This window comes from Agelaius phoeniceus, chromosome Z, assembly GCF_051311805.1.
Source record: "Agelaius phoeniceus isolate bAgePho1 chromosome Z, bAgePho1.hap1, whole genome shotgun sequence".
NCBI lineage: Eukaryota > Metazoa > Chordata > Aves > Passeriformes > Icteridae > Agelaius > Agelaius phoeniceus.
The window spans coordinates 71,797,433-72,008,452 of NC_135303.1; the positions used below are offsets into that span (position 1 = coordinate 71,797,433).

The 211,020-nt window shown below is 41.8% G+C and overlaps 1 protein-coding gene and 1 long non-coding RNA gene across 2 annotated transcripts; one reads left to right on the top strand and one right to left on the bottom strand.

The window, feature by feature from the left end:
- Window positions 1-5,992: 5,992 nt before the first annotated feature.
- SLC30A5 (solute carrier family 30 member 5) lies at window positions 5,993-24,361 on the bottom strand. Its single transcript, XM_054651669.2, has 16 exons — window positions 24,089-24,361; window positions 23,768-23,890; window positions 21,294-21,360; window positions 19,924-20,009; window positions 18,449-18,536; window positions 17,641-17,728; window positions 15,964-16,040; window positions 14,642-14,812; window positions 13,719-14,007; window positions 13,149-13,357; window positions 11,986-12,143; window positions 11,232-11,361; window positions 10,616-10,841; window positions 9,012-9,238; window positions 7,019-7,147; window positions 5,993-6,430 (listed from the first exon to the last, which is right to left on the bottom strand). The coding sequence occupies exons 1-16, from the start codon at window positions 24,160-24,162 to the stop codon at window positions 6,260-6,262; spliced, it is 2,313 nt and encodes a 770-aa protein (XP_054507644.1). The 5' UTR covers window positions 24,163-24,361; the 3' UTR covers window positions 5,993-6,259.
- Window positions 24,362-24,498: 137 nt separating this feature from the next.
- LOC143692180 (uncharacterized) lies at window positions 24,499-127,124 on the top strand. Its single transcript, XR_013180034.1, has 11 exons — window positions 24,499-25,119; window positions 29,632-29,679; window positions 89,622-89,746; window positions 91,334-91,416; window positions 100,400-100,678; window positions 106,392-106,481; window positions 118,919-119,066; window positions 121,271-121,521; window positions 122,109-122,198; window positions 123,968-124,041; window positions 124,789-127,124. It is a non-coding gene; the product is annotated as an uncharacterized LOC143692180 (long non-coding RNA).
- Window positions 127,125-211,020: the final 83,896 nt, after the last annotated feature.

The window sequence follows — 211,020 nt, forward strand, 5'->3', positions numbered from 1 at the left end:
GGGCAAGAAACAGACCTCCGCAGGCTGGAGCCAAAGGACAAATACAAGATTCAAAAAGCCCCTCTGATTACCAAGCCTCAAATACAAAACCAGAGTCTCAAAAAAGCCCCAAGCCCAAAACCCATACTTAAAGAGCAAGTTTTAAAAACCCCGGAGCAATTGTGACAGTTACTTTTTATGCCCCTGGCTTCTCCCAAAGCCTGTCTGCTTGGCAGGAGACCATTGGCCCAGTCCAACCTTTCACCATCTGGTTGGAGAAGTCCCTCTGGGGAGTTCAGTGTCTCCTACTACCTATCCCATGGGAGGTGTTGCCAGGTGAAGTCCTTCAGAGACAAGGCTTCTTCTAGTTGCCTCCTACCCGTTGCCTATGTGCACCCCTCCTCCACATGCCTCTGACAGCCATTGTTGAGGGAAATCAAAACTAAATTGGCTCCTCACAATCAGGTATGCATTTTAGCACAGAATTTTGGTAAGTTAGGCTCATGTCACAGGAACAGATAAATAAAACTCATTTCTATATGGAAGACAGGTCTCAGCCAGGCTCAATTGCAGTACTCAAAAATGTTGAGCCATTTTAACTAAGTTGCCACAGTTAAGTATTGCCTTTTCCAGATTCAATTTACAGTAACACCTCTTCTCAACACTTCTGCAATCTTTGAAGCTCTTCTTGGGCAGTGCTGAGAGGGCAACCCAGAGAGAAGTCCAGGGCTTTCAGGATCTTCATCTCCATGTGGTGGACATGGACCTTTGAGCAAGTGTGTGGTCAGCTGCATAGCTAAAGTCTCCAATATATGGGTGAAGAATCTCTTCATATTTGGTGGCAATGTACATAGCTATGACACGAACCAGCAGCAACTTCATCTTGGAAACAGCATTGTTCTGTAGAAAGAAGCAGTAAAGATTTATATAAATTACTTTGTTCAGAACACAGGTTTTCAAGTTAGTCAGTGTAAGGTTTGTTATATGGCAGGATATTCATACCCATGTTATATTTGCCCAATTATCCCATCATCAAAAAAACCAAACAATATTAAAGGTAGCAGTAATTTTAATTGAATAGCTAAGAATATATAAAATCGGATACACTTAAAATATTCACAATGTAATTTGGTTAAAATAAGGGATAATTTGGTTCCAATAATAGCGCATAAGCAAAAAATAACCGCGCGGGGTACGGAGTGCAGGGTCCTTGGACCCCTGCCACCTCATGTACAAGCTTGTCAAGTGAAAATTCCCCCTTTTATGTCAATGCCATCTCCTCCCATTTTTGATTCATCACACTTCCACCTCTGCCCTCATCACCACCTTTACTGCGCATGCTCCACCACTCTTTTATGTGGTTGCACCACTCTTTGGGGGTCGTCACTGATGAAGGTCTCTCCTCTTCCTCGATGTCCTTTAATTCACCTTTGGGTTATGCATGCGCACCAAGCTAGTATAATGTAAGCCAAAACTAACATAATATTATATTTAAGCATCAAAGCCATAAATTTCATATAATTAGCATTTTCCTGGGACCCAACCAGATTTTCCTTTCTTTCTGTTAATTTTTAGTAACTGTTATCTCTTGCTTTTTTCTGCCTTGAACATCTGCAGGAAAAGGGGGATGGAACCCCTCCTCTCCCTTTCTTTCTTGGCATTACACCTTTTAACAGTTTTATTATTTCCAAATATTAATTACTGTATCTATATTGATTACTGTTTCAATTTTGTCAGCGGGAATCATACCTATTTACCACACCCACTTGCACAGAATAACTACACATCTTCTGTTACCTCTATTGGCACCTGCATGGGTGTTAAAAGGCTTTGAGTTCAAATCAGGGAGAGGAATAAGCAGTTTTGATACATCAACTCACTGTTCATAGCCAAGAGCTTTTTGTGGTACATACAATTGAGAATTGAATGTCCTTTGTTGGTCATCTGTATTGTTAAGGGTATTGACACCCAACCATGTAGGTGTCACTGACCAGCATTCATGCTTTAGCCTAGGGTGAAAGCCCTTTGTCAACTGACACATCCAGTCACTTGAACACTTCTGGAGAGTGACTTTCCCACTTCCCTGAGCAGCCCATTCTAGTATCTGACCACCCTTTCAGTAAAGAAATTCTTCATGTCCAACCTGAACCTCCCCTGGCACAACTTGTGGCCATTTCCTCTTCTCCTGTCCTTATTCAGAAGTTTGGTACAGACATAACCCATGGGTGTAGACCACAGGCTGCAAGGTTTCCTTGCTCACAAGACATGGACTAGAAAGAGCACAGTACTAGTATTAGTAGTTGATTGGTCTAACAACCAGCATCCCTTCATATTGTCAGCTGAGTTCAATCCTGTATTTCAAAGTTGAAGGAGGCTTACTAATGCCTCTGGAGAAATCATCAGTGAAAGTGAATCCCAACTCTAAGGCAAGCCACACCTACAAGGACAGTTTACTGCAAATGTCTTTAGGTGCCTACCAATCTCCAGGTGTCTCAGATAGTTGTAGATGTCCTTCACATAGTTGCTACACAGGTTTGGGTCATTACTATCGTCCATGTCTGGGTCTTCAGACTCAAGCAAGACATTAGAAAAAGCCTGACATGGTATGTGTCTTCTGCTGGATGACATTCATGTATTTCCATGGGGTTTGGAGACTGATGCTCTGACTATAAGGACATTCAGAAAATCACTGCTGACAGCACTTCCCTCAACAGCCCAGTGCAATCCTGCAGCATGGAGCACTGCAGGGGTTCGTGACCCCTCTTTCAGGGCACCAGAGGGAATGCACGGCTCTGCGGCAGCGGTAGCCAAGCACCAGGCTGGGGAAGGGGCACACATTACAGAGAGGTCGGGACTGGTATTGGCGGTGGGACTGGGACTTAGGCTGGGACTGCGGGGTTGGCATGGCACGTTTTCCGTGGCGAAAGCCTCCTGGTAACCATCCGCCCCGGGGCGGCGACCTACTTGACACTCGGCTGCCCGTGGTTCCCTTCAACTTGGCGGCTGGGCGCACTTTCGGCTTAGCCATGCAGTGCTGATTGCCCCCCCATCGTAGGGGCGGTCGCCGTTCCATTCTTGGGCACCGGCGGCGCGCTCTTCTCTTTCGAGGGATCGGCTGCAGAGCGGGACTGCAGAGAGAAGGGCGGTCAGCGGGACGGCGCGGGAAGGGGTGTGCGCTGCACCGCCGCAAACCCGGGCCGCGGGAACGGGGCAGTCGGGGCAGCGCTGCGGGCTGGAGGAACGGAGCCGGGGCAAGAGCTCTGCACGGCTTCGGAGCCGAAGGACCGTAGATGCAAAGCTGCGGGGCTTCGCGGCTGCTTCCCTTCGCACTAGAGGGCTGAAGGAGAGCAGAGTGAGGGAACGAACGGGCTGTCCCAGAGAAAGAAAGAGAAACACCCACCGCCCTCCCGGCCAAGCACAGATCAGGCTGCCCCCGGGCTGTACCCCCGCACTGCCTGCCAGGCTGAAGGGAGGGGAAGGGAAGGAACGAGCAGGACACGAACGGAGGCGCAGGTGCCTCCCCAAGAGCCACGGCAACAGCCCACTCTCGCTCCGCTCCCCCGCCCGCGCCGAGCCGAGCCGGCCCCTCCACGCACGTACCGAGGTGAGTACGTGCCGGGCAGGAGAGCGCAGCGGCACGGGCCGCGCTGCCGGCACCGCTCATTTCAGGGGCCCAGGCGCCCGCCCATTGTCTGCCGCCCATCGCCCGCCCATTGTCTGCCGCGCCTCCGCAACTCGCGCCCTGCTGACGGCCGCCTGGCTTCTGCACCAGGGAATAAAGCCTTACTGGAAAACACGAACATTTTCCTCTTTATACACACACGTACTGCTCGCTCGGAGTTCCTTTTAAACCTGTTTAATCTTTCAAAGTGTTTTGTTGCAACTCTCTGCATACAGATCAGCTGACTCGATTGAACCTCCCCATGCCTTCCCAGTACTAAGATATGAACCAACTGGCCTCCACCTGTGGTTTCAAAACCTGCCCACACAGCGCAATTCCAATAGATCTTATGGGGAATCCTGAACCCTTCCTTTGTGGATTATTGCCAGACTAAACAAATTTAAGATGGACAGTGTAAGATAGACAATGCTTGTTGCCATCATCTTCCTGCCAGGAGAGCCAGGAAGAACACTGTGCTTGCATGCTGGGTAACTTACTAAACCCTGCCAAATGCAAGCCAACATGCAGGTCTGCACTTGCCTGTGAAGTATACAGGTACGGGCTCATCTTCACTGCCACGATCACAGGGGCAGCCACCTTGATTTGTTTTGGGTTCTGCCGCTACTGAAGTAGGAAATGGCCATGTGCTCAGAGGAAGCTGTGACAAGCACAAAAGCTTTACAATTATGCTAAGATAATTATTTAAAAGACATATTCACACTCCTTTTCATCATCTTCATTTCATGTCACAATAGGGTTTACTAAAATATTATCAAATCTCGTACAACCATCTCAAAACAGGAGTGGCATATGTAAACATTAAGTGAAACTTTGAGATTAAAGCAAAACATCACCCTAGTTCTAGACTGAGCATAACTGTAGCTCATCAAGTGATAAGCCTTCTGGAGGAGACAAGGTAAGAAAAACACTGCTAAATGGGCAGAAAACAGGATCCAGCTTTGAGGAGGTGGCTGACTCTCCAGTGCTGTCCCAAGATATGAGGGACTGCAATTTATGCACTTCATCACTCTACACAAATGCGATGCAACTTCTAGAAGTTTTCTGACCACAGTTTTCCAAGTCAGTCTTGTACTGCAGACTGTTTTAGGTTGGGAGGAACTCCTTCAAGAGTAACAAAACAAACCACAGAAGTTGTATAACAATCTGATAACAAGCAGAATGGCTCAAGGATATCCCCAACTGCAGTCCTGGTAAATCTCTCCCAGTTATATCATTCCTTTATCACTCTGTTCTGTCCTTCAATTTCACTAACATCAAGTTTATTCTTATTATTATAGTATTCAAGAACCACTGAATACTAGAAACAAGAAAACAGTACAACAAAACAATACTGCCATGATACATGGGATGGTGAAAGATGTATTTGTTCTTGTTAACCACGGAATTAATTTCTTAAATTTCAAGGAAAATATTAATGTGCTACAGACAAGAAGAGGGGGGCACAAGAAGCCTGTGAACAGATGTAAGCACAACTACCTCTGAAGATGTATTTCATGATCCCATTGACAGGTTTTCATTAAACACATGGATTTGTTTTCTTTGCAGTATTTAAGTCCTCAACATCCATAATTCTTTCTTAAAGGCACTCTCTTTCACTTTCCAGTCAAGAAATCTCAATTTACTGTTCATTTCAGCAACTTGTCAAGTCCAAGACTACTTTCATAGTTTAGCATTCTAAACCTGAACTTCTTCCCTAGGTAATACATGGAGGTACAGTTGGCTACAGTACACCTGCAGCTGTAATGGTATTATTAAAAAAATTGAGTAAAGTACAGGATAACGTATCTTGAAAAGATGAAGTTTAGCAGAGTGCTAGGATGCTCACTGATTTATTACTTCTAGACTTCAAATATTGCATTTGCAGTTATTCATATAAAAAGTACAAAAAGTTTTATTTTAAGTGGTTTGAGTTGTGATTCTGAGTCTTCTCAGGAGGTGTTTTCATTTTTCTTCCCTATTTCTCGTTGTTAAATCTGTGGATTTCTTCCAAAAAAAATAGTTCCATACAAATGTAAAATGGTAACATATATTTGCTCTGGTGCATTAAGTATAGAAATCATATTTGTATGCTGAGACATAATATAAAAACTGTATATTTCTATTATCTAACAAAATATGCAAAACACAGAACTTGATGTTTTTAATCCCCATAATAAAGTGTTTTTTTCATTCCAAGAGTCTTCAAGCTATCTTTGAAAGAAAGAAAAGTAGTGCCCTGTTGATTGTTTGCATTCCAATATAAACTACTTCTATTTCCCACTGCTAACAAGAAATTAAAATACCGATGTTCCACACTTTGGAGAAAGTATGGAATATATCTGTGCTCATCTGCAAGTTTCAAGACTTCTGTTTAATAAACACCAAGTATAGTATATAAGATTTCAACTATTTTCACATTTACAGCAAGTACTCAAGTCCTTCTTATTTCCTTTATAAAAGCATCTCAATCCAATTAACAAAGATAGTACACTTATAAAAATTCAAATATATAGTACATTTGTTTCTGTACATGTATGTGCAAGATCTCCTTGCAAAAATACAAATATGGACTCAATTAGCTTGACCATTTACATCTCCTTTGGCAAATACAAATTTCTATCACATGATGTAAGTACCATCTTTGTAGTATTTCATGGATTCTAGCTGCTGAGTCATTGCAAGGACATCCTGAAATCCTGTACTGAGTCCAGACATGTGTTGAAAATAAGCTTCTTTCTCCACTTGGACAGTTAAGTTGTTTACGCCAGCATCTTTCAGAATTGCTGTGACCTGAACAGAATGGTACAGTTAACATTAGTATCGCACTTCACGTGTATCTCACAGTAACTCGCAGTATACTAGCTCTGCAATGCAGAAAATAAACCCCCATATATCATTGTGAAGAATTCAATTCTCTGGAAAGCAAAGACTAGCTTTAGAAGGTATGGCTTTGCAAGTTCTGCACACTGGGAGACTCTCAGTGTTGTGCATAGGAAATATATATCTTTTTAAGGAAAAGAAAAACCCAGGCAGATACGTAGTGGTATCCAGTTTTAGACATGTGATTAGCATCCAGGTATCTCTACTGTTTATTCCCTGTTTGGCAGGCCTGTTTTAACACTTCCCCTTCTTTTCTCAGAGCAGATGCAGTGCCACTGTCAGTCAGTGTTTTGGCAGATGTTCTAGCAAATAACTCTTTACATGACTAATTTCAAGCTAGCAGGAAAGGGGCAATACAGCATTAGAGACCAACTCTGAGACAATAACGTAGAGCTACAAGAAAATCTGCATGTCAGATTGAAACTTCAGTCTGTGACCAAAAGGGAGATGCCAAGTAGGAAGTTAAGGAATTAAGAGTCTAAAAACCTTGCACTGTACCTGCTGTACAATTCTCTGTTCCATCACATCTGATACCACTTGCACATGTATTGTGCCTGCCACAACAGTTGCAGAGTGACACCAAAAATGAGGATCTCTGTAGGATATAACTCCCTCTATTTTTTGAATCTGCGAAGAAATTTCATTAGCAAAAATTAAGTAATTTTAAACTTGTACATGGCTATTGGTGGATAATATTTCACAAGGAAACAAAACTGTAGCACAGCAGCTTTCCAACTAAGCTATATTCAGAAATATCTTGTATTGAAAGGTTACTTTGCTACTACTGTAAAATTCTAGAAGGTAAAAGTCAAATCAAAACTCCAGAAGAGCAATGCTAAATAGGATGAGGAAAAAAATCCCTTGATTTATGAACAGATCACAGGAACACAAATGGATAGACTAATCAGAATACTGGTCAGCATCTACTAGGGCACTGGTTACCTCACTGTTTAGCAGCTATATTTAGTTATCACAGCTGAACTTTATTCAGAGACATAACTTCTTTTCCATAATACATTAATTTTTTCAAATTGATCTTTGTTCTGGGTTGGCTGTGATGGTTTTTCAGAGCAGCTGATAGGGCACTGTATTTTGGATTCCTGCTTAAAACCATTTTGGTAACACACCAGTGATTTGGCTATTGCTGAACTGTTCAGGGTATTTCTTTTCCATCAGGCAGTTTCAAGGCTTTCTATTTTTCCCACTTTGCCCTTGCCCTGGCGGATAGGCTGGGGATGGGCAAGAAGCAGGGAGGTGACACAGCCAGGGCAGCTGACCCAAGCTGTCCACGGTGGGTTACTGCACACCATGTAACACCTTGCTCAGCAGTAAAAACTGGGTTAGAGGATGAAGGAAGGATTATGGCTTCCAAGGTGGCTGTTGTTTGGGGACTGCTTTTTTTTTCTTTTTTCCACTGCTCTTCCTTCACCTGTTATATTGCTCCCAGGGTTTTTTGCTTATGCTCCCATCCCACTGGTGGTGGTGTTGGTAAAGGATGGGAGTGAGCAAGTGGCTGTATGGATGCCTGGCTGCTGGACAGGGTCAACCTACAGCAAACACACTGTTTTACTGTGATGTAATTTTTAAAATGCTTTTCCTATTATCTTTTAATCAACTGGTCTTTGATTGATCAAGAAGTACTTTATTTTTCCCCAGTCTCTCAGAATTACTGTCCTCCCTCATCAAAAGTGAAACCACACTTTGCATGTCACTGTCCTTTCACTACATGAATCTCTCCCAGACAATTCCCATTTGTTCTTTTCTTTTTTCTTTTTCTCATGCAGACAAGAACACATTTTCCTATCTAGTAACTGATGGGACACCATAAGGATAGTCCTCCTTGAAGCCTCTAGTTGATGGTATCTTCGAAGAACTTTTGACTCATTCTTTTAAAGAGAGGAATTCTCCACACTGAGGTTCACATTACTATTCTGGGCAGGAACTTAAAATGAGGCAACAGCAAAGACTAGGTACAGCCTCAAAGCAGATGCCATACTACACCAGACAGGAAGAGAACAGTCTAGAATGAGAAAATAATTAGAAAAAACAGCTTAAGTTTTGCAATCCCACCTACTGTGAACCAGTATATCCTTCATGATATGGATAAGTCAGAAAACTTGAAATTACAAGCTTGTGATATAATCCTGTACCCTGAATGTTTGTAACAAGTTTTAAAAGGATGCAGGTTTAGGAACTGTATATTAGTTTCTCAGTACTACAGTGTGGTACATTTACCAAACTGTTACCACGCTTGTCTGAAATTATGGGCTATCCATAAAACCAAAAAACAGTGGAAGTCTTTTTAGCTGCAAACCAACTTTTATAGTTAGAACTAGTCATCCTGTCACTTCTCTGAAAAATAGATTTTAAACAACTTGAGACATGAAGTTGTCTAAGACAATAGAGAAGCTGACTGATCTGCTTATTTTAATAATCATTAAAAACAGTTACAGCTTTGTATGTTTGTATACAAAACCATTCATAATTGTACCTTTTCTAAAGCAGCATGCAGATCTTTCTCCTGTTCTGGAGGTATCCTCAACAAAAGCACTTGACAGGCATCTTTCAATAGTGGGATAACACTAAGAAAAATCAATGTAGCAATAAAGAGAGAGCAGAGCGGATCAGCTATGAGCCATCCAAATTGCTGAATAAATATTGTGGATACGATAACACCAACACTGCCAAGAGTGTCTGCTAACACATGCAGAAACACACCTAAAACCAAAACAAACAGAGTGATTAACAGATCTGTCTAAAATGTATGTATATATTCAATAGCAGAAACTTAGTAAGGCTTACTGAGTATCCTCAAGTTAAACAGAGACGACTCTTTGCCTAACCTGGGACAAAATACACAAAATATTTAGGTCTTCTAATGTTTAATTGCAAATTATTGTAAAAAATTATTTTTAATCTATGGGCCAATGATGTAGGCAGGCATCCACAGACTAAAGTATATGTGAATATGTGGGATTTGTACAATATAGCATAATCATTTACCTCTGTATATAAGGACTCATTGATCCCTAACAGAGAGTTAGAAGATCAGTGTACATTGCTTGCTAATGTATTATATGCTATACATGAATATACTGGCTGTTTTTTGTATGCCAATGTTACTCCAATTTTACAAGAGAATTGTTTCTGTGCTACTGCTATGAATCTTATACTTTCTACTGCTTTAACTGTGAGCTCATTCTCAATGTACACTCAATGGGCATAGAAAAATACTCTTCAACCATTGGTAAGATTAGTACTAGTTAGTTGTCAGGATTTTAAAGAATATTGAAACATGACTATATGCAGACTTAAAAAAATTACAGACATAATGAATATGAATAACCAGGATAATTGAGTTAAGACATAAAATAACATATGAAACACGAGACTGCTCACCATATTCTGACAAGCTTACACAGAAAACAGCATTTTTAAAGTTTTTTTTTAATAAGCTAGACAGCTGGTAAGTTTTTTTTTTTAATAAGCTATTTAGCTGGTAAATAACTATTTTCTAACCACTAGGGAAAAAATTCTATGCTGAACTTTCATATACAGTGCCCGTCTCAGTTAGCTTCATGATTTCATATTTCAAAGTTTTTCTTTACCACTTTATTTTCTGAATCACAAATAAAAACATATGCTATGCTGGTCTGTATTTGTCCTCCTGCTTCTTATCCCCTTCCCAGTATTTTTACAAACAGCTGTCACATGATTCCTAGAAGCATGGTAGTATCTTTATAGATAGAGACATTGTACCTTCATTTCCAGTTTGAACTTAGAAACAAGGACTTAAAACTCTTTGAGTATGGTTTACATACTCAAAGAGTATGTAAATGTTAGTGAGTACTATGGATTACTGCTTTTTATTGTTCCTTATGTATTACATACATATGCACAGAAATATCTCACATTTCTTCAAGTTAAATTCATAAATGGTTTGAGCATATCCTATATATGCATTTAATGACTGCCAGATCACTCCTCAAACGCGTTTTTAGATTGAGGGATAATACTGCATAGGTCTGATCCTGAAAATCTTCAGTCTCCTAGAAATCACGTACATGCCCTTAGGATTCAACAATCTGTACTTGCCTCTCATGTTGGTGTTCATGCCTCCTCCAGAAGACCCATGGGCATGTCCATGGCTGTGGCCATGGTCACTGTGGGAATGGCCGTGCCCGTGGCTGTGGCTGTGGCCATGGTGAGAATGGCTGTGATCATGTGTGGGACAGCCTCCCCGAGAAGCGCCGTGCGAGTGCGCGTGGCTGAAGGCGCAGATACCAACAAGGTTTACAATCAGCCCTCCAACAGACACCGGCTGTGAGAGGGAGAAAAGTCTTTAGCCCCACTGCATCCTCACAGGTATTCAAACTAATTTTCTAGAACATGGTAGCCAAAACCACCATGCATTTAATTAAGGAAAACTGTGGAAGCCACAACTTCTCTGGGCAACCTGTTCCGGTGCGTTACCACCTTCACAGTAAAGAATTCCCTCCTATTGTTGAATTAATTCCTAATATCTAATCTATACCTGCCCTGCTTCAGTTTGAGGCCATTTCCCCTTGTCCACTAAATGCCCTGGCAAAAAATTCCTCTCCAGCTCTCCTGAAGGCTCCCTTCAGGTACTGGAAGGACTATCACCCTGGAGATAAAAAATAAATGAACCATTAACTGCAAAACTACACTGAAACAGAAGGACAAAACTTACAGTTAGCATATTTGTATCTATATCTGGAGGATCTACTAGTCTTGCCACTGATTCCATGAAGACAAAGAAAGCAATCACCATCAGAAAGAGGCCATTAATAAATCCAGAGAGAATTTCTACACGTCCATACCTGAAAGTAAACACATATACATTTGAGAGTGAAGAATGGGTACTCTGAACAAATGTCAAAGTTGTAATAGATAAAGTTATAATTCTTTCAATACAGCATTAAGATTGCTGTGGTTTTTTTCCTCAATGTCACATAATCATGTCTCAATTCCTGAGTTATTTTTTTCTGGTCAAGAGGTGGCCAGTTTCCAACTGTCCAAACTCCATTATAATAAAACAATGTAGAAGTATTCTCTTATATATACTGCCCATTCAGGACTTCAAACTGCTAAACTGCTATGCAAACATATAAAGTTACATTATTTCAGCTGAATCTAAATCTTCATATGAACACTGGTTTTTGACATAGATTTCTGTTTGATATAAATGCCTAGCATGAGGCAATTTCTAAAGAATATTCAGTGATAAAAGTTTTACTTGTAGAGATAAATGAAAGTTACATTTCAGACACATTTTTTTAACAGGTAAGAAGAGAATAGCATGAGTACAAATGGAAGAGAAGAGACACAGCAAAAAACACACAGAAGCATGCATTACTAAAATATCCCATACATACCAAGACATTTTGAAAATGAGCAAGGAGAGTTAAGTTTCAAATAGTCCTTAAAGAACCCAAGATACATACCCATATGAAAATATGCGAGTTGCTTTCCACCTTGTCATCAGAGCTGCAAAAAGCCCCATCACTAACGCAGAACAATCAAAAAGCATGTGAAATCCATCAGAAATAAGACCAAGGCTATTGGTCCATACTCCATAAAAAAGCTCCACAAAAGTGAAAGCCTAAAACAAAACAGAGTTTAAGTTTTTCCTTAAATATTAACTTGTGTATTAACGTTTTGGTAGATAGCAGGATATTCTTTTCATAGAACACTCAATATTTTTCAAGGTACTGTTCTAAGTATTTCTAGACCATTATTCCTCTCCTCCAATGAAATACATGATGCACTCCAAGTCTATAAAGACATATTTTTTAACTCACTCTCCTTACAGACTCACACATAAAAACCAACTCTTTACGGGAGTAAATTTTTTTTTCCAATTTTGAACTGACATTCTGCAGACAAATTCTAAGCATTTTATCATTAAAAATGCAAGGGCTCTGATCTGATACATTATTAGTGTAAAAGTAATGTGGTCTATAAATCTGTTAATGCCAACATTTTCTTCACTATTGACTGTTTAAATCTTAGGAATTGGCTCTTAGAAAGGTACACAAGGAAACATTTTTAATACATACATTTACCCTGTACATTTTACTATTATTAATCCATCTGCTCAAAAACTTTTTTCCGATCTTTCATATTCCATAATGGAATTCCTTACAGTTAACACAGATACTTCAAGTTTCTCCCCTTATTTTCCAGATCTTTGCAAATGAGGTTCTACCAGTTTTGCTTACCGCATCATCTTTTCCTATTCAAAAAGAGAGAAGCTAAAAATAAAACTAGCCTGCTCCAATATGACACTAATCAATCCCCTAACTTCTACTTTGTTGTCCTCATCCTTATCACTTTCACTGAGGTATTATCAGTTTCACCTGCTGGCAACATTGATGTATCTCAACCTTCAACATACCATCATACAAGTACTCAGTTACTGGTATAACCCTTACACACAGAACCAGTGCTGCACTGTGACAACAAATTAGTACCACTACTTAAATTGCCCTGTCAAAGGCCACTTTCAAACAAATAAATTATGGGAATCTTCTAAAGAATAACTCTTCTTTTTTCATTATATATGCACTATTGTGATTGGGTTCAAAGAAAAAAACCATGCACTCACCAGATTTAGGCACAAGAAATAGAAGATCTGCCGAGAATCATACTCCTCAAGGATTTGTTTCAGTGACTCCTTAATGAACCGAGGCAATGACTGGGAGCTTTGCTGTAATGCATCACCCATGAAGTTATAGAGAGGAGTGCCTTCAGGGGAATAGCCAATAAGGGTACCCTTCTGCCCTTTCCTGGAGGGGGAGGACAGGATATTGGCAGCTGCAAGGAAAGTATTGAAGTTTTTGTTGCTGTTTCTAAGCTTCACAGCTATTTTATAATGTGTTTAATCAGCAATCAAAGTTTACATGAAATTTTCTGGCAGCAAATTGATTGCCAACTTCATCTTGGGGTTTATTATTGGATTTCAGTGCTATGTAAAATTAGATCATTGCTTCCACAACAGATCACATTAATTTTTTTTTTTGTAGACAAACAATAGAAGAGCGAAAAGCTACAGGCTGCCTTATGCCAAAGAATCCATAAAAGCTTGTCCAAAAGAATTCCGCACACCTCAATTTTCTGATTGGCTTCCCAGTCACACAGACCATAGATTTACTATAGTTTAGACAAGAATACGTACATAAAACAAAGAAGACAGCACTCACTACCACCCCTCCAGAAAGAACATGCTCTGTGCTTTCATGGTGTGGTGGCTTGTTCATAGCTCGAAGCTGGTCTGTTATTGGATGTGTCCAAAAGTTTCCAAAAAGCAGAGCACTAATGAAAATAAGAAAGGATCCATATCGAGCACATGTGGAAGCTTCCATCTTCACAGAGCATATGGACTCCACGTAGAAATCCAGGATCACAACAAAGAAGATGACTGTTATGAAAGGCATGATGAGAGATGACCAAGACTCTACTTTACTCTGCAACAAAAAAAAAAATTTCAAACAGGACTGCCCACCAGAAGAGTGACTGTATTTATAGCATTAAATGTAGTTCACTTGAATTACAAGTGTTTTCACTAATCCATAAAACATAAATACTTTTATATTTTCAATTTATCACATAAACATATAATTCCAGATATAAAAAGAGACATATATCTAAAATGCACTGAAGCACTTTATTTTAAATACCTTTCTGTTCGTAAAAGGAATTCCATATACAATGCCATGGTTGCAATGGCCTACTCTCCCTATGCACGCAAGCATAAAGAGCATTTTTTAAAATGATAATAAATTATCTACTTCTTAGGGATAAAAGAGCACTGTATTTATAAAGTCATTAACGCTTGTGCAATGTTAGTAGATGAACCCAAGATATAGTATCTGAGCTAGAAGGATAAAACACATTTATCATACAAACAAGGAAATTAAAGTATCACACAGATAAAAAACAAATATAGAAGAAAAGCATAATGGAAAATTTTCAAACAAAGCTTACTACAAAAATAAAGACAGCAACATCGGTAATTTCAAAGATATTTTAAAGGAAAGATTTAAATTACAATTCACAATCATTACAAAAAATTATTTACTTTTGTACTTATTATCTTACCTCTGTTGTCAGAGAGAGAACAATAACCCATGGGCACAACAGAAGGACGGAAACAAGGTGGGACAAAGCTTGAAGACGCTTGGCTCCACCTACATCTACAGATAGTTTTCGGGATGCCATATGAAAACCAACCTTGCAGCACAATGCCAGTACCAGAAGCAATACTCCACCCTGGAAACATAACAAGATTCCATTAGCATTTCTTAAGTACTAAAAAACTTACTCCAAATACAGTGACACTTACAAGGAGGAAATATTAATGTGTTTTCCTTAACTGGAAACAAAAGCCAAAACTAGGATATTTCCTGTAATTTTATTCTAGCTACAAACAGCAATATAGCATACAGAGTTGTGCCTTAGCACTCTTCACAACAGCCTGAGTTGAATTTTAAAACTCTCAATAGTGTGAATTGGCATATGCCAGCAGCAAGATGGTAGCAAACAGCATCTGAGGAAGAAGAAAAATCACCCAAGATTTTCCCATCTTCCATTATAAAAAGCGTGTTGAAAGCATATATAAACCCCCAAAGATTCATATCATCTTGTCATCTAGAACCTTCATAGCCTTTTCATCCACTTACCTTTGAACACACCTTATTTGTTCACAATATACTCTTTCAAAATTTTTCTTTAGATGTATTACAAGACACACAGCATCTCATCTCCCTTAGATCACACTTGCTTTTCTGCACCATTAACCAGTCTTTCTAATATTTGATTTATTTTTACATTAATACATTTTCAGCTGCTCCATTTTTTTTCCTGTTTTAGTCCTCAATTAAGCCACTTTAGCAAGACTAAGGTAACACAACTCAATCAGGCAATTCAACTCTGTACAGTCAGATAATGATATTCAGCTATTCATACCACCAAATACAATGGGATTATCTTACTGAGAAGTATCAGAATCTGTGTCTTCAAATACAAGTATAATGTAAAGGAAAGACTGGGGAAAGCTAAAGATGCAGAAACAAAACACAGGTACCAAAAGTGAGTAAGAAGTGGTTTGTAGGCAAAGCATTATAAACACCAAGAACACTGATGACAGAATATTTCATGATAATTTTAATGAGGCTTGTTAGGCTATGCATTACAGCAAAGTCCTTATCAACTATAAAGGTTGAATATTGTATGGTTTGGCTTGCTGTATTGAAGCTCCTTATACTCCAATCAGTGTGCAAAAATTACAGTGCTTGTTCAGTTCCAATATGGGGTAGGGATGTCCAACCTTTTGGTTTTGATTCAGGCTTGGATTAGCTCAGAGCTGATGAAATTCTTATCTTCAAAACTTAAATAAAGATTCTAAAATACATGTTATTTACCTTGTGATCTGCAACACCCAGGAAAGCAATGATTGTATACAGAACATGAGTAAGAGCACTGTCATGATGCCCCTCAGCTAAATAAAAAATTAAGGAAGAATTTCTTTAGATTTTCTTTTTTTTTTTTTTTTTAAGCAAGAACAGGCAAAGGTAGCAGAACACAGAAAGCAGAGGTAAGCAAACTGAGCTTTATGCTGTGTTAGCATGTGCAGGACAACCAGAGATCGGGCCCAGCAGTCAGCATGGGTTTGTGAAAGGCAGGTTCTGACTGACCAGCCTGATCTGCTATGATGAAGTGACCTGCCTAGTAAATGAAGGAAAAGCTGTGGACGCATGGATGCCTTGGACACCATTTCCCACATGATCATTCCAGAGAAACCAGTTGCTCCTGGCTTAGGCAGTTACACTGTTCACTGAATGAATAACTGCCTGGATGGCCAGGCCCAGAGAGTGGTGGTGAGTGGAGTTACATCCAGCTGGTGTTCAGTCACCAGTGCTGTTCCCCAGGGCTCAGTACTGGGGCCAGTCCTGTTTAATACCTTCACCAATGATCTCATGGAGGGCACCCTCAATCAGTTTGCAGGTGACACCAAGCTGGGTGGGAGTGCTGATCTGCTGGAGGGCAGGAAGGCTCTGCAGAGGGATCTGGGCAGGCTGATCATGGCTGAGGCCAGTGGTGTGAGGTTCAACAAGGCCCAGTGCTGGGTCTTGCCCTTGGGTCACAACAACCCCAAGCAGCTCCACAGGCTGGGGCAGAGTGGCTAGAAAGCTGCCCAGTGGAAAAGGACCTGGGAGTGGCTGAACATGAGCCAGGGCATGCCCAGTGTGGCCAGCAGGAGCAGGGCAGTTATTGTCTCCCTGTACTGGACACGGGTGAGGCCACACCTCAAATCGTGTGTTTAGTTTTGGGCCCCTAAGTACAAGACGACACTGTGATGCTGAGGTGTGTTCAGAGAAGGGCAGCAGAGCTGGGGAGCACTTACAAGGAGCAGCTGATGGAGGTGGGCTTGTTTAGTCTGGAGAAAAGAAGGCAGCTCAGGGCAGATCTTACCACACTCTACAACTACCTGACAGCATGTTGAACCCAGGTGAGGGTCAGTTTTTTCTGACAGGACAAGAAGAAATAGCCTTAAGTTGCATCAGGTATTAATATTAGTATTGAGTAGATTGAGTGTTAGGAAGAATTTCTTCAGGCAGAATTATCAAGCATTGAAACAGGCTGCCCAAGGAAGTGGCTGAATGAACATCTTGCTGGCTTTTAAAATACATGGATGTAGCCCTTAGGGATATGATTTAGTGACAGGCTTGATAGTGCTGGGTGAACAGCTGGACTTGACCATCTTAAGGTGCCTTCCAACTCAGGCCATTCCATGACTCACTCTATTTTGTGATTCTACTCACAGAAAACTTAAGTAAATTCATCAGTAAGGTTCCAGAATACACCATTTGCGTAATTCCATGTTTTTATTCTTCCTTTGGAAAGTTTACTTTCACCTTGTTTGTTTTCACTGCCCATCTGTAGACGTACTACTTTTTGTCAGTACACTATGAGGAGATGATCAATTGAAAACTAACTTCAAAATCACTTCTAATTATAATTTAATTCAGTACACTCAATTTCACGTTTTTCTGCTCCAGTACTAAGAGTCACTTGCACTTTCACATAAAAAAGGATACGATGTTCTGCTATTTTAGCCATGAGGTCATCATTATCAAAAAGTAGTAAGCAGATGATAGCTATGATGAAAAATGCAGCACCTCTTGTCTGTAAAATAAACCCAAACAAACAAATAATAAACAACCAAACAACAAAAAACCCCAAGTATTTCTAAACTGGTACAACAGATTACTGTAAAAAAATCTAAGAAATCGGTCCTCTCCTTCCCTGCTTCCTGATCAATGTAAGCATACTCCAGTAAGAAAACCATTAAAGAAACTCCTATTGTTTTTAAGTGACCTTGACAATATAATTTCACATTTTTTCTGTTTTTAAGACTTACCAGACAACTCAGGACACATCACCACTGCAGCAAGCTAGATGCCAGTGTCTTATGAACTTTAAGTGTGATTACTTTCTTCATGGTGTCTTTCTGCCTGCCAGAATGCACTGCTACTTCAGCCTGATGATTTAATATTTCATAGCATCAATGAGCTACAAACAAGATCTGTACAAACTGTTGGATTTTGTCTTACAGGACCTAAAGGCTAAAGAAATATGCAAAGACTATGAGAAAGAATAGCTCTGAAGTTCTTTTGTTGGGAAAGGATAGAGGTAGCTATGAAATCCCAGCTTCCAGAGCTTTCACCACCCAGACTTAAACCACTGCGAGTAGTACATCTTACTATTTCACCATAATTTAAAAAAAAAAAAAAATTGCATTTTCTATGAACATGGATCCAAAACACAGTTTGTTCCAGGTAAAGAAGTACTTGAATTTATAGGACTTAGTATGTTTTTCATTTGGTAAAAGAGATTTTTAAATACCTTTGCTGGTCCTCCACCTGAGCTTGTGAACAAGACACTAAGGAGTGACAGCACAACCACATCACTGTGTTCAAACAGTAATAATGTTCTATAAAAAAAGAGAAATAAATACTCTATTTACAATTAATTTACTTCAAAACCTTGATATAAACTATTTCAGCTAAAATAAGTGACACAACAAAGATCTATCCTATGATTACAACAGCAGGTTTAAAAATGCAAAAGAAAAAACACAAATCAATTTGCCTTCACCAGCAATAGATCTAGCTGCAGACAACTATACATGTTACAAAACAGGAACTTCCTAATTCAAGTAATAGATTTAAATTATTCATTTATGGATAACTTTAAATAGTATTTTCTTCTAGCAACACAACAAGATACCAACTTGTTCAAGATGGAGTTCTTATTCCCACTATAATACCTCCTCTAAACCAGTTTCTGCTCCCAGAGAAAAAAAGATGTCCTGTTCTGCACTACTGTGTCCTGTTCATTGAGGTGCTGATGACCTAGTAGCTTATGCCACCTCAAAACCTCTTAATTGCCGAAAATAAAACATTCTAGCTTCCATGCTACCTCCTTCAGACAGCAAAGGCTAACTACCAAGCTGTATTGACAGCTTTCCTGAGCAGAACATGAAAGTAATTCTTGCCCTCAAGTTTATCAAATGCTTTTGCAATCCTCTCTAGAGCAATACAACATGACTGGACCCATGTAACTGGTTTGGTTTGGGAAGACTGCCAGCACCCAGAAGGACATAAGAGTATTAACTACGTTAATATAATTAATCACAGTATTATTACTCTTAGGTATGCCTTCTCCTATGTAGATGATAAAAATTCACCTTCATAAAACATATCATTTAAGGCTTTACTTTCCTCTCTAGATTGAAAGATGCTTTCCAATATATTAACCTTAATTTTGAAAGTCTAACTACTCTTTCATAGTTACTCAGTCAGTAGTACTAACACACAGCACAAATGGTTACCCAATTTCAGCACAGAGCACACAGCCAACCAGATAAAGAAGTACTCTGCAACAAGTACAGAAATTGATTCTAGTCACCTGTCAAAGAATACCAGCTGCTACCATTAGCCATCAAGCCATGGACTCCAAACAGGTAAATAAACAGTTGGCATTACATTAATGAAAGCAGGGAAGTGACAAAAACTGCACGAAGTCACCTTGATGTATCACTCACATCAAGTGTTTAAGCACTATCAAGAATTTCACTGGCATCTCATAAAAGAAGTAGTTCTTCTGGTAGAAGAAATTTACCAGTTCTACAGAAATTATATGTACTTTTTCCCAACCACTAAAGATTTCACATGAAAATTCATAAGGATTCAGTAAGTTTTTGTATATACATCAAATGGCTAGCAGCATTGTCTGACAGACAGAAAAAAAACCCCAAAGGAGCAAGACAGGGAAGGATCATAAAAGAGAACCAGTATTTACAGTAGATTTGTATTTACCTCAGTGGTCCACATAGAGTAAGGCCAAAAAACCATAAGAGTGAAATGATACATCCAACAACGGCATGCTTAAAAATTTTGATCCACTGCAAAAGAAAGGTATTTCATTATAATTTTCTCCAGAGTTTCAAAATGAACACTCTATTACTAGGACTGTTTTAGCACAATAGCTGTAGAAATTGAGGGGAAAACATGTGCTTTGTAAGTTCCATACTTATAATTAAAGTATGATTATTTTCTTGGATACTTTGCCAGGCAACTAAGAATTATGTGGACATCTATGAACCAGAATTTTTTATACCACAGTCTTAAATTCTGTAACATTGTCTGAGTTCTCTTCAACAAAAAAGTCTGGAAATTAGTTAAAAAAAATCAAGTCCATTTACCTATTTTGTAATCTATTGTATATATCAGAAAAAGATAAACAGAATAAGAACTAGATAAAATGTACAAATTGAGGCTAAGACCTTATGCCTACAAATATTTATGCATGTGTTATATTCTTTCTTCAGGAATTAGGCTGTAATTCAGATATTCAATACTTTATTAACTTCAGATGCAAGTTTTAGAAGAAATTAATTCTGGAAATATGCTAAACAAGGTGAAGCACCTACAACAAATATACCATCTTCAAAATCCAAAATTTGAAAATTTTTAGCAAAAGTAAAACCATATATGGACAGATTTTTCTGAACCCAAATCAAAGATGCCATTTATTCCTGTTTACATTTTTAAAATTCTGCTACATGCATCTAGTCATGAAAGCAGTTGACACAAGGAACACTTTGAGGCTATCCTTCAGATTCTGTCTACTTGCTGCACACACTAGATCAAGGTTTTGTGCACACCATTACATAAATCCAAGATGCATATGAAGCAGGTGAAGAAAATTTATTTCTTACAAATCAGCACGTTCCAACCTGGCTCTACTCTAAACTCCTTGGGATACAGCAAACTCACCAAGGTCTGATGAGCAGCTAGATTAGGCCGTTGTCACATGCAGATGGGACTCTTCTGTTCTGAGTGACAAGACTGGAGCGTTTTGACATCCCGGCAGTCCAGAAATTGCCTGCCTAACTGTCCAGGTCGGCTAAGCAGACTGAGCTCTCTGTTTGAAAATCCACTCCCTACAGCTGATGCTGGCTTGGCGATAAGGACCAGCCTTTTCACTATACTCTCAAAAAGCAGCTGACAAAAGCTAAGAAGAATTAATGTTTCAGCCCACAAGACAGAGTTAGTAGTATACCTCTAGAACCCGTAACCACATCTTCTAAGTGGAGTAATCTTTGTTCACCTTTCAGTTTTGGCAAGAGCCATACTGCCAAGAATATCTACAAAGATGCAAGTCACTCCTACATATGTCAACTCACCTGACGCTTCGTTACCACTTTTCCAGATGAAAATGGCTTTTGAAACAAAACCATAAAAAAAGCAGACCTGTCAAAAGGAGAAAGTTTCGTCTATTAGTTTATTAGCAGTCAGCTTTCCATCTAAACAACTAGGTCTAAACAACTAGGTTTCTCATATCTGGCTCAGTTTACAAAATGGCTTCCTCTACATTTTATCCATCAACAGGCCACATTGACAACAGTCACTGGTTTTATTTTCCCTGCTGCATTACCATCATCAGTTACCAGTACTACAGTGATGACAAATGAACTTCAGTTCTGGTCAACTTCAAGTGCCAGTTCTTGAGAGAATGGCTAATGATACGTTGACTTGTGATTTACAAAAATCAAAATAACTGATCTCAAAAGTTTTGAAGAGAAATAATACTCTGATTTTTATTAGCAAGATAGGTATACAAAAAGGCTTACTCATATACAGAATGCTGAATACACAGTCCTGTAGGAATAAAAGATACAGCACACAACTTCTTCAAGTGGGATCAAAAGTGATGGGCAAAAAAAAACTATGTTGCTTGGAAACATGCAAGAAAGAAGTCCATAAATATACTTCAATATGACATAAAAAGAAAAAATGAAATTCCAAATGTTCCAACTCTGTCAAGTTTATTACATAAATGATCCTCCATATCTCATCAGGTAAACATGAAACAGGATTTTGTCTGCAAAGATTGTTTTGGTGTATTTGCTATCAGTTTTCACACCTCACCCCTCAATCTAGGAAAAACAGGAGCTGAATCCCACAACTACTTCAGGAATACAAACTATAAGGAAGAAAGCTGACCTTCCACACTCTTGTTAACAAAATTTGGACATGCCTGAGTGTCCTGGTTTCAGCTTGGACTGAGATAAACTTTTCTCAGTAGCTGCTCCTCCAGTGCTACTGCTAGTGCAGTGCTGTTTTAGATTCAGTGTGAGAACAATGTTGATAACACAGTTTTGGCTGCTCCTTAGTGATGTTTATCCAAAGGTAAGGACTTTTCGGTTTCCCATGCTCTGGCAGCAAGCAGGTGCAGCAAGCTGGGAGGCACCATGACCAGGAGACCTGGCCCGAACAGGCCAAAGGGATGTTCCATACCATAAATACCATTTACTCAGTACAAAAACTGGGGGAACTACCCACATGGGGTCTGATTGTGGTTTGGGGTTGGGCCAGGTATCATCATTGTGTGTTGAGCAGATGCACTGTGCATAATTTCCTTTTATTACTATATTTTGCTTATTAACTTATTAATAATTTATTAGCTTATTAATTTCAATTATTAAACTCTCCTTATTGCAACTTGCAAGTTTTACTTTTTGTTTTCTTCCTCATTCTCCTCCCCAGCCCCCTGGGATGGGGGAAGGTGAGAGCACATTTGTGTGATGGTGGATTGCCAGATGGAGCAACAGTCACACCATCACCAACAGCACTGTCAGAACAGGCCCAACTTTGAAGCTGGAAAAACACCGAAGTTTCTTGAGGGCAGAGAGGCCTTACAGAGACATGTGGAAAGACTAGAAAGCTGGACAACTGTCAATGATATGGAAAGAACGAGTGCTCATTCTCCATCTGTGGCAGGGTAACCCTGCTTGTATGCACAAAGCAGGGAACAAAAGGATGGATGGCAGCCCCACAAAAAGAAATCTGGAGGTCTGGGTTGATGGAAAATTGAATATGGGACAACAAAAAGGGTCAGCTGTATGCTGGGGTGCATTTGCATTCGAGCACAGCATCATCAGCTGCTCAAGGAAGGTGATTGTCCTGCTCTGCAATGCACTGATGGGGCCCCAGCCAGGTCCTGTGTGCAGTTTTGGGTGCCTCTGTATCAGAAGGACATCAAAGTGTTAGAGTGCATCTAAGGGAGGCAGCCAAGATGGTGTAAGGTCTCAAGAGCAAGAGGAGTATCTGAGGTTGCTTGGTTTGCTCAGCTTAGAGAAGGCTGAAGGGTGACCTCATGAGACCTTCTTCAGTGTAGGGACAGGGATGTTGATCTCCAGTGACCAGTGACAGGGCATGAGAGAGAATGACACTGCATCAGGGTAAATTCATACTGTACATTATGGAAAGGTTCTTCACTAAGAGGGTGGCTAGCCACTGTAACTGGCTCCCCAGCAGTGTCACAGCTCCAAACCTGTCAGAGCTCAAGGAGTATCAGGAGAACACTCTTGATCATATGTTTCAGTTTCAGGTGGTTGTGTGAGGAGCAGAGAGTTGGACTCAATGGACCTTATGGGTAATTTCCAACTTGAGACATTGCAAGACACTGAAATTACAGTGAACAGAAATGTGAAGCAAAAACACTGCTATGAACAGAGAACTTCCTGGACTCATTATTATGCCTTCTCCTCTTCGAGTAAATGATAACAACATAATGCAGGGTTATAACCTTGACTCTGTCAAAGAACACCCAAAGTATTACGCGTGGGGCACAAGGCTCCACCCTCTGCACACTCACCCCAGCTGCACTACGAAGATAAACTGCACGAGGTGGACCACTTTCAGAAGATCATAGGATTCAAACAGCCCCACGGCTTTCAAAACCTTGGCGAAGCACAGCAGCACGATGTACCGAGTCAGCCTGTGGAAGGAGAGAGGCCGGTTCGCACCTGCCACGCCGCCGCCCGGGCCCGGGCCGGCCCCGACGCCTCAGCGAAGGCCGCCGGCTCCCCGCCCCCGACAGGGCGGGGGGCGATGCCCGCTGCCCCCCTGAAGAAGGGACGGCGACGGGCCGCCCGCTGGAGTCAGCAGAGCGGCCGCTCCCCCCCGCCGCCGTTACCGGGCGCTGGGCACATCCACAGGCCCCAGCGCGCCGCCGCCGGCCAGGGCCTGCCCGCCGTACGGCTGCTCCATGGCGGGACGGAGGGAGGCAGCTCCTGCAGGCAACGGCTGCGAGCGCTCAGGAGTAGCTGAGGCGCGGCCCGCCTGCCCTGCGCCGGGAGCGCCGCATCGCCCGCGGGCAGTGCGGCGAGGCGGGAACCGGGGGAACGGGACGGGAGCCGGGGACGGGGAACGGGAAATACGGGAGGTAGAGCTCCCGCTAGCGCGCGTGCGCGTGCGCGGTGCGCAGGCGCCGCGGGGCGGGGCCGGGGCCGTGAGGGGAGCGGCTCCCTCCCCTCGGGGCGGGGCGCGGGGCGGTGATAGAGGATTTTTTTTTTTTTTTTCCTTTTTTAACGTAAATCGGTTTGTGTTATTATGGCGCCGAGCTCTGCGCTAGTATCAAGCGTCAGGAGACATTTTCCCTGTCAAACGCTTCAAATGTCCAGTTGAAACAGATGGGAAAATTGAGGCGGAAGATGGGAAATGTCTATGTTTGAGCTAACTGCTCTGTTCCAGCCGTGTAGCAAGTCCTCTCGGTTTTGGTTCCCAACACATGATTTTGGTACACAGTTCAGCACTGAGGCAGAAAAAAAAAAATCAAGAATGTACTGATGGATTGAATTAGCTCAGCAATGGTCAGCTGCATATTAGATTTCTTTGAAAAAGACTTGGATAGATTTTAAGTAGGAAAGGATGGAGATACAGGAGAACAGGGGGGTATGACTGCTGGCAAATGAAATTTTCAGAATTCACTGGTCAAAAATCAAAGGTTTTAAAAATTTATTTACAGATTTTCAAATTATTCCCAGTACAGGTGAAGACCTCAGCATGGCAAGCATAAAACTATTAAAATGCCGTCTCTCTTTTCCAGCTGTCATGTGCGGACCCCTTCAAAGTTTAATCCACAGGTCTTGTCTCCTGTCAAAAAACCCCTCATTTAACAACTTGGAAACCTTGAAGCCCATGGATCCCCCACACCATGTCGACAAGGTTTGTAAGCAGGGGAGGGGTGAAAAGGCGTGTAGCTCGGTGCAGAGTGCGCCGTGTCCGGGAGATGGAGGTGTTGGCAAGCCCCGCGCCGGAGAGGCCGCGGACGAGAGGCGGCGGTGCTGGACAGCCCGGGAGCCGCGCACGGAGAGCAGGGGCCGTGGAACCGGGCACAGGGTGAGAATCACCCTCTAGGTCAGAAACATGGGGAGAAGGGGAGAAAAACAGGCTAGTAAGGCATAGGGGAGCGCTTTCTGGGACCAAAACGGGGAAACACAAAAAGAAAGGTACGAGTTAAATGACAGCATTGCAAAGCCCGGAGGATGCAGACACGCATCCACAATGCTTTTTCAGGGTGGGTGTATGTGGCATACTGAGGCAGGCTGCTGCCCATCAGTGGCTCTCCTACTCAGACAGGTGGTGTTACAGTTGCCAGCCTGCCAGTTCACTTAGCTGGTCCCCACTGAGTGCCTCCCGAACATAGGTCTCAAGCACCTGTGCCAAGTGGCATCCTCTTGGGGGCTGGGGGGTTGCATGGCATCCCTGCCGAGGGTCTGCACTCCAGCAGGACCCCTGGCTCAAAGGAAACTCCTGGAAGGACATGTGTCCTGCCACCTGTATCTACATAAAACATACATAGGACATGAACTTAGACCAGGGTGTAATCTTGACATACTAGAAATCCACTCCTGGCTTGGTGCAATTGTACTTGATTTGGCCAAGAGGTGTCTTGGCGTCAGCATGTGAACTCTATTATATGTGAAAACACATAATAACTTCACTAGTTTTGAAAATACATGTTACTAGGTCCTGCCAGGGCTTATCAGATGCGCAAATTCATACGTTCTAGTGGAGCCCCACTGCACACACAGATGGTTACTATCCTGCTGCAAAGATGGGGTCAGGTACCTAAAAAAGAAAATTGCAGTATGAAAAACCACATAGTGAAACTGGTTCAGGTTGTTCAGGGGAATGGTGAAAATAATGACTACTAGTGAGAGCAAAGTTGGTGTCTACAGGAACAGCTGAAGGAGAGGGAAGCTGAAGTCCCAGAACGAATAGACCTAAACCCACAAACTTCATGACTGAAAAGGAAGATGTGCAGAGTATGGGGTTCTTGGATAGAATTTGAAAGGACTTTATTTAAACCATGCAAAACATGCAGAAAAGGTTAGAAAATCAGGACATAATGTATCTGTATGTCTCACAAAAGATCTGTTGTTTCATTTAGTTCTAAATGTGTATTAAGCTATGGTTTCTGTTTGCTTGAATGTTGTGTACTCCTGAAGACTTAAATTGTGAAATCAGAGTATCAAAAAGGTTAGAAATCTGTGGGAAAGAGTAGTTGAAGTGGTCCTAAGGGGTCTGTGTTTCTCCTCAGTGAGAATGTGATGTGGTAAGAAGGAGAATACTGGTGTAACAAATGTCCCTGTGAAATGATAAACCTGATTGTTACTGCAACCTAGTGAGACTAGGGGAAATTTGGAAGGAAAAGGCTCAGAGAAATTTGGGAGGATAAATTTTTGCATTTTGTCCACTAAATGAGATCTTGGAGCAAAAATCCAAGGAAGCAAAAAAGGTCCTCTTTTTAAGCTATGTACTTCTTTTTGTTATTTCAGGATTACAATTAACTATTGTAGATTAGGGGAAAAAAAATTTTCCTCCCTGTGAAAGCAAAACTTGTGCTCAGTGAAGAACTGCAGTCATTTAAAGTTTACACTTTTGTTCTGTAAAGAAACATCAAGCATTTTCGCTCTGCCCTGAAAGAAATGATGTCTTCATTTGCCACCAAATGCAGGAACAGTTATCTAGAGATTGCTCTGGACTTAAGTCTATGGAGAGGCACACTCAGGATAGTGGCAAATGTCCTGGTGAGGGAGCTCTGGTAGAGCAGTGCATCCAATGGGCATTTATTTCAAGTTGTGCTTTTATGAAGAGATTTGTTTAGGAAATATCTTAATAACCTTGTGTTTATTGAGTAATGGTGACACAGATATCTGTTCCAGGAAAAACTCACTGGGATTAACTGAGTAATTGGAATGGCAGAAAATATCTTTTTGACTCGGCTTAGGAGGACAGTGACTTTGCTAAGACTTGACTTCTGCTCTTCCTCCTTTTGATTCTAATGCAAGCTGTGGTCCTTCATTTTTCAGCTAGCAGAGAACATCTAAGTAGAGAGCGGCATTATTGGGAAATGCACAGATATCCATTGTTCCTGTCATCATGCTAAAGCGACACACATAATTTTGCAAGAAATTTCAGATAGTTGGTGTCTGAGGAAGTGAGGAAAGGAGAGCAACTATCTCTGAAATAACATTGTGACTTGGATTGCTGTGAATCTCCATCTCTTCTTGTGCTGCTGCTATTGTATATATGTATCACTATGCAAACTAGTGAAATTACAGTGATAGAAGAGAAATAGAAGAGAAAGTAAAAAAAAATCCTTTGGTGTAGCAATGCAGAGAAAATGATGTAGCAAGAAAACCTAATTGTGATTTTAAAATGTCATTTTTCTGTAATAAAGCTCCAACATTAACTATGTAGCTGGCATGAAAAGGGAAAAAGTGGCTGATAGAAAATCAGAAGTGCCTGAAAATCAGCATCACTTTAGAGACTTTTGTGATTTCTTGTAATGTGACTTAAACCACCTATTTTATTTTTGCTGGGAAATTTGTAGCTGAGGTCAATATAGCAGAAAATAAAACTTGAGGGTTTCTGTGCTAGATTGAGGGTTGTGTCTTTATCAAACCATTCACAGAGGATGGTCCCTGTTCAAATTTACATAAAGCATGCTAAAATGTATGTTAGGCTGTATTCTATCTTGTTTGCTGCTCCCTGTCAGTAGGAAGAAGCAAAATGTTTAATTTTGCATCATCAGAATGCTTGAATTTAGATACAAGCAGACTTTTTTACTTGGACTTGTTAACACAACTTACTACTGGGGCAGTAGTTTTCCTTCTTCTCCCTGTGCTTGCTGCAGCCTGACACCATCTTCCTGGTGTGGCTCAGGCTCTGCTTGGCACAGACAAAGCCTCTGGTGGGGATCTGGCTGGTTCCAGCACTGCTGTGTTAAAACGCAGTCAGCCTCTTCCTTCTAGCTCTGTGCTCTGGTCTGTAGCCCTGCTGAGACCTAGTCTTCAGTCTGGCCTGGATTGTCCCCACAAAAATCAAGAGCCCCCAGAGATCAGTTCTGCCTTCTGTGTTCTCCCCTTCAGGGTTTGTCCCTTTGATAGTGGTGGTGCATGTGGAGAGCTGAGCATCTACCAAGGTCATGTGTGTGGTTTGATAAATGTTTAGTAAAAGGAACCCATACAGCAAGGGCCAGGAAAGTGATGTGGTTTCATAGGGATGTCACTTGTTGACTGGACCGCAGTCATAGGCCAGTGATTTTACAAGATCAATTCCTCATTCATATGAGTTTATTTAATAATAAATCTGAAATAAATATTTGAAATTGTCTTAGATATTTTTTTGCAACTTTCCAATCAGAATTAATTAGATACTATGAGTTGACCAACTGAATCATTAGAAATGATTCACTGCTTTCCTTTCTAAGGATGTGAATTAGCAGATGTTCTGTTTGCTGATGGAGTGCATTCTGCTTTAGGAAACCCATGGAGTGTGGCTAGTGTGAGTACAGACAACTACATGGTGCTAACTTTCTGTCTAAATTTAGAAGCTTCAGTTAGCTCTGATCTTATATTGTCTTCCCAGTGCCGGACCTGAGTGATAAGAAAAGGTGAACAACATAAATGTGTTGCTGAAAAGGTGAACAACATAAATGTCCTTTAATAGCATTTTGCCTCAAATTTTCCCTTTTCCCAGCATGACTGAAAGCATCAATTATGGGTTCACAATCATGTGAACATTAGCAATACAGTGTTGTCTTCCTGAGTTTCCATGATGATGCAATGATATTAATGGTTATTTTATGCCAGCTCACTTATGTTTTCTAAAAATTGTATAAAATTGAAGAGAGCTAGCAATGCGGGCAGGAGAGTAGATGGAGATGTGGTGAGTTCATGGCAGTAGATAATCTGAAACCTGTGACATGCTTCACCACCCTCTTGCCTTCCCTCAGAAACTACCAGGGGCTTAAAAAAAGAAGGCCTTGGTCATGTGTTACAAAAAAATATAATAAAATATGCTTTAATGCCCCTTCATTTGGACAAATACTGGTTGACTGTGCCTCACTGTATGTGGCTTTGTTCTGGTGTTAGCCACATGTGGCCCACAAGTAACTGCTTGGACCTCCAGTTCCTGGCCATGGAGGACTACAGATGTATGGGCTGGACATGATGTGGATAGTGTGCAAGCCCTGCCTCGTGAACAAGCCTGGTCAGAAAGCTATCCATTCTGACATAGATAAATGGAAGCTGTAGAAAAGTGATAGAAAGCAGAGTTCAGACTATTCTCTGTGGGTGATATTCCTCTTCATGTTTTATTTCCAGTTATTTTAAAATGAAGCCATAAATCGAAAGCAGAATTCACATTGCGCATTTATCTATTCTGCAGGCCTCCGGGAGGACAGCTGGACTACTTTATCAGAATGGAGAGTGGAAGGTATCTGACCATTGCTGAGCTCTTGTGTGAATATATGTGTACTGCTTGAACAGGCAGGTGTTCTACATTGTCCTGGGATATATCGTGGGTTTTTTTCCATACTGTTAACATCCATACTGGTATTCATCAGGTCTTGTTTTGACAAGGTTTATAATAGGACTTCATCTCTGGAGAACCAGGACTTAGGCTGAGGATGCATCTTTGCTTATATTGGAACATAGTGTTTTTTATTTTATTTTAAATTTAAAACCTCATTATGATAGCAGGTAATGTGAGAAGAGGAAGAAGGAGGAATTAAAGAAGGCACTGTGAACAAAGAAACATTTTTATCACCAAAACCATAGCAAGTAATAACAAGCAGGTTATCTGGAATGACATTCTAACCACTGAATCAATTAACCCTGAATGAAACTTTAGCTATTACTGAGGCATTTAGGATGGTCTTACTATGTGTGGATTCTCTTTTGTCTGGTAGTTGGGTCAAACTCATAGTGAAGACTTTCCCAGAGGGACACCAGTCTAGATCTCTGTCCTCCACCTGGGTGCATATTTTCACGAAACTCTGGGAACTGAATGTCTCTAGGACCTCTGTTGCTCCACCAGTAGCAAAGGCTGGCCACTAAGTGAAAATATCTTAGCAGGAGATGAAAGCAAAGCCACTGAAATGACCTGTAGATAATACTTGGGAGAGCAGTCTGGTAGGAAAACACACGGATGATCATAGATTGGTTTGGATTGGAAGAGACTTTAAAGGTCATCTTGTTCCAACTCATGGGCTGGGACACCTTTCACTAGACCAGGTCACCCCATCCAACCTGGCTGTGAACACTTTCAGGGATCCAGCAACAGTGAACTTTAGGAAATTAAGCTGTGAAATGGTTTGGTTGGCTTCTGGCACGTATGGCCAGGCTGTCTTGAGGTATGGGTTTGGCTCTAGCCCCAAGGGAACTCATCAACATGCCTGCTCACAGCTAATTCACTCTGTGAGATCTCACGGGTTGGTATGATGGAGGGTGGCTGGCTGGCTTGCTTAAGGGAGGGGGTTTGTGGAGTTGCTGGGTACCAAATGAGGTGTCTTCTCATAGTGTTGAGGAAGGAAGGGAGCCTGAGGGGTTGGAGAGTTGGAGTTCTTGTTGGAGAAACAATGGAAATGGAAATACACAAAATGAACTGTAGAAATGCTGCAGGGGAGATCTTGACGAAATCAGCAATTGAATTAAAATGGAGGTGCTCTGATGAACTACTTCTTGCTTCCTTTTCTTTCATAATCTGATCCTGCCTACAGCTCTGAAATAATGTTTTTGTACATCTCAGCTTGCTTCATCTGCTCCCACTTGCTGTTTGGCAAGGCTGAGTGTTTTCATGACTGGGCTGCAGAGTACTAGGCTCTTTGGCACAGCTGATAGCTGGGATCAAGGATTGCTTTGCATTCTGGCTTGGCAGGCCATGCTTCCTCTCACTGCAAATCCTTTTGGCTTTTGCCACCCAGACTTGTTCTTACCTGGCTGAGTATATCTCCCTCCACCCAGCTAATGGTGCAGCATTACCTTTCCGGCAGTGAAAATTAGCCCTTGCAAGAAGCATTGTTCAGCACTGCTTCTCTCCCAAGTGGACCAAGTGGAACCTGTGGGTCAGGTGGCTACAAACACATCCTTTCTTACTTGACAAGTGACAATCCTTCTCTAACAGAGCTTCCTTGACTTTTGGAGAGTCTAGAGCACTCTAGCTATATTTCACACAACCCTCTCTGTTACTCTATTTGTTCCAGGCAGTAAAAACTATTAAGAAAGGGGTATGGTCAGCCAGATGATTCCCCAGATAATTGTGGAAACATGTTTAATCTTACGTTGCTGTGAGTTCCCTGTCTGTTTCTTCATGCCAGTAGTCAGAACATTTATCATAACTCCTCTGAATTATCTCAGCATGCCATCATGTCAGGCAGAGCAAGAGTCTCCCTTTGAAGTGACCTTTCTTTCAGTAAGTGGATTTAGAAAAGAAAAGGAGAAAGGATTTTAGTAAAGATTATTGAAACAACCTGCAATCAGTGAGCTCACTCACAGTGGATGCTTCTGCTTGAACTGTTGCTTTGTGTTGTGTTGCTGAGTGCTTGTGTGCACTGTTGCTGAGTGCTTGTGTGCACTCAGACAGCAGCAGATGATGGGTGGCCTGCTAGGATCATAGATGATGAGGAGCGGGATCTGACACTGCTATCCACAAGTGTGGATCCTCTGAAACTAACAGAGTGGCCTGTTTTGTTAAATCTGGATCTGGTAGTGAATACAAAGACATATGGGATGTGGAAGAGGAAGATCACCAGAAGTCAGGAAATAGCACTGGAGTGAGTAGTTAGTCCACACTGGAGACGATCAAGCTGCTCTCTATCTCCTGATAAACAGTAACTGGGGTGAGCTAAGGGAGATGACATGTCTCAGTCCTTCTAGAGCAGCATATTAAGAAGGCTCATTTTTCTCATGGCTGAACCAGCTGGATGCACTTAAAATGTGCCATGGCCTGGAGAGCTTGAGTATCAAGCTATAAAAAACACAGCGACAGGCAGGCTGGAAGGATGGTGCTAGGTTTGGCTGTGCTCAGAGCTGTTTGGGTATCCTGCAGCTCAGCCTGAGCGTGCTGTGGTCAAAGGCTCAGCCAGAACAAGTGCATCCTGCATGGATGTAGAAGGATCCTTGCTCAGCTCAGCATCAGGCTGCTGAGAGCACACCCTTCCCAATGTGGCATAGCGGAAGAAGGTAAAGCAGGCCTGTTCCTCCCTTTGATCTACCCTGTAGACATATCTGGGACAGTGCTGGTATGAAACTGGCTTCAGCCTTGCCAGCTGTTTCAGATTCTGCCAGTGAAGGTGGGGACATCAGAGGAGTGATGGAATCTCACCTGGGGGATGTGTTAGCCCTATAGACTCTGGAGATGCACTGCTGGAGAAACATGAAGCTGCAGAGGGGATACAGTGATGAGGGTGGCACAGGAACACAGATATCTGAGCTGCTGAGAGAGAGATTTCAGCTCTGATGGTAGCCACATTGCACAAGAGGATCTAAGGAAAAGTCAGGAATGTAACTGGGACAACTTATATGTGTTGTAGCTTTGTATCATCTGCAGCACTGAGACAGCAACATTCCTCCCACTGTAGGTATTCCTGTCTGAAACTTTGGCAGTGTTACCAATAATAGCCATGACCAATCCTTTTTGCTCATTTCCCCCACAAAAATTGGCCTGTTACAGCCATACAGAGTGCATCAATGTCTCTGTGTTTGTACCTCTCATCAGGACCTATGGACCAATTTCAGGTGGAGATGTAGAAGCACTTATTTAAGGAAAAAAGTTATTAGAAATGATAGCCAGCATAGAGAGAAGAGATGCCACGGAGGGAACCTTTGAGAGGCCTGTGCCTCTCTGCATTCACCCTTTATTGAACTTCAGAGAAAACCTACATATGAAAGGTATATTTTTGATATTTCTTATAAAAGACATCTTCACCTGGAGCTTGTGCTCGATTGGAAAACCCCAGCCTAGGAGGCAGAGCGTCAGGAAACCTGATTCCAGTAGCTCAGTGACTTCCAGTGCTACTTCTCCCTTTCTCCCTTGCTCTCTTTAGTAGACATGCCGAACTGAGAGTGAGTTTGGCACAGTTCTTGGGCATCCTGACACCACAGGAACTGAACTAGGCAGAGAAGCTCACCTCACCTGCAGTGCTGCCACACCAGAGATATGCTGTGAGCAGGACTTGGAGGCAGCCAGGAGGCAGAGAAGGACTAGGAGTGAACCTGAGAGATGGAGCAGGTTTTGTTACTGAAGGCATGGAAGACCCAACCCCGTTCTACATTCTTTGGGAGTGCACCTATTAAGTGTAGCTCACTGAAGGGCATTGTTTCATTTGCCTGCATGTTTTGACAATGTGAGTTGTTACCAGGTTTTATTTGTGCTCTTTGGGGTTTCATTGGTTCACAGAGACCAAGCCCTCAAGGCACATGACAAGGGATATGAACTAGAAAGACAAGCAGCCTCATACTGCAAGAAGTCACGTTTCTTTATTGTAAACATGTGGAAATTCTTTGCTAAAAACACCGTATTGGAAAAACAAACTTTGATGGAAACTAGATCAAGGAATGACTGAGCCAATACAGTTCATATGAAAATAAAAAGTACTAAACCAAAGAAAGACATGTGCTTTCTTTGTTGTCATGCACTGATTTGAAACATTGTAATTGTGAATACAATTACAGTTTGTGTTTTTCCTGAAGTTTACAAGATTCTAGCTAGTCTTTTTTTTTCTCCTTTTTTTGTGTCTCCTTATGCTTCTTGGTTTTGGACATTACTGCAGAAGAGGCCATGAATTATGAGGAATATTTGTGTTACTATATTTCTGGCCAGGCTGAAATAAAGTATTTTCAAAATCTTTCCTGGAAGAAGAGGCATGGGGTGATGTCATTTTTCTAAACCAGGTAGTTTTGGATACTTGAAAACTATGCTTCCGGTCCTGGTTTCTCTGCAAATAAAATTACAGGACTCTCTATGTTGGAATTTTGTACTATCTGCTTTGCTGAGCTATACATTGCACATGCAACTATTTAATGTGGACTAAATTTCCATTTACATGACAGCCTCTTTGCCATTTGGGCAGTGCAGTGCAATACTTAACACTGATGTATGTACAGACACAGAGCTGCACACAAAGGCGTGCATTTACCTCTAAAATATATGCATGATACATCTATATCTAGATATAGGTTTTACAAAGAAATTCAGACAGCAAGTACAAAAGTTTTTTGTTACACATGATCATCGTGGTGTTCTCCTCTTGACACCAGTGAGAGAATGGTCAAGTGAAGAATAGAGGGTCAGCCCCTTTTTGTGGTGTATGTACTGTTAAAACAAACATCCTACTCTAAATGCTGATCATATGGAAATCAGTGCCAGTTTTGTCACTGATTCCAGAGCAATGAGGATTTGGCCCAAAATCTCAATTTACACCACCTTCTTAATGATTTTGTCTATTAAATTTAAATTGCTGGAGACTATAACATAAACATGGGGGGTAAAAAAAAGTAATAAAATGGTTTAATTTATTTCTAGGTCCATCAAACATTTGTGTTGATAGCAATTTGATGTTCTTAGTTTTCATTTTAAAATAAACAAAAACACTGTGATGGGTGATTTCCTAATTTCCTGTTAATAGAGTTTAAATTGAAAAGCATTTTTCAGTGGGAGAGCTGCTCATTAAATTTGTAGATAGCAATTTTGTTCCATTTTTAAGCTCTTCTCTTCTGGCTGGAGATCCTTGAGTCATAAGGCATTTATAGTTTCTTTAACAATACATCAAAACAACAGAATTCACATTTCCACATACCTCTGTAAAGATGTTAAAAGTGTATTTTGTTGTAACAAAGAAGAGCAAAATCACCAGGTTACAAGAGATAATCTAGACCCCTCAGGTTACAAGAGATAACCTGCAGCCCCTCCCCAGCCTTGAAACCCATGTCTATTTCTTCCCTCTGGTAGTGATTCACCTGTGTTAGTCCACAAGCAGACAAGCAAAAGACTACTCAAAATGAGGGCCCCAGCTGAGCCATGACCCTTGGTGAAGGTAGGACAGGATCATACCCATGACCCTGGGCACATATCAGATCTGCATGTTCTGTGGTCCAAGTTCCACCTAATTTAGAGCAGGTGGAAGAGAAAACTTGGGGACCAGGAGATGACACCTCTCCAGTGTACTGGTGCTCCAATGTTACCTAGGCTGTGCAGCTGGATTGCTGGGCAGGATAACTGTGTGAGCTCATAGGGCAGTGGGACCTATACATATTTGAAATCTTTAGTTTATCTATATACACTTCATCTTTCCCTCCTTGGAATCATAGCTATACATACACAGATCTTTTTGTATATGTATCTGTATCCATATCCATTCACATATATGTAAGTACATGTGCTCAGTAAGAGGTAGGAATTTCTTGCTGCTGATGAAGCTGTGGAGATATCTGGTGGGATATCTCAGATATCTGGTGGGATATCCCAACAGAAGGTTGTGATGGGCAGGTAGTGGGCCTAGGTGCAGGACTGCTGCAGGGTTATGCCAAACCACAGGCCCAATAAAATCCTTGTGTGAGGTGGTCCTCCTGAAGTGAATGGAGGCTCTAAAGCCAATACTTCACATGGTATGAGCAAGATATTAAAAGTGAATTGATTAGAAAGTAGAAACCCTGGTTAACAGCGACCATGGAAAGAGAAACAGGAAGAGTAGATGGCATTTTAATGGGGCTTTAGTTTAGCAACACATTTTGTTCTCTTAGGGAGTGATGCAGTGTAAAAGTGATTCCTTGATTCCAAATTTATCTGCTTTATTGGTTTTGTGTCACTGCCATAATTTTATTGATTTTTTCTTTTAACAGTGGGTCCATAAGAGGCCTCTTAAGCTAAAACATATAGTGAGTAAAATCTTCTACATTCATTTCACTTTGCAAGTCAGCCTCCTGTGTTTAAATTTGGTGTTCTGACATGCACTTTAAGGCTTATTGTAGCTGTATAAATGGCCATTATGTGGGAATAGGGGAGGGAGAATTCTGTCCTTGAGGCTCATTTTTGATGTCTCTGATTTGAGATTATTACCACTGTGGGTTTCATCAGTCATGTTGGATATGCAGTAAATGACCTCAGCTGTTTGGAAGCCATTAATCAACAAATCATCAACAAGATAAAAGTGTCTCTTTTTGTGTCTTTGAGTGTGAGGGACAGTGCCTGATTGTTCCTGAGACAATATAATCAGAAGAAAATTGCCGCTGATTTCTTTAGGAGTCAGTGCGGTTTTATTTTCCTGGTACCAAGCTTTCCTAGTGAGCATGTGAAATCTTGTGGGCTGATATCAAGGGATATTTTCTTGGCTGTTCACTCACTGCAAAGAAGTTCAGACACTGTAATGTCTTGATTTTATGAATGTGAGCAAGTTGTTTAGGAGATTTTGCCTATGACCTTGAAGTGAAGCAAGTGCACAAAGGATGTTGCTTGGACCTCTGATTTTTAAGTATGAAGAAACACAAAATCCCCAACAATTCTGCGAAAGCATATGAACGTTATCATATCTCCCATTCTGAAGAGGTGCAGGGAGCTAAGGAATTGTGTTTTATTATGGGGGATATGACCTGAGGGGATGGCATGAAGCTGTGTCCTGACACACATAGGTTTAGGTTCAATATTTTAGGAAAAGCTTTTTCGTCCAGAAGGTGGTTGGACACTGGAGCAGACTTCCCAAGGAAATGGTAATGACAGGAGGCTGGCTAGAGTTCAAGAAGCATTTGGAATACACTGTCAGGAATGTGGTTTGAGTCTTGGAGGTGTCCTGGGCAAAGCCTGGAGTTCCCTTCCTAGTCAGGATTCTGTGATTGTAAACTATGATTTACAGTCCACTGGTTTTTGGTGTTGATGGTCCAAAGCATGGACTACTTAAGAGATTCCTTTTAGTAGGCCTTCCAAGCTCAGTTCAATTTTCCTGGTGTATGTATTTATATTTTACCTTTAGCAGAGTTTGATGTTAATATCTTTTCGATCTTAAAATAGTAATTTGCAATGGGCTTTTGTAATGTGTCGGCTGCTTATGAAAATGTTTTACTTTACACAGCAATTCTGTCTGATAGAAGAGGGATATAGTATCAGGAAAACTTGATTTGAACCATCTTGAAATGTGTTGTGCAAGCCTGTAACATGACTCAGTGACATGCACTCACTCTGATGCATTTTTAAAACTCTTGCAAGTCAAACTCTCAGCCACTGCAACATTGTGCAGCTCTTTCTTGCATTTCCAGTATTTGTTCCATAAATACCTACTAATCTGTGCCAAACTTCAAAGAAGTCTCATCTGTTCCTCCTAAAATCTCTAGATTTCATTTAGTAGTACAATTGTACAGTGTAGAAGTGGGCCTCAAACCCTGGCATGCCTGTGTTCACAGCACAATTTTTGGAAGAGTCAGATTCACAGGGTAACCAATAACCTCTACAACAGAGGGAATGCAGACAATTTGTCCTTGTTTCCAACAGGAATGTACCAAGAAACACAAGAAAGTCAAAATGATGAAAGTTGTAAACAATTTTGCTTTCTAATTACCTTTATCTCACTTTCTTTACAGAGTTAAATGATCTGCATTGAATGATATGTATAAACCACTTTATCTGCTATTGGGTGATGCATTGCAAATGAGTTAGCAATTTTTTAGGGAAGGGGCTGTTGAACATCTATGTGTGTGCATGCACTGTCTAACAGAATGAGCATGGTTTCTAAGGATTACCACAGCAGTTATGCATTCTCCATGCCTGCTAAAGTTGCTAAAGCTCAAATAATAATATAGAGATACAACACCACATCCATACTTTTGTGTTGGAGACTTCTGAAACAAAGACACAGCACTGGTAGAGCAAGTGTACTAATAAATCAAGTGGGTTTGCATTATACATGTTAAAACCATGACCTACAGTACACCTACTCACCCATGAAGATTGGTGATAAAAAGGGAGAGGGACAACTAAGATTTCTGGTGGTAATTTTAGAAATCATATGGTAATTCAGCTAAGTTGCAGTTTTGCTAATGCATTCTGTGGCTGATGAAATTCTGCTGTAAATTACTGAATTACATATACTTATGAGTGCATGCATGAAAATCATAGTAAGTATAATTGCGTTGTCCTACAGACCGGTAAATGTGCTTCCTTCTCTGACTGGCATGGGAACTCAAGATCACTAGAAGGTAATAAAGTTAAATCTTGGTCTTCCAAACACTTCTGCATGTGCTCAGCTTTAAGGCTGTGCCTATGTCTGTTGCTGTTAATGGCACTCCTCAAGTGCTTAGAGGTGAATTTTTTGTAAAAGCTTGCAGGTGTGTAGGCTAATAGCATCCCAGTACTGGACCAAAAGAGAAGAAGAAAAAACAGTACCATATTAATTCAATATATGTATTTAAATTTTAATACATGTATTTAATTCAATTCAAAACATGTACCATATTAATTCAATACATGTATTTAAATTTTAATTATTTCTAATATTTCAGAGTATATTAGTAACTGTTCTGTAACATATTGACAATAGTAATGAAGTCTGAGTAATTCAAGGTCTGATTACATCATCTTGCTATTAGGTTGTGCTTAGAAGTAGAAGAGAAAGCACCAATATAAGTTCAAACAACAAAATATGATTCAGCAAAAAATGCCACTTGCACTAGATTTCTAAAACTTTTAGGAATATTGAGTAGCAAGTGTCTCTGCTTGTCTTACTAAATGAGGGTATTTAAATTAAATGGATAGCTTGGAGTCTTGATTTACTTGCAGTGTTTGTGGTAAGAGAAGCAGACTGTCTTTCAATTCGTATTTCTTGTATTCAGAACCCATAGAAACCTCCCAGATTTGGTCCCCATCACTTTCTTTGTGGAAGAGGCTTTGCTACTCTGTGTTGACCAGGTTGGAGCAGCATAAACTAGACCTGCCATACACACGGTGTTGTGGCATTGATTGTCACAGCTGTGAAGGCTAATGGTAGTTCCAGCTGGGGTTTGGTAAGGTACACTGATGGTGAGTCCAAGGATTTGTCTTGACTGGCCTGGGTGATGAGCACCATGAAGAAAAGATTTCTGTCTCAGCAAGCAAAGGCCAGATCCCCAGGAAGGCATCTGTCTTTCTACCAAAGTACCAGGGTGGTGAAAAAGGCTCTCATGGCTGATGGGCAGCTGTGGTTGAGATGGCTTCTCTTGCTTGTCTTGTCTACTTTGTAGTGCTTCCTTTACCTCCTCCCTGATGCTGTCATGAAGAGGTCACTGATATGAATCCTTTACATAGACCAAAAAGAAGGAAGATATGACCTCTCAAGCACACTGCCAGTTGTTTTAAGATGTTTCTGATTAATTATTCTATTTTAGCCATTTCAATGCTCAGCAGTCTTCATTTGTTAGTGTTGATAGTGGAAGTCCATGCCTTGCCTGAATCTGAGTTATTTTGACCAACAAACATGGGTCAATTCAAATCAATAGAAATGCCATTAACATCCAGTACTGTGAAAGATAATATGAACATTTCATATGCATTCAGTTTATTAAAATTTGCTAAAGTGTGAAATATGTATGACAAGTAATGATGTTTTAATCTTTCACCAAGGTAACAATTGAAAGCTGATTGATTCCATTCAGTAATTATAAAATCAAAATGATGGAAGATTGTAATCAAGAAGGATTCTGTCTCATACTTTGTCATGCTTCCATGCAAGATAAAATTCTTATTTGTAACATCTCTTTTATCTGAAAAGAAATCAAACTCCTATTTGCCAAGTTTAATGCTTGTGGCTAGTTGGACAGCAAACGTTTTTTTAAAACTCTGATGAGAAGAAAAAAGCAGCCTGCATCCACTAAAGCTGCCAGTTTTCCAGGAGAATGCCATGGAAGACAGTATTAAAGGCTTTACTAAAGTGCAGATAGACAACATCTACAGTCTTTCCCTCATCCACCTGGCAGGTTACCTGGTCATAAATGGAGATCAGGTTGGTCAGGCAGGGCCTGCTTTCACAGCCCCCTGCAGGCTAGGCCTGACCCCTTGGTTGTCCTGTATGTGCTGTATCCTTACAAGAGGATCTTTATTCCATAACCTACTCTAGTATTGGGGTCAGGCTGACAGGTTGTAGTTCCCCAGATCCTCCTTCTGGACCTTCTTGTGGATAGGCATCATGCTGTCCGGCTTTCAGTCATCTGGGACCTCTGTGGCTATCCAGGACTGATAATGATGGAGAGCAGCTTGGCAAGATCTTCTGCTACCTCCCTCCTTAGATTAATTTTATCTGGTGCCATACCCTTATGAATGTCTGAATTGCTCAGCAGGTCACTAACTACTTGTTCCTGGATTTCAGGGGGTCTTTTCTTCTCTCTATCCCTGTCTACCAGCTTACAGGAATGGTTGACCTGAGGACATTTAGTCTTTCTTTAAAAGACTGAGGAAAAGAAGGCACTTGTGAAACTTTAGTCAGCCGCTCATGGAATACATCTGCCTCTTCATTCAGGTTGTGTAGTCTGTAACAGACTCCCACCAGTGTATCTGCCTTGTTAGCCTTCCCCCTGATTTTTACTCATAGCCACTCAACCTTGTCATCACTGTCCTTGGACTCTGTGCAGTGAAACACCCCCTAACGTACAAAGCCAGTACACGGCCTCTGCTTCCCCACCCGACCCTTCTGAAGAGCCATTATAACCATCCTGGCAGCACTCCAGCCATGTGAGTCATCCCACCAACGTTCAGTGATGGTGACTGTCACAGCTTTCTTGCTGCCAATGGCTTCCTCCTGTTTGTTGTTCCTCCCTTGTTACCCATACTGTGTGCCCAGTGTGGGTGCTCTTCAGCTGGGCTACTGACTTCACCCCCAGTGCTGGCATGCCCACTATAGGCTTATCTCTGCTGAGCCTGGTTTTATCATATTCCCCCTTCAAACCTGGTTTAAAACTCTCTCAAACAGTCATGCCAACTCACTGGCTAGAATCCTTTTCCCTCTTTTAGACAAACTCAATCTCTTTCCAGCAGGCCTGGCACCATATACAACACTCTGTGAGCAAAAAAGCCAAAATTCCACTGGTGGCACCAGACTTTAAGTCACATATTGATCAGGTGGCTGTTCCTTTTGGCATTCTTGCCTGCTACTGAAGGAATTGAGGAAAACAACATCTATGCTCCTGTCCTTACAACCAGTTATCCCAGTGCCATGAAGTCCCCTTTGATTGCACTCAGACTTTTTGCCAACGTGGGCAACAACAGTGAATAATAATCAGTGTGCTGACTCAGTTCATGTAATTCAGCCTCACCCAGGCTCCAGGGGGGCAGCAGATTTCCCTGTGGAATGGGTCCTTTTGGCACATGGGAGCCTCAGTTCTCCTCAGAAGGAAGTCACGTAGAAAACACCAGGGATTTGCCTTTTATATGACCAAGGGGGAGACACCATTTAAAATGTCAATAAATAAATTTAAAAAAAATTAAAAATCAAGATTTCTTTGGTTTTCTAGTGACTCAGCAAAAGCAAAATGTGGCCCTGTATTTTTAGAAATAAAGAAATTTTAAATTCTTTTCAAGTGCAGCTTCTCACTGCAACATTTTGCTTGATGCAGGTTAATGGCTGACTGCTAAAAAAGAGGAATTCTCTCTCATTAGACAATAGAAACAATAGAGGTTTCTATTGTCTAATGGAATTTTTTGGCAAGTTGCTTGTTAGAAGGATTATTTTCTTTAACAATATTGCTGTAGGAATGCATCTTCTAAATAGCCTGCTACATTATTTTGACATGACCTTCATGTCTTTTGAACTTACAATTTCTGGAGTTCTTTTTCTCCCGTTAGGAAGCAGTGTTGTTGGGTGTGCTTTTTCTAATATATCTTGATGGATGATCAGGAAAAAAAAGCTGGTGTGTCCAACAGCTTGATAATTTCAGGGTCAAAACAGATTTTATGTGTTGATCTTCTTTCACTTGCTGATGCATCTGTTTAGCCAAGCAGCTGGTGCATAAGATCTAGCCGGCAGCACACAGAACACATTAGGAGAACAAAGGGAATGTGAGATTAACCCAAAAAGAGGCAAGAGCAGCATTTCCTCACTGTTCTGCATGAAGGCAGGAGCTGCTCCAAGAGGATGCAAACTCAATTTTCTTATTGGACTTATGGCCTCTTCCCCCGTCAGATTATTCAAAGGTAAATTTGCTTTTCACTCTCTCAGAAAGACCATTTTCCCCTCAGTGGTATATTCATTTATTAGTAACATTATTTGTAAAATGCTAACTTCATTGGCTGCACTGGTATGATGTTATCTCTATGTGCTTCTGTGAGAATGTAACAATGTCATGAAGAAAAATGATGTAAAAATGATGTGGGTACATAAAATGGGATTGACAAAATGCAATAAATCACTGCTGGGCTGAGAAACAGACCTGCATGTGTAATGAAATACTTCAGCATTACATCATCATTTATGTAACATCTGGCAGAGCCTTGTATTTCAGTGCTGCTTTGAATCAGGATAATTTTTTTCTCTCCCATAAAAGAGAAAAACAAGCCTCTAGGTTTTGCACATAGAAAACTGTAAAGAAAAAAAAAAGAAAAAACAACCCTTAAAATATCCGTGTTAGTTTCACCCTGAGTAGTTTTGCCATCTCCAACTGGATGCAAATAATGTAATGACTGAGATGCATACAAAACAGTTAGTATCCTAGAGGATGTTTTCAGTTTTATAAGAGAAAGGTATTTTTAATATGAAGGGGATTTTTGAGATTATTTCATCCAAGAAGAGTTTTTCTAATTTACATTATTATACATATATTGAAAAAGTCTGCAACCACACTTTTAGCAAAAAACAGGTGTGAATTTGTGAATTTTATGTACTTTAGTGTCATCTACTTCGTGGGGTTTTTAAAATTTTTTTTTCCAAAGGAGAATTGAATTATCTTTATTGTGGACTTCTGATCTTGTCTCATGCAGACATGTGGGTGCTACATCAGTGTGGATTCCTCCACCCCAGGCTGCCAGCAGAGTCTTTCTCTTCTCTAGGGTGGATCATTCTGCCCTGTTCACCTGTGGTGCTAGGCAGGACAACATGATGTGCTTGTGTGTGGTGACGATTAGTTGAAATGTATTTAATTGGCTGTTGAAATAGATTAAATCAGAAATGTGTCTACTGCAGAGGTGACACACTCACCTGTCTGAAATCAGTAGAAATCTTGCCATTAGTTTCTAGGGCTCTTGGCTGTTGCCTTGTGCCTCTTGCCTCTGAAGCCTTTGGGAGGTCCTGGTGTGGTGGTGGTGGTGGTGGTGCTGTGAGGGTGCTGCTGCAGGGTCCAAGCTGCCAGCCCTCTCAGCAGCTGACTCTCCTTCCCCAAACTTTTGGTGAGTGACAGCTGCCCACAAAGCAGTGCTGGGGCATTGACAAGAACTCGATGTACCTAAAAATAGGCTTGCTTTCTTTTTTTCAGTACTAGGAGGAGATAGAACAGATTGTCAAAAATAAATCACTGTTTATTTACTTCCTTTTCATTTATCAAATACCATACAGATAAGCCATGGTTACTGCATTACTGCATCTCCCAGGGATTTTCGTATGGTATATTTATCCTGCAGTGTAGGACTGGCTGCCAAACACATAGAGCTGGTTGTTACCTCTATTTTACTTCCCCTCCATATTTTCCCAAGAATGGCAGATCTTGATATACATCAAGTAAAATGTTATATCTGAGTTTGATTTCTGATGGCAGAAAAGGCAAAAGGAACAGTTCCAAAACAAAACAGCAGTTACTAAAAGCTTGATGAGGTGCAGGTGTCTGGAGTGCTTTTTTCTCTTTCTGAGCAATTGTTGGGGTAACTGAAAATATTGTTTCTTTCATTTTTTAAACTAGCAGTGACTTCTATTGATTACATTTGGAGGAGAGAGGTCCTGAAGAGCATGAATATCATTGAAAGTAGTACTGTATAAAACTGGCAAAGGCAGAAGAGGGAAGCAATGGCCATATGATTGAAGGTTAAGATTCAGAGTCAGGATGTCTAATTCCTACTTCTGATTTTTCAGCAGGTGACTTAGGGGAAAAAATCACTATCAGGAGTGAAAACTGGCCATGTACAGGGCCACAATGACTCTTTTTGGCAGCTGAAGCAAAAGTGGGATGGTCTAGGATGGAAACCACTCTTTCCAGCACCTGAGGATTTTGGATAAATATGTTTTTCCCTTACAGAAGTGCTGTGGCAATATACCAATGACTTATGGGTTTCCAAGGGCAAGAAGAAACATTTTTACATCTCAGAGGCATGACCATGACATCTTTGATCCTGGACATTGCAGGAGTGGAAGCAGATGGTCAGGTTACTAAGCAGGGATAGTGTAAGGTTAGAGAACAAGTGCAGGTGGAAGCTAAGACCATCTTGAGATGAAAATTCAGTTGTGCTAATGCCATCTCAACCAACTTCCTCTCCTGTAATGAAAAATAAATGACAGACCTTTGCAGTGAGGTGATATCTTCCCACAGGATTTTTTATGGGACACCAAGTGAGACCTCCAGTGAGTTTAGCAGCTCCTTCACATTTGCAATTTGTACCCTCATGCTGTGTAATGGCCACAGTTTGAACAGGTTAATAGAAGGTGAAATTATCTAATGCTAGTAAGGTTGTCTTAGTCCCCTGGGAAGGATAAGCTGACAATGCAAGAATATCTCTAAGCATCATTGACAACTGGCTTCCAAGGAGAAAGTCCTTTGCTATATATTGTCTGAGTGGAAGGTGATTTTTTGAATCTCTGGTTGCTTCAAATTTGGCAGAATTGGTGTCGAAATTGAGGCTAGTGGGCACTAGCCTATATGGTCAAAGACAATCTCTAATTCAGTGTATGGCAAGGATTTTGGGCAGTCCTTTACTGTGATGGGCAGGACAGAGGATTTTGCTCTTTCATGGACCAATTACGTGTTCAGGATTTAGTCGAGCACTACATCAGTACTAATACACACCACTGGGACAAGAAAATGAGAACGCCCAGTCTGTCAAGAAGATGAAAGCAATTCTGGAGAAGTGAAGGCAGTCACTCAGTGGGGAAAAGGGCTGAAGTGGTGCCTAGGTGGTCAGAGGCACCAGAGTTGGTTCATTACTGCTGCTGGCTGAGACACCCCATTCCTCACAATCGCTGACGTCCTGTAATTTCACAGCAAGGGCAAGATGCCCTTGTGATTTCACTCTGTATATGAGGAGATGAAGAATGGGTTTTTCCATTTCTATCAGCTTCTGTCTGTAATAACTTTGCAGCCATGCCACCTGTTGGGATGTATGACTACCTACCATTTGCTTGTGTGATGTCTGGTTGAAATTAAGCATGAGTTGATGTTAGGGTCCAGGAACTTCCAGGCTGGCATCTCTTAAAATGGATCCCACTCTCTGAAGTCCAGGGAAGTTCCCCTCAGCTCCACCTGCTCCTTTACTGAGCACGGGCAGCTGTCCACCATCACTGCCACTGCCATCTCCCTGGACAAAGGACTGTAAGTAAGCACTGTGGCCACACGAGCCTGTGGAATCAGGGAGAGTAACCAACCAGCCTTTGACCACTGCTCAGCAATCAAAGCTTTGAATAATCTTACTGAGTTAATCCACCACCTAGCAAATCTTTTCCTGCTGATGTAACAGATAAAGGAGCAGTAATGGTTACAGGGAATGAATTATGTGTGAGGATGTATACTAGTGGCATTTCAGATTTGGTATTTTTCACTTCTTGACAGCTGTTTAGCATTTCACAGATGCACATATTGATAATTTTTCCTGCCATTTTTTACATCATAAAACCTCACTTATTTCACAGATCTTCTATTTAATTCAGCCAAGCTGAAGCTCAGTTACCTATTTAAAAAGCAGATTGTGGACAAACAAGGCTTGGAAGGTTTCTTCTTGAAAGAAAAATTGATTGGTTAAATCACAGCTGATATCCGGCTGTGCTCCCTGCTTTCCTTCCCCATGATTTTGTGGAGCTGTAGGGACAGGAGAAAGGAGAAAGGAGGCAAATCCTCCATCTCCTACCCTGGCCTGTGCCCATGCTCCCTATTCTCACTCGGTTGACTGGATTCTTCTGGCAGGAGAAGTATTAAAGTGAATGGCTATCTTGATCTTAGTTAGACTAAAGATTACCACCAGCACACCATATCAGGTCCGTGCAAAATATTCAGAGAATTTCTGCTGCCTAAGTTTGTTTCTGCCTTGTTTCTTCCCTGTGCTGACTGCTCAGGGCAACCTTTATTAAAACTGCTGGGCTGTTCCTGATTGATCTTATATTGTGTTTTGTTTCCTTTGAGCTGGTGGTGTCCACATGCCAAATTATTCCAAATTTATTGCAGATGAGGTCAGAATCATAGAATTATTTGAAAGCAATAAGTTTGGGTTATATAGTTTGGTTATTTTTTCACTTTGTTCTCTGCTATTTGATGGTTTGCTTCCAATGTTCCTTCCTGCTGACTTCCAATAGAGGTTTCTTGCTTTATAAACAACTGAATTGATTTCCAATATAGACTTTTACTTCCTTGAAAACAGATCTTCTCTGGGGAAATTGGCAGTTCTCTCTGTATGTATTTTCTTATTTGTATTTACTTGGAGGGGTTTGAAGCCCAAAGACAAGATTTATGTCAACAAATCCCTTTTCCTCTTATCCAATTTAGTTGTTTTAACATAATGCAATCATTTTCTAAATCAAACTGATGGAGCGCTTCCTAAAGGCATTACACCAACTGTATATCTGGAATCATATTTGCCTTCTTTTATTGCATTAGCACTAGGCTTGAACTTTTCAAATTTGCATTGTGCTTTGCAGAAGTTCTCAGGATATTTGAAGCAGTTTATAGCTAGAATCTGGAATTTTTTAAAAAAAGACTGGAGAGTGAATTGTAGAGCAAAGGACATGTAGAAATGAGATTTTGGTTTCATGGAACAAATAGAAATTGGAATGAGTAAGCAAGAGGAATATTGCATTTTCTGGGTGCATCTGGAGGTACTGCAAAGGGGGGGTTGCTGTGTTACAACACTGATCCTGGGTGTCTCACAAGGCTTTCTAAAATGTTTCATTTCTGCTCTTTGAAGAAGGTGCTGAGTAAGGATCTGACACACAGCAAAAGCATATGGGCAGAGAGTGCCCAGGACAATGCACTTAACACCTGGGATGTAATGTGATGGTGTCTCTGCACTGGCTTTTGGCAAATCCATCTCTTGTTATTTGAATGTTGTCTTTCTTTTCACTGTATGGTCTGACACTATCAGGCCTCCTTCTCAAGATAGGCTTGTAATACTATTGAGGGGAATTTTCAAAAACACAACCAAGATTCTTATGTTTATCTGTGCTTTTTAATATCTCCTCCCTTGTTCTTGTGTGGTTATTTCAGTGGTAATTCTTGGTCATATAGAGCAGTGGGTAGTTTGGAACAAGCTAGCTAAAATAAGATCAAGAACATACAGTGAAAGGGAAGAAGAAAGCTCAGCTGAAATTGGTTCAGGTGCAGAATTGAGTTCCCCAGGCTGTGGGAGGGAGAGATATATCGGTGCAACAGCCCAGTGTTTGAACAGGACCAAAGTATGTCTAGTTCTCTGGAGCTTGTGTGAAACCCTTCCAGTTTCTCAGTGCTTGGAGCACAGTTAAACCACAACTAACTCCTTGCCTGTTACTGTGATGTCACTGAGATGGTGAAATTCCCATCAGAGCTGGATGCTTTAGGGTACTGCTGAAAGGTTGTGGAATTAATCTGTTGGAGTCTTTTTGTAACTCTTCTCATCTTACAGAGCAGATGCCAAGTAATCCTTTCATAAGTTCTGTCCCTTTCACAAGCACTGGTAGACAAATGGGTGCAAGGGAGGTTCTCGGGGTAAGACTGGGCCCAATTAATCACTATTAAAGAAGAGGAGTAAGCCAGCAGGGGAGCAGAGGGTCCTTGCAATTGCATTTCCTGTGCTGTGAGCCTAAGCCTGTCTCAAAAGCATTTTTTTTCCATTCCCCACCCTCCCAAAATATCACAACCAGTTGTTGGACAATAGCTTAACATCTAAAAAATTAATATCAGATTATGACTTATAAATTGGCAGAAGACAGGTGACAGCTTGAGAGCATTCTGTATTTTAAGTGCAAACTTTAAATTGTAATAAGCAAATAAAATTACAGTGATAAAACCCATTTTGAGGTCTTCACTGCAATTTAGGAATAAGACTACTTAAAAAAAGGTAGTCCGCTACCTGCAGATGGCACTTAGATGAACAACTGGGCTCCCAGTGTAGACAATTAAAAGGATGCTTATGGTATTTTCCTGAAACACAGATCCTATCAGGTAGGCAAGTATTCCTGGAAGACATGAGCACAGCCTTGTGCCCAATCAAAGGATCAAAGAAACTTGTGTGCAGGTGTGTGGCTGGAATTTTTGGTGGTCAAGGGGTAATTTCTGATGGTTTGGTGATCCTTCACAAATCCACTGAAGGGGAAGGTGCAGTTAATGGAGGATGCTCAGGAAAGGTACCTAGTCTGAGTCCAGTTGGTAGTAAATATTCATAACATGAGTGGTGTGATGTCCACTGATACTTTTGCTCCTTTTGCCCTATCCTCTCTATGGCTTGTGTGGCTTTTTCCACACAGAGAGCTCCTCTCTCTGGAATAAGCACAGTGCAGAGGGAAGCTAACTGCTGCTGAATTCGTACCTGGTGCACACATTTTCTGAAAAACCAAGAAGTTTGTGGTGTTGCAGAAGTGTCTGGCCTAACTGACATGGTTCTTGCTGACACTGCTGACACCACTCCCATGGATGGCTGCCACACCCTCTCTGAGATGATGTTTCTTAGTTGTTACTAGGATATTTAAAACATCCTCTCAGTCTATTGACTACCCACATGAGCAATTTACTTACAGTCCGTTACTATTGATTATATTGGGAAAGATGAAAAATAGGAAACCAGCATTGCAGAGAATAGGTCAATTTATAAAGGCTCCCTCTCCAAATTAGCTGTTTTAAAATTCAATATATATATGAACATAAAAATCTGGTCTTAGTGAGAAAAAAAGACTTCACTCAATTTGTCCTCCTCACTTTTTATTGTTAAGGTTTGCAAGGGAACCATGAAGAAGTAGAGTGCTTGACCTCTTGCCAAATGATTAATAACATATTTTTACCTCAGATAATCACATTTTGTCACAGTTTCAAACTGCCAGAAATTATCAGTATGTCCCACATGTATTTCCTCTTGCCATATATCAACAATGTAGTGTTTCTCTGTTGTTTTTTTTTTTTAAATCCGAATAGTCTTGTTAGAGAAATAGAATAGAAATACCTGAAGTGCAGTATCCTGCACTTTTTTTCATGCTTTTCCCTTTCTGTGTCATATGCAATGGATATCTGAATGATCATATTGATGGCAAAATCCCAGAGAGGGTTAAAAATGCCACAGCAAAGCTGTGTTGGGAAAGCAGGATTGCCTTCCTGCCCTAGAGTATGATCCTCCTTCCTCACAGAGGAACTCCACACTGATTACCTTCCAGCCACTCACCACTGCCAAACTACATCTAATTGTCTGTCTGTTGTCCCCTGGGTTTATTTCAATCCTGAATTTTGCAAGGTGGTATTATGTTCTTAATGGAATGTGCACATTGCTATGTGTACTGAAATAGGACTGAAATGCAGAGACTGGGTAAAGCAGGGCTCATGCCCAACACTTAGGTGACCATTTATGTGGCACAAATGGCAGCTCAGATTCGTGTCTTGTACATGAATTTGCTATTCATCACACACAAAATGCACCTGGAGAATCAGTGTGTGAGCAGGGAATGGGAAACTTGTCCTCTCCTCTGCTCCCCAGATTCTTTCAGCACCTTCATTACTTACACTGTAATATCACCTCTGATATCAGTGGATTTTAACTCAACAGTTAAATCTGCCACAGGAAATCAGTAGCAAACTGTCCTAACTTGATTTTCCTAACCTGGGGACCTCCCTCACCACTGTCTTCCCAGCATATAGATTTTCAGACATCATTTTTCCCCTAATACAAAAGGTTATGAAAGGGTGCTGTTTTGTATGACCTTACAGATCTGCTGACAGGGTAAAGAAACCTGAGTCAAATTGTGTTTTCTTTTTCTTCACCCAGAAATTTATTTACAAGCAGGGGGCTCCCTCATGATTATGGTTGGGTGTTTTCCTCTACCAATGTTGTTATGAGGTTTAAAATAAAGGGTAGAAAATGTATCAAGATGTGCATGACCCCAGAGTTTAGGGCAGATGTGGGCTTGATGTGGATTTTGGCTAAGTGTATGTGGATCTTGTTTCTCTGTATTGGGAAGCTCAGGGGGGCAGGGGGCTGTGCTTGGTCATGGGACCTGTGCTCTCTTCATGCTTTGCCTGCCTGGGATGAAAACTTTTGAGATTGCTGTTGAGATGGAGAGCAGGATTTTGGGAAACCCGCTGTGGGGGAATATCTTTCCAAAACTGACTTGGACTCCAGCCAGCATACTGGGGAGAAAGCCCAAGTGCCTTGAGAATTGAAGGAAGTGTGAGAGAGGGGTGTCTGCTGCCAGCGGCTCATCCAGCAGAGCCTCATGACTCAGTGAGCAGCAAGGAGTGCTGTGGGGGTCCTGGCAGCAGGGCTGTCCCCTGAAGCCCCTGAACCTTGGCCCCAGTGCTCCTCAGCCTCCCCCTTCACAACTTGAAGGGCACTGAAGTTGGCATGGGTCTTCTCTCTCTTTCCCACCCTGGAAACCCAACAGGTGGTGCCTCCAGCCCTTCAATGGACACAGCTTGGATACACACTTGCACTGTCACAGTAACTACTAATGCTAACACACAGCAAACGCTGCATGCTGTCACAGAGGAATGTTATGTTACATTTTCTTACTGGAAAAATTATAATTTTGCCCCTTGCTGGTGTGGTGGGAACACTGTTTTCTTGCACTTACCCGCTTCTGACTACCTTTCATGTTATCTTCTGCTGTTGAGATACACTGTTTATGGTATATAAGGTATTTCAAGTTATTTTGGTCTAATAGTACACTCTAAAAATCTTATAATTTAAATGCCTCTGAAATCCTGTTGTAATCCAGTTGTTGTCCTTTCTCAACTTAATAATTTCTATTTGCTGATAATGTATATAGTGAAAGAAATTTTCGGTAACAGGCACATGTACATGAATAGTTTTCTTCAGCTAACTGATAGCAAACCCTGCATTATGCCCCCTTTTCCCCACGTCCCTGTCCCTCAAGGACAGTGTGGCAGGCTATGTACTGCCCTGACAGCCCCAGCAGTGCTATCTGCACTGTCAGCTCCTGCTCCCACCCCTGGACATGCACCTTGAACATCCATCTTTACAAGCACAAGCTGGGGGTGCGGATGATTAGAGGGTGATACCTGGGGGCAGAACCAGTGTGGGCTGTGGGAGCAATGGCTGTGGGAGCAGGATAATCTGAGAACAATGTGATTACTCTGGCTACTTACCTGCTAAATATTGTGATGATTATTAAATAACGCTTAATGAAATTGGGTCCTGGGATTTGGCTGCAGAATCCCCAGCCTGCCTGGTGTAGCTGTACATAAGATGGGAGGTAACTAATTTTATCCTAGTCCTGGTGGTGTTGTGTGGACATTTGGTGTTAAGAATGAATGAGTTGTCAGTGTGGGAACCAGCCCAGGTCCTGGAGGTGGCAATGCCAAAACCCAGTCTCTTAAAACAAATTTGGGATTAGTACATGTGAGCAGATAGTGTTGACATCTTTGAATGGACTGAACATAGACATCACCTTAATCTCTCCCAGGCACATCTACTCTGTGTTCTGTAGTGGTTTTGTAAGTGACTGTCTGCCCTTGTGTGTGCTGATTGATGGGAAAAGATAAGGACCTTTCAAGTGACACCTGCCTTAAACAAGCAGTGACAAATGAAGACCAAATCACACTGTTTTTAGGGATGTCACTGGATGAAAGTTTATCCTGGTCAGTGTCTCCATGGATCTGCGGCGACATTTCACAGGCCTATTGGGGGGAATGGAATGTGGGCTTTGGATGTTTCATCCAGCTAATATTGGCCTTTGTTGTGGCATTTACAGTGTCTTAAAGGAAAATTCTAGTCATTTTTCAAAATTCTAGCAGTTATTGAAAGCAGTTGAATTGCTTTTGAAAAAAAACCCCCTAGAATGTTGTATTTATGAGACCAATCATCAATCAGGAAAAGAAAGAAAGAAAACCCAACAACCCAGGAAGGCAAATGGTGATAAAGATCCCACATAAAGTCACTTTTCTCAGCAGGCAGAAAGTCTGATGAACTGAAATGGAAAGTCCTTCTCATTGATTTCACTGGGAAAAGTAATTGACTTTGAACTCTTTGAATAAGTTGCAATCTGTATTTAATTTCTTGTCCAAGAAAGAGAATGTAATTTTGTTTTTCTTGTGGCTGCTATTAGCCTTAATGTCAGTTGCACAGCTGAATCTCTTGCATCAAGCTCCAAATGTACCCCTGATGTCAGCATGCTTAGGAATAAAGCAAAAATCAGCCTTTCATCTCTCAGTTGCTTAAAGGATAATGCCATAATACCACATTTATTAATTCCAAATCTCTCTTGTCTGTACATGCACAAATGGAGCTAAGTATTCTGAGGAAAGGCAGAGAAAGCGTAAAGACTGTAATTTAACTTTTAGACATTAATGCAACATACTAACTGAAAATGCTCTGAGACTTTTAGCAAACATACACATTTTTGCCCCTGCACTGCCTGAATGGAGAGATTCAGCACTTCAGGCTGTCAAGGTGAAAGATATGAACTGCTGGTTTTCTCCCAGGGCCACATTACCTTTTGAATGACATGGACGCAGTGCTAAGTTTGTCATCAGTTCTGCATGGACAGGGAGATCTGCACTGACCCCATCTGACCAGTGGAGCCACAGAACAGTTTCCTCATGTATTCCAGATGTATTTGGGTAAGATCGGGTCAGTTCTGTATTGGGACAGCCATCTGAGGGCAGAGGAGCTGTGCTTGAGCTTGTGCACCTTGTCTTCCCTGTTCCAGTATGAAGCATCTGGTCCTGCAGGCCTTCCTGACATAAGCATCTTACATGTGCCCTTGCTGTCCACATTCCCTGGGTATGTACAATCTGTCTGTAAAAACTCCTGTCTTCTTCCCCTGTCACATAGACTTGTTTAGCCAAAGACTATGAGGAGGAGAAGTCAGTTTTGATAATTAAACTTTAATGATTTACACTGGCAGTCTGGGGACATTGCACTTTCAATCACCAACACGAACAAGATCAGCTCATCTAGAAAGACATCTTTATGGAAGAAATAATGAATCTTTTTAAGGCTCCAGATAGCAATGTGAGCTGGAAAGGCAGCAAATGTTAAATATCAACCCACTTGAAAGATCCTTTAAAATTACAGAAAAATGTAAACGGACCATTCTGTGAATAAGGATTGGTGGTTATTTGTGTGCATTAATCAGCCCTTGTTGTAAAAATTAAGGGAAAAAGGCAGTCCAGATTGTTTTTGAAATGTTCTGACAGGGAGAAACAGTGATCTTGAGGCATGGACTGGTGAGGTGGCCATACCTGGGTCCCTGAAGAGGCACCTTTTTTAACCAGGACAGAATGTCTCTCCCATGCAAATAATTTCACAAATAAAAGAGTCTAAGGGAAACTGGAAATATAGATGACAAATATATTTTAAAATGGTGCTAAACTATTTTAAATGCCTCTTTTCTCAGAGAAAGGAAAAAAAATGTGATCTAAATACATTTGCTTCCCAAGAGAAATGTGTTCTTGTGTGCAGAGTAGAAAATCAGAAGAACTTTGGTTTTACCCAGAAGTGTTGTTGTTTGTCTAATACTTTCTTGCATTTTTCTGATAAAAACAGAAGATTAGCTAAAGTATTTCTGCACACAATCTATAACGTGGCGTTAGTGTATACCAGGGAACCTCAGATTGCAGGAACAATCTGGATGTAGATATTCATGTCTGACTATGTGAAGTCCAATTTTCTGTGCTGTTTTTCATTGTGTTTGTTTTCCTTTTGTTTTTCATGACAATTGATATACAGATTTGCTCCAGAAATTCTGACAGCTTAATGTTGTTCCTGCAAGACATTTTTGTACCAGTGGAGTACTCGTTATGGTCTTTCTTTTCACCTCTTTCTTCCTCAGTCATATGCTTTTCTTTTAAAACTTCATATTAAGTTCTTTGAACATTGTCATCATGTTTATCTCAAAATTCTTTTTGTCTTTTTTCATGGGCATATACTAAGAAGTTCTAAGAACTTATTTTCTGTAGCCCCACTGAAAATTTTACAAGCTACTTTGCATCAAGTTCTGCTACAGAATTTTTCTTTTCCTTATTAACAAAATTGTCATTTATCTTTCTTTAGTATGTGCTGTCACAGGCTGTTTTTTTTTGACAACATGACTCTTATCCCTGACAACGACAACAATTTTGCTATCAGTATTAAAATCCTGTGAATGTCAGAGCAAATAGGACAATCTGGGAAGTTGTGGAGTAGCTCCATTGTAAAAGTCAAACTTATAGTTACTGCACTGGCTGAACAATGTGCAGCACTGCAAGGACTCCGAATAACCCAAGTCAATGAGTAACAAACTAAACCCAGAAGTAATTTTTGAACACAAAGGCCCAAGGTGATGCTCCTGAGGTTGTTTTTACCAGCATTACCAGTTTTACTTGTGTATCATAAAGACTGCCATGAAATCCATGGCTTTCCAGCATCTCTTATCTTTAAAACAAGCCCTAAACCTTTCTGTGTAGCTAAAGCAAACATGGACCCAGCCATTATGGTAAGCAGATACGACTTGCCAGAAAGACTTAGTGCTGTGCCTCGGTAATCCTCTCCTCTACAACAAAGGCCCCTTCCTGACTGAGGTTTTGTCAGAGGTCGTGATATACAGCTGGCTCTGTGATGAATAATTCCCTGTGCACCATTGCTTCTGTGTAACAGGCTGCACCACCAAGCAGGTTTTATTACTGATTTTTAGTTAAGATATTCTCTGTAGCTCTTGATGCTATTGACTGGGCACTGTTGCTTTGATGGCAAGCAGGTAATATGAGTGGGCCATAGTTTAAGTCCATTCATGGCAGAAACAGAATAAACTGAAGAAATATTGCTAGACTGACACATGTTTCTTGAAGTTTTACCTGTTTTCTGTCTTCTTCAGTGTGTTCATCAGATATTTCCTTTTCATGGCCCATATGTGATTGTGGAATCTCAGCACTTCAGCCTCTGAGCTGTGTTTATTCTTACAACATACCATGACTAGAGCACTGTTTTAATCCTTAAATTTTTTAAAGAATGAAAAATTAGTTAATAATTACAGTTACTAAGTGGCTTAATGAAGATCACAGAGATATTGTGGGCCAGGAAATCCTAAATCCAAAACTCATGGTAAATTATTCTATTCTTCTTCCATGACTGTGTGAAGAGACATTTTCTAGTCATAAGGGACAGCCTTTCCAACAGGCTGATAATATATTAATATTTTTGTCATGTGGGCCTAGTGCAAGCTGGCAGAGCCCTTGGACAGTGCTTCCACCTGGAAGGGTGTGAGGACTTTTGTTTTTGGAAACTTTGCTCTTGAAGAGAGCCATTTGATGGAAGGGAGCTTATATTTTCTCCTGGTTGCTGTTTCTGAGGAAATGTGGATTGAAGCAACATACAGCAAGAAGAGCATTGGTGTATTTTCACCAGATTATTTGTAGATATAGGAATGGGATGTAGGCATTTTCTGTGCATTGCATCCTAATTTCTGGGTGGACTGTGATTATCTTCTGATTAACCTGAAGCAGCAAAGAAAAACACACTTGTTCACTCCTCTCTTGTTGGGAAGCAGAGGAAGTGGTTATTCAAATAGTCACAGACATTTAATTTCCAGAGATGGCTTCAGATTAACATATCTCTAATCAAGATTTTCTGAGATTCTCTTTGGATTAAAGGAGATGTATTTCTGCATGGCCTGGTGCTGAATCTGTAGCATATGTAGGTGATTGACTTCACACTTCATCAAAATCTTCGAATCCACCTCTCTTCTTTGGGGGAAAAAAAAATTGGAAAGTTCATGGATGGGTTAGTACTGAGTGGTCTGGAAGAATGATTGGTCATGGGGAAGCATTACAGAGCTGGAGTGGCTGTAATGCTTAGATCTGTCCTATACCTCAGCACTATTATTCAGCACTGTTATCAGAATTCTTTTTGAAAATATAGAAGAGTTTCCTTTTATAATTTTATGCCACCCCAAGGGTTACTGAGGGCCACCACCCTGATTAGTAATTTTTGCTGGGTCATCACGGTTAGAAGGACTTTCACCTAAACTAAGTAAGATTTAGTGTATGAAAAGTAAGTCATAGCCCAAAGACAGCCAATTGCTATCCTTCCTCTACTAAATGGGACACATTGGACACCAGATCTGACCTGAAAAAACTTAAGGTAGTGACTCCCATCCAAGGGGCTTCATCCTCTCAAGGAATGTTATGGAAAAGCTGCTCTTGCTAAGCTCACCTCAATTCAGTGTGTGTAGAATATGGGATCAAAGAATTTGCCCTCTTGTTATCTATCAGAGAGGTGATTTATTTGTGATGTGCAACTCTTCTATGGGGACAGAGTAATAGCTATTAAAAGAGAATTAAGGTAGTGAGAAAAGCATAACTGGCTGGAGCTGTAATGCAGGGAGGGTAATTATTTCTGGGGTAAAACATGGGGGCAGAAGACAGTTTCCATTTCCTGATGTTTTCATAACAAGACTGAATGTCCAGACAGACAAAAACATCTCAGGCCAAATCCAGCTGTTCTCAGGTCAGATGCAAGTGCAGGCTCTCTCTACCCTGGGCATCTCAGGCACACATTAGGTAATGGTATAATCCTACCTGGCATCCTCTACAGAAAGATCGTCCAAGTTATGTTGGTGCAATGTTTTTTATAAATGGAATTGTCCGTGATGCTACTCAGACACCCTCTGAAGGACCATGGCTCCACTGCACCTCAATAACTGCTCAAACACCCCCTCCTGATGCCCTGTAGAGACCTGCTTTCCAGTCCCTGTGCTTAGTAAAGGAACCATTGTGCTGCGCTGCTGGGGCTGTTGTACTACTTCCAATTTTGCAGGGAGCCTTCTTTATGGGTTTTATTTAGAAAGAAATTTGTATCTTTACCAATTACACTTATGTTTGTGAGCTAATGAGACCTATTTTGAGACTGAAATGCACGAGGTTATTTTCTTTGCTTGTTATTATTTTTAAGAAACATATCCATAAGTAACACCGAATAGGAGATTTCTTTAACAACTGCCCTTATACATGGATGGGTAGAAAACAATACCATTTAGAAATAAACATCCCTATATAGACAATGCAAACAAAATTTACAGTCATAAAAGGAATTGTTTTAAATGTTCCATGTCCTAGCAATTAAAGGAGATTTCTAAGCATGTAGCAGGGGCAGTCCACCAGTTGGTGATCAGTGAGCCCTTCTAGAAACTTCTTCCTAAAGGTAACAACTGGATATGTGAATGGCATCTCTGGTGAGGGAAGATGGCTGTGTGCAGATGTGAGGTGGCTTGGTGTGCAGGTCTGATAGGCTCACTGTCCCCTGTGAGGAGGAAGGTTGCCAGCATATGGCAACACTGGCTGTTGAGGTATTTGACAGGAGCTATAGACAAGACAGGCACATAATTCAACACAATTTTAGCCTGGTATTTACATAGGTAATTTACTTTTTGCACGTATGCCTTATACTGTTGGTCTCCTGGTGCCATGTGTGAGGCTGATGATGTCATATTCTTCAGGGAGACCATCATCAGACATCAGAACTTTGGTGTTTTGATTGCAGGCCAGAAGTGCTGGCAGGTAAAAACAGAGCTGTCCAAGTAGGCAGGCAGGAGGTGCCATGGGCTCTCAGGGTGCAGGGCTCACAGCTGCGATGGCTGTGGGGAGAACTGATGGGGATGGGCAAAGCACCCTGCCCTGCTGCCCTGTCAGCACACTGGGAGTCTCGCCAGCTGAGTGCCAGGAGTAGGTTCCTGTACTCCTCCTGAAGCATCTGCCTCCAGGAACTAATTTTTTCTCCGGTGAGAAGTTTATTTAGCTGTCCCTTCCCGCAAAGCTTTAATGACATCCAGTGCAGGCAGTTGTTCTGGATCACAAGATGGTATTTAAATTTGTGTTGGTGTGACAACTTCACTCCCCTGCTCACCTTTCTGTACAAATCTTGTCCTGCCCTCTTTCTGAGGTGAATTTGGCTTTGGCAGTGACTGATGGCTCTCTGCTGAATGTTCCTCTCACTCCTCCCAGCAGGTATTGCAAATGGATACTGAAGAGGTTTCCAGGCATTTGAAATTGCTGTAGACAATTTCTTTGTTCCTCTACACCCTCTGGAGAGTTTTTCTTTCGTAGAGAAGCTGTCCAATAAATGATAGACACAGACAGGGCAGTTATTAGCATATCCTTTCTGATGCAATGGATAGCCTGGAGCATTCCTGTTTCCTTCTCTGAAATGAAACAGTCCAGCTGTGATGAGAGGTACAGTGTACCTCTGTGGTGCAGGACCACCCATGGGGCTCATGCAAGGGCTGCTGCCCAGGCCCCTGGCCAAAGCACGACAGCAGATTTGCCCCCTCTGCAGACCACCCAAGAAGTGCCTGCTCCTGCCCAGGGCACTGAGAGGCTGGCAGGGAATGTCCCATCAGCTCTACAGCAGTGGCCCATTGATATGGCACGGCATCTCTTTGTGGGGCTGCACAGAGCAGGACCCTGAGGGCTCTCTGCCTTGTGACTAAGGCTTATCAATCATTTCATGATGGATATTCCCATCTGCATAAAGCAAGGAGTGATATTTATTCTCTTTTTACTAATGCCTTTAACTTTTAAATAGAAGAGAAATTGGTTTTATATGGATTCTTTCACTCTTCCATATTTCAAAGCACTTTTACAGATCAGTTAAGTTAGGATATTGTGTTGGTAATGCAGTGACTCTGGGCAAACAGGGCAGTCTGAACTGCACCATATATCATGGCACCCATCTCTGCTGGATGTGATGTGTGCATGCTGTTTGATTTTTTAAAGAGCTATTCTATACCTGCCCTTGATTTTGACTGACTAAATCCAAGCTATTAAATCTCTTGCTCAGTATGTCTTTAAAACAGATTTTACAAAGTATATTTAAGCACTTGCAAATGTTGCCAGATTAAGGCAGGTTAGTGGAATACACAGTTTTATCCCCTAATCACAATGCCAGAGCATTTGAATATTCAAGGGGATTGTATGAGACATCAGATCAGCAGCTGAACTCTGCTGAGCTTTGTCTATCTGTAGGGAAGACTGCTGATTTGGTGTCCTTTTATTGTAAAAAGTTCTATTCCCAATGATAAAGAAAAGGGCTTTTTCCTTGCAGGAGGTAACTTTTGAAAATGAAGGACAATTCTCTTTCCTTGTAAATATCTTTATTTACCTGTAAAATACTGGGCCTCCTGTGTGTGTGTCATGCAGGTGCTGCTGGTTCCTCTGCACTGGTGGCCAGCGGGGATGTTGACACCAGCAGCAGGGAGCACAGGAGAGCTGCCCAGTTATGGGAGCTGCCCCAGCCAGGCAGCTCAGGAAAAACAAATACTGTTTTACCAGCGTTTTAACCCGATCAGTGCTGCAGGGCAGCAGGTGGTGCTTTCTCAGTGAATCTGAGACAAGGCTGTGGCAGCTGCTGGAAGCTTTGAGATATTATTATTCATACAGAAATACTGGTATAAGAATTTATTAATAGCCATATACTCCCAAACTCACTGTGCCAGACCAGCTTGTAACCCTTGTGATCATTCATTTTTTTGTTCTCCCATTCATGCCTCTAATGTGAAATAGTGAATAATTATTTCTGTACCCCAGAATCTTCCCATTACTCTTCATTAATGATTATTTCTGGCATTTTCAAGATGCTTCTGTAAAAAAATTGTGCTTGTATAATTGACCAAATCCCTCTCTCATTTCCTCTTAGGCTATATTATTGATGTAAAGTGAAAACAGAATACTCCTGAAGTGTAAGACCTGAATTTGGCTTAAAGACTATGCTATACTAAAAGGTTTTCTGTCCTATTATAGGTTGTATCCAATATATTTAGTGGAAGAAATCATGAACTACACAGAATCCTTTATCTGAAAAGTTATCAGAAGAACACATAACAGATACTGTTGAAAGAAAAATTAAAATTAATTAAGGTTTAAAAAGAAAACAAAAGAAAACTGAAACATTTAGGGCTGGTATAAAATGGCAAGCACATTGTGTTCCAGTGCAAATCACTAATGGTTAAATTCTTTTTTCAGACCCACATAAATCAGAGGAGCCTCACAGACTTTAATAGAGTCATGCCAAAATTATGCTGGTGTAGTCAGCTCATTTTGGCCTTATATACTTGGCATTTGTCATTGTAGCTCTGATCCAAACTCTGGGGAACCTCTGGGGAATCTTTACATTCAGATAATGGGATTTGGATTGGACAGTATAAGTTTAACATGAATCATAATTAGCTCAATTTGGTATTTTTATGGCTCATAATATGCAAGAGAGGCACATGAGCCAGCTGGAGCATTGAACTTGTTGCCTAGGAATGGAAGTGAAACCATGAAGTGTTTCCCTTAGTCCACCTAATTTAAATCAGATGCTACCTAAGTAAATACCAAATCAGAACAATCTTGAGCCCTGAACTCATATCACGGGTTCTGTCTTCTGGTGCCAGCTCTCCAGTGAAGTGATTCTCCTCTTTTACTTCTCACAAGCCTTGGCCATTCATAACCTCCTCTCATAATGTTGATGTCATTAATTGCATTAGTATTTGATATGCTACAGGGATAGCATTATCTTGTCTACTATGTTTGCTTAGTTCATTATGTTCTGTGCATGTAGTGGACAAGAGGACCCAGAGGTCACAAAGCCTGTTTCTGATCACGTTTACACTGGAGATGCATCAATAGAGTTTGATGAACTTCAATGAAATTATTCTTGGTGTACGGTAGTGCAGCATTAGTATGAGTCTGAGGTCTACTGTTATTCTGTTAATCTGCTAGAATGGCAGCGATCATGCTGAGGGTAGGAGGGAGCTGTAGTTCACATGTATATATATAATGATTTATATATATTTAATGATTCTTTAAAATGGCTGTTCATGTTCAAAAAGAAAAAAACCAAAAAACATTCTCTGTTCATTGGGGATTTTCTGAGATATTAGTCTGGTGTTAACAGCAGCAAAATTTAGCCCAGTGTATTGCATGCTTGGAATCAAAATGACACACAACCATTACCTGCATCCCTTGTCCAAAACCCTTGGGTAGTAGAAAATGTTTGTCACCTTCTGTACTGATGAAAGGAAAACATCTTACTGCAATTTGTTTGAGAAGAAGCCTTTCTTCTAATCCTCATTTAAGAAACAAGCAGATGAATGGAAAGGATGCTTTTGTATCAATATCACATAAAGAGTAATGAAATTGGAAATAGATGAATGATGTATTGTTCTTCCAGCAGCACTCTTAAGTATATGGGAAAATTGGCTTTCAGTATATACAGTAGCTGCTTATATAGCATGACTAAAGAAAGGCCCTGTGAATATGAAAGGTCCCAGATGAATGAGGCCTGAAATGGGAAACCTCTATTTCTACAGCAGGCAGGATTGCTGTAGGCAAGGCTTTCACATGCCTTGCCAGTAATTTGCCAATGTTTACATTTGATCTTTGGCTTTCAGAAGCATTGATTTAGTAGGCTGTAAAGGCCCCTTTCCCCACCTGCCATTTGCACCAATAAAAAATATGTTATAACCATCCCTTTTTCTATGTGTCAAGCAGGAAAGCCATCCCCCGGGAAAAGGGGAAAAGTGGTGGTGTAAGGCCCGTGCCAGGTTCCACATCACTTGCCACACTGAAGAAAACATGAGGTGTGTCTCTTGCATGCAGGACAACCATTCCACCATGGAGAGGAGGAAGGTGTCCTAAGAAGCTGGGAGTGGGAAAGTGTTTGCTAGCAGAGAAGATCTTGGCCAGGAGAGCATAGGGAGACAACAGCCCCTTCTTTGAGTGTTGCCTGGTGTCATCCCCAGTGGAGGTGCCGTGCCTCTGCAGGAACTAGTACCCCCTTCTAAGTGAATGACCCAGCTACTGGGGCTGGGGTCTCTTTCTTAGGGTGGGTGGCAACCAGTTATCCTAAGACCTTGGTGCTTGTGACTTGGAACAGGAAAGCAGATGAAATCTTGAAAAGCTGTGTGGGGCTGGAAACCTGGTTTCTAAACCTGATTTGAAGCAGCCCCAACCTGCTTGGGTGTTGCCTCTGTGCCAACATGTGATGGAGGAGCAGGCTTGGGTGCAAAAAGCAGACGTGCTCTTTGTGAGGCCCCAGCTAGTAAGGAGGTATGCAGTGCAATTTCTTTTCTGAATTAATATTCCTTGAGCAGGCTCTGAGACTATATCTGTTTCCTAGATCTCTCCAGTTAATGGAATGGCCAAATACAATTGTCTGGCAATGGAACTGCACTTCAGTAATACAAACAAAAAGACACTAATTTACATTTGTGCCAATACCATTAATGTAAATTGGTTATTAGCTATTTATGCTAAAAGGCTGTGATAAAAATCATAAAGGTAGTTTTATTAACTACATTTTGCTCCATGAAATCCATGCTAGAAGGCATGCTTTGCAATCAGTTGCAATCAGGCAATATGGCATTTGCTCCACCTAACTAACATATTTATAAACAAATTACTCCCCTTTTTTCTTTACTTTACATTTTATAACACATCAATGCTGTAAAGTTAATAGGACAACGCTTTTGCTATGCTTTTGTAATTCAATTGCAATGTTGTATTATTCTTTATCCTATCATTCTCATGCATATATTGGAAGGGGTAATTAAAGAAAAAATGGCATTTACAAACAATTATAATGCAGAAATAGCAAGGATGGAAATGTGTTTCAATCATTGCTTTTAAATAGGGATGTGGGGAAGACTGACTATAGCAGAAAAATGGAGCAGCACCTGATGCCCTTTTGGTTTCAGTCTCTTCATGCATCCGTGGGAATATTTTCTAGGTTGCGTGAGTCAAATTTTCCCTTTTGTGGTGCTGTTATAGCCATGCTGATGGAAGGAAGAGCCTGTAACCTCCTTGATTTCTAGCACAGCCATTCCAGTGTCATGCTGTGTCACGTGAGATTTTCTGCAGTACTTTCATACTGGGTCTCAAAGTCAGACATGCAGGCAGTAATGGCAAGAGAAAGGGAAGAGGCAAGTCTGCTGGAATGAGGAGAAAATACGTTGGGAATGGCATGCTCTTTGTAGAGAAGTACAGAGGTACACCATGGGACAGCATGCCTGCCTCCCCCTGACATGTTGCATAAGCATCTGTGTAAGTGACAAAGAAGATGAAAATATTGCATGGGACTGCTGGTTTTAGACGTGTCAGTTCATGATGTCACTGAGGCTAGACTTAGACAAGGCTTTCTTCTGTCAAGAGAATCATAGACAACAGCACTGACCTCCTGCTCTGGCTCCTGTGGTCAGCAAGGTGTCACAGAACCAGTTTCACAATACCCAACCCAGGAGGATGATTCAGCTTGATGCAGGTTGGTCCCAACCAGTCTGGTTGTACCCATCCCAACCAGGTGGCCTGGTGCTGCTGATGGATTTGTGTGAAAATCTTCCCTGTGGCAGGACAACATGCTTGTGTGTGATTCCTGCCCTGCCCATCACTGCATCAGGCACTTGAGCCTAAGGTTCTGCTCTGTTTCTCTCTCAGGAGGAGCTGCATTTGAATATTTGATGTCAGTTCCTTGGCATGAGAGAAGATCCAGGATGTTTTGGAACTGAGGAGCTATTCTGAGCAAACAAAAGGTGCTGCAGTGTGGTTTGAGGTTATCAGATGAACCTGTCTCAGCCACCTGCCCTTTCATAGCTAGTGCTTCAGGCATCCTGACCACACCTCCTGATTTGGCTTCACCACCATGCAGATGCAGTTTCAGCCAGGTTTTTGGTTCCTTTGACTGATGCTCCTTTGGGGAAGGTAGGATGAGAGAGGTGATGGTTCATGCTTCTCCTTTTCCAGAAATTCAGGGTTTTATTTCAGACAAAACCACAATATTGCTAATAGCACCTGTAAATTTGGAGGTTGGTTTCTTATTTCTGTAAAGAATGTATTCTGATGGATGAAAATATCTTCTGTTTAATGAATTCACATATCCAGTGGAATTTCAATCTTTCACATTGGAATTAGAAGTTCACATTAAATTATATTCTTAAATTATAGTGTAATCTAACCCAGCTATGTCTGATCCCTAATAGGCTGATGTTGGTTATTTTAAGGGGAGCTAGCAAGTTTGGAAAAGAAGATGGTAAACCCGTTTTTTGTGCAAAGAGATTTATAAAGTCGTGATAACTGATAGACAGCAACAGCTCTGTGTGTACCCCACATACATTCATTCTCCCTGTGAGAATGTATAGGAGACTGAGCATATATGTTCCATGACACAAAATAGTCTGGTGCTCCTTTCATTCTGGTAAGGAAGATCAGTAGACTGTTTTTGTGGTGAGTTGATATCAGAGGCTCTTCAGCTGTCTGCATTCAGTGACCCTGCCATAGATTGCTCTTAGAGGTTTTGTGTTGATAGTAGGGAAGGGAGTGCCATGCTCCCCTCCGACCACTTGCTTGGGAGTCAGCACTGGTGGCTCTGGCTGCAGGGTAGAGCATGAAAAACAAGTTAATAATTGACCTATTGTCCTTGTTTTTCATTCTCAAGACTACAGACATAGAAATGATAACATCTGTTTTTTCAAAAACTTATAACTAATAGAATGTTTTTACATCTTGTGTTAAAAACAACAGACATGGTAGGTCAAGGAATGAATGATTTTCTGTCTCTTTTTAATGAGTGTTCTTTAAAGAAAGAGAGATCAGATACTGCTAGGGAGGATCATGCAGCATTCAGAAAACTTTGTGTATCAACCGCAATAGGCTGAGGCTGCCATTTTTTTGTGTGTCTTTTCAAGTTCACATAAAGGTTACATGGCTACCAAGATGAAAAGTGCTCATCTGTTTTTTTTTCCACCACAGCCTTTTCCCATTACTAAAAATGAGGATTGTGATGAATCATGTCTTCAGATGAACATCAAACACAAGTCCATAGTCTTCAGTGAGCATTAAATATAGATGTGAATATAAATAGAGAAGAGGAGGTTATTATGTAGGAAGAACGAGGATAATAGCTAGGCACAAGTCAGATATTTAACATGTGCTTTCTATTCTCTTGCTATTCTACACTCTTTTATTTGGGGAGAAGAGGGCAATGGGTTAGCATGACCTTGTTGTAGACTCCAAGCTTTCAGCAGAAAATTAGGATGAATAGTTACTATTATCTATGAAGCAATTGTGATTCTGCTCTATCTCTGTAAATATCAGAATGGATATTTCATCCTGCTTTGTACTTACATGTCTTCATCCAGCAGTATTTTGTGTCATGGTGCAGAGGAATCCCAGGGTTTAAATCTTCCTCATTCATCAAGAGGCCTGGTTGCAGAGAGCCTGCAATTGAACCTGGTCTTACCACCCTCATCTCTGCTCAAGACCTCCAGTCTCTCTCTTCCTTCCAATCCCAGCTCAAGCAGCTACAAGCAGTGCTCTGCTTTTCCTCATTTGTTACAGGATGTGAGCAGGTCATGTCTCTGATGCAGATTTGTTTAATCATGTCTGCTTAGCATGTTGCCACTACACTGCAGCTTTTGGTTTGCAGCGGGATCCCTGGCTGTGTCTTATTTGAAGACTCTGTCTCCAAAGGCCTCAGTGCTCAGCTCATGTATTAGACTTCAAGACTAGCACCACAACCAAATTCAGTGATTTTTCTCTCTCTGTTACATCTAAAAAATTCTGGATATAAATGCTGCAATCACTGCCTTGGCCGCACCCTGCAACTATCTGGCTTGTTGCGGACTACAGACTGAAAATGGGATGGTCTACTGATCCTCTATATCAGATTTAGGGTAGAACCTATGAAATGTGTTACAGAAGGTAAATGAAGAGTTGCATTGTGCAGGCAACAATTTCACCCAGGCTAAGGTCAAGCTTCCTCTCTTGGTAAGATGGGAGGTAAGGAAGCAAAGAGTCTTGTCACCCAATCACTCTTTGCACTGAAATAGCAACACATTTGTACCTTTTGAGGATGGAGTTGGGACACATTTCCTGGTGACTTTGTGGAATTCCTAGAATACAAAGTTTTAAAGACCTGGTTCATCTAGTTAGTCAAAGTTAGAAACTTAACGCTGAGATATAATGGAGCAGTCTTTGATGATTAAAAGTACTTGGTAGCTCTAGGTGGACAGGAAACATTTTCTAAAATCATTTAACACTTTGGAAAGAGAATCAAGTGTCATAATTCAAATACAACCCCTTTAATTAAGTCTTCCAAAGATAAAAACGGTTCTCTAGAAACTCTATGAAGATCTTTCTAGCAGAAAAAAGTCATACTGACTTTTCATATACATGTCTTCAGTGGACGACTTTTCTGATCAGAAGAGCCCTTAATGATTGGGCTTAATTGTTACTCATCAACACCACTGCACCATCTGTCCTGAAGTGGTAATTTTCTGTGATAGTTGTATAATACCACAGCCACAGTTCTCTTCAAATATCAGGATGATATTGAATTAATCATGAAGGGGTTTTCATTAGCACTGGGAAATACTGCCTCAATTTAAAAGACTTAGCAAAAAATTCTGGTCAAGGATCATTTCAACTTTTCAAGGAAACTTAAATGCATGCGATAAATTCAGCAAGGCTGCTGTGCCATATGCTGGTCCTGACCCCCCTGGGAATTCCTATTAGCAATATTTCTAGTCTTTTCTTGTAAGTGCTTGCTTTAAACTTCTCATTTTCTCTTGCATATGGTAGAGCACAGCATTTCCTTCAGAGTTTTTACTTGTCTTTAGTTACTTATAAAATCAAAAAGATTGCCATGTACTTTCCAAAGACTTTCAGCTTGATCTACTTTCATAATGACTCTTCATCAAAAGATGAAAATCTCTCACCAAAAAGAGATGCTAGTATGGTTTTGAGGTGTCTCTGCTAACTGTAGAGGAGTGCAGAGTCTGGGTAAAACATTTGCCAGTTATTTTTAATACCTGCCAAAAGTTTTGAAGTTACTCGCCCTGGGAGTGCAAGCTAGATAAAGCTTTTGTGGACAAAGAAGAGCAGGTAAGAGAGACCTGCTAACTCTATGGAGAAAAGGATTATTTCAGCACATTGTGAGCACAAATAGAGCACAACCCTTGTAAGTATGCAGCCATTCAAGGTATGTGGAAGTCAAGCATGCACATTCTGGGAAACTTCTCTGAAACAAAATTTTTGTTTCTGATTTGACTTAAAGAAGATGTGTGTAACTATCAACATAATATGATGCTAGCATCTGTAGGGCTTCACTGACCGTGAAATATGTGAAAACTTGAAAGTCTGTAAAGACCCTCAGGAGCACTCCATGCCCATCTTCTTCCATTGTGACTAAATGGGTAACTTCTGTTACCATCCCCACACACAAAGTTTTGCAGGCAGGCTTGCAGGTGAGTAGTTCCAGGGCTTCACTATGCTTGCTCCTGGGGAGCTTCTCATGATGTTCAGCTTGTTTCTAGCTACCCTGCTGCAGTAGCCCCACTCAGTCTGGTCTGTTTCACCATGGGCACTGGGACAGCTGGTTCATTTTCTCTTTGCTGGAACCGTTTATGTATTTGAAGATGAATTCCCTGCAGACACATTCTTGATCTGTGCTTTGGAGATAACATTCTCTACAAGTGTGGGTTCTCAAGGCTTTCAGAAAGATATTGGAAAGCAACAGCTGTCTAAACTCTTACAGCTGCTGCTAATAAACTTCCCACTCTTGGCCCTGAGCTGTCTGATGGCACATGCTGTGAAATGTTAGGAAAGGAAAGCCCCTTTGGCACAGAGCCTGTCTTTTCCTTGCTTGATGAGGACTATGAACCTGTCTGGGTTGCTGTAATCATGCTCAGTGTGGCTCTTTGTACTGCTACCCACCCAGCAGTCTGTGCTAGCCTGCAATTGTCCTCTTACTTATTATCTGAATACACGGTTGCTAATCCTTTCCAAAATGCCTATTTATGGTCCAACTCCTTGTTGGACCTTACTGACCGTGTTGAGGGTCAGCTATTGGCATTTTGAGTTCCAGTTTGCCCAGAAATTAAAATACATCCTTTTTTCATTCTTGCCTTATCTTTTCTTTCATATGGTGGGAGATGTGACAGTTTTTTCTGCCCATAGCCAGAAGAAATCAGCACTGTTACAGAGTGTGCTGAAAACCGTCAGGGCACCTTGTGAACACTTACAAACACCAGGATGAAATCTCAGCATCATCAATACACAAATGACCTTATTACAATGATTCCTTATTTAAATACTTCATTTTTAAATGTTTCTTTGTACAGCTGAAATTGCTTACATTAACAGTATGAGCCAATTGCTTACACCCTACTGATGAGACCAGGAGATGAACGTGGGAATAACTCCATGGGCAGTGGGATCACAGATCTGCTGACAGATTTAATAACAATATTTGTGTTATATGTGGGGAAGATCCTGGCATAAAAAGTATGTCTGGATATATCCCTACTACCTTATTCTTAAAGGCACTAAGAATGAAGAGTGACTTCACACTTGTGCCTTAGCTTTTCTGCTTGGCTAACTGTTGTCTTGAAGAAAAGGGATCTTGAGCTCTTACAGGCTCCAAAAAATATCCTGAGGTTTGAGAGATCCAGGCACCATGAGAGATAAACAAATTGCTGTGATTTCAACTGGGTGAGGACTTTCCCTAGAAGGATTTTCCAAGGCTTACCTGCACCTGCTTCAGAATAACAGAGCCTGGTATTTGGAGTGCTCTCATCATTCCCAATAGCAGTTGGGGAGTCAGTTTGCCATCCCTAACACAATCCTTGCTCTTTCTCATGTTTTCTCACTTGGTTTTATTTATTGATATTTTCCTTTCATCATGAATCTCTCTTTTTTTTTTTTTTTTTTTTCCTTTAAACTCTCCCAAATGTCACCAAGAGTGATTTTCTGCAGGGGCAAAAATTGGGGAAAGTGTATAAAAGGACCTAGGTCCTTTTATTTACCTTTTCTGATGTTAATGAGCCAATTGATGTGTAACTAATAACACAGTAGCTTTCTGCACCCTTAAATTAGGCCTAATAATTATTAACCAAGTTCCCATGAAAATCTGAAATATCTTTTACAGCGAAGTGTCTCAAAAGCAAAAGACAAAAATGATCTGTTGCATATAAATTTATCTCTTCCCTCTCCTTTCCATCCCTACTTTTGCATTATTACACTGTTAAGAACAAGATTTAAAACCATGCAAAGTCAGGACCTATGGAATTATAATGTCAAAGATATTTGAAAAAAGTAGGATTTCATGTGCGGCCTCATTTATTTCAACATGTAAGGCTAAATAGAAGAACTTAGCCCATAGAGCCTTCCCTGACAGATGATTAGTTTCCAGTTGCTGAGGAAGCTGAAATAGAAGAAATAGAGACCAGTGTAGAGTGGGAAATGCTCGGGGTATGAGCACATGATGCTCTCCTGGCCTGCAAGAGGGCTGTTCCCAAAGCTGGACTGAAAATACATTTAAACATGTGCAGTAACAGAAAGATGCATTCCACACCTAAGTCCTGTTCCTGCAATGCTACCAGTGAAGGAGAATCACTTTGATCTTCCTGTATTAGAAGCACCAAGGGGCTCCTTACCCCACACCTTGTTCTGCTTTTGGGGGCAGCACTGTGAGGGTGCAGGTTTCCTGTGTCGCCTCCCCTGGGTACATCTTCTTCTGCCCCTGCGAAGCTGTGTGGGAAATACTGGAAAAAGTCTGTTTATCTCTTGTTTTTTACTGGTCTGAGAAGCTCCATGTAGACCTATAGTGCAGCATCGAGAAAAAATAGTAAGGAATTCACATAGTTTTTGGTGTGACTTTTTGGCTTCTGCTTCATATTAGTGAGAAATGTCTCTGGGATTGGGTCTTGGGGAAAACAAAAAACTTGCTCTAAGAAGTTAAGACAGGCAAGGAAGAGGAGAAAATGTGATTCTTCCCAGAGTGCCTACCTGTGTGTTTGGTGTGAGTCACTAAGAGCTCCTGCTGATTCATTACCAGTGGAGGTCATGGAAAGGGAAGGGAATGAGAAGAGAAAACCAGGAATGGAAGTAAAAAGTCAATTTTTTTTTTCTCCCCATGCATTAATACACATTCACTGATATTGGAACTGTTGTACTCTGGAACAGACATAGATCAGTTCAACCTCTTCCCTAGCATTTCTCCTCTTACAGGATAACATACAATAGTCTGTGGGGCAAGGAAACTTGGGAGCAGGTCTGCTGGCTGCTGGCCTTTTTAATACAAAGTAAAGCAGTGGGAAGGCAAAAAACCAAAGCCAGTGTGGAAGGAGAAGGCATGAGTCAGAGACAAGCCCAAGCCTAAAATATGACTACAACTAGTGCAAACCACTTGAAGGAGTCTGAATCTGAACTCAGGCATGGTTACCAATGACCATATACCTGCAGCCACTACTGCCCCTGTTGTTTTGAGATATTTTTTCAGCTGCAGTAATTTTTTATTTCTTTGTGGACCCAAGGAAATACACAATTTTGCCTGGCTAATATCACTGCTGGGATATATTCTGAACATTTAAAGAATCACCCTGTGCAACAGGGATCAGAATGTTCTTCATCTTGACTGCTGCTGTGTTCTTGATCTCTTAATATTCATTCTTTATGAGTGTCAATGAAGAATGGGCCTGGTGCCCAGACAGTTATAATCTGAATCTACATGGCCAATCTGGCACACAATATAATGCACTGAAGTGACATTTCCATCTTTCAAAGTACTTAATTTTTGCTAGAGACATAATAGCAAAAACATCCCCAGATGATATAATTTCTAAAACTTGTCCTGAAAGTTCCACTTTAGTGAGGTTCTTACAATATTTTTTCTGCATTGCAGCTCATATTGTCAGTCTTTAAGTCTGAGTTTTAGGAAGTAGAATGTTAAGAAACATTTTAATGCTTTGATCTATTGTTCAACTAATGTGAAATGGAGCTTCCAGTGGGGACTCTTCTGTCTGACCTCAGGCTCACTCACTGCCCAATTCAACTTGAAAGGGTGGTATAGTTCTGTTAATTTGTCAGGTAACTGGGACAACATTTGTGGTTGTAATCACACTTGAGGAGTCATGGTAATGTATCCTGCAAATGCTCAGGAGCTTAAATTTAGTTGTTTTTTTCAGTGAAGCTGCTTGGCTACTTGAAGTCCAGCAGGAGCTGATGAGTTTTTCAGAACTAGATCCTAATTAGCTTCTGAATTTGGTACAGGTCAAATAATTCTAGAAATAGTAAGCAAAAAGCATCTGTGTATCATGTTCTAAATGAGAATACACCTTTAAGTTTTCTCTGTCTAGCAGGATCCTGTGATACAAAACAGTCACATCTGTCTTTACTAGCATTTTCCAGGACATCTTAATGAAAATTAAGAGATGCATGTTTCCTGTGCCAGCACTACCCTGGCATTTATTAACTGGCTGAGCTAAAAACTAGTCTTAGATAGAAATAATGAAAACATGAATCCAATGTGACTTGATGATGTCTATAGTTAATAGTCTCATTAGTGATGTAACTGGTTTAAATGATGGCAGAAAAACTCAATATGCACATTAATGTAACACATTGATAGATTATTAATTATCCAAATGCTGAACAAAATTAGTCCCTTATATAATTCCAGGGAAGTCATATCATGCCAGAAATAAAATCGATCTATATTATTCTTGGTATGATTGTTATGACTAAATTAATGCTGGTTTATTATTTAAATATCTGATGAAAGTCCAGATACTTTCCATACAATCAGAAAACCATATAATGAGTATCAGTTTCTTTTTAGGGTTGTAGAGCGGGATGGCCTCAAGAGGCTGTGCAACCCATCTGAACACAGAAGCAACAATGCCCAGGTTATTCCTGGGAGATGTTTTTCTAATCTACTCTGAGGAAATCTTGAATGATGGAGATTCCACAGCCTTTCACAGCAATCTATTCCCCTGCTTGACATCTGTAATGTACATAAATCAGAGGACATTCAGAAATGCTGAAAGGCAGCAGGATGCTTGCCTCTTCTAATAATCAAAATATATTACTTGCCTAATTGTGATGATTTGGGTATTTGTGACCTTGATTTTTATTTTTTACATGTTCACAGGTTTATTTGCTAATCAGATACACATTGACATAAAACTGAGATCAGATTGTCTAGAATGACACTCTGGATAACAGTGTTATGATATTAACATACAAGTCCAACCAGAGGGTTGTTCTGTATTCTGTCTTCTTATTAGGCAGGTATGTGCTGGGTCTTGTGTGAGTGCCTCTTACATGACACTGCTGACATTGCTGAAGAGCCCTCACCCAGAAAAAAACCCCCTTTATCCAGCTAAAAATGAAGATTCAAAGGACTGAAGTTATCATAATTCCATAGTTGGAATAAGTTAATTTTCTCAGTTCCCATTAGGGAACTAGTATTGTGGTGCTTTAATGCTATCAATGTTTTATACAAATTGCCTTGACTGTCACAAATATTGAAAGAGTGCCTAACTAATTGTCAGACTCCTCAAATAGCATTGATTTTACTACTGCAATATTCAGATGATGAGGTAATTGTACCTTTTCAGCTTATTGAAAAAGTCTTGTAAAGCAGTCAATATTCATGGACTTACCTAGCTTCCTCAATTCTCTTTGTTTCTGTTCTGGATTTTTTTTTTTAATTTTTTTTTTTTTTTTTTTTGTTCCATTACATCTGAGTTCTGGAAGGTGGGATAGAGGTCATGACATTGCTCTGTGTCCACAAATATCACAAGATAACCACTGCTACTTCCTGTTCCTGGGAAAGATGTCAGTCTGGAGTAAGGTGCTGACAAATGTGGGTTATCCATGGTGCTCACCATGTCAGGCAGAGAAATACAATAGGAGTTTATCTCCGGAGAGAACTTTCACACACAGGAACTTGCTATGAAGGGATATGCTACCTGCCTGAGGTATTTATGCCAATGGGCTTTGCAATGAAGATGGGAGTTCTGGTAGTCACTACTGGTGTGAAAACAGAGGTTTCTCCATGCTGTGAAACTGCACTGTCTTCTGGTGCTTGCCTGGCAGAAATGTTACTGAAGGACAAATTGCCCACGCTGATTCACAGTGCTCACAGCCATCCGACAGCACCCACAACACTGCACTGCATGCTATTTCTAAGACCCTCACCCCAGTCTGAGCTCTATCTTCACAAGAACCTCCTCTATTTCTGGCAATCACCTATCTATCACCAACTGCCAGAAACTTTAATCTGATTACAACAATAAAACTGTGTTCTATCTCTGGCGCCTGACTCAGGTTTCAGAGCAAAGTAAAAAGTATGACATCATCCCTGCTTGCATCTGTGCTGGGTAGCTAATGAAATTACGTGAAGGGTTTGAAGACCATTAAAGTCAATGTTGATCCTTGTTATTATTAAGAGCACTTTCCAATTTACTGCACCACAGGGCAAGCTTGAAAGCATCATTTTTCAAAGGTGTGTGCATTGCACTGGATTACAGCAAAGAGCCCTGCTGGTGGTAGAGGATGCCGGCAAACGAGAGAATCAATTGTAAAATTAATTGGCTAAGTCTGCACAGCTCCTTCCCTGCACAGATCCACACCTCCCATTATTTGGTGACAATAGGCACTACAGTGACCTTTGCAGAAGAAAGCCCCTCTTGTGTCTGAGGAGTTGGTGGTTTGCAGAGGTTTCCTCTTGCAGCCTGCTGTGGGTCTGGGCTGCATGTGGCTTGGCTGAGCTCTGTGCAAGTGCACAAATGCCTGGCATTACTGCCAGCATAAGCCTGTGAGTCCTCCCTTTACCTGTTCTAGCAGGTAGGTTGGGATTTTTTTATTCCAAAAATTGATATTGACATTTTGAGACTCAGACCAATAATACTTTGATGCTTGATGTTCACTTGCATGGAATGCCTCTGATCCTAAGTGCTTTCACTTCTGTAGCTGCCTGGGCTTCTCTGCTTTATGTGAAGGCGAATTTGAGCTGAATATTATAAATACTGATACTACCAAAACCCTGAGATATTTTGTGTCAAAATCTTTGTTCTCTCAAATGATTTAAAGCATATTGCAAAAAAAAAAAAAAAAAAAACCACCAAAAAAAATGACACCAACAAAAAACTCCCAAAAAACCTAAGGCATATTTTGCTACCTGAATATTTATTGCATTTTATGCATTTTATGACATTGTTTCTTCAGTCCACCAGATAAAGGGTTTTACTTCAGGTGGTGTAGATTTTTCATAAGCTTTATGAACAGGTAAAACTGTTCTCTGTATTTTAAAACTTTGAAAAGTGGAAGGAAGAACTCTGCATTGGTTATTGAATGAGCAGGATGAGCCTCTAGGGATCCCTGGATTTTGTTTAGAAGATGGTGTCCCTAGTCAGACAAGTTATGCAAAAGGGTTTTACAGGCTAGGACAAATACAGAAACTGCTCAAGTCACATGTGAGCTTTCAAAAACAGCCCAGGAAAGTGGCTTAAAAATTTGAGCAAGCACACAAAGGTTTGTTTAGCTCAAGAGCTGTCAGGCAGATAGAGGCAGGGAAGGATGCAGATGTCTTCTCTGCAGGAGTTTCTAGGGTGGGTCTGCCCAGCAGTGTGACAGTGTTCCAGGGCCCAAATTGCCTGCTGTGTTAGGCAGTGCTGGCAGCAGAACTACAGTCATCTTTGCTCCTCCAGAAAGTTTACCAAACAGTAAATGGTGCCCCAGCAGAGAGGATCAACCAGGAGTAGACTAGATAGACCTCTACCATGTCCTGGACTTGCTGCTTCATTTCCTCAGGTATTCACTGGCACCACAAGGCAGAGAAAAGCTGCATTATGTCTTTTCAAAGGATAATTTTATTTGTTTGAAGGCAGTTCCCAAGTTCAGCAAGAGGAAAACTGAGGGAGAAATCTCAAAGATGCTATCCTTCTAGCCTGGTCATCACACTAATGTTGTGAGCTTCTCTAAGAATCCGGCAGTAGCTCTGTAAACTGCTAATACACAGCAACAGGTCTGAGGTAAGCACACGGGATCACTGGAATTGGAGAAGACGCTTTTATTTCACACTATCAGCTGTTTACTGGTGGGCCTGAAATGCCCATCCATGCATTTCCTTCCTGCCTCCTGATGCATTCAAGAGGAGAGGAAGGACACATCCACAGAAATCCTCATGAAGACTTATTTCTGCTTTTCAGTTTTGCACTGCCTTGTCCCATCAGGCTCACAAAACTTTTATAATGGTCCATACTGTCTAAGGAGTGGCTGGGGAAATGGTGTCCTCCCTAGAGTGAATAATGATGCCTAATCTTCCAGAGAGGCCATTTACAAGGGTAGAAATTGTATAATCAGAATAATTGTGTCATTTGAATCTCTTCTAAGTGTTCCCCTATCAAATTTTTATTTTATTTGAAAGATGTATAGCGCCAGCCTTGGTGCAAAAAAAGAGCAGCATCAATTAATACTGGCCAGATAAGGAACTGCGTAAAGAGACTGCACAGGGAGAGATGGCCCTAAGTAAACAGGATGGAACTACCAAGAGGTCTGCCTTGCATGGAAAAAAAAAAAAAAAAGATAGTCTTCTTTCTGCAGACATCACAACCTCACAATTGCTAAATACAAAAAGAGGAAAGGATGGAGGCAAAAATTTAAAATAATATGTGCTGCCCCTGAAGAGCATTTTTGCTATCTGTAACATCCTTCCTAAGTGTGAAATTGTAAGGACACTTGCTTATGATTGGTTTTCTTACCAGGTACTTGCCATCCAGGTACTGGAGCCTGGAGGCTCTGTCCTGGGGACAGGTGGGTGTAACTCCTGAAACCGAGTCAGCATGGTCAAAAGCAGTGGGGTATATTTTCCTAGCTAGAAGATGTAGATTTCATTTCTTTTTAATGTTGGAATTCCACTATGGAGATACTAAATATTATGACTGCATTAATATTAGAACTAATGTTCTGAAAATCAGGAAGTTCAGTGAGATGATGTTCTACACAAGGTATTTCCCAGCCCTTTGCACCACCATTGAAGACTTCCATATATTTTGTTCCCTCATTTTCATACATATTATATTGCCTATAATTGTGCTGCCAAGTGTTGCAAACCAGTGAAAGTTCATGGGGGTCTGCTTGGAGGCAAAATCAGACTACAAGCATTTGTTGTGCTTGAACCTTATCTCTTTGCAATTGGGAAGTTCTCTTTGAAAACTGCAAACACTAATATTCCCATTTTAGGAAAATGTCTGCTGAAGTACTGGTCCATTTTCCTGCGTACAAGGATTTCAGTGGTGCCTGCAATTCTGAAGGAAAACCAGTCACTCAACTAAGAAATTAGAGAAAATCTATTCAGAAGAAGCCCCCATTCCTTCCCTTAAGAAAATAAAAATCCGTAATCTGCAAGGTCCTTAGGTTAGAGAAAGCACATATCACTGCAATGAAATCTTGAACATGTCTCCAGAGCCATAGCATGTAACATTTGTCTGGACATTTGGGCAAATTTCTGACAAGCCTTACTCAAGTGCCTAGAGGCAAGCACTACCAGAAGGTAATTACAAGAACAATAGGTGATAGCTTAAAGCCCAGCTGAGCATAGCCTGACAACTAAGTCTTTCTAGGCTTTGAGTGTAGGGGAACCCTTGGATGCCACAATAGTTTTAGGGCAAGCTCATGGCTATACTTTCCTGTGGACAAGATCTTTCTGGGAGATGCAGGAAGGTAAGGGGGTGAGCAACTAATTTTGTTGATTTCTCTTCTCACCTTCCCAAATTAGGGAAGAATAGAAGAATTTAGCCATTATTTGGCAGCCTCCTCAAGTGAGCAACTCCAGCACCTTGCCTTGCCCTTGCCAAGACATGACCGGTGTCAAGGGCAAAAGAACTGATTAAAGATCTAGCTGAGGTTGGGTGAAGTAGCTGAAAGGTCTTAGGTTAGGGCTGTCTTTCTCTGTCAGTTTTACTTCTTGTGTTCAGTGAAGACCAGTGGATCATATGTTCCAACACAGCCTTTAGGGAGAGCAGCTACTTTGACAGCAGCCTTCATTGTGCATATAATGAAAAATTAAAACTGTTGATTTCAACTTTTGAGTTTACTCCAGAGAAAGGCTTCTCAGACAGGGATACATGGATTACACAACCTGGTGCAGAGTTAGCCTGTGTTGGTAAGTGGCTGCCCCAGCTGCTGCTCTCTATAGCTGCCACTGTTGGTTGTGGCATCCAGCAGAAATACCTAGGAAATTGCTTTAAAATTACACCTTTAGCAGGGAACAGCCATCCAAAAGTCAGTCTGGAGTCACCAAGGGAGGTCATGAATATTACCTATAGCAGACCCAGGTTAACAGACCTGTGTTTTGTAGTCTAGAGACTTTGCTTCCAGAAGACCTTGAGATCTTAAGGTGGATTTTTGTAGGAGCCCCTATGAAGGTATCTTCTTGTTTAAGGCTTGAACAGAAAGGTACAACCTGTGATTCAATCACTTCTGATAGTCAGCAATTTGATATTAACCAAGCCAAGAAACAAGTTGCTATTTTATCTTCTTCCCTCACTCTTTCCTCACATTTGTGTTTAGCTACCTGTTCACCTATCTATCATTAATCATAAATTCAATACCAGGCCCCCTTCTAGGTGGCAAGATTTCACTGATGCAGGTTTGTTTTAAAGAGCTTGTTCAATAAACCTCTATCAGGATCTGTTTTTTTAATTACCAGCTGCCCCCTTTTCAAAATGCAAGAAATTTTCCTTCCCACATCATTGTTGCATCTTAGTTGAGTGGGAAAAGACAAAAAATAAAAAGGCCTAACTAGCACAAGGTAGAAAGATATTTTATAGAAATGCATGGATATAGAGAAAAACCACTATATTCCCTGGACATCCTTCCTCTGGACTGATGCCGTTTGCATTTCAGGATTTTGGAGTATGGTTCCTTCTTCACGTCCATCAGCCTGTGAGCTGAAGAACCATGTTTCAATCACAGTCTAACAAAGTACAAATTTTTTCACAAGTTAAATAAAAGAGCTTCAACTAATTTACAAGCAAAATTGTGATGTATTTCACTGGCTTACCATATTTTAACATTTCCTTCAGAATAATTTACTGCCTATATATTGGGTGTTCTATCTATACAAAACCATATTGCTGGCTGTTAACTTATAAAAAATAGGAGAGTGAGATAACATTCTAATTTCTCATCAGTGTGAGAAAAGATGAGGGGGAAAAAAAGTAAAACATTGGATAATAGCTTTCTGTATAGAATTGGATGAGTTTGCAAGAAAGGAGTCCTGGGCACTGATCTTAGGCTCTCTTAGAGGCTAGAGATTCCCACTTTTGTGGATAAAGCACTTTTAAAGAAGCATTAATATAGGCCAGATTCTGCATTAGTCTCCATAGCTTGAATCTGGTATAAGTGTTGGTGGTGTTGTGTGAGTGTCACTGGTTCACAGTCACTGGGCAAGCACCATCTACAGCCTGGCTCCACATTTCATAGTCACAGTACAGTGATAGCTGAGGAAATGAGTGAAAAGCAACATATGGCCTGTACAGAAAGCTGTGCTTGCACTGGGAAGTGAACAGTGGCTTGTTCAGAAACTGGTTCAGCAAATCTCCTGGGAAACATTCCTTAATAACAAAGGGCTTTATGAAAGCTAGACATACTTTAAGGAGGAAATCTTAAAGGTGTAGGAGCATCCCTATGTACTGAAAGATGAGCCCAATGGAGAAGACTGGCCTGGCTGTACAGAGAGCTTTTGAGTGAATACAGGGAAATAAAGAGAAATTTTGACCTTTGGAAGCAGGGGTAGAAAACTCTGGAAGAGTACAAGGATGTTGTTAGGTCATGTAGATAGAAATTTAGAATGGTGAAAGCTCAGCTAGAGCTCAATCTGGTCACTGCTTTGAAACATAATAAAAAGTGGTTTTACAAGTACTTAGGCAGCTAAAGCAGGCCCAAGGAAAATCTCCATCCTTTATTGAACATGGGAGGAACATTGTCACCAAGGATGAGGAAAAGACTGAGATACTAAATGCCTTATTTGCCTCAGTATTTTGCAGAAAAACCTATCCTCAAGACATCCAGCCTCCTGATCTGCTAGGCAGGGACAGGGAGCAGAAAAGACCATTTGAAATCCAGGAGGAAGCGGTTAGTGACCTTCTATTTCACTTAGATGCTCACAGTCTCTGGGATCAGGTGGGATGCAAGAGTACTGAGGAAACTGGCAAAAGAAGTTACCAAGCTGCTCTCCATCATTTATCATCAGTCCTAGCTAAGCAGGGACATTCCAGGTGACTGGAGATTGGTCAATGTAATTCCCAGTTACAAGAAGGATCAAAGGAGGATCTGGTGAGCTACAGGTTGTCAAGCTGACCTTGGTGCTGGGAAAGGTTATGAAAAACATCATATTGAGTGTCATCACACACAAGGCATATACAGGAGAACCAGCACATGTGTGTGCAAGGCAGGTCCTGCCTGACCAATCTGATCTCCATTTATGACCAGGTGACGTGCCTAGTGGATGAAGGAAAAGCTGTAGATATTGTCTACTTGGATGTTAGTAAAGGTTTTGATACTGTCTCCCATGGGATTTATCTGGAAAGCTGTCAGCTGATGGCTGGAACAGTTCACTGGGAAAAACCTGCCAGGATGGCCAGGTCCACAGAGTGATGGTGAGTGGAATTACATCCAGCTGGTATCAGTCACCAGTGCTGTTCCCTGGGCTCAGCAGTGAGGCCAAATTTTTAATATCTTTATGAGTGATCTGAATGAAGGAATTGAGCACCCTTTCAGTCAGGAGAGCTCTGCAGAGGGATCTGGACATTGATAGGCCGAGGACACAGATAAAAGGTTCAACAAGGCCCAGTGCTGGGTCCTGCCCTTGGGTCACAACAACCCCAGGCAACTCCACAGGCTGGGGCAGAGTGGCTGGAAAGGACCTGGGGGTGCTGGTGACAGCAGCTGAACATGAGCCAGGCTGTGCCCAGGTGGCCAAGAAGGCCAATGGCATCCTGGCCTGGATCAGCAATGCTGTGGCCAGCAGGGCCAGGGCAGGGATTGGCCCCCTGTGCTGGGCACTGGGGAGGCCACACCTTGAATCCTGTGTCCAGTTGTTAAGGAAACGTCCCTGCCCAGCCATCCAGGAGCCACTCTGTCAGTCACTCTTGCACCACCTGAGCTGAGACTGAAGCCCAATCTCAGCTGCACACCCCACACCCGCACAGCCAGATGAGATTTCCTTACCGGCCCAACCCCAGGTTTCTCTTGGCAGAGTCTCAGACGTCCAAATCCTTAAAATAATTTAATCATGGCATAGTAACAGAATAACAGCTTGAGCTGGGTGCCTTTGAGGAAGGACCCAGAACAAAGGAATTTGATACCCTTCTGCCATGTCTCAATGTTCCCTCCCCTGGCAGGGCCACAGGCCCCCAGGCCCCTGTTGTACAGAGCTGGCAGTTCACGGCCTCTTGCCTGGGGCTCTTGCCAGAGCTCAGCCCAGAGCTCAACCTGCAGCTCTGCTGCAGCTGCACCCTGAGCCACCTGCACTGAATGTGTTCCTCAACACTGTTTATGTCCCTTATGAGAAGCAGGACATTGAGGTGCTGGAGTGTGTCCAGAGGACAATGGAGCTGATGAAGGACCTGGAACACAAGTCCTATGAGGAGCAGCTGAGGGAGCTGGGGTAGTTTATGCTGGAGAATAGGAGTCTCAGAGGACACCTTGTTGCTCTCTACAACTGCCTGAAAGCAGTTCTTCACTGAAAGGGTGGTTAAACATTGGAACAGGCTGCCCAGGAAGGTAGAAGTGTTCAAGAAATGACTGGACATGGCACTTAATGGATATGGTGGCGATCAGTCAAAGGCTGGATTCAAGGATCTTGGAGGTCCTGTTCAGCTTCAATGGTTGTGTGATTCTTTGATTCTATGCTGTTTCATTGCCATAATCCTTCTGTGGTAGAGAAACTCTTATCAAAATTTCACAGAGATGCTGAAGAGTAGACTTATCAAGACTAGAATTTTCAAACACTGGCAAGCATATTTTTGTTTTAAATCTGCATTGGGTTGTTTCAGTTTTGAACTTTTTATTTCAGAGGTAGCAGAGGAACTCAGCTGAAATTATTCAGAGTTGCATCTTTAGTTTAATCAACTCAAATAATCAATTTTGGGTTAAATTTAATTTAATATTTTAATTAATCAAATCTTTTATTTTATCTTTTTAATGAGAAGGATGTTTGTCCTTTATATTTCTTGATCAATGAAAAGGTGAGAAAAGCCCCTGCAGGAGAACTGGTAGGCATCTGTCTAGCTTTGGGGAAATCTGGAAGTTCTTGCAGCCTAAACCAGAATTGCTTCAATACACTAGAGCCAAGGCAGGCACCACTGCAGCAGAAATGTGAAAACAGTCAATTTACATCTTGCACAGTGCCTTTTGCACCACTGGTCTTTTGTAATTCTTGTCTGGTGGCTGTTGGCAAGGCCTGGTTCAATCCCCAGCTGACAGAACAGTGTACGACGATGATGATGATGATGAAGGAAGTCTAGGTGGAATAGTGTCCTTCTCCCCTAATTTCTGCCTTTTTCTAAAAAAAAAAAACCAAAACAAACCAACAAAAACCCCAAAAAACCAAACCAAGACAAAAAAAACCAAAGAGAGAAAGTTGGTTGGTTTGATATTTTCTGCTATAGGCATTTCAAACATTTTGAAATCTGTCGCTTTTCATCTTTGAATTCAGACAACTTTTGTCTGAGGTGGTAAAATCACTGGCTAGCTAAGCCTGTTATCTAGTGGAAGAGGATTAGTTTTCTTTTCATTATGATAATGACCTTATACAGACTGTTTGACAGAGGCATGTTTTTCCTGCCATCAGCCATGTTTTCCACCATTAATCTGCTTAACCACAAGATGAGATTTTATTTACTTGTTTTCTCATAAGATAAATGAAAAGGATTTTTGAACTTGGTTCTCCTTGGGTTTGTATTAAAGCCTTACATAGGCTTTAGACAAATTTAGAATATTGGACAGAAACATCTTTTTGGCTTAGTCTGAGCAAGCAGGAAGGTAGCAACTTTACCAAAAAGGAAGGGAAAATGCCAGTTTCTTACTATAGCAAAATGTGCCCTCTGAGCTGGTTTCTGACCTCTCCCACTCCATATTAATCACTTCAAACTTCAGAAGAATCTATTTGAATTTTTATGTGTGTGATGGAGTTTCTTCCTCCTATCTTGAAAAAAATGTGAATTATCTTTCTAACTCGGTTTGTCCTAAATTAAGTCAAGAGAGTTGGCAACTTCTTATCTGTCTGTGGTTTCCAAACTTGGACAGCCCAGTGCAGATGCCCCTGTCTGTATGGCTCGCTCGCAGCTCATGCATGACCAAAGCAGGCGAGTGGGACTCCCAGGAATGTGATTCCTGTGTCTTGAATGTGTCTTGAAGCACAAGCATAGATTAGCTCAGATGAATCACAGCCTGAGTCTCTGCTTGAACCACACTGGTAGTTTCAATTGCTCTGTCTGAACGTTGGTGTCACACCACAAAAGTCCTTGGAGGGTGTTCACGGTCCTTATGTCCCTGGGGACCCAGGGTGTCCCCACACCCCACTGCCCAGGACAACATTTCAGCCACTGAGGGTGAGGAAGGGGTTCCAGCCATCCTCTCTGGTGAGAGCAGGCACTAGGGACCCATGGACTGGCAAGTGTGCTTGTTAGGAGCTGGAAGAGGATGAGTGTCATGGCTCATCCTGTGGTCAGGTGCTGCTGTCCTGACTGTTCAGCCAGTGGCTGAGCTGCAGCAGTGACAACTGCTCTTTCTCCTGCAGCCAGTGCTGCCAGCCTTCCTCAGGGGGGTTGCAGGAAGACAACCAGAGAAGAGATGCCTGAGGTTGCTGCACCTCAGAAGGATTGTGTTACTGGTATGAGAAGACAATACAGAAAACCTGTAAACACCTAATTTAAAGAAGGAACCTGAATCTCCTCCTGTAGCCCTGTCTATTTGAACTGCTTCCCCATTACCCCTAATTCTTGTTGAGATGTGGTATAACTTATTACAGCATCTCCAGTTTCACTCTGTGCAGAGCATTCTCATACCTTGAGCATAAAAGATGACTTAAAAATAAGTAAGTTTATTAAAAAGTACTAAGTTACTTTAAAAAAAGTAAGTTCATTCTATATCTGCTGTAAATATCATATTCTTTCAGCTAATGGAGGATTTTGCAGAGCCCATTTCATCTCCCAAATGTTAACCTTCTAGACAAATTTAGCTATGGTACAAAGGTTTTATGTTGAGAAGGATTTTTCTTTTTAATTTCTTCCTGTTCCCCCTTTGCAGAAGGTCTATTCTGTAGCGCACATTGTTCTCTGGAATATTCTTACTCCAGGCTCTTGGTAGCTGCAGACAAAGAAATGACCATTTTCTCAAGAATTCATTGTGATGGAGACTTGTTTGCAGTGCATTCCTTAAAATGTATCTAGCCAGTTGTTAAATTTAAGTTTAAAAATTAGCAAGCATTTACCTACTCTGCCTTGACCGTCTGAGGGCAGTGTCCCCTTATACTTGCTGGAAGTGATTTGCCTGGTCACTGCAAACTGTCTGCACTGCCCCCACCTCTGAGCCTGTTATTCAAAACTTATAGACATCAAGAAAAGCCTTTCCATGCATCTTAACTATGTCTTGGACTTGGATATATTTCCCTTACTCTCTGGGCCAGAGTGTCTGTTGCTATATGTCCTTATTGGCACTGAATTCATTTTGGGGCATCCTACCTGATTCTCTCATCTTGATCTCGATCTAGATGGAACCATGACTGACCTTCAGGTCAGAGCACTCATAGGCATCTGACATGGATTACTGGAAAGTGCTTTTTGCATGACGCAGTTTATGCTTGGGTAGAGCATTACCCTGAGAAGAATATCAGGTTTTAAAGACCTCAAGTGATAAAGAATCTACAGCAGTCTTTGATTGTTCCATAGGGAACTAACCTTGCTGTCAGAAAATTCCATCTTATCTTGTTTACTAACTAATATGTTAGTATTAGACTAAGAGAGAACATATTAGATTAAATATGTTTAATAAGTTCACATTCCATTGGATAATCAGCCTGAATAAGTTGTTCTTCAATTAATTGTCTCCTTGTTATTAATGTTAACTGTATGTTGTGAAGTACAGCAAACCACCAGACCTTCTTTTGGAGGTTTTTATTAATTACATGCACACAGGCATCTCTCTCTTTTCCTTTAATTCTATCTCATTCTGAAACAAAGCCTTCTGTATGTGGTCATAACAGGAGCTTTGGGTAGCAAGGAATGATAAATCCTGTGGAAGGGACATCAACGAGAAAGGAATATGGGGCTTCTGCAATGGGTAGTAGACACTTTTTAGATTTCCTCCTCTGAACTAAAGGTGCAGAGGATGGGGATGATGGGAAAACATGGAAGACAACAGAATGGTGGTGGTTTATACCAGTTAAGAACGTGACCTTGTAGTCATGCTTTATTCCACCTAGCTGTGGGCAACTGAAGAGTGGCACGATTTTGTTTCAACCCACATACAGGTGATGAAATACAATAGAAGACACATTTATACAGACTTGCCTCATAGCGCTCCATGTCTTGCCTGGAGTACTTACGAGTTACAGCTTTACACTATGATGGAAGCCTTTGCAATATGATTTATTCTGGAGAGAAATGGCAGATTATATTGATTTTGGGGAGGTAACAACAGAGTAAAGTAATGAGGCAGTTCCCCTTGATCTTTATCTAGCAACAGAGATATTAGGTGGCCAAGTTCTAGATAAATGTCAAGCAATCAAAGATAATTTTGGCAAAAGTCTGTAAAAATCCCATGATCAGCACAGTAATCCCAGCATACTAGTAGTTTGTTCACCACTTTAAAGCGTTAAATGTAAGGATTCCCTCTTTCATATCTGGCACTGAAAAAGCTGAATATTGACAGTAGAATACAAAGTTCACTGAAATTCAGGCATTCAGTTAAACACCAGTGTACAAAATGAGTGTTAAGTTTTTTTAGGCACTAGAAATCAGCTCTGGACATAAAGGGTGATTCTGAGCACACTGAAGAACAATTTTGAAAATGCAAAAAATTTTCAGGAAATTTGCTGTCATTGCTGTCACTGCCATGATGGTCTCATTCCAGTTACAGAGATGGGGTGGGATAGCTTGCATTACTGGAATGCTGTCAGGGACAGCTACATGTTTTTTTTAGGAAAGGTAGGCCATCAAGGCAAGTTGGGGGATCTGTTCCTTATGTGAGAAAGCAACCAGAATTATCCAGCTTTGCCAAGGGGTAGATGAAAAATGAGTTAAGAGCTTATGGGTAAAAATTAAGGGGCAAGCTAACATGGGTGACACTGCTGTGTTTGTTACAGGCCATCTGATCATGAGGAAGAAGTAGATGAGGCCTTCTGCAGGTATCTGGAAGCAGCTTCACAGTCAGAAGCCCTTGTTATTGTGAGGGAATTCAGTCACTCCGCTCCAAGGCAGCACAGTGAGGCACACACAGTCCAGGAGGTTCCTGCAGAGCATTGATGGTAACGCTTTGGCACAGGTGGTGGAAGAAACTATGAGGAGAGGTGGGCTCCTGGGCCTTGTACTAGCAAACAAAGGTCTAACTGTGGATGTGAAGTTCAGGGCAGCCTTGGCTACAGTGATCATGAGATGTGGAGCTCTCTGGGTCTCCACATCTGACTGAGCTTTGTTTCATGCTACTAGTCTCATCACTAAGTAGACCTCCCTCTTGATTAGTGTCTGTCTTTTTTAGCATTGTGGTTTAGGTATTGTGCTGCCCAGTTCAGTGCTCCACAGAAACTCTCCCAAACCAGATGCTGATCTCTCACTCTCCCTTTCCCTCCCACTTCGCACTGCAGTGGGATTGAGTTGAGAACTGCAGGCACAAAAGGTGAAAATCAGGGGTTGAGCTAAAAACAATTTACTAGAAATAGCAATGAGATAAGGAAACAAACAGAAACAGCAACAATATTAATTACAGGAGTATTATGAAAGAGAGGGTGATTCACATGCAAAAATTCTCACCACAGACCCCAAGAAAAATTAACAATGATGGACAATTCCCCCCCCACCCTTCCACCATGTTTTTTTGACTGGAAGCCATGCCCTTCTTCTCAGAAGTTAGGGAGAGCCCCTTTTCCCTGCCCTTGGCAATGATGTGGGGTGGTATCAAATAACATTAAGGTCGTGGCTGATTCTAGGATGGCTAGTTACTGATGATTTTCCCACTTCATAACTTTTTGCTTTTCCCATGGCAGTTCTGATGCTCTTACCATTTGGCCTGTTCTCTCAGAGATAAGAAGTCAGATGCAGTATTGGCTCAGAAACAGAAATGTTTTTAAGCTCATTGCCATGAATTATGACCCATGTCAACCATAAAAAGGTGAAGATGAAGAAAACCCCAGGTGATGGTATCCTTGCAACAGATGATTTATGTTTTTTAAAGAAAGAAAATAAACAGAAAATTAAGGATGAACCATTTTCCTGAAGGACATACTGAAACACTTCACGCAAAGCATGTTACCTGCACATAGAATAGGATGTGTACACTGACACAAACCACTGTGTTCCTGGGACTTCACACCATCCTGCATGTTTTGGAATTGTCTGGAAGAGAAACAGAAGGTGGGAGGATATTAGACAGAGGCTATTGTCATAAGAGAGAAAGCTCAGACACTGTGCTGGAGTGAGATAGCAGTGCAGTCTTTCTTCTGTGACCATCATGGAGAGTTTCAAAGTAAAAGTTGTGGAATGGAGTCAAGAATTTGCCAGGTAGACTGATGTCTTCACTCCTTGGAAAAAAAGTTAATCATATGAGTTTAAAAAGTTAATCTTTACTGTGAGCTGTTCTTGGCAACTTAAGCCATATCCTGGAGAGGAGAAAGTGCAGAGGGGAGCCAGTAGACAAGTGTGTTACAGGGTTTGGTTTGTACATGCTCAGGGAAGCTGGTCAGTTGCACAGGAAAATATTTGATTACTGACAAAGAACATATAAAATCATTATGCTTATTTTTGGAAACCTCATCTCCATGTCTCAGTATTTCTTTTATTACATTTTTTTCTTCAGATTATAGTGACAATAATCCTTCCCAGACACTGGTATAATGGTCGCAGCTTCATTTGTCACCTATTTATGTGGCAGGTGGGGCTAACTAAGCAGTTAGGAAAGAGAACTTCTTTCCTGATTGGGGTCAGAAGATAAAACACAATAAACTCTATTTTTTGCTTTTACAGGTCTTTATTTTTATTTTTGTTTATAGACATAATTGCTCCCCAAAGTAACTTTGACTTATTTGTAATTTCCTTTTTTTGACAGGTATACAGTATTTAGCTATTCAATTCTCTGATGTGCCAGCAAATAGACAGGCATTTAAAAAAAATTAATGTTCTCTTAGACTGAGCATATTTTTCCTTCTGTTCATTTCTGGATCTGCAAAATGGAAAGAGATTTAAGGAGCAGCCCAAGTTTATTTTGCAATGAGGAATATGTTTGCCATTCTTATTTTCTTCCATGTACCACAGTATTGTTTTCTTCATTTTATTGTCTCAGAGCTGATGTTAAATGTGATTATTTTTAGGGTATGCTTTAATTTTTCAGTATTTCTTAAGCATTTTTTTCTGCATTATAGAAGTCAGAATCCATTTACTGCCAGATGACTGATGTTCACCCATATTACTTAGCTGGATGGTTACTAGATACTACATGTATTTCATCTGTGGTATCCTAGAAAACCTTTCTTCTCTCTCTGTCTTTGTCTCATTCCTCATTTTCATGTCTCATTTCTTATGCAGCCTTAGACTGTGTAAGAGGGCAGCACCCAAATCACCTAACCTACCAGCCCCTCAACTATAAGGTGCCTAAGAAAGCAGAATCAAGTAGTAAAGACTTTCTTCTCTCTCTGTCTTTGTCTCATTCCTCATTTTCAGGTCTTGTTTCTTACACAGCCTCAGCCTCTGTTGGTCACTCTGACAATGTTTGAACTACTTTGTCAATTGAAATTAAATTAGCAGGAGGTCAAGAGGGAGGTTCGAGCACATTTCATGAAAGTAGGGGATCTGTTAACAGATGGCTGCACTAGCAGCATTGGCCACACTCCTGTGTCCTCCTGCATGCCCTGTGCAGCTTCATGCACAAGGAATGGTTTCTGTGCTCAGACCTGAATTCTGTGGTGATTCCGAGCTGGCTGAAATGCAGCCCACAAGCTCCGTCCTGTGCTGTCAGTGCGGTTGTCATTTCTTGCCTTGGGCTGTAGCTTCCACAGAGAAGAAGCACTGTGCAGGGGGAAAGAAGCCCTTGGGGAGAAAATGCAGAACTCCACCAGCTGGCATTGTGCTAGGTCTGAGCGGATGGTGATGTCACTGTCTGCCGTGTCCATGCCAGCTTTCAAGCTACTGACAGATGTAGCACAGCCTCCCTCACGGAGCAGTCTGTTGTCCCTAGAGAAACTGCAAGGATCAGATGACATTGCACTCTTTTAAAAAGAGAATTGCAAGAACGTCTACCTAGAAAGCTAATCAGCCCATGTATCAGAGAAGTGTTAGGGCTAATCTGGAGCAGAATATGACACTCTGCATACCACTCGTACAGCATCACAGACACACTAATACACCTTCAACTTGAGGCTCGGATGGCTGGAATTCACATATGCAGAGTGACTCTGTGCTCCTCTGCTCTTGGGACACAGTCTTGAATGGGCTCTGAAGCCTCTACGTCTCACAAACACCTTTAAATAAACAGTGCCAGGTGTGAAGGGGCTGTGCTGCTGTGTGCCCCGCAGCGTGCTGCCTGCAGCTGCCAGCTGGGAGGCTCTGGGGAGCACGGTGTGCCCAGGGCCCTGCGCTCTTGGAAGGGGGGCTCTTTCAGACTGCTAACATCTTGGGCTTGGGGCTGGCCAGCCTAACTCAGGTGTCTGGCTTTGCCACCAAATTTGCACTCTAGATTTTATGTCCTGTACAAAGCAGTCTTGCCAAGAGTCGGTGCTCCCTTCCTACTGAGCGGACAGAGAGGCAGGAGTCTGCATCTTGGAGCACTCCTGGAGGCTTTCAGAAGATCTGATTTGTTTGCTCCACAGAGCATGGGTCTTTACCACATGATTCTGCTTTCTAGGGCACCTTATAGTTGAGGGACTGGTAGCTTAGCTGATTTGGGTTCTGCTCTCTTAGTTCAGACGTGGTTTTGCACACTAGCAATTGATGGGCAGGACTGTGTACATGTGGCTGCAGGGCTCAGAGTAATGCCTCAAGACAGGTACGTGCACTGCTGAAGGCACCGCTGCAGGTTTGGCTGAAACGTGCTCTCTCACCACAGGCAATTTTCCTATCACCTCTCCTGAAGATGCACCTTTGCTGGGGTGTAAGGAAGCCTCCAACGCCTTGACTCACCACAAAGTCTGCTCAATGAAAAGAGTGCCATGCACATTTGAGTGGCTCCAGGTATGATTAGCATGATGCTAGCTGCTCAGGTGTTATTTAATCCTGAAGAGTAGGAATGAATTGAAATTTCTAGCCAACTGATTTTCTTATTTTAGAAATTATTGCACCAATATGAACAAGAGGTGCTGAAAAAGCAGATAAAAATAGCAGTGAGATTTGCTTATTTCTGCTATTCTTGCTAAGATTTTATGTTGTGGTTTTTAGTCTTGATTATATGCCTCAAGGTAAAAAACAGGCTAAAGCAGATTTTTTTTATCAATTGTGTAATGAACTTTACATTATTTCCTTGGCTGTATTCTTGTTTTTCAGAGAAAATTAAAAAGAAAAAAAATTGGCAATATCACTTAGCAGATAGCCTCCCTCAGTAAAATCGGCTTATCTGCTGTGGTTTCTAATGTTAGACATTCACTGCTAGAAATATTACCATTATTTTTCATTCTGATTCTCTCTTACTAAAAAAGTCAAATACCCTATTTATTCTCCAATTTTGAAAATTCATGGATTCACAAATTCATGTATGAATTTAAATATGTACCTAATTTTCTGAATGTTTTTTCTCCTTTTATGAATCACAGCACTTAATTTAACTGTGCTTTTTAATGTATTTGTAGATACTGCAGTTTGATGAATACATAATGAATAAAGTCACTAGCACACTTTTCCTCATGTTTCATGTCACCTGACAGTATTTGTTTGAGGTTGCTGGAGTGAGTGAGAAGTCTGTAAAAAGTCTGTGTAAAAACCATGAGCTACTGAAAACCTGAAAACATAAACTACCTTTTGGTTTTGATTGTACAAAACACTAAATACAAGGGAAAAATAAAAAAAACCCCTAGACTTAGCTTACAAGAATGATATCTGTAAAATATATTTTAATAAAGAAGTGTGAATCAAAATTTAAATAAAGCAATTTTTATTTTAATTTAAAAAATCTTTTTATTGCATCCGCAAAAAACTGAGAAAACAAAAAGTAGACTAGAATCCAGAATAATTTGATAGAGGTTATGGTCAATGAAGGCATGAAAAGTGTTAGATAAGATCCTTTACTTGTGAAAACCAAGTAAAGGTTTCCCTTCTGGAAGAGAATGATCAGGAAAATCAGAGCATGAGGATATTCTGGCTAGCTTAAATTTTTACTGGGTTCACAAGTAAATATCTTCACAGGGAGTAGTAACTTCTGTATTCTGCCTTTCTCACTGCATATTCAGTATATTAAAGGTCTGAGTAACTCAAACGCCTTAATTACTGAGTTTTACAAAAGCTCCAATTTTCAATCAAAATTAAAGTGTAAACACAGGTGGATGATAGAATATACTGTCTGTTGTTTCTCTGTGTAACAACTTAAAATATGACAGAAGTTTTTTCGCTAAATTTTAACTTCAGAGAAAAATATACTCTCAGAGTGGAACATAGTCCATAGAGAAAAATACCTTCCATTTTGATCTTTGGATCAATTCACTGACATTGAGAAGTCAAGATACAAAGAAACAATTCCTAGATAAAGGATAAAATGAATAAGTTTGTTTTGCTTTGGTTTGGTTTGGACTTTTGTAGTCCTGCACACTATTTCCCTCTTCAATTGCACAGGAAGAAGTAACACTTGGGGAGCATTAAACAGGTCTGTCCTGAAAGTAACCTGAGGCTCCATCATGCAGAATGAAAAATGAAAGGTAAGGACAAATGTAAAGGGAATGCAGGGCACAGTGCAGGAGAAAGCTTCTTAGCAAATATTTGTAAGTGGGACAGCTCTTGAACATGCAAAAACATGCTAGAAAATTTCTATGATCTGTGAGGCCCCTGTCTTTTCAGAGCAGAGGCTGAAAATTCACTTTTTCCTCAATATGTCTCTGCCTTAAGTATATCTTCAGACATCAGAAAGGAGGAAAAGCATTGGAAGTGTAGAGTGTAACAGATGAGATGTACTCAATAGTGATAAATAGGAAGGGGGAAAAAAGGAGAAATACAAAGATTACACTTAAAACCTACAGTGTTAATTGGAATAATTATTTTTTCTTGGAAAAATAGCAATTTGTCTTCAGGTTTGGCAGAAGAGCAGCTTGCATAAGAGCAAATAATATTTGAAAGTAGAACAAGCCGACATGGCACCAAGTGAGATAAATGCTTAGCTCATAATCATTAACTCCTGGCCTAGCTACTGCTTCGCATTGCCAAAAAATCAGGATTTGGAGATGAATTATATAGGCTATAAATAATAGTTCCAAGATGCAGCATCAAAAAATAATTGTAACTTTATTTGCCCATGATCATTAACATGCTATAAAAACAGAGGAAAAAAAAGAACATCTCCTCTTGGGAGCCCTAAATCACAGATTTGTTCTGGTAACTACTAATTTTTGCTGCATAAGTGGCTAATGCCCTTGTTATTCATGAACCAAGGGCCTGCTTCTGTTGGCAATCTTTTCCATTACTACCTGCCTGAACAGAAAAGCCCTGCTGTTCTTAGAAGGGAGGGAAAGTGGTTGCAGCATCTTCTAGATGACAGATCAAAAGTGTTCTGGACTTCTGCCTCAGCATGAAGCTGATCTACTGTGCAGAGCCATCTACTTAGCAAGATAACCATCTGGCTAGAGTAGCTTTGATGAGGTAATGGTTTTATTAATTTCTTATAGTAAGTAAGATGAGTAGACAAGGCTGCCTATGGCATTCAGATATGAGTATTTCATCTTTACAAAATCACATACCTTCTTTTCTGGTGCAAAACCTGATGATTTTCAGTGTATCAAAGGAGTTTCCCAGTGCTTCACAGAGAGCATGGGAAGGTCCAAACTTTCCTTTCACATCTGCAGAAAAGTCACTTTTTAATCACCAAGATTGAAGCAAGAAAAGGCTATTTGCTCCAGACTCCTCTATTTTTTCTACACTGGAAGGCATTACATGCTATCTGCATGTTCTTTTAGCTTTGTTGAAAATTTCTAAAGATTTGTTGCTCTCAATCAGAAGCTATCACACTCCTTGGCAGCTTGTCTGAAAGTTGTCCCCTACACTATTTGAAAATGGTGACCTCTTCCTTAGCTACTTTTCCATCTTAAATTTCCATCTACTAGTTTTACCTGTGTCTTTATCTTGAGCATAAAGGGTGCTCTATGACCAAGCATCTTCACAGCCTAAAAGAGCCACAGCAAAGCACTTTGCTTTGCTAAGTGTGCTAATCAAACTCCCGAATCTTTCCCTGTACTGCTCTTCTTCAGGTCCTGAACTAATTTATATAACCTTTACCTCCAATATCTGTAAGTTTTCAGTGTATTTTTAGAAAAGAGGATACCAAAGGTAGACAGAATTGCACTGGGAGCAAAGCTGCTTGCATTAATGGAACAACAAGTTTTTAAATTTTGGAAGAGATTTTAAGGTAAATTCAGACTCCATAATAACCTAAGTGGCTAAGTAATTGTGGTGGGTTTAGTGTTTAGCTAATTATGAGTGCACTCACTAGAATGTACTTATTTATTTCTTGTTGTAAGATAGGATTGGGAGAAATGCAAAGTAGGCTCAAAACTTTAAAAGGGTATAAAAACACTATTAGCAGTAACTAAAAGAAAGAGTAATAAGAATCAGAACAATACCTTCAGAACACTTCTCCTCCCTCTACAACCTTTTCTTTCTCACTGGCAATATATAGAGACAAAACTTTAAATTTTTAGTCAGTTTACCACTTTTAGAATAGTCTTTCTTTAGGTTACTGAGGGAGAGAAGTCTCTCTTGTTTATGTTATGGAGACTTCTCTACAAGAAAACAGTTTTTTCGTGGCTCTTAATTTCTACGAATAGCAGCTGCTCAGAAAAATCTGCAATTGCAAAATCTCTCTCATTTTTTCACAGTTTTTCCCACAGCTGTGTCTATGGGCTATGTCAACTTATGGGGTATTAGTTTAAAGATGAGCTGTTCAAGAGCAAAGGTTCTCTTCATGTATCTCTAGAATTATCTTCATCTCTGAGAACAGAGGCCATCTTCTTCTCTCCCTGGGGGCAAAGGTTCGCATCACTCTTCTCTCTCTCTTCGAACTTCTCATGGGACCACAGCTACTTCAACATTCACTCACTTAAGCATGGAGGCTTTTGCTTACAATTTGAACAAGTCATCTCCTCTACTTGCATGTGCTATAGGGAAAAAAGAGTCTGATGTATCAATTACATCCTTGTCCATAACTTTACAAGAGGATTTCAGCTCTGAGATTAAGGCATCTCCTCATCCCTCCCATCTGGGACTCGACTCTTTCTTCACTGACCTTGATATCTTCATGTTACTCCTCTATGTGCCTGCACTTGTCCTTTTCTCTCACTTGAGGGAGGACTGAAGCACTGAAAGAGTCGCTATCTCACCCATGCCCTTAGGAGGTAGTAACTAAAGAGATATGGTGATCAATCATGGGCAACATTTCTTGCACATGAAATGGGAGGAATGTTGCAAAGGCTGCTACCAAATGACATAAGGGCATCCCCTTTTTCAATATGAAACTATAAACTCTAATAACAATGTCCAGTGTATCCAAGAATTATCTTATGGGCATGGCTGCAGGTTCCGCAGTCTCCAATGCAGAATGGTCAACACAGCCATGGTCAGTAACACAAGTGTTTTGTCTGTTTCTGTGCTTGCTTTACTTCCATCTCTTCACCACTCTAAGCTTTCATAATGAGGCTTCATTTGCCCTTTCATTTTACTTCTCTGATCTTCCACTGAAATTTATGTTGGAAAGCACCAAACCCAAATGAACTGCCCCAGGTAAGGAGAGAGCATTGACAAAACTGAATTCAAGAGGGACAGAGGTCCTGTCAGCCTCCAAAGAGCTCATCAGATTGCTCCTGAAGGTTATCAGTAAATCATTGCTTCAGAATGCTTGGGCTATTATCAGAGTTTGTCAGGTATATGGTTGAGAAGCCATGAGTGATCCTGATCTTGGTTATTCTTCCTTAATTCTGCCACCCCACTCTCAGCAAAGATGTTCCTTTGTACTGCACCAGGTCCTTTCTCTGCCTCTGCATGGGGCCTTCCTTAGTCTGGGGGTCCAACCCAGGTTGGGAAGGACCACAGACAAGCTGTGGCTGGGACACTGCGTCCTGGTGATGCACCTGGAACAAGAGCTGTGTGCTACACACAACCATCACCCCCTGAAGAAACCATGGCAACCTCTGCTGGTGCCCAGGAGGGCACACTCAGCTTCAAGGCATGGAGGGATTCAAACCAGCTTTGGGTATGTTGCAGTGGTTAGACCAAGGAAAGGAACAGTTCCCAAGACAGGTTTCCCCAAATTTTCCTAAACATGTTCTGAACATATGGTTCATGCTTTACTCATGCATTAAATTTAGAGCTGCTGAAACTCAACACTTGCAGAAAACTTGTTTCAGCAGCTCTGTGGGGAGACATTTCAGTTTGAATGGGGGAAAGGACCAAAGGAAGGTTTATCCAGATTAACACATGGCAGAAAGAGTGGTAGGAAAGTCATAGCCTATTGATCATGCCTGCAGCTAGAGGAGTGAAAGAGCTGGGGCCAGCGTCATAAAGGCAGCATGGGACAGTTATGTGCTTTTTCTCATGACAGAGACTTTCTCCTGGAACAGCCAAAAACTTTAATGATGGTAGAAAGGATGGGCACAACTTGGAAAAGCTATCTAAAAAGATAGGATTGCAAATCAGCACTTGTTGGCATGTATATTGAACAAGCTGACAGAGAAAAGGGACTTATGGCAAAATCCAGTGTACTGCACTGCCATGGTCAGTTACAGAATAAGGAGAAATTTTGAGGCTCTCTCAGGAGCCAGTGAGATAAGAGCTGGGCTGCTATGTAGGTGTCTCCATGTGATGGTACTGGCATGACCTGCTCTGCAGGATGTCTGTGTGGAGGCATGGCTTGCCTCAGAAGGCAAGCCTTCCCTCCCTCCCTTTCTGAGTCAGCTGCTTCTCCAAGATCTGCTTTTCGCAGTTCTGTATGTAGACTTAGCACAGCCCTCTGGAAAAGGTCACTTTCCTCAGAAATGAAGAAGGCCACTGTGCACGTGTGCCATGCTTCACTGCTGAGCAAATGCTTTGGAGATTTCTATTAAAAGATTTTATCCATGGAAAGTTTGCTTTTATGTTACACTCACTTATGTGGTCACACTGGAGAGGTAGGAGAGGTAGGGCACACACACAAAATAGTATGGGTTGCTTGCAAATAAATACCTTTCAGTGAGTAGCTATTAGTCATGTAAACATTCTTCCTAGGGGCAATTTGAGAAGAGGATCTGGCGTAATGTGGATCCCTTGGTACATGCCAGGATCCCTGGAGCTGGTCAGTCATGTCACTACCTCTCCTACTGAACCTTTCTCGGGTAGCTTCTTGAGGAGACCAGCTGTAGACTCACCACTTCCCTTACCAGGCTTTGAATTTATCCTTTCCATGTCCTCATGGCCTCCCCTGACTTTGTTTCCTCTCTATGTGAAAAAAAGCCATCCCTGGGGGCCAGCTGAGCTCCTCTACCTCTTGCCCCAAAGGCAGCGGGGTGGGTATGTACCTCCCAAAGAGCATCTCCTGGTGGGTGCGGCAGAGAATATCAGCTCAGCTTCTGTATCTGCCTAAATTCAACAGAGACATCTCCATTTGCCCTCATTGCCTCTGCTTGCTGCAGAGATGGGACAGCCCAGACAGCCCTGTGGGATGGCCCAGGGTGGAGAGGGGTGTCCAGACCCCCCGGAGCCACTGGGTCCGTGCTGGGGCAGCCGGGTGTGTGTGATGTGCGCAGCAGCGTGGCAGGTGACCCTGGCAGCACAGGGATTGAATGTCTCACAGGCTTTGGACACCCAGCAGCCTCCCTCAGCTGCCCTCAGACACTGAAGTGGGTCAGTGAATGGCAGAAATGTCTTGGGCTGGCTTACACCTCAGGCTGTGGGATATCAGATCCCTTATCTCATGTTTCCCTGCTGGAACTGAGCACATGCACACCAGCCTCAGTCTCACCCCTGCTGCCTCATGGCCAGCAGCAGCACAGAGGAGCTGCTCTGTAATCACAGACATAAACACAAATGGGGCTGACCTCTCTTACCTGGCTTTAATCAAAATCACATGTAGCTCTCTGCAGCCCTAAGGATGCTTTTACTTTTTTTATATATACTTTTTCTTTTTTTTTTAAGTGCAAAAAAAGGGACAATGTTCCTGTAGCTATTCTTCAAAGTGAAAACCTTGTGAATTAGTTGCAGAATCTATGCATGCTTGCAAAAGTTGAAACAGTTTTAAAATAGCACAATCAGTTCTTGGAGATGTAATTTTAAATGCCTCATCAAAACTTCGAGGGAAAACCCTGAGAAATGGACTTGTCCAATTTTCTTTTTCTCTTTAGGAGTTTCTGAAGAATACTACTTTTCTTTCAAAATATATTTCAGCCCTATTTTTAGTCTGCTCTTAATACAGGAACTCCTAACCTACAAATACTGAATTTGCTGTATTGCAAAGCCTTTGAAAGACAGGACTTGATTGCTTAATTTGTGGAGGGAGATGGCTACTTTATCTATAGATGACAGAATGGATCTAATTGTAATATCACATTTGGGGTATGAATACTCCAATCCAAGTTTTAATGGTCTTGTGTAGTTACTGCTTGTAATATAACTCCATTAGAAGTTCATTTCTTTAAAATATTTTTGATATTATGGAACTGGAAGACATACTGCAAAGGATGTTCCATTAAACCTCACTCTAACCCTCACTCTAGTCTTTGGGGGGATTTCTATTGCTGCTGTTTCTAAAAATGAGCATATCAACAACCTGATTATGGGCAAGGCAGAAATCTTTCTGTTCACTGGATTACTACTGAAGTTATTTGTGAGACAAAAGTGTACGTAGTTGGTAGAATACCCAAACAAGAGGAGATAGAGTCATTATTCTTAAAAAAGAAATAAAATACATATCCTTTTTTTTTTAACATGAAAGTAAAATTTTGGTCTGAGTGATGCTAAGTCAGCCTGCTCCAGCTGGGAATCTGCCCCATCTAGTCATACTCAGAGGGATGGACATTTATCTATTATTCAACTGCACGAAGTTCAGTGGAATAACTGTTCTCACTAATTGCTAATTGGCAAAATTGCTGGTGCTTATAGGAGATATTCTGGTAACAGATAATTAAGCAACTAAGTAGTTGAAAATGTCAGGAGAGAAAAATTATCTTTTTACCTCAGTGAGTTCATTTTTAAGACCATGTCAGCTGAGCTCACTTGTGTCAGTACAGCCAGCTCTGCTGGGGAGGGGTGCTATGGCCACCAAGCACACAGACAGAGAGCAAAACGAGGGAAAACTCATTTTGTAGATCCTTCTTCAGCAGCTGCCATTCATGCTCAAGAAGAGAGTACAAATCTACAATGCTGTATGTAGCTCTTGCTTTGACCATCACTTGCCTCCTGGGTGAGAGATGTTGTTCCCTCCCACAAGCCATATCCCTGTCCTACTGAATCTGGAAAACCTCTTCTGTCTCTATCATCCAGATATCGTCCTAGAACCTCTCCTCTTTTGGGAGGTGCCACAGCAAGTCTGGACAGAGGACGTTGGCTGTAAAGAGGTGGAGAAAGCACTTCTCAGCCTTTGCAACATGGATTGGAGGGAGAAGAGAGAGTTCAGGCAGCAAATGAGGACAGGAGCCACAGCATGTTATTTTGGCTCTCCACCATGTTTGCAGCTCATCTCTCAGTGTTCCTGGGAACAGCAAGGGAGCAGTCCCTGACCCCGTGGAGCCTTGGGGCAGTGCAGACAGCACCTCACCTCCTGGTGTTTCAGCAGCCTCCGGGACAGCAGTGTAAACCCAGGCATCAGGGCAAGGTGGTCCAAAGTAGCACTTTGAAAGCTGACATCTCACCCAAAGCCTCAGTGCCTGCTTCAAATCTGTCCCCCTTTTTGGGATGGAGTACAGCTGGGGATTCCTGGTGCTACCTCTACTCCCCTGCTGCAGCCCCAGGAAGATTGCATATGAAACACTGGATGCCCTCCAAGCTCACATCTTTACTGGCAGCAGCAGAGTGCTTTAGTAGCTATTTCTGCACATCATGAGAATGCCCTGAACTGTTCTCTCTCTCTCAGGTGTGAGCCTGTTCCTGTTAGGACCTGTTTGTGGAGTGTCCCAACATCCCCTTGCAGTTCCTTGTAATCCAGATAAGGACGAGTGGAGAGTTTTTGATATATTTTGCTGCTGCTCTTTATGATTGTGTGTTAATGAGTTTCCAATGAAGAGAGCAAGGCTGCCAATGAATAAGCCTTGCACCCTTAGCTCCCAGATGCCATCCTTGTGGGTATCACTGAAATTCACCTTCCCCCGCAACCCTGGCTGCCCACCCTGTGCCAATGGCAGGCTGATGCAACAAGGAGCACATGTCTGCTTAACAGTAACTATAACAGTGAAATGTGATATTGCATCAACATTTGTCTCCAGGATGGCCAGAGAAATACTAGCACACCCTTGCATGGACACTCATGTTGTACAGAGAGCAGTGCAACTCAGAATATTATACTGGGATTTGAAAGGTCAGTCTGGATGACTGGATACACTGACATGTAGTTGGAATGAATTTTCCTCAAGAGTTTGGAATTTAAAAGTCTTTCAAGTTACAAAATTATAAAATAGAGTGTATTTTACAGTGTAGTATATTACAGGTACACTTAAAATTTAAAATTAAAAATACACTTAAAAATAAATTCAATTTAAAAAATTAATTTTAAAATTTAAAATTAAGAATACACTTTTTCTGTTTTGCTCACATAAAGCCAATTCAGAAATCATCCTCACTAAGAATGGAAAAATATCATCAAAAGGAGCCCTCTGCCAAAGCTCCTGTCTCCTGTAATGCTTCAGGAGGGCAAATGAGAGCCTGCTGGCTGAGGCCAGCAAAAAGGCTGCAGTGGGCTTTAAGTCAGACCCATCTTGATGCTCACATGCATAAGACAAGACAATTTTCTCCAGGGATGATCATAGTGACTTTACATAGCTCCTCTATTCAATCAGGCCTAACTACATGGCATCAGAATTTCTTCCATAAATAGAATTCTTTCAAAATAAATTAATGGGCTAAGAGGATAACACATAAGTTTGTGGACACACAACTAGACTACAATGCTGGGACATGGCAGAAGATTTAAAGAATTAGCTAAATACAGATATGTTCAGGAGAACAGTTCAGCAGTCAGATTACCTACACTAGGCAGAGGATGAATGAATGTACTGAATCCACAGGATCCAAGGCATGGCATGTTCAGGAAGCTGCAGAACAGACCAAAAGCTGTGGGGACACTAAAAAGGGATTTCTTTGCTGACTTTGGAGTGAATGGCAGGTTCAGGTGTCCACTCTTAGAGCTTGGGCTTTTGTCATGTCCCACCATTTTCTGCCCAGAGTGGGTGTGCTGAATGTGCTGAACCAGTAACTGCTGGGCTGTGACCAGAGCTGAGTGAAAAACAGGCCTTGTAATTGTGTGGTTAATCAGAACAAACAATTAAGGGAAAACCATGAGATAAAATACAAGAAAATTTAAAGATTTTAATTAAAATAATGCCCAAATTGGTTTATACTCTAAATATATGTCTAAATAAATATATTTTATGCGTCTTATACTGACACATAAAATATACCCCAGTTTTGTTTTCACATTGCTTAATATTCTCAAAATAATTATTTTTTTCATTTTAGAGAAGGGGACACCTGGATCAGTTTTGAAGTGGAGCAGTGTTACCAAAGAAGAAGTAAAAAAAGTTTTGTTCTTCAACATCAAGTGAAAATCATAAAAGTATAGAACGGCCTGGTTCGATGGGATCTTAAAGACCATCTCATTCCAACTCTCCTGCTGAAGGAATCTTTCACTAAGAGAGGTTGCTGTGAGTTCCCTTCAACGTGGCCTTGAACACTTCCAGGACTGGAGCATCCACAACTTCTCTGGGCAACTTGTACCAATGCCTTACAACCCTACCAGTAAATAAATTTTTCCTAATGTATGATTTCCTAATATACTCTATTTCAGTTTGAATCCATCCCCCTTGTCCCTCCATCCTGCCACTGCATGCTCTTGTGAAAAGTCTCTCTCCATCTTTCTTGTAGGTTCTCTTCAGGTACTGGAAGAGAATTAGCTTACCCTTAAGCCTTTTTTTTTTCCAGGCTGAGCAAATCCTCAGCCTTTCCTGATAGAGGAGGTGCTCCAACCCTCTGATCATCTTCTCAGCCCTCATCATCTGGACTCCCTCCAGCAGGTCCCTGTCCTTCCTGTGCTGGGAGCCCAGAGCTGATGCAGCCCTGCAGGTGGGGTCTCAGCAGGGCAGGGCAGAGGGGCAGAATCCCCTCCCTGGCCCTGCTGCCCACCCTGCTCTGGATGCAGCCCAGGACACGTGTGGCTCTCTGGGCTGGGAGTGCCCATGGCTGGGTCATGTCCAGCCTCTCATCACCCACCAGCACCCCCAATTCCTTCTGGGCAGGGCTGCTGGGATCTGTTCATCCCCAGCCTGGGCTGGTACCAGGGCTGCTCTGACCCACGGGCAGCACCTGCACTTGGACTTGTTAAACCTCATGAGAATTCCATGAGTTTATCCAAGTCCCTCTGGATGGCATCCCATCCTCCAGACGTGTTAGCTGCAGCACTCAGCTTTGTGTCATCTGGTAATGGTGCAGCAATTCTCAAAAATATTCCCAAATGTTAAAACCCACAAAATTTCTGAGCTTTGATATATTGTGCCATTTTTTTCCCTTGGAAACTTATCAAGTTTGACCCAATTCTTTCAAAAAGATATATTTTAGTTTTTCACTTGTTGACAAAAAAGACTCCTTCCCCATCTAAATTAGAGTTAAAGCTGTAAGCTGCAGCCCCATAAGTTAAGGCTCTCTCACTGGGTCTGGAGCAGGCTGGAGCAGGCTGGTGTCTTTTCTTGACATAAATTCACCAGTGAGCCTCATAACTCAGGGAAGTACAAAATTGGTTGAGCTACACGGCTGTAAAACCACAGCTGTGCAGTGGGGAATCAGGCACAGGCTGCTAATTCACACCAATGGGGGAAAAAGTAGGAGTTTAAAGTTAATTAAAATTAAAGGAATCTCTCTAAATTATGTCTGAGGATGTTGGAATGAAAAGGACAGAAGGTGAAGGAATATTTAAGGCCTTCTATATGAGGGAATTGAACCAGCTCTGGTAGAAGATGGTAAGGCTCGCCCTTCCTTTGGCCTCACTGTTTTTCTTGCTGCTGGGGAAACTCAGTCATGCAAGGTCTGCTCCCAGGATGCAGGCATGGTCTGGAGCCCTTGTACCCTGACCTCAGGCAATTCCAGCTGAGTTTGTGCATTGCCTGGAGCTGCGTACTGGAGAGGTCTCCTGAATGCTCCTTGCTGCTTGACAACCTACGGGCAAAGGGAAAGCCCCAAGCTGGCCCCTCAGGCGCTCCAGGTGATCAGAGGCCCTCAAGGAGGAATGTGCTGCAGACTGCTGTAAACGTAGGCACTGGGAAAGGCATGCAGGATCCATAGGATGTGAGACCAGACCAACACCTGCCACCGAAAGGGATCCCACAGCTGGCAGGGCATGAGGGCAGAGAGAACTGCTGGAAAGGGGAGGGGGAACTCCCATCTGAAGGGGAACTTGAAGGATGGGGCAACCTCCATTTGCAGGGAAGCTGTGGGGTAGAGCATCCCTTCCTGTGTTGTCCCAGCACACTGGTGTTATTTTCCTGGTGGGGTGATGCCCTCTGGCAACAGCCTTCATTCAGCAGCTTCTGCCAGAAGGGACTTTCTTTGTGCAAACTGGAGAATGCATGAAATTTGCAAAGTCCTTCCTAAGGAGCTCAGTTGTTATTACTCCATTGCTTTGCACCATTTGCCAAGTTATACTCTCATTAAAACTCCACTAGAGTCCCACAGATAAAGTGAGTTTATGCTCTGGTAATCTGAATGTGTTTGATTCCATTGTTTCATAATGCTATGACTTCAGTTTTACAAGTTCCTGGAGGGAAGAGCAAAAGTATTTGTATTTAATTGGTCAGAGTTTTAAATGCATTTTGCTGTGGTGCCTTAAATGAAGCATCTTTCAGAAGTGTTGGTCTCTCAGATCAATACAGTCTATTCCATCAGTGAATTGTCACCTAGCATCCTGAGCCATGCAAGACCCATAAAGCACCAGCCTGTAACAACTTTTCACCTCAGTGAATCTAGCAGCTCTTACCATGTTATATACCATGTTACTCCCGACCTTCCAAATGACCCAGCAGCCAGCCAGCCAGCCCACCTATTTGTGGGCTGCCTTGCTGACACTTCAGTCAGTGGGTAATTCACTGTCTTGTCATGACATTTGTGTTTTCTTCAGATGAGGCATTACAGATCATCATTTCCTTTTTTTGGTGCAAGGAATCATTGCCAAAATCCCATGAGTATATTTTCATTGACCATGTCTGGAAACCCACTTTTTTCCAGCTCTTATGAATGGCTCTTTAACAAAACAAAGTGATTTTATCCTTCTGTGTGTAGCATTTTTACATCTAATGTCGTGTTACCTTGTCACAACAGCAAAGTGTAGCAGGATGGGCTCTTGCCACATGCTTCTCTTTGGGAACATTAAGAATTAAAAGCCGTTGGACCCTAAACCATAAAACTTCTGCCCATGCAAGTAGACTACTAGAACCAGAAAATTCACCTTGCAAATATCAAGATGACAGCAGGTGTCAAGTACATATGAGAACTTGATCTTCTTCCTAATGCTCCATTTTCCAGCTCTGCAACCTAAAAGGAAAAGAAGGAAAGAATAACCTTTTACTCCAAGTGGGAAAGAGATGTCTGGAAGGATTAAAGGATGTCCTGCCTCCTGAGTTCTGGTTGTGCCACTAAGCACACATTTGCACAGGAGCTGCTGTTGCAATCTCTCTAGAAAATATGCTACAGCTGTAGCAGAGAGCCTTAAAGAACCAAACACTGATCACACAATACAAGTGAAAAATGGAGCAGAGAAATTAAAGCTCTCTACTTAATAGAAGTAGTTTATATCAAGAGAGGGAGTTGAAACTTAGTCATGCTTGAATGTTTCCCATTTCTTCTTAGCACTTGCAACTCATTTTTTTAATTGTGCTTTTGTGGAGAGAGGTATTGGAATTGTCCGAGGTATTGGAATTGTCCAAGGTTTTGGAATTATCCTTGCTTTATCTTGAAAGCATTTGTCTGGTCCTTTCTTGACACAGCCTGTAATCTTGCTCTGGATGCACTGAGATGAAATGGTCTGCTAATTGCATGTCTGAAGTCAGAAGAGATACTATCTGCTCAGTTCCCTGCATAAAAATTGCTCCCTAATATAAACATCTTGGAATTCTGCTTTTGTGTCCTCAAAATTGGGATGTGAAGGTCCATATGGGTGTGCATGATCTCTGTAGGGACTAAAAACCAGAATACTAGAGTTGCTCGATACTACATAAAATTTTAATAAGAGATTGAGTCACATAAAGCTTTTCACTGCCTTCCCCTTTTGTTCTGAATACGTGTTCCAGACGTGTCTGTGGAATCTAGCTTGTCAGTGTATATAGGTACAATCTGATTCGTGTTGACATCTTGTAAAGATCAGGGAGGTGTTTTTCAGGCAGCTTCAAGGGCAATTCTCAGGGAGTGGGAAGAAACACTGTATTATGCCCCCCTAAAGTAAGCTTTTAAAGGATGCTTTGTTTGTGCAGCATGTCCAAAACATCAAATCCGAGCCCCAGTAAGAAGCAGAGCCAAGAGAGGGTTAAGAAAGTCAGTGATGCCTGATGTTAACATCTTTCCTCTTTTTTCAGCTTTGTAAAAGATAAACGTTTCAGATTTCAATCTGTGTTTCCCAGCAGTGCTTTGGAAACACTGCAGTAGGCCTGCAAAAATCGCTAATGCTGGGCCAAGCTGAGATAATGCGTCTCAGCAGGAATGACATAATGTCCTAAAAGAAGACTATGATGTAATGCATATCTCACAAATCAGAGCCAATTTCCTTTAGAAAGCCTTGAAGTCTAGCACTAATACTGTGGTATGCAAAACTTAGGGGGTTTAGATCTTTTTTCCTTTTTATTTTTAAGAATGATTTTATAAGGCTTACAGCACTCACACAGTCTGTCTCAATTACTAGAGAAGCTTCTCTTCTGTTCCACCCTTTCTTGCTATTCAGGTGCTTACTGAATGCCATTAAGCATTTCACCTTGGTTGAGGTGCCTGTGATACATTAACATGAGCACAGTAATTTATAGCATTAACATGGCTGTTTATGCAGGTGAGGCATAAAGAGTATATAGCATATTACAGTAAATCCCACTTAATGAAGGTGTTATGCAGGGATTTATTAGACTCAGTAATGTCTCACATAAAAGTTAAGCAGTATTTCTGCAAAGCTCAGCTTTGGTTTCAGCCAGAGCAACTCCTCAGTCCTCGGTGGCATTGCTCCTCTGGGTGAGCCGTTTTTGGACCCATGCAATTTATAAACAGTCACAGTTAGTTTTCCTGTCTTTTGTTAATAAACATGATCCTGTGGTGCCTGCGCCAGTGAGACCAAAGTGCTGGAAGCTGCTGCAGGGCTTTCCAAGCAGAGCATCCCTGAGCAAGTCTGCTGGGGTTGTACACCTGCCCTGACCCAGCCCCTCACAAACTGGTGGGATGTCCTGGAGAGTCTCACTGTCCTGTTTGACCCACCCACTGTTTGCAACAAGGAGACCATTATTATTCCCAGGCAGGCAGCTGCCTTTGGGGCCATGGCTCTGCACCCAGGAGCTGCTGCGACTGGCTGGCTCAGTTCTTTGGAGGCAGGATGAGCCAGGAGTCTGAGTCTGCAGCTAGGAGAAAGACCCCATAGTTCCTGGCACTGGAAGGAATGACAGAAGCTCATGTGGGAGAGGATGTGGGCTTGGCTACCTGCGTGGCCCCTGCAGTTGTAATGTGGCAATGTACACCCTTACTGTGCCTTCATCTTGCTATTGTCGTGTCACTGGAGCTGGACCTCCATGCCTCCAAAATACCTCAATTTCTCCAGAAGTAGTCCTGATCAGGGCTGTGCATCCAGTTCCTGGGATGGGACCAGAGACCAGGGACTTTTCAGAATCCTATCACAGACGGAACAGGAGACACTGGCCCAGAACCTGTCTTCCAGGAAAAGAGAACTGTATTGCAGCCCCATGCATCTACACATAGAGATATTTCCAAGGATGTATCCTGACCATCAGAGTCACTTCAAGAGTGTTTGCACTGGAAACCATAATCTTTAAGAAATGAACCTTGAGGTAGTTCATGCTCATCAGTCCTCTACCACGGCAGGCAGCTGTCAGCATGGCTTTGACTACCATGGTCTCTGTGACAGAGAGCTGATCCGTGCTTATCAAACCATCTCATCTCAAGCAACTGAGCTATTAATATGTAACCTCTGCTGGCTCTTGTAAATTTGAGGTTTACATTTTTGCTTCTCTGTGTTAAGAAACATCAGGAGTGTCAGATTTGGAAGGCTTATGTTTACTTGCCTATGAGATGTGAGGTCGCTAACTGAGATTCAGCAGGCAAATAAACTTCTGACCTTGTTCTAAAAATTTATAAACCACCATCAGCACCTCAAAGGGAGAGGAAAGCTGGCATGTGCTCCTGTTAGTTCAAGCCTGGACCTGCTTTTCATTCAGAACAGCCTGAGTGCAGATGGAGACTGCTGTATTTTATGTTACAGACTGCCTTCTTAAGGAGACTGACCCGTGACACATGGCATCATTAAACTGGGAATGATGCTGGACATGTACTGCAATCACACAAGTGAAAGGTGAGTTGCTGTCTCAGATTGTTTTGAAAACTCATTAGCATTAATAAATACCAAGCTGTGTTACATGCACCATTTCATTAAAAGAACGTAGCCAGAAGGAGTGCTTAATTATCTAGCTCTAACAAAAAGCTCTAGAGGCAGATGAGAAATGTATAATTATAGTGTTAATATGGCCTGCTGGCCTGCTGGTGGACTGGCAAGATGGGGACCCAGCTCTCTAAACCTGACCTCACCTCTGCTGTATGGGACTGTTGGGGCAAATAATTTAACCCTCTTTCTGGCATGGGAGATCTCCTACTTCCAGAAGCAAGTAATCAAAGTGCCTTGCAGACTAATTTTTGTGTACGGACTGGAGCATTTTTAACCCATTTTGGCATTTCCAGCTTGCATTTACGTGTACTTAAATGCCTACTGACCTTGTTCCAGCTAACTTGAGCTCAGCAACCAAGATTATACTGGCTAAGGAGGCACTGCAGGATCTAAGACATTGGCAGCCAGTACCCAGCCACATTGTGAAAATTGAGTACTAAGTGAAGCATCTCACCTGATGGAGAAGTGCCTTGGGCTCATGAAAGATCCTTGGGAACTTTTAGTGGCATTGGTGCAGTACAATGGGGAGGGTTGCCTCCTCTTGTGACCCTTGATGGAGGATAATCTCTGTCGGGCTAGGAGATGATGGAAAATAATAAATCCTGGGTGCAGTAAAGCACTAGTTCAGTGAATGACCCAGCCCTGGGTAGGTTAACTCAGGAAGGGCAACACAGCAGTACTCCTGGTGCCTCTGGTTCCAGGGCCTGCTTGGAGCTACCTGCAGAGTTTCTGTGCCAATGGTGCAGAGATGTGCTGTTTGGCCTTGGTCTTCTGGCATGACTGTCTGGAGGAGAACGGGGGCCTCCGTCTGGCCATCCTGCTTTTCTACCTGAACACTTAATATTCCTTTAAAACTTCTCATTTTTACCTCTCAGAGGCTGCCAATTATTGAATATCTTAACTCCTCTTGAGGGGTAGTAAGACCTGTAAGCATATAATCCTTCTTTAAAGGTACAGTGAGATCTACTTATTAAAAAGAACTGGTCCACTTGGAAATGTCCCACTGGATGAGAAATTGCCAAACCCATGACCAGAACAGCCTCTCCCTAGCTGAGCAAGGAGCTGAGTTAAAAAGCATTTGAGTGAGATATTTCCAATTCTCAAGGGCAGAGAGAGCACTTCCCTGCTTCTGACGCTATCCCACAGTATGAAAACAATAGGTCTTATTGACATTAAAGGCAATACATTTAGAAGGAATTACAAATATTGCTTTGCACTCTGAATAGAGAGGCTGTAGTCTTCACTAATGCAAGCATTTAATGTCAAGCATGTGTGGATGGATTTTTGAAAACTGTTGGTAATTTAATCATCATTGGCTACTACATGTCGTGCTAAAATAATCCAGCACTGGATTTCATTCTATATTGTTGCAGCTGACTACCTCAGGGGTACTTGTGTGGCTGTGGGGGAGAACTGCACCTCTGGCTACGTATATCCAGAATTGTTTTCTTCTTCTGTGTGTTTATTTATAATCTCTCCAGAGATGTAAGGCCAAAAGAAATGGAGTAATATTGGAATAAAAACGTTCCAAAGCTATAAAAGGGTGTATTCCCTTTATATATATATATATATATATATATATATATAATCTTTTATATATAAAAGGGTAGATTCCCAAAATGGAATCTATGTGTCAAGACCTTCCTTGTTTGTATACCCAGTATGGCATTGAACTTAGTAGGAAAATAGTTCCTAAATGTCTTGACAGGTCTCATCCTCTTGGCTGAGGTAGCAGTTGTGAAATGCATGGACTCTACACAACTGAGAGAGGACGGAAAGTAATTCCTATCATCTTTGCCCCCAAGGAACTCAGAACACCCTCTACTATAATTCTGAAGGCACCTTAAGGGTTGCTTCCAGTTGCTTCCAGTGTAATGATTGTGCAACTGAAATTTCTACTCTCTTTTGTTAGTTGTGCCCAAGCATGCAGTTGACTTTGCTGCACCAGGAGACTCAAACAGATTTTGTCCCTGCTGCTGGGAACACTGGAGGTTCCACTTTAGACCATCCCATACTGTGCTTGGGTTTCCTCCCTCAGGACCTCTTAAATCTTGAGGTGGCCTTCAGAGCAAAGCAGCTGTGAAATAATGGATGGCATAGGTATCCTCTTAGAAAGGTGAATGAGAGCTGGGGTTCAAGAGCAGGCTGTTCCCTGCCTCTTCACATACATGGCATGATGTGTACTGTGGCAAGGGGGTGATCTTGGGGTTTCGCTTTGACAGGAGATCCTTCCTACTTTTGAACTTCAGGGAGCCTGTTTGGCTCCTGTACACTGCCTGAACACAACTTGCTGCAACCCACACACCTGCCTTTTCCAGAGAGCAAAGCCCCTCAGAGACTGCCACAGAGAGGAGTTCTGTGCCCTTGCCTGCAGAGTCTCTGTAAATTCAGCATGCTGCAGTGTGTCTCTCTGTTGCTATCACTGTTCCTGTGGCTTGCAGTTTCCTGCTGCTGAGGCAAGAGGGATTCACTCAAGAGCCCCTGCCGAGGGCTGCCTGCTGAACAGTCACCTATTCACTCTTGCAGGCCACTGGAATGGTGGCTTCTGGCTGCTGGTGGAGCTACCTGAAAGCAGTGGAGACCTCCTGGGAATACCTGGGCATAGTTGAGCATGGGCCTGGCCTCTCAATCCTCCACTGTTTTACAGTGTGACTCACCTACCCCCAGCTCTGTAGAAAAAAATAAATCACAGCTGCAGCTACAGATTATGCCGAGAGCAGCAGCACCAGCACTGAGCACAGCACAGCCTCCTGAGACACCCTGTGCTGGGCAGGCAGCATTCAGTGACAGAAACAGCTCAAGATGCATTTGGGTGCCTCTTTAATTTCACAAAGCAAAACCTGTTCCCAGTCCTGCAGCAATGATCTTACAAGCAATGTTGTCATTTCGCATTTTGGGTGCTTGGAGGAATTGAATGTACCCAAGCTGCAGCATTCTGCAGCACAGGCAGCTGCAGGTGAAGCAGAAGATGTGTCAACCCTGGTGTAAAACACCAAGGAGAAACACATGTTTCTGAGTTCCTGGCACAGACTGGAGCCTCTGAGGATATGATGACTCTCAGCAGCATGTCAATAATCAAGTAAATACTCTGGATGTCTTCAGCTGAGGGAAATCTGTGTGTCTCAGTGCTCCTGTGTGCTGGGAAGGTCTCTGGCTGTAAGGGGTGGGTGGCTGTAGCAGCCAGCCCTTGGGTGGTGCCACCAGGACAGGGGTGGCCAGACCTCCCCATCCAAAAGCAGTGCTTGGTGACCAGGTGCCCTGCCACCCCATCGAAACATCCACTCCCTGCCCATTTCCCATCAGGCATGGTACTGCCAGTCCTGTGAAGCTCACATGAGATGCCAAGGCTGAAGTGTGGAATTCATAACCTCAGACAAAACTGGTGGCACCTCCTTTAAAAGGCCTGCATAATATTTCCCATTATAAGGGTCTGTTCCTATGTGCTTTTTGTCAAGTGCATCAGCCTAAAGCTGATGTTTTCTTTAAATTTAATCCAGAACAATGCAGCTGTTTCTAAAAGTGGATGGCAAGTACTTTTTTAAAATCAATATGCAACTGGATATATATATACGTGGAAAATCTGCAGACAATCAGCACAGGGAATTTCACCTTGTCTGTGCAAAGCTGCCCAAGCTGCAAGCCCTGTTTACCCTGTCTCAGTGGGGATCTGCTGGAGCTACAACTGGACCTAGCTTTCTCACAGCTCCAGCTGCAGTAAACTCACAGCTCCAGCTGCAGTAAAATCAGCAAAGGTGGGGAGCATGGCCCAGCATATCCCACCCTCAAAGCTCTCTCCCTCCCCACCATTCCTCTGATCCAGCTGATGCTGCTCCTGTCCTTGTTTCCCCTTTTCCTTGTCCTTGCTGTGAGAAGTTGATGTACCACTACTGGCCATACATCACTCCCCCAGACCCAGCCACAGAGTGGGTTTCTACCAGTCCAGCTGGAGATGGGGCACTGGCATGGACTGAAAGCAGAGGAGGATATTTTGAAAAAGAGCTAAAATCAAGGAAGAAAGCACAGCTGATGCTTTGCTGCCAGATGGGAGACGAGGGCTTGTGGGTTCTGCAGCTTGCAGATCAGTTTCTTGAAAAACAGGACATGAATTTTCCCTTTGGCTGAGCAGTGTGGAAGCAGAAGAGCACTGGAGGGAATGTGAGAGGATGACTAAAAGAGGAGAGGATGGAGAGAAAAAAAGCTGTCTCCTCTACTTCTGAAAATTACTTGCACTAGGATACTTGTTTAGGTCAATTGTAAGGATTCAAGTGTTTGGGTTTGTAGGAACAGGTTTTCTTTGAAAAGAATGATTGTAAGTGATGTCTGCTGTAAGAGATGTGTGCTGCCCCTAGAGTTTCTGTGCTAAGAATCTGTCAGACATCACACTGGAGGCTGCATGCAGGAGCAGTTGTCGAGAAATCTGTTTTTGAAGATGGTCTCCAAACACAAATCTTTTCTCTGCCATGCTGCTGCTTAATTTATATTTCACCTGAAGTCTTTAGCATATCTTGTATGTGTGCCACATCTGCATCACCAAAATACAGCTACCTCTGGGGTCTGGACATGGGGGATAAACAGGCATATTTTCCCCTATCTGGGAATTAGGGGCACCAGTGCAATATGCTAGGAATCTTGTAGCCATGTCTTTGCCTAGCACCTAGCAAAATGAAGTTTATTCCAAGACTAGACTCTTAGTCAGGCTGAAGTAGTAATATTATAAAAACCAATAAAACAACCTAATGATATTAAACCCATGGCTCTAAATTTACCAGCATGCAATGTGGGTTCACAGGACAGGATCCCATGGTTGCTGGGATTTAGTTGAAGCACCAGATGCTGCAAGGAAAGTGTTTTGAGAGGAAGAAACTGAACATACTTATATCACACTGTTTACTTAGGGAGAAGGTCTGGACCCTCCACAGCGAGTTCTTTATAAGCAGAAGTAGTTGTAATTATTCTCACAACCCAATTAATTCAGAAAATGGAGAGGGGAAGCACAGTGTTTTTGAGAGCAGATATTTCACCTTTAGCGATCCTGCCTGGGGCTTGCAACTCACTCTTTGATGCCACATAAAAACTTGCTAGCCTGAGTAAGGAACAAACATGTTGGGCTCACCTGACCCGAGAACGGAGAGATATGAGGGGGTACTGTTCAATGGTAATGGCTGATGCCTTATTTTTTACCCTGCTCCCTGCAGTCCTAGCTTTTCCTAGATGTAGTTTGCCTCTTGTGACTCTGGAAACCTCACTGGACTTACCTTGTTCTGCAGGCAATCTTCAGTCCTTCATTTATTTCATCATTTTCTGCAACTTTGCATCTATTTTGCCATGTTCTCTGCAGTATGGGCTGTCTATCCACATGCTGTTCCAGCACCTACCACAAAGAGGTCCAGACCTTGCGGGCTTTTGTATTCCAAAAATATAGTTTGTACCTTCTGCTTGTTCCTGCAAATTAAAATGCCTTATACTGACTTCAGTGGAAATATGCTGCCTAAGGAATGAGGCCATAATGAAAGGTCTTCCTGGGCTGCATTGTAGTTTAGTGAAAACAATGCTCTGTTTTACTGAGGAGGAGGTGCTCAGCAGGCAGCAACAAAGTGATGGTTTTTGCTCTTTCGTCTTCCAAAGGGTATCCTTTGTTGACTGTATTTACCAACCTAATCTTAAAAATAGCATTTATATTAAGTTTTAGGCTGTTTTACTTCTTTCTGTGGAAATAGCAAGCAAGTTGGTGTGCTTCTCTTCCAACACACTCCCAGTAAGAAGACAAAGGATGACCCATGATGGGGGCAGACTGGGGACAATTAATGGAGAGCCTAATGTGGGACAGGAAGCTCTGGTGCAGCAGCAGGCTGTGCTGGCCCAGGACACTTAACAGTGCCACAGTGTTTGCACTCCTCTATGTCGCAGGGGATGTTAGGCAGCTGAGCACCTCACTAGGCAAGTTGCTGAGAAAATCTATCCACACACCAGGACAATAATTGAATTGTGACATCTTTCCTTCATGAAACGCTTCCCTGGGGATATAGCTGAAAAGAAAACTTTTTACTTACAGAAAAGTAAAATGTTGTTATTAGCCCTTCCACACAGTTAGTCAGGATGCTGTGGTGTGGTGGAATGAATGGCAGGTGTCACAACTACACCTTTACTTTCTCTTTGGGCAAAGGTGCATGAAAAGCTGTGCTGTAGCTTCCTCACAATTGAGTTTGTAAGTCCTTGGCTGGTCTGGCTGGACTTCCCTCAGTCCTTTGGAGACAGTGCATTTTCTCATCTAGCTAAATGTTGGTCTGTTTTTCATTTAAATATTAATTTGGGCTGTCACAATGTCATGTGTAATATTGCCACTCTCTGTGAGGATTAGAGTGATTAGGAGTCTCAGAATACACTTTAATCAGTCAATTCAATACTGCTGAGATTTGCAGTCTACCCTCTCCCATGTAGCAGCCAGTCTTTCGACATGCTAACAAAACTGAAATGAGTTTCTTCATCTTAGACAAGGATAATTAATCTTCAAACACTGTTTATCTTAGCCCAAAAATCCCCAGAATTCAGAGCTAAATTAATTTAAAGTCTAAATCTGCTTTAACTAGTAATTGGTTAATCAACGGGCTCGATGTGTAATTATATTCTTTGTTCATACTCCTTACAGGCTTGAAAAGACCATTTAATTCCTATGTTGCTTTCATTCCTATAATTAGCCCATGTGACATACAACGCTGTATGTTAGTGAACAAATTTTTCCTGGAATAATTTCCTCGAGATTGTTCCCTACAATGAATTTGGGTTTTTTGGATTTTTTTTCTTTTAAAGTAACTTAAAAAAGCTTTAATATTGTTTCTGTGTTATTTTGGACTTCTGTGACTCCTTTAGATATTGTGCAAAGAGTTTTGTGGTTTGAATCTTTGCTGTCTGCCTGTAGATGAAGAAATCTACACTTTGTTTTAATTTCTCTTACTTACACATGATATAGCTTGAACAGTTAAGGGATTCTTGGTCCCTCTGAATATTGGTACAACGTGGAAAATTCATGATATGGTCATTCTAACTGTCTTTCAGAAGAGACCAGCCACAGAATCTATTAGCTGGTATTATTCTTGTGGACAGGAATTATCATTGCTATTAGGAATTGACAGTCTGAGAATAAATCAGAGAAGGAAGCTGTGGTCTTTTTAATACAGAGTTGTGGTCCTTCTTTACTTAGTGGATTCTACTATAATCCCATTGTGGCCAGTGGTCTGGTCAATGGTTTTCATATTTCTGTTCACAGAATTTCCACCAGCTTCATGAGTGTTATGTACCAGTACGTATTAATATCCTCTCTTCAATAATCTTCTTGCCAAAACCTATTAAAGCCCAGCGTTTAACTCTATTTAAATTATTTAATCTACTTAAACTCTGGTTAACTGTCTGCATACCTAAATGTATTTCATCTTTCATTCTAGTTAATACCATATAGATTATAGCTCCAAGACACAAATCAAACCCTTCTCCTTCTGATGAATGAGTTGCAAGAGAGTTTGACTGCCAACACATTAGTGATATGAATTCTTAGAGTATAGGGCAATATCAGCTTTAGAAGTGTTTGGGCCCAAACTTCTGGATATGTGTGGATTCATCCTGCCATTTTGCACTGCCCTTAAAAGTGGAGAATTTGGGTCATCTGCAAAGCATTTAGAGCCTGTGGTCCTTTCTTTTAGATAGGCAGGAACTTTAGCATCAGAGGAGAAAAATTAAAAGAGGGCAATGTAGAAAAACTTCAGATGAACTGCACTGGATGTGATGGGGGGGCAGGGGGGGGCACGGAGGGTGACAGGGGAGCCTTTTCTCCTGTTAATAACCAGACAGCTCTAACACACACATTTGTCCTCAGAAGTGTGGGGCATATGAGATGACTGGGGCTCTGAGAAAGACGTGGAGGGCAGTGAGTAGCCTGGAGCAGCGATCCCCACTGTGTGGGTTAAGAGATGCTACTGAAGTAACCAGTGGCTCCCCCATCATGATGTGATGTCATGTTGAGCTGGTGAACCAGCAAGATGTTCCTTGATGAAAATTAAAATTCTCTTTAACATCAGACTGAGAAATGAGCAGTGAGCTGCAGCCTGGGAGTTATTATTCCAGGTGTACCCCACTGCCCAAACCCATCTCTGGTAGGTCAGGGACTGAGTCACCTTCCTCTAGGAGAAGGACAAGATCAGGCATATCAAAGGCACTGTCAGAAAGAGTTCTACCCTTCAGGAAGTAATATTTTTAAAGATGTTTACCCAATAAAAATTTTCCTTGAGATAGATTTCCAAAGATAATATCAAAGCATGGAATAAATCAATAAAACTATTGCAGCCACCATGCAGCCCAAGAGGCTTCCCTCCCTCTCTACCAGCTCCAGTGAATCCTTTTCTGACCATCTGCTATTGTCTCATTATTTTCACTAAACAGACAGTTCTTGTTTACACTCACTGCTCTGTTTCTCCTTGCTCCTGGACTCTGGTGTTTGTTAGAGTCTAGATTTCTTTCACTTACTCATCTTTGCTGAAAACCATAACTATCAGAGAATTTCTCACCTCCTTCCCTAAAGACGTTGTACTTCTGCCCTGGGGCTGAGATTGATCCACGTCCCTGGAAAAAGCTTTCCTGGCCTTGCTATGAGCCACCCCTTTAATCTTTCTCCCAAGTAGTGTCACAACTAGGAGCTCAGAGTTTTAAGGAGAGAAGCAAGTCTGTCTTTCCTTGACATCTCCTTTGCAGCCAAAAGGTAGAAACAAGGAACACTCAGTAATACCTAGGAGCTCTGAGTTACCCCTGGCCAGACATATGGCTGAGCACCAGAGGCTGAGGCTGAGGTGTCTTCACTCTGCAGTGCTGAGACTACAACATGGCTGAGGGCAGTGGTAATGAAAAGCAGGGAAAGTCAGTTTTAAAGCTCAGTGTGTAAAGACTGCAGAAACAAGTCTTTGCTTTTCTCAGCACAGAACAGGATTTTCTGCTTGTTTATGGCACTAAAAAATGTAGTATGGAGAAAGAAATACAAAATGGTTTCTTTGGAAGTACTTTGGTCACCTGTGGTCCCTTTCAGCTTTGGGAGCCCAAGCCCTGGACCTGGCAAAGATCTCAGGATATACTTGTCCTTGCCCTGGACTCTAAAGCAATATCCCAGCTAGAGCTCCTGCATGCAAAAATTGTGTATCAACCTCTTCTTGTCCCATTTCACCACATGTAGCACTGTCTTTGAAATTACAGTGCTGTAAATATATATTTCCTTTTATTCAGGTGCTAGCTTCTGAGCCTCTATGAATCACATTCTCAAGCTCTTTGTAATAAACACAGGGATAAAAACCATTCTCGAAATGTTCTTGAAAAGACTAAACAAAGCAAAACCCAAATGACTATTGCAATTCTCTTGTAATTTCCTGCTTTGGTAGAGAGCCTCCAAGAACATAAAGCATAGGAAAATGTGGCAAAGAAATGATGTTTTTCTTGGGCTTCATAAGCATAGAGCAGTCCCATTCAAGCCATTAGGAACTCAGGAGGGAGAAACATTTTGTAATTTCTGTGTTGTTTCTATAAGAAAACACCTGAAAGAAACTTGGTCTGAAACTTTCATAATTTCATTTTTTTAAAGAAGATGTCGCTAACACATTTCTAAGGGTGAATATCTTTTATTCTGGCACCTAAACAAGTTGCTAAGAAAGCCAGTAGTGTCTTCATATTTATACAGCACAGAATGTTGACAAAATATTTCACTTAATCCTTGTGAAAAGGAAAAGGTGCCTCTCTTACCTTTTCATTTTGAAAGAAGGTGATCACTTGGCTCAAGAACCTTCCAGTTTGAAAAACTGTGTCTGGAGTTCCTCTAGTTTTGGCTTCCAGAAGACTGGAATTCCTTTATCCAGTTTTCACTATGTGCCTTCACAGATAGCCACAGAGCAGTTGAGGAAGACTGCTCAACTTTTACTTACAACTTCTAGGCACTACGGAGCTGCAAGCTTCACTTGGTTTGTTGTGATGTAAAAGGCAGAGAAAAGGAGAAAAGAGTTAACAAAACCTCCCATTACAGGAGGTTACACTTACAGGACAAGAGTGTTCAAATATCCTTGGTCTGTGTAGGACACTATATGTCATAGAAAGGTACATTTAGAGACTTAATCCCATTCCCATGCAATTAATAGAGCAAGGAGAGCTGAAACAGGACAGATGGATGTAAAATGAAGCCTCTCAGTGAGAGACAGGGTGAAGGAAACTCTTGATATTCCATTAGTGGTCTACCAGATACCATGGTCCTGTACTCTGGTGTGCCCTAAACAACTCAGGAATTAAAATATTTCTGTAATGCCCAAGAAGCATGAGTTACCCAGAGTTTCTCAAGGTCTCAGTGCATCCTTACCAACATGGGGATACTAACATTAAAACTCCTGGGAAAAGGCTGTCTTTCCAGGGCTCCCTGCATTGGGCAGGAAGGTGCTCTGAGAACAATCTTCTCTTTGCTTCTCACTGTTTCTTTTCCTCTGTCCCACCTACAAGCTACAAGCTCTCAGTATGGGCAGCACCACAGCAGCTTTAGACACGTTTGTGAATCTCAGAGTGTTACCTTCTGTCATCTCTCAGCTCCTGCTACTCAGAAGTCAACCCTCTCTCCCCAAAACAGTTGCAGCATCTCCTGATGAGTCAGCTCTTCAGTTTGAAATCCTGTTCCTTGCTTAACTCTTCTCCCCACTGCATGGTAACTCTTTGAGAGGTTGGGGCCTGCTGTGCCCTCTCAGTATGACTCTCACAGGCACCTCCACTGCCCCTGCCTTTGGGAGCCCTCTCCTTTTACAGGTCAGGTTTTGAGAGGCTCATACCAGGCAAGGCTGTGGTGTTACCTTTGGAGTGACTACAGAGAATATGTTTCTGCAGGACCTCTGCAAAGTAATGGTGTCCTTATAGTAGGCAAAAAACCTGCAGGATAATTTGGATACAAAATAGTAAATTTAATCCTGAGAAAGAATCACCCTAGATTTCTATTTCTAACAGCTACAGAATGTCTGTAAGACCATACTCCTTGAGGATCCTTACATTTATGGTATGGTGTGGCTGAAATATCTTAGCCTTCAGGCTTTTGTTGGCCTCTGCACAACTATCGCCCTCAGAACTGCAGAGATATTTCAGTTTAATTATACAAACATACTCTGCAAAGTGTGGTTTTTTCTCTTGCAAGTTCAGCCTCATCATAGGTCTAAATCCACAGACAGAGGTAAGTACATTACAATGGCGATGACTGATAGCTGAAGAATTTTTGTGTTCACAGTGTTCCCTAATGTAGGCCATTTTTCATCATCTAGAGTCGCCTGATAATGATGTCATTTCCATTGCTTGAATGTTGATGGAGCAGCCACATATCATGGAGTTAAAATGACTGTTTATGGGGCAGCTAAATTGTGTTGTTATCAGTTTAAGGCAGTGTTTGCTTTGCTTCTGGGGACAAAATGACAGTTGGACTTTCCTAAAACTCATCAAACAGGGAGGAGAGTGTCAAGAATACAAATCTGCACTGTAGTTAAGCTGGGGAGAAAAGAGGGGAGAAAAGAAAAAAGAGAGCTATTTTTTGTGTGAAGATGTGATGACCATCAGATAAAAATGACAAAGTTGTGCTTGTCAAAAAATAAATCACATTGCTGATCACTGGATAGCTTTGCTGAAATATTCCACAATCATTTAACTGAGATTTCTTGGCAAGATTAATGGTAAAGATTTTAAAACATGCATGAAGAAGAGCTTTCTTCTAATATCCAGCTGTCAGACAGTCCTTATCTGGGGCTTATGTTGACTGATTATGATTGGAAATGATCTAGAACATGACCTTTAAATAAAAAAGAAAATTATGCAGATTTGGAAGTGAACCATCAAGCTTTTGTGTCTTTTCATAAACATTTCAAGACCTCTGATGATTGTATATACATATGTATGACATATGCATATGTGTCTTTGCAGACTCATTCCCACTAACCTGAAAAATCAGCCAGAAACCTCAACAAATTTCTCTGTCTTCTGTATCACTAAACCCAGTGAATTAAGTTTAATACATAATTTTCAACATACAGGACTCACACTGGAATGAGTTGTTTATGAGATACTGTGTGATTGTATGCAGTGCACATATTTTGAGTGAATGCAGACCAATTTGCTTGGAAAAAGAAGTGCTAGTTTCCAGTGTATGACATTGAATGAATTGTTATACATACTTTGGAATGGATGGTGAGCATAAATCTCCCTTTGGATATTTCAACAAACATTTGCAGCATATTTTAAACTAGTTTAGTGATGCCAATTATGCCATTTCTTCTGCAGTACTCACTGCCTACCTTGTGTTTTCACAGGGGACTTCAGCAATGAAGGTAAGCATGGGTTGTGCTGGCCAGCCATAGTGCCTGCCAGACTACAGCCAGCTGGAGCCACCATTTTGTCCCAAAGCCTCTCTTCTGCAGCTGAACACTGAAGAAAGGCACTGAAGACAGGACTTTGCAGGTTTGCCCTCCATTAATTCCCTCCAAAACTGAAGGAGGTTTAAGACCACCTCAACCTGAGCAAAGTGATGAGGTCAGGTAGAAGGTGTTATTCACTTCCATATTGTATTGCCTTGCACAGCACAGCCACACAGGACTGGCTGAGATGAATAGAGGTCACAGCATGCCTGCAAATTGATGGGACCAACTGGAATGGGTGCTGCCCTTAATCTGCCCTGACCAGCCCTGCATTCTCCCTCTCCATATTTTGATTAAAAGATTTTTATACCCTTCTCCAATTCAGAAGGAATTCATGAGCTTGCTAGGGTCCTGGGTGAAGTTCTGAACAATGACATTAATCCGCTAATTGAAAGTCATAGCCAGGTGAGAAAGATGAAACAGAAGACAAATAGGGCTGCTCTGTTAGAAGCTGGCTTGGTTCTCCAAGAAGGAAAAACAAGGGTGGCCTCCTTCCCTGTGGAGTCTGAACGGAGCCCCTGGTTGAGGTGAACTGAGTTAGATAGCAGAGGCACCTCTGAAGGGTGACCATGCCTCATCTGTCACATCTGTGTTTAAAAAGCTGCTCATAAAACCATTGCAAAAAAGGAAAAAAAGTTCTAAATCAATCCAGAGATGTTCCTCTATCTCTAAAACAGAGGGGAAAATCAAAGAGGAATGTGATAGCATTCAACATACAAAATTAATTTGCACTTATATGCAAAGGAAAATCAATATGGCAATGTCCAACGAGGTGGCCAGTGGTTTATTTCCCTTTTCATTCTTATTTTTATTTCTTTGGGCTCCCAAAGGGCTAAGAAATGATGCAGGGTGACTGTGCTTCTTCCCTAACTTGTTTCACACACCAGTGCTGCAGCCTCCCCATGCTGAACTCTCTGAACTCTGTAGCATGAGGTGATGTTCCACAAGATGTTCAACTTAAAGAACTAAGTTTTGTTTTCATGTGAAATTCTGCTCCTTTCTCCTCACATTTTTTTCAGTGTCCAGTTACAGAAAGGGAGGAGAAAATGAAGAAGTAGCAGAAACATTTCCCCATTTCCCCATTTTTTCCCCAAGAAGATAAGTTAGGAGTAATGAAAGCAGATTTCCCCCCTGATTTTTAAAACTATTGTTTCTCTCTTCAGGCACAATGGTTTGGGGGTACCAGTTTTCTTTCCTACTCATAATAAATCCTTAAATTCTTAAAAGGTTGCATTTATAAAAAAAAGGATTTGTCACTCCAACAAAATTTTTAGGGTAATGTTTTCAAAATAGACAAAAGTATATTGGTTTTCTCTTCCTTCTCCTGGATCTTGTACAGATTTATCTTTTTTTACATTTTGATTTCATTTGAGCTAAGTATAAAGAAGTTGCAAAAGAGGGCTAATAAGACTTTAGGGTTTGTACCTAAATGAGAAGCATATAAATGGGAGATAGTGCAAGAGCTTGATTTTCAAATGGTAATTCAAAGGAAATGGAGCCCTGACACCTCCATATTATCCTGGAAGCAGATACTGTGCTGCAGATTAAGTTACTTGTATCTAGGACACATGTAAATATGGTGCAATCCAGATCCAAATGGCTGAACTTGATAAATTCTGACATGGATAAGGCTGTTCATGCCACTCACTCTCAAGAGTTGTATAAATCATACTGTAGACCCTTGGAACTATGTAAAAGAATCTGACTTGAAAAATTAAGTAATGTTCAATAATTTAAAATGGAAACTTGGTTTTTGAAGTTAAATATCTAAAACCCAGAATCATAATGTATGCATAATGTACTTGAAAACAAGAGTGAACATCCCTTTACAGCACTATCTGCAGTTTAATTTGGAATATTGTAAATTATGTTGTCATAACAAGGGTGTCATGAGTTCTAATGGCACAAGAAAGCATGATAACAGAGATTTATATCAAAGTCTATTATAGTAGAGAGTTTTGTAACAAGAGCAGAATGTATTTCTGTCATACTCAAAATGTCATCTCAGTCACAGGCAAGACTGATGAAGAAAAATGATTAGATGCAGAGATTTCATTTATCTTTCTTTTCCAGAATAGGAACTTTTGATAATCTCCCTTTAGGTTTCAATGCTTAAACCCCAGATTTCCAAGTGCCACTGTAACACAAAGGAGATGCACATCTGCTTGCATATTTTTCAACTAACCGCTGGAAACCATTAAAGTTTCACTAGTAAAGCAAAATCCTTTCGCTCTTTTTTTCTTGTAGAGAAAGCTGAAAAATACCCGTGTCATAAAATGGTACCACATTTTCCTGCTTAGTTCTGGTCTGGCCATGGAAAGAAATCCTCTTAACCTCAGCCCTACAGATGAGAGGTTTTGTTTGAGGGTGTCTCTTGGTCCACTCCTCTGACTCTGCAATCTTGTCGTGCACCAGTGTGAGCAGCTAACACCACTGCCAAGACCTATAGAACTCCAGATTCCTAGGGATTTTAAGGAACTTCAGAGCAGCCTTCAGAGGTACTAATCTGTTATTAGCACTAATTGCAGTCACCAAAGAAATTCAAAGGTTCCAAACTCCATATTGTCATCTTATTTCATAAAACTCTGGCAAAATTTTGATGCATAAATGAAAAGATTGTTGAGTATTCCTAAAGAGACTTTTAGACTTTACAGGTAATATTCAGACACTGCTCTTGTTTAGTCAGCCTATAATTGTTATTGGCAAATTACACTTAAAATTATATTAAAATTGAAAACAGAACAGCTGTAGCTTATGTTTTGTTCTCTAGTGGGGAAAAAAGGACAAAAATTAACAATTTTGCTTTCCTTCAATTTGATTAATTCAGAGCATGGGGCAAATAATGATTCTCTTCAATTTGAATATCAGAAGTAAGTTGCTTTGGGTGGCAAAACCCCATAAACCCACACCCCAAACCCTAAATGAAATGGCCTTAATCCAAACCCAAGCTATTGCAACTGCCTGGATTTACATTGTCCAACATTCTATGTGCGTTTTTTTCTTTCCAAAAGTGGCTATACACAATCTCTTGATTGTCACTGAATGCCCCATTCCTAATGACAGAAATCTTCTGTCTTTTCTAAAGAGATGCTTTGCCACTGTATCCTGAAGCAGCCTCATGGTTCCTGCATAGGCACCAGAATTGCACAGACTTTCCACTACTGAGGCTCCCTAGGTAGGTAAAAATGCCCATCCCCTCATTTTTCAGTGACTGACAACTTTGGGGGTGGTGGTGCTGAAAATCAAGGTACAATCATGTCAGACATTTTTAACATTGCTAATGAGCTCATAGCATGGGAAATGTGTATTTCTGTCTCCTGTCCAGCTTCTCCCATTTACATTGTACCCATATGCAGGTCCATCAAGCGTGGGGTATGAGCCAGGGAGAATGCTGTCCTATAATTTAAAGTCCAGGTACAGTGGTGGAGTTTCAGAGTGATAGAAAAGGAGCTTCTACTCATCACTCATCAATGTCTTCCTGCTGTTCTGAGACTAAACATGCAGAAAACCAGTAGGAGGTTGTTATGTTCTTGTTAGCAACTACTGTACAGAAAAAGAAAATCCTGACATGAATTGTGCAGTCTGTCAAACATCGCACAACCCTGACATGACAGCCCTCCTCTGTGCTGAATTCAAACATCTACAGCTGTGAGGTTCAGAAGCTGCAGTGGTAACTGCAGCTCAGGAGTCAAAACGGTAGAACCCAGCATTACTCTCAAGGCAGCCACATGGCACATACGTAATGTGTTGTAATATTCCCTCTTTGTATCGTCCAGTTCAGTGTGCCAACTATAACAGTTCTGTGAGTTTTTCCCCTCATCTGTATGTGTTATTAGAAATTAGGCTGAAGATTTTTCATCTTTATACTCACATATGTGCCAGTGAAGAGCAACATTCTTTCTGTGTCATCAAAAGGAGCTACTTCTCCTCTTGCAGAGTTTTTTCTAATTCTGTGCAGCATCATAGGAAGAAGATACAAGAAGATGCCTTGGGTAATTTCTTCAAAAATGTTAGGCTCTTTTGTCTACTGCTTACAACATAAATCAAAACATCTTAAATTAGACAGAGCCTCCTGCCTGGTCGTGCTTAGTGTAGTCAACAATTAGAGAAGCAGAGAACTTGAACTGGCAAGTGAAAACAAGCTCTATTTAATCTAAACTGGTTTGAAAGAAAGAAAAATCCTCTGTTCAGAAAGAGGCTGATAAGATAAAATTTCAGGGGAGCCAGGAAGGTTCTCTTATGCTACAGCCAAAGACCATAAGGGTCAAAATGTGCAAAGAGAGAATCAGAAAGAAATTGTGTAGGTGACAAAGGAGGAGTCAGTGAGATGTGCAGTACTTTGAAGAAGACACAGCTAAGCTCAAATTTAATGCAGCTCAAGAACAGCATCTTAAATTAACCATTCCTGAAGGTCTCTGTGTGCAGCAAGAGATTTTCTGTTGATGCTAGTACAAAACACATATGTTTCCTCTGTGCAGCATACAATGAGGAAATACTCATTTTCATAAGCACAGCAGGGGTCTGAACTTATGATCTTCCCATGTAGAATTTGTGTGCTTGGATAATTGGCATTGCCAGGGAAGGTCATGAAAGCACAATTACTCTGTATTTTACCTAGGGATTTAAGAGTCCTATTAATTCCAAACTATAATATAGTAATAATATGAAATGCTGTCTAAAGACAACAGAGCTAGCAATTTTATTTTTCTTTTTGCTGAGGGAAAGGCTTCAACAGACAACAGCTATGTGAATGTGGGGCCGCATCAGTTACTTTCAAAACTTCTGTGTAAGCTGGGTTTCCAGTTCCTGTTAAATTTATGAAAATGCTCTTTTGTATAGTAGTTTCTACTTCTAAGTTTCTTATAAACCATATATGTAACAGTAGATTTATTACCATTGCCTAGTATTATTGTAAATTTCTAAAAAACTCATTTGGTTGCACAGTTGCTCCTGCCAAATGCAAACCTTTGGTGTGTACCTGGCTGTTAATACTGAAGATAGCGGGATAAAACATACAGGTATGTTATTAGGGATGGGTTCTAAATCCCTTCAAATGATAATCTAAACACACAAGAACTGCAGAAGAATGAACTAGTAAGGAATTTAAGACACACAGCAAAGCATCTGACTAAGATTTAGAGTGGAATGTTTTGAAACTCAGCTAACTTAATTCAATATATATTCTGGTTTCATTTTTGTACAGCAACTGATGTATGTGAAAATGCTGCTGTTTATTGACTTCTTAAGATTATGCTTATTTGGTGTGGAGGGAAATATTATGACTAACATACAAAATAGTGTGATCCATCCACTGTAAAGTGTATTAAAAGAGCTTTATCTGAGTGTTTCATCCACTTGATTTCTTCAGTGGGCCCTATTTTGACTAAGAGGAGATGTCTCGAGGTCTGGTAGCTATAGTGGAAACAGCTTTTCTTTGTAAACATGGCTATTCATGTTAAGGAAGGTACTCTGCTAAAAATGCGAGCTTGCCAAATGTAGTTAAAATCAGTGTCCCTTCAAATTCTGCTGGGAGATGGAAGAAATCTCTTTAAAAGTGGTGATAAGTTTCCCAGTACAGCCTGCTTGGTCAATCAGGTTTATTTTGTTTGGGAATTTAAAGAACCTCAATGGACTCTTAGCTTTCTTTTCTCACTACAGATAGTTAAAAGCCAGTGGGATGTGAGTCGTGACTGAATGGATTCATGACTGAATACTTTTGGAAACCTCATCCAGCAACATAACTGCAAATATTTTTTTTCTTTCAGAAGCTGAACAATGATAGTGGTGAAACTATGAAGTCATCTATGACAGGCAGCTAGCCTGGAAAGACACTGTGAATTCACCTCTGATCTGCACCAGTAAAACCTCCTGTTAAATGGAGAAAGTCAAGGCTGGTGCTTGTCTTGTTTCATTGCCTTCTCAGGACGTTCAACTTGAGATGACTGCAAGAAGAACAGATCTCTGACACAAGGGCAATGGAATGGCATGACAGAGATGCCAGTCTTGTGGCTTTGATTGGCTTCCCCCTTTCCACCTCCTCAATTTCTATCTAGAAGTTGCATGAGATTTTTTAAACAAGTGCCTAAATTAACTGGCACAAATCAGCTTGCCCAGCTGAACACCCAAGTGAAATACTTTATTTTACATATCCAGGATATTGAAATGCTATTTGAAGACCTGGGTAGCACACAGACTGAATAGTCAGGATACACAATTTTCTTCATTTAGTTTACTCTTTACCAGCTAGCCCAGGCTGATGGTGACTGACACTCCTTGGTTCTTTGTGACAGTTTATGTTTATGCAGCAGCAGATCTTAAGTGAGTATCAGTATCAAAACAGTCAATCAATATTGGCAGTAAGTGGTGGCTTTACTGCAAATCCTTCAAGCAGAAAGACTAAAACTAGGGGAATGCATTGAACTACTAAGCCCTTATCTCTTAAATACACAGCATGGCTTGAAGGCTGGGCCATGATGGCAGCCTGGAGTTTGGTGGTTGATAGCAGTAGCTGCATTCCAGAAGCTCATTCCTCCTGGCTGGGCTGTGTGGGAATCATTGGCCTTACCCAGAGCAGGGCAGGACTGCAACTGGGATCAGGGCAGCATGCCCAGCTCTGATGCCACACCAGCAGTGAGCAAGGACAACTTCATCAAAAAAGGCAGTGACATTTATAAGGAAGAAGAGAAAAAATATTACAATTTCTTGTACCTGGACGGTAAAAGTGCAGATGGCAGTGATATTTAAGGGAAGATGTGCATGAACTATGTCTTTCAAAATCTGATAGTCATTTGTAGATGTAGACAGGTCTGTCAAAGCAGCTAAACCTTGAAACTACTTTAATACTACTTGTGATTAAACTGCTATGCCAGGCAAAAGCCAGAAGAGAAAAAGATGCTTTCTTAGAAAGGGACTGGTAATAGCACATGACCTTAGACAGTTTATTAAGTAAGAATCAAGTAAAAAGGTGCCTGGACAAAGGAAACCCCTAAAGCTTATAACTATTGGAATTAATAGGGTAAGACCTCAGGCAAAGACAGCAGACAACAATTAGTTCAGACTTAATAGGCAGTGTTTGTAGATGTTCAATATATCTTGGAAAACACTGTATTACTTGTTCAGGTTTCTTAAAAATTTAGAAGTTAATAATAAAATACAAATTGTTATAAAGACAGGTAATGAAAAGCTGTAAGTCAGAGCAGCTGTTAGGTCAGTTTATAATCACAGAGATGCTCTCATTTTCTGTCATGCATGTTGTTTGCACTGTTGGTTTTTATGGCATTGGTTCCCAAGAGGATTGAAGAAACTAATGTTTGAGTAAAACAATATAAGATTTTAAAACATTCCTTGAAGTAATAAACAAACAAGTGATGCTGTGAGCAGCCTGACTTTATGCTGTTATACCATTGTGAAAGATATTTTTCTAAAAAAACCTATAAATGTTATAACAATGATGACAACGTGAATCACAAGACAATTTGCGAATCTACCACATTTTTCTACCATAAATTAATTTAAGTATCTTTTGAACACACATATTTTAACTACACAATAGAAGTTTCAATGTAGTACTATAATATTACAGTACAATATCACAATATGATATCTTGTACAGATTGTGCTCAACAGGTTTGAATTTAGGGTGAAATAAGAGGGGTGGAGGAGAGAAGAAATTCCGGCATGTGTTACAAAGTGTACAGGCAAGTTACTTTGAGAAGTACCTCAAATATCTTTGACACACAGCAAACAAAAAACAAACAAACAATCCAATCCCAAAAAAACTATTTTGCATTTCACAATTTAACAGCATTGTGGCTATAGTTTCCACTTGTGCTATGTCCTGTGATTTATTCAGGGGAACCATTTCTCTTCCAGACAATATTAGCAGGAAGATGTTCTTCCACTTTCATGGGAAAGTGAGATATTAGTTCTGGCTTATTAAACTATTTCAGCAAAGGGTTTCCTAGCATCATAGAGATGTGAAATGTCAAACATCTACATACTATATTCCATTTTTATGCTAATGCCTAACTATTCCCTATACTATGCAAAATGTGTTGTAACCCAGGGCCTGACATAGTATCAATTAAATATCTTTTTCTGATGTTCAGTGTCCATTTATTTCTTCTCTGTGTTCTTGAACATAAAGTTGTCCCTCCTGGGTGAAGCCCCCTTGCCCAGTTCAACTCTTAGATCATTAGCACAATGCTTAGAGTAAAAACCTTCCTACCCTTAAAAAGCAATAATCTTAAACTGATGAAAACACCAAATTCACCTGGAAATGCAAATGAAAATGCACTCTGTTGATTGAATGAAAGCATGGGGAGAAATGTGTGTACCTGCCACAGGGAAAAGTGACAGGGCCAGAGCCAGGGACGGAGCCAGGGACAGAGCATCCCCAACCTTCTCCAACAGGACAGAAACACCAATGTGCACTTGTTACAAGTTCAAGTAAACCACAAATATGTCAATAGCCTCATTATAAAAGTAAGTGCTTTGTCTGGGGAAAATAATTCTTTTAAATGTTAATTTCATTGGAAAAATACATAAATATCCTTTGGGTCAAGACAGATGTAATTACTTCTTGATCAATGAACCAAAAAACTGGTACATCCTGTACTCCTATTTAAAGTCTAATATACTTAAAAAGCTGGCTTATTCCCCAGTGTATCTTCCCAACCATCTCCCTGTGATCAGTGTTTCTTTCTTTATTCAGTTGTCCTTTATGGTCTGTGTCTGAAGAGAGATGAAATAGCAGCACAATGGATCTTCTACTATTCTGGTGAATATCAGAAAAACAAGGCTCTCAGAAATTTCAGTTTTGAAGAAACTTTCAATAAAAAAAATTGAATTCAAATTGTTGCAGTTTGAAAAGGTGTAACTGATGTGTCCAAGAGCTGAAATAATTTCTCTGGCAGCCTTATTTGATATTGATTGACTAATGCACAACTTGGAGCATAAAATTTATTTTACTAATTAGTGAAAATGGTAACTAAACTGATAAGGTTTAAAACATGTCAACATATTGCTCTCTTGTCTCAGAAAATTAAGTCTTTGGAAGCTGAGCTATCTTGAACAGAGCTTTGTTGTGATTTCTTTTCTTTTTTTGAAGATCTAACTCTTTCATGGACTGACAGTCAGGAGGGACAGGCACATTTCATACCTCCTGGTATGAAGACTCCTGAATTAATACCAGCGCTTCTATAAAGTTCCTGAGTTGATTCTATTTCACTGAAATATTAAAAAGGGCTTTGCACTTCCTGCTTGCAGCTAGGCAGAACCAGGGGAGATTCAACGCTATTAGGGTGGATCAAGAGAGAAAAAGGGTCCTGCCCTTTTGGGCCCAGCTGAGGCCTGGGAATAGCTGTTTCGCCAGGTGAAGGAACTTGAAAAAAGAGCAAGAGATTGACAGGTTGCTCTCTGAGACACTACAGACACAGGAATCTTGAATTTCCTTTGTAGTTAAGAGCCAGATGGACCCAGAACCCTGTCAAGTAGTGTTGTATTGCACTAAATAGTTATTTAGTTGTTTGCACCGGGTGTTGAAAAAAATGTTATTGGGTCACATGGATGGTATATTCCCCCTCACACGGTTTCTCCCTCACATAACGCCCTGGTTTCTGTATGCCCTGGTGGTCTGTCCCACAGGTGGTCCCTCCCCTCGCCCCTCCCCAGTGTTATCCCATTGGCCACGGTCCTCTTTCCCTGCCCCCATCACCTGGGGTATCAAACCCTATGGCAGGTGTGGTTTGGTCTCTTTGCTGCCTGGGTTGTCGCTGCCACCAAAAGTGCCTTGTCTCAAGCTAATGAACTGGATACTTGTCTCCATGTGGTAAAGAGTGCTTCTTGTCTTTTATCCTTTGTCTATGCAATTCTGTGTGGACTTTAGTCCTGAGCAAGCTGGACTGGGATTTATACTAGCCCAGAGACCCATGGATTTATTGCAAAGCAGCTAGTTGAGAGTGTATTAAACAGGTAGGCTGGAAACTGGTCAGTGCCCATACTAGAAGGAAGGATCCTTGTCATGGTTTGACACTGGCACAATGCCAGTGCTCCCATGAAGATACCCTCTCCCTGGTAGCTGCTGTGAGATGTGACCAGGAATAAGCAAAGCAGGCTCCTACTTAGGGAAGAAAGAAAACAAAACTTTATTAACTACACTACAACTACAAATAAAAAGGAACACACACACAGGGAAAATGAAAACCTTACAAATGCATTTCCTCCTCCCCCCACCAAATTTCCAACACAATACATCTATTCCTCAAATCACCAACTCTTAGTCCAGAACCACCCTTCAAACAATCAATTCTCAGTTCATCAAGAGGAGTCCTTCTTGTGCCATGGGCTTCCCCTGGAAACACAGCTGAAGCCTCGTGTGTTTCTATGTCACTCGTGGCACTGCCTGGAGTACATCTGCCGTCGTGACCTCTTCCTTCCATATCCAGTGCTCTCACCACTGAACACGGACCAGAGCTGCTTCTAGGGTTGTCTTTTTTAAGGATGCTCTGTCCCGATTCAAAAAAGGCACAGTCTCTCCTTTGGGATACCTGTCCCCCCCATATTTTTTCACCCCCTGGGGCCGAGGGGCAGCAACACTGACCCCTCTTGGTTCTGTGGCCATTGCCTCCCCCTAGAATGCAGTCTGTGTGTCACAAGGAACATGGTTCTGTCCATGGCTGTACAAAATGAGTCCAGCAAAAGCCACTCATCATCTCTTCCCACTAGGGTTCTTTATTCTTCCACTATTTCTCACTCGCCCAGACCTCTCTCACACTTGCACATTTCCTTCCTCATCTTCCAGGAGAGGTCAATGATCTGTAAAGTTCTCATTCTCCGAAAAGGGGTTAAAAGCTCCTACAAGCCGCCGGCTGCACCCCCCACTTCTTCTCCGTCCCAGCCGTGCTGCCGGCACAGGCCCATGTTTATCAAGGTTCAAGGTCACAGTCCCAGGCACCGGCTCTCTCTCTCTCTCTCTTTCTCTCTCTCTCTGTGTCTCTCGGGGGGGCTGCCCGATGGTTCCTGGTCTCTCTCTTTCTCTCTTCCACCCTTCCACCCCCGGGCTCAGGCCTACCTCTCCCGGCCACATGGCTTTCCCCTCCCCCTGCCCAGCCAGCAGCTGGGCCGGGGGAGAGACCCGAACTCTTTCCTGCTGGAAACCCAAAAGGGCCCTACCAGCGGAGAGCTCTGCTTTTAACCCCGTGTTCTCAGAGGTGGATCCATGTCCTAATGGCCAGGTTAAATGCCAAGATTAAAGTCTGAATATCCATTGGCCCAAAACGCAGCATCCCAAAAACCACATTTCCTGTCAAACCACCACAAACCTCCTAAAAATTTGACAGTGACAAGTAGGAGTGGTACTTTATACTAGAGGTATGAAGCCCTGGAACCAGAAGGACAACCTACTGACAAAGAGGACCAAGGTCCTGTTGGGATAGAGGAGCTGCCTAGGGCAATGCAATCTATACCCTGCATTGCAGCCTTCTGTGTTAAGAGAGAAAGAAGGGTAGTTGTCAGAGGTAACTCCCATCTAAGAGGGGGTGGAAGACCTGATATGCTGACTGGATCCCACCCACAGGGAAGTTTGATGCTGTCCCCCAGGGATTCAGGTAAGGAGCATTACTAGAAAACTCTCTGGTCTAGTAATGCCCTCTGATTATTATCCATCAATGTTCTTCAAGCTGGTAATAATGAGATGAGAAAAAGAAGTCCAAGGGCAATAAAAAAGGATTTCAGGGCCTTAGGACAATTAGTTGTAGGATCAGGAGCACAGGAGTGTTTTTTTCAATCCTTTTGGTTCCAAGGAAAAATATTGATAGGGATAGGCAGATCCCACAGATCAACACATAGCTCTGAGGCTGGTATCTTCAGAAAAGCTTTGAGGTTTATGGCTATGGGATGACCTATTCAGCACCTGTTCTACCAACACCCGGTTGGAAGGTTGCACCTTTCTCAGAGTGGAAAAAGAGCTCTGGCACAGAAGCTAGCAGGGCTCATTGGCAGAGCTTTAAACTGGCTTGGAAGAGAAAAAAGGAAAATACCCGGCTCACCAGTGATAATCAGTGGGACAGTGTGTCAAAACTTGAGGAAATGAACACTAATGGGCTACCTCGATCTGCTTCATGAGGTGTTGGCTACAAAGTACAACACCTGAAATGTTTCTCTATCAATACATGAGGAGCAAACAAGAGGAGCTCAAAGCTTTGATTCAGTCCCACAGATTTGATATCATTGACTTAAATGAAACCTGGTGGGATCAGTCCTGAGACTGGAGTGCCCTGTTGGGCAGCTGCAGGCTCTTCAGGAGACGCACACAGGACAAAAGAGGCAGGGGGGTGGCATCATATGTAATGGAAGGGCTGGAATGTACCAAGCTTACAGCTGGCAATGGTGCAGTTGAGAGCCTCTGGGTAGGAAACAAGGGACAAATAATGTGGATGTCATTGTGGGAGTTTGCTACACACCTCCCAGCCAGGATGATGAAGCTGATGGATTATGCTTTGAGGAACTAAATGATAACTCTAAATCAACTTCCTTTGTTCTTATGGGAGACTTCAGTTAACTTTCCAGATGTTAATTGGGAGCACCAAACAGATGGCACAAACAAGGCCAGAAGATTCCTAAAACACCTGGATGACAACTTCATGATACAGGCAGTAAGAGACACAACTAGAAAAGATATCCTCCTTAATTTGCTACCTGCCAACAGAGAGGATGTTTTGAATGAAGTGTTGATTGGCACCTGTCTTGGCCACAGTGACCATGAAGTGATCAAGTTAAAATCTCTGCTGACAGGAGGAAAGTGCCAGCAAAACTTCAAATCTGGATGCAAGGAGTGCAGACTTCAGACTGCTCAGGGAATAAGTAGAAAAGTGCCCCAGGAAAAAATCTTTGGAAGATGCTGGGGTCCATCAGAATTTGTCACTTTCTAAGGACCACCTTCTAAGGACCACCTTCTAATGGCACTGGAGCAGACAATTCCTAAATGTCTGAAGTCAAGCAAACGAGGCAGGAGGCTGGCTTGGGATCTTCTTTAGGAGCTAAAGCAAGAAAGAAAGACGTATGCCCAGTGGAAGCAGGGTCAGGTGACTTGGGAAGAATACAGAGATGCTGCTTGCCACTGGTAGGGAGAAGATTCATGTGGCCAAAGCTCAACCAGAATTGAAACCGGCCATAAAAAGATGTCTTTTTGAATACTGGCAAAAGGCAGGGCAGAAACAACATTGGCCTGTTATAGGGTGAGAATGGTCCCCTCAAAAACAGGGACCAGGCAGAGGAATTTAATGTATTCTTTGCCCCTGTCTTCAACACAAATGGTGAACTAAGGGGATCCCAGGGCCCTGAGCAGGAGAAATGTGATTATGAAAATGATAAACTCCCAGGTGACCCTGAAGTTTTGAGGGATCTGCTGTTCCAGCTGGATCCCTATTAGTGTATGGCACTTAACATATTCAACTGAGAATACTTATAAAGCTGCCTGATTTTGTCATGAGGCCTTTCTTGACTGATTTTAGTGATCTTGGGAATCTGGAAAGGTCTCAACTGCCTAGAAATGAAAATGTTAAAAAGGGCAAAGAAGATCACCCTGGAAACCACAGGCACATTAGTCTCACTTCAGTGCCTGGCAAGGTTATGAAGAAGATTCTGGAAGGTATTGAAAAACACTGGGAGGACAATGTAGTAACTGATCACAGTCAGCACCACTTCATGAGAGGAAATTACTGTTTATCAAACCAGATTTTCTTTTATAACAAGGTAACCCACCTAGCTGATCAAGGGAAGCCAGTTGATGTCATCTTTTTGGATGTCAGTAAGTCTTTTGATACTGTGCCTCACAGGATCCTCCTGGAAAAAATGTCCAGCACACAGCTGGATAAAAACATCATGATATGGGAGAGCAGCTGGTTCATGGGTCAGGCACAAAGGGTTACAGTGAATGGGGTGACATCAGAGTGGTGGCCTGTCACTAGGGGGGTTCCATGGGGCTCCACCTTAGGCTCTTCAACATCTTCAGAAATGGTTGGGTGCAGGACTGGGAGGGATACAAAGCCAGTTTGCAGATGATAAAACTGAGAGGAGCTGTTGACTCTCTCGAGGGCAGGGAGGCCCTGCAGAGAGACCTTGAAAATTAGAAGGCTGGGCAATCATCAACCATATGAAATTCAACAAGAGAAAGTGCCAGATTCTGCACCTGGGATGGGACAACCCTGGATGTACAGACAGAATGGGAATGAGAGGCTGGAGAGCAGTGCCATGGAAAGGAGCCCTGAGCAAGCTGATGGCAAGCTGAACATGAGCCAGCAGTGCCCTGGCAGCCAGGAGGGCCAAGCGTGCCCTGTGGGGCATCAGGGACAGCATCACCAGCCAGGCAAGGGAGGGGATTGTCCTGCTCTGCTCTGCACTGGGGCAGCCTCACCTCCAGTGCTGGGGGCAGCTCTGGGTGCTCCAGTGTAAGAAGGACAGTACTGGAGGGTGTCCAGAGAGGGCATGGAGGGGTGAAGGGCACTGAGGGGAAGCAGGATGAGGAGTGGCTGAGACATTAAACTCTTAGAGACCATCCAAAGAAGGGTAACAAGGATGGTGAAGGGCCTTGAGGGGAAGCCATATGAGGAGTGGCTGAGGTCATTTGGTCTGTTCAGCCTGGAGGAGACAGAGGGGAGACTTCACTGCTAGTCTGTAACTTCCTCATGAGGGGAAGAAAGGGGCAGACACTGATCTCTTCTCTTTGGTGAACAGTAACAGGACCCGAGGGAATGGACAAAAGGTTCTTCACCCAGAGGGTGTCTGGGTACTAGAACAGTCTCCCCAGGGAAGTGTCACAGCACCAGCCTGACAGAACTCAAGAAACATTTGAACAATGCACTCAGGCGCATGGTGTGGGGCACACTGATGCAGAGCCAGGAACTGGAGTCCGTGATCCTTGTGCTGCTTCAGAGACATGATTTGATTTTCTGGATGCTGAATGACAAGAGAACGACACAAAAATTCATGAATTCTGAGGCAATTATCATTTGCTTTGGAGACTGCTATGAGATCATCAGAAATGCTGAATGTTATGTCTGGAGATCTAGGCTCGAGGGGACAAAACCCATTTGATTTACTGGAAAACCTAACAGAAGAGTAATACGTGGGAGAAGAGAGGAAGGAGAGAAGAGACTAAGGATGTTATCTTGTCATTTCAATCTCATGTTTGTTTTATTTATTTTTCGATCCAATGAGACTTGTTGTCTCAGCCCTTCCCTGTGACACAACATAACCTCCCTGGGGATCACAACACTTGGCCTAGGGAAGGCCAAGGACAGCAAGAGGACACGGATTTCCAAATGCAGTGTCACTTTCTCATCCCAGGAAATTCCCCAACAATGGTGAAAAAAGACAGTATTTTTTACTTCCTCCTGATCCCAGTAATACAAGAACACTGCCTGGGACTTTGGGAAATCACCCAGTGGCTGCAAAACTGACCTTGGGGTTCCCTATCTCTAAGACCTGTTTTTTCCAGCTGGGGGTGTTGCAGGGAGGCTTTCAGTCCCAGAGGGTTGGTGTGGGATGCCCAGGAGTCCCATCTGTAGGCACGCAGTGTGGCTGCCAGATCAGGTTATCAGGGCTCTTAAGTGACAGTGTGACAAACAATCTTCTTGGCCTTCAAACTGAAATCCTTTTGCCTTCTCTCCATTCTTTCTCTTGCTCATCATATGCTGCCTACAGCTGAGGCACCATGTTTTGCTGTATTTGAAGTAGTAATATTGAGATACTGTTTTGGGGTTTAGAAAAAAAGAATAGGACTCAGAAAAAACATGGTTTTGATACAAAATGAAGAAAAGCAATGCCTGTGTAGTAGCAATCGGCTCACAGGCAAGTCAGAGGTTATTAAAAAAAAATTATTAGAATTTATGAAGAATGTGCGCTACTGTGGAAGGGAATGGAGAAAATCATAGAAGGCTTGTCCTTGGTTCAAAGAAATGGAGCGCAGGAGGCATCATCTGACAAGCAATGGCTGGTCCTGATACTGGCATGGCCAGGGCTGAGGGAGCTGTGGGAGCTGTGGGAGGATGCCAGTGCCAGTAGCCAGGGTTAGAGCTAACTTTCTCCAGCCAGGGTGAGGTGGAAAATACAGGTGAGGCTGTGAACCAAATTCAGCTGGAGTGTTGTCATGCAGCAAACTCCTCACATCTCAAGCAGCAGCATCCACTGGGCAGCATCCTGCTGACGCTGCTTCTCACCCTCCCAGGTCCTTTGAATATTGTTTGGATGCTGGTTGTATGTGGCAGGGTCAGAACTCAGATTTCCAGGATATAGTAGCATATTCACACCAGCAGACAGACTGAGTGCCAAAGGCCCCCAGCAGTGTTGCAAGGGGTGAAGCAGAATGGTGGCCATGAGCACTTGTGTGGTGCGCCCTCAGGTAAATCAAAGTGAGAAGATGCAGGGCTGTATATGCTCCCATTCTGTCAGTACCAGAGGAGCTTCAAGTTTAATTGCTACCTTTATAGATCAGAGCAGCATTGGCTTGAACAGCTTGTCCTTTTGGTTGGTTTTAGGAGAATCAGCATATATAACTGCTTCTTCTCACATCACAGCCATCATCACTCACACTGCATTAAAAATGGCTCCCTATTTAGCTGCATTACTCAGAGGGAGGATCTGCAGCCTTTTCTTGGATGAGGATTTAGCTGAGACACCAGAATAGCAAGCTCTAGCAACAGAAGAGCATTGAAAATCTGCCACAGGATCCTACTGTCACCAGGGGTGAAGGCAAACCATGGCTCTGAAACAGGGGATGAGATGATCACATTTATAGTAAGAGAAGCAGAAGTTCATTTTTTTTGCCTCCCCTAGTGTCTCATGGCACAATCACAAGCAGGAGAAAAAACCCTACTCTCTGCTCTGGCTAACTAGATAATTTGTCCTGGTAGGTGTCACAAGGGAGTCCTAGTATGATTCAGTTTGAAACAATTAGAAAAGAATAACTAACTAAACATATATAATTAACTAAAAAAGTGTTGGGCTTTTGATGTAGTGCAGGGAAGCCTAGGCTAGGCTCTGCCACTGGTTACACTCATAATCTTGGCTTTGCAATGAAAAAGAAACCAGAAGTATTAAAGGCCTGCCATGCACTGAGGTCTCCAGAAGTGGCAGATTCCCATCCTGTTGCTCAGTAATTCATAGAGTGAGCCCTTTCTTTCCTGAACGTGTGCAACCCCACAGCATCCACTTCTCCATTAGTCACACAACCCTCTTCAAGAACAGTGTATTACAAGAAATGAGGGTAGGACTTGCAAAGGCTGTGATGAAATCAGATGAGTGTCACAACACTTCTGACACCAGATTTGGGTGCATCTTCAGCAGAGGATGGAGCTCCTGGCTGCCAGGCAACAGGCTGGACTCTGACAGGACTGGGCTTCTCCTTGCTGAAGATTTGAGAATGAGATCAAGCAATGCCTGGCACTTATGTGGGTCTCTATCCACGTAGGAAGCTCCTTTACCCATTCTGCCCTACAAATAAGCCTTGCAGAATATGACCTGCTTCCTGTCCTTTAGAAGATGCAGGCAGATAGCTGATACTCCTGTGGGAATGTTACTAGGTGTTCTATGTGAAGAGTGCTTGTGCTACTATCTTCCTCCTGAAGCTGGCTACCCCTTTATGCACAAGCAGTCCTTTCACAATTTTCTCCTGTGGCAGAGTTTACCACAACTTCTCCAAATATATGTAGGCCTGGCGTCTGAGTATAGCTGAGTGCCTCACTGTGTAGTGAACTGCTGCAATTCCTGTATATCTGGGGAATATATTTCTGTACATCTGTATAGTGGGGTTGTCCATCAACCACTCTGTTCGGGTAAAGAAGGCTGAGGTGCTTGCTCTGCCATCATAAAATTCTGATCTCCTACAGCATCCTCCATATTAATGATGTAGAATATGAGTTTATGTCTGAAATTATCAGTCTTCCACCTTCATTTTCCTCAAGTTACAGCTGACAAGTAGGTGAAAGTTCACAAACATCTCCATTAATCATTCCATCTGACCGTGCTGTTTGTCAGCAGCTGGCAGGGTTTGGGAAGCGGGGGGCGGTGGCTGGCGGCAGGCCGTGGCTAGGGCCGCGGCGTCTCGCATGCCTGCCCTGACCCTGCGGAATTCCGCAAGCCGGACCGTGTCGCTGCGGGCTCGTGGCCCGCCGCAGGCACAGGGCAGGTGCCGGAATGCCTTGCACTCCGCCGGCGAGCACGGCCACAGGGCACAGGGCACAGGCCACAGGCCGCAGCCCTCGCTGCCCACCCGCGGCCGCGGTGCTCCCCTCCGGCTGTGGCCTCCCCGCGCAAGCCCAGAGCGGTGTGAGGGGCACAGAGCCACGCAAAGCTATAAGGAAACTTGTCAGGGAGGCACAGCTCTTTGTCAGCCCTTTGCTGTGTTGTATTTTCCAATCCATACCCAACATGACCACAGAATCACAGAATGGGCTGGAAGGGACCTTCCAAATCATCACATTCTAATGCCCTCACCATGAGAAGGGACACCTCCCACTAGGCTGCACACTTATTTTTTGAATTTTGATATGGAATTAAAACCTTGTAGCAATAATCTTATAATGTACTGTAATAAATTCTGACACTTCTCATCTTCATGATTCTACATTGTGAGATCAAACTGAAGTTTAACTGGTAGGAAAAATGTTGGGAGACAAAAATATACTGTAAAAGGCCAAAGCAACAGATAGAGAGAGAAATCAGTAAAAATATGCAAACAGAGATTAAAAAGAGCTTCTATCAGAAACTGTGGCTTTGAACTTTGTTACCTCAAGTCTGGAACCAACAATATGGAGACTCCACAGTGGGTAAGTGAGAATGAAACAGAGAGAGATTAAAAGGTAAATAAAAAATGCAGTGAAACAAAACTGTGATTTTTTTTCAGTAGTGCATTTTCCCCTCATTCCTTGAAATAGACATTAAATAAACTTTGGCTTGGCAGAAAATCCAGGGCTCTTTAAAGACTCCTAACATAATCTGATAATGTAGCTCTATATTATCTATTTTCAAAAGGGATTTTCCTAAGAAGCATCTTGTCAGAGTCAAGGGGACAATTCACAGTGAATAATTTATTCAGCATATTTTTGTATGTTTTCTACTCCCATATTGTCCAGGAGGCAATTGTAATTCCTTTGAATATGTTTGAGTTTACTCACAGAAGGCTTTAAGGGAATTATTTTTAGACAGGATTCATGACTGAAAATGATACCTGCTACTTGATCTCTGTTGGTCAGTTATTATTATAGTCAGGCAACTATTCAAAGTTGAACTAGACACAACTTATTTTAAAAATGCAGTCTCATTTCTGTTTGCAAATTATCCCCAATGAAATCAGGTTTTTGTGGGACTGTTTATGTTTCACCACATCCGACCTGGTAATATAATATGTATTTGGTATTCATGTCTTCTCATCTGAGCAGTGCTGTGCTGAAGCAGCTTCCTGGCCAGATGATGAAAATCACATATAGTCTGTTTAAATTAATGAGTTATCAGACAATGTTCATAAATGTTCAATTAATCTGCAGTTCAGACAACAAACAGAAGGCCACTTTGGTGCAAATGCTCCTGCAAACATTTACTGACTACTTTTCATCAGCATCTTGTGAACAACCCTATGAATATGATTCCTTTATTGACACCATTGTCATGAAAGGAGGCTTGATAACAACTGGTGAATCAAAAGGTTTTGCACACAAATGCCTCTGGTCTTTACTGGGCCATGCAATTTTGATATAATATGTAACTGTTGTTTCCCATATAGAGTGAGATATTTCTCCTATTTCCTGGCCAGTCAGCAGGGGCTTTATCTTATCTGGGAAACTGCAGAGGAAGGTTTCTACCTGCAGACATTGCAGTCCTCCCCAGCTCTACTCCAGGACCTTCTTGTGCCAAGTGAAAGCCTCTCATGGGGTCCTTGATCTCTGCTTATTACCTGAGGATAAGGCACTGTGCTGGGAGAAGATCAATGTCAATTCTGTTGCCTTCAGGTGAATCTGTGGCCTCAAGTGAGGATGGTGAAAGCTTTTTTTTCTCCTCGTTCTCAGCTTTTCTGCTATTCACATTTGTCCAAGTAATTTCAGAAGTAAATATCTTCCCTGAAATACCTTTTACTATATTTCTGAAAAATGATGGAACACATTTGGAAAAAAAACCTCTGCAGCTTACAGAGTAGCAGCAAAAACTGGCAGGAAGAGATGTTCCAGTCGGGCAGTGCTCAGAACATCAAGGACAGAGTTTTCTGTTGAAAATAGATGCTTTTAAAAAAAGTACAGACTCATAGAAATATAAAGGCGCTGCATACTTTGTACTGTATGTCTCTTCAGAATCTGCATGTGGTTTGTGGGAGACCCAAAGCTTTCAGCCTCAGCTGATGCTGCAACTGCAGCTGATGTTATTCTGCCCACATGCAGAGAAGCCATGGATGGCTCCACCCGACATGGCATAGCTGGTATTTCCAGAGAGGCTTCTCATGGACCCTTGTCCACATGGCCAGCCTTGACCCAGTTATTTGGGTGGCTATAGTCAATTCCCTGTTGCTGAAGAGACACAGGTGGCTTATCCTGACATGGGAAAGCAGAGAAAAATGCTTGCTGGCAGTAGTTTAGGAGGGAAGTTCACCAAGTGTCATCATTTATGGAAATTCTGATTTCAGAAGTATATTGAGAAGTTGTATCTGCCAAATCCTCATGGCAACGGATCCATGCTTACTTGCAATGGTACAGTACCCAAGGGTGTGTTCATACAACATATCTTCATCAGCAGGCTGTGTGGCCAGTTTATCCACCCACAGCATCACCACCTGAGCCTTGAAAACAGGTGAACAAATATAAATATGTTCAAGGAAAACATATCTTTGTCTTTCCTATGTCTTCAATTTACAAAGAACGTCAGCTGCTCAGTCAAACGATGTAAATGAGACAATGCCTCATTTATTTGTGTGGTTGTTTGTAAAAAGAGCAAATTTCACATGAAATTCAAACAGCACTTAATGATGAGTTCAGTAAACATAAAGCAGACTTCCATTTGCATTTGTTTCCCCCAGGTGCCCATGCTTTATATAGGCTACAGCTACAATAGCTTTGTTAAGAAACTTGACTTGGTCTCTGTTAATATCATTATCACCTTTGCAGACATGGTTTGGTTTTCTATCTCTTTTATAAGTGCAGTAACATCTTTACATCTGTCATACATCTTTCCACCTGGTAATTAGTGGGTGAAAATGAGAGAGTTTCACCTTGCTTTCCTCTGAAAAAATTCCCAGATTTCATGGTAGCTCAGTTTTACTAATAAGTACTGTTATTTCTCAAAGAGAAACATTCTTAGTAGGACCAAAAAAACCTCAAACAACAACAACAACAACAACAAAACAAACCCAAAACCAAATAAACCAACAAAAAACCAACAAAAAAACCCCAAACCAAACCAAACAAACAAAACATCCCCCCCCCAAAAAAATTCCCCAAAACCCAAAACCCAAAAAACCCACACCTCTCAAAAAAACCCCAACCACAAAAAAATTAGACAAAAAAATCCCTTTGCCTACTCAAAAATTGCTCCACAAAGTCAAGCAGAACAACAAGCCAAACGAAGCTTTGATAGAGCAGGTGTCTTGCTACAATGGCAGAACTTTTTAATTTCTTTTGTTGAAACAGTACTTCTGTTGAAGAATTAGGTCAGTTTAAGTAAGTGGAAGTATAATAATTTCTGAGGTTAAACTGCAGCTAATGACAAGAAATATTTACTCTAGCCTAGTGCACATAAACACAAGCACCATGGACATGAGGGTGAGTGGCAAACTCTTCAGGATGGAAACTGCAGAGGAAACTTTCTGGTGAAAGCACAGATGATATCCTTCCAAGGATGCTCCTGTTCTGATAAAACTCTTGTTTTGTCACAAAAATTTAGTTATTAAAATGCTCCAAGCTAGCCTGAAGTTTCAGCCTAGGGAAGCCTATGCCTTGATGACATTAGGTGGTGGTGGGGTGTCCTGTGTGATCAGCTGTGATGCCCCAGCTTTATGACCTGTCCCTGAGCTTCCCCTGGGACTGCCAATGGTCAGGGGCTGAGGGATGTTCATCAGTGGTCCTGGCTGATCACCTCCTGTAATTGCACCCAGGCATAGTAATGAAAGTCTTGAATTCAGCTGAATCTTTGTCAAAATATGAATTAGTAGTTCTGACTGAAATCTTTTAACTTTTGTCCCAATGTCCCCTGTGTCCTTCTGCCCTTGTCTCCAAGCCACAGAGCAATGAGCTGGAGTCATGGGCTGAGAGATGGGGTCAGGTAGTCAGTTCCCCAGGTGCTGGTTCCCAAGCCAGTCGCTCCAGCTTGTGAGTACCCTGTTTGTCACAAACTGCCCCAAGCTACTGCAATACCCAAATTATTCACTGGAACACTTTGCCTTGAGGGAACCACAAGCTCTATTTCTTTAATGATTTTAATGGTCAGAATAGTGCCAGGTCAAGCCATTTAAGTGTGTATTTAATTAGTCATCTGTATGCATGAAACTTAAAGGTGTTCAGCTGTGCTATTTTATAGGGATTAACTAAGTGGCAGTAAATCATCTATGCCAGCAATAAAAGTATTTATAGCAGTACTTTTTTTTTTACTATTATTGATGCCTTGTTTGTACTGGTGGACATCTGTATAAGAATAGTTCTGCTCAAACGGATGGGAGAAACACAGTTTGAGATTTTTGTCTGACATCACCTAAAACCAACTGTGGGCAACCCAGAAGAAGCTGAAATGTGAAGTTCACAACCAGATGACCCAAAAAGCTATTGCCAGCTGCAGGCTTGCTGTGTAACAGTAAATAAACACACAAGCAACTTGGCCCTGTGGAAACTCATAATTTAAAGAAGAGCAGGACAAGAAATATGATCTGAACTTCTGGGTAGCAGTGCTCTGTCTTGAATAAATCTTAAGAGTATTTGGCTGCTAACAGTTCACAAGTTTGCACTGGCAAAATATTTTCTAGAGTCAGTGAAGTCAGCCACCCAGTCTTGCTTGTTCTGTGAGCAAACAAACTATTTTCTATGTAAGTGCCATTGAAATGCTGCACAGAATTATAAGACCATGATCTGCATAGATAAAATGTGTGTTTTGAAGCATGGAAATTTTTTTGCAACTACATCACATGGATAATCCCTCCTAAACAGAACCAATGTGCTTATTTTTACCCCAATGTTTTGCATGCTGAATTTCACAATAAAACTTTCAGGAGAACACTGGCAGTTTGTTTGGAGCACTGACCTGTGAAACAGAGGAAAACAGATACTGTTAAAAGTCTTGGCTTGCTTGCTGAGGGATCATGTGGCAGAACCAGGTAACTTTTGAAGTGGTGCACAGGGAGTGGCATGAGCAGTAAATGCTGCAATAACAACACAACTGACCTGAGCGTGTAAGCCTCTTTGCACTACTTAGCATGTTTAGCCCGATAAATAACATCACGAGACGTCCATTCCCATCATGTTGTTATTCCCACATGACCCAGCTGGGCAGCCAAAGGCCCTCCATATGTGTTGTTTGCTCTCAGAGAAAGCAGGCAATGGAGTCAGGTGTTGCTGAATGTCTGCTGTTTACTACAGTCCAGCCGCCCTCAGCTCAGGTGGAAGCAAACAGGATGAGACATCCTTTTCATTCACAACTTTCAAGCAGTTCTTGACCTTTAAACTTCTCCTTTGTCTTTCAGTCAGATCAAGTGCTTGCTTGCTGCCTTCTCTCTTGTTTTTCTGGTATTCCTGCTACAGACATCCAGACACATGGATGCCACTATCTATAAGCACATAATGTAGCCCAAAGGGATGTAGTTTAGGTTCTGTTCAGGCGTAGCTTCCCAGGTGCCCTTCACAGATGCTGTGCCTCTGGGAGGTGCCCATGGGGAGTGAGGGCTGTGGGCAGGGTGAAGATCTGCACAGAGGTGCTGAAAATCACTTCTGTCTTCCATAGCTGCTGAGAGCTTACAATGACTGTCTGCTCTGGCAGGAGGAATGGGACCTGGACCTGTGCTGATGTGGGAAACCAATGTATCCAGAACTTGCACTGGCCTGATGAGAAGCTAAACAGGGAGATTGTTTCTGCCCTTCAGTTATAAACTCTCCAAAAATATTCAGCTATAGTAGGATAGAACACTTAATAAATTCAAGCCATGTTCAGCAAACAGTTCTATTCAAATGTCTAATCCTGACTATGGAGGGAGAATTTTTGAAAGTATGATTTTTTTTATTCTTTATTTAAAGAAAGGTAAACAGTCATTCAGGAGTTTCAGGCATTCCAAACTATTTTGAACCAAAAAGAAGTTTGGTTGAGCAAACCATTTTCTTTGTCATGAAATAAATGAAAACACTAATTAGAGCAAAAATTACTTTCCAGGAGCCCTAGGTAAGCACCTCAGGAAGATGTGCATCTGCCTGTGAGTGACACCTTCTTCCCTGCTTTTCTGCTCTTCACCTTCCTTTCTGCTCATCTTCGTTTCTGGGTCTGTTCTCACAATTTTTCCTCTCTTCTCCATTGAACCATTTTCCCCTGTGTTTGCTCTTCCTCTGTTAAAAATTAATCAGCTGAATAAATATGCTGTTCTTCCAAAAGGAGGGCTGCCCTTTCCCTCCCCATTCTACAGTCACCTGGCTCAGCCTCTGGCTCAGAGGGTCTCCCTGGTTGTGGGAGGGAGGACTTAGGGGTACATAGCTGTTGGCCAGGAGGAACACACTGGCCTTTACCTCACTGATGCAAGCCATCTGGGATAGGAAAATGCTCTTTGACAGATTCATGGACATACTGCTCCACTGATGATCCTAGACACAGATTCAGACACCTGCTGTACCACTTTTTCCCCGACCAGACAGACAATCTTCCTTTGGATTTGTCAACCCCTTCACTCAATGCTGAGTGAGCTCTTTTGTCCTTTTGCACAACTGCACAGGATCAAACCAGAAAGGATAAGAGTTTTCCACTTCCCCCAAAGCCCTTGGAAGCCCTTGCTGGCTTTCTCTGTGCTTGCTTGCTGCCAGCCCCCGCAGGAGCTCTGTTTGCTCTTCCTGAGACTGCAATTACCAGCACTCTCCTTGGCAGCTCTCCTGCCCTGTTACATTCCTTTTTGTTATGCTAATAGTCTTATAACCAACTCCAGCTTCTGAGACTATAATACACCCCTTTTGATTCTCTAATCTACTTCTCTCTGTGCATTACAGCACGGAGCAGTTTGCCAAGGTCCCAGCAGAACGTGTTTAGCTGACTGATTCTGGTTGTTCCTATTAGATCCTGGCATGCTTCTGAGATTTGTCACTTCCACACAAATCACACTCCTAATCCTGGGGTTTAGCAAAGTTTGGATGGATTTGGATTCTACTACATCGTTTTTAGGGGAGATGATAATGCTCTTTGATGAAAGATCTCTGGATGGAAAGTCTCCGTGCTAAGTATGAGCATGAGAAAAAGCTACTTTCAGTCCAACATTTTATCTTTTTTTTAGTTTAAGTGTGGGTGTTCATGTCAAGATGGCAGTGTGAGCACATTAGGGCTCTGAACTTGTACTCAGTACCTTGTGGGGGGCTGATGTGATTTATGGTTGCCGTAGTGCCATGCACAAACACAGACTTAAGTTAGATCCTGCATTCTGCAATATGTCCTCACAGAGTTGATCGCTCAAATTACATTCCCAGGGAGCTGTGCTTCTTGGTGGAAACCTTTTGAAGCATTCAAGTCTTATGGGACTGTCTCTCCTCAGAACAAAATTAGCATTTTCATAACTCTTGAACGAGACTATATGACTAATAATATTGTAAGCTGATTTTATAGCTGTATTTCTCTCTCATTGTGAAGGTGTCCTCTGGAGTACCAGTCTTTAGCACCTATACTACTGTACTGTATCATGACTGCTTCTTTTTTTTTAAATTTATTTTTTCCCCTCACCAATGCAGGAGGAGTGGACTTTAAGATCATATATCAGTTAGTTGGCCCTATAAAGTTTGGACTGCAATATTATGTGGTGATTGCTGATGGGGCTATGGTTTGATCCTCACTGAAAAACCATTTTGGGGATGAAGAAGGAAAGGACTGCGGTGGGGTGTCTAACTTTGAAAGCACAGACATCAACAGAAATTCGTACATACAGACATACATATATATGTATATGTGTGTTTGTGTGTATATTTATATAAAATTACTTTTTTTGTGTCAGAAGAGGGTCAGGTTTGTGGTGGCTGGTATAAACAGCTGCACACCAGAGCATCACATGTGAACACATGGGAGGGAGGTGGGATGGTTTTTAGTAGCATGAGCACGGATGAAATAGCATGGCTGGCATGGGATTTCTTCTTAAAGAAAGACTGTTGCTGCCTCTGCACAGATTGTCAGCCTTTCCCTAGGGTTAATTTGTTTGTTTAACCTGTCTCACGGTAAGTAAGACTTGGAAAAGCTTCACACAAGCTTTGACTTCAGACAAAACGTGACACCATTCCATGTTCCAGGGTCAAGCAGATAAACAGCCAAAGCTGAGTAGTCCTTCCACAAAGCAGCTCTTTCTGGATACCTCTCAGGATGTGAGCACCAATGTTGAGCTTATCCAGCTCTCAAGAGGACATGATATTTTTTGTCTGTAGGAAATCCTTTTTGTTTCTGTCTAAAAGGAAACTGTCGGCAATGCTGCCTTCTGAAAACTGCAGCAAGAAGCTGCTTTCACTGCCTTCCTCACTTTTCTTATTGCTCCCCAGTTAAATTTCATCTGGATTTCATTTATTGTGCTTGATGGCTTAGCAATAAATTATTACTGCAAAGGAATCAACTGCATGTCATGTTTGGAAATCTCTTTTGTTTTGTTGCTGTGTCGATCCTAGCTTGCCTCTGAGAAGGCAGCTGATCCCTGCTCCTGTCCTTAACATCGAGGAGGTTTACTTTCTGCCAACTGCTGCAACACTTCATTCAACCAGGGGAGCAAAATGGAGTCTGACAGACTATTGGCAGGACATGACTTTCTTAAAGGGCAACCTGCTCCCACTGTTTAATGGGGACACAGCAATTAAAATTTTGTAATAATAAAAAAGAGCACCACAAAAAAGGAGCCAGCAAAAATAGCAATAAATGGTTCCAATATGTGATCAGAAGTAATTAAGGTGGTTACTGTGCCCTGGGCCTCAGTAACCCCCTAAGAAGTATTTAAGTTTTAGTGTAATGAAGCAGGGAGTAAGTTAAATTTTGAGAAGAACTCATTTGAGCAGTGGAGAACCTTTTGCCAGAGTAGTCCTGCCACACCATGCAAGTCAGATGTCCAAAACTGCAGGGCCCTGCTAGGCCCTCAGTTTTCCAGCTCTGCTTCTCACTTTTACAGGGATGAAACTGAGACAATGCACAAGGTGTTGAGATTCCAGCTTCTCCCTGCCCTGCTCCATGGGCCCCTGGCTCTCCACAGCCCTGTTTTGCTTTTCTGACAATGAAATTCTCTGTGGCAATTGTTCTCCTGATTTGTGCATGGAATTAATTCCTTCAGAGGACAAACACAAGGTGTCCATGTGCACAGGAAGGGAACCATCACCATGCTCATTGTTGGACCACTGCCAGTTGGTGTTCAGCTGTTGGTCACACCACGCCACATTCAGGCTATGCTGCAGGTGGGGCTTAGGTTTGTAGCAATGCTCTCCTTTTGAAAAGAAAAGCATTAGCCATTCCAAAATTTTAAAACATGGTGGTGGTTGCAGCGGGCAGGGGAATCCAAGTCAGAATATTCAGAAAGCTGACAGCACCAGGGAAAGGTAGGCCATGCTTTGCTTGATCTGAGCAGCCTGACCTCTGCAAGGCCTTATATTAAGCAGCCCTGACCATGAGCTACTTGCAGCACAAATGAGGGGTGATTAGAGCAGTAAAAAGTCCCCTCCTGTAGTTCTTTTAAACTCTGTTGGAGACTGGGTGGAGGGAGGGAGTGGAGACGGAGGAAGGTTCACCAAGAACCCTGCAGTGCAAGGACTTAGAGAATAGAGGTTCATTTCATGTCTCTGTCAGGAAAAATGCACAGTAATAAGCACATAAAATTCTGCACATCAGACGCTTCATTTGCAATAGAGCATCTCTTCAAGGAAGACAAAAATTGACAATATGGCATAAGCCATGATGACCTCATGAGCCATTATAACTAAGGAATAGACCTAATTCCATTTTGTGATAAATCATGAATTGATCTTCCATTCACGTCCTCTTTTTCAAAACAGCGGTGTGGCTACAGCTTTGGGGCCATGAAATGGATGGTAATTGTGTTGCTGTTTCTGCAGATCATTTGGGAGCAGCCAAACTTCCCTTTCTATTTGTCCCTTCCCAGCCCCTGGGGCAGCCAGCACTGTGTCCTGCCCCATGGCTGCAGCCACCTGTGGTTTGGAGCAGCTCTTAATCATCAAGTACCTAAATTGAGCTGGGAGGACACACTGTGTGGGAAGGAGCTTGAGGATGTGGCAGCTTTCCACGCTTGAGAGTGTCCATTTGCTGCAGGGTTGGTGAGCAACGCCGTGTCCTCAGTGCAGCAGGAATCCTTCCCGTGGCTCCTCCAGGCTCCGACTGTGGTGGCACCCAGGCCACTCTGTGGCCGAATTTGCAGTGAGCCCTCTGAGCTCAGGGGCACGCCAGCACTGCCGGCCAGCCTGCCTTGCCTGGCATTCCTTGCAGGCTCTGCCCTCACAGGGAGTGTTTGGAAACCATCCAGGCGAGTCCTGTTGCTGCAACCAGGGCCAGCGCTGACTGGGCCTGGCCTTGTGCAGCCCCGTTGGTGCTCCCGTGTCCATGAACCGAGGTGGCAGTCAGCTGCAACACAGACATGGCTTGATTGGCAAGCAAAACCTTCTCATCAGAGCGTGAGGGCTGTGTGCCCTTCCTCCTGAGCCCCCTTGCAGCAGGTAGGCCGAGGGAACACTCTGTGCCTGGGCACTCTCAGGGCTGGCCAGCTCCGAGCAAGGACAGCCCTGCCTTTCCTTTGGCTGTAGGACATTACGGGCACGGATGCTACGTGAGCACCCAGACAGAGGCACCGAACAGGATTGTGCTGCCCAACACTGTCCAAGTGCAGAGGAAGCCCCAGTTAAAGCAGACACAGAGCAGAGACCCAGAGAAGGATGCAGCTGGAGACACGGCAGGGACCGGCGGGCGTGCGGGGCGGCACCGCCAGTCTGTGCAGTTGCAGGAGCTGCAGAGTGGGGCCAAAGAGCTCCCTTTTCTCTTTAGCATCACAAAGGAAAGCTTCAGTAAAGATTTAAAGAATATATGAGCTTTGGGTATAACTTCTTGTCAGTCTGAATGAGGATTTGAGTAATGCGGTCTAGTGGAAGGTGTCTCTGCCAATGACAGTGGTTGGAACTAGATGATCTTCAATGTCCTTTCCAACGCAAAACTTACTGGTTTTCAGTTTATGGGGTGTTCCTGCCAAGATAAGTGCAGCAGGTGAGAAAACATGGGAAAGCCTGTTTGTTTGAACCCTTGCAAGGCAGACAATTAAGTCAAACATCACGGACACCTCAGATGAATGCACTTGTGCTGAATAGATAGTGATGAGACTTGGAAGAAGGATAAAACTCTATTCCCTTCTAAACTGTTCTCCCAGGATTATGCAGTGGGAACTACATTAACCCTTACAGGTACAAACTTCCTGCTGCCAGTGCCAGCTCTTGCTGAATGTCGCAGTCTTCCTTATAACCCTTCAAAGTGACATTAAAGGGGGCCTGAGAGAATGACACAGGCCCAAAATGCAGATTTGTTCAAGCACTCTTTTTAATGGCAATGCACTATTTCAAGGGGTAGCAGCATCTACTGAACAGGAATCTGTATAAATGTGCCTAAGAAAGCTTGGTTTTTATCCTCTGCATTGCAAGTGATTACATAGGCAATATTACAATCCAAGAGCAACGACCCAGGAACACCAGAACTTGACCACAGGAGCAAAATTTTGGCATTGCTACAGTCAAGTCATGCACTGACCATGCTGAGGTGGGAATTTTTTGCAAGTCTCTAATGAATAAGTGGGACAAGTGCAGTTTTCAGCCTCTACTCAGACTAACATTAGTCATTTAAAGATTCCATTTCCTTCTCTGGAGCACTTTTAGATGGAACTCAGACAAATAAAGTGCTGATGTAGCCAACTAATGAAATACAGTCTTAATTTTACTTGTGGGTTAAAATCAGTGCAATCATTAACCAGTTTGAAGTGCTTTGCTGAGTTGGGATCTAAGACTTTGTAAGAAGATGAATGCAGATTGAATTCCAATAGTGTTTTGCGTAAACTTGATAAGGCTTGGAAAAGTAGCTTTTCTAGTTGACACAAGTGTCCACAGTCTTGTGGAATAAAAGTAATACTTGGAATATCTGTGTAAGTCACTTCTTATTATTTGGAAGGCATGCTTTAATGTGCCTTCTTTCACTAATGTATGGAGCCACTGGCAAGATGAAATCTGGGAAAGTGCTGAGCAGAGCACAGAACAGCACTCAATGATTCAGGAAAGAAAATAAAAATGACAAACAGCAGAGAACTCTAAGCATTTTCTGAATAGTCAAGATACAGATTTTTTTTCTGGACATTTTGATTAATGTCTCTTGCTCTTATGTGACATAAGGTGTCATGGGACCTTTTAAAGAGCAGTTTCTTTAACAGATCCTCTAACAGCATAGCTCTTCCTAATCATCTTCTGGAGCAGGATTTCAGTATTGACTTGGAAAACTATTATATACTAAATCACTAAAACGATTTTCTGGAACAATGGGCTTTTTTTTTTTTTTTGGTGGTCTTCTATTCAAATAATAGCACAGGCCAACATTTTATATGAAAATAGCCTGATTTTTTTTTCTCTATTTAGTTTTGTTCCTAATGTAATTGTAGTTTTGCCATCAAAGCAGATTAATTTGCACTCCTGGTTCAGTGGCACAGGCATTCCATTACACCACATGTGAAAGTCTGTATGCATCTGTGGGAGAGCAGAGTTTGGATGTGCATAAGGATGTGCACAGCTGAGCTATTAAAGAAGTGGCCCATTTTTCTGCTTATGATTTTTGTGAAAAATATGCCATCTTTAATTTGGTCTTGATTTCTCTCTTCAGCTGTTGTGCAAGCTCAGACAGCAGCTGCTTATGACCTAAAGGCCCCTGTTCCCATTTTCAGCTTTTCTGTGGACACCAGTCTGTTTCTCATCCTGCTGACACACTGCCTCATGCTGAAACTGTGTGTAGCAAGGAGGCTGTGGGTAGAGGAGGCAGAACACAGGGACACTGCCAGAAACAGAAATCTCCAGTAGCATATGGCCTCAGCACGGGTGGACAGGATCAGTAGCAGTTAGTGCTGCAGCTGCCACCTTATAACTGGATATTCTCCTGCAACAGCTCTCCATTTCAGTAAATGATTAAAGTCTGTGGAAGCCAGCAACAAAATTGTTCCATATATAATATACCCAAAATAGGCCATATGAGGCTTCAGATTTTAATTCTGTATCTTTTATTCTCTATTCTGATTGGACAGGAGAAATATGATTTCTCCTTTTCCTGATTTTGGATACTTATGTACCTTTTTTCTAGTGGATTAACCCCATTCTCCATCTGGAGGCCTGGGATTGCACCATATTTTCTCTGCTTTTACAATCAGCTGGAAAATCTCCAGCCCTGAATGGGGCTTGTCCTTGGCTTTGACATTTGGTTTCTAGTCTCCACTAATAATCAGGGTTAATTCCTTTGCTTGTCATGATGATTTGTGGGTTTTGAATTGCCCTAATTTGTAGAATGATTCCGTGTCTACATCAGCCCCCCATTCTATGTCTGGCACGCCAGTAGCATCTCACTCTGAGCTGGGAATGTGAGAATTACATACTAGAAAAGATAGCTCTTCAATTTGCTTTTCTCTCCTATGGGGAGGATGACAACATGGAATATATAGGCACAAATGTTACCTGGTTTTATGTCTCCTGTTCCTCCAGAGTTCACCCTCTCTCATCATCGTCCTCAAACTGGACTTTGACTTTTCAGAGGGCTATACAGACACCATCTTTTACTGTGTATATGGCTTTATTTTCATAGAGTGGTTTTAGTTGGAAGGGTCCTTAAAGTCCATCTAGTTTCAACCCCCATGCCATGGGCAGGGACACCTTCCACTAGACCAGGTTGCTCAAAGCCCCATCCAGCCCTAGAACTCTTTCAGGAATGGAGTTTTTCTTGGCAATATGTTCCAGTATGTCATTACTCTCACAATAAAGAATTTTTTCCTATTACCTAATCTAAACCTACTCTTGTGCAGTTTGAAGCTATTGCCCCTTGTCCTATCACTATATGGCCTTTCAAGAAGTCCCTCTCCAGCTCTCTTGTAAGCTCCCTTCAGGAGCTATAAGGTCTCCCTGCAGCCTTCTCTTCTCCAGCTTAAATAGTCCTAACATCCCCAGCTGTCCCCATAGGAGAGGTGCTCTATCTCTCTGATTATTTTTGTGGCCCTTCTCTGGACTCTTTCTGACAGGTCCACATCTTTCTTGTGCTTCCCAGAGCCTCCACAGCTGCCCTGCAGATTCTGGGAAAAATTTGTATCATCAAGCGTCAACCCAAAGTCTTTTTAAGTCTTAAACTTCCATTTCCCCCTCAAATGTCCTTCATGTTTACAAACAAACACACATCCCAGTACAGCAATTACCTTGGAATGGAGCAGACATTGCCACATTAGACATAAAGGAGAAATCAAAAGGTAAAAGATACGAGTTCTAGAGAGCCAGAGATATTAGGGTAAATAATAGATACAAATTGCTTCAGTCTCTAAGAAGCAAGAGGTACTGTGTTGCCCTTGTCAAGATGACCATTTAAGAAGCATAGCAAAACAAAAAGGGAGCTGTATCAGGGCAAGCTGAGGAAAATGGTACAGAAAGACATCTTTTGGGCCTCTTTTACATGAGATTAGACTACTGATACCAGCTGATGTGTCACAGAGCTACTTGACAAATGCAGTGGATGGTAGATCCTCCAGATCTCCTTTAGAGGCTTCTACTTCTAAAGAGGACAGACATTACTCATTCAGCAACCCTAAAATAAATGAAATAGATTATAGACTTAAAGCAAGACATAATTCTCATATTAACTTGTGTTACTTTGTAAAAAGACTCCAGAACAGCTGTAAATTATTTTTAAAACCTTTTATTCTGACAGCACCCTCTCAGGCTATGTTCTTACAAATGAGAATGCATGCATGGCTTTCTGTAGGAGAGGAGAGGACAAACTGAGGCAGTGGGGTACAGCAGGCAATCCTGTGGATTGGGATATTGTATCTACAGAGAAATCACCAAAACGTCCCTTGCATTGTTGTCTTTGCAGCCCAATGCACCTTGATCAAACGAGCACTTTGGAAGCTATTGAGGCTCGCTAGAATAGACAATCATAAGAATAATTGTTTGCTTAGATTCTCAGTGACCTTTTAGTAAGACACTGAAAGAGGGATAGATGGAAGCAAATCACTGACCACAGGAAAAAGTGCAGTCTTTTACCATTTAATATCTGGGTAAACAATGGGAAAAGTTCCCAGGGTTTGATACTATTCGTGGTGAAATATTTCAGCTGAGGGATGACACAGAGAGGCATGAATTTTTGGAGTTATGAGCTATAATGCACTTATGCTCAAAAAGGGGTGACTCCTTTAGTATTTCTTATATATGTGAGAAATTTTATACTCTGCTGAAGATGGTAGCTATCATATCTAAGGATGAAGTGGGAGAAGAGTGCAATTCCACCCAAGTTAAATGACTAGAGATCTAGTTGGTGGTACCCATGGAATCAAGGGAGTGTCAGAAGGAAGAAAAAGACCTAGGAATTGTACATATTTTCACCAGTTTTGGAGAGCTAACGGCTTAGATAGATGAGTGGGGAAATGCCCCACAGCAGCGGGGAAAGTAGGACATTTGTCAGCGCTTCATAAGAAAAGTCATATTGTGCTAGACAAAGTCTTGAATAAAATGTCAATTTTGCTTTCTCTTAGAAGCAATCTGCAGCATCCAGAATTGAGGTTAAGCATTTGGACTAATCACTTTGCAATATCCTACTGAGCCGGGAGAATTAAGTTGGTGACCTGGGGAAGCTGGCTGCAAACATTAGTTTGTTTTTAACAGTAGCAATACCATGCTACAATATTTTTTTCCCTTCTCTTTTACCTCTTAATCCCAAACTTCCAATTCGTACTGGTCTGGATAGCCTGTCAGCAAGAGCATAGAGGCTGTCTCTTTATGAAAGGGCTTGAATAGTGCCACTGTCTCTGGTGGACCATATTCTGCAACACAGAAGGGTTTTTTCACAGTCTTTGCTCCTACATGAAACACTCTAGAAATATAGTTTTGTTAAACTAGGCACCATCTAAAAATTTCTAGTTTAAATGGGAAAGAGAAAAACAGATCTGCTCCCTCATGTCTACAGCCTAGGACAGGGCAGTGGCTGAGCACTAAACACATTTTACTTGAAGGATGGGAACTGACCAAACAAGGAATTATTAGTGCTTTTGAAAGTTTAATACCAAGATTTACATGTGTTTTCTATGAAGTTTAGTTGGGAGAAGGGACAAATGAATGTCTTGCCATAGATGAATTCAGCAAGTCCCATCATGGTTTAAATATGCAAGGATGTTTGGGAAAAGACAAGAAATCCCCAACTGTCAAGGCAGAGGTTTGAAGTAGAAAGGCTCCTCTGTCGAAAGGCAAAAACCTTACTTTTTTTTTTTCCCCTCTGACTATTCAGAGGGATTTTATATGATTGTTCATTTGTGTATTCAATAAATAACAGAGCACCTCTTTATACAGTGCACAACACTTGAGCCTGGAAGTTCTCTGGCCTTGAAGCCAGAGAACTTTCCCAACAGGCAAGGGTGGTCAGCAGAGCTGTGGCAGTTGATAAATTGTCATTTGTCTCTTTGATGAGACATCCCTTGCCTTTGGCAATACAGGTTGAAAAGATCAGAATTGGTTCCCAGAGATGCAGATTGTTCTTTCTCTTCTTTTCCTACAGACAAAGATTTTAATTCCATAATCAATAGATCAAAATGGAGTGGTCTCTGGGTAAATTACTATGGACAAGCTGTGCCACTTAACTGTTTAAAGCACAAGTTATCCAAAAGTGGTCCAGTTTGCTTTTGAACAATGGCAGAACTGGCTTTTCTAAAGCAGAAGAGAGCATTTGCCTGATTTTGAGTGTAAAAAAGTTCAGTTTATTTTCCATTCCGTCTTCTGATTGATGGTACTCCAAGCCTTCAAACTGTTCTGTATACTGAGCTACCTATTTTTACCACTTAATAAATTAAAGTCTCCAAACATCTTGAGAAAAACCTCAGAACTGTTAGATTTACTGTTCTCCTTTGTCATTAGGTATTTGGCATTTTCTGTCTTACAAACTAGAGTTTAAGTTCCTGGCACCAGCAGCTACAGCCAGAAAACAGCAACAGCCCTGTCAAAGACCTGTTGTTTCTGAGACTCCGTCTTTATTTTCAGGTCCTTGAATACATGATGGAGGCCCCAAGACAGATTTTGCCAGATTTGCCCAAGGCCATATGAGAAGGCTGATATGAGAAGGCTGCTCAAGCAGTGCTGTAACATTTACCCTTGTTCCTCACTAGCACTTAATAACATAGATTATAAATAGCATCTTGCCCTGTGATCATCCTGACATACAGCTGGGAACTCCCCACGAGCTTATAGTTAAGATCTCTAAAAACCTCTACTACAGAAAACTGAAATTATTGCCTCTGCGGTCAGGGGGAGAGGAGTTCATGGAGCGTCTACAGCTGTGTTAGGATGGGCTTCTCGTGACAAGTCCCAATTCAGGGAACACAGCAGCCGTCTGCTGGCAGGCCACTGCCTGTGTCCTGCCATGCTCCCTCTGAAATGCGAGTCTCCTGCTCTGGCTTTTTTCTAAGACTTGCAAACCAGAGGATAGTGGTGTTACAGTTGGGGCATAACTGGGAGATGCAAATTTTGTGCAGGGAGAGCAGCAAAACCTTTTGTGGGAGACATATGCAACTAACTGGCTTTGGGTTCCAAACTTAGTCTTTGGTAGGTCCTATTGCCTCCCTCACTTATGACTGGCAGGGGTTTTCCAGGAATGGATATAGAGTAGGTGTCCTTCAGCTGAGGCAGTCCTGGCCTTTTCCCAGAACCACATGAGAGATGTGAAGGGAAAGGGAGCCTTTCCTCAGTGCAGAGCCTAGGCTGCAAGCCCCTGTGCTGTCCCCACCAGAAGAGGTCTGCTCTTGGCCCTGGGTTGCCTTTGCTTTCTACCTCACCTGCTTGGGCTTTAAGCATGCACAGAAAACTCCCACAAATCCCCATGGGTAGACAAGGTAGTCCCCCATGCCAGAAGGATTTTCCTGCTCTAGCTGCATAGCACTGCTCCTCCCAGGACCTGGAGTCACAGTTCAATCCTGGTCCATTATGAAGCCTGTAAAAAGTCATTTTTCAAACCCATAGATCACTACCTCATCACTTACTGATGCTCCACTGAACAGCTTTGGATAATTTAAACAAAGACATCTTTTATGGGAGTTAATATGCAGAAGAAATTCAGCTATGCATGCAAATGTGTTTTGTCCAGGCTCTCCTACCTTGTCCTGCTCCTTGCTGAGAGAATCCTCCACCAGCCACCCTGTCTGCAGGCAGCAGGGACTGCTGAGATGTACACTGGCTACATCCCATCAGATGCTACCTTTCACGGACTAGAAAACACAGGAGGGCTAAGGCCCCCACCCCTTACATGTCTGTGTGTCCTTTCTACAGTGAGCACAGTCCTGGAGCATGCCCCAGAGGGTAGTCTGAGGTGTTCCCAAAAGTGGGTTCAAACTGGACCATGTGTTTTGTAGAGACAGGCATCTCTGAGCTGTGCTATGAGAACCAAAGAAGGACACAATTTTTAAATAGTTTTTATTTATTCCTTATTTCCCTTTATTAATACTTACATAGCTATGGGGACCAGGAGAGCCCCATGAAGGTGTTCCAAAACAGGCTTCATGTATCTGGGGAGGAGCAGTTTGTGCAGGTAACAGGGGAAACTTTGTAACTACAGATTTTAGGGGTTCCTCCTGACTGAGGAGGAGGTAGGCAGATCCCACTGCTGCTGCTGTGGGAGTAAGGAGTGCCGCATTATCTGGAGGAGACTGGGTGGAATTTTCCTGAGAGCAAGGCAGCATAACACACTGGGACAGTAAATGACTGGAGGCAAATGATTCATTGTGCTAAGTACCATAAAGCCAAGAAAACAGATGTCTTGGCTGGACTGAGGACAGAACAACATCTTGTATTAAGCATATCTATCAATAGGATAATGAATATTTTGTTTATATTCTTGTAAGGTTGGGGAGGGGTTTTTTGTCCTAAACCATTATAACTAGATAAAGCATTAAGCCCTCTAGCAAGAGTCACCAAAATTCTTTCTAAGACTAAAATATTTACAGTGTGAGAATCAAGACTTTAAGTCTGAATATACAGAAATTATTACCCAGTCCTGTGCAGCTGATTCATACCCATACATTTCTATTGATACCAGTGGAATTGCATGGTTCTGAGTAAGTAAAATTTACAGACTAATGATTTTGTATTGGTGTACCAACCAAGGGCTAAATTTAAAGTTAATATTGACTGAAACAAGAACCTCTTTTTTAATGTTATAGGTAGAAAAAGTGCCATATGCCTTGGGAGGGTGTGTCATATTTGCACTGATGATTTTTCACCAAAGCTGGACTGGCTTGCCTATGCGCATGGACATCATGTGCCCAGCAAACTTACAGCCCCAATAAAGTTTATGAGAGGGCACCTGTCCTCTGCTAAACATCACCTCATTGGCACAGGAAGGTTTTCTGAAGAGGAAGCTGAAGGTTTCCTCCGAGTACCACAGAGCATGGCAGTGGATGTAAGGGAGCAAACAAAGCTATGCAGACATGGCCTAGGTTGTCTGCAGGTGGCTAGTAAGGAGCCTGCTTCGTTCCTACATCAGGAAGGGTTAATGAGGTGCTGTGGGGGTATTTCAGGTCTGCATTCTTCTGGGAAGTGTTCAAGGAACTGAACACAGACACAGGGACTGGTTGCAAACCAAATGCCATTTGCTCATTGGAAACTAGAGAGAATGCTCTCTCTAGGTGCTTTTTCTGCGGATACCAGTTGACCAAGAAAGCCAGTGGTATCCTGGTGTGTACTAGCAATAGCGTGGCCAAAAGGACCAGGGCAGGGATTTTCCCCCTGTATTAAGCACTGGTGAGGTCACAGCTTGAGTCCTTTGTCCAGTTCTGGGCCCCTCACCACAAAAAGGACGTTGAGGTGGCAATGGAGAAGGACAACGGAGCAGGGGAAGTGTCTGGAGGACAAACTCTCTGAGGACCAGCTGTGGGAGCTGGGGTTGATTTGCTTGGAGAAAAGAAGGCTCAGGGGAGACCTTATTACTCTCTACAACTCTCTGAAAGGAGGCTGTAGGCAGGTGGGCATTGTCCCTTTCTCCCAGGCAACAAGTGCCAGGACAAGAGGAAATGGCCTCAAGAGGTTCTGATAGGATATTAGGAAAAACAGGCTGCCCAAGGAAGTTGCTGGGTCACCATTCCTGTAAGTATTTAAAAGACATGGCACATCCGTAGGTGTGGCACTTAGGGATGTGGTTAAGTGGGGGACTTGGCAATGCTGGGTTAAGTGTTGGACTTGATGATCTCACAGGTCTTTTCCAAGCTAAACAATTCTATGATTCTATAACTTTATTTAAATCCCATGGAGTCCTTGGAAACCTTCATTTTTGGGGTATGATCACATGCTTAAGTTCTTTCTTCCAGAATCTTTTCTTGTGCTCTAGTGCCCACCTCTCCAGTCAGAATCAGATCTGTCTTGGATGGGCCACCAAAGCCTTTTTTTACTCCTTTGAAACTACCAGGCAGTCTCAAAATGCTGGGGCACTAGAGGTTTTAGCTGTACACATGAAGTTCTTGAGGCAGTTTCCTAAGCAGAAAGCCAGTGTGAACCCATAGACAGTACTTATCACTCATGTGAGATCACTCTTGCTGACCAAATCAGAAAGATTTTCTCTAAGGAAAGAAGGGCATTCTCCCCACTTTATTTTAAAGCAGCAAGCAGTAACAAAGCTTCCCATATTGTGAATAAGTTCCACATATTCTAACAAGAATAGAAATGCAAGCCTGTGAAGCTTGCTTTTGTCTTGAGTAGATAGTTACTTTAATTACATAGCACGTCCTGACTCCAGTCCTCTCCTTTCTGCTCATTCTGATCCATTACTCCGTAGCTGGCAGGTCTGTCTGAACACAGGCGTGATGGCTGTGCTCTTTCTCTGGTCAGGAGCTGCAGTCAAATCAGTATAGTGATAACAATCTTAAAATAATAAAAATAAAAGGAAGAAATGCAGATGATCAAGTTTTTGGGGTGTGGGTGGGGGAGGTAATGACAGCTAAAGAAGACTGCATTAATCACTCTCCATAATACTCCCAGAAGTATCTTGCCAAGATATTAATTTTAATCTTTACTAGTTGAATGATTGCTGCAGGGTGCATTTAACTTTTCACCTCTGGTGGAGCAGCCCATTCTGGGAGTTAAATATCTCCCTGTTTATCCCTTCTGTGGCATCTTTCTCTGTTTCATCTGTGCAGTGCACTATGAACTCTGCTGGGAAAAAAAAGGTAAAAAAAAAGGGGGAAAAAAAGTCACTGTTAGTATCATGAGTTGTTTTCTTTTCTGAAAATGGCTGGTTCTGAAAGGGAATCTTTGCTTCTTTCATGAATCTATGTGTTTTATGAATCCCATCCTCTTGATAGAACATTCAGGCTTCAGCAAAGGAGCTGCAGCTGTCACCAAACAAGGGCACTTGCTTTAAAGGCTTCTCTGTCCTGGAGAAGAGTGTCTTTTGTGACTGCCACAAGATATGCCAAATTGGGTTAACTGCTGTCTCGTTATTATTGTAAACTGCACTGCCTGATAATAAGACTGGTTGAGATAAGCCAGTCTGCTGAGCAGGCATAACAATGTGAAATCCCACTCTGTGACAGATTATAGCAAAGCAGAGCATTCTTCAAATGAAAGTCTCCAGATGGAATATTGGCAACTGTAGGGAATTTGACTGACAATGCCCAAGATGGTCTGATCATCAGCATCTTATGACATTGTTTTCTGCCTTTCTCAAGGGTTCCTGAATGTGGCTGTCAGTCCTTCTCTTGCAAGGTGAGGCAAGTAGCTACCCACCAGGATTTGGAAGATTAGTATCTGCCAATGGCAAGCCACTTTACTTGTCTTTCAGGTTGACCAAAGCACAGACACCACACAGACACCCAAGCTCCTGTGGCCCAAAATAGTGCACAGATTTTGGGTTAGGAATAGCATCACTCTAGCTGGACGTTTCAGCTAATGCACTTGGGGAGCTGATGCTTGTTTGTCCTTTCTCTCTCAACCCTTATTTGGGCTGAACATTCAGAATTGCTTTGCTGCCATTTGAGATGGTCAGGAAGGAGATCAGGTTTCCATGAGAGCTCATTCAGGTTTGTATAGTCTCTGCCACTTGCCTCTGAAAATTCTTCTGGAATATGTGGGCCACAAAATATGGAGAATGGCAGCTTGAATGGATTTTGGACATATGGAGAATGGCACATGTGGAGAATGGCAGCTTGAACGGATTTGGGATAAAGAATATGTGAGGACCTGGACCTACTTCTTCCATTCCTGTTTAAAAAACCATTCTATCTGTGACAAGATGTATTATTCCTTTCAAAAAAACCAAACCCACTTCAAAGACAGCAACAAGAAAATGCAACCTGAGCCACAAACCTATGTAATTTTTTGTGCTTAGGGAACAAAAAGCTTTTCCCACCTATCATATTATTGTGGAAACTATTTCTGTCAACTGGACTGCCTCTCCTTATGTTCTCTACAGTGAGTGGGAAAAATATGTAGAGCAGCATTACACCCCTCTCTGGCCTTGCTGTGCCAACAGATGCTTCCCTGGTTGCTGTAGTATTGGGTGGGTGGAAACCATTCAGGCCCCTTTTGTGTTCAGATGTCCCTCAAGTGGTCTTCTCTTACCTTTGATGCCTCCCTGGGTACCCACCCAGATTCTTGAGCAAAAAACCAAAACTCAAATGCTTCATAGTTTTACCACAGCATGCAAGGATCTGGCTACTCTTGAAGTGGTGGGTCTCACAGAGCACAGGCTAAATGGACTGCAGCAGGGTACAACTGCACCTCCCATATGCAGAACTCCTCCCTGTCCTTCTGATACCTTCCATCCTGTCTGGGACATTGAGATGCCTGGAGTGGGCTGTGAAGGTGATATGCCCCTAGTGGTCTCAGCTTCCTGACCATCAGCCATATTTGTGGTCAGCACAGCTGGCAAAATTTTGCATTAGTTCCCATCTTCTTATGGTGTAGTTGCCTGAGGCAGCTGCTAATCCTGGTGTCCAGAAAGCCCTGTCCATGCTGCTGTCCATCTTATTTCACTTGTGCAATTGTTCTGCTGCAGTTAGACTCACCTGTGGTCACAAACATCTAAACTACTCTCCTCCTCAGGCATCAGATTCTGGGTGCTAAAATACCTCTGGACTAGCTGTGAAAAAGCAAACATGTAGCTGGTAATCAAAGACTTCTTTCCATACAAGGCACCACTGTAAAAGAGTAAATTCACATTTGCTCTGCTGCAGCAGGAGGACTCCAGACCATTGGATTTTTTATGCATTAAACCAATGATAAACCCAATGTACTTTGGCATATGAAAACCTGAACAGGAATGTTCTTATTGTTCCCTGGGACTGATGATTTGGCAAGGAATAAATTCAGAACATTTTCTTTTTGGGGAACAGGGGATTTTACTCTTCTGTCTTTATTTAGAAAGAAGCACATAAAATTTTTCAAGGTACATGTGGGGATAAGTTAATAAGAGATAGGAAAGACACTGGGAGAAGGCACTGCTTGGCTGGGAAGTTGAAACAGAAAAGTGAGACAACTGGCAGTGTGGTTGGGTGCGCACATAGGTGTTCTGGCTTATGTTACACATATGCAGGTTCTTGGCTTTATCCATTCACCCATAAATAAGTCAGAGGTTTTGCTTGTGCCTGCTCTCTTGTTGCCATCCAGCCTGTGAGAGCTTTATTGTGGCCAGGAGGACCTAAGTAGGGATGATCAGGGCTTGTCCATGAGTGAATATGGCCCATATGGTGTGCCACTCAGCATCACTGCTGCCAGCATAATTTTTTGGGGCAGTGGGTTTTTTATGCACAGTGGCTTCAGTCATGGTGTCTGAAATGGGGGAAGACTAATAACTTCCACAGCTTGAAAATATTAGCTTACTGCTAAGGCACTGTTTATTTGCTGGTGTAAGAGGGCTGTGCTCATTCTGTGCAGTGTGACTGTGTGGTTTGGAAGAGTGCACACAAACAACAACGCCTCCTTTTGTACTTGCCTGCCTCATTCCTCAGCTGGAGCTTGACCCCTTGCACTCAGCAGCACCCCAAGAAGAAATGTCCACAAGCAACATGTATGCAAGCATGAAAAAGTGGCTTGCAACATCGAATGGGCAAAATTCTGTCTGCTGGATAGACCCTTTCTGGTCTGGTCACTAGAGGGTATATTGCTTCTTTGTGTGAACACTCTGCTCACATACTATTAATGGGAATGGCATGTTTTTGCACCAAGAGAGTAGCCCACCCCTAAGGAAATGAAAAAAATTGCAAATGGCCCTGAAAGCTTTCCCTGCATCACCAGTGTAACTTCCAGAATTCCAATAGTCTCTCAAAGCTTGGAAAAAAATTTATATGCTGAAAGTCCTTAGAAACAAGCCTCAGGATGGGTACTCAAGACTCAGAGTTTGGGATTTGGAGTTTGCGTTTTTTTTGCTTGGTGTGATATCTATACCAATTTGTCACACTGTTAATGGTTGAAAATCAGATCTGCAACAGGAGATTTGGGCTAGGATTTGTTTCACTTTATGGTCCATCTGGAAGATACACTGAAACAACTTTTAAATAGGAAAACCTCAGTCCTTCAAAGAGTTGAGTTCAGTAGATGTTGTCCAGAGGTTGTGGTAATGTCATGTAATGTACTTACAAAAATAATAACATTTTTAGAATAGGGCCAACCAGACAGATCTTAAATCAGTTTGCATTCTCCTATTTAACTGAGCTTCACCTTTCTGTTCAAGCCTGTTCATTTTATCTGTAAAAGCAGCAACTCACTAGTCAAGCGGCATAACGATAGTCTGAATTCTCTAAATAGGCTAAACTAGAGTTAATACAGGAGACTTTTACATCTCCCTCCTCTCCCTGTCTCTGCAGCAGGGTTGGTGGCTCAGCCTCAGGACCTGTAGCAGATGAACAGAGGAAACCTGCTGTTTTTGACTTAACATGACACCAAAAAAGGCAATCCAAAGCTGTAGTCCAGCAAAATGTACAACTAAGTGCATGGTTCAATATTTTACTTCAAGATCTCCAGGCTGGTATGTTCCCATCTGCCAGCAGTACCTCCACAGAGTGCAGAGCAATGCACTGTGTGCCAGGTGGGGGTCTCACACTCAGCAGAGGTGTTTGCAGAGATCAGTGTGGTTAGCTCTGGTGCAGCACCACGTGGGCCTGTCTGTGCCTAAGTACAGCCAGCCTGGTCATTGCTGATTCCCCCAGTGCACTTTGCAGCTCTGAGGTGAGAGTCTCAGAGTATCACCCTGACCTCTGTGACCCCTTGGCCTGAAGCCGTCTTTCAGGGAAACACTGCAATTCCAGGAAGGCACTTCACTGAGGTGGAGGAAAGGTTTATACAGGCTTTGCCTGCTTTTCCATGTCAGACAGTGGTGAGACCTCTCCTGTTTTGATATGAAAATTATTGCCCGTTTAGATCAGAACATATTTTCACTTTTGGCATTTACATCTTTCTCCCAAAGCTTTCTTGGATGTGCAGTGAGGGAGGTTCTGAAATTCACTAGAGAAACATTTGTTTGTTGGTCCTCTGCTGTATGGTGAAAATTACAGACTAAAATCTGTGTGACAAATCATCAAATTTATGAGCATTTTCAAGTTAGCCTCATGATTCTGACTCACAAAGTCTAAATATTTGGGGCTGGCAATGTATGTAAGCCTCTTTCTCTGCCCTCCAACCCTTGCCTTTCACTGCCTCTCCAGCTCCAGTTTAACAGCTGCCTTAGGAATTTACCACTTGGGCTCTCTGTTAGTGCAATCAGAGTTAACTGATTTTTTTTTTTTTTTTTGGTGGAGGGAGGGTGGTAGTAGTCTTGTTACAAATTTCTGTGGCTATTTTTAAACTGCATGAATTGCCAATAAACTAATGGCTGCTGATTTCTGAGTTGCTGACTTGTCTGCTTGTTCATAAGCAGGAACACAAACTGCCTCAATTTTTACAATTCTATTTTGCATTCTCTTATCCTCTGATTTGGACTAGGGGCCCCACCATAGCTCGATTTAATTCGAAAAAGCCAGCACATTAGGACTGGAGACCTGGTCACTGAGTCAATTACATTCAGAACATTTTAAAATCATGCTTTGTCCTGGTACTAACCTTCACAATGGCCTCATGTGACACACTGGCAAGGTGTAGCATGCAATGAGAGTAAACATAATGCATTTTTTTAAGATTAGATATGCTTCTTAGGGGAATTTAGGTCAGATTCTGACCTTAACAGAATCTGGTCTAACTCATGGATTTGCATGGCATCCTTCTGAAATTCTGCGTAAAAATGTTGGCTTTTTTTTTTTAATTTTTAAAATTTGTTTGTTTGTTTTTGTTTTGAGATGTACTTTAGGCCCTAAAAGGACCTTCTTGTTTACAGAAAGTGCAATTCATCTCAACATAGGAGGTCTGTGCAAATGCACTGGGCCATGGAGAGGGAGCAACTCAATAGTTTTTTTATGCACAAAAACAAAAGAATTGTGAAAGTAGTGAAGAAAACATTGTTATAAATTGGAAGAAATCCATGTTATTTGGCCATATTCTAATGTATCTTACCTTGTCTTGATGTCACTAAGAATAATATAAAATATACTTTTCCAATTCTGAAAAATGTCTTGCACCTCTTGAAAAAACAAGGTTGCTGAAACCACTGTAAAAGATAAAACAAAACCAACATAAAATTAATGTCAAGGCAGTACTTTTTCACACAGGACATGGAGAGAACTTGTTGCCACAGAATGTTTTATGGTCCAGATACATAAAAGGTGAAAATAAGCCAACCCCCCTATTAGGGTTCAAGAAGTTTCCAGTGTGTTTCCTGGTGGCCTGGGTGTGATCTCTGGCTCAGGAAATCATGGCTCAACTGTGGGTAAAAAGGCTCAAAAAGAATGTTTCCCCTTGACAGCTGTCAATAGCCACTGGCAGATAGGGCACTGTGAAAGATGGACCTCTATTACAAGTGTGAATACTTTATATTCTCATGAAAAATAAGATGGAACTTCTGATGGAAAGATGGTCTTCTTTTATGCCTTGTGGTGAACTTAAGTAGTACCAGAGCTTATTATTTTATTTTTAAAACATTATTACAGCTGGTTTTGAATATTTAAAATTAATTTTCAGAACAAATACAGCAGTGATTTTTACAGTAAGACAAAATTCAGCTAGTTATCAAACTTGAAAATCAAAGAGCACATTCATGGTTGTGTTTCTTAAACCATTTGAAGTAAATTTTTCCTGCAAAAGAATAAGGTGGGTTTTTTCTTTGTTTGTTTGCTTGTGTTTTTCTTAAGGAACCTCTTCAAACTTGCAAACTTTAGGGGTGCTGGTCAGAAAACCACTAAATGCTCAGGTAGTTTTGCTCCATAGGTAACCCATGTCATGACCTCTTTGAAGAGAGTTCTTGCACATCAGTGTGGATTAGCCCAAACTCTGTGTTATCCTGATTAGTATCATAAAGAAGAATATTCCTTCTCTCTCCCTCTAATGACCTATGCAGACATATTTCCCCTGGACCAAAATTGCACCCTTCTCTTTAGCTTCTGCAGGAGTTAGACATCTGCAAAGACTTAAGTGGGGAGATACTAGACTTGAATGGCCTTTTACCTGAAGAACTGAAGAGGTGATTTTCCTAAGTGATGTTTAGTTTGACACAATTACTTCTAAGGGATGGGGATCCCTTTAGGTTCTGGCATAGTTAAGTTCCCTTTAGGTGAGTCTTAGGAGACGTAAGTGTAAAATTATACTGTTACCTTATTGGCAGATGAATAAAAGTAAGTTAGCTTGTCATCCTATTCTGTTTTTCAATAATCTTTGCTGAACTTAATTACCTGTAAATTATATGATCCCAGGGCAGGTTAGACGATAGAGAGAAAACAAGACAATATACATACACTTCTTTGTTAGCAATCACAACAGAGATCAAGCAGCTTGATTAATTTTGACTTGGCATCAGGAAGCAGTGGGCATTCTAAATTTTCCAGTTTGTTTTCACTTTGTCACTGTGACTCAGACCTACTGCATAGCTTTTCCATTCAGGTATCAACAATAAGGACTGACTAAACCTTCTTCAGATCTGGGGAGGGCAAAGAATAGGCAGTGCATGCCACACTAAACCCTTCATGGAGATGACCTTCTCCAAATTTAAAAGACAAGACAGTGTGCTGATTGGAGACATGGTTTAGTGGTGGACTTGGCAATGCTGGGCTAATCTTTGGATTCAGTGGTCTTAGAGGTCTTTCCCAAGCTAAATGATTGTATGATTCTAATGATGTAGGGCAGTGGCATGGCTATCACTGATGACACAGAGTGGGGCACAGCATGATACAGAAACTGATTTTCTGGCTTCTTGTTGCTGCCAAAACACCATCTAGGTCTCCTTTCTGCATGGGGTTCCCCAAACTATAGTGGAGGAACATATCTGCCCCCACTAATATGATAAATTCTCTCAATTTATGCGATACCCATTCCCTGCTGAATCAGAGCTGTGAGATCTGCCAGAGTATTTCACACTTACAATAAAACCTGAAAAGAACATTGGTCTGATTTCCAGGTCTGAAATAATCAGTTCTAAACAGCAGAACATTAAACATTCACAGAGACCATGACGATGTGACTGTGGTTCTGGCTGCCCTTTGCCCAGAGCAAAGCATCACCCAGCTGCACCTACTGATGAGCTCTGTGCACTGCAGTCCTTTCTCTTCCTCCATACAGATTCTGCTGGTGCCATCTGTGAGCCCTAGGGCTGTTCTCCTCTAGAAGTGCTTGTTCCTGAGCCTTCAGCCTCACCTCACCACTGCTGGAAGGCACTGGGCACTGGAAGAGTTTGGGCAAAAAAAATATCACTGCTTCAAAGGGTTGTCAATGATGAGGTGAATGCTTAGCTCTACCTCAGCAGATCAGTCCAGTAGTTTGCACCTGGAGAATGCACCCTCACCTCCCTGCTGTACGTCATGCCCCATGAGATGATGGTGTTGCAGTTTGTGGGTGCTCATCTGAGGTGCCTCTCATATGGCGGACCTGCTTCAAGGAGGGAGTTTTTAAAATCTTTTAACTCTATGAAGTGTCTCAACTCTTACTTTGTCAAGAAGGCCATATTTTTTTCAGTGGATCTCAAAATCAGGAGTCCAGGTGTAGAGCTGAGAAGGGAGGCCAAGGATTTGGCATTGTTGGAAGCCCAGATGCTGCAATGGCTGGGGTTCACTCCAGCACAGTCAGTTGCTGCTGGCCCACCCTGCACTGCCTCTCTCTGTCATGTGCACCAGCAGCAATTTGGAACTGCCTCTGCTCCCAGCAGCAGCTAGAGGCTGAGCACGGTCCCTGTGCACCTGCAGCACCCAAGGCAGGTGGCTGCCTTTGGCTGGGAGTAGTGCCATCCTCAGATATCTGATTTCCTTCCAGGGTGGGCCCCTTCTCTTTGACAAGAGAGCACTGTGCCCTTGACCAACATTTATTTTAAAATGAGTTTAAAGAAACTAGCCATGTTCTTGATAGCTAGCTGGCCCCTGGCTCCCCTTGAAAAAAAAAATGGTGGGACAAAAGCAGTGTTGATGAACTTCTTCCTCTACATCCTTAAAGACTTTGTCTCTGTGAAAAATGAGCTCCTTGCAGCAGATGGTGGAGAAAAGAGCTGTGATATAGCATCAGGAGGGGTGGAGTGAGTAGCCAGAGATGAAAACATGGGGCTCAAAAAGAATACATATGTACTATCAAAATAAAGGTCAGACTGTTTATGGAAACAGCTGTGGAAACCCAGTATGAATGCGAGAGCCACACTCCAGGCCTGCCATTTCTCCATGCCAGCCTGGGAGAACATGACAGTGGGAGCAGCAATGTTGCAGGAAGCCTTCTGGGGTCTGTGGGCTGATGCAAAATGTTTTCACTCATTGGTGTCTTCAAGTTTGTCCCCCTCGAAGATCAAATGTCCTGAATCATCACAGAGTAGAGCCTTGGCACTGACAACTTTATCCTTGTGGTTTTTTGTGCATAGTACCACACCCACTGGCTGAATTGATGCCAGGTTGACTTCAGTGGGATGTCCCTCCTTTTCCAGGAGCATAGGTATGTTGGCAGTTCTGACGAGGCAGCCAGGGGAGAGTTCATCCAACACCTCTAACTGATGAGTAGGCTGCTTCAGGATACACAAGACAAGGGAGTGGTACTATTTTTCAGTGTGTTTCTATCTTGCTGGGGTTTCTTTTCTTTAGTTCTACCTTCTCTTTAAGCATGATCATCCTAAGCAGTCATGAACACAAATAAAATTATAATATCATGAAGTTTGCTTTGAAATTACAACAGAAAGCTCTCTCTAGCGTTTCTTTACTTATTAAAAATGGTGGGTTTTGTAAATTTCAGTCTTTTGAGAGTCTGTTTGGAATTGTTTTTCTGCTCTTCCATCCCTTCTCTTTTAAGGAATCTAGAGGTACACAGGTATCTTTATTTTTCACTGTCGAATACAGCACTTTTTGCAAATCCCAAAGTATTGCAATGACCTGTGGGCACTCTGGGAGGCACAGGAATGCCAACTTGCTTATGTTATATTTTGACACCAAGTGTCCTTAACAATAGATGCCTTGTCCCTTCAGAACAGAAACTGAAAGCCCGACCTTATGTGCAACCAGTGTTTGAAGCATGCAGATAGCAACTGTGAGGTGTGCAGAAGCCTACAGCTGTCAGGACACCTGGGAACCACTGGTCTGTCAGCCCTGACCTCTCTACATGGGAAGAACTGAACAGATCTTCCTAGAAGCTGTGCTAAGGCACATGGAGGACACGGAGGTGATTTTGGACAGCCAGCATGGCTGCACCAAGGGCCCTAGTGGCCTTCAAGGACAGGGTGATACACCAGTGCAACAAGGAAAGGTCTAGAGATGTCATTTATCAAATAAAGCCTTGATTTGTTGTGTGGACTTTGGATAGACTTTGGACTAGATGGATAAGAAGCTGGCTGAGTGGTTGCATCCAGAGGGTAGAGGTCAGTGGCTCAGAGTCCCTCCTGATGGATATCAGTGACCCTCAGGGCTCCACACGTTGGGCAGTACTATTTAATATCCTTATTAATGACATAGAATGATCAAGTGCACCCTCAGCAAATTTACAGATGGACGAGAGAATCTAGTGACAGGACAAGGGGGAGTTGCTTCAAACTGAACAAGAGTAGGTTTAGATTAGATATTAGTAAAAAGTACTGGTGGTGAGGCACTGAACAGGTTGCCCGGAGGTTGTGGATACCAACAACAACATGTGGGAGTGTTCAAGGCCAGGCTGGATGGAACTCTGGGCAACCTGGACTAGTGAAAGGTGTCCCAGTTCATTGCAGTGGGCTTGGAACTACATGATCTTTAATCCTTCCAATCCAAACCATTCTATGATTCTATGATATTACTCTATCATAGTAGAGTTGGTACCCTCCTTGCCAGGCAGGCGATTGACAGGCTGCTCTAGAAGTCCTGAGGTAATAAAGCCTCTGATCAGCCTTATCATAAAGCAGAGCAGTAGGGCTCAGGAGCTCAGTCCCTGAGTAGGGACTGGGTGCCCGAGGCTGGCTCGCTCATGCCAACACTGCGGGGCTACCATCTAGCAAGCATGGTGATTATCAGCTCTATAGTGATTGCAAGCTCTCAGGATTTCAGCTCTGCTTGCTAGGTAGTGGTGCCCTGGGCTGGAGGCTGCAGCAGACGGAGAGAGAGGAGAAGGAGAAGGCGCAGGCTGTTCCACGGAGATGGCTTTACTTGGGGAGGTCCGTGAAGGGTCTCTGCTCTTCTTCTTTCTCCCCTAATGGGGTACAGTATGCTTCTTTTATAGGGTTGGAAAGGATCCAAGCTTGACCAATGGTAAGGGGTTAACATGACATTGCCTTATAGGGTTACAGAGATAGATTAAGGGCGGAGGACAGGGAAACAGGAATTTTCTTTTGCTGTTTCAGCATTCCTATTGTTCATATTCTCCATGCTGCTTTTCCCAAACTTATGGGGTTTACTACACTGAGGTGTTTTCCTTTGTCTTTAAAGATGGGTATAGATCTATACCTATTGAGCTAAATGGAGCAGACTCTTAAAGCCATAATGGTCAGTTAATTTGAAAAACTCATTAGAGTGGTGATGGAGTGATGGAGTAGAAGAGCAGGTGCTACCCGAACCAAAAATAATTTATCCATCAAATATTTCATACTCTTTCTTACTCGGAGGAAGGTGAGCATTGTATTTTAGGGGAGTTTTGCAATGGTTGTACCTAGCATTCATGAGAAAACATCAGGAAAGGTTGATTCTTCCAACACATTGAGCTGAGGCACAACAAACTGAACAGTCACAGAGGTGGTTGGCACTGTGGGGTGACAGAGTCCTTTCCTGGAAGTGGGTCTGAGGACAGCTATAAACTTTATGCTGTGGTATGTTGTTTCAAAATAAACCCCAGACTGCATGTGTAAAGTTACAGGGAGGTGTTGAAATGCGAACGGCAACATCTGTGTCCTAGAGAAAGTATCATTTGTTGGTTGAGACCTTGCAAACTATCCTATCATGTGTGATCTCTGAGCTGGGATCTGTAGTCAACACAAAACGATATGAATGTGTATTATACAAGAAGTCACTTTTTGAGTCATCACTCAGTGTCCTGGTGACCCCAGGGCTCTGACAGTCAGTCAGTGCTGCCAGGAGAGGAGCTGAAGGCTGTCTGCTGCTGTGCAGGGCAGGACTGCTGGAAAGAGGTGCTTTGCCCTTGCACCACCTAAATATGGTTCTGTCAGCACGAAATCATCAGGGACCCTTGCTGCTGGTCACTGCTGTGGCAAGCCTTGTCTCTGAGCCTGCTGCAGCAGGTTTTCCTTCCCCAAACCTGTCCTTGTGGGCTCCATTGCATAAAGCACCTGAAACTTCAGGGTAAAAGCAGCTGGGGCAGGGCTAAAAGCTCACTGTCAGAAGTATAACGGCACCCTCCACTGCATACTTAGCACCATCTTTTTGTACCCTGCTTGAGTCATCAAGCAGATTTTGCTGCTTTATCATGGTCATTTTTTGGTACTTGCCTGTCACAAAGAATTAAAAGTGATTAATATTTTTGTTTAAACTAGTCCCAGATCAAGGAAAACAGCAAATAGAGCCCATCTCAGGAGTGCAAAGCTCCAGCACAGTACTTAGGTTAATATGAAGCACATGTGCAGTCCTGCTGAAAGCAGTAAAACTTACTTGCTTAGCTACTAAAGGCTTTTCAGAAGCACAGGTAGCTGATCTGCCCAAGTACACCACACGATGGGAAGTTCTCATATGTTCAGAATTAAGCAGTGTGCACTGTCTTCTGGTGGATTAGGGTCCATGTGTTCTATTTAGAGAAAATGGTTGCAGAAACAGCTTGCAGAAATGTTCTATGTTGTCTCCAGATTCTCTCACTTACAGACATTTTCTGGATGACTGCCTATGTAGATGCTGGGGCATTACACATAAGCAGCAGATACATTTTTTTGGGTGCTACCTTAAAATGGGCCTTCAAGTGGAATTCCATTTAATCCCCTAGAGACTGTTTTCCCTATGTTGTGAGTCTATTTCTGAAGCAACAGCCACAATTAGTCATAGCATGATATGGATCGAACAGCAGCAGGACATGGAAAAGTAAAAAATATAATGAAATAGAATGAGATATCCATGAATAACAATGAATGTATTCTCAGTCTATTTTAATAAAATGAACCTGAATTTTTAGTGATTTCCTTCATTCTACTCTTAGAAGGTATTCAAAATTCCCTATTAAATCCCTTAGGCCCCAGAAGTCCTTACAAGGCATCACTCAACCATTGTACCTTCCTTATTTGCCAAAACAACAGCTTTTTCACTGTGGCACAGATCCCAGCTCATTGTGCTGTTTGTGCTGTTCACAACATGTCAGTGTTGAGGCCCCCATAAATGCTGTAGGCCATATACTGTTATTGTTTAAACTAGATCAAAGAAAAATTGTATGAATCTAATTTAAACCCTAATTTCGCATATGTCCTGTAGAAAAATGTAAACATTTGGGAGATTTATAGGATTGAAGGGTTTGGGATCACACGTGGCTGACAGCTCTGATTGTGCTCAGAACTTTGTTGGGCTTTACTGGGCTGAAGGAGTCCTCTCTTTTATGGGTGAAACCACTCCCTTTGGGTTGTGGTCAAGAACAGTCAGGACATTATGCTGTGGCTGGACATTGGAAACCATGTGAATGTGCTGCTCTGGCTGCCCACCAATGAGTATATGCAGCCCCATTTGGGGCCATTTGCTCTTGCCAGGCAATTGCCGAAAGACCATGCTGAGGCTGAGCAAACTGTCCTGTTCTGGGGATTTCTGAGGCTTCAATTTAATTAGCAACAAGAGGAAAAAGCATGTTATCTCCTCAAATGACATAAAGCAATTGGGTTAATTTGAAAAATGTTCAAACCTCTACCTTTTCTTATCTTGCAGCTCCTTCTGCCTTTATTTTATTGTCTGCATTGTGCAGACACACTAGAATTAAAAGAGAAAAATAATTGATTAGTGTAACAGCATGGATCTTACTTAAATCCAGGTGACTGAAAGCTAAGTAGGTAACTGTGTTTGAGTAGTTGTGGTTTTGTCTAAATCAAGTGGCAAATGGGAGACTTCAGATCAGAGAACCCAGACCTTCATCACAATATATTTCATGGTGCAAATCAGTTTTGTGACATTTGTTCCTCTCTCTGCTGGAAGCTGGAAATGTGGTCCACTCTCCTCAGGGACAGAGTTGAGTAATAAAGAAAGAAAAATGAAAAACTGAAGACACAGCCATGTTGAAGTCACCACAGCAGGCTGGAATTCCATGCAGCTCTTCAAGGGGGCCCATGAGGTCCCCAGCTGTGATGTGGGCAAGGCAAGATGGGTACTGAGGACATCAGCCTCCCTGGACATGAGCCACCTCCCACATTTCTTGGAAACGCTGAGGTCCACTGGAATGTGGCCCTTCTTGCTCTCAATGAACCTAGGATTACCTCCAAGGAGCCAAATTCATGTACAGCACTGAATTTTCAGAATGCCAGCGGTAACGAAGGTTATGTGAATATCCTTTTAGATTAAAAGCAAAAAATGTATCTTATGGCCTTTTCCTTTCCCCAGAAGAGCAAGCTGAGTAATTAATTTTAAGTGCAAATATTCCTTATCTGCTGCTAATTGGGGATTAGGACAAAGAAAGCAAATGTGGGAGGCACCAGAGCCTGTGTTCAGCAATGGCAAAGCTGCTCATTGCTCACAGATGAAGATGAAGGTAGAAATGAACTTGCTTTTGATGTCTAGATGTTGAGAAGAGTTCAAGATAACAAAGATTGTTAAAATTAATAATCTCAGCCCCTTGGTACTGATGTTAGTGGTAATAATTCCTGGAGTTTTCAGTCTGGCAATTGTCCATAAAGTCAACCTGATTTTGTCTTGTATTATAAACAAGTTCTTTTATTCTTTTATGAGCAGGCAGAGACAAATATTAATAAACATAGCTGTTCTGTTGAAGAGATTTTTAGCAATAGGTCTGGAATCTACTGTGAGTAACACAGTAGTTGCAAATTACAAAAGAAAAGTCCCCACAAATCAGGAGTAGATAATTATTTCTTCCAGCACTTACATGAAAGTGGATAAATTGTGCCACTTGCACACAGTGCAAGAACTACAGATCAGCTGCAGGAAACATTCTCTTTTTTAGCTCTTCTTAGTATTCTTAGAGTATTAACGTTTTCTTAGTATTAACATTTTCTTAGTATTAACGTTTTCTTAGTATTCTTAGAGTATTAATGTTTTACCATTTCATTTCCTAAATTCTCAAGTACATATTGAATCTCATAAAAATTATAATCATCAGTTCCAGAAGCTGCAATTTTGAGTACTCAACTTTTAGGTAGACAGAGCAGATTTTTGCAGATATGTCTATACTGCATTTTGGACTTGAGTCTGAGCTTACTAGCTTAGACAGAAGACATACAATTGTGGATATTAGAAGACTTTGGGGGAGAACGGATGGAAAAGAGTTGAAGAAAGTTGGGATCTCACCATCTGTTGGCACAGCCCTAGGTGTGCTTCTGGTTTGGTACACCCAGCTTCAGTTTGATGGATTACTGGCCAATAAGCAAGAAAGTAAGTCTCTCTTGGAAGAACTATGCCACAGGGATAGGTGGGGTCTTGGCCACACCTGTGCCATGTCCAGCGATATGAGGCACCCAAAGCAAGGTCAGGAACATACTTCCTTGTGTACTTCCTTAAGGATAGTTCAGGCATTTAAGCTGAGATCTAAATTTCGACATGCATCATCATATCATCATAAATTTGGACAGCCATCGGCATATAGGTCACAGGTATTTTTCTCACTTATAGTTTTGACTGTTGAGTCTATCGAGGCTTTTCTTTGTGTAATCATGTTTCATCACCAACATCTTCATCCTGAGGAGGTCTGTTGGGGAATGGGAGCTGACCACAGCGATGGTGCTGCAGTTCCACTACAAGTCTTTGTAAAATGCTGTCAGGAAATGGTCTCTGTTGCCAGCTGGATGGCTACCACCAATGCAGACAATGCTAGAAGAGAAAGACAAATCAACTATTTACATAATAAAAGTAGATATTAAACTCATTATTGCAGGAGTCTTTGAGAATTAACTGTGACACAAATGCAGAGATAAGACTAAGTTGCTTCAAGGGATGGCTTGGTGCACAGGACTGTGGACTTCCACCCTGGTGTAGACACAGAACAAATACCACTTGGGAGATGAAACCAGTTCTGAGTAGATCAAAATGGAGCCAGGCAGTATCTAAGAAAGCTTCCCAGATCTGTTGATATCAAAATACTGGCAAAAGGAAATTTTTCAAATGGAGCACAGCTCTTTAAACTTACTAAAATATTTTTCTCTGTCCTTTGAAGGAGTGCAATCAGCAGTCCTTCATTTCAGTGTGTTGCAATAGGAGTTAGGGACTAATTTTTTGTTTGGGTCTGAGCCATAAAGTCAAAAAGCTCCCAGTGTCTGTTTCAAATGAAATGAAATAATCTCAAATATTTGAGCGGATATTGAAACCAAAGGATAAATGTTTATTTCCACTGAATACCTGTGTACAAATGTTCGATGTCTTCACAATTGTAAAGAAGAAACCAACAGATCCTCAAACTAGCAAAAAATTAATCAAGGTGAAGGAATGTCTAAATTCCCCTGTAATATACTTATTTCAATGCTTCCAGTAATTTTCCAAAAAACTTAGGAATTTTTTAAGAATTCCTTCTTCTGACAAGTCTGGATTCTCCCTTCACCTGACCCATGCTCTTTGGAAAAAAACCAACAACAACAACAACAAAGAAGAGATTAAAAAAGGGTGTTTTAATGCTTCAGTGGACAAGAAGAAAATAGGCCAGCATGAGATTGCTAGCCTGCTCTACACTGAACTCTGAAGTATTCCTGTTCCCCTGTGATGGTTGTGCATCGCTATAATGAATATTTTGTCTCTGTGCTAAGACACCGTTCTTGTTCCTCAAGAATTCCGTTTTACAGGAAAAGAAATTATTTTCCCCATTTCTATATCCGTCATCTAGATAGTGAAACAAGATGTTTTAAGTAGCTGTTTTGTACCCATGACCCATTGCCCCTAACTTCCTATAGTCCTGGGAAAGCCCTGTTAATCTTTGCAAAATATTAGTGAGTAATTATTTATTCAACAGCTTGTTGCATTACAGCTTGTTGCATTTTGTTTTCAATCCAGAAAAGAAAACCTACATGAGAAGAAGTTTCAGCATGTTAGTTCTGCCTTTTGTCCTTGCTCAACATCAAAATTCAAAAGGTTGTCATTTACTACGATATTAAGTACTTTGCATACTTCATTTTGGAAGTGCTAAGAATGCCTTTACATGAAATATATTATTTGGAAAAGGTCCCCATATCTTATTTTGATTAGTCCAAGGCATCTTGGCTTGTTTCTTTTTTTGCTTAACTTTTAGGCAAAAACATAACACAACATAAATAACATGGAATTACCACATAAAATGCATCGCTAGTTTTCCACTGAAAACTATAACCAATGACCAAATAATTTCTTTACTGGCTTTTTTGTCTTATCTGATCAGTGTTTTCTGAAAGTAAAGAAAATCAACTGGAAAATCTGAAGCCAGTGTTAATAGAAACAATATTTGTGCTGCTGTGTCTGTCCATCTTCTTTGAGGCCAGTTGTCTGATTATTCATCGTCGGGGATGTATGACAATGAATATGTCCTTATGTAAGTCAACAATTCCAACTATTTCAAAGTCAGCAAAGTTTATTTAGTACAGACATGAAATCCAAAGCTATCAGAAACTAATCAGAATAAAGCCCTGCACAGTCTATGGTGACTGTAATAAACATTGCCAGCCTGGCTTTTCTACAAAACTGGCTACAAAGGTTTTGCTAAATGAAGAAGCCTTAAATAGCTCAGTATAATGGGGCTTCCTGGGCAGCCAGCTGAAGACTGTCCCTGCAGCCCTGTCAGCTGGAAACTCTCAGACACATCCAGATGGAGTGGGCAGAAAACCTCTGCCTAGCCTCAGACATCTTTTCAGGGCTCTCTCCCTTGATGCTCTGGGAGGTGGGGAGTGTATCCACTCTCCCAGGTTTTGTGATGAAGTGTCAGTGCACTTCATTAGCTCCAGGCAAAACTGCAAGGTGGTAGATAACCAAAGTGTGCCCTATCAGTGAACCACAGAATGGCTAAGTTTGAAGGGACCACAGTGGATCATCTGGTTCAACCTCCCTGCTCAAGCAGAACCACCTGATTTGACTACCCTTGTACCAGACAATACGTGCATGGACTAAAAGTCCCTTGTTGCTGACTGTTAGGTTTAAACTGAAATTTAATTTTGAACTCTAAAATGCTAAAGTGCTGTTTCAGTCAATGTACCTTGAGGTGTATTTAATAACATGCAAATAGTGCACTTGCATCAGTTTTAATTTTATATAAATATATATATGTGTGTGTATATGAAATCCTTTTCTCTAGGGGCAATCAGCTTTTTTTCTTCCTAACATACCAGTATCCTAGCCTGTGCTCTATCAGCCTCTTAGGAATGACTCAGAAGGCAATTGACTAATTACATAATTGTTAGAAAATTTTTAGTGGTAGGAGCTTTGTTTTCACTGCTGGTCAAAAAGAACACAGTAAATGTTTTCACTGCAAAAGTTATACTCTGATATGTTTAGATGAAATATTGAATGAAATTAGGTGAAACATGTCTATTTCAGTAAGATTGCATTTAGAAAAATTAAAATTAATAGTTTGGACTAATTTTTGACCTTATCAGCACAGAATATTTTCTTTCTTCATTTTCTATTACTTTGTTTTGAATTAACATGTTACGAATTTTAAAAGTTCACATAACTTATATTTTCATGGAATTCAGGTCATCAAAGAAAGGGAACAATCTTATTTGATATGACAGTGGGTCTGGTTGACAGGTAACTGTATTGATACAATAACTGACATTTCCAAGGCATCCTCCATGACAATTTGATTTAAAACACTTGAATTACAAAATTTATGGGGGATCATGATAAATGGATTAAAAATCTACTTACTGATGTATCTCAAAATGCAGTTATCACTGAGAAAGTATTAAAGTATGCATAGGGCTGATTCTTGTCAGGTTCCTCATACACCTGTTCATTGTAATACAGCATTTTGTAATTCATACACAGATATTATCTTGTCATGGAGTCATCATCAAATTATGAAGAACAATAAATGATCCAGGTATTGGCATTCTGAGGAACATGTTGGGAAGTTTAACTGCAGATTTAGGTAATTTTTCTTGGAGGATGAATTATTGTTCTGGATTGAGGCTGGTATGACTTCATGCTTGCAGAAGGGTTTTCTTCTTTAAAAAATGGTTGTGTGAGTCAGTGTCTAAAGCAACACCTGAGTCTCATGACAGGCCAAAGGATTTGCCAGGGAAGTTTTAACTTTGATCCGATCAAACCACTTCCCAGAGAATGGCTGTTAGCTCCTTCAACAGGTACAGCCAAAAAGTCTTCTGTAGTCTGTAATAGCACAGTATAGCCTCTAAATCTAGTTTAATTTTTTAGGATTTTTTCACTTGTTTTCACAAAAAAACCAAAAAACCAAAAAAAACCCAAACAAAAATAAAACAACCAAAAAACCCTCGCAAAAAGCTGACATTATCTTAAGGTTTTACTGTATGTTTTTTGCTGAATATAACATCAGTTATAGTGCTTGTCATCTCTGACTTTTGCATACCCTCATCTGCACATTCGTGGGGCATGGAATGAAGTTCCAGCCCCTGGCTCTTGTAAGGACAGTAATTCAGGTCTCCATCAGGTTCAGTCCTGTGATAAGAGCAGTTGTAATGATCTACTTCTAACTGGGATGGAGTCATCACTGCAATCCTCGGTGACATTTCATGTGGTGAACTTATTTGCACTTGATGCTTTTTCATCTCAAATTGCTCCTGAATATTTATGTATGGAAAATATGTTGCTCAAAAAAGTGCTCCCTATTCTCCAAAGATCTGTTCTTCTATAATTTCCCAAAGAATTATTAAGGAGTAGCAGACAGACAATCTCTCACTTTTTCCTTCTGTAGAGAGAGGTTCCTCATTAAAATGTAGATAATCATGGGAAGACCAAACCTCCATTGCAACTGAGCCACACACAGGAGCTTTGCACAGTAGACACACACATGCATAGTTCACCAGCAGCTTCTTCCTGCCTTATGTTTGTGCATGAGCCTCCTCTGCCTTTACATATATAACTATGCTTTCCACTTTCTTTATTAAGGAACGAGGAGAGGAATCTCTGCATTAAATCTTCTTTACCAAGTTGCCACTTCCAGGTAACAATTTGAAAGTTTGCCTTCATGAAGATGGCAACAGTAGCACCACTACTGGTACTTGGGATTTCTCTAATCTAGTCCCTGCCATTGCAGAGCTTGACTAGACTCAGTCAGGTGTTTTCTTGTGAAGTTTGTGGCCCAAAACATTGTGTCTTCCAGCAGTCTGGAAATTGTAAACAGTTGTTTGAGACGATAGAATCATCAGCTGCAACAGAGCTGTTTAATTTCCATCCCAAGTCTGTGAGTGGCTGATGAAGGTTTGAGCAGAATGATCTGTGATGTGTGCCTGCTATTGACAATGACAGAAAGCAGGACAGCTCTTAAGATATTCTTTCTTTGTAATGAGCCCTTAAAATCATGTAGCTAGAACCAACAAAATGGTGTCTATATAAAGAACAGTCTTGTTGCTTTTCTGTGAAAGCCTTCTATTGAGTAATTGGCATGAGGCAGTCAGAAGAATTAATGAGATTTAAAGTGGGAGGCCTTGAAATATTCACACCAGGTGAATGCTGATCTTGGAGACCATAGCTCTTCCCTGGCTTACCCAAACCTGTTTACAAAATAAAATTACAGATCTTACTTTCTCTTTCTTCCAACACAAAGTGTGTTAACCAGCAGCAGAAAATTTTGCAATCAGTAAAGTCATGTATAGCATACATGTATGTATATGGTGCATGTATTTGTAGAGGTATCACAAAAATCCATATATTATTTTGAATGCCATCCCCACCTGAAATTCAAGGCAGAAGTAGTGTCAAAGTATACTTTTCTTCAAAAAAAAGTATAGTCTTGAAATACTTCTAAGGCTCCGAGAGAGTATAGACAGAAGTATAGACATGGGGAGATTGACATTAGACTCCAGGACTAATGAATTCACAGACCTAAGGTCAAGAGTACCTCAAGAAAAGGTCAAGTGGGAAATAATACACCACAAGAATTTCAAAAATAGCAGTTTGTGGCTTATTCTTCAAGTCTGATATTTTCTTACAGTAAATAATGAGACAACTCCCATATAGAACTTGATACAAAAGACTTCAAAGATGTAAACATACGCAAACCAAGCCTTTGCTTAAAGACAGAAATGCTTCTGGTGGCAAGTCACATCAGAACATGTCCTTTGCTATTTTAGCCAGTCTTATCAGCAGTTTTGTTGTTGTTGTTGTTGTTGTTGTGGTTTGTTGTGTTGTTGTTGTGTTTTTTTGGTTTTGGGAACTTTTTTTTTAAATTAGAAACATGCACTTTTACTGTCAGAGTTTCTTGGAGGTTCTTTTTTAAATTTATAAGCCTGACTATCTTTTAATGAGCACCTTGCACATGTGAAATAGAAGATTTGAAAGTCCAGCAGGTAGCTGAAAACAAGGAAGAACTTTTAAGATGTTGGTTTCACATTATATGTATACATTACTACAGATTGATGATGTGAGTCAGGGAATTTGGATTCTCATTTTCTTCTATAAATTTATTACATTTAAATTCTGTCTAGTTTATATATTCTCATGTCCAAAGCTGTGGATCAAACTTAGATGCCATAAAGTGCTCCACTCTTTAAAGATGAAGAGAAAGTGACACATTTATTTACTCAAGATGCTTACAAAACCCTACAACTTTCTGTACATTGTTTCTCATCTCTTGCTCATCGTGTATTTCCTTTACAGAACAGGAAAAACCTTTGGCCTTCCACTGCATGATCCGAGGGACTGAAAGCATCCCACTGAGCAAATAGATGTTTCTGAAATGATTTATCATCACTTGCCCATGGCATCACAGAACAGGTCCTCCTGCTGCTAGAGTCCTCCTGTATAATTGTCTTTCTGCTGTCGTTCTGGAGAACTGTGCTTGGCCAGGGACAAGGAGTGATGCTGAAGTGTCAGAGGAGGCTCACTTTCCATTGTCAAGGTCTGGTGTTTGTCAGAGGAGACAAGGACCAGACCTGTTTCTCCAAGGCAGTGCCCCCACAGAGGTACCAGCTACACAGTAGGCGCACCACAATCCATCACACAGCTGTCCAGGAGCTGGGACCTTGATGAACTCCAAGCCTGTTGTGCAATACACAGGTCTTGCCCCTGATGTCTCCTGCACAGCTGGGAACAAGAATCCCAGAGGATGTCTACCTGCAAGGAGGCAGCTGCATTGGGTCTCTTCCCTAGGAAGTACTTGTTAAGACAGGATCAGCTGTGGTTACCCTTTGGTCTGGTGTTTCATGCAGGTATCTCATGGAGGAGACTAATCCCAGCCATTGGATGCTTGAAAACTATGGCTGTAATAAGCGTATCTCTAGTTGTTGGTGTTCTAATGAAATTTTGTAACTGGGGAGATGGAAATGCTACAAAATACCTGAATGACTAGAGGCCAAAAGGACCACTGTTTCTGGGACACTGAACTTTCTCCTGGACTGAGAGAAAGCAGAACTTGAAGGGCTTAGTTTGTGTAGAAGATCAGTGAAGGAAGGTATCAGGAAAAAGATCTCAGCTGGTTGCTTTGAAGAAGATATGACAAATAGGGAACTGGCATTGCCTCAAAAAGTGATATAAGCACTCAAAATTGTGCAGGTAAAAATGAAACTTGAGATTACAGACAATGTTTCTCCTAATGATACAGGTGTGTGTCCAGTGCTTCCGGGACCTGAACATCTGGGAAGTTTCCAATGACTCTCTTGACCAGATGTTCAGAAGGGACAGGCACAGTTCCTAAAAAGGCTCAAAGGAAGTCTCCTGTGTGTAGCAATGCACATAGTATCTGAAGGGTTTGTGGAGAAAATTCTGAAGAATCATAAACCTGCTATCTGGTATAATGAGGGTCAAAAATGGGAGTGCAGCTGTTCAAGTTTAGGACAAGACTGAGGAATTTGCAAGAGCAGCACCTGTGCTTGCACCCATAGCTCTGTCCTACAAGGTGTCTTAAAGAAAATTTGGTGCTGGCCCACAGACCTCGCATGTGTTATGTGTCAAGCGAAAACACAAAAACCACAGGTGGCTGTACGGAGGCAACAGTGCCATCACCCAGAGCTCTTGTGCAACCAACTGCACAGAGGCTGTCACTTCCCTCCAGCTGTACAGCTGCTGTGCCAGAGGAAATCAATAAAACATCATCTCAGACATTTAGACAGTTTGAGGTTGTGATCTGCCCAATCAGGATTCAGACACAGATCTCGGTCCTTGGGGGGAACAAAGGCATGTGCGTCAGCTGAGCCACAAAAACGAACTATGTTTTCCTCAACATCAAGGATGGTGGTTTAAACATCAGTGAAAAGCATCTGACCCCACACATTTGAGGCTAGAAGTATCCACACTCACACTGTACTTCAGTTGGTGCAGAAGGACTTCTTCAGCACAGCAGTTCACCTACACTTAATGTGTCTCCTACCTAGGTAACTCCATGACAGGGGAATCCATCAAAGAGATAATAAATGAAAGATTGAGTTATAAAGCTGTCATCCAGTTACTGCTGCATGTCCATGTGGGGACACCTGGGAAAGCTGGGAGACCCTAAGTGGTTTCCTGTGTGGAGGATGCCACAGAAATGGGGCTCTCAGCTGCAGCTGGGAAGCAAATGTCTGCTGGGTCCAACTAGAATGGAGCAGCAGCTTTGGTGTCCGTGTGTAAAGGTGCTTTTGTGTTTAAGAACTTCCACCTTGTCATACCTGTTGCTTAACTTGAAAAACATTTATAATCAGTGACTGTTCTGGAGGATAGTTAAAAACTGAATGGCAGAGAGGACATCCTCTCAGATGTACTGCTATACAAAACATAAGAGCCTTAACTAGTGATCCTTCTTTTAAATTGTTTTTACTAAAGAGTCCCAGAATACTATTATCAACTTTATCTCTACCACACATTTTTGAAACCAGGACTCTGCAATGTGTATGACATATGACCTTCAAAAGTCACAGGAAAGAAACCCTCATGGCTCACATTTTGGGTGGAAGTCCAGCCCACCCAATGCAAGCAGCATTATTTGGATCCTGTAACTTTATATATGAAAATGGAGCAGCCCCATTGAAATAACCTACGCTGTTCATGTAGAGATAGAAATGAGTAAATGCCTCAAAGGTGTTCCAGGGACTCCTCAAGGCAGACCCATTCATCTTCTGAAGGTCCATTAGACACTAGGTATGGTTGTTCTGTCCTAGAACTCCGTTCTTTCCTGGATCATCCCTAAAAGCTGATGCTGGCTAAGAATAGAACTGTCAGGAGGTCATGATGCTCAGTGTGGACTTTCCTCATCAGAACAGTGTTGTTGCTTGTCCTCTTCTGTGTGTGTGCTGCCTTGTCTGGCCTCTAACTTGGCTGAGGTACCTCAGTCACACTGAAGGTGTCAAGCTCTGTATGGTGTGAACAGGATGTGGTCCCTCCTTTCAAAAGTGTTGAAGGCTAGTGCAGTGGAAAATGACTAGAAAATAAAAATAATTTTTCCACCAACTGTGATTTTGAATATGTGTGAATTTGCAGATTTGCACAAGCAAAAGCCATTCCGATCTGCAGAGGTCACTTAACCATAACCCCTTGCAGAGGTTATTAGGAGGCTATTGCCATTTTTATTAAAAGAGAGTGGATGAGTAATGGCTGCTATAACTGTCTTGACTGAGGCACTTACCCAATGCTTTGTTGTTTCCTTAATTTCTTGTTCCATCAAATCTTTGGAGCAAAGCTTGTGCAGATCATGACTTGTACTTGGCACCTTTTATGTTTCGTGGTTTTTGCTTTTTTTTTTCTTTTGTATAGTTATTTTTGCCAACTTAACAGCTGTTTGCTAACAATTTTTTCAATCAGGACTCTTAAATTCATCTTAGTCCTTGGTAACTGCTTAAACTCATGCTACCTAGCTCCTGCCCTCATCCATTAACAGAAATTCTTCTGGCAAGTTGTGTTTTTTTGGTTTTTCAATAAACATGATAGTAGTCCTTCAAGCAGATCATCTTCCTTGATGTAATTTTACTGCATTTTCTTCTCACATGATACAATGAAGAACAGAAATAACTCATAACAGATTTTAATCTCCTATTCTACATATGCTATAAAGTCCAGTCATAGCCAAGTACATTTATAAGGACATTCCACAGCTATTAAAGTTTCATGTAACTCGTCATGAAAATTAAATCTTGAAGTCTGCCTTGGCAGAAGAAGAAAATTTTAAACAATAAATTTGAGAGGTTTTTCCCACTGTTTTCTTTCCTTGTGGGTTTACTAAGAAGCAGAATTATGCAAATGCACACTGTTCCTGATCTTCCCATTTCTTCTCTGCTCAATCCTAACCCTGAAATTAAATTTTGCTAATGCCAAGGATAATTTGACACTGTAATGGTGTCTTTCTGCCTGTATATTGCTCTCAATATCTGACAAGTCTTGAGGTTGAATTTTTAGTTGAGGAGTTGCAAACAGGGCAGCAAAACATCAAGACTGGGTCAAGCTGAAACCTCAATATAATTATAGTTGAAGTTGTGGTTTGAAACCTGTTGTGAACACTTTGGTAACTGGGGGCAGCTGAACAGACTGATGAGCAGCTTTTCTCTTTGTAGGGCTCTCATGTCCAGTAGTTTTGATGAATTTGTTCATGGGGGTGAACAAAATTCTTCATTCATTTATTACGTAGTTCCAATAGCTTTTCAAACTTGATAATCAGTATGTATCTTATTTTCAAGACAAAAAAGGCAGCAGTCATTCCTAGATGCAATGTATTATTATCTTGAACATTTTAAGTGCAGTAAGGAACAAACTATAGGTATGGTCCTCAGAGTATGCTGAATCAGAGTGTAAGTGTATTGAAAATACCCCTAAAATAAGGATGCTTGAAGTCAGGAGTCAATTACTGACTACCAGACAGTGTCAAGAAACAATGGGCACAAAACCTTCTGCTTTACAGTTAGCTCTCTTGTGTGAGACAGCAGTTTGAACATTGCATTTAGCCCATTGTCATCATGCCATATTAGGCCTTCCTGAATATTAAAGTAACTGTTCTCAGGTAGGAAGCAAAACGAGGATCACTCTTGGGATTTTTGTACATTGTCTGGTTATTGACCAATTGTTCCTGCCTTTGGGGATGGGAGTATATGCAAGGTAGAGAAGGTAGGCATTTTGTATTTTCACTGCTCATAATCATTACAAGGGATAAGTCCACTGAAAATGGATAGTCAACTATTTTTACAACTCTCATGGGACCATTCTCTATAGCATGGTTCAGTGGTGTCCATATCAGTTTGGGTAAGTTTTACTTGTCTGATACGTTTGCTTCCAATGTGGGAAAAGTATTCCATAAAATGTAGTTTGTCTGATGGCTGTATCTCCCTCCCATAACATGTTTGCCAGGACAGGTGACTGGTTCACAACAGGTTTCACCAAGTCCTGCCCACAGAGCCATCATGGCTGCTGCAGACAGTGCTATGTTGCAAGACATACTCTTTCTCCCTATGATGCCAAGATGATTTTTTCCTTTTCTTTTATCTACCTTTTATATACCTTTTATGTACCCTCTTAGCATATGTACTCATAATTTCATTATGATAACTTAGCATAGCCCTAGTGTTGTGTTAGGCCAGGAGACCAAACATCCTAGAGGCCTCGTAGTAGGAGGCCAGAAAGCCATACGCTGTCTTGGAACCAAGGACCCCTCTAGGACATATCCTGTAAACAGACTCGGCCTATTCCTCGGGGGGGGGATTTCCTCGGGTGGGGAAATACCACACCATTCATCCAGGCCTCCCATTGGGGCACTCCTGTTATATATGCTAATTTGTAAGGTCCATAAGTTGTATACACCATCTCACATGGGGGTGCATTGCGGCACATCCCACATTGGCAAAGTGGTGCACCATAAGGATCCTTATTAAATAATGAGATAAAACCCCTTTATCCCTTAACCATGTCTGGCTCTCAATTTTTAAGACCAGGAAATGGCATCACCTAGAATGCCAACTGTTTTCCTTCCTAAACAAATGCAGCTGACAAGGGTACAGGAAATCACACAAGTGCTGCTTGATTAAGATAAAGACTGAGGCTCTGGCATGCAAAAGGAATGACTGTGTATTGGAAGAGGCACAGAATACTGTGAGAGATGATATTTTCAAGCCTGACCACTTATATGTTAAAAATGTTACAGTGTCATTACACAGCATTACAGGTAGGACATAAATGTGAGGAAAGTAACAGTGATAAAGGGGTGCTACAGCTCCAGCACCGGGGACAACCTGCTGCAGTGGGTGTTGATTTTTTCCTTGAATGTATTTATTAGTACCTGAAGATCTCAGAAGTCATATTGCTTAATGAAACAATATATAATGGAGCAGACTGCAAGTACTGAAATATAAGGAAAACTACTCTCAGCTGTTTTATCCAGGGAGTAATTGGTAGGCTTATTTAGCATTGCAAAACTATTCACATCAAAAATAGTTTATACATGGTGTTCCACTTTCTAATCCACTAATTTCAGAGGAGAGAATCTAAACTTCAAATATACAGCAAGAACAGATTTTTCAGGCTGTGACTATTGTACTTCAATAAAAATATTTCTTCTCCCTGTGGTAGTTGAAATGTACTGAGGCTTCAGCTCAGGAGAAAAATACTTCAGACCTTTTACTGCTCATGCGCATCTTACAGATCAAATAGTTTGATGATTTTTTTTTTTTAAACGTTAATTACAGTAGATCTGCCAGGTACACTTGTGCCAAGCTTCCCTGCAGACAGACAGTTACTGCCTGTCACCCACACCCACTCAGCTCATGTTAGCCATCATTTTGTCATTGCCCAACAAGCCCACACGCTGTTTTGCAGGGACCAGACGGCTCACAAAACTGCCAACTGCATAAAGCAATCAGATCTACAGAAAATCCCTCTGAGACCTAAGAAACACAGGTTTTCAGATGATTTCCCTATTTACAAGTACTTCAGTTGTCACTGACCTTTCTGACTTTTACAGAGAAGTGAGAGGTGGTTAGTGTGGCCATCTGGTTCCTCACTATTCGTAACACTAACACTTAAAGTGTGTGAGTGCTTGTGGAAAGTGAGTATGAAAGTCAGAAGTGACTGAATATACATGGATTTTCAAACACTGCAAGATTTCAGACATTGCTCTTTTCCTCTGTGTGGGCTTGTAATGCTAACAAAGCAAGAGCTAGTGAATGTCCTGACCTCTGGGAACAGCTTAATGGAGAGTGATGGAAATTCAGCTACTTTTTCTTAGAAGCTTCTCCAGAAAAAATTAATTTTCCTTTCTGTTCAGAAATACAAATATATTCAAATTTTATCTAACATGTGAGGCCTCAGTTAAATACTTTTGAGTATATGTTTCTTTGTTTCTACATCATATGCCTTTTAATTTATTTGCATATGTACTTTGTTGAGTAAGAGTATGTACAACTACTGATCTTGTGAAGATATACAGAAGCAAAGCAATAAAAAATTTTTTAAATCTTCAGTTAACAAATTTTTGCATTCTAAACAAATTCTGTCTTGAAAATAATATTTGAAGGATTATAATTTTTTTAAACTGTTTTCTTCCTTCTGAATTTTCCTGGACCTTATGCTTCTTATGTGAGGGGAAAAAAACCAAGAAAAAAAAAGAAAGAGAAAGAAAAAAAGACATTTTCCAGTGTAAGAATCTTTTAGATACAAAAGCTTCTCAGCTGTTTTTGAGTTGTACCTCATAAGTAAACTAGATAGTACAGAATAGTCATTCCTAATTTCCCTGGTCATCTTATGATTCAGGTTTTTTGCTCATGTAAATTTAATACAGTATTTGCTTTCTTTGTCAGTCAGAGAACTATTGGTATTTGCTATGGGAATTCTGTATTATCATTATTATTTTTACTATTATTAAGCAGCTACTTATATTTAATGAGCACTCAATGAAGTGCACACATACACTTGCAGATGGAGTGCATTTGTATTAAAGTTGAAGTGACTTGAATTTTAAGTTTTTACCAAGATGGACTGAGCTGCCTTCCACATGTCAAAGTCCTGGTTGTCAAGAAGACAGCAGTTTTTAGATAACAATGTAAATTATATACAAAACATGCATTTTAAGCATGGTGCAGTGGTAAAGTCATGTAGAAGAAAAATTTTCTTTAAATTATTTTTTGGATGATATTTCATGCCTATTACCAATAGTTGAACAGGTACTGGAGTTCAAACAATGTTAAAAATATATTTCATATACCAGCTCCATTTCTAGCTGCTGTATTCTCACTTTAAATATTGCCTGTGATTAGAAATGCTCTTTAAAAAAATTTGTATATGAAAAATCTTACAGAAGTTCACCTGAATGATTACCTGTATTCTGCTGCCCATCGTTTATAACTTAAGCCTGCAGTGGATGATTTTGGTTGGAAAGAGGACTGCATTAAATTCAGCAAACCAGAATTATACCTACTGTGTCCTGTATTTGAGGCCTGTATTGTCATTGCTGTGATTTGAAGCGCCAGTCACCATTCAGCCAATAAAGGTACAGAAGTGCAATTATGAAATAGTTCTCTCTATAATAATTTATACCTTTTCGCATTTCCTAATAAAATTGCTTATTCTTAAAAATTCACAAGATATTTGTGCTGCACATTTCATGTCTGAGTATTTTTTCTTCCTTCTGTCTGTTTTGTTTGGTTTGAGTTTTGTTTGCTGCTTGTGCTTGGGTGTGTGTGTGTGTATGTGTGTGAGTTTAGGTTTTGTTTGTGGGTTTAGCTCTGGGTTTGCATTTATTTAATTTTTATCCAAGTTTCATATTTTAGAAATAAAAGATTGTAAAATGAAGATACACTAATAAACAGCCCATTCACGGTAGCACAGATCTCTAAATGGACCAACAGTTTTCTGATACCAATTACTTAATTACAAAATGCACAAGTACAATAAAGAGCAAAATTTCAATGTTTGGCCACATGGCACAAAGTGCTTAAGATGATGCTCTATTTGTAAACAGTACATTATGTAGATTGGAACAATACAAAGCAATTCAATTAGAGATAGTATGACCTTTTACTGCTTAAGCTCAAAAGCAGCAGAAGGAACCTTGCCTATAATGAACATTTAGCTATCTCTATTGCTGTTTTCTAGCATTATCTAAATGAACACGTCTTCTCTGTATTGCAGATGGATTTGGACGTCTGCAGGAGATTGCCCTCTCTCAGCTCAATGTTCTGAGTGTTGTCAATGAGGTCATACATATGTTCTCACTGATACAATGGTAGCTTCAGTTTAACTATCAAGATATTTATTTCACCCTTGGGAAACTACCAAGCTGGGCGTCATTAAAATAACATTTGCCACTTCACAGTGATTGCGGTAATGCAGAATCTCCTCTGGTGCACCAGAGAACAGCATTTCTGCCTCTCTATCATTCCAGTGGTGAAAGCTGTGCAGGTGCCTGCTGCAGGTAGCAATGGTGTTGCATGCAATACTTCACCTTTGTTTACTTGTAATCAGCCTAAAATAAGATGTGGTTTATTCCAGAAACAGAGAGAAAGTAATTTTAAAAAACCCTACTCACTTCACCTAAGAAAAATATTTATCATTTATGCATCAGAACTTATGAGTACCATCTGATCAAGATCTCAGTTTTGATAAAATTCTATGACCCCATCTAATCATGCTGGTAAACTGGCTCAGTAATGACTCAGAAAGTTCCACCTGTACTTCCTACCCAGCAGCTGAGTTTTACTACAAATCTCTTAATCAGAAATACAATTTCCTATATAGGCTTTCTTTTCTTAAAATAAAAAAGTTACTGGTCTTGCATTTATTTACCTTGTACTTGTTTTGTTTTAAAGTGTAATTGTTGGCACATGCAATATGTGGTTCTAAATAATATCCTCCAGTATAAAAGATACAACCTAGAGTATAGTGTCAGAAAATGGCTTGTTGAGTGCAAGAGGCTATTTTAGTTAATATGGGAGAAAAGCAGCTTGCTGAGTAGATTGCATAGCCTTCAGGTACAGTTACTGAGAAGCTCTCAACTCTGTGAGTGAAATAATGGGAAGAAATTAGATACGGGGATTAATTACAGGAAAGTAAGAAGCAGGGGATGGGAAGTGGCCCCGAGGAGGGTCTGTGGTTAGTGGCATGTTTAGTCACGCTATGCCAGCCACCTGGATTTCTGGGAATTTAATCAAGTTCCAGAAAGCCTGGACAGATAGTTGGTTAAGCTCTGCTGAACCACCAGCAGCACTCGGAGTTGTGGAGGAGGTTAATGAGTGCCCTCGGTTCCAATGGGCAAGATTGCAGCTGAGTAAGGGGGGAATTAATGAACTCACCGGGTGGACTCATGAGAGAGACAGGAAGGAAAGCTCTCATCTTTCTGGAAATCCCCAGATGAGCACAAAGCAGGGCAGCTCTTTTTCTAACTCACCAGGACAAGGAGACCATATATGTGCATTTTCTTGGGATCACTGTGAAAAGGAATATTTCCATCCCACTCCTCACACAAGAATGTTCAAAGCAGGAATAGCTAAGCTTTTTTCCAATTGTGGCATTGCCAGCTTGTGAGGGACGGGGTACTCCAGATTTTCAAGGGGGAGGAAGGAAAACTAAAGGACTTCTCCATGGGTTCCTGTGGACCTTGACCCCTTCAGCACTGCCCTTATGCTAGTTAGCTCCTGAGCTTCGAGTCATGGACTAACTAATTCCTCTCAAGAGGAAACCCAGAACTAATGAACAGAATCATAGAATCATAGGAAATTAAGGGGTTGGAATGGACCTTAAAAATCATGCAGTTCCAACCCTCCTGCCATGGGCAGGGCCACCTCCCCAAGTTATTCATAGCCTTATCCAACCTGAACAGTGCCACGTTTGGGGCATCTACAACCTCTCTGGGGAACCTGTTCCCGTGTCTCACCACCCTTCCTTTTTCCTTCCTTGCAAGGAAAAAATTCTTCCTAATATGTAACATAGATTTCCCCTCTTTCAGTGTGTACCCATTACACCTCCTTGTCCTAGCACTACAGTTCCCCCCTCTGGCTTCCCCATAGGCCTCTTCAAATACTGGAAGGTTGTTATGTCTCCACACAACCTTCTCTTCTTCAGACAGAACAGCCCCAACTTTCTCAGTATTTCTTTGTAGGGTGAGGATTTTGCTCCAGGATCTGCTTTATGTAGTCAGTGGGGATCTGGAATTGTGCAGGGGTCCACTGCTCTACCCACAGGTCTTTCAACATTATCTGTTTAAGTCGTGAGCTCCCCCACATCCTATGCATGCATTAGACACCACTGCTTTGCTGAGATAAAGACACTGTGCTTGTGGGCTGTCAATTAAACACATTTGTCTTATTTTGCACTGGTATACTAACAACAACTAGCATGTTGCAGGGGCAGAGAGGGGTGAGCTGGGGCTGAAGAGTTGAAAGGCATCTCAGATGCCCTCAGGACTCCATCATCTCCCACAGGATGGCAGAGCAGCTTGGCACAAGGTACAACCATTGTGATGAGCTGTGTCAGCTTGCATTTCAGAAGGTAAATGTAGCCTTTTCCACCAAAAGGTTCAGTGCATCTTTACACAGATGTGCAAGCAATACTGAGTCTTTGGTGAGGGGATCTTCACAGTACCACTGTTCCTGTACCATGTTCAATGTCCATCTAGTCTGCGCCTGGGGCTCTGTTTCAAGCCCAACAGACCTGGGAGTCCAGGTGCCTTCTCTATGTCTTCACCTCTCATCACTAAAGATGAGGATCCAGAGGAAGTGCACCCTCACCATTGGATCTTTATCCCTCCTGACTTGGATGAGATGGTGTTCCAGAGGGAAACCAAACCTCTGTGAGCAGATGAGAGCTGCTGCTGGGTGAGCCAGGTTCAGGGGTTATTTGTTGCTAGAGCAGCTACACTAGCACAGATGGCAGTGACACTTGCCTCCCATCTGAGAGGCAGGTCCTTGTGACTGGGCTTGTATAAATCATTTATCACTGTCCTGCTATGGCTGCAGCATGGACATGGAGCTTACCAGCAGCTCCTGCCCAAAAATGAGTAACCTTGACTGTGCAATGTGGACCATGTGGATACACAGAGTCTTCAGAGTAGCATTGCAAATGTCTATCACCTGTGCTACCACAATGTATTTTTTCTATTTTAATATCCATTAAGTCTTTTGTCCTTTAAGGCTGTGTTGTCTGACATCTTTTCCATGGAAGTGACTTTTAAATGTGGTGACTTAAAAGTGGTAATTTTGCTCCATTGAAACTCCCAGTTCCCACCCAGTCACCTATACAGGGAAAAGACCACCACAGGCTGCAATCAGAACTGAGATTGTTCAGTAAGTGAGGATGTGTTGAGGAAGGCTAAAAGAAAGGGAAGTCTGGAGATCTGAAAGCCACAGTTACACCCTATCTGATGATACCCCTCATTAGGCCTGTCCCAAGCTCTACCAGGGGGAGGCCAACCCAGTGAAGATCTTCTGCCATCATGTTGCAAAATTTTGCAGGTGCAAGTGGGGCAGGAAATAGTTGAGGATTAGCTTTGCCAGGGAGCAAAGATGAAGGTGTGTTGCCTTTTTTTTGGTGTGCTCTGGTGTGGCCTAGTGCAGAGTGCAACACAGATGGTGAGGAGTGAAGCTCAGGGGCACGCTGGTGAATGAATATGAAGGGCTCTGGAAAAGGGACTCAACAAGGTTTGTTCTGAGCTTTGCTGCAGTCACTGTGCTCCAGAAGGGCTGATCATGAAAAGTGTGAGCATGAGTCATCCCTCACCAGCTGATGGGAGGCTCCCTTCATGGCTCATAAAGGCTGCACAGATTTAACCTAAACATCTCTGTAAGAATGAGAACTCAACTGCCAGGCTCTGGTATTGCTCACAGCTTGTCATTTGACAGTGTGGGTTCTTCTGAATCTGATTTTCTAATAAAAGATTCTAAATTTGAATATAATTTTTTGCTGGCAGGTAGACATACAAATGATAGTGCTGTCCAGGGAGTAACTCATGACTAAGTCTTACTGGAATTCACAAAATTTGCCTCCTCCTACTTATTTAACTTTGCATCTCATTGTCACACATAAACCCTGAGCCTATTGAATACAAAAAATGTGTGGAAAGAAGGAAGAGAGAGTGGTTACCACATCATTTGCTTTCATCTGCAGCTGAACATCTCCTCATAAGGGCCCAAGAAGAGGATGTGCTTACAGCTGGAATGCCTATGAGTCCAGGGTGAAGCACCCATCACGGCTTGGACCCTTGTAGGTCAACTGTGCCCAAATATCCTCATTCCTGGATACTCTGAAATAAGGCCTCTCACATCAAGACCTTATCTTGTCATCCTGCATTATGGGAATGATACCTTTCCTCTACACTAGCTATTTGGAAGAAGAGTTTAGACTCCTAAGATTGGGACAGTGCTCACAACTCAATAAATCATCCATTTTTTCCTGAAAATCTTTAATCAAAAAAAACCATTTCCTCTCCAACTCTGCTATAGATCAACATCAAATCAATACTGTAAAGTAATCCCTCCAAATTCATGTTTCTCTATTAAATAGGGGTTTGACCATTTCCCATTTTGTAACAAAAAATGCACACCAAGACTGTGGTAGATAACATCTATTTGATTTAGGCTGGTCTGAAGTGAATTATCAATTTTGAGAGAGAAGCCATGTTTTGTAGCATTGTTATTGGCAGGTAGAAGGAGAGGAGAGGCAGAGGGCAGACAAAAAGAAGTTTGTACTAAATCTAGTGGAATTGGCATTCTGGTCTTCTGGGTTTCCTGGAGCAGAAGAGGAAGTCTCAGCAATCTTTGAGTGCAATTTGAGTGAAAAGCAGTGAAGACTAGATTTTTTTACAAAAGGTTCCTAATTTCACATCTTCATTAATAATTGATGTTACCTGGTTGTTAATAAAAGAAAAAAAAAACAAAACACAAAAAACCAAAAAACCCAAAACCCCTATGATGACAAAGCTTTGAAAAGGATGTCTTGAAATCCCATCACTCCCACCTGTTTTTACTGAGAGGCTTTTGTCCTACATAATCTCACCATTTCATTCTAGACTCTTTCATCTGCAGAGTATTCTAGCCTGCATTTTTGATTAAAAGAAATAGAAATTCCCAGGACAAGGGATGTTATTTTACTATTCATTAGGGCAGAGATTTGTTGGATCACTGGGATCCTCATCTAGAAGCTGTGTAGCTAGGTCCTGTAGCTATCATGACAGTGACAGTGATGTGAAGGGAAGTCACCCTTGTCTCTGGTCTGGCAGTGCCATGGTGTGGAGTCTCTACATGGTGCTGTGACCACCGTGGTGTCTGCAGTGCTGAAGTGCTGCCAGCAGTCTCTATCACCAGGCCAGCAGCTCGTCTTGCTGGAGTGTCCACTGCACAGGCACTGGAGAGCCACCCCTTTGGCAGACTAAGTGCTGTCTTTCTTTCTTACTTTGCAGCTGCAGGTCTGAGCGGCTGCATCTCAGCCCCCACAGGGAAAGCTAACATTCGAGGCCTTCATAAAAATGCCACTGCACTCTACAGCAAAAGAAATGCTGCTGTTTTCAGTCTGACTCCTGGTTGTTGAAAAGATGGGGCTGTTGACACACAAAGGCAAAGATAAGTGATATACACTCATTAATTATGCCTTTGTTCATTTCTCTTTTTCTTGGAAATACTCTCATAGTATTACATTTTTACTCTCAATAATGTTTAATAACAAATCTGATATGGACCTATGGTGTAATTTGCATAAATGCTTGGTCCAGATCATGTCATTGATATTTCTCCTCTTCATTGCAACATAACACAGTATACTTGCATTTTCACTTAAACACTTAAATGACCTGTCACTTCTGCCTTGAAAATCTTTTTTTTCTGGAACATTAGCTTTCAATCTAAACCCTGCTCCAAGACCAACTGCGTCCTTTTCATGCTGAAAATACATCATTCAACACCTCCCTTTCCACACAGAGTATTTTTGGTCTCCAGCATTGAAAAAATGCTGAGCAAATAAAATCATGGGTCTCATACACAGCCTTTCAATGGTTAAGTAGAGGTAATTCTTCAGTGTGCTGACTTCATCTTTTCAGGCATGCCTTCAGACACTTGGTACACTCTGTCTTTCCTTTTTCTGATGCAATGCAGCCAGTGTTATTGAAACACTCCATTGCTGATTTACTAATTAGCCTTTATTACCAGAATTGGTCTGACCTTATCTACTTTCAGTACTGTTCTTACTGGCTCTGTTCCTCTAGAGCATTCTATCTATTCCCATGTACAATGCACATTCAGGAGCTTGTTTGGGTTATGAGTCAGAAGATAAGCCCGTCTCCCAGTCTCCAGCTGGAGCTCCTGAGGCTTAGCTGTGATCTCCAATATTCTTTACAGTAATTGTTATTTTTTCTACAGGGTAGTTAGAGGGATCAATATCTAAAAGCTGTAGAGATCTTATTATAATTTGCTTGACATCTGTTATCAAAACTACAGACTATACAGAAAATTTCGTAGATATAGAAGTGTATATCCTGAATATCACAATATTTTTTCTTGCTGTTTGGCATAGGGTGAGTGTCAAGAGTCTCCAGCATGAGGTGAACTGTGTTTGGAGGTCAGGTAAGGTTTTTTTCTACCATGTACTTCTTGGTCTGACAAGGATCATGAAGGCTGGTGGGAAACTGTTGTCCTATTGTCCTACCTTCTACTTCCTGAGCAGCTATGCCAACAGTGCCATGACATAAATAATCAAGATACCAGTAACTTAAACCAAGCATTAACCAACCCAGGAAACCTCTCTGCTGGAGTGGGTAGCTCTATCTGCAGTCTCCCACAAACATTTGCTCACCAGCCTCAGGTGGTGTGCAGGAAGCCTGGCCAAAGGGTTGGTTCACCTGCCAACAGCAAGGTTACACCAGATTATGGATTCATTTAGCTGAAAGGCTAGGGCTGCTTCCAGAAGCCAAGGAGTCCAGCCAACAAGAAAGTGGGTGCTATCAGAAGAGTTGTGTGCAGAGCACATGGGAGACTGCTGGTGCTTGGAGATTTCAAACAGGCAAAAGAGCAGAGTGACAGAGACTTTCTCTGAGAGGCTCCAATTCGTTCATTCCATAGAACTCGTCTGATTTCTTCACACACCTGAGCCTGCTGCCTTAGTGGACCAGCAGCACCCCAAACAGTTCAGGGCCAAAGCACGAGGAACTATGTGCTGTTAAATTGCTATTCCCACCTGTATTTCAGTAGTGTCACCACAATAGTGTGGTGGTTTGTCAATGTTAATGTTTTGCTACCCAGACAAAAAGTAAGAGGAATTCCCTGCATTATATGACTGTGACTACATCACTATGATCACAACACAGACACAGACATTTAGAAAGTAATTACTGTAAGACACATTTTTGCACTGGAAAACACACAACATTAACACAGACATTTAGGAAGTAATTTCTGTAAGACATATTTTTGCACTGGAAATAGAAGAATTTCCAACAAAGTGGGTAGCACTTTTTCCAGAAAGCTCTCTGCCTTGACTTCCTCTTCTCCCCCCATCAGACAGATGCACCTTTATACTGCTTTTTTTAATGCTCAGCATATTTTTAAGCACAATGCATTATACTCCAAACACAACACTATGGATAAACTTGAGTCATGTTGTCCCCCACATTTGAAATACAGAGCAGACAGCTGGTGCATGGACTATACTGTAGGCAGAGAGGAAAAACTATTTTCTTGTGAGGCATTGTTAAATACTGACAGCATAGAAATGCACAGTTTTGAGCAGGCTAGAGCATGTTGCAGTGTTTGGAAGAATACCTGCAATTTTCCCCATATGTTTTGTCCTAAGAGAAGATGGTGCTTTCATTATTCATTCTCTTTATAAATCTATAGCAATGTGGCAGTCAGTCCCTCAGTTAAGGGAGAAGGGGACTGGGGTCTTTACTCAGATGTAGCCATTTTTCAGGAAAACACAGCGGACAAAGACAGAAGACTTCCCAAAGAGTACATAAATCAGGGTCAGGAAAAAACCTCTGAAGTGCTCACAACAGCGAAAGCTAAACTCCTCAAACAAAGAAAACAATCTTGTGGTTGTGACCAATATCCTATTCCCAAGCATGGGCTTTTGAAAAGAGATGAATTTATCAATTATTTTGGCAAAACTGTTTTCTTTTTATTGTGATGGAACAACTAAAAGACTGCAAGAGGCTGGGTAAAAAAAGAGAAAGTAAAATTAAGAACTAGATATAGTATTAGGTGGTGGGAAATGCCGTCACCTGCATCAGCAGCATCCAGCAATGGCAGACTGGGAGGCTCCATCCAAAATCGTAAAAACACTCAGAAAGCACACTCAGCTCCCCAGAGACATAAAGCAATCATCTATTTTTTGAGTGAGAGTACTCAAAAAAAGAGAGAACAAGAGACTGATCAAATTACAGTGAATGCGAAAGGACTGACTTGAGCAAGGAGCAGCTATAAAACATGAAACCGTTATTGCTAGATTCCTAACCAGGGTGAAAGGCATTCAAAGGAAAATGACCAAATCAGCCATGTAACTCCACAAAGACTTGGGCAAGTCTAGTACATTATCTTCCATTTGAAGACAGAGCAAAGATAGGATACAAAAAGGAGCTGCTGCCGGAAAATGTGGTGGCGTAAACAGGGAAACTATGCCCAAATAGAGAGGATAAAAACTGCAGACACTCTGAATGCCATGAGGAAAAAAGTCTACATAAAAGGGAAATAAAGGAACAAAACCACATAAACAAGCAGGCATCCAAGGAGTGAAAACTTGCACATACCTGAGCTCAGTGTAGCACAAAGGAAACCAGCAATCACAAAACATACAAATGAACAGAAGATGTCTGTAGAGTTCAGTGTGGCAGCAGAGGTAAGAGAAGGGCCAAAACCATGTATAAACTAGCACCACCAGAATAGTTAAGGTTGGAAGGTTGCTCTGGAATTCATCTTGTCCAATACCTCTGCCAAGGCAGGTTTACCCAGAGCAGGTGACATAGGAACAAACATGTCCAGGTGCATTTTGAATGCCTCTGAAGAGGGAGAATCCATGACCTCCCTGGGCAGCCTGTTAGAGTGCTCTGCCATCCACAATGTAAAGAAGTTCTTCCTCATGATGAGTGAAAGTTCTTGTGTTTTAGTTTATTGCCATTACTTCTTGTCCAGTATGTGGGCACCACTGAGAAGTCTGGCACCATCCTCTTGGCACTCACCTCTGAGATATTTACATGCATTGATGAGATCCCCTTTCAGTCTTCTCTAGACTAAACAGGCCCAGCTCTCTCAGTCTCTCCTCATTAAGAGAGATGCTCCAGACCCCTCATCATCTTTGTGCCCCTTTACTGGACCCTCTCCAGGAGCTCCTTGTCTCTCTGGTACTGAGGAGCCCAGAGCTGGACACAGCACTCCAGATGTGGCCTCACCAGGGCCCAGTAGAGGGGGAGGATCAGCTCCCTTGACCTGCTGGCCACGCTCTTCCCAGCGCAGCCCAGGATCCCACTGGGCCTCCTGGCCACAGGGCCACACTGCTGGCTCATTGTCACCTTGTGATCCACCAAGACTCTCAGGTCCTTCTCTGTACAGCTGCTCTTCAGTGGGGCAGCCCCAGCCTGTGCTGGGCCTTGGGGTTATTCCTCCCCAGCTGCAGGACCCTGCACTTGCCCTTGTTGAACCTCGTTAGGGTTCCTCTGTCCAACTCTCCAGCCCACCAAGGCCCAGCCCAAAGGCAGCAGAGCCTTCAGGTGTATCAGCCATCCCTAGTTTGGATCATCAGCAAACCTGCTGAGGGTACCTTGGATCCCTTCACCCAGGCCAGTGATAAACAAGTTGAGTGAGACTGGGCCCAGTATTGGTGCCTGGGGAACACCACTGACTACAGGCCTCCAACTGGATTCTGCTGCCCTGATCCTGACCCTCTGAGCTCTGCCATTCAGCCAGTCCTTGGTCCATCCCACTGTCCATTCATCTAAACCACGCTTCCTGTGCTTACCTGTGAGGATGTTATGGGAGATGGTGTCCAAAGCCTTGCTGAAGTGGAGGCAGACAACAACCACTGCTCTCCCCTCACCTCCCCATCCAGCCCTGCCATCACAGGAGGCTGTCAATTGGTCAAGCATGATTTCCCCCTGGGAAATTCCTGCTGACTGCTCCTGATGACCTTCTTTTCTTCTGCATTCTGGTGCTGACTTCCAGAATGTTCTGTTCCATCACCTTTCCAGGGATGGAGGTGAGGCTGACTGGCCAGTAGTTTCCTGGATCCCCCTCCTTCTTGCCTTCTTTTGAAGATAGGAGTAACATTGGCTTTCCTTCAGTCAATGGGTCCTGTTCCTGTTTCCCATGATTTTTCAAAGATGGTGGAGAGTGGCTTAGCTACAGCATCTGCCAGCTCCCCCAGCACCTGTGGGTGCATCTCATCAGGGACTGTGGATTTATGCGTGTTATAAGTCTGCACAATGGATCTTTAACCAAACCCTTTATGACTGGGGGAAGTCTTCTTTTCTCCAGCCTTCCTCTCCTTGCCCCAAGGTCTGGGATTCCTGAGGGCTGGCCTCAGCAGTTAACACTGAAGGAAATAAGGCATTCAGTAATTCTGCCTTCTCTCTGTCTTCCTTCACTGGGACACCTATCTGATACAGTAGTGACCCCACATTTTCCCTAGTTTTCTTTTTGCTGCTGATGTACTTGAAGCATTTCTTGCTGTCCTTGATTTCTGTTTATATACTCAACTCTAAATGGGCATTGGATCCCTACGTCCTCTGACATGTTACTATAGATGTCCCATGTGGCCTGTCCCTTTTTCCACACCCTATACATTTTTCTCTTCTGTTTGAGATTTTGTAGAAGCTCCCTTCTCATCTCTGTGGGTCTTCTGGCCCCTTTGTTTGATTCCTTGCTCATGGGAGTACACTGGTCTTGAGCTTGAAGGAAGTGATACTGGAAGTGAAGCCAGAATTGAAACAGACAGTGGGATATGGCTTTGTGCTTTATATCACAAAGGTATCCCAAGTCTTCTGCAAGGAAAGAAAGTGAAATTGCAGCAAAACAAATAAAATTAAAATCATATGATGACATGGTCATAAAACTAGAACCATAGTGTTTAAAAGCAGAGTACAAGGAAAGAGGAAGACTGGAATTTCAGGTAGAGAGAGAAAAAAAAAAGATAATGAGAAATCTCTGATTTTATTAAAATACATGACCCTAACAATTCCAGAGCCAAAAGAAATATTCCCCTTATCGAAAAATGGCAAACTGAAGACATAGCAGCAGGAAGTAAATTTTATGTTCCATCAAGGCAGCTGGATGGTTAATAAATTACCATTATATTTTGGTCTTTTTTTTTTTTTGGTGGGCAAGAATATCTTCCAGACCTGTAATATGTGATAATAGATAAAATAGTTTAGTTATTATAGGAGCTGCTCCCATTACAAGAGCCAAAAAACCAAGAGTGAGAGCAGCAAAGAGAATGGAAAAGCAGGTCATGTTGTCACAAAAGCCAACAGCTAGATGAGTAGCATGGTACTTCCTTAGAAATCAGGCAAGCTATTTTCCAGAAACCCTTAGTGCTTCAAACAGAGTACTAAAAAGAGCTCAACATCAAAGGTCTGCAAAAGGAGACATATAAACTGAGTTGACAACAGCAAAACATGTTGGCAACCAGTACCAACAATGGATATTAATAAATGTCGTTAAAGCTACTTTACCATATTTGGTATGTCACTAGGTTGATAGAAATGGCAAAGAATGACATTTGGGGTAAAAACTGAGGGCAACTTCCAATGCTACCAGAAAGATATATAAACAAAATTCCTAGGAAGTCTCATCACAGCAGATGATGTTCTGGCAGCATAGATGCAATCACAGGGGGAAGGCTGATGCAAATCATGGCAGAATTCCCCATTGTCTTCTGTGACTGTTCAGGGATGCAGGACTGCAGCTGGAAGAGGTGTCACCAAGCCACTGACCACACAAGGGTTGTGATCTAGCCTTGGGAAGGCAGAAGTCAGAAAACTCAAATCCACACTAAATGCATTCTGTCAGTTTACAGACTATTAACATTGCTAAACTAGCTTTACTTCTTTCCCCAGAATCTTTAGGTGAAAGTAGACTTTCATGGTTACTATTACACAAATGAGCCATACGGTTACTTTGATGTAGCATAGCTATGTCACATCTCAGACATTAACTATCCACTCAAAAATATTGGGATGTGTACAGAAAAATGTGACAGAGAGTACACCTACCTCAGAAGTGGCAGTAGGTGTCACTTCTGTGTTGAAGGCCACACTGAAACAGGGGCTTGCAGGACCATGTACATGTGAAAAATACATGAGGAATATGCTCAGTTTGTCTGAGCACTGGAAACCTTCAACGAGAAGGTGACCATGAATGACAAGCTTTAAAAAAAAACCTCACTGGAAGCTTCTGGAGACTTTCTCACATGCTATTGATACTGCAGAGCTGGCTGTTGTACAAAATACACTTCAGGGTACTGAGGTGTGCCTATCTGGCTCTTTTCCAAAGGGATATTTTTATTGTGACACAAAGCATGGCAGCTCATCAATTTGAAAGGAATTACTTCATCAGCTTGAAAGAAATACAGGAAACTATGTGACACAGAACAGTTCAATTGAGGTAGTTATGTGGCAATTTCAAGACAGAGGTTAGGAAGAGTCAGGGAACAAGCTGTATAAAAGAACAAATTGCAAATTGTTTCTACCAGTTGTTCTGCTGGGAAGATGAACAGTAAAAGCGAGATATGATCTTCCTCTGAAGACTGGTGAGATGGGATGAGTGGACCATGGCAACATCACATGTGAAAACAACCATACCACAGGGAAAGTTTTCTCTAGAGCATATTTGAGGCAATCTGGAATAAAATCTGGAAAAGCAGAGAGGCCATAGACACCTGACCAAAACATCCTGTGGTAACTTCTGGTATGAGTGGGAAAATTCAAAGGCACCCAATAAACCACTCATCTAGCAGACCTGTCTTCACTGCAGAGGTGGAATCTTTCATTGCAAATTTCTAGTTATTCTAATAAAATCTGCTTCTCAGACTCCTAGGGACCAGAGATACTGAAAACATAATCACAGCAACTGCCCTGGATAATGCCAGGAGCATACAGAGGGCCTTCAATCTCACGGGAAAGCCAGGCGACACAAAGCTTTGTTCCAGCTACCTGTGTCTGTGAAGTCACATGTATCAGATCACTTGTAGTGGAAGGCCAGCTAGAAATGTTTTTTTCTATGTCCATTTTTCTATGTCCATTAGTCCATAGAAAATGGTGATTACCACAATTCACCATTTCTGCAGTAAAATTTACTGAAGGCATTTGATGTTCATTGTGAAAACCATAGCAGAAAAAACCACATGCAATTGTAGTCCAAGCAGGGGGCTTCCATTTTGCCTGTAGTGGATTCAGAGTTCAAGTTCTATACCCAAGAGAGAGGACACATTTTCAGCTGTAGCTTCCATGTTAGAGAAGAATATCTTTAACTGGAAACATATTCTGTGCTGAGTTCCTCAATGTTACTCCAAAGTTTGTCCCCTTAATCCTTTGGTTTTCTGCTCTTCTGGGGAGAGGACAATAAGGAGAGGAAACAACTATTTTTGGTTAGGATAGGTTAAAAAAATCTGGAAAAAAAATAAGTGAGAGCAGTACTTAAATGCCTCAGATTATTTGTTTTTTAGTGTGTACTTGTCCAGTGTCCCCTTGAGTCCCTGTCAACCTTCAGTAGTTACTGCTTTGTCACACTCTTGTTTTATGCTTGTACACTGAGCACAGCCACCTGCCTTAAGCTTTTGCTTGATTTCTCTATGTGAAGAGTTATAAACCACCCTTTTCAGTAAAGAAAATCCTTGAAGTGGCACAAAGCTCATGATCTGTAGCTCCATTAATTTATAGGAAAGTCCTTGCTGAAGACAAGAAAAATAAAACATTTTAGGTTTTCATTTTATCAGATCACTATACCAATGGCATAACTTCCAATTTAGATTCTATACCCACTAAAGATAGTTATATACTGTACAGAAGTTATATCCAACAGGATTTATAATTAAATGACATTAAAACATTCCTCATTAATTTCCTCAGGGTTCTTGGACATGAGCCTCACACTGCGTTTTTCTGAGACATCCTGAACACTGATGTGGAGGTATCTGTTAGTACTGACCATCACTTGTTATCCATTGCTGGCAGCACATGCTCTTCCCCACACTGAGCCCTGTGCCACCACCTGCACTTCTCCAAGGATAGATTTGAGAATAAGGTTTGGACTTCAGAGGGAAGGTAGGCCTGGCTTTAGATGTTAAAAAGTTAAAAAGTCCAGAACTGCCTGCCATTTCAGACAAGGAACTTTGATCTGAGTTTATGACAGAGATGTTAATAACTAGACTGGAGCAGATTTTTTCCTCAACCTGAGGGAATTTTTAGGCTTTCACAATTCTTTTGTAGCTCTGATCAAGGCAGCAAGTTGAAATAATGGAAGCAAAGACAAATACACTTTTCTTCTTTCCTTCTTTCCTTCTGTATCATGTTTTTCAGTGTCTTTCACTTTAAGTTTTCCTTTTTCTTTTATTTTTTGTCTTTAGGAAGAAGAGTGTGTCATATTCGATCTGCTATCCCTTTCCATCTTCCCTCCCTCTTCACAGTAAATGCCCACACCTCTTGCTGTGTACTCTCACAATCTCCCTAAAAACAATGAGGCTAAGCTGATGTAGGGTACTCAACACTTTCCCTCTAACTGCTACTATAATACCTACCCAGCATGACATAACAAATGGTTAAAATTTTAAATTTAAAAAAATCTAAATGAGATATATGAAATCTAAAGAGTATTAGTATTTTCCATACATTTCAAGGCAGGAAGGCCTTCCAATGGGTATATTGTCATAAACATTAAGTTTGGATGAAGCTCTGTTTCAGTGGCTGGCTACCTCTCAGATAAAATGCAGTGAAGTTCCAGGACTGATATTTGTAAGAGAGAAGCAGGAGCTGAGCTTTTGCACCCTAGAAGTGAGTGTAGAGGGAACTGGCCTTGTTTTCCAATGCTGGTTCCTCTAGCAAGTCCAAATGTGGTTTAGCACTTCTGAAAGTCAAACCTTCTTATCAGGGACTCAAGCACAGACCCTGGATTTATCTTCACATTCAAATGTTTGTGCCCAGTGTTTTTCTAAAGACACCTACAGGTAGAGCCTTCACCAAGATGGCTGTGGAAGCGTCTGGACTACTACTGATTTTTCTCAGACTATGATTATATCATGTAGGGATCTATACTGCTGTAAACTTCTTCTCAGAGCACCTTTAGAATTTTTCTGGGGTCTGGTATGTCTGTCCTCTATTTATCTCCTTTATTAACTCCTTTGATTATTTTTCCAGCTGATTTGCTTAAATTTAAATTAACTTTGTTGAATTTCTTGATGCTCAGTCTCTACAGAAGAAAAAGGGGCAAATCCATTACTTCTTGTTTTACTTCTATCACCAAAGTACTGAGTATGACATGAGTATAGTCATGTCTGTGGTGGGCTTGTATGTACCCTGTTACAGCAAGATTTAGTGTCCCATACAAAGATAGAGAGGAGTTTTATTAAAAAGATATGTGTTAAGCTTATCAGCTCCTGGCATAGTCTCTCTTTGCTCACACCGCAGATGCTGAAGGGTAAACACACCTGCAGGGATACCAATGCTTAACATCAATAAGGACTGTCATCCAGGGAGAGGTATGCACATTCTGTTGTGTTCAAATGACATTTCCTTAACACATTGGCTCCTTTCTCATCGCTCATTTGCATATGAAACAGATGGTAAGTGATGCTTTACAGACAGGGAATAGGTTGTCTTCCTCTTGAAGAATGCTTTTGTGCATTGGTACTCCAGCTGGGTCATCTAAAAGCTCTGCTCAAGGTCCATGACATTCTGGTTCTTGGGACAGATAAGCATATCAAATCCACAATGCCATACCTTATTTTTTGCTGTCATCATGTCTCTTTCAATGGCAGGACACAGCATCCCAATTAAGACCCCTAGGCTGCACCTTCTCTTGCTCCAGCAGCAGCAGCAGTGGTGACAGTCATTGTTGCACACTGGGAGACACCGTGCCAAGCAGTGAACAAGCACAGAGCAAAGGCACTTTCCCCTCTTGGAGGCTGCAGCACAGCAGAAAAAGAAGTCTTAGGCACGTGGAAGATGAGGAAGCAGAAGGAGGGAGCTGGCTAAGCAGAGAGAGTATTTATAGTCAAAACAGCACATGGGCAGTCTAATGATGTCAGGTTGTCCGTGGACAACTGCAAAAAACAGCCAAGCCTCCTTCACCTGCAAATATCTGCTAAAACAGCTGTACCTCCACAAGTTGCCTTGTGATTCTGCCAGCTACCACCTGAGTACACAAAAATCAACCAGCAGGTAGAACAGAATCAGAGGTCTGCCTCTAAAGTCCAAACCTTATTCTCAAATCCATTCCTATGCATACAGAGATGGGAACAACTACTCAGAGATATGTTGAATTCCCTGAAACCCCAAGCACTTTGTTGCCATGAAGTTCACTCAAAAATGTCACAGAGAAAACAACCATGGTCCTAAAACGCCTTCTGGGCACCTGAATGCACAGCTCCCAGGAATGGCTACTGTCCTAGAAAATTTTGCCAATGATACCAGGAATAGAAGTTCAAACAGGGACCTGATTCACTGACGTTTGTTCTGTGAAATCTCACACTGATGCAATTTTGAGCAAATGCACATAGATAGAATCAACCCACTTCTACTTCAGGTGAATAGAATTTATTTATTTTTCATGCCCACAAATTAGCAGAACCAACCTGCTTCTTCCTTTAGCCCTGCATGATAGGCCCAACAAGCTAATCCAGAAGTAAAAAGTGATTTTCACAAACTGACATGGGTAAGTTTTCAAGTCAACCCCATTTCTGCAAGAATCCTAGAAGAATAGAACTGCAAAAGAACATAAGAAAAAGGGATGACAGCAAAATTAAAAAAAAAAAAAAAACCCAAACAAGCAAACAAACAGTTACTGTAGATTCAATAAAAAAATCTGATTAACAAAAAATGACTTTGAGCAGTGTTTCTAATGCCTTGGCTTAGTGCTGTGACTTAGCAGACAGTGTGGGACAGCACTTTGCCTTGCAACCCTAGCTCTGGCCTAGATCAGTCCTTCATGTAAAGAAATCCCTCAAAGAACGGGATGAGGAGTGATGGCAAGAACAAGGCAAGGGGGTCCCTTGCCAGACATCTGTCCTGGTGGATCCCAGCAGGAACATACAGTGCATATACTATGGATACATAACATACTGTGCCACCTCCACTTCAGGGCATGTGTAAAACAGCTTGTTCCAGCCTCTTCCAGCTCCTCCACTATCTTCAGTATGGAAAAGAAGTATCAGAACTCAACACGAGGGTGTTACACATCCCCTGGCTGTGCAACAAAGTGCACTTCAAACACAAAATGGAGCTCTGGTGTTTGCATACAGAGCTGCTGAGCTGACTGCAGCAATGCACACTCTGATCTCCTAATTCAGTCTTCAACAGGTTTTAATTTATTTGCTCAGAAGTATTTATCTGCTAGTTTTAAATCTCACACTTACAAGACTTCAGCAGTTGAAAAAGCTTTAAACCATTTTCACTTCCCTGCTTCATTCCAATGTTGAAAGAACAGATACCTTGTATACATTATTGAACACTGAAGTCAGGGACAGAATAAAAAACAGAGAAGATAAATCTAAACAAAATATACTCATCACTGTTCTTACACAACTCACTAAGACCCAGACAAAATTGCCCTGTGATACCCAAACTGTGCTGTGTACCATTTAGAAATCAGAAGCTGAGGAAGATCTTTGTCAATGTTTCGTCAGCAGATAAACTGGCTAAACATTAACCTCTTTTTTTGCAATCCCTAATCAGAGGTTTCCATCCATACAGCTGCTCTGTACTCTGAACCTTGAGTTAATGTATCTCTATTTTACAGGAAAGCTTTGCTCACATTGCTTTTGGACTCTGCAGACCTGACAATGTGACCTCCTGCTGCCAGCTCAGGAGGCAACCTGATGATGCTTTGCTTAGGTCATGTTAGTTAGCAAGTTCACGTCAGGTCCAGTGCTTAGCTTGCTAAGAATGGCTTGTGGTTTCCAAATGAAGTGCACCCTCCTGAAATTAGGATTTCACTGACTGAGAAGAACCATGATGATTTGGAAAGTCACATTAGATATACAAAAATATTTCCAAATCCTGGTGCAGGAGTGCAGCAAGCCTGAAAAAAGTTGCTTGCCTGGAAAAGCACACCCTGCCAATAGGGCATCTACAAGTTCTCAAGAATCTTTTTCTATGGAAAAAAACCCAGACATATTGGGGTTTATTGATGATACATGTGGTCTATTTTTTACATGTAAATAAGAGAGAGAGAAAGACACTAGCTGATTGTTGTCATTTATCAGTATTAAGTATTAAAAATGAAACAGAGATAAGGGGCACAATAGCAGCAGAAGTGTTAGACTTGGACTATGAAAACAATTTTAATTTTGGTATTTTAGAATATTTTGTGATTTTTCAGTAGTGTGAAGCAGATGCAGTTAAACTGATGGTGGGGCATGTGTAGGGTCCAAGGGTCAGAGCAGCTCAGTGGCTCTCTGGTATGTGATGGAGCTTGGGCAGCAGAATGTGGTGGGCAAGACTGGAGGATCTGAAGAGGAAGAAGCATCTAATATTACTCTCTGTCCCTCCTAGCCTGCCTGAATTCTGGAAAAGTTTTGTGGGCAGTGCTGGGCCAGCAAGTCCCACACAATGGAACCATTCCATCTTCCCCTCCCAAATTCTCCAGCTCTGGGACTTACTAAGTGCACTGACAGCTTGGGGGAAGTCCTGCTTGCAGTGTCCCGGATATCTGACCCTCATGCTTAAGTATGCCTCTGCAGATTTGGTCTGTCTCTTCTGTGTCCTGAGAATCTAGTTTTGAAATGCTTTTCCTCAGCTCCTGCTTAGACATTTAATTTTCCAGGCAAGAAATATAGCTCAGTCAAAATTCAGTGAACAATTCCTATACCATGCAGTACTTCATCATACACTTAACTGTAACTTTAGCACTGACCTGAAGGGGACGTAAGCACATACTCAACTTGCTGTCCATGCTAAATTATTTTCCTGAGAAAGGACTGACAGAAGGATCAATCCTTAGCTGAACTGAGGCCTTGTCAGATTTTATTTCTTAGAGTTCAGCTGGTTTTGCTGTTGTTTATCCTAAATCCTTCCAACAACAGCACAGCAGCATTGCAAGAATTTATTTTTTTTGCAACACAAAGAAAAATATGTTTTATGTATTCTGCCTTAACTCAGTAGCAATAGAAGAGATACAGCCACTAAAATAATTTATTTCTGGTTGGAAATCAGAGATGAACATTTTAAGCTGCAAAAGTGAATGTTTTTCAAACTCACAAAGGTTGAGAACTCAAGGGTGATAATTGCGACTGCCTTGTGGTCCTATTGCAGCCTTCATGTAGAATCTCCTGGGTAAATGAGATCTTCTCACATGCAGTTTAAGGCAGTAAAGCCTCTGTAGAGGTTCTTACAGTACTGAAAAGCAGTTGGGTGAACGTAAGACCAGGGATTATATTTATTCTTCCAGTTGCACAGCTCAAAGCATACTGACATTAGACAATCAGGGACAGTAGCAGAGTGCAGGGTCACATACAGACCCACATTAACAACGCAACACTAGTGATTGCATTAGCTGTGCATTTGAGTGCAGATAAAGATACCATTTTCAGATTGCATTACAGCTGTGGCCAGGATGAGCTCTACACCAGCTCTCAGCAACCACAGTTCAAGCCTGAGGATCTAAATGTTAGGCTCATGCAGTGAAGAGCAGTAACACAGAAACCTTCCCTCATTCTCCATGTCCTTTCTGTATGCACCATGGTGTTGAGGCACAGTGTTTGCTGCAGCTAACCAGCTGTTAGTAAGTGTGTGGAGCCCTGCTCCTGTTCCAGACACAAATTCTGATAGAACAGCCTCACTCCTGTGCATGCAAAAGGGAGAAGGCTCTCAGTGTGGAGCTCAACATTGAGCTTATGCCCTGCTCAACTGCCTTTCCAGCTCTACATGGCACCCCTCCTGAGGCTTTTTCCAGAGGTACTGGAGCCCTTCCATATCCTCCCTGTCCTGGCCCTACCAAAAGTAGTTATCTCCCGAGCATCCTTCCCTTACAGACCTCTAGAAAGTTTTCCTACAAGCTGTTCCTTTTCATCTAGGTGGATCTGTTTCTCTCCAGGATCTTTCTGTGCTTATTTCAGAGACTGAGAAAATAATTTCATCTAAGGAATCATACACAGCTTTACTCATAAATCCCCTGTGACACACTACCCTCACAAGCAGATTTCTTTTACCATTTTTTATGTCAGTTACAATCTACATTTCATTTCCATGTGTCAGAGGTTCCTGCTATGGAATGGATTTCCAACACATTGAAGGAAAACCTAGTAACTGTTTAGGACTAAGCAGTACTAAGCAGAATTATCTGATTTTTTACTGTCTCAAAAATAGTAATATACATTAGTCTGCAGTAAAGCCATTATATAATGACCCATCTGTGGAAGAAAAATTCTTATGAACCTACTGGTAAAGGCACAACCCATTTTAGCTGTCTATCTCTTCTACATGAAGCAGAAGAGTGTGGCTAGATTGCTTAAAACTGCCTCTTCCAGGAAGGATGGTGTGAAGGAGAAGTCCATGGATGGACCCTGGAATACTGGAATACTGTATAGTGTGGACAGGCTGCATCACTACAAATGTCTGTATCTGTTTAGATTTACCTCTGGTCACTGAGGGATAGCAGAACCATATAGTGTCATGTGCAATTACAGACTTCATCCTTCTCTGTGTGGGAGGAGACAGCACAGTTTTCATTAAAAATCTTTTTATCCCAAACTAAGAACTGTCAACAACAGATCAATGAATTGGAAAGCAAATTATATCTTTTATTCGAACTAATGAAATCTCAAACTGAGCTATAAGCACAAAGGATCAGACAGTGATGTCCTCAAGGCCAGAGAACAGCAGTAAATATGGGATGGTGGGGGTTAATATTGGGTGCAAGGGAGATAAGGGATTAGCACTGCCATGAGGCAAAACCAAAAAAATAGAATGAAAGAAGGACAAGTGAAAGGGAGAAGTCTGATTAAGTACTGTCATGGTCATATGGAACTGAGTGGGTTTTCCTCTGCAGAAGTATGCGGAAAATGTTTGCTTAGATTCTGAGTGTTCATGCACTGACCCCCCTCTCTCAATTGATTTTCACAAAGATGTCCATTTCACCCATCTGAACCTGTATGATATGTTGCTATATATGCTTATTTTATGAGGGTATGTTATGTACCATCTGTTATAGGGTCTGTACTAGAGACCATATAATATGTGATCTCTGCTTTGAAGTGGCAAGAATAAGCAGTAAAAAACCAGCAGCGATGTATTAGGATATCCAACCTGCTGACTAAACCACAAAAAGTGCCTTCCTGCCCTTGCAGTACGTGGAGTAAGTATGCACCTTCTCAAGACTGAAGTATCTCTGCAACTCTTGTATCATTATTAGTGTCTGAGTTTCTACCAGTTCCCCTGATTTGTGCCTCTCTCAAGGCAACAGTTGGTGATGATGTGAAAGCTGCACTGAGGTGTTCTCTGAGTTGCCTATACTTACAGGTGATCACAAGATTTTGGGTTGTTCATTTCAATGGTGATTTTTTTTCCTCTTGTAATTTCCCTCTTTTGGCTTGTAGGTATGATTTATAGCTTGATATTTATTTATTTATTTATGCAAGACCAATTATTCATTTCATTTCTGCATGAAAAGGAAAATATCCCCTTTTGTGTCGGCTTTCCCCTTCAGGTTTGCTGCTTCAGATGATATAATAAGTCTTAACAATAGCAGTTAGAATTGTTGATGGCTAGTCAAGAGTTACAACACCTGGGACAATAGGGCTAGATGCAAGCTGCAGTGCTGATGGGGGAAAGGAGCTGAACAAACCATGCCAACAATGCCCTACGTGCTGCTGTGAGAGCCAGATGCACACATGGGGACAGGCAGGACTGTCTCTCTCCCTCAATCTCTTTTTTCCCATGGAGAGGACCTCAGGGTGATTATTTGCAGGACTTGATAAGCCTTCATCTGTTTGAGGAGCTATTATCTTTAATCAAGAGAAGACCTTAGGACAGGCCCTCGGCACACAAACAGTAAATGATGTTAATCTGTCCTTTGCTTATTTTACACCAAAATGACTACCTTAATTATGTATGTCAAAGACAGAGAGCCTCCTTCCTGTCCAGCTCGGTATGCACCGCCAGCACTGCCAGCGCTGTCCCTGAAGGTGACCGATTCATTGAAATTCTTTTGAAATCTAGTCCCACAAGCTTTCTGCTTTGCCACAAAGCATAAACTCTGATTTATCTTCTGACCATGCACAACTGCAAGTATAACTGACTGTGACAAAAATAACCTCCTAGCACCCAGCCCCAGCTTTTAACTCTGCAGCCATTTTTGAAGTGTGTGCCACACATAGATACAGCTCTGCTGCAGAAAGGTGGGGTTTGGAGGTCAGTGTGCTCTTCTGTGTAAACACAGTGCACAATCCAAAACAGACAACCATTCTACCCTTTCCTAAGACAAAGTCTCCAAATAAAAAGACCTAGCAAAAGACATAAAAAATTAGAACTTGAACATTCAACTGAAGTTCATTTTATCTCTTGTAACTCCACAAGCATGGCCCATTCTTGTAAGCATGTGGAAAGAATTTATGGACACCAGGGGTGTCCACAAGTGACTGTCTTGAGGTCCTGCCAAATGTTGTCAGTTAGTAATAAGGTACTTGCATTGCATGAATGAATCTTCACATTCATACAATGCATCTCTCC

What these genes read in the sequence shown, in the direction of transcription:
- SLC30A5 (XM_054651669.2), bottom strand. Translation starts at nt 24,162, where the DNA reads ATGGAGCAGCCGTACGGCGGGCAGGCCCTGGCCGGCGGCGGCGCGCTG. An exon ending in ATCTTCGTAGTGCAGCTGGG is followed by an intron (nt 21,361 to 23,767) that starts GTGAGTGTGCAG and finishes TCCTTTTGACAG; the next exon opens with GTCTGCTTTTTTTATGGTTT. An exon ending in GGCTAAAATAGCAGAACATC is followed by an intron (nt 16,041 to 17,640) that starts GTATCCTTTTTT and finishes TTTTTTATTTAG; the next exon opens with CTGAGGGGCATCATGACAGT.